This window comes from Cyrtonyx montezumae, unplaced genomic scaffold (genome assembly GCF_038088225.1).
Source record: "Cyrtonyx montezumae isolate F1298 unplaced genomic scaffold, pur_monq_1.0 scaffold_13, whole genome shotgun sequence".
Classification (NCBI taxonomy): Eukaryota; Metazoa; Chordata; class Aves; order Galliformes; family Odontophoridae; genus Cyrtonyx; species Cyrtonyx montezumae.
Window position 1 is genome coordinate 22594785 of NW_027071859.1, and position 260655 is coordinate 22855439.

A 260655-nucleotide genomic window follows, 5' to 3' on the forward strand; every position below is an offset into this window, starting at 1 on the left:
TTCCATTAAATGTGTTCCAGAACCTAATGGCTACATACATTAAGCAATGTGTAGGATCCATATGGGAGAATGACATCATCATTCAAGATAATAGAATACCATTTGTTTGCAAAAAAAAAAAAAATAGATACGATTCAATACGATTTTGCAACTTCCTGTGAGACATAGGTGTTTGAAAACCTGCACTGCTAATTGTTAATGAAAAAAAACCAAAAAAAAAAAAATACTTTGAACATACAAATTTTGTCCTGGAAGTGACTTCAGCAACTGAAGTGTTCAAGCTAGCAGTGACTGAGCCAGCTCCAGGATAGAACTAGATGATGCATGGAAGCAACACCTTCCAGCCCTACTGAAACTGTATTTATTAGCTTGCATGCTGTGTAGCTGCAGTAATTTTGAGAGATAAATAGCATATCCCCACTGCCCTGCCTGTACAGTATCAATATAACAGTTAGGGCTAATCTGAAATATATTTTCTGTGCAGCACTCCATTGTGTTTAGGCATTTGTGATAATGTTAGCATTTGAGCTGGATCCCCACTCTATTTAGGGTGTACACATTAGTTTATGTCACATCTCTACTTCTGAACTCACTGTCTTCCACCACACTGAAGGTCAGCTTTTGTCTGCATCCAGTGGGCATCCATCCCTCATCCCATGTTGGAGTCAGGACTCAGATCTTTGTATCCTATTCTGACTTCCTTGTCATTTTTCTGTCTATATGTAGGTGATATTGCTCCTATTCTGTGTGCAGCACAGAGAATAATAATGTCAGAGGAGTCAGAGCTTGTAAAATTAAACTAAGAAAGGTGGTGTAGCAGATAGGTTCCCATCAGCTCTGTCTACACAAACTGGTGTTGGAGTGGCACCTCCAGCCTCTTCCTGCAATCTGTGTTATCTCACTCCAGGATCCAGTATTTCTGCATCTTTCCCTTTATTTGATTGTACTCTGTATCATCTCCTTCCTGGGGTCAAAGCTTACTAGAATTAGTCACACTTCCTGGAAGAAGTCAGGTAAGTTTCATACACCTGTCATTATTATTTCTAGAGCATGAGTTTGGTAACTGAAGCTGCAAATGAGACTGCTCCAGCAGCTGTTGCCAACAATGCCCCAGGGAGACAAGGCCTTTTGTTTGGCTCATTTGTGCCTCTTTTGTGACTAAGTGCTCTTCTTCTCAACCTGATCTGGACAGTCTGATAGTATTCTGCAGTTTTTTTTCAGTTTTGCCTTCCTTGCTAACATCTGTCTATGATTGTATAAAACAATAATATCATCTAAGATTGGCTGGTACTTGATGAGATTTGAGATACCACTGTGCAGAAACCTCAGGTCCTTTGGTTTTGTGTTGAAGTTTCACTTGAGTTCTTGCTCAGACTTTCTGATCAGATCATACCCATACCTGTTCTGATGGGCTACAGTATCTCTAAGGGAGTTCATTTAACACATCATTCTCTGCACTGTAATGTTATCTGCTTCACTGGATGATGTTTCGACCTGCTTCAGCATAGCCAGCATCATTTCCTATCTGTTAGCCTTTGCTAATGCTTTCCAGGCAGGAACTAATACCAACACTACTTTTCCATTGCTTTGTTAGAGCCAGGGGGAGAGGGGGAGGTGTCATAAAGTATTTCTGTATTCTGTTTTGTACTAAAAATAATTGAATTACTATGATATGAACCATGACCCAGTAGTTTATATGCTAAACTTCATAATTCTGCAGCTTGTAAGATCTGCAGTCAATACCTTATCAGAGCTCTGTCTGGTGTGATATAGATTTCACAGGTTGGCAACTGTGACCATGTAGTTCTCGACCTTACAACTGTAGACGTTTGTTCCAACTTTTTCTATTAACTAGGCTGTGATTTCTCAAGTCTGAAAAGAGTTTCCTCCTGTGAATGATCAAAGACACACACCTTCACACACCTTGCACATTTCTCTGCATGTTTTCATCTAGGTTCTCATGCCAAAACTCAAGATTCCTGGCTCCTTTCAGGCACAGTAGTATCTGTAGGTGTGAAATATGCAGCTATTAAATCTCGTCAGCTCTTGAATCTGCCAACTCTACTGTCTCTTAAAGATTCTCTTAAAGATTCACTCATCCACCCACAGTACACCACTTTGCTGATACAAGAAAGTAACTTTGTGTGAGATGCATGTCTTGGGTTCTGGCCAGTGCTGGAGCTTGAATTACATACTGTCTGGAGTAACTCATCTTTGCTAGGTTGATGAACTGCTCATTAGAGATGAAAATACAATGCAGTGTATTAGTATGACTTGCATGGTGTCTCATAATGCCCTGATGCTTTGACCTGCTTGGAGTTTCTACCACTGACAATAACTTTCCTTATGAAAGATAGAGCAATATAGCCTTAAAAACAAGCATTACATTAACTTTGTTATAGTTAGGAAACATTATTTCAGATTTCTCCCTTACTAATTTGTGACAAGTTTGTCTATCTTCCCAACAAACTGGTGGAAACATTCCATTTCAAAAATCATAGCTATGAATGCTTCTTCTATCAGAGTGTAACTCCACTCTGACCATCACAGTTTGAAAATCCTTTAATTAAAAAAGCAAAATAAAATTCTAGAAGGGTAAGAAATTCGAGAAACACTTTCAGGTTGATTTAAAAATGTTTCTTTTATTCTTATTGTAACAATACAATTTTGCTATCACTTTTGACCTTATGAATTTGTTCTGCATTTTACCAGCATCATAGTTTTGACTGTCATTTTATCTTTCCCTGTCAGTTCACCTTGATATTTGGAGGCGTAGCTCTCTTCATCTCAACAGCTGCTTCTACTGAGGTTAATGTAACTCACAAATTACTGTGCCTCTTATTTTCAAGTTTTTGTCCTTGGTTTTTGACACGGATAGCATAATGCCAAACTGCAGACCATCCACTGTCTCTCCTGCTTCTTGGTTACAGTTTCAAAAGATAAGGCAAAACACCAATTCATTTCTCTCTGTAGTCTCTCTCATTAGAACATTTCTACAGCTGTTGCAGTCTTCTGAGGATCCTTCTTAAGAATGTAAAGGCATTATTTACTTTTTAAAAACTTTTTAATCTGATCTTTAACCTCCATGGACATGTCTGTGTTACAAAGTGAGCTCTTGTTCCTATAATCATGCAGCATTCTGTTCTGCAATACCAATGTTCCCAGAGGTCTCAGTCCCTACATGCCATTTGTTCTGCTTCTTATATCTGTTTTGTTTCCTTGTGAATTACACTGTCCTCTCTGCAGGTCTTTCTAAACTGAGTGGTGCCTAACAGCTAGTAAACAGCACAGAGCATTTCCTAGTGTTACAGTTTAACTGAATAATGATAAAACCAGGACACGTATCCAAAAAAAGAAAAAAGAAAAATAAAAGGTATTTTATTTAAAAAGTTGATTTACTATAGCTTCAGTTTGAATAAAACAAGCAGAAAAGTGTCTGAACAACTTCTCCTTACACTGCCCTCCATTAGGCCTTGCTGTCACCTTCACAGAGGCTGCAGTAAGCCCCAGAGCTGCTTGCCTTTGTACCCATGGGCCAGTGCTACAGTTTTCTTTAGGCTGGATAGTTCAGTGATTCCAGACATCAGTTCTGTGTTTATTTCCTGCTCCCATTAACTGACATGCAAATCTTGTCACAAAGTAATTGCAGTCTAATTAACATTTCTTTCCATCTGTGCTCAGCTATAGATTAGACCATGGGCTTGTTTTCTTAGCCAAGCCTTCAACCTGCCTTGACACTCCCTCTTCCAAGGACAAACTGGTTTCATGACAGCACTAGTGTAGTATAGAATAAATGTTTCTGTTTACATAAAATGTTTAAATTCATTTAGAATTAAAATAACAAAGAAAGCATCTGGGCATGCAAAAGCATTGTCATTTTGAAGGACAAGTGGTGTAGATATTAGGGTACAGCTTAGGGATGTGCTGTGTCAGCAAGTCTACCAAATGGAGTTTCTTTGTAAGAGGATTTTGCCAAGAGTTCTGCAGTGATTTTGCCAGATAAAAGATGGTAGACAAGATCCGTGTAGATATTCTTTAAAGATCAATGTAATACTTCTTATTTTAGTCTACAGGTGTCAAAAATTTATGTTGTAACTCATGCCAGAACATATACTGCAGTGTTACAAAACACAATCATGTTCTATATGGCACAGGTATTTGTTGAGTAACTCTTCAGAGGATTGCAGTATATAAGCTAGAGATTGTTTATGGAATTTGGCTGTTAATCAGGATTGTATATTTGCAATACTTCAGCATGTGTGGAGGAATAAATACATTTAAATAGTGAGAGGAATCTTGAATTTAATTTCATCTTGTTTCGTGGCATAATATCAAATAACTAGAAGCTCTGGAGCTGGGAGAAGACTCTTGTAGGTAATTCTGGCCTCAGGTTCCAGATAACGACCTGGTCTGGATTTCAAACAGATATATTAATTTATGAAATACGCTGCGTGGAGCACATTGATTCAAATTGACAGAGTCAGGACATGCACTCTGGCAGAACAAGCTGTACCATGACAAAATGAAGTGCCACACAATTACTCCAATTTCCCATGAAGAAATTCAAGGTGGGATTTTATGCAGAGCTAAAATCTCATTTTAATATCTATATAAAATTGTGAACCAGATTCTAATGGCAGCTGGAGCTCAAAACACACTAAAATAAATGTTCTTAATTGGTTCCAAGATGCAGAGCATTATACCCAACAAAAAAAAATGGCAATCCAAAATTTAACAATTTCAAACCCAACTGGAAGATCTTCCCGTGTGATAACAAGGAATGTAGCCAAAAAGCAATTATGTGTGTCCGTTTGACAGATGGAGCTTGATTTCCAAATGCACAATTGATAAAATAGCATAAATACCTGAATTATTTATCAAGTAGTAATTTAAAAGTATATGCTCCTCTCAGGAATATGGATTTTCTTAATGATTAGAGGAAAAAATGGAGGGGAAGAAGCATAGATAAAAAAGCCCTTGAATTTAAATATTTTAAAATTAGTAAGATTGCTTTTGCAGAACCTTAAGGAGGTAGGACTGATGGCAACATAGATTTGTCCACAAGTTCATTTATACATGACTTGTCCAGCATTGTCCTTGTTACCAAGCAAATGTGCCACATTTTCACATTCACATTAATTATTTAAAGACTTGATTTAAAGTATATTTCAGTACAGAAATTTTATAAATAGTTATTGCTTAATTCATAGATGTGGGGAAAGTCCAAGTTATATGCATAGACCCTTTCCACTGATTCACTGTGGAAAGGAAGCACACCAATAAGGAAGTCATTGTCATCAGTGTCATAGATTGTTAAACGCAGTAGCATAAGGTAACAAACATGAATTAAATAATTAAAAACCTTCTTCAGGTGCAAATTAAATAATTAAAAACCCTCATAAGTTATTGCAATAAATCAATGCAATTAAAATCACAAGCAATGCAGGCAGGCCAGATGCCAAAGATCTTGCAGTGCCTATTTGGCTGCATTTCAAATCTGTGTCATGAGTCCAAAAACATAGACGAAAGTACAGAGTACTGAACCAGAGGAACGTATCTCATCTTCTCTTCATCAGTCACTTTGCTTTGCTCACTTGCTGTAGCGCATCTCTTTACTGATAACTGTGACCTTTTCCCAGGTGTTAGTTTTCATTGGCCTGTGGCTGGTTCACTGGCCACCTGCAACATCTTCCTCTTATAGACTGTGAAAAAGTTATTCTTTATGTATAATGTTAATTTATATTTAATACTTTTAAACTCTGGTCACATCTGTTCTAAGCCTTTTGTCTTTCTGTAGAGTACAAATGTAGTCTTTGTCTCTTCCCACTTTCACCCTGTGTCTTTCTGACAAGCCTCCTCCATGTATTCATTTGATCTATTCACCCCAAACTGTGAGCACAATGAATGCCACAAAAGAGGTTGTGAATATTGAGTCAATTAGCATACTGATTTGTACTAAGTCATGCAGTCTGATACAGACCTATCTATGTGCTTGTAATTTACTTCAAGTTCCAGTGTGCTCTGAAAGAGGAAGGTAATTTTTGTAAAATTGTATGATCTTCCCAGAAACAGTTTGTGCAAGTAAGTGACACTGTTGATTTTGTAAGTGTGGGTTTCTATTGTTGCTTATAGGTTTTCTAGTCTTTATTTGCAAGTAAATAAACCTGCAAGGTTTGTCTTGATTTTTTATCTACACTCAACACAGAATTGTCTCTTGTCAGTCTCTTTTAAATTGATCTTTTTCTAGACAATATATTCAGCCTCTACCCTGAAGCCAGAAGTCCTTTATCCTTTCTGAGGAGTAAGGGGAAGAAGATAGAACTTTAATTTTCCAGAAATCCAAACAGTGTACGTGGCAGTGCCTCCTGCAGCATATATCTCTCAAGCAGCACTGCCTGGCTGTGGAGAGGTGAAAAGAGGTTCTGTACATTCTGTACTGCTTTACATTCCTTCTCACAAAAGACAGTCCAACGCTGAATGGAGACTCATTTTTCTTTTTCTATTTCCTTCCATAAATTGTATTCCTAGGAATGTTTGAGATTGCAAGTAATACTAAACATGGCATGCAAGAAAAGGCAATGGTGTTTGTCATGTTACCTGCTTTTCTCCATCCCACAAGCCAAAGTCCTGCAGACAAGTGCTTTAGCTCCACCTAGGAGGCAAAAGGACTACTGCTGCTTCTACCTGCAATCGAATTCTGCAGACATTTCTCTCTCTCTCTCTCTCTTTTTTTTTTTTTTAATGCATTTTGAGGGCTCTAACAAATTAATCTTGCTATGTATTTCTGAGTCAGACTGACATTTTCTATCAAAGTTTCTGTGGATGAAATTCTGCAAGGCAGAGAGCCGTGCATCAGGGGTTTGCCCAGCACAGGAGCAGCCAAGTTTACTCCAAAAATAGCTCAGGTAAGATGGATGGAATTAATAGAAAACAAAAATTTATTTGGATTGAATTAATTTACCTCAGAAAAGGGAAAAAATAATTCTAATTACATTACTGAAAAGAGGCATTTTGGTGGAAAAAGTGAGTAATACTTGAGAAGTAAAATTGGCTCTGAATGGTTCCTTCAAGGTTACAAGGAAAGTTATGTAACAAGGAGTCAGCCCCTAAAACACCTTTCACCACTTCACCCAGCAGGCAACCCACTCCTTTCCAGTAAATTGGAGTCTTCTGTGCCAAATGCTGGGATGAAAAAAGGCCTAGAGCAAATTCTGTCCTACAGAGAAACCAGATTTTCCATTTCTATTAAGTTCATTTTATGAACTGCTGGGATCCCAACACAGGCATATGCGCATACAAAGCCCAGCTCACTTCTCTTTGACACTTGTACCAGACTGATGCTGAATTGATATTTTACAATGAAGTAGTAGGGTTTTATCTGTCTATTGTAGCAGCTGTTTGGGAACAGAAACATCTTCTGCCCATCAATATGCTGTTTCCACTCTTTGCAAGACAGTTTATCAGTTTAGTCAGTATCTCCCGTCATTCTATGGCTTTCCTTCTTGCTTCATCACATGCAGTTTCTACCAGCAAATATTGTCTGTTCCTTATGCAGCTAAAAGGCTGTTCATCTTCCATCCTTTTTTCCTACTTAGCAAACTCTTCATTTTGCACCTTTTTTTCTAAGCCTTAAAAAGGACCGTAGCATATCTCCAACCCCCTTTCATATATTGGCAAGCTAATCCAAACTGCAGAATGTTTTTTTTTCTGCAAGCCCAGGAATGTGTCTGCAGCTTTCCAATGTCTTAATAAAATGTACTACGTGACTTCTGGCATTAAACTCAGACAGAGGCAGAAACAAGGCTGTTACCATCTGCTGCCTAGGGCTTTTCTTGTAGCAGTTCAGTTAAGCCTACTTTATTCTTATTTTTCATTTTATTCCTTCTGTATACACAAAATAAAAGATATTTCCCAAATTAAGAAAATTGTTAAGGACCTACCCAATTTTAAGTATTTGTCTCTTTGTTTTTCCTTTTCTTATGTTTATAGTTATACACTAAACATCCAATTGCCCTGAAACCACAGTAGTTTTGGAGCTCTGAAGAAACTTCACTGGTGTCTTTTTTTTCTTTTGGGTTTTTTGTACATCATGCACCATGGGTTTGTTGGCATGCAACTGCAGTACACTTCCACTGCACCTGAATACTCTCAGTATTATAACTGCTACCATTTTCTTCACTAAATGTAATGGAACCTTTTATTACTAACAAAGTTATCAGTGCCACCAGAAGTGAACTCTCAATTTCTGATCTCGGTTTCATGACCATTCCCAGGCTCCATGTCATTACTATACTTTGGTAACAGCTTCTTTTCACCAGTGTAGAAGGAACATGCAAGAAAGTTAAATGTCACACATGACTAAAAGCAACATTAAAATCTAAGCAATGACAACACTAAGCTGGAATAATTGCATTGCTTTCCTTTAAGCTTTTCCAAATTTTACAACGACACAGCTGAGATAACAGTATGAGAATAAATACCACCTAGGGAGCAAAAGTACATTGGATAATGGAGGTTTAATGTCATTTTTATACATAAAATTCAGAAGATAAAATATGATTAAAAAAACGCATTTGGGTAACAATTATTGCAATTATAAAAATTTACATTCTAGGCTCTGTGGTTGCTCTGAAAGTAATGTATGTAGGACAAAAATGACAGTGCCTATGCAACTGCCTAAATACATAGGTTGCTTCAAAAGTAATGCCTCCTATTTATTTCCATCATAACTACAATAGTTACAAAGAGCACAATAGCACTATTTGAGAGAGCAAATTCTCAGCTACAAAACACTGCTTTTCAACAATTACCGTTACTGTCTATACATTTTTGCCAGCAATATGCAAGAACCTGTGTGCTGCATTCGTCAAAACCTACACCTGCAGAGGTGACCCACTGTTGCTGTTGCAATACCCATCTCACTTTGCTCACATCCTGTATTTGGTTTCCATTAATTTTCTGTAAGTACTGATGAATGTCAATGGGTATCTCATGGAGGAATTCAGACCCACACTTTTGTTTCATATACACGTCCATGTCAGACTGCCCCTCTGCTGCCATCTGTCACACAGCAACAAAATATAATGGAATGTTAGTGAGAATGTTCAACCCTTACTGCCATATCATTAGCATCCACCTCTGATATTATGGGCCAGCATAACGAATAGGAGGCATTGCTTTTGGAGCAGCCCTGGCAAAATGCAGATGGATCCTTTAGGGCTCAGCACTACATGAACTCCATTGTACTGTGGAGTTTGAAAGCTAAACGATGCTATAGGGTTTAGTTCAAAACTCTGGTCTAAGCTCTTTGCATGGGACTTACTCAATCTTATGTTAGCACTGGCACAGGCTGCCCACAGAGACTGGAATCTCCTTCTCTGAAGACGTTCAAGACCCACCTGGACACCTACCTCTTCAACCTGGTCTAGGGAGCTGCTTTGACAGGGGGTTGGACTCCATGATCTCTAGAGTTCCCTTCCAACCCGTACAGTTCTGTGATTTATTCAGTACAACTACAGGCTAAACTCTTAATTCCAAAATATATACAAATAACATTTAATTATCATTGTTTTTTAACTGGAACCCTGCATGTTTTCAGAATGAAAGAACCCGACTAAAATCTGTGGTTAAGCTTTCTTTCCAATCACCATCATGCAAACACTCTGTGACCCCATACCTCTCCATACAGTCTTCTCACCGTAACCATTAAAAGTTATATCCATGTTTGTACATTAAGATCTCTTTAGAGCAATTTTAACAAATGTTAGAAGAACTGCTCTGGTATAGTGCTTTTTACAGAATATGCAGCTAGAAAGGAGTTAAGAAGAGTTTAACTCTCTTGTTTTACATAACAAATATTTGATTACTTCATGAAAGATGGTAAGTAGGGCCCTTGCTTTAAGCCCTTCAGCCCACCCATGTCTAGAGAATAAAATAGCTTATTAAAAATGTGACTGTGTAAGTTTGTTGTCTACCATATTTCTCTTGTTACCAATACAATACTTTTTTGTTATTTTCCATTTTATTTGCTATCGAGGTTCACATTTTCAGTGATACTGTGCACTCTTAGGATCAGCATCTTTACAAATACAGGTGCACAAATAATAAGATGTTTTTATATTTGAATAAATATCCCAACTATTGCCATTGAGTTAGATTAAATCTACGTACACCAATACAGCTGTTAAAATTTTCTATGAATGTCAGAGTCATGGAAATATTGGCTAAATGAAATGCTGTAGACAGATTATTCCATGGTTAAATATGCACAGACAAAGTTAAACAGGAAAAGACTGAGAGCTGCTACTTAGTGACTTATTTTTCCTTTGTCAGCTGTGCAGCCTTTCAAGTTTTCATACTTTCTTTTCCAAGGAAACATTCTCTGATTTCCATTTTCTCTAAAAAAAAAAGCATGATGTAACCAGAGTGAGCTTCAAACTGCTAAACAGAAATACTGAGAGTGGACAAATCATAAGATCAAGGGCACAGGACTTGTTACTGGGAAGTCACTTCTCTAATGGTGCCATGATCTTTAAATTCATGCATCTAACTCTCTCTATGCTCCAAATTATCCAATCCAGTAGAAAAGAATTACCAAGCAATAAGAATTTTTCAGCGTGATGCATCAATTTTAAAATCTTATGTCTGTTATATTTACGTAAAATCCTTTTATTATGGAACATTTGCATAAAAGTATATTTTGCCATTTGGGATTTAATGTATTTGTTAGAATTAAATAACTGTACAGGATACATTTCAATTGCTATTTGGCACTGTGTGTGCTAAAGTTTAGCTTTCTCTACCATATGACTAAAAATTTTATTTAAAATACTAAGCAAAATATTTGAGAGACAAATACTATACAAAGAGATTTTTAGGATCTTCCACAGATGTTTAAATAATGGATCTTTCCCAAAACACAGTCTTTTTCATTTAGTTGCATGCAGTCATGATTTCCATGATCTCTTTGTTTTTCCTGCCATAATGGATCCCAGAATATTTTTTCACTGGGAAAGACAGCTGAAACCAATTTCAGGGATCATCAATATTCATGCAAGCACTGAAGAGGACTGATTCCATAAGAACATATTTTGTTAAAGTGCTCATTTCCATTTTCTTATCCTTACTGTGCAATATTCCGTCTCCTCTCTGTAGTAGCTACAGTGGAAAATTAAAAGCAAGAGTTGTGTTTGCTTTTCACCTTCTGCTACTTATTAGGGATCAGCTATCTGAACACTGAAGATAGTCAGGCGCCTGTTAGCAATTTTCAACATGAAGAGAATACAGATAGGGAGAAGGGAAAGTGCAGCCACAGCAGTCCATCAAGCTCTGCATCATGTCGTCTCCCATGGTCACTGGGAAGTGCCCAGGGTACAAAGACAAGTACATCCTTCTTCAGGGTGCTCTCCACAACACTTCAGTACTCTGTAACTCAGGAGTTTCTTATTAAGTGGTGAATTTGTCTTTAATAAGTCCTTAGTGAAATCTCACTGCACCTTTTGTGCAGTTATCCACACGCATTTCAGACCTATATAAAATTTAGCACTCACACTCTTCCATCATGAGCAGATGGGAGCTTTCATATCTTATGCCTCATCATTAAAAACTACATTCTTTTTTTCTTTCTTTAGCTTTAGCTATATTTGTTTCTCCTTATTCTTTTCATGGAAGTCACAGTGGACAATTTTTAATCTCTCATTTAGAGTTGGGTTCCTCCAAAGTAATGCCCCTTCCATTGCCATTCTTTTTGCTCCTAAGGTCTAAACAGGCACACCCTGAAGGAAACAAAATCAGGGAAACAGAGATGAGGAGGTATATCACTGGAACTGAAGGGGTGCACAATTTTTCTAATGCCCGAAGAGTTTAAGGGATAGGAGGTAAGCTGCAGCATGCCTCTGTTGCAGCTGGTAGTTCAGGAAATATGATAAGAAAAGGGAAGCTTCCCATTTTTCAAGAGCAGTTTCCCATTCAACTCTTTCTAGACCGTGGGCTGATAGTATTTCCCAGCTTCTGCTTTCATATAAATATGGTCCTTTTATCTTTGAAAGATGCTTTTTGTATTATTAGTACCCTTAACTCTCATCTCATTTCTCTTTTTACTCTTCTTCATTTACTTCACCTAATAAGTTATCTAGTCAAGAACTAATCTCTAAATTCAATGCTTTCTCCTATCTCAGTTGTATGTTTTCTGTGCTCTGAAAATTGACAGCGTTGACGATACTCTGGTGTATTGGATCCATATTACCTGAAGCAAAATATTCCACCACTTCTAAAAATTAACTTTAAATCCCCTGATCCCAATAGGTTAACAATAGCAAAATATTTCCTGGTGAGAATTCTATTATGAATGTTAACTATTTATCTAATAATTAGTAGGTGCTGACTGCATACTGATCTAAACATATGTAACTTACTTTTCAAGTAGTAACATCAGATATAATGAACAAAAAAGCTTGTGAATGATTTAAAGGGTTTATGAAGAAATTTGTATCTTAAGAATGTTATCATTTTCCACTCTTATATGCAAGAGTTTCCAGATCCTTTCAATGAAAAAATATATTATTTTTTAGGGTGATGTAGCAGAAGAGCAAATAATATGACCTGAGTTTTTTGTGTTCACGGTTCCTTTGGCACATAGCCATTAGCAAAGCAGAGGTGAAGGTGACCGTGCTTCTCTCTCTAAAGCTGAAGTGTGAATGAAAAGTTTCTGTAGTTCATGGGCAGAGTGTAATTTTCCCTCATAAAAGAAAGGTTTTATAATAGACCTAGCTAAATTTGGGTAAGGAAATACAGAGATTGGACAAGTTTTATAATTTTTAATTATAATTTCTATCATATAATTGTATAAAAGGCCAAAAACAATTTGTTTCTCAAATTGATTGCATTATTTCTAAAGTTTCTGGTTACTCAGTCATGAGCTTTTTCTCTTATATTTTATGATTTTGTATTAACACACAAATACGCAGGATGGAATACAGGCAAAAGAGACAGCTGTGTGGCTTGATAAATGTATTCACACTGCATATTTACCTTTTAGTATATCTTATGTCCAGAAAAGTATTTTAAGTTTGGGGCCCCTGACTTCAAACAGGTAAATTCAAAACCATACTAAATGTTATTATAGCACTGTAACATAGCAAAGCCATGTTAATGCTGCTAGAGCTGTGCTGCTGAGATGCTCTGCCTCCTTCTGCATGTGCATTTAGCTCTTTAAAAAGGGCCTGTGCACAGATCAAGCACTAAATGGCTACTGTGAAGCGTTAGGGCTGAGAATAATAGCAGTCCCAGCTTAGGAGATATCTTGTGCTGTATAGATCATACCCAGCATAGTTTGAATGCATCCACCTCCTGATTTTCTGAAAAGGTCTGAACTGTATCCATCAGCCATGATGTATCAGTTGGTCTTCAGATTATGCAATATCACATTATTTACAATGACAGGCAAAACAGCTTCACTAGCAGCCTTAGCTAACAGACTGTTCATAGTGCTAGTAATGCTCTAGCACAGCCACAGCATGTTGGGGCTTGTGAAAAGTTAAGGCCTGGACAACCAGAAAACACATACTAGTTTAGGAGAAAGAAGAGTGGACTGGAATTGGGAATTATATATCATAATAACAGATCACTTTTTAAATTATTGCTAGGAAGGCCTTTTATTTTGTCATACTTTCTTAGAAGTCACTAAAAATGTTAATACATTGATGAAATTCTCACATTTTCACAGCCATAATAGGCGTACTTTTAGTTTCCTGCAAACAGTTTGTCATTTCAAACTCAGCAAAAGCACATGGATGCTGTGGGGGAAGAGGACCTGCTTGTTTTTAACAGGCAGTATGAGCAATTACCTTTCAGCCATGTATGTGGTTGGAGATAAATGAGAGTATCACAAGCTGAGAAGTCTTTTTGTCCAAAGACTAATGTGAATGGCAGTGACAGGAGAAAATTTGAAAGAAGCTTATATTGCCCCAAAATCAAGAGTTTGAAATAGTCTAAAATTAGGCTTATCTGGGTTCACTAGCAGTACGTGTATCCCTAGGTTGGGACTTGATGTGGCATTTCCAGAGAGAATGGCTGGTACTAAGCTCTGGGGCAGGATGTGAGCAGAGGATATGACAGGACACACACTGAGGACTCTGACCCAGGCTAATGTGTTGTGTCATTATACTGTGAAACCTCAGCACAGACAAGTTCAATTATTGCTTTGGGACTACATGGTGTGCTGCTCAGGCTTACTTCGAACACTGGCTACTGGACTGCTCCCAGGAGGCAGATCAATGATTGGCTTTTAAAATGAAACAGTATCTTCGTGAGAGCTTAACATTCCCCCACTTCTTTTGATGAACTGTTCCAATGTTTAATTTTCATCCTCAGAGAGGTGGCCTGGCTTCAACTTCTAGCAGCTGTGCTCTTTAATGCTCTCATCTGTAGGACTGAAAAACTTCTGTATTTCCTACACAGAATAAGTACCTGTTATCCATGGCTAGTGACCTTCATAGCTTCTTTCTGACTAGAATAAATAGAGTAAACAGATAGAGTGTGATTTTCAATCACTACATCATAGGGATCCTTTTTTTTTCTCTTTGAAGATTCTCCCTTGAACCTTTTGCAAGGGTCAGAGTGTGATTATGTACTATTAGTCACTCTGTGCTAGTCAGCTGTGTGCTAATTCTTTGTTGCTAGCCCTGGACTAGCTATTACTTCGCTTAAAAGTGATGCTCTGATTCACCTGTTTACTATATCTAAATGTTAGATATGATAAATTTGTGAAATATGTGAGCAGACATCTTATTTTTTGCCATTTGCAAAAAGTTACTTCCTACTGTATCATTCATTAGATTGTGTGATAATCCAATAAGCTCTGGTTACTTTCTTTAAAACCATCAGGTGTAATTTTTCTGGGTCATATGATGTTGTGACCTGAAACTATCTTTCCGACACTTCATTTTTTCTATTTGTAAAGCATAAATAGATAAAAATTTCAGTATATAAAAATAATTTATTTTGTATTTCAGATGTAGCACTAGGCTACACTCTTTTTTTTTTGTTTTTCTTATTTTTTAAAGATTTCTTTTCCTGTGTTGCCCACTGGGATTTGTTTTCTTTACCAGGCCTTCTCAGAGTCAATATATTCTATACTAGAAAGTTAAGTAACATGGTAGAAGGAAGAGACATGGAAACTTGACTTTCTATACTATGTAATTGTTACAACAGGACCTGGCAGTCTTGACCAAAGCACAAATCCTGAGCATAATTAGGAATTTATTTCAGTCAAGGGCCTGTTCCTAAGGGACAGCTGAATGCAATGGCACTCTTCAGTGGATGTGACCAATAATGTTTTGTTGACCTTCGAATGACAGAAATGTTTAGTTTGCTAGCTTAGAGGTACATTAAAAAATCATTTTTAAATAAAAATAATTAAAATTAAATTAAAAGAATTTCAAAATTAATTTTTGTGAATTAAATTTTATAAGTTAAATGCCATCATTCAAGCTGTCTGCCATACTCATCAAATATCACCAGCTCTAAGCATATGCTCAGGTAAGATCCCAGGCTGTGACAGGAGAAATTTACATAGGATATAATAGAGAATTTCTTCATAGAATGGGTGGTCCTGCATTGGAACAAGTTGTCCAGGGAAGTGGTCCACATTCTTGGAGGTATTGATGAGATTTGGCACTGAGGGACATGGCTTAGCGATGGGACTCAGAAGTCAGGTTGATGGTCAGATAGACTTGATGAACTTGAAGATCTTTTCCTATCTAAATGATTCTATGATTCTGTGAAGTTTCCCTTTTTTTCACTGAAGTCCCATATGCAAATAAAAACACATTCTGTTGCTATATGCTTCCTTTCTGTATATTTATTTCAAGTTTTTCATGGCTATTTTAGCATACTTCTTAGCTGATATATTTAACAAAAGATATAGAAAATATTTTGATGGGTCTGTGTGTGTGTGTGTGAGTGTGTTTGTGAGCAAATGTCATCAAATGGGAAGAGAACAGAAACTGGAAAAAAAAAAAGTAAAATGTTCTTTTTTTGGTATTTCTCCAAATTAGATCGATGAAGGAAGAGAAAATGGTAATTTCTGAACAGATTACTTTGTAGTGAGTGGAAATGCAATTGCAATCAGTTCTTCCACACAAGATCAACATAATTTTAAGTGCTGTAGCAGTCATATGGTTTAATGTTTATAACAGGAGAATAACATTTTCGTTGACCACAGCACTCAACAAATCTAAACTGAAAATCACAACTTTGTGAGTCTTTTGAATTTTTCCATTTTCTGTGAATTCAATGTATAAAGAGCCTCAGGTTACCATCACAATGGACTCTCTGACTCAATACTCAAGATTATAAAAATAAATTTAATATATGATCATCAATTTTTTTTTCATCCTTTCTTGAAAAAAAATACTTCCCTACTTATTAAGGCCAATAAAATTAGTTCAGTCCCTGACTAGTTTTCAGTGGCTCAATATTCTGAAGGCATTTTCCAGAAATGAAAGCGAAGTCCACAGTGATGGTGATAATACAAGTAGTCTCTTTGAATCATGATCTCATGAGCAGAGATCTTTTCCAGTGTGTGCCATCTGGATTTTTCTCCTTCATCATAAGCGTGAGCCAGACTTGCATTACAGTTTCACATCAAGATATTTATCAGGCCAATGTAGAAGGCTAGCAAGTTTGTCAGGGATGATTTCCCATTTGTAAATCCATTCTTAATAGACCTAATTAGCTTCTTGTTTCTTGTATGTTTGAAAGCACTTGCTCCACCACCTTTTCAAGAAGTGAAAGTGAGAATGACCACAGCTCCTGTAGTTCCCCAGATCTTTCTTGTCCTTCTTGATAATAGGACTTCTGCTTTATTGCACACTTCAGGATACTCTCCTGATAGCCATGACCTTTCAAAGTTAATCAAGAGTGGTCTCACAATGACATTGGCCAGCTTTCAAATATTTATGGATGCATCACAGACCCCATAGATTGTATGTGTCTTATTTGTTTAAATATTAACTAACATGATCTTCCTCTTCCAAGGGTAAGTCTTTCTTCATATTTCTGAACTGGTCCTAGGGACCTGATTCTGGAAGGCCAATCTTACCAGTAGAGACATACACATTCAGTAGTCCTACTTACATTCAGCTAGACAGTTTCACATACTTTCAAGCTTGATCTTCTGGAGTGCTAAGAACTGTCAGCTTCAGATGAAGTTTTAGAAATTTTAAAAATTTGAATTTTTAAAATTCAGAAATTTTAAACTAAATTTTAAATACTTATCTGTTGTCTAATTCTGCAGGTAGCATTCATATTCCTGACATTGCTCTATATTAAACATTTCACATGGTTCCAGTATCCTGATGCTTTACGACCCATCCTAAAGTGCTGAAGAGTTATGCTGACAAAGCACGTCAAACATATTTACACACACACACACTTTCTTTCTTTACTTTTCATGGAATAGCTCTTGCATATAAAAAGAAGTGTATTCTGTGTACATGTACATCTAAAATTCATGATAAATTATATAATTTTATAAAGAAATAAGTAATGAAAAGACAGACAGGATTAATATATTTATTCAGAGATAGCTCTAGGCCACATTTTCAAAAGATTATAGGTTGGAGGTATCTGCCATGCTCTATACACCTCCACTCACTTAGGTTGAGTTTGGGATAAAACAACTATAGAGAAAATCTAGAATGTGTTCCTAAATGCAGTGTTCACAGGACTTCCTGAAACATTTTTTTAAGCACCATTAAGTAACCTAACACGCTAAGAAAGACTCTCATCCTGACACCTAGTATATTTATTTTCTGATTGGTTTGCTGTGTCTGTACAACTGGAAACTAGACCTCTTAAAGCAAGTTAGGAGCATAAAAATTAAGAAAATAAATTATGCTCCTATGGATCAATCTGTGTAGTAATCTACTGCAGAAAATTATTCATAAAAGACAAAACAAAAATGAACAAATGTTACAAAATGTAGAAATATTTCTTTTTCTATTCTGTTTTACTGGTAATTTCTTACTATAGCTCCACAGTGTACATTGCATTGAGGGACTATTTACTTTCGATTAAACAAGCATTTTTGAACTTTAGTCCAACATGATCTTAATTTAAGGTTGACATTTCCATTTTCCATAAAACCTTTTCATAATTAGATCTACTGTAGAAATAATTACTTTTTCCTTTTTACTTACATACATGACACCGTATAATTATTTCTAAAAATAAAAATTATGTGGACTAATGTTTTTTGGAAAGGTTAAGGACTTTATTTCAAAAGTAATTTTGAAAACATATAATTTATCAAGTACATTAATATTAATTCTTATTTCACAAATGACTTCCAAAAGGGAGAGCAATTATTTCTCAGAGATTAATAGAATATTTAATGGTCAAAAATTTGTCTTATCAAATTGACTGTGGCTATAGCGAAGGGATATCAGGAGTGTCCATCTCATCCAGGACACTCCCAGGATTGGTCCTCCCCAGCTGTAAGAGCAGTTTTACTTTCTAATTTCCTGATTCAACCAGTAGCAAAGCTGAACACCTACCAGAGACACACGGGGCACTTGGACAGAGACCCAGCCAGTTACATAGACCAGGTGCTGCCTTCAACTGCAAGTGCTGTTGTTAGCATTCTCACTAGTGCAGGCACACACAGTATTCTCTAGGTTAACAAGCACACACAGCATCATAGATGCCTTGAGTATTGGCATGGTATCTTTGTATGTCTAACAACCCCAGCCAGACCCTAGACACTCTTACCCATCCCACAGGTTGCCTACCTGCCAGCTGGTCCAGTTCAATGCTTGCTGCAGATACATGCACTCACACATCCATCCCACAGGCATCCCAAACCTGCAGGTCCCCAAAATACTGGCATGGACACTTTACCTACCTGCTATCCCTGCCCAGAACTAGAGGCAAACACACAAGTTAGAAAGTGAAGTAGTTAAGGAGTGCTTAAAAGCAGTGCTCAGCCAGACATGCATAGTGACTGGCACCATTTTACACATCACTTGCCCTTTAATACCCATTTATCTCTGCCTCTTCCTTCCTTCATCCCTGCTTCCCCTTTCCCTGGATATTCCCTCACCAGTTTGCATATTTCTGTCTCCATCATCAACTGTCTTCATCACCATCAATACTCAGGACTACCAAGTCTAGGTTGCTTGCAGATTATTGATATCCCACCAACTTCTGTGGCTGATGAGGTTTGCTCAGCCTGGACGGGGCTCTGAACAACCTTATGTACCTGTAAGTGTCCCTGCTCATTGCAGAGCAGTTGGACTAGATGGCCTTTAAAGGCCATCAACTCAAATAATTCTAAATACTGCTTTCTTGTCTTAGCCTCTGTAATTTTTGTCTGTCAGGTTTGTGTCCTTGTGTTCTTGTTCGGAGCTTCCTACTTTTCTTATTATCCCATTTTTATACTGAAAAAATCCTTGACCATACACCCCTAGAGGAGCAGATGCTCTCTCCTTCCACACAACCCTTTTGCAATTGACTGGATGGATAATGAGTCTATTCCTAACAAGCTTCAAAGGGAAAGAGTCCAGAACAGTGAGCAGGAGTTTTACTCTACTGCAAGGTATGACATTAATTATAAGAGCATATATTTAATTTACTTCTGCCAAGTATTTCAGGTGCTTATATACATGAAAGGAAGCCCCCTGGCTTGAAGCATTTATGTTTAAATAGAAGGTAATTAAGGTAATTAGAAAAAAAGGCTTACTTCACTGAAGTGGGGTTAATCTTTCCAGGGATGTTCGTTCCTTGTTAAATAAAGAAGGAATGCCAGGAGGCTATTCAGACTTTTCTTAACTTCCCTAGAGCAAATTCTCTTTGTTGCTGTAGATGAGGCCTTGTAAAATGAGCCCTGTGAAGCAAACACTCACTACCAGGTCAGTGCCAATCAACTTTGCCAAAAAATGATCTCATTGTTCTCCTCCATATTCTCCATTTGTATATCATCTCACATTTGCCAGTGCAGAGGTTTGTGGGCCTAGATATGAAGGGACTAATAATACACCACAAAGCAGTTGGGAAAGATGAAAATTGTGGGAAGAGATGAAAGACTGTGCCAGGTAGTCAGAGGAGACTTCACTGTGGCCTTCCAGCACTTGAGGAGAGCTTACAAACAGAACGGAGAACAACTTTTAACATGGTCTTCTAGAAATAGGGAAATGGGGAGTGGTTTTAAACTAGAAAGAGTGTAGATTTAGATTAGGTGTTAGGGAGATATGTTTTATTCAGAGTAATAAGGCACTGGCTCTGGTTGTCCAGAGAAGCCGTGGATTCCCCATCCCTTCAGGTATTCAAAGCCAGGTTGAATGGGACCCTGGGCAGCCTAATCTGTTGGGTAGGTAGCACATGGCAGTAGGTTTGGAACTAGATAATCTTGAAAGTCTCTTCCCACACAAGACATTCTATGATTCTGAGTGTTAAAAGCATACTCTTCCTTCTTCTTTCCTAGATGATCTATCAATTCTTTGTTGGCAAAAGACAGAACTAAACAGTACCAGAAACCAAATCTGTGTGCTTGGAGTGTCTGTGCAGGCTGATCTTGGTATGTATATCATCACTTAGCTATAGGTAGAGCATTTGTCAGAAGGCACATCCATGTCTGTCCATCTCCTTGGCACGGTTGCTGTAGTTTCTCTTCTGAGGGAGGGAGGATTAGACTGTGCTGGTTCACAAACCAATTCCAATCAACAGAGACATAATCTGGACAGGCTTCCCCATTTACTGACATGCTGATTCAGTCTCAGAAGGCACCTTCCTCTCTACTAATCGGGAAAATAGTGTGTCTAATGTAGTTTCCTAACCCACACTCAGACAGCATAAAAGCTGTACCTCATTGCCTAATTAAGAATACAGTTTCTATTTGCCATCTTTTGAAGCAGGTCATGTTATTGTGATTATGTGTTCAGATTCAATATGCTTATGACTCTGTAGTATTTGCTCACTGTCAGAGCTAGGGTCTTGAAATAATTCACACTTCTGATGAAATTTCATGGATTAAACTACAGGTTAAGGTGAACTTCTGGTAGATATACAGAAATCATACTTGGCAACATCTGTTTTCTATTAAGAAATCTTAGTTAAAAAAATCAACACTATCATCCTGTTGTATTTGGCAATGAAAGTTCTGATACCAAGTGAAAAATATTGGTTGTTAATAATAAGTGCTTCTTTTTTTCATACTAGTCACTGATTCTCACAAGTGATAGCCATTTAAACTAAACGCCATTTCTAGAAGCAGCTTTTAAACATATTCACATACAAAATTTAGGTCTACACTGTTGCTTGGAGTACCCAAACCTTAGGGTGCCTGAACTTACTGGGACTCTCTCACTATAGCTATGAAATTTTCAGTGTATGTTGTGTTTTTTTAGGGGCATACTAGAAGTCTTTTCAGTCTTAGAAACATGGTATCATCTGTCCATGAAGATTCATTCAGAAAAGCAGTACTTGAAAACTTGCATCCATCAAGGAAATCCATGCAGCAGGCTCCTTGAGTAAGAAATTTCTCTTCATTTTCTGTTAAACTTTAACACAGAAGGGTTTTTTTAATTATCCAAGGAATGGAGACACATTGTTTTCTTCAGCATGAGAGTTTTTAACTTTGAGCTTTCGCTTAGAAGGATATTGTCCTAGAAAAGGATTTTCCTCCCTAAAAGTTGAGCTGGAACACTAGCAAAGAGTGGAGTGTGTCAGAGAGCAGATGAACAGAGGAACACAATGATTGCCTCAGGTAATCTAAGAAATGATATCTGTGCCCTCTAATCTGATAGCACCATCAACACCACTTGTACTTTAAAGAATGCTCTTAAGAATTAACTTTTAAATTAATATAGTCATCCCATCTGAAAAGAAGAGTCTGGAAGTGTCTTCAGCAGATAAAGAGGGAATCTAACACTGGTGCTTTAGTTCATTTCAGGGATATACTTAAAAAGAGAATCCTTGAATCTTCCTCACTTGTTTTGTTTTGATTCACATCATATACACACAAACTCATTTCATTTTTGGTAGGACAGAACTAGAAGGCATTCTTCAGATACACATTGGGCACTAGTGAGCATTTAGTAACAGGAACCAAGCTGACCTACTCCAAGGGATAGCCTTTTGAAACACTTACAGTGAATGTTAGATCCTCAGCACCAACTGTTTTGTTTGATGAATTGGCTCTTAGTGGACTGCCCTGCTTGTTATTGTAGATAGATAAAAAATGATCTTAGTCATGGATTTCTGCGTTTGTTTTCTGATTTAACTCAGTAGCACTGGAAGATTCACTTGGATACCCTAATAAATAAGTTCAAAATATAATGCCTGTGTACAAAAATTGTATATACTAATATATTTTATTAGTATATACAATATATCATATTTTTATTTTTATATTGTGTAAAGTAATATATTGTATATGTAGTATATTGTACATTGTATAATTGTACATATTAATTATTGAGTTAATATTCTAATAAGTAAGATAAGAAGTCAGTTGACCAGAAATATAAAAATCCCCACATAAAATTCAATCTACTACCTTTGTGGTTTTTATTCTTTTTGTCTTTTTAATTACCATGCTTTGAAGAAAGATTTATAAAAACAACTAAAGGTTTTGATTGAATGACAGAGTAGTCAGTATATTTTTATCAGCAGTGATTCATCATCTAACTACTGGTTTGCTATTTTCTTGTCCATAGTATTCTATCAGAGGTGTTGTTTCCCCCATGTATTTGTTTTGCTATTAAACCAAATGCAGTGATCAAAATGCCCATTTCTTTCATTTTATGAATTATATTTTGTAAATCTAGGATGATTTCAGTAGGTATAATTTCCAAATACTCATAAATGGAAATAGATTTCAATTTATATTAAATGTTTAAAGCAAAAAATCTCAAATTTATTCTGTTTTAAGTTCCTTAGTAATGATCCAACATTAAGTCAAAATGTAGATGTTACCTTTTAAATGAAGGGGTTGTATTCTCTTTTAATTGCATAGATCCATTCTATAAAACTCACACAAACAGAATGACTGCTTTCTTCCCCTGTCTGCTAATTCACTGAATTAAGAAAGCTTCATAAAATATGAGTTGTGCCTTCAGAAATGCTCTTTCAAGGAAGTAAATTATTTCAATACTTGCATGTGTTTTTTCTGTCTACTAATTGTAAATTTCCATCCAGGAAATCTCCTCTCTGTATGTACACGTGCACATGTGTATACAAATATGTAAAAAAAAAAATCTGTTTGTTTGTGTCACAAAAACATATTGCTGACAATAGTAGTTCAGTTTCGAAGCATCTGAAATTTAAATCTATTTTACCAGTTCAGATACATGGTCTAGTTTCATGAAGATTGTAACTTTCTTAATACATATAGATTTCTAAAATTTTGCTGGATACATATTTTTCTAAAATGGTTATTTAAGAAGTCAAATATAAACAACAGCTTACAAAGATTGCTATCTGACATTGAATGCATATCCTCTACTCAAGTACAGGAAAAAAAAAAGCACAAAAAATCCCCCCAAAAACAGAAGACACAGCCTGGAAGTGTACCTGTAAAAATTAGCAGTAGATATGTCTAAGTACTACAATCCTCCTTTAAGCCACTATTAATTATCAGAATTCTTGCTGATATTGCAGAATTTACCTGCAAGTAGCAGGTGGACCTTCAGTGCTTAGAAATTCATTCTGTCATGATTTCTTTGTCTAAAAATACCTCAAGTTTCTACCAATCAACTTTTCTGACTTTTGGAATATTTGGACCTTAAGAAATGTAAACATATTTTAAAATTTTCATGAGATTTTTCATTTTTAATATTGATTTTTTCCTTTTTCATATGTATATTGTGGGAGTAAATCTAGCATGGTATATTAGAAGAGTACTATACTTATTTATCTACTTAATTAAATGCTGAATTTTTTAGTGTAAGAACCTGGTGGTTTTGTTTTCTTATCACAAAAAATTTATGATATCAGTTGTATCTATGGAATTCCAAATTTATTAAACAGAGATCTGAGGTTTTGTGTCTGAATTAACTAATCCACCTTGCAATTTGAACAATCTGAATAATCCAAGGTTTTTAAAGGCAAACTTGTTCTTTGATAACTTAACATTAAAATATGAACATACAGTTCTCTAATTTAGATACAGATTGGGAAAAAAATCATTACATGTTATTGATGGGATTTGTGCATATTAATGAAACTCTACTACAACACATATATAACAAAAAATTAAATTTTTTATAGAAAAAATGTGGATAACCTATTTGTTGATATAAAACATCTATACTATAAATTATTAACCCATGAAGGTAACAGTTAATAGTAGCCTGATGAAAGCAAAAGACCCATAGTATTAGTCCAAACCAATGGACGAAAATGGATGATTTCTATTTAAAAAACATAATTATAGATGCTACTTAGAACATACATATAAACAAATAAATTTCAGAAATTTCTTTTATGAAGTAATGTATGAAATAATACAATTATTAAAGGAAAGAAGACAAATATCATGCATTTAAGCTAGATTTGATATCAGACAAATCTTAAGGGCCTGATGTTATTTATCGGCTAATACTGGTTTAAAGAAACAAGCAGAATCTAAACCACACAGTATTGCTTATTAACTTTTACAAATTCAATATTCAGGTCTTTCAAGAAGTTCCTTCCCAGTGATTTTACTAAAATTTAGGAATCCTCCAGATAGAAACTCAGATCAATCCTGTTGCTCAGTTCTACCTTAAGTCACCTCACACAGTAAGACAAATTCTCTGCCTGTGCAATTTAAAATAAGTATCTCCAATAATAATGTCTCTTCTAGTTTCTTCTTGGCAGTGAGAGACTGCAAGTGTTTCTACTGTCACGGTACTAAATGGTGTTCATTCCACTACTTCTTCCTTATTACTGCTTGCTCAAGGATAAGAACTGAAATAAAAGAAGACACAACACAACAGAAATACTAAGGGGCTACATTCTGCTAGTTTAATAGTAGTCCTTACCCAGACAAAATTCTTACAAAGTCAAAACGTCCTGGAAGACTATTGTGAATACTGGACAAGAAGATCAGTTACTGATGACTTACAGTTACGAGAACAGAAGTGAATCTTTCACAGATTTTAAGCTCCATATGAAACTTTAGTAGGGCTTATATAGTCCTCCTGAGACAACCTATGCAAGAGCACCTAAAAACCTCATCAGGAGTTTTAAAAAACTGCAGTATTCCCTGTAGAGGAGTAATATTTCTTTCCAGCGTATTCTTTGTAAGGATGTAGGCAACATTGTTCAAACTCCCTAGACACATCTAGGCAAAGTAGTTTAGATGCTGGTGTATGCAACACAAGAGAGGCATTATTTATTGCTTGTGAACACGTTTTCATCTAATTTGGAAATATAGCTCTAGTGTTTAATTAATTTAGTAGAAAAACAGCTCTGGCAGAAGGTATTGAGTGAGCCGATTTGTAAAAGTCAGAGATGTTCCACAATAGCCTAGGAATACTGAGGTGTATTAATAGATCAGTGGTGCATGATCAATAGAACTATAACGTGGTTTATAAAACTTCCCTATACCAATGTTGAGATAAGACCAAGGAAGATAGGAGAGATGGTCTGAAGCTTCCCAAATACAGCATGCATGAACACTCTGTAATAGAGAATGTTAGGCATTGGAGCCAGTATTGTTTATCACAAGGAAATGTTTACTTTTTCATTCTTTTATGGACATACATGCTTAATCTTTCACAATACAAATTTTCATCAGTGCATTTTGCAGCACTTTGTCAGACTGTCTGCTTCTCTATCAAGAAAAAAATGATTAGCAAGTCATGGAGTAATATGAAATTTTTCTGTTCTAGACAATGGATTTCTGAACTTAAATTCATGAAATGGAAATGCATGTCTTGTTGTTAGACAGAAGTGAATGAAAATAGCACATTGCACTTACCTTCTTCACCCTTTCCTCATATTTTGTATTAAAACAATGGAAGAGGAGGGAATTTATTATTATTCATCAAGATTAAAATATGTCCCCCACGATGAACTGTGATCCTAAGTTCAGCCTGAGTTGCTATGTATTTAGAATAGCAATATGTAAGAGGGAGGTTTCATTATCAGACGGTATGTCTCATTGTTCAGAATTTAATTGATAAAAGGTTGAATTTGGCAGTCACCAGTGACATTCACCAGGGCTCATTACTGGGGCCAGTTCTGTTAAGTATTTTTATCAGTGAGCTACATGAAAGAGTCAACTGCATCCTCATTAAGTTTGCAGACAGTACCAAATTAGGCAGGACTGTTATCTGCTTGAAGGTAGGAAGACTTTTCAGAGTGATCTGGGTAGGCTGGATCAATGGAGTGAGTCCAATCACACGATATTCAACAAGGTTGAATGCCAAACATTTAGAGAATATAATAAACTTTGGTGGAAAATATGATTTGGTTAAAATCATATCTCACGTAGTTATGACAGATGATCCATAATAGGGAACTTACAATTGGAAAGTTTATTGTTTTTTGTTGTTGTTTTAACAGACATAAATTTGAAGTATTTACCCAGCACAGATGACAGCTAACAATAGTGGTAACGAAGGCTCAATGAGCTGTAAAACATACTGTGGGATGAATAATTTGCTCTGCTAGTGGAAACTGAAAGTGGGGCTTGAAAGCAAGCAGGTAGCCTGGAAGATGCAAGGCTAAGCATTGCACATGATGACATGCAGCTATAACAATCATTTTGCTTTACTTGCTCAAATAACCAGGCTGAGGAATATGCATGTGAAAGTGCTTTCATGAGGTTTGAATATATATTCTTTCAGGTCCTCCAGGCTTTCTAGAGCTGGGATTATTTAAGATAGTTCACAGTTTGAAAAATAATTTCATCTGGGTGTGAGAAATGAACATTTGGGAAAAAACAGATATTGTTCAGAATACAGATACTTTTCAGGTTATGTAAAATATGTAAACAAGAAGAAAGTTTCCCACATATGGGAGACAAATATGCCATTTTTACATATCTATTGGTCATAAATTATAGTAAAGATCTTTTAGATTAATTTCTACCTAGTTATTTTTTTACATATTTTTGTAAAACAAATGTAAAAAAATCTGCATTCTTGATATTATCAATCAATTATTATCTAGAAAAATCTGGGATGATTATCTGGATCAAAAAATGTCTTTGAAAGACTGCCTTTTTATTGTCTGATACAAGACTGTCTATTTCTTCCAATGTTTCTCATTAGATATTTGATTATTTATGCTTTCAAAAGCATTCAAAATATGCAAAATACATTTAATGTGTTGCGTTCTTAGAACAACATATCACATGTGAAGATCTCAGGACTACATGCAGAATATCTTTTCCAGATTCCCCAGCAGGATGATTCAGAGCTTCTAAATTTTTGATCTCTATTTCTGTATGGGGACTGCTCTGTCACGGCCTGAATCACTGGATAAGCACCGGAAGGGAAGACCTGGTCAGCCCTGGGAGCACAGGTGAAGGCAATTCATCTGTGTGACCAGAGTCTGTGTGACCAGGCTCCACCCACCCTTAGACCTTATTTAAGGGCTGATTGCCACTGAGGAAGGCTCTCTTGCTGGAGATCCCTCCTTTAGAGTTCTTTCCCTGTGAGTCTAGATCATTGGAGATGGGTGAACATTCATTTTTCCTTCCTTTTATAACATTGGTCTCATTGCCTTTACAATTTCTAATAAAGGAAATGGAAAGAGATAAATGAGAATCAGAACACTAATTCTCTATCTGAGGGCAGCTTCCTACAGAGTGCTCACATTTTTTATAAGGTAGCAGAAGATCATAAGCAGACAGCGAAGTTTTAAAGAAGCTTGTTTACTGAGATACCTCTAAAGTGAAAAACTTATATTCAGTTTCTGTGTGTCCCAAGGAAATTTAAATCAACATAACTGATCTCCTAGGGAGTTCCTAAGTAGTCTCCTGCCTACAGACTCCTGAAATTGGGTTAATGTGCTGCCCAGAATTTGGTATTAGAGAATGGGTATCAAAAGAAGGAACCTGACTCTGTAGCCCTCTGGTTTGCTAAGAGGTGTGTAGGAATCTGAGGACCAATCCAATTACAACTTTACTACTATTTGTAGTGATTCTTCAGTATGAAATGAAGAAATAATATTGGTGGCAAGGACTGGAACTATGGGTTTCTCCTTTGCTTCCTCTGTCTGAAGGATCTTTCTTTGGCCTGGGGTGTTCTGCAGTCTCTCTTGTACAGCACTGTCAACACAAGTGGTCTCTTAATGTGTTAAACCTTAAGCAGGACAGCTGGCTTAAACTGGCCACATGGGTAGTCCATACCATATATAAAAACTATAACATGGAGCTGGCCAGGGGTGCTGCTGCTGCTCAGGGACTGGCAGGGCACCAGTCAGAGTACTGAGTAATTGCCTTGTGCACCACTTGCTTTGTACATATAAATATATATGCATTGTTATAATTACTGTAATTTCTCTCTTTTCTGTCTTATTAAATAGTTTTTATCTCTTACTTAGAAGTTCCACATCTTTTTTTCTCTGATTTCCCCCCCACCCCCCCCCCCCTCCAATCCTACTGGGACAGGGGAAAACTGAGTGGAAGTGTGTGATGTCCAGCTGCTTGAAAGGTTAAATCACAGCAAATACAAGGAAAACTCTTTGGAAAGTGGAGCACTGAAACTGCTAATCTTTCACTATATGTTGGTTGAAACATTATCCAATAATGTTGGCTCTTATCATTTTTAAAGAATGATTTTTTTCTTTATAAAAGGCACCTGAAATGAGAAGACTTCATCTTCATTTACACTTTGTGTAAATTTCTTCTTCACGCAGCTCAGCTTCATGAAGGGAACTAACTCCAGAGAAGGACATAAATTTCAGAAGTGCATCTTGTTACTGTCTAGTTTATGCTTTACCTTTGCTCAGCTTATGTTCTCCTTTGAAAGTTGCTCTCAGACAATGTTTCACAGTAGATCTCATGCAGTATACTGGAACTGTAGATCTGTGAGCATGTCCTAGGGATACCAGTGCGGGATTGAGGAAGGACAATGCTAGATATGTGCCTTGGGAATCCGCACATACATAAATGTACTGTACATCAACTGATTCTTTATATCATCCTTATATTTTCAAATAAGAAATTAGTGTAAAAGCTATTTAATTGGTGAAGTGACTCAAAAATAAAACAGTATTAATCAGTGTGGTATCTGAATCATAACAAGTTTACATTGTGTGAAAAGTCGCACTCAGTCACTGAATCTAAATTAGTCCTCAAAACCTGAATATCTAGCCTTGCTTCATTACCTCACACATTTATTGCGTTAAAGAGAATTCCATACTCTTTACCAGAATTTCTAATCTGAACCCTATGGAGAACATCAGTTATTGATTATGTGGTTAGGTACTCATGAGAAAAGATCCTATTTCAAACTAGAAAGCAATGACAGCTTCAGTGAAGTCTTGATAGTAAATACTACTATTAAACTGAGTGATCAAAAGCCTATTCATTTGAATGAAAATATCTTAAACATTAAAACTATGTTGATTTTGCTTTGCTTTGTTTGTTTTTATTTTGTTTTTGATTTTTTTTTCCAAGAAATTGTGATTAATGATTTATATCCATGTAATATTAGTTAAAATTGAAGGTGTGCTTTAAGATCAATTTGTCCTTTGTCTATAATCAGTCACAATTCCCACCCCTTACCTCTCTACCTTTTCATAGAAGTTGGAGACATCATTCCTTGTGCCTTTGAAGCTGGTAATTTTCTTTGGTTTAGGTTGGATGTGTAAGGTGATGAGATTAGAAAAAAGATTTTACTGTTTTATTTTTGGAAGACACATTGAAGTCAGCTGAGGTCAGACTACACAGCAACTTAGCCATAAAATGGCATGTAGAATTTTTGTCCAGCAGAATGTAAAACTTTGCAATGCTCATAGCTTACGTTAATAGGAAAAGACAACAAAACTCAGGATTCCATAAATGAAAAACTACTCCATACAGCATATTAGAAACAAATAAAAACCTAAAAGAATTAATGGGAAAATACAAGTTAAGAAAGCTGAATAGCACCTTGCAAAATGTAATGAACCATTGTATATTTACATGACATTTAAAAAAAAAAGTAAAAAATGATGTTTTAATGTATTGGACTGATATTAGAAATAAAATTATTGAAATAGAAATACTGAATTTTAGGAAAAAAGTAGGTAAGATTATTATACTCATTAATCTCTGAACATTGAACGAAGTAGCAAATAATGTCCATAGTCAGGTAGTTAGGAATTTTAGTAAACCTATTGAGTTTGAATTTGTGTTGTGAGAGGTTAGTATAACATCCATTAGTCTAATGACAAATTTTTAGAACCAGTTATGAAGGGAAGACAGTCATCAGTGGATTTTGTTATAGATAAACAAGTTTCTGAGCCAGAAAAATGAACACAGAGAGCCCAAGATTTGCCTAATCAAAAGCCTGATCCGAATTGCATGGCATGAACCTATCTGTAATTGAAATTGGCCTCAGTAATGAATTTAGAAGGAAGAAGGCAAGTAAGACTAGGCTGGCTAATTGAGAAACATGAAGCAATGAGATCAATAAGCATAAAATGCTCACATACCAAAAACTGCTTGGTAGAGAAAGAACACAGTGTGACCACAATGATGATATATCTTAGGAATAATGAGAGAACTGAAGAAAAATATTTTAAAGGGTCACTGCTAAACAATATTTTGAAACTTTAAAATGTGTTGGATTTTATTAGTGACCAGATCAACGGTCAAGAGCCCATTACTTTGTTTTTATTAGAAGTCAAAATAAGCTTATAAGATGATCTGAGCTGCTTTCTTTTCTACCTATTGGACAGTATTTCCTGCTTATCTTTTAGTATTTTAGAATTTTTGTGAGGTTTCTAGAGCTATTAAGCTTCTTTTCTGGACTCTGTTAACTAGGTCATAGATTTACACTAGAACAAGATGGTCTGAATAACTAGCTTTCCCTACCTTTGTACTTCTGATCATGCACAGTGCCTGATATGGATCTTGAATTACCAGGAACATGCCCAGTGACTTTGAGATTGTGAGTTTTGGAGCATGAGAGTTCCAATTTGGTTTTCTGGGGATAAGCTTCAGCTTTCTACTCTGAAGTTACCTAGCAAGAATACAAAATCTCATTCAAGGATGTCGTACGCCGTATGTTGTATTATACATAGAATTTAGTTTTAAAATAACAAGTATCAAATAAATGCTCACTGTGAGCTGTTCAAGATTCATAGCAAAAATCTTAGAACTAGCAAAAATATTCAAATAAGCAAAATAACAAGTAATATCAGTGTCTTCAGAGGCTGAATACATTTGTCTCTGTTCAAAATTTGAATTCACCTAGAACTTTTATGATCCTTTGGATTATTCATTTCATCCTGGTTTGCCAAAGCTTTAGACATCTCAAAGGGGCTTTGAAGCAGTTGCTGTATCAATTTCTTTTTATCTAATGATAGCTGACCTTATTAGGTTTTTCCCAGCATAATTCAAAGCAGGTCTCTAGCAATAATGATAGCTTAAGGATGTGCTAAACTATACTGATTTGTCTTCTATTGTGTTAGCACTGAATAGTCAAGGTTCAGTGGAGATGTAACTGCTCTACCTCCCTAGCCGTGATCTCATGTTATTGAAGAGGAAAAACCTGCTATGAAATAGTCTAGTTTAAGCAAAGTTCATGATTTTTATATGAAACCACCTGCCATTTTTATCTCCTATGAGATAAAATGACAGATATGTTGGTCTTCCATTTGTTTTCTAAAATGGGAAGACTTTTTAAAAATAAAGGCAAGCATACTCAATACTAAAGACTACATCTTTCCCATTTTTTCAGCAAAAAGCATTCTATTTTCCTATAGTTGACTACGTAGACTTTATTTGTTAAGTTTTTCATTCTTGTTTTTGTGCTGCCAACTTCAACAATTCATACTGTTAAGAAGATGCAAGATAAAAAGTGAAAGTATCCATGTATTCTCTAGGTTTTTCCAACCTCTATAAGATACTAAAAGCTTAGTCATCCTTTATTTATTAAAGAAACAAATGTATATATACCCATATCTTATTTATGTTGTTTGTTTTTAACATAATACCCTACTGGCTACTTCTGTATCACTTTTAACTTACAGTGTTTGTGACATACTTTTGAGAAGCATGTTCAAAAACATTGAAGTTAGCAAATAACCGATTATTTTCCATCCTGTACTTTATCTGAACAGCAGATATTTCTTGATATGAATGTTTGTTATGAAAAAGAAGGCAAAGCACAAAGCATTGCCTCTACTGATAAGAGGAGAGGGAATCTTGCTACATTAATGAATAATCAAACATTTAGAGGCTTATAGAGGCTTATTGGAAACATTTTTTTTTCCACAATTGTTCATTTCTCTACCATTGTATTTGTACTTCCCTGCTCTTTATTAAGGAAAAGTTTTCTACCTTCAAGGAACTACAGATACAGGTCTTTTCAAATGCAATATCAGTCACTGATATGTTTAAATTTGTGCAAGTCATCCTAATTACTGACTATTTTCTTCATCAGTCTTTATGGTTAAGACCTCATGGATTAAGAATAGGACAAGTTGAGTGCAGTAGACAAAAAGAATAATGATAAGTTTTCAGACACGAGATACCTACTTCTTGTTCTGAATGTATCTGCACTTATTTTCGTTCAGCTGCCATATTTTTTCCTAACAAAATAATTCATTGTCAATAATATTTTCCCTAGGATTTATTTAGGAAACACTGAGAAAAGCAGGCTGCAGGTTCTTTCCTATTTCTATTAGAAATAGAAGCAAAAGAAGAAGTTGGAATATACAGCATTTTTCTGTCTGTCAAGATAACTTTGAGACTCTTTAGTGAAGGACTGTTACCAGTTAGGAATATGCCATACTCATTATTTTACATTTTAAAGATTAAATAAATTCTAAAAATCACAGTATTTGAATCAGTTTATTAATGCTAAGTAATGCATTTATGTATCATTTTGTCTTATATGCCAACAAAAATTGTCTGTACATGTCAAAATTAAAATATGCTTACAGTTAACAAGACACATAGGTTGCTATAAAATAATGTCTCCTATTTATTTCCATGGAAATAACAACAAATACAAAGTGCAAAATCACATTGTTTGATGGAGCAAATTCCCAGCAATGAAATACAAAATATTTTTTAACAGTCACCATCATTAACTGAATTGCACAGATTCGATGATTGAGGTGCTCTTCGTTTTATGGTGAGACAGTTTTTTGTGGCCATCCAGAATATAGTTTGTCTTTAATGCCACTGTTGTCATCAATTAAAAACGCCACTCATAGCCTCACAGCGCTCACATCCACTGTTTGGTCTCCATAAAAATTCAGCAAGTGAAAATGAATGCAGTGGGTGCAATCCCTTACACCTGTAGGGATTGAATTCCACACCTTTGCTTCATATACAGTTCAGCATCAGATGCCATTATGTCAGTCTGTGCCTCTGCTGCTATCGTCACAGGGCAGCAAAATGAATGGAATATTGGTGGGAATGTTCAACCTCTACAGTCAGACCACCAACATCCACTTCTGATGCTGTGGGTCAACATAATAAAACAGGAGTTATTACTCTCAGAGCAGCCTTTGTACATTTAGAAGTGAAGGATTTGCTCCGACACAATGATTCAAATCTTACAAGATGCAAAAATGAAGTTATATAAATCATCAATCTTTTAAGCATTAGTGTAAATAATTAACAGAAGAAAAGGAAGAAAATATCCCAATGAAATTTGGGGATTAAAGTGATGACAGTATGCACACCATGGAAAACACAAACTTTTTAAGTGAATGCTCAGTTACGTTCTCTTTGATACTGCAGTAAGAAATCATTTTGTTAAAATAACAGAATTCCCTGAACAAATTCACCCATTCCTGCTGGGGTAACAAGTTCTTTCTGCTTATCTTTAAGCAACTAACAATGCACCAATGGTCAAAGCACAGAACCCTGAAGTTTCTGGCTTCTAGACAAACCTGTCTGCTTTTGGTTCCCTGGAAATTTCTTTCCCTTCCTCTCTCCCTCCATACTGACCCTAAGGAGGTGATTAGCCTGACTTAGATGTCTCAGTTCAGCATTTAAATTACTGTGGAAAAAAAGGTCATTGTGACATAGATAACAAAATATGTACTGAGAGGACACCATCTATTAAATAGAATCTAGCATCATTGTTCTATCTTTAGAGGGACATGGGATAAATGAGAGGGCTGCCTCATATTGCATCCTACTTTATTATGTTGGCCCATGACAGTGGTGATGGTGAAGTGAAAGAAAATCCCTGTTCCAAACAGCTGTATACAGCTGTCACCTTATTAAATGAAGAGCTCTTAGATAATGGTGGTGACTGTGTTGAAAAATAGTGTTTTGCAGCTAAAAATTTTCTCCCTCAAATAGTGTTATCACGCTCTTTTTCTCTGTTGTAGGTTCCATGGAAACAAATAGGAGGCATTACTTTTGGAACAATCTATGTAATACTGCCATGCACCAGAGATGATTCTGCAACTGTCCTGTATTCAGTGTGAGGCCAAAGGATTTTTCATCTCACACATCCCAAGATTTTTTATTCTTACAAGGCTGGTACTGTCTAAGCAACAAGCTAGTTTTTGTGTTGAACTGGATTTGCAATTATTTGGGATCTTAGTATTAAAATTTGGGCAGACAGAAACTGGGAGACTTCATGGTAGTAAAGTCTTAGCAGAGCATGCTCCAGAAGTTATTCTTGCTCTTGTCCCACTGACAAGTTCCTAAGTGGCCTTCAAGGACAAAAAGTTTCACCACAATTTGTGTGCCCTGACAAATTGTGAAGCCTGTTTGTAGCTAGTGTGACTACTATGAAGATGGCACCATTATTTTCCTCCTAGTTTAGGAGGAGGGGGAATTGAAACTCAACATAAAATGCTTTAGTCAACGTCACTTATGAGTTCAGCTCTTGTTGAGTTACTGAAATCCAGGTCGTCCAGAGTTTGATCACAATCAGGTCCTTTAAAACTGTTAATTGGCTGATCTACCAGGAGAACAGCTCTCTGTGGAAGAACTTCTAATTATCAGGCAGTGAAAATTTGATTCAATTTAGCTCTCACCAAACTTCCAGCAGCTTTCTTGCATCTTGACTAAGGATAGGAAATAATGAGAGGTACATGGAGGCACATGGAGGCACACTTCCTATCTTGGAAGTTGTTTTTTATTGCTGTGAAAGGAAGGGTCATTGATCAAGCAGCAAGCCCAGTTTGAACAAAATAACATCTACTTCAGACTTCTTCTATCTTAAATAGAATCACAGGATCATAGAAGGCTTGGGTTGAATGGAATCTTAAACATCATCTATTTCCAACACTCCTGCCAACCATAAGATCAGGCTGCCCAGGATCTCATCCAGCCAAACCTTGAATGCCTCCAAAGATGGGGCATCCACAGCTTCTCTGAGCCGCCTGTTCCAGCACCTCCTCACCCTAAAAGACTAAAAGATTGCTTCCTAACATCTAACCTAAATTTATTCTCTATTCATTTAAAGCCATTGCCCCTTGTCCTATCATTATTGGACAGTGTAAAAGTTGACCCCCCTCCTGCTTTTAAGCTCCCTGCAAGTACTCAAAGGCAACAATGAGATCTCTCTGAAGCCTTCTACTTTCCAAGCTAAAAAAGCCCAATTCCCATAACTTACCTTCATAAGCCACTCCTCTTTGCTGTAGCCCACCATACTGCTGGTTTTCCCCGTTACTAGAGTGCAGTGCTGGTTCACATCCAACTTTTCATCCACCAGGATCCCTGTATGAGAACTACTGAATCACAGCCTGAACCACTGACTGGTCACCTGAGGCGAGCACCAAGTCAGCCATGGGGCCACAGGTGGAGGTGATATACCTGTGTGAGTGGAAGGGGTGGAGCCTGGCTCCACCTCTCCCAAACCCCATTTAAGGGCTGACCACCATCAGGGAAGGATCTCTCCTTGGAAATCCCTCCTGTGTGGAGTTCTCTGTGAGCCTTTGTTATCTTAAAGTTGAGCCATCTTCTTTTGCATGTTATTTGTGTACTATCTATATAGACTTACTCAAATATACAATCATCTATACTATTTTTTTTTTAAGTACCATCCTTGGGAATTATTCACCCTACAATCCCCAAGTCCTTCTCCACAAAGCTTCTCTTAATGCCTTCTTTTCTCAGTCTGTGCTCATACCCAGGATTGCCTAGACCTAAGTGCGATGCCTTGCACTTGGCCTTATTAAAACTTGTTAGATTCTCATGTGCCCACTTTTCAAGTTTTCCTGGGCCCCACTGGATGGCATCCCTCCCTTCTATCGTGTCAAGTGCATCACTCAACTTCAACAAATAAAACTTTCATATATAAAACTTTCATATATTGATGTCGAGCTACAGAAATTAAGAAGTGGTTTCCTAAATAATTTAGCTAGGGTGGAGATGAGCTGTAATTTGTGAGAGACTTACCTTTGGTTGCAAATGAGGAGAGATGCAGCCTGTTCAGAAGGGTGTATGCATGTGCAGAAAAAAAGGCAATAAGAATAACAGTCATGCACTTGGGCATAAGAAGAAAGCTGTGTAAATGCACTGAAAGGAAAATGAAGGAAACTAAAAGAAAGGTTCTGTACCTCCTCTGCTCAGGAAAAAGAAAAAAGATTTTGTATGGGATGAATAAAGAATCCCATTTTTATAATGTGTCACTTCACAAAATGAAAACGGGGATAGGAGTTCCCATCTACAGTCCAGTGCGATGAATAATGCAATCAAAAAACTCTCACTAGCTTGTCTAGGAAAACAGTTCTGTACAAATATATGACAATCAGTCAGTGGATAAAAAATTATTTAGCACAAATTAGCAGATGTGCTACTGCTCAATTCTTGCAGAAATGGAGTTCTGCTGCAGGTGAGAGGATTACAAGTGTTGTTTTTTTTATCCTACTTAAATAACATTAGCCTAATGATGAAGTTAGATCCCCTGAGATCAGGCAGTCTTTTCCTCCTGCACTAGCATCTTAACCATCAGCTATCTTGGCTATTATTCTGAGATGCTGCTTGCATATTCAAAGGGAATTTGAAAGCTAATTTTTCTGTATGCCAGTACAAATGGAAGATAAGGTCAGGTTTCAGACAGAGTACTTAAAAATAAATTAAATAAATTTATATTCATGATATGCTCTGTATGTTGTCAAGTTACATCTGTGTTAGTAAAGTAACAATGTCTAAGTTAATCTTCCAGTCCTAAACTGTCTCCAAGACAGGAGGATCCATTATTCACATACTCTACAGAGAATATTCCCTTGTCTGTGCTACCTCCTGAACTATTCCCAGGACTTGTTCAATAGAGGAATTATTTACTATGGCTGACAATCAGGTCAAGGACGATTTTAACAACCATATTGTGGACACTCAAGTTTCAGTGCCAGGACAATGACAATGATTATAAGTTATGTGGGCTTTGCAGTGTGGATGTTAGATGGGATCTTTCTTTGATTTTTATTATAGCTTACCATTTTCAGGCAGTTCCCTAATGCAGAGAACAATTTTTATTCTCAAATGAAATGGTATAGTGCCTTGTCTGAAACGTGCCTGTCATCAGCATGTTGGAAATGTTTCAAATTCTTCCCAAATAAAAAATATTGGTAAGCTTCTCATGAGTTAATGGTACTATCTCATATATTTGTATCTAAGCAGCTATAATCAAAAGAGAGATATTTCCCAGCCCGGAAAACCTGTGGATTGTGAGTTTTTGCTTTTCGTCTGAAATATATCCCTTTGGCTTCCATTCTAGTTTTTTTTGGTTTGTTTGTTTTTTATCCTCTGTTGTCTCTTTAGAATAAACATTTATAAAATAAAAAAAAAGATAGAGGTTTTGCTTTCCTATTTATCCCAGATAGTGTAAGCCTGTCACTTGCACCCATGTAAGCATTCTCATTTTTCAGGGTCACCTTGAGAAAAGTTGAGGTGAGGGCAAATGTCTCTCAATGTGCTAAATGTAGCATGTACGTCCTCCCTGAGCCTGGAGCTATCTGTTGGCAATGTGACTGCTAACAGAACTTCAACTCTGTTGTCTTTTTGGAAGTTAAGATATTGAGAAATTTTAAGAAAGTTTCAAGAAAACAAGTATTTTAATGGGTTCAAATAATAGTTAAATTGTGTTTTTTCTCTTTTTTTTTTTTTCCCTTAAGCTATTCCATGGCAATTTTATCATCTGTGATTTTATAGTGCAGACATACATGACTGAAAACAGTGCCATCTCCAGCTGTGCCAGTGCTCAATAAGGCAAGACCTTTCATGGCTGGCTTATTTAGTTAGCCCACATCTTTATAAAGGTAAACTAGAATCCTTTAACTAACTTACTAATAGTCCTTTGTTTCCTCTAAGCAATTTAAATGTGATAAATATATGGACTGTAAGACAGTTTACATTAGTCCTGGCATACTTCTGGAATGCTTGGATTTTTTTTAAGAAGTACTTTTTGGGTTCAACTGGGAGAAACGGTAATTCTTTGTATTTAACAAGACCAGCTGGCTCACTTCTGCAGTTCTGGCTTCTGGCTTTGAATTGGCCTTGGGGCTGTGATCAAGTGGAATAATTTTAAATGGTCTTGATCTATCTCTTGGTCCAAGAGCATTGCTGGATAACTCCATAATAGAATCCTATAATAGTTGATCCATCTCGTCATGCTCAGGCATCAAAGGAGACATTCATATGATGTTGTGCCATGTGCCTTTCTCCAGTCAAATGCAAATAATTAGTGAATATAATCAATGATCTTGAAATATTTATGCAGAAAGGTGCCAGTGAATTTACCTAATTCTTTGAGTTTCACTGAGAATGGCATTAAGCTTGCAGGGAACATTGACTGACAGGAGCTGTATGCATTAAGACTACACGAATACTTACATTAATGAACAGTTTGGACATGGGTGCTTTCATTAGAAGAGTATAAGAGTTAAATAGTATGGACGCAACTGATAGAGAACTGTGTCAAGAATACTAATTTATTAGTATAGGCATAGACTCACTTTCATTATAAATACCACTCCTGTACTCAGATGAAATCTCCCATGAGGAGCTGTGAGCTGTTGGCAATGGCAGTTGGCTGCATGCCTTGAAGCACAGTGGGTTTCTGTACCAGTGCTTGGGATGTGTAACATTTAAACATCACCCCTGCAAGAGGCCATCCTAGGCATTGCTAAGGGACTCCCCTATGTTCAAGGGAACCAAAGTGTGTCTGTGGGAAGCATTCACAGGTGCAAATTAAGAGCAGGGTTTGTTCAAGCCCTTTTAGCAACCTCCCAGCAGTGTAACTCTCAGCAGGTACCCAATGCAGGGAATGGAAGCTTTGACTAACAGTCACAACTACAGAGCACACAGTCACAGCTCTGCTCCAATCCACTGCTTCTAGGGAAGACTGTAATGTTGACAGAGTATGTTAAAATGCTTGGGCTTGTGGTTGCCTGTATGGGAACTGCTGAGTCACAGCTGAACCACTGAATGAACATCTGAAGGAAAGATCTGGTCAGCCCTGGAAACACAGGTGAAGATGATTCAACTTAGACCTCATTTGAAGGTTGTCTGCTTCTGTGGAAGGATTTTGTGTTGGAGGTCTCTCCTTTGTGGTGTTCCTTCCCTGCAAACATAGGTCTTTGAAGGTGGGTGAGCACTAATTTTTCTTCTTTTGTAGCACTTCCTTCTTTGTGCTGGTCTCATTGCTTTTACATCCTTGATAATACCTCATATCTTAAGAGCCAGCATCACTCTCATGTATGTGTCTGGTGTCAAAAATGCAAGATTAAGGATCAGGAGCCGTTAGCTTGATTTCTAACTCTGTGAACAGTATTCTTTGTGTCATTAGGAAGGTTTGCACATCTCTTTTATTTTCTCTTTGCCCTCCTGCATTTTTCTTTCATGTCTTTTCCCACAGTTACCTCTTCAAGGATGACCATTTTTCACTGTATATTCTTATTTTTTCTAGGCTACTGTGGTTTTCTTATAAATTCAGCCTTTTGGAATAAGAACAAGGCAGTCTTTTCTAACGTTCTTGAGCCTTTATTGATTTATAACTGATATGATTTATTACTTGCACTGTCTAATTTAATTTAGCTAACATCTTAGTCCAACCATAATGCATGTAGCACTTGTCACAGAAAACATCAAAGACACTTCTCTTCCTAGGAAAATCCATCTTAACTAAGTAAATAAAGTGTGTTCCAACAAGAATAAAATATATTAAAGAGCAGCCCATTCCATGGATTGGAGAACTTGCAGCTGAATTCTCTAGAAGAGGTAACCAACAATTCTCTTTACTCATTTCAGGTACATCCGCAAGACAGGGCATGCTACAACCATCATTAACCCAAGATCTGAGCATTGTTGGGTCATCTGGAAGTAGCAGCTGCAACCAGATGAAAAATAAGGGCATGAATGTAGTTGCTGTGCTTCAAAGAGTACGTAGGTTTTATTCATCAAAGTGTTGTGTTAACTGTGTAGGTGACCATTGACCTTGATTGAAAATTCTTCACAAAATCCTGAACACACTTTTAGCAGAAGTTTTTAGTGACTACGCACTTCAGAACAGGTGACAATGACCATTTTAATATCTGCTGACTACAAAAACAAAAATGTTACATGCATTTTCAAGGTCAAGGAGGATCCAGGGCACCTAAAACAGTCCAAGAGCCTTACTCTGATGACTCTAGTTAACATGACTCACAGATAAACTCTTTTCTTGTAAAATAGGTGGTATTCTGAAAAGTGCCCATTGGAAATGTTTCCTGCTTTATTTTAGCCTCCAAATTATACTCAAATATAGCTCAGATTTTGTTTAGTTTTCTATATATATTTAGCTAGCACCAGAAGAGATGGAAGTCAAAGGTACCCACAGCCAAGTGCAAAGTAATGTTGATGTAGCTAGCCTGTGGGATGTTAACTCAGGACCAAAAAAGGCACTCTGATCTTATTTTAATTAAAAATATAGATGAATACATTACATATTGGTTAACATGTGCACAAATACTTCAGGTGACAAGCAAGTAAAAAGTGGACTGTAAATACTTTGCTGATTTGTAGTCAAATTCCCCTCTAAATTGCAGAACTTTTCTGAGTCTGGTTAAAGACTACTTAGTAGGCCACGTGCAGCAGAAGTGGGCAATGGGAAGGGTGCTGTGCATTGCTTTCTGGCAGAGTTCTTATACATGTGATATATTTTTCATATATCTATTCAGACAGTCATTTGTACAAGAGATAAAATGATTTTTGGCAGATAGGGTGACTTTGAATATTAAGTACTTTGTTAATCCTTTTATTTATTGTATCTACTATGGTTATTTATTAAGTCTTGGGCTTACAATAAAATACACAGAATTCAATTTAAAAAAAGTTTGTGAATATTATAAATTAGGATACAAAGTTAAACTTTCTCAAGGATTCAAGTTCATTATTTAATGCTTAAATGAGAATAATTTCAGTATTTTCAAGTTGCTTATGGATAAATACTCAATAAAACATTATTCACAGAGATCACATTCACAGATTTAAGTGTGTTTCTCCTCACTGAGAGGAAAAATATGGTCTGACTAACTTGTCTATTGTCCCTAGTAAAGGGTAGCCATAGTTTTTGGATAATTGATTAAATACTAGTTGCCTAGGAAACACTGATGTGCAAGTTGCAGCATTACGCCTCTTCTCTGGAGCATTACTTGCTATCCAGTGTGCCCTCAACCTGTGGTATTAAGCTCTGTTAATAAGTTTGGGAATAGGAATAGGAAACTTGCTTCTGTGTAAATATCTTGAGTATCTATAGAACAGTTTAGTCAGTTTCTATGTTATTAATGTTGGTCTTATGTTTTCTCTGTAGGAGAGGGGAACAAGGAGAGTTTGTGACTGACTGTTGCTAGAAGTTTGGAGGTTATCTTGCCTACATACTCTGTGCAGCTACAATTTATTTATTTATTTGGTTGTTTATTTATTTATTTATTTATTTTTGCAGCTGAATCTACATATCTAAGCTGTAGTTTCTGTGTCCTGAGGTTTGCAATTATGCAGCTCTTGCCCTGATGCTTCAAAACAATATGAAGGCCTTTTCCAAGGGGATGGTTACAATGCTATATTCAAAAAGTGATGTAATTTTTTTTGTTCTTTTTCAAAATAATTTTACTTTGGGCTGAATTTAACTTAAATGTAGTCGCTTCATCAGTAACCATCTATCTTCCCTGTTACTTTCTATCAGTAGTAGCTGTATAATTTATCCATGGATACTTTGAGTACTCACACTAGATGGGTTTTGCGTAGACAAGAAATTTATCTTGTTTAAAGCTGCAGTTTAACACATTTATTGCATAGATTTTATAGTGCATTAACAAAGAGGATCTCGGATGTCATGACTTTCCTTGGGAAGCTTCGGAAATTTTACATAAATTATAACAAGAAAATTTGAAAACCTGCAGATTGAGGATAAGCTGAAGTTGTTAAAAATTAACAATGAAAACCATGGAAATTCTTGTTAGTTTTGTGAGTGATGAGATCATAGCTATTTTATAAAAGTGTTTGGCCTTAATTCCACAGGCTGTTTTAACTTTGTTGGAAGAAAAGTTTTTGAATCTCTTCCATCTTTCCCACTACTAATTTTTTTTTTGTTATTCCTTCTTTTTGTGCCATGAGTTAGCACAGAAATACACAGCCTGATTTCCTCTCGCTGCTCATTATTTGGCATACATTCACTGATATCCTTTCTAATTTGTTTCCTGTGGTAAACCATCCTCATTTTTCATTTTCTTTTCAAAGACATTCTCATTGCCTTTATCACTCTCACCACCCTTTTACAGAGATCTTCAAAATCTGTGGTGTGCTATTTGAATGATAGATTGACTTAGCACATCCAACAGCATTACTTATGGGACAACACCACTGATAAATTTAATGATACTACATTCTTTTAAAATTCTGTTCTTTCTCATTGTGAATACATGCAAATTAGAGACCTTCAGTGAACATTAACAAGAATCTAACTTATCTGAGGCATGTTTATACCAGCTCTTTATATGGTGTATATTCTCCATCTCTTGATCTAGTTCATTCTAATTTTCTAGCAAAGGGAATAAAAATTTAAGTAATTTATATTTCTTATAACATGATACATATTTTTCTCACAAAGGTTATGAATCAACTCCATTTAGGCACTCGGGCATTTGTAGATGTGAGTAGATAGTCTGAAGCCAGGCTAATTTCTGATTATTTTGATGCTAAATGAATTATTAAGAAAATTTACAGACAGAAAACAAAATAAAACAAAAACCAGAAGGGTGGGACATTCTTTTGAAGACCCAGTGTAGTTCGGACTTAATGAATTTAGTATGAACTTCAGTCAGTGCAGCAGCACCTGGAGTTCTGCAGCTCATACTAATTTAGGTGCTCAGTTTATCATCCATTACTTCCTTTGCATACAGCACATTTGTTGTATGTTTTCACAAGCATTTGTGGGAAGGAAGTTCTGTGAGTTCAGTTTGCAGATAAAGAATTAGAAGGTGGGGTTAGGTGATTACAGTGTTCTCCAAAAGTGGTTACAGGCAGCTTACTATGATACTTATAACCTTTCTAAATCCTCATGAAGTTCTTTACATAGAATTCTGTTTCCAATGAGAACACAAAGATCTCAGCGGTGCTTCCCATGAGGTATCAGCTACACTTAGGGCACCTGAGGTTATGAAATTCAGAAGGAAAAGCCACCAGAGGAACTGTAAGAGTGTCTGAGGAGGTGTAAACATTTAGAGACTCACTTTTCTCTTCCAAATTTCCAGTAAGGTCTTTCTCTGTAACACTTTCCCAAGCTCTGCTTGCGCTTTGCCACAACATCTTTAGTTGTAGAACTGAGCTGATCATGGACAAACTAAAAGTAAACTGAAACAAGGCTACCCTGTTTGCAAGGCGTTCTCTAGCAGTAAATGAAAAATGGGCTTCTAATATAATTACACTCTTCAAAGCAAAACATTAAGTTAAATGTTTCCCTTACTAACACTGAACTGTAGCTGAGCAACTCTTTGGGTAGTTTGTCTAAAATTTTGCTAAAACAAACACAATTCTGACAGGCATATTTTATAATAATGTGGATATAGCTGTTGTATTTGCTATGAGTCTCTTCTTCAATTCTCTAACATTAATGCTTCTTCTTATGGCTAATTTTATGGCTTTTTAAAAGCAACTTGTTAGCAACACCTAAACGTGACAAACCTTTAGAAATAAGGATGCCTGCAATGAGTTCTTCAGAGCCTTGTATGTTTCACTGTATTTAGGCAGGCATCAGGTAGAATTTATAAACACTGTGTTAATCACACAGATTAGTACAACGGCTGCCTGTGAGTGAGAGTATACTTACAAGAGGCGAATACTGCAAACAATGGAGATCTCTTTGATCCTTCAACTATGTTAAATAAGATTCTTACAGGTCCTAAATGTGAGAATACTTGAAAGGACCATTATAGTCAACCAATCTGCAGTGTATTGTTTCACTTCTGAATATTAGAAATTAATCAAGATCATTTTAACAGGTTATAAATCTTTAAGGAACTTTGAAAACCCTAATCTGAGTTTTCTTTAGAAGAGGTAATTATTAAGGACATATTGAGTGAAAGTATTTTATGACCTGTAGCCTGTGAACCTGAAAAAGAAAAAAAAAATAATTATTTGTCTTTAAAAATTACTGGAAGGATTGCACAGACCTTTATATTCCACCAAAGGTATTGTTGGAATAGTCCTAAGGTTTCAAGTTTGCTATGGTCCCCAGGTTCATGTTCATCATTCAATGTGAGTTAAGCACTGCATTACAAGTCAGCTTCAAACACTTGTTTTTCTGTGTCCTCTTCTGTTCTCGTGACCAAAAACATAATAATGTGAGAAGTTATGATAATTTGTCTGCATGTAATACTCTGTTGGCTTTCAGATTGCTTGTAAACACATGAAAATGTAAGGTTCCTATGCTGGGTCATCTTGTGTGGAGCCAGGAGTTGGACTTGATGATCTTTATTGCGTCCCTTCCAGCTCGAGATACTCAATGATTTTATGATTCTACACTGAAGGGTTTCCTGTCCTTTGATGTAAATCAGATCATGTCTGTACTGGCACAAGGCTGAGATGACTCAGGCCCCTGCCAGCTCTACAGAAGGTAAGTTTGTGTAAGACTGGTCACAGGACTGATCCTTTCCCAATTGCCTCTGTAGGTAGCAGAGTCCTTAAATGACATCCTCCTCTCTATAGATAATAAGTTCACCTTACAAAGTACATACATGTCTGTCTTTCTTTTAAATTGTAGATGCGAGAAGATTTTAATAGTAGAGAGAGACATAATTATTCAAGGCTCAAAAGCTGTCAAGTGGCAAAGGGAAGAGAGAAATATTTGTCACTAATCATAAGTTCTTGTATTCAGACATAAGAATTGAAGCTAGATTTGACTCGTAAAATGTAAGGTGGCTTGACTATTATGAAAATATGGGTTTAATTCACTGAAAGTCTTATCTGATGCTCAGGATGAGATAAATTCTGCAGCGTAAATTTGACCTATATTTAGGATATCCATCATTTCCTCTGTCAATCTGGGTTTGTTTGTTTTGTTGTTTGGTTTTTGGTGGTTTTTTTTCCTCTGTTATTGTATTGTTCTCTTCTTTTTGAAGATTGACTTCTTAGCTGACAGTATTTAGGAGAATAAATATCTGAGCCAGCAGCTATCTAATAGGAAATTGGATAATGAATAATAATGATAGTGTTCTCTGATGCACAGCCAAGCAAGGTAAGACTTAGTGAAACATGTAACCAACAATAACAGATGAATACAGAATGCAATATTCAATACCTGGGGAGATGGAGACAACCATTAATGGTTGTAGTTTTGATGATTCTATAGGAAAGGCAACTGCTAATAGGTTTTTTTATTGTTGGCAAACGAAATCCATTGATGAAACTTAAATAGTCATAGGGAAGTGTTTAAACTAATGATCTGAAAGCCAGTGCATTGAAAAATACACAATTTGTGATTTATTTTCTTGGTAGTGAATTTGTCAATGGGATGTGGAGATTATGGCTACAGTATGTGGGATGCTATTCTCATATGGGCTTCAGTTTTCTCACAGCTCCCTGAATCAGTCAAGGGCTAGGAGAAGCTGAAAATCACTCCACATTAGCAGCAAATAAAGGATCATGATGTTGAGGCTGAAAAGCAGTTTATTTGTACAAATACTCATTGAAGAATGAGTATTCTAGTATTTCTCACTTTAGAGAAAAACAAAGAGTCCTAAAAGATTTCCAGCATCAGCTGATACTAACAACTTGTACTAAGCATATTCAAACATTAAATTGTTAGTATGGTGACTGTAATATGTAACTTCTAGCTGAAAACAACATAGGTGCCATGAAAGGTAACCAAGTATGTAGAAACATATTACTAGATCCAGGGACCTGTAGTGGACTTGTACCAGTGTTCATTGATTTAGGATGAGGCATGAATAGAAAAGATAATAAATTTTTTCTGATACAATTGAGTAACAATAGTAAATTGATTGCTGAAAGTGAGATCCATTCAAGTAGTGATTAAGCAAAATAAGGCAACTTAAAACTTGACAGGGGAAAAAAGTATTTCAAGTGGTAATGAGAAGTAGAAAAGGAAATATTCTGTTTTATAGTGTATATGAAAAAAAAAAGTAAATTAAAAAAAAAAAGAAAGAATTATCCAGTAACAGTTTTAAGGGTAGCAAAGGAATAACACTGTAATAAACTGTGGAAATCATTGTTACTAGCTACTGTAGAAGCCAGATGTTTAGGTGGCTTCAGAAAGCAATTAAGCATAAACCATAATACCTATTAACAAGACAGCTAATGTTTTAACTCAGAAAGCTGCTAACTTGCTTATTGCTCAGATTTGTGGAGTTGTATCAGAGGAAAGTATCACTGCTTATTTCTGACCACTTTCAGAGATGTAACACTGATTAGTGCAATCTTTGATCTCATGCAATATGATCTGCTTTTCTGAGAAATTAGGAAACAGGAAATAAGGAAAAGCCTGAGGAAAGCAAAAGGACAATGTGGTACTTTTGGTCTGAAGTTATGTCACCAAGTGGCAGTATGCCATTGAATCTGAATACAGAAAATATCGGTCACAGCTTGTAATGCAAGTCAATGTCATTTACCTTTCATAGTGCTGAAAGTGATATACTACTTAAAAACTTCCTTGTCACCGTTTCACTTCCCACTATTAATCTACACTGCCTACTTGGAATTTTCATTCCAAAGAACATAGATTGTTCCTCTTTGAATGTTGCAAAGGATAGATCCAGAGCTCTGACACTGATATCTTCATATAATGCATAGATGCATTTGGAGGACTTCTATTTCCTTTAAATAAGCAATATTTTAACAAAAATATCTTTGTGCCTCTGCCTTCTTATTTCTCAAAATACTCAGTGTGAACATACCTATCTTGTCTCAGATCACAGTAAAAACCTTGTGCTACTTCCAAGTAGATCAGGAATAGATGATAGGGAAATTATTTTTGAAATACATTTTATATTTGGAGTTGAATTTTATTTGTCTTTAGAATTATTGAGTGAAAAGTTTAATCCAAACAGCATCTGGTGGAAGCTGTAATAAATTTTCCTTGGTTTCTACAGTATTAATTACAATAGTGAGTTTCAGTATTCACACACATAGTAAAGAAGAGCTTTTTCTTTTTTCACTTATTTAATCCTGCTGCCTGAAATTGCAAAAAGGCATATCTTCTCTAACAAAAAAGTGCACATAGTCAACCCTCTACCAGCTTATAAATATAGTTCAGAGACCTCTTCAGAAAATGTGTATTATAATTTGTTCCATCAAGGTTGCATCTGTATCCTGATCATTAAATGTTTGCTTTTGAATATCTTAGACTTAATGGAGGAGTCAATATTATGCATGGAACACATTCAGTTTCCTAGTCCAAATGAATGGTTTTGTGAACTCCTTTTAGTATTTGGCATTAAATAAGAAAAGCACAAGTGAAGCATGGAGAAATCATGTACTTGCACTAATATATATATTTTTATGAATTGTACCAAGTTGAAAGACTGTAATCAGACTTCTTCTCTTGAAATACATTCTGTATTGCATATATTAATAACGATGGTGGTATGAATTAAACAACTGCTGGCCTTTTTTATCTGATCATTGCTAGAATTAGAGCAAGTCACCTTGGCTTTGACTCATTGTAATGGTGTTAGTGAGCTAATAAATCAACAGAGTTTAGCTGGTAGTCTTAATATATATTGGTAACTGTAGTTTAGCATGCTGCTGAATTGTGCAAAGCTGGACCCTGCACTAGTTTCTATACATAAAGAGAAAAACACCTGAAGTTGGCCAAATAAGGCTAATTGCTGAATACTTCTTATATCACTGGTGGTTCCAAAAGTTTAGCAGCAGATTTGAATAATATTTATCATGCTAAAACTAGTTGTGCCCTTCTAGCCCATAGATTATTAATTAACTAATGGTAAGACAAAAGTGGACCTAAAGAAAATGTGGTGCTGTGAGTGTGTTGTGTGATGGAGCATCTTTATGTTCATTTATTAGGTTTTCTGATTAATTCAACTGTTTTCACAAGTAGTACAATATTATTTTTCTTTTATGGTTCTCTGTACCTTTCTGCTTGGTAGTTATCACCCTTATTTTCCCACTGAATGTTACAGTTGCAGAGATTTCCAAATCTGCCCTTTTATATCTGTCTCTCTTGCTCTTGGATTCTCCCTGCTTACCCATTTAACATTTTCTCATCTTCACAGTGTTTAGCTGATGATAATCCAAATTCTTTCAAGAACTACTTAGTGCTGCTGCCAGGGAAGCAGTAGTTCCACCTTGAAATAACATTACAGGAGGAAAGATACCAGAGGGATTTCACAGACAAAACATGGTATGTGGCTGAGCAGGATTGCTCAAGCAAATAAATGGTAAGTCTGTTTTTCTACTGAGCAATCATGTGCCATATTTCAGCAAGAAAAGATGCAGAGAAAAGCTGTTAAATCAGAGTGGTGAAAGAAAAATGAGAAGGAAGGAAGGACATATTCACACAATTCATTGCTACTGCCAATACAACAGTCTATTTCTCTTCAATGGATACATTTATGCTATTTGCTTCCCAAGAATGAAATCACATGTTACATATTCAGCCAGGAAATCCTAAGGCCCAGCTTCTTCTTAACCAAAGTTTGCAAAAACCTCAAAATTCATTCTATATTGATGAAAGGTTCCGAATGAGATATGATACTAGACTAATATGAAACTAATCCTCTGAATAAAACTGATTTTAAAGTGAAGGGGCTAGTCTTTAACAAACAAAAAACCATAGCCAATTTGTGCAATTAATAAAGTCATACATCAGCAATAGGGTGTTTATGTACTTGACAAACCAGTAAGCTTGGATTCTCAAGTACAGCTGGTTTGTTCTCTATGAATGTCAGTTCCTTTCAGCTATTAGATGCAATAAAGCATAGAATTGTGTTTGATTGATATTCACGTTATCTAGTATCATATAATAAATGGCACTGAAAGCCACAAGGCATATCTTTCAGGGTTGATAATTTAATTTCAGTATTTGGGGATTAGTGATGGAAAATTATGGATTAGAAATGATATCAGTGTATGCGAAGCCTTCAGCTAAATGTAGTACTAGACAGTACTCCCATTTGATAAAAATTTTAATAGATATTAACCTGAATGTATCCTTCTTTTAAGTGCTGAATAACCAGTATATTTTGTGTAAACTGTGGTTTTAAGAACTCCTAAATTTTTAAATTTAAAAGACAAAGAAAAGGGTAACAATATAAGAATTGCTTTTGAGCATTTATTGTTCACTTGCATACGAAAGAAACAGATTTAAACTCTTGCACTAGCCTTGTTATAAATAATATAATTAAAAGATAAATCAGCAGTAAATTTAATCAAATTAATCTATTTTACTAACACATTTTCACAAATTAGAAAGCCAGAAGGGACTACTCTAATCATCAAGTCTGACCCCTTGCATACTACAGGTCAGACAACTTTTCTGAATTAATTCCCATTTCAGCAGGCACTTATCTTTTAGAAAAGCATTCAATCTTGATTTTAAAATATACTGCTAAAATGACTCATTTTTGAGAAGTATTTCCTCAGTAGCAGATTTCTGTGGCTGAAGCATATTTTAGCTCAGTTGTGTTTCTCTATATTTCTTTATATCTTCATCTGTTTTTGCAGGTTTACTTATTTGTCATCACACAAAGCTTTCTGGCTACAGAACCATGATGGTGTTTATGCGCAGCTGATTATCTCTAATTTTGGTTCACTTACCAGCTTCTTCAAGGTCATTGAGTGACGAATGCAACAGAACCAAGAACTGACAGCAGAAATACACAAGCTCAGTGATGGCTCTGTGTTTACAGTTTCATTCTGGAATCTGTTTTTCAGCCAATTTTTAACCTTTATAATGTGTGGGATATTGAGTTCTTGCTATACTGTCTACTTGATCAGAATGTACTGTACCAGTAAGAGTAAATGCCTTATAGCAATCTAGCAATAGCACATTTGTGCAGCTTATAAATATGTATAATCCATCATTTATGCCTTTATCAATTAAACTTACTCTAGTTGAAAAAAAAAAGAGTTCTAAGATCTATTTTTCATTAAATTGTGTTTTCTTAATATGTGTCTTTTTTAATTCTGTCCCTTACTACTGATGAGAGATGAAGAAATAAGAGCTCTGTCAAAAACAAACAAACAAAAAAATTACAGCTACTTAGAAGCAAGTACTGAAAATATGGATAAAAATTTAAATATATGGAAAAACTGGAGAGTGTGAAGATTTCCTTCTACTGATCACCAAATGGTCGTACTCTGCATCAGTAGTTGTGAAGATCACTATTGACTATTTAAATGTGTCTCTTTCGGTGTGCTAAGTACACCTGCCTTTCCACATTCTCAAGAGACCTAAAATCACTTCCTAATGTCATATATTTAAATGATATGACCTCAGCTGTTTTTGTTAGTTGAAGATTGTCTAATCTTTATTTATGAGGGTTTCAATATCTACCTTTCTAGTTTGTGTGAGATGTTGATCTTACCTCTGTATCCAGGTATATCTCATTCTTTAATATCTTCATCCTAAAAGGTCCATGTAATTTCCCTGTGGAATAGAATTTGGATTTTTTTCTTTATTTCATAGGAAGAAAGCTAAATCAAAGAGAGCGGGTCTTTAGAAATGTGTGCTCAAAGACCACACCAGTTATAAGAATGCTGGATTAGACTTTGAAGACATTAGGGAATGCTGCGTGCTTATGAAGGATTCAGGGAGCTGAAGTGCTGTCTAAGAGCCAAACACTATAGTGTTTATGAATATCTGTCTCTCTCTAAGTTTATGTGTTGGAAGTGCAGTCAAAGTAGAGACACATTCCACTGGAGGTGCACACGGAGATTGAACTGAGTGAGGTGTGTTATTTCATAATGGAAATGGTATTTGTACCAACTGAGATTTTTCCATTCATCTGTTTCAGACGGTGCCCACTAGAGATAAGCACTACGGTGTTTATGAATATCTAGCTCAGTGTTAAGTTTGTGGATTAGAAGTAGAGTCACACAACTTTCACAAAAAGACATGAACGTCTCGTTTTTAATGGCTTCCTTCATCCTGTGTCACCTCTGCAGCAGCACGTCGATTTCACGATATCTAGAGGTATCTCAATGGATGCGTTTTCACGTCCAAACGCGGAAGAGCTGTAAAGTGAAGCAGTGGGGTCGGTGAGGGATGCAGCAGCCTGGATGCCTGTCCCCGCGCCCGCGGAGGCTGCATACCCTGCCCGCCCCGGGGAAAGGCAACCGGGCGTGCGGGGCCGGCTCGAAGCCCCAGCCTGATCCCGCATTGGTTCCCGAAGTTCCCGCGTCATTTTCTCCCCACACCCCGCTTGGCACTGGCAATCACAAGTCTCAATGGAGGGGCGGGAGAGAGCTGTGGAGCGCTGAGAGGGTTCCTCCAACCCCCCGGATCACCACCAGGGATGTCCGGCACTCAGCCCGAGGATGCTTCGCCTCCGTGCAGGAACTGGACGTCCTCTCCAGAGCTGAACGAAACGCGGGAGCCCTTTTTAACCCCATCCGCCGATTACGACGATGAGGAGTTCCTGCGCTACCTCTGGAAGGAGTACTTGCATCCCAAGGAGTACGAATGGGCGCTAATCGCCGGATACATCGTCGTCTTCATCGTGGCTCTCGTCGGGAACGTGCTGGGTGAGTCTGGCTCCCGAAGTTTGCCCAACCTGCCTTCACTCGCGGGCGGATTTCGCCTCTCCCCGCTGCAAACCGCGGGGAGTCGGGCTACGGGGAAGGGGATGCGGACATCGGGGCGGGTCGGAGCCCGGAGCTCGGCGGGGCCGCCCGGGTAGAGCCGCCGCGGGCTCCGTCGCTGTCCGCGGGGTGAGGTGCTGAAACAACGCGCCCCGGCGGCGGCCCCGCCTCTCAGCCCCCCAGGGGCTGGAAATCACAATCGCGCATTTTTTTCCAACGGATGTCTGTGGGAGACGCGCGTTTTCCAACGGACCCTCACGGGGGAACGGCCTCGGGGTGACGGACTCCAGGCAGCGGCCGCGGGACCTCGCCCCGCTGCGCGGCGGGGCCGGGGCTGCTGTCCGCCCGCAGGTCGGCGGTTGGCGACTCGCGCTCAGCCCCGGCGGTGCGGGCGGGCTCCTCCCCGCGCCCAGGCTGCCGCCGGCCGGAGCCTTGGGCGCGATAAATAGCGTCTTTGTGAATGAACGAGCGCGCAGGGAGAGGAGTACGCCGTGAGAATCCGCTCCTCCGAAGCCACGGCCATTTGCATTTTTCATTCCCGTCACTGGCATTCTCATGAACGGAGCGGCTCACTAGCGCCCAGCCCTGCCATGTGGGCCCTTCATTCATGAATTTCAGCACGTCATGCGCTCTGCCGGCGCTCCAGGTTTCCCGAGGCACGATGCGAATAAAGCTTCAGCCAAAGGCAAAGCTTCGCACGGCTCTTTTTTCTTTTAATGGACTGATGGTGCTATTTTTGTCTGGAGCTGCCGGTAAACATCGAGCGTGCACGTTGGCCAACCCATCGAGCCTTCATCACAAAGGCTCTGTTACAGCGTGCGTGCCGGTCTGCTGCTCGGTGCTCACAGTGCTAGGCAGCTGCCTTCGCGCAGAGCCTGTGCTTTGTGCTGCAAAGAAAAGTGTCCTTCCGTCTGATCCCGAAAGAGGACAGCTTTTAGAACTGTCTGTGTTCAGCTGCCCCCCTCTACCCGTTCTGCAAACAGGCTGTCCTCTCCCTTTTCAACATTCAAGGTCAAATCTTCGGCTATCCGATTTCTCATCCTGTTTATACTTTTTTTTTTTTTTTAATTTACTTTTTTTTTTTTTTTTTTTTCCTGAAGCACGAGAAGAAAAGATTTCCTCTCTTTTCACTTGCAAACAGAGGCAATATCGGTGCTCCTCCCTGACGTGTGTACCTTATCTTTGTGCCTGGGGTGAAAGCTATCATTTAGCTGTCCGCCCACCTTTCCTTTGACAGGACTGCTCCTATCCAAGCCATTTGCCTTTGTGCATGGCATAATCCTCATCCTACCAAACTGCTGCCCCTGTTCGCTGTCAACTTGTTGGTCGGATCTGCAGGTGCAGGTGCTCATTAACTGAACAGTCTCATCCTCATGCAAGAAAGATGATTGCAGGCTCATATGTTTTTGAGAAGGGAAACTGATGTGGTCTTGACAAAGACATTTTTGTGAAACCTTTTTTATTCGATTAGCAGTGAAAATCTGAGAATGGCGCGTGTTTTGAAGTTTCCAAGAAGAAAAAATTCCTGCATCAAACATCCTTATTTAGGGTTAATATGAACCTTTTCAAAGTAAAGCAGGTGTGGTTTAACAGTGTTTTAGCAAAGTTTTAGTGCTGTATAATATGATGCAGTGTATTTCTCTGCTCATATTTGACTAATGCTTTTGGACCAGTGTGAGATGAGAAGTCAGAGCTTGCTTCCATTTGTCCATGTGTCATGCAGTTAGCACTTTGGAATACAGGAAAGACCTTTCCCTTCCCTATGTTGCTTCAAAAATCCTAATATCTGCTTATTGTTTTAAATTGTGCATTCACACAGAATGAGGTCACTCACTGTGTTCCCAGAATAACATTTGTGCAAGTGGAAAGCACAGCACAACCCTTAGATGTTCGTAATAAACTAGATTGAAGCATTCTGACTCTTAGTTAACAGCCAAGGTAGAATGCTTGAACTTTGATTGACGTTTACTGGGCTTTTGGCTGAGCTGCACTGCAGGAGTTGTCCTTCTATTAGCAGCATACAACAAGGTCTGCATTGCTATTTAGCTTCCAGTTTAATTAGAAGAGTTGACATACACTGTCCAAGCTGCTGCACAAAACAACTAAAACGAAAGGCGTTAGCAAGCCTCTGTGTTTGAATGCAGGTTTCATTATAGCATTCAAGTGCTTCATATCAGTGATTCTTCATGTGTGCCCACACTAGCTGCTCACCAGAGATTTCACTGGAAGCCATGGAAAAGGAACACATTTGAAGGTTTTGAGACATTCAGATAAACTGAAATCACGGTGATAACATCAGTATGTTTTGTCCTATTTTCTTTTTCATTTAGACATGATTTATCAATAGAAGTAGAACAGTCACTGAGGGTGAGGACTTTCTGTTTTTCACATCAGTCCAAAGCGTTCCCTTACCACACACAGAAACAAAATTACAACTTTGCAAATCTAGAGAAAGACATAGGACTTTGTAACAGTTGACTTTGCTTGAAATAGACATGCAGGAAATTAAAGAAGGAAAGATATATTTAGGATGCATGGAGGTCTCTGGTTACAGACACAAAAATTACTCATGGAGCAGTTGCAGCAGTTAAAAACTGGAATAAGACTAAAAGGGATGAATAAATAATGTCCAGCTCCACACATTCAACTGTAATTACACAGATAAAGAACGGGAATGGTTCTCATCTAATATATTTATTCAAGTAGGTCAGAACTTTTCTAATGAAGTGTTTTCCCTCAGGGAACACGCACTCATCAAACCCCAATGGTACAGCGGAGATCACTCGATTTGTTCAAAGAAAGGACACAGCGCAAGCAGCCTTCTAGTGTACTGCCAACCGGGTTGTTGGCTCTCTTGGCACTCTCCCTGTAGCTGGCAAGGGCTGAGAGCCTGAGCAATCTGCCAGCACCCAACTTGAAGCTCTTCAGCACTGCTGGCTTCTGTGGGGTGGGGACTAGTGCAGAACATCAGCTAGAGGCCTCAGAAACCTTCTTTATTCACAGAACTAAGTGATATTTGTTTCTCTTTCCACCTTAGAATGAAATCCAGCCTGACTTACAGAGAACTACTCTTCTCTGGATAGATCTATTATTTACCATCTATTTTACAATGACCACTTCCACCATGTTATTGTGACATCTGTACAGAACCCAACTGTGGTCCTTTCCTCAAAGAATTCAGTCTGGTTCATACACTCAACAGCAATCATTTGATGTTTACTTAATATTGTTTGAATTTTAGGACTATTTTCTTTCTGATTGTTGAAGAAAAATTTAATGTGTAGTTTTAACATCAAAGTTCGGGTCAATGATATGAATAGGCAACTGTAGTGTCTCAGAGGTTGCTGTTACCATTTCACAGGTGTCTGGCAAATGCTAAGGTATATGCATACATGCATGTGTTGGATGGTAGAACTGGATGAGCCATGTATTCGTGAAAAAGATGCCATAATCTTCATAGAATTATAGAATGGTTTAGGTTGGAAGGGACATTAATGATCATCTAGTTCCAATCTTTCAGCTGTGGTCAGAGTTGCAATCCCACTAGGTTAGGCTGGTATCCATAGCCTCTCTGGACAATCTGTTCCAGTGCTTCACCACCCTCTGAATAAAGAATTTCCTCTTAACATCTAACCTAGATCTCCTCTCTATTCCTCCTTGTTCTATCACTATCATCTCATGTAAAAAGTTCATCTCTTTCCTGCTTATAAGCTCCCTTCAAGTTCTGAAAGGCCACAGTGAGCTCTACCGTGAGCCTTCTCCAGGATAAAGAAACCCAACTCCCTCAGCCCTTCTTCACAGGAGAGGTGGTCCAACCCACTGACATATTTGTGGTCCTCCTGAGAATCAGCTCCTACATTTCTACATCTTTTTCTGGGGGCCCCAGATCTGGGTGCAGTACATCAGATGGGGCCTCATGAAGGCAGAGTAGAAAGGGATAATAACCTCCCTCTCCCTGCTGGCCACCCTTCTGATGCAGACCAGCATACAGAACAATAGTTCTGCTGGAAACTCATTTGATGACAAAGGAGGAGGACTGGAATCTGAACAATTTGGAAAGTACCCAGTCTCAGTGGTCAGAAACCATCAAAAGGTACTGAAAAAGAAACAGAAAGTGTATTGCTTCTCATATGGACTCCCATATCCTGTTTTGTTCATAGCTGTTCTTCATAGTCATGTGTTTGTTTTCTGTTTGTTTGGTTGTTTTTTTTTTACTTTTGGAACTACAAGCACATCTTAGAAACTAAAAATTTAGGACTCATCTGCCATCCAGAAAGGCTGATGAAATGTCTCGAATTTGATAAAATTTGATCTATCATAAGCCTTGACTTAAGTACTGGCTATTTCAGCAGCTCCCGCAGAAGATCAAGCTATCAACATCTAGTCAGAATTCCCATACTCACATGCATCTGACAGATTGCCTAGGAAGCAAATAGCAACATTTATTGTTGCTTTCTTTTCTTTTGTGTCATTTTTACTTTCAAGATGTCCTCCTGATAAACATGTGGAACTCTTTTAAAAAAAACTCATCTAATTTAATTTTACATTCTTGTAACTGTAGGACTGATAGATCTGAAAACCGGATCTGCTGTTTAGTCTCAAAACAGATGCAGTCTTGATAGGGTGTTAGGATATGTTGCCTAGTGTTGATGAGAGAGGTTTTGAAAGAATCTTCTACATATGGAAGAAGGAAAAAAACCTCATCATGGCTTGTCTGCCACTATTTAGCTCCACAAGACTTCCAAAACAGTTAAAGCCCAGTCTACCAGAAGCTGAACGGGGACTTAACCACCTTTCCCTCAGTTTTTCTAATTCCATTTTATGCTGACAGATGCATTTTGAAACTTATGATTCCAAAGCTGTCCAGCTTTTCAGCTCTGGAGCTCACTATTTTTTATTTTTATTTTTTAACATGCCTCAAAGGTTTAAATTTGAATGGCAGTGAAGTGTGAAATTTTTTAACATAATATCATGTGCACCATGACAGCTACATTAAAGGTCCTTCCATCTCTAACGTAAAGTATGTATGGGGATTTTGTAGGTTTTCATCATTACTATGAATAGACAAATCTGTAGAAGTGCATCTTTAAAATTTAAAACTGATCAATCTGTGTTAATCAGTGTAGTAAACTCTGGAAACTGTGTGAGGATAACTTCTGCTTCATCCAGGATTGACCAAAAGCAACATATTTGGAAGATTGTTTGCAGTGTTCCTGACCTTCCTGTAAAAACTCCCATTCCATTAGGCTGTTAATTGCCTAAGATTATGTAATGTGGCTGAGTTAGAAAATGAATTCTGTGCCAATTAGATGATTGGCTATTACTCCCAATTGTAATTTGTACAGATAAGCTTCCAGCAAGGAGAATTTAGTTCTTATGTTCTTCTCTTGCACTGTAATAATGAGGCAGTATGTAAAGTACAGAAACAGACAGCCTATAGCTCCCGTTCATAACTCCTTTTAAGTGCCAGAGTAGAATAGAACATTTGGTGGCTACTTGGTAGAAAACACCCCCAGAAATGTAGTGTGGAAGGCACACTGTGCTATGTATGTGTGGGTTTTTGTTTTATTTTTCTTTGTTTGCTTGCTTTTGTTTTTAATGTAGATTCAGTGGGAGACAACAGTACGTTACAGCTAGGCCGACAATCAAGAAAAAATTTACAATTATATTTTTGCATTGCTATTCAGCTATATTTTTTCTTGTTCTGGTGTTACCTAGAATCCTACAAGAAAAAGAAAAAAAAAAGCAAAAGAAACAGCATATTTAGATTTATGTGTGATACATGGGCTACACACATAGCACGTGCTCCTTCTGTCATGCTTCAGTGATTTTTGTTGATGGGTGTCTAGTCTGTGCTATGAGGAGAAGCTGTCACCTCACAAACAGGGTATGTAATTCCTTTGGAGGTGCAGACTAGATCATGATCCATCTTTTCTGCTTCCACTTAATATATTCAAGGATAGTTTTTCTGTGCTAGGCATGGTGGGAATATTTTCAATATTTTCATTACAAAAACCATTGTATCAGAAGTATCTGTTGTTTTGTATCGCTCTAATACTTTCTCAATGTAACCCAGACCTTATGTTAGACTATTTTTTTTTTTGATAAGACAATTACTCAAAGAAATGAAGTAATGTTTGACTTAATAGCGGATAAGAGAGTGACAGCATAGGAACTAGATGTCATCTTTCTATTCACAGAAGAAATCTCTTTGTTTTACATCTTATGTTCTCTCTGCTGGTTTTAAAAAACTCTAATTTCATATCCTCTGCAATTTACTTAAAGTGCTTAATCAAGATCATCAATGAAGTTATTGAAAGACTCTTAGAAAGCTTTCCTAAGATAAATAAAATAAGCTTGGACGTAGGCACCTAATTTTTAGACTCTCATGTTAAAGCAAAAGAATTCTCAGTCAAGAATAGAACATAATTAAAATGATTTCAGTGACAGTATTTTCTGTACTGATTTACATTGATTTATTGTTTCAATAGGGGCTCTAGTAGAATCTCATTTTGTGGATTATTTGCTCAGCTTTCATTTCAACATGATCATGTTGATAGAGACTCCACCACTAAGGCTTTAATGAATAGTAGGTACTGTCATATGCAAAAAAACGGGAGAGATTTCATAGAATTGTAGAATATCCTAAGTTTGAAGGGACCCAGATGGATCATCAAGTCAAACTCCTGGATCCACACAGGATCATCCAAAAATCCATGTAAAGGACAAAATCTTGATCACTAGTGTTTATAACCATGTAACTTCTCTGTGGCCATATTTTCTGTCAATATATTGTGATAATGAGTTTCTAAGGAAAAATAGAGCCATTGAAGCTTAGTATAATGGGGAAAAAGTTATAACACTTTGTTTATACTCAGGTGGGATTTATTACAAAAAAAAAAAAAAAAAGAGATAAGACTGTGTGCCTTTAATTATGTAAGGAAAGGTCATGTATTGCTGTTTGAAGAAATTACATTTTTTATTTTGACCAAGAAGTCCAGTTGGAGGATGACCCATTAAACAAAAGGTTGACAAGGCTTTTGAAGTGTTAGGAAAATAATTTAGGTCTTCTATAAAGAATAAATTGACAGCTGAACCAGCTATTCACCAATGAAAGGATAGCAGCATAATGTTTAATATGCTCAAGACAGTGTAAGGTTTCCAGGAGGCAAGCAGCTGCATTTTATATCTGGAGCCTTCATATTGTTTTCATATGAAGTTTTCTTGATGAACTGAAAATAGTAGTAACTTCCTTAAATTTTAACTTTGCTTTTAATTTTTGTGTTTTGGTCCTTCTGGATACTTTACTACGAGGCTTCGAGGAAGGAGGGGGGTTGGGGGGCGAGGGGTGCTTGGAGTGTGGGTGCTGAAAAAACTTACTTAGAGCAGAACTGTCCTCAATGGGGAAAACGTGCGCAAGTTTTCCCAAGCACTTACTGCCTGGCAACTCAAGCTAGTTTGCAGTCTTTCACTGCCACTGTGTGGACGAGGCAAGAATAGCAGTCGTTTTGGTCAATGCTCTTATGAGTCTGGAGGGGAAAATAGATAGATAGATAGATAGATAGATAGATAGATAGATAGATAGATAGATAGATAGATAGATAGATAGATAGATAGATAGATAGATAGATAGATAGATAGATAGGTAGATAGATAGATAGATAGATAGATAGATAGATAGATAGATAGATAGATAGATAGATAGATAGATAAAAGGTCATGAAAGCATCTGCTGTAAGAAATTTCAAAATGAGAAAGAGATTAGAAGAGTAAGATTACTTAATAAACATTGAAAAATAGCTCCTCTTTGTGAAAACTGGTTTGCTTATTTTTGTTTGTGGAAAAGTTATTAACTGGAGCCTTGAATATTTTTATTAAATGAAAACTGAAATACAGAAATTGAGCTCCAGTACAGCAGTACAGTCTGGAAGCACAATACAGGAGAATTTTTCTGTTTATCTCCCAGCGTTTTATTGAACTTGTGAGCCTCTCTTCTTCACTATCCATGTTAACGCATTTTCTCCCACCTTCTTCCTCTCCCACATTCATAGCTGGGAACATCCCAGGTTGTGTAAAAGGTTTGGAGTAATTCAGAGCTAAATTTACCGGATCAGAGATCTGCTGAAGAGCTCAATTTGGGCCACCACAAGATGTTCTAACTAAACAGGCAACTAAACAAGCAACCTATTAAGTCTGGGTTGTCACATTTTTTTTTTCTTAGAAAGAGTGGTGCTGGCTTCATCTTTCATGATTTTGGAGTGCTTCTTGGAAAAATCCACTTCCAGTTGAGAACTGTTCCTACCTTTCTCATCGTTGCTTCTCTTCTCAAGGGTCAGTAAGAGCTCTGCTAATGTTTGCCATTCCCTCTGTGTAGACAGATGTTGCACTTCAGTGAGACATCTTTCTCTAGTATATTCCTGTAGGATTTGCACAGGATCTGCATGCCTTCACTTCTCTGTTGAGCTATTTGAGATGAAAATGCACACTGAATGGAATGAGAGTGGAGAGCGTACAAAATTATTTTGTTAGGATACTTAATTGCATCTAATATATTCAATGTACTCCCATAAAATAATATTTTTGAACATCCCCTAGAGAGCTTTTCTTAGTTATGTGCTAGATCACAGGTGTGGCTGTGAAGTTGATGTCCAGGACAACTGAACAAACTTGTACCAAGCAGTAGACTCCGAAAGACATCCAGACTAGAAGGAATACATCGAAATAACTTGCTGTCACTTATACCATTCTGTCCTGTTCAGAGAACTTGAATCAAATCCTTACAGTTCTGTTAGTTCTGTTTATCCTGTCATTGAAGGAAAACTTTGTCAGTGTGCAAGCAGTATGAACGCAGTACTTCAGCCAGCAGAGGGCAATGAGTGGGGGGAAACGTCTTTTAAAATCTTTTCTTTTTAATGGCTTTTGAAACAGCCTTTCTTAAACATATATATTTTTTTTCTTTCTTTTTGTAGTCAGGGAATAAGTCCCCAGTAGACTTCCTAATTATTATGGTAGTATGTAAGCATGCTAATTAAGTTGTTATTGCACTGTACATCATACAAATAATGGAAAATGGGCTGTGCTGCAAGGAATGCATGAGATCAGACAGTTATACACACAAACAGAAATCTAGGGTAACAAGTTATCTCTCATTTCTATATTTGTAAATTATTTTTTTCACCATTCAGGATTCTCTTGCCTCTGTAAATTAGAATTCAAAGGAATTCAGACCTACTTTCTGTATATTGGTTTTGCCTCCTGTGCACTGCTACTCCCTAAGCAGTAAGGAGTACAGTCTTTTTTATTTCTCTGAGGAGTAGCAAGTACTGAAGTTCATATAAATTCCATCTTTGTTAAGCTAGTGTGATCTGGAAGGCTTAACACAGAGCTGTGAATTAGGATTCTAAGTTTCTTGTTCTGTGTCTGATTTTCTGAGAGAGATAGATGACGTGGGTACTGAGCTTCTCTCTGTCATATCTGAAAAATCATGGCTGTTAGATGAAATCTCCAGTGATTGGAAAAAGGGAAACATTACTCTCATTTTTAAGAAGAGGAGAAAGATGACCTGGGGAACTACAGGCCGATGAGCCTCACCTCTCTGCCTGGGAAGATCATGGAGCAGATCCTCCTGATTACCATGTTAAGGCACATATAAGATAAAGAGATGATCCGAGACAGCCAGCATGGCTTCACCAAAGGCATATCTTGCCTGACCAGTCTGCTGGCCTACTATGATAGAGTGACATCATTGGTGGACAGGGGAAGGGCAAATGATGTCATCTACCTGGACTTCTGCAAAGCCTCCCTCACCACATCCTTCTCTCTAAATAGGAGTGGTATGGATTTGAAAGATGGACTGTTCAGTGGATCAAGAACTGGTTGTCTGCTCGCAGCCAAAGGGTTGTGATCAATGGTTCTATGACTGGGTGGAGGACAGTCATGACTGGTGTCCCGCAGGGGTTGATCTTGGCACCAGTGCTCTTCAACATCTTCGTCAGTGACTTAGACAAGAGAATCGAGTGCAACCTCAGCAAGTTTGCAGACAACACCAAGCTGAGCAGTGCAGTCGATACATTGGAGGGAAGCAAAGGCATCCAGAGGAACTTAGACAGGATGGATAAGTGGACCTGTGTGAACCTAATGAGGTTCATCAAGGCCAAGTGCAAGGTTTTGCACTTGGGCTGGGGCAATCCCAGGTATTTCTACAGATTGGGGGAAAAACTCCTGGAGAGTGGCCCTGTGGAGAAGGACTTGGATGAGAAGCTGAACATGAGTCAGCAGTGTGTGCTTGCAGCCCAGAGGGCCAACTATATCCTGGACTGCATTAAAAAAGGGGTGGCCAGCAGGGGGAGGGAGCTCATTGTCCCCCTCTGCTCAGCTCTTGTGAGGCCCCATCTGGAGTACTGCATCCAGGCCTGGGGTCCACAGCACAAGAAAGATGCAGAGCTCTTGGAATGGGTCCAGAGGAGGGCCGCTAAAATGATCAGAGGGCTGGAGCACCCCTCCTATGATGAAAGGTTGAGGCTTGTTTAGCTTGGAGAAGAGAAGGCTCATTATGGACTTCCAGTACTTGACGGGAACATATAAACAGGAGGGAGAATGACTGTTTACATGTCTTGATGGTGATAGGATAAGGAGGAATGGTTTTAAACTAAGACAGTGGAGATTTAGGTTAAATATCAGGAGGAAGTTTTTCACCTAGAGGGTGGTGACACACTGGAACAGGTTGCCCAGAGAAGTTGTGGATGCCCCATCTCTGGAGGCATTCAAGGGCAGGCTGGATATGGCTCTGGAAGACTGGTCTAGTGGCTGGTCTCCCTGCCCATGTCAGGGGGGTTGAAACTTGCTGATCTTTGAGGTCCTTTTCAGCCCAGGCCATTCCATGATTCTATGATACTGTACGACCTTTGAGAAATTCTGTTCTGTGCTTTACTTCCCTTACTTCAGAAATGAAAATAGTTTTTCTTTAATCTCTCTCAGATTTTGTTTGCTGATACTTTTAGAAAGCTCTGAATACAACATGCAAAATGCAACAAATTGATTTCTGGCATGCTTGTTGCCAGTGAAATGGAACTCATATTAGTTTACTTTGTGGATTTTTTTTTTTTTTTACAAAAATAATGTTTATGTTCAGGTGTCTTCCCAAACATGTCAGCATAAGATTGAGAACAGACCTTGTAAAAAAGCATGAGCTTTATGACTTCTCTGCTTACACATGGCAAGTTCGGGCACTGACAACCTTTGCTGAAAAATACGCATTTGTCTGAATCAGGTAGAATGTAGAACTGTTGAGACCACAGCATGAGAACGAAGTACTCCAACTTATGATGCAACATTTTATGTATTTTTTGCCTGTTGATAAAAGGAGTAAAAAGTACAGAAAGACATCGCTACTTAACTTTCACCTAAGTACAAAACAGGACCCAACTTTCAGAGTGAATTATATTCAAGACAAAGAATAAACTACAAGTAAATTCACAGATTGTCAACTGAAAGTGAGATGATTGCAACTTTATCCTCAACATTGCATTTCCAGATGAAAACAACATTCCAGAAGTGCAGCAATGTGTTATCTCCCCTGTTACATGCTGACTGAATCTGCATTGCCATAATGTACATTGTAATTGTAGAAAGTCTATGATTCTATGATAATTTTAGCAATCCCATGCAGAGAGTGGCAGCAGGAAAGCTCTGGATAGTTATGATTATCTTACAGTGTTAAATAAATAATTACTTGAGTAGGTAACTTAAATCACCCAAGTGAGCAGTAAATGCAATTAATATGTATTCAGTGAGCTTTTGATATATAAGTCTTGCCTTTCAGATATCTAGGACCACAGCTAAATAGATATATATATATATAAATATATATATAAATATAAATATAAATATATATATATATATATATATATATATATATATATGAAATTTTGTATCCAGGAAGAAAACAGTAGAAGAAATGGATACTGTGGGATACTTTTTCCAAGGACAAGAAAGAACTGTGCAGGGGGAATGTGACTGGCTTTTACAAAACTATGATAGTCATACATCAGAGATTAAGCTTTTATAAGGTATAGAATTCGTGTTTATGTTTGCATACATTAAAAGTGTCATGTTTTTATGATTTTTGTTATCAGTGTTCCACATCATAACATCATGTAGTGCAGCGGGAGCTAAATAGTTAATGCTCCAGTTCCATGGACTTTCAACAGTTCCAGGTATACATTTCTCAGAAGAGAAGAAGTACAGATCCCAGAAGAATTAATTATTCCATTTCCACTTTCCATTCAGAAGGAAGGACAAGACTGTCTGGGGGTCATGAGATATCCCTTCTTTTTCTGCTCATCTCTGCCATGCATGTTCCCTAGCCATCTCACCTTCATCAGAAAGGCCTTTTTTTTTTGGACAGTCTCTCATTTTATTTGATTTAAAACTCCAACTCCAATTATGTTGTATTATATTGTGTTTATCTTGCATACCACTATCATATTTAGTAAAGTACTTTTCTCCCTTAACTCAGTGATACTGTGTTGTTATTAGATCCATCTCAGGGTGTGGGTCTGTGAGTCTCCACACCCCATTTAGTCAAGAAACCAGGCTGAAACAAGCCAGAAGCATTGAAAAGAAGATATTAAGAACATCTATATTGACACAACAGAGGCTTTACAAAAAACTTCTAAGAAGTTAGTTGATAAAATCATCTTTCTGAGAAAAATTGAAGGCTATCTCTCTCTTCCCTCTCCCATTGTCCTAAATTACCCCCAAATACCTAAACCTAGACATCATGAAGAAATGCTCCAATCTTAGCTCTTGCTAAAGGGCTAGTAAGTTCTTGAGTGGATATCGTGCCAATTTGGATCACTGCAGTCTGACAACAAAGACATGATCTAATATGAAAAGCATCCAGAGAACAGCAATGAGGATGTTTGCAAAAATTCTAAAACTGATCAGCAGTAAACAAAAATTCAGAGTCCTGAAGCTGTAGAATCTGAAAAGAAAATTGAGTAGAGATATAATAACAGTCATTATGTATCTTATCTCGCATATGTGAAGCGTTGCCACAAGGAAAAGCCTTTTGTCATTGCTGCCCATGTACCTAAGAAAAGTTCAATAAAGAGCAGCAAAAGAGAAGTAGATTAAACTCTGGAAGGTTATTTTCTTTTTATGAAAGGAATCATGGCTCAACATTGCAGCACATTCAAGAGAGGCATTATATGTTCACCTGTAACAGATTTTAAAATGCAAACTTGCCAACAGTGGCTTATTGGTGCTTCTGATGTAGTTGGGTTGGCATTAAAGACTTAAGCAAGACAAGATTTGTGAAGAAATATATTTTATTAGACCAACTGATATTAGCTGGGAGTTGGACACAAGTTTTCAGGCATACCATGATTCTTAGGATCTGAAGAAGCATCTGATAACAAGAACTTGTGTGACTTAAAGGCTGTATTTCTTTTTTTTTCCAGCTGTGTTAGTTTACTAAGAGAATGGTTTAACTCTAGCTGATTCTGTTTTATAGCTCTTGAGGACCCTTCTAACTCTTCTCTGTGGCATTCTGTGATCTGTTTAGTATTTCTAAATTAAGCATAGTGCCATATCCTGACAGCTTAAGGAGACTTTGAGTCTTCATCTAGATTTGTATGATGGATAGAATAATGTTTACATGAGAAGAATCTTTGATATACAGTTAAATACACTGTTTTCTTACAAGAATTGTACTGTGGTATTTCAAGAAAATGCTGAGTATGAGTCTTCAAAGAGCTCAAAATCTATTGATGTTCAAAATCTATTGATTGTTAAGATCTCTCATGGGCTAACTATTAAAATTATTACAAAATCTATTTTTAGGCTAGCTTCTCAGACTTAATCTTGGCATTTTTAATGTATTACCTTATGAATTTATTGCATCCATGTTATTTGTTTCATCTGAGAAAACCTTTCAAAATTGAAAAAGGTAAAATGAGAGAAAAGACACAAAACAAGCTTTAAAGGCACATCTTTTAGATTATCTTCTACATACTGTTTTTGATTACAACAATTGTGGTCAAAAACATATTACATTTTAATTGTATTACTCTTAATACAGCAAAAAAAAATTACATTAATTTACTTACCTCAAATCATAGATACTTTTTTCCCAGGCAAATGCTATAGATTCTCTACGAATGCAATAGACACATTATGTCCAGCAAAACTGTTCTTTAAATTGTTGTTTTCTTGATACAGTATGTAAGTCTCTATGCAGCAATTTGAATCAAGCATCACAATAGCATAAGAAAAAGATAAACCTTTACAACTGTAGATACGTATTGCTATGGAATAGAGCCAATGGGTTAAATAAACATGAAGAAGGAATGAATAGTTAGCAAAAGTAGTACTTACAGTACAATAAGCTACTTTATTATACATCAGATGTTTTCTCTGCATTGTGTCTCTTGGATTATTGAGAATATCTCTACATTAACCTTTTTTTTTTTTTCTTCTCTTAAAGAAAACACACAGCTTCTACACCAAACAACATACTCAAATGTTTATTAAACAAGGGAAAACATTTCCTTAATTCTGACTGAGTGATGTTTTTAGTGTTAAAATATTCCCTAAGACATTTCCAGCTCACTAACTTCTCTTTCCAAATTCAGTTTGTATTGCAGTGTGGAAGAATCATCACATGCGAACAGTCACCAACTATTTCATAGTGAATCTATCTCTGGCTGACATTCTGGTCACAATTACTTGTCTTCCAGCAACTTTAGTAGTGGACATCACAGAAACTTGGTTCTTTGGGCAGCACCTCTGCAAAGCAATTCCCTACTTACAGGTATTATTCTACCATGTTCGTATACTTTGTCCATGTTACAAAAAAAATAAAGAGCTATAGAATCTTATTAATGGTGATAATGCAAAGAAAGGCTGTCACAGCTGCTGAAGTAGATACCTCAGGATACCCACAGAGTATTAAAGCATTTTTCCACTTGTGAATAAATTCGTGCTTAGTGAATGATGTTAGACTTGGGCAATGCACCTTCTGCATCATTTGTCTGATGACTACTCAGAAGAGAGATGAAACAAAACAAAACAAAACAAACAAAAAGCCCAGTAATAGAATTAGATAACGAATTATACTCTGTATGGGGACCAAAAAAGCTACACAAGTATCGAGAACATAGAATCTGAACTTCTGAACAAGTCTGAAGATCAGAGTCTATATTTACATATATGTTTAATAACTTATTTTGTATTCTTTAGAGGTAGTCAAGTGTCCTGAGATACAATCATGTTGACTACATTAAACATACTTTATCAAGCCTTCTGTATTATTGCCACTCATTACCAATGGACTTAAGTAGTCACGAGACCACTTGTACCAATACGATTGACAGATACCTTTTCTAAGTATAGCTGTTCAGGTGAACTCACTGGGCGTACTAGAATGGAAGCCTACGTGGCCTTTTAGTCATTATAAATCAAAAGAATTAAGTATAACTCTGAATGCATGTAGGTGATCATCTCTGTGCCTCAAGCATTATCTGTTTTTTCAGTAAAGACCTTTATGCTCAGGCTGAAAACCCACACTGTCAAGGGCAACAGTTCTCCAGCAAGTATGTCTTCTACTGGATAGTATCAAAAGCACAAAACTTGTTTCAAAGTCTCTATTCTGATGCCAGAAAATCTGAAGAGAAAATGAAATGATCACTGAACAGAAAAACCAAAGTGATAGGTTACTTGCTATACTGAATAGAGGGCTAAAATCACATAGTCTGCTTTAAGTTGATTGGTTTGTTGTTTTTCTTTTCATGAGATTCTAGATTTCCATTGTCCCTTTGAAAATAGAAAAGGCAAAGCAGTGCTACTTATATTCAAATATAGCAGAAAGAAAAAGCACATTAAAAATTATTCTTCAAAGAAATACTGATCTTATAGGTCCTTTCCAACCTTATGAACTTATGAACTTATGAACTTATGAACTTATGATCTAAATACTTGACTGTTTTAGAATTATTTTTTCATATATTTTGCAAGTTCTAAGTTGCATATATTTATTCTTTCAGAATCTGGCTCTGTTACTCCTAGGCTGGTGTAGCACCATAATATGTGTACATTGTATACAAATGTAAGACATAGAAATATAAATATAGGGAAAAATTTATTTCCTGTGAGGGCGGACAAAGACTAGAACAAGCTTCCCAGAGAGCTGTCTGATGCCCCGCACCTGTCAGTGTTCAAGAGGTACTTAGATAATACCATTAATAATATACTTTAGTTTTTGTTTAGTGCTGAAATGATCAGGCAGATGGGCTTGATGACCTTTGTTGATCCTTTCCAACTGAACTATTCTTTTCTATTTGATTCTACAGTAGATTAGGGTATCTGTTGTGATTCCATAAGAGATGACTTTAAAAAGGGTCTTTTTCTGAAAACGATTTCCATTTAATACGTTCAAATAGAAAACTAGGTATGTTGAAAATAGAAATCATTTTCAAAACTGAATGATTACATTTACATTTACATAATATTTCCTTTTCTTCAGACAGTTTCAGTCTCTGTGTCTGTGCTAACACTTAGCTGCATTGCTTTGGATCGGTGGTATGCAATTTGTCACCCTTTGATGTTTAAAAGCACAGCCAAGCGTGCAAGGAACAGCATTATAATTATCTGGATTGTGTCCTGCATCATAATGATTCCTCAGGCTATTGTTATGGAGTGCAGCAGTGTGTTCCCAGGATTAGCCAATAAAACCACCTTGTTCACAGTGTGTGATGAACACTGGGGAGGTGAGTGTGTCATTGATCGTTAAAACTGAACTTTTCCTGTTGTTATGTAATAAAAATATCAGAAAGAATTAAAATGCAGTCAAGTATCATAAACATATGACAATGCTCATAATTATAGAACCTTTCCTAGAACTATTTTTTAAAATACTTTCAAATTTAATTTCATTTTACTCTGCTAAGACTAAAAGTACATTTGAAATGAAGTTTAAATGAATGAGGCTACCTAATGTCTTGGCCGTGTTAATGTTTACCACAGGGTAAATATATTCCTATCCTTAAATGCTTATGCTTATACAATTCTCACTGATTGATGAACATTGCAGGTTTAGAAAATTTAGTTTTAAGAAATAATTACACAGAAACAGATCTTCTATTTACCTGATATATTGATTTTGCTAATTGATAATATTTAATTAGGTCTTTATAGATACCTCCTGTGCAATTTGCATGTTGAAACAGAATTACATAGATGTCGTGGATATGCAGTAGCAAGTTAGTTTACAGTTTGAGATTTGTCAAGGACAAGATAACTTAAATTACATTAATATTATAATCAGTTACAAAATATTCTATCCAGGAAGTGTTACTCTGCCTTTTGAGATTAACTTTGAATTTAACTTGTTCTGTATTTTAATTTGGCTGTAGGAAGTCATAAATATTGCCTAGGAGTATCTACTTCCATTTTGTTTCAGTTGATGTAGTGTGTTGTGTAAGATACTCATGTGAATGGTTAAGATTCAGCTCTGGTGGACCTTGGCATAACTCCAGTGATAATAGAACATAAGCATTACACGCTGTCACTTTGACACTGGATATAATGATCATCAGTAATATCATTATTCACACACGGGAAAATAAAGCCAAGTTTACTAAAACACATGTGATTGTTTAATAGCCTCAAGACATTCTATAAAACAATTGTATTCTCAATCAGAGCCTGTGAACAATTAAGATAAAACACAACTTGATCACCTCTACTTAATTATTATGATAAATTAGGTCAAGCAGCTTGAACTGCTGTGGGTTTTTCCATGTTTTTTTCTGAAAGTTCCTCCCCTGCTAATGGCCTCTGTATGGCCACTGCAGAATTAGTGAGAAGACAATGGCTTTCACATTCCCGGTTCTTTATCTCCTTCATCCCAGTTAGTCCTCTGGGACATGGCAATGAGGCAGAGGTGGCCATTAGCTAGCTGGATGTCATTCCAGACAAAGGTGTGCAGAAGGTATGTAAGTTAAAGGAAGACCCTGTTCAGATAGGAGTATTATACTTGGTGTTTCATTGGAGTGGCACATTTGTACTTCTTCATTCACCTATGAATTTTGAATCCCAATCTGCAATACCTTTTGTGACTATTTTATTTCACAATATTCACTCCGAGTACAACATGTGTCCAATCATTTTGACTGCGGAGTTATTTATCCATGTCTTCCTCACCTAAAGGTTAGATCATAAGCAATGATTCTTTTAATCAACCTTGGAACTGAAAATGATGGAAAGCACTGTAGTTAATTAATTAGGGAGTCAGAATTGTATCTCATCAGGGAACACAATCTCAAAATTTCCAGATCTCTATTGTTCTCAATTTCCAACAGGAAAATTTGTCTTTCAGACTTGAATCCATAGTAACTGTGGAACTCAGTTTTTAAAGACTGTCTCATTCAGTACTGAATGAGAATAGTTGCAGCCCACAGATACATCTGAGCTGAAGTACCCATTATATAAATGAAGCTCCAAGACTACTTCCATGAAGCGCAAAAACTCAAAGTGAAATCTATTTCTCTTCAGATGATGCAGTGAGCCTTTACTCAGATATTAAGAGAGATGAAAAGGGGAATATTAAAGGCAAGCACTTGCCTGTAGAATTGAGTTACTTTTTGTGTGGATTCAGAATTGAAAAGTCAACACTGCAAAATATTTTTTAATTGATATTGAACATAAAAAGAAAATAATTTCACATTAAAAATCCATTAAAGTTTTCTGAAATGGGAAAACTTTTCATTTTACTTAAATATAATAATTCTGTTTTTATCCTGATGCCTTTTCAGTGAATTATTCTTCTTGTGATAAAACACTATTATTGCTAGTTATTATGCTTGTGCATTTCTTATGTCTGTAAAAAATAATCCTCTCATCACTTTGTAATAATAGCTTAACTTAGTAACTTGAGAGGAGGGCCTTTCTGTTTTTTAAGTTACAAGCAGGTTGCTCAAATCATGGAATGTCCTAGTTAATAGTAAATGTTTACTAAACTATATATTATCCATGAGGATAAAATATACTTACATCCCTTTCTGATCATGCAGAATGGAGTGTCATTAGCCACAAATAATTTTGATTCAATTTGAATTGTCTAAAGACTGTTAGTTGGGCCACTGCATAGAAGATGTAATTTTTCTGCTGAGAATCTGGGTTTAAAATCACAAAGGCCTTCAAAAGGAAAAACAAAAAAAAATGTGCTTAACAGGAAATCAATTTGAAAAGATGGGCGAGCATTGAAGCCAGAAGGATGATTAAAGGGCTAATATTTTCGATGAGAACTCTTGCCTTGTTTCTTGGGTTTTATGTTGCCTTTTGTGACCATAGAGTATCTAAGGTGAGAGATCTAACCAGGAGGAGGTTGAAGGAGAAGGAAATTTCTGTTCCTAGGAATTCATATTTGCAACGAGAGAGTAGATGTGTTAGAGACTGCACACACTCAAGAGACTGAACAAATTCTATAGGAGAGTGAAATTGTGTGAAAAGTGCTTGTATTTGAGTGTTAACTGCTTCATTCAGAGCTGAAAAAAAATTATATTGTTTAAAATCAAGATACTTCTGATGAAATATTTTCAGAATATCATGTGCACCTTATATCCCAAGGATAACTGTGAATTGTCAAGACTCAAATTTTAAAAGAAGGTGCTTGGTGACACTTCCCAAAGTATTTCAGAAGTCTATACTAATTCTGGGAACTCAGGGTCATAGAAGCATGAGGTGCTATGGGGGACTAACAGACAGGAGGATGTCTGGAACAGTCCAGGAAAATATCAGAGATGACAAAGCAGGAGACAGCACTGTACCCATACTTAGGTTCAGCTGCTGAAATCTGTACAAGTCTGGTGAGTGTCTGGAAGGCCTGATCCACACTGTGACACTTGGGCTCCTAAATGGAGAACAAATAGTAGCCACTCTGATTAATAATAAAATTTCAAACATGTGGTTGGCCAGATCCCAGTGACTGCAAATGGAGCAATAGCTCAATCTAAAACAAGACTCAGTTTATTTTTAATTGCTTCTGGCATTCCTGAATATAAAATTCATTTCCAATTCTAGGCTGAGGGTTTTTCATTTTGAGTACTGTCTAATAACAGTATTTTATTTGGGAATGCAGTAGGATCCAATTCACTAAAGGAGCCAGCACTGGCCACAGTTCTATAATAGTCTGTAATTGCTATGTGCTGAATTTGATGATAAAGTGCCAAAATAAAATGTATATTAAAATGAGTTCATAATGTGTTCAAGGCAGCTAAACACATTCTCTCAGAGCTGTTCGTGAAAAGGGTGTTAGCCAAAGTGCACTAGCCAACCCTTTTGCATGTGATAAAAAGAATATGGAGATAATCCTTTCCAAATACAATATGGCTGAATGGAGACAAAAGGAAGACTTTGTGTTCCATTTCCCCCTAGATTACTCATAAAATAGTACAAAAACATATTGTCTTAATTCTGGAAAATAGCATAGCAGGAAATTGTATTGTTACACGAAGGTTTGTACGTCCTGAATTGCTACCTGGAGTGTAGAAAAGAACAGACCCTGAATGTTGATCAAGGCTGTAAGTAATTTAAGAGTACGGTGCAGCTATTGAACAGGCACAACTATATTGCATAGTGTTAGAAGCTACGTGAGTTAGATATGACCTGGAACAGCATGTGAGTGATACTAAAAGTGCAAATGAACTATGTGATTATGTCCAAAATAAATGCAAGGAGTAAGAATGTTTAAACTATATTAAGTGGTTTAAAAATGCAGAAGTTAAAGCAAAACGTAAGGAACATTTTCATGCAGCAGGAAGCCAGATTATTGTGAATACTAAAATCGTGCATGGCATTGTGATGGATTGATAGTGCAAGAATGATATAACTGCTTTGAAATGTTATTTTAGTATTTAACTAATTGTAAGTACTCTGACACAGGAACACAGTTTGAAAGCAACTGTGTTGTGTAATTAAATTTTCTCCACTGTGTGCAGGCACTTTCTAACATTTTTACTTCTTGAATTTTATTCTAAAAGTATACTTGTTAAACTGTTATGTTTCTGTGTATTGATAAGTCTAAAACTGCATAGGCATCTTCTTGAGACTAGAGAATCTGGGAAGACTCCATGGATGCTCTAAAAAGTTGGTAGTCTTGTCATTTTTCCCTATTCTTTGGGAAGCTGACAAGAGTATCAGTTTAACTGATATGACTTATGGGAATATTTTATTTGCTAACAATACCAAAACCTTGTGAGTCTGTGTTGTTTACAGTTTATATGCACATATATATTCACGTATAGAATTCTGACAAAATCTGGAAGCTGTAGTTTCAAACTTCTGCCTCCTTACTTAACAGAAGTTTGGGACTACAACACAGGTCTGTGAAGGAAACTTTAGAATAAAGTCTGAAGTTTGTTAGGCAACTCCAGAAACAGACAGAAGAAAACTTTGGTGTAGCATCTATCAGGTGGAGAAATCACCTGTTGGCATAGGATTGGCAAATTCCAATCCCACCTCCATTCCCTGTGACTATCTGTTTTCTTTTTATCTCATTCTCTCTTTTCAGCAAAACAGTAGCCAGTGATGTGAGAATCATTAATTTCTTGTTAAAGTGATGGCTACTCTGGGTAAGAATTATCTTACCCTGTCCCACAATCCATTAAGACAGTTGTGGATGGCAAAAAACAGCTTTCTGCTTTAGAGTAAGAGGATCAGTGGTTTCAATCAGGCAGCTGATGTATTGCCAGGTCCCACAGACTGATTGATGCTCTCATTCAAGGAGTCTGCAACTCACTCTCTTGATAAAGGAACAGTACCCCAAACACACCCTTCCTCCTCCTTGCTGCAGTGATTGTCGAGCAGCTTTAAAAGCTTTTCATTGGCTTGATAAGCTAAACAGAGTCGTGCTTCTTAGAGAAAAGTTCTGCAAAGAGCTTTGCTGTGATGGAGGAGGGACAGTTTTCCTTTGATGTTAAGCAGCTGGCACTTTCCAGGTGGCTAAACTTCAAAGGCAAGTCTTAGGATTTTCCTCCAACCTGGTTCATCAGTTCTTTGTAGATATCTAGACTCATTCATGTTTCACTTTGCTTGGAATGGTAAATTGGAAGCCATAAACTCCAGATGTCCTTTTAAATATGTGCTATCCTTCCACCTGAAAGAGGCCTGGCTGCCTGCAGAGCATTGAGGAGGTGGATGGCACCTCCTTCTGAATAGCAGGAATGTGCTTTCGGCTCTGACCTCCTGTGATCCCAGTAAGTCACATGCCTTCAGTTTCTCCTTAATCTCTCTGCTTGTGGAGCCTGGACGTCAATATTTCCCTGTCATTGGTCTGTGGTGAGGCTGCATTTTCTGAACAACAAAAACAATTTAACAATTTCGAGATCATCAGAAAATATACTAACTCAAGTTACTGCTAATTATAAATCAATCAATAAAATAGTTGTTAAAAAAGACCCAAATGGCCTGTCTCCCACAGGGGTATTCACAAGAGCTGGCAGTTGCAGCTGTTCACATGCAATTTGGTAAGCTGATTTACTACAGGATCTTAGAGCAAGTAAGAAGCTGAACATTTCTCATCTGAATAGCTTGAACACTTATCCATCAATGCTATATCAGTGGCAACATTTCAACTGCTTTCACTGGCAGAGAACATGGGCAAGATTTTGCCCATTGCATGTTATGGTATATAGTACCAACTATGTAGCAATTTCTGTTTCCAAGATATGGAACTTTGCTGACCAGCTAGATACCAACATAGAGTGTGGTCAGCGTTTGAAGGTGAGCCTTAACATGACGTTACAGTCCTCGCTACTATGAGAGTGTAAGAGACTAAGAGTTATGGGCCAAGTCTTGTGTAGTCCTTGAATATTCAACCTCCTAGCAAATATCCTGGCTTGCAGAGGGTCTTGTTTGATAGAACAGTTTTAGTCACTTTAAGAGACAGAAAATAGTTTTGATTCGCTGAAGTTCTCACCTTATGCACCTTATGCATGGTTTTCCTTTTTTTTTCCTTTTTTTTTTTTTAAATTAAAACTACAGTCAACATCATTTCGGTGAGAGATCTCATAATTCCAAAACATAATTTGAGAAATTAATATAATCGCTCATTTTTAACTCTAATCCAAAATGCAAAGCTTTAACTATCATGCAATCTGACTGCTCATACAGTGCAGAGTTTTTCTTATGCAACATACTGTCACTACATAATGGTCACTTCTTTTTCTGATTCTAACACTAAAAGCAGTTTCACAACTTGTTAAAAGTGTCAAGAATGAGACAGTATAAAATGAGTTAACTACTGTTAGATAATACAGTGTTCATTGTTTTAATAAAAACAAAACTTCTGCAGAATTATTATGTAAAGAAATAATGTCACATGAAAACAATGGATATGGAAGCAATAAAAAAATCAGTCCTGATAAAAAGATTACTGGATGCATCTTCCATAATTATGTATTATGTTTGAAATAAACATGGATGTCTGTATGAATGATGGCATGAAGGAATTTTTACAAGTACACATATTTAAATACACTTTTTGTTTTTAAACTATCTTTCCAGCTGACGTTTACCCCAAAATGTATCACACCTGCTTTTTCCTGGTGACGTACATGGCACCACTGTGTCTTATGGTGTTGGCTTATTTGCAAATATTTCGAAAGCTGTGGTGTCGCCAGGTAAGATGCTTACATTAGTTCTCTTTGCTTGTTTTTTTGTGACTGGTGCTAATTCTTCATGTGAACTCTTTTTCTATATATGCTCCATGTTGTCACATAGAGCCTGACTTGCATGGATTTTTACACTGTCATAAGGTCCAGTAACACTCCTAGCTTACAGACACCTTGAATAGGAACTGAGAATTCCAAAACGAAGGCAGTCAGGCTGAATGTAAAACTCTTCTTGTTTGTGTCTGTGAAAGGCCTCTACGGGGGACAGGAAGAGAGGAAAAGTCAATAGTGATTTTAGAGAATAGAAAGATCTCTTACGTTATATCTGATATATTGGAAGATCTTAGGTGTTTGTACATGGTGGTTGTGTAATGCTGAAGCAGCTAAAAGTGAGAATAGTCAGTTCCTCATTTTATTAATAGTTTGTATAGTTGCTTTTTTGTTTTTCATTATGCAAATTTTCAACTTCAGAGCTAGTCTGAACAGAAGTTGAAAAGAAAGTTCATCTATCAGAACTGTGAGAATTGTCTGATGTGAATGAACCATGTTAACCTGACTAGCATCAACGATATATGTGAATGACTGAGAAATAATTGACACAATTTATGACGTGAACATCTAGTATTTCAATTTTCATTTTAAAAATATAGAAAAAGAAACAAAAGTATTAAACCAAATATCAATCAAGCAAGCAAACATAAGTTCATAAGTTCATAAGTTCATAAGGTTGGAAAGGACCTATAAGATCATCTAGTCCAACCATCCTCCTATCACTATCTCTACCCAACTACTAAATTAAGTCCTTAAGCACCTCATCTAAACGCTTCTTGAACAGCGCTAGGGATGGTGCCTCAACCACCTCCCTAGGCAGGCCATTCCAGTGCCTGACCACTCTTTCAGAAAAGAAATGCTTCCTGAGGTCTAATCTAAATCTTCCCTGGCGCAACTTGTGGCCATTCCCTCTCGTCCTGTCATTACTTATCAGGGAGAAGAGGCCTACCCCCTCCTCACCACAACCCCCCTTCAGGAAGTGGTAGAGTGCTATAAGGTCACCTCTGAGCCTCCTCTTCTCCAGACTAAACAATCCCAGCTCCCTCAGCCGCTCCTCATAAGACTTGTGCTCCAGGCCCCTCACCAGTTTTGTTGCCCTTCTCTGAACACGCTCCAGGGCCTCATTGTCCTTCTTGTAGTGAGGGGCCCAAAACTGAACACAGTACTCGAGGTGGGGCCGCACCAGAGCTGAGTACAGGGGGATGATCACCTCCCTGCTCCTGCTGGCTACACTATTTCTAATACAGGCCAGGATGCTGTTGGCCTTCTTGGCCACCTGGGCACACTGCCGGCTCATGTTGAGCCGAGCATCAACCAACACCCCCAGGTCCTTTTCCTCTCTGCATTCTTCAAGCCATTCTGCCCCAAGCCTATAGCATTGCATGGGGTTATTGTGGCCAAAGTGCAGGACCCGGCACTTGGTCTTATTGAACCTCATCCCATTTTGCTCAGCCCAGCTGTTCAGCCTATCCAAATCCCTCTGGAGGGCCTCCCTACCCTCAGGCAGTTTGACACATCCTCCCAGCTTTGTGTCATCTGCAAACTTACTGAGGGTACACTCAATTCCCTCATCTAGGTCATCAATAAAGATATTAAACAAGATGGGCCCCAAAACATCATGCAGACCGAAGTGGTACAAATTGTGTACATTTTTTCAGGAACGTTTCTCCTCCTCCAACATTTTGAATTGGTGTCAGCTTGCTTGCGAATAACTTTTTGGACATGAACAGCACCATAATCTATCATGTATCTATCTGTGGTTCCCTCTGCTGTCTTCTGCTTTATTTAGGATTTGTCTCTAGCTGTAGCCGCCCACCATCCCCTGCCCTATCATCCTATAAAAGGCAATAAATTTATTCTATTGAAGAGGTGATGCAAGATACTCCCTCTCCTGTCCTCTCTAATAGCCTTTACAGTGGCTATCAGGACATGGACATGAACTCCTTCTCTTTCATTGTTATGTCTTACACTGTCTGAATTTGAGGCAGTCCTGGACAGTGCATACTATCTACCACATCAAGAGCATATTGGTTCAGATGGAATCACTGTGGAAATCTCAAGTGGACTTCAGATTTCTAAAGATATGTATGTTTAAAAATTAAGATCAAACTGTATAGTGATAAAAAATATCTCTTGAATAACTAAAGCATGAAAAAAAAAAAACCTGTCCTTAAGGCATTCTGATATTGAAATAGGAATTATTCTCATTTTTAACTCTGGTTAAACTAGAGTAAAAATCTAGCTTTTTATCTTAGAATTTTTCAATTTCTAACAGTTATAAGCTTAAATAAGCAGTTTAAATAATAAGATAGTTTCAAGATAAAAATCTTCAGTGGGAAAAAGGCTCTGCTAGGTTACTTTTTAAATTAAGCTTGGTCTAACATAGCCCTACGATGCTGTTTAATGCTGAATAATTATCTGTGACTTTTTCTGCCCTGTGGTGGCCAATGACCTTACCACCATATTCCTTAACCTTCTCTTCTGAACTTTCTTTACAGTCCTCCTATTATCTTAAACAATCCATTAGTTTAGTTAATGTAAGCAGTTGTTCTTAACTTAAATGTAGTTTGAAAATGCTTGTTAAAGTTCAAAGCAGATGAGCTGCTAGAAACAAACCATTTTGGTGTTTGGAATTGTTTTTTTTTTTTCATCTATGCTAGTTGTTCTGTTTCTTCTTCACAGTATTTCTTCTCCCTATACACCTTGTACACTACCAAGGTTAGGATGTGGGGTTTTTTTGGTGGCAAAAAGGTAAATACTGCTATACACTTAGGGTTGTCAGTGATGTGAAACTGCAGACACCTTGCATCCTAGCTTAGATGATAGCAGTATGTACAAGAGACTGCAGTAAGTAAAATTAAAACTACTTCAAAGCTATTAACAACTTCAACTTGGCTACAGACATCAGGCATTTTACTAAGTGCAACAAGTGTGCCATGTAGAGTCACATAAAGCAGACTAATGCAGTGGTGTATTATTTGATAATACCTTTAATTAAGAAATGATGTTGTTTACGAGAATTTCAGTTAAATATGGTGATCTTGTTGCAAGGTTCAATGAGCCTTCCAGGTGCATGTGACAGAAAAACCACCACAAACAGTAAATTCCTTCAGTACCTTACAGTTTTTCTAAAGGTTCTATGTTTTGGTTTGGTTTGTTGGTGGGTTTTTTTGTTTTTTTCAGTGGAGCATTTTGTGCATGCTAACGTTCAGATGACTAAAGAGAAATTTACAAAGTATCTTTACCATCTTTTGTGCAAGAGCTCTTAAAATTACTGACCGTGTCTTTCAGGCAGATCTTGACATATAAGCATTGCAATCTTTGATTTAGTAAATCATCTGGGCAAAGGGAAGAACAATCATGCCACAAATATCAGGATTCTGAGTAATTTATTTCATTTATTAGAAAGGAAGAAGTGACTTAGTAACAGTGTTCTCTTGTGGATTTTAAGTGGATTAAAAGTGACATCTAAACAAATAAATAGGACTGAATGGACTTACAGTAAAAGTTTTGATACATAATTTATGTTATCAAGTCCCTTATACTTGTTTTTATTGATGTCCAAACTCATTGACACTAAAGTCTTTTATATTAACTACTAAGAACCCTGTCCATTGTTATTTTGGCTTATGAAAAATACCTTCACACTCTTTGCAAGCTGTTCTTACATTCAGGGAGATTAAGTTAACTTGTAAATACCTTGATAATAATTTGAGGAAAAAGAAGAAAGGTGCATCTGAGAATAACAACACAACTTTTCATACTTGTATACTACACAACTAACTGTATAACTTCCACTTCAAAGTTAGAAGAAAAGGAAAACATAACACCCCCTACAAACCAGAATCAGAATCTTAGAATATCATCTCTGTAGTGCATGGGAAGTACATGCTGCAGTACTACACCCCACAACTAAATAGCTTAAAACTCTTTAAATAGAACAAGAGATATCCAAGTATGAAAGTGGCATTTCTGATTTAACTAAATTGAGAGTTATGATCAGCTTAACTCTTCCTATGTTTTGACACTCTTTTGTGATCCCCCACTTCACTGCATATCCATTCAGTTTTGAAGAGCCTTGCAACAGTCTCTTTAACTGCTTCATTGTCATCTAGATTACATATTTTAATTTTTTATGGCTAATGTAGGTTTTATATCCTCTTTTCCATCACTGAAAAACTGTGTCACAGCCTGAAGTAAAAAGATATCAATAGAATAAAATACCATCATATGAGAAAACAGGTAATATAGATCTTCATAGCAAAATAACTGTAGTAGTAGGGTTGTTAAGTCTGTTAAGATAATCTGAAGATATCAAGGGAAGTAAAGTGATAACTAAGGATAATTTTAGTGCATAAGTTGGTATATTTGGACAAACCACAGTACTTCACATGTGTCTGAAGTCTGATTTGTTTCTTCCAGTTGTGTAAATTAATATGATAAAATAGAATACTTCTCCATACAAGCTTGTCTTGACATGTCAATATGTCTATTTTTATTGTTAAAGCTACTTACATTGTTTGTTTTTAAAGTGACAATGATAAGGATGCTCCTTTTTCTGTTCTTTTTAGATCCCTGGAACTTCTTCTGTTGTTCAGAAAAAATGGAAGTCTCTGCAGTCCTCAGCACAGCAACGAGGGCTGGGACAGTCAGCAAAGTCAAAGATCAGTGCTGTGGCAGCTGAAATAAAGCAGATTCGTGCAAGAAGGAAAACAGCACGCATGCTAATGGTTGTCCTCCTGGTTTTTGCACTTTGCTATCTGCCAATTAGCATCCTCAATATCTTGAAAAGGTAATGCTTATCCCAAAATGTAAACACTTGATAAAGTTCAATACTATGTTATGAGAATCTTAATATTCTGACAGATAATTTTGAAGGAGAATACCTACTTATTTCATGACAAAGAGAATAAATAAGCATATATTAGCAAGAAAAATATGTACCTAACTCATCTACAGTACTGAAAATCTTGGACAGATTGTACAAGCCTTATTAGTAATCTCTTCCTCATGAAAGTTATCTATCTTATCTCCTTATTAAAACTTGTTGATTATATGGGATTACAGCTTGTTTGCTGCAAATGCACCCTGGAAATGCATGTTGCTAAAACAGCAGCTGAAATTTGGCAGGAGAGAATAGTGTAATGGCTTAGCCCCAAGGACTTTTACCCAAGCTTCATGAAGTACTTTTCTGAAACCCAATTTTAAATCTATTTTTAGGATAGTCCTTCAGTTTTTCCATTATGCTGTTGTTTTTTTGTTTTTGTTTTTACTTCTTTACCCTTTTCTCTCCTGCTCATATGAGATGTAGTTGTTTACACTCTGTTTTTGTGTAGAGCTTGACAAGTTTTGATATAGTTATATCTCTTGAGACTTCTGACATACTGATAAATAACGACATTTAGTGGAAGATTTGATCTTGAAGCCATTAGCTGTCTTCAAGAGTCAAAGAATCCTTAAAAAAGAAACACTGTTTTGTTGGTGCTTGAGAAATATTTTTAAAGTTGGATGTGAAGGCTAGAATACATCCCACTTAATTATGGCATTTTTTGAGGTCTGATTTAAGTACTCTTCATTCTCAGATCAGTAGGCAATACAGAGACAAAGAAGTATTTCCAGAAGACAGCTCAGGCCACATCTAATCTAAACCATAGAGAAACTACAAAGGCTGCTTCCACCACACTAGCAGAGTAGACTTGCAGGTAGATTTGAAAAAAATTAGGTGTAAGAAATCAGGGCAGATTTATCTGGAGGACAGAGGCTGCTATTGTGTTATCCTCTGATCAGTTCTTGGCCAGTTCAGTGCCATTCTAATTACACTCTCCCATTGGAGAATAGTCCCAGAGCTGGAAACCCCAGTGATACAAATGGGTCAAAAGCAACATTTCCCATCTCATCTAGCACCGACTAACTTTACTACATAGCAGAAAAGTCATGCATCTGCACTTTTCCAAAGTGCTTATGCTCCCTATGTTGTGCTAAACCACCAAGAACTGATGCTGAGGCATGGGAGAGGACTTTGTTCTCTCAAGAAAACAGAAATACGAAACCAGATTTTCTGTGATACTGCAAATAAGTCATCAAAGAGAAAATTAGGCTAGAAGTTGGCAATTACTCCTTTTTATATGCTTTCTAATTTTACCATCTTTCGGGTTTGCTTTTCTTTTTCTTTAGGGTTTTTGGGATGTTTAATCATGCTGATGACAGAGAAACTGTATATGCCTGGTTCACATTCTCACACTGGCTTGTATATGCAAACAGTGCAGCCAATCCTATTATTTATAACTTCCTCAGTGGTAAGTTACAGTTATTTAGAATTCCATTTTAACGTATAGTTTAAATGTAATGAGCCATAGCAAATAAGAATAATGACTGTATAACGTCAGCTGAGCTGCTCCAGTGAGAGCTAGATCCTCTTCTTGGAACAAGCTGCCTGATGAATCCCATTATCTTCAGACTATCTACCTATAACTAACCAAAACAGTGCCAGGGCCTGAGTCCAAGTGCTTGAATTCAACTGTCAGTGCCATTAATTTGTTGGAGAAGTCACAGGCATGACTTCAGTCTGCAACAATTACTAGTCCCCTAAATCACTGGATAATGTCTGAGAGTTAGAACAGGCCAAGGGCTGTCCCCAATTGGTATTTTGTATGCAGCTATCAGGTTTTGGAGGTTACAAGTGTTTAGTAATACTTACACAGCCAGACTGTGCCAACTAGTTTCAATGTCAAAGAACCAGTCAGGATGCTGTTTACTTATTAGTATAGGTATGTCTTAGCTTGCTATTTGTCTTATTTGGCTATGAGCTGATGAATTATGACCAAAACTGGTGGTATTACAGCTAAATGAAGGGAAGAAAAAGTTTGTTAATCCTCACTACATGATTTTCTTTTGTGTATGTGCTTGTTTTGTTTTGTCTTTGTGGTGTCTAGTGTGAGGATGATCTGGATAATTTATTCTGAGCTCTGAAAGCAGACTAATGGCTTGTTGAACAACATTCTAAAATATTTACTGAAATTGAAATGCAGAATAACCATGCTCTTTCATTTCACATGTAAAGTAATGATGCAGACATTTAAACCTACTATTGCTCAATTAGTTGTGCTTTTGTTGTTGTTTTTTTTTTTTAAATGTGTTATTAATCAATAAACTATCCACACTTTAGTTTCAAAGTTGTTCTACTTTATCCATCACGCCTAGCGAAGTATTATTTAGACCTCACACCACACCTCACATATTTTCTTATGAAGGTAGTATATTGTCTTTCTGCAAGCCATTAAAAATGCCATTTGCTGCTTCAGTAGTGCTAGAGAAACATGCTAATGTTTTGGATTAGTTTTGCATTAGATAGCTCCTTTTCTTTTCTAAGCTATAAAGTTGATTGAAGAATGGTTTCATGGTTTACAGTAGAATTTTTCTTCATGATTTTTTTCTTCTGGTTGACAGGGAAATTTAGAGAAGAATTTAAAGCAGCGTTTTCTTGTTGCATCTTTGGGATTCACAGTCACCATGATGAACGGCTTAGCAGAGGTCGTGCCAGTACAGAGAGTCGGAAATCTTTGACCACTCAAATTAGCAATTTTGATAATGTTTCAAAACATTCAGAACATGTTGTACTGACCACCATAAACACACTTACAGCAAATGGTAATGTACCTATTACCCACTGATAGCATGCTTGTTCCCATGTCTTTTGTTGCTGTGCTAGTGAAATGTAATTGTGCTAGAAAATTTTTGAGCACAGTGAGAAAAAGTGAACACGATTAAGAACTGGCAGTAAGAAAGATAAGATACAAGATATATTCTACAGAGTATGCTACAACTTTGGTAATATATTTATGAACTAAAATTTCATTTAATTTCTTTCAAAATCTGAACTGCAATTGGAGAAGGCATAGAGTAAAAATACCTCATTTAAATATTTTCTTTGGATCTCTGCATCCTTTAATTTTCTAATACAGAACATACAGCTGAAGATGTGAAAATAGTTTTCTATGGTGTTGCAATGTGTTTATAAACAGATATATTTTACTCAGAGCTAATTAACTGAAGTTGTAGAACATTTTAAAACAGATAACTGTGTTAACCAAAAAAGGATGTGTTTATTGAAATACCCAGATGGCTTTTTCTATTTCAAATAATCTACTCACCAGGAGTTCTGATGTGAGTTGCACTTATCAAATAAGAAATTGGCATGAACTTCGATTCTGACATATTTTGTTCTTTTTTCTGTTGGATAGGTATTTATATGTATTCAGAACCAGTGAAGAAGTCTCGATTTTTCTCAAATACAGATTGATGAGCATAGTTAAAAATGAAAGGCAGAACTTCACGTAATCACAGAACCACAGAATCACAGAATGGTAGGAAGGGACCTCTAGAGATCATCGAGTCCAACCCCCTGCCAAAGCAGCTCCCTATTCCAGGTTGCACAGATAGATGTCCAGGCCGGTTTTGAACATCTCCATAGAAGGAGACTCCACCACCTCTCTGTGCAGCCTGTGCCAGTGCTCTGTCACTGCACTGTGAAGAAATTCCCACACACATTTGTGTGGAACTTCGAGAACTTATTCAAACTCTTCCAGTGTCATGTAGACACTAAAATGGCTGTGTAATTCCTTAGTGTTGTGAATAAGTGGAAAATGATATATAATTATTATTTGATATTTCTTATTACATTATACATTGTATTCCAATAGTACTTTACTAGAGATGGAATTTATTCCTGCTCTCCTAGATACATGAACATTGGTTGTCTAGAAGTTGTCTTAGGCTAGGACTATATAGTTATATATTGATAACAGAGAACTTGGTATGTCCAAGAACAGGTCATCAGTTCTTTATACAAATAACTAAAAAGAATGAAATTTATTACATCTGAAGGCATCTGTCTTCCACTACTGTAAAAGATTCACCAGATGACTCAGATAGTTCAATTTCAGACCATTAGTGATAATAACCCAGAAACAGGTTTCTGTTGGATGCTTTTCTTGAGCAACAGCTGAAGGCTGATTAGATGTTCCACAATGTCTAAAGCAGTTTATACTAAAATGCTGGAAATCAAATCCAGAAATGAACACCTTCTGTATGATGATATTAAGAGAGGACTTTCTTCCTTTAGGATTGTAGAATGGGATTGTAATTCAGTACCTAAATGTAGATACAAATAAGTTCTTTAGATGTTTAAGCGTGCAAAAGAGATCTAGGCTCATTTAGGTTATGTAAACACAGGTATCAGAATCTTCTTATAGTTTTTTTTCTGATTTTTAGGCATATTATTACTGGTCCAGAAGCCTGTTACACTTTGCCATCTCTACATGCAAACCTCATATGTCTAGATGAACACTAGTGATGTACTAGCTGCACTGACACTCTATAAACACAGTCAATAGTGCCTAAAAAGTTTTTCAGCACACTCCAAAGTGGCTGATGGTTGGTCATTAGCTACTCTACCGTCTACTCTCCGCATTGTGACCAGGTTAGCCAGATTTACCCTTCTCCTTTAGTGTTTCCATTTCTTTATGTATGGCACAAACAAGATCACAGCAGTGAAACCAAGATGTCAATGGGACTGTAGCTGATGTTTTAGTCTATTATTTGTCATCATTCCTCCAAGAACCTCTAGTGCTCTGCTGTTTACAGTGTCACATGGATAAGGAACATCAGGGCAATTTACCAAATAATCCATGTCAAATAAATTGAACACATTTAATTTCTTTTTAAAGTTTAATACATCAAAAAAACTCCAAGGCTTCAGGCAAGAAGTCTTCTTAAAATTTACAGTGCAATTTGGAACTTCTTCTGTCAGATCATTTTGTTAGTAAATCAACACCTCTACACTATTGGAGAAAATGCCATTTGAAGGGTGAGCCAGTTAGCTACCTGTTGCAAGTAGTAAATTCATCTTAAAATTCTTATCTTACAGGTATCACATCTGCATTCAGCCCTTTGAAGTCAGTGGAACTGCATCTCCATATACCAGGGATGAATGTGTCTTCAAATTTAGATGAAGCAGTGAGAATTTCTGCAGGATGCACTGGCAACACAGAGAATGCAGAATGGGATAAATTTGTTCCTGGTGTAACTAAACTTACCTCAATGGAATTACAGCAAGGATGACTTTGGCTCAATACAGCTGAGAATGGCACTTGTTTTTAGCTGTGTTACAGACTAGAATAACTGGACAAAAGGATTCCTGCAAAACGACTTCTATTTCTTCTCAGTCTTATGGAAACCTACTTACCTCAGTATGAGCTAAACAACATGTCTTTACAAGTCTTTTTAAAGAGTGGATTGTATCATACTTTGTAAATACTGTAGATATTTATTTTTATATATTTTAGATGCTGTGGAATGTTCTAAAATGTGCCATATAAAGAACTCTACATATTTGAAAGAAGTCTCAAACATTTATTTATATCCTGTTTCTATTAATGAATGACTTATTTACAAGGAATACTAACTTATGCTCTCGTGGTATTCTGGAATTACTTTGCACTTCTTCTGCTACTTCACTTGTATTAATTTCTGTATTAAGAACGTTTCACTTCAGATTGATTTTGGGAGATTCCAGACTACTTTTCTAAGCACAGATATGTGAATTCAAAGTGCTGAAAGTCATACGTATCTAAAAAAAAAAATACACTAAACAGCTGGTCTCTTTTTCTTCAGATGAGTGCCTAATGGTAACTACTTAAACCTTGCATGATGTTCAAAGGTGCTATTCCTACTCAGGCCACTAGGAATAACAAGAATCAGCACTTCTGAAGATCTGGACATTTTAACTTTGGTAGCTCATTTTAGTCATAATGTCTGCAAGTGTTGCTCTGGAAGATCTCCCGAAGACCTTAAGATAGAAAGCAGTGGCTATTTTGCTTGTTTTCACAGTTTCTCTTTCAACTGCCATTTAATACTAATGGTACTAACACTTAACAGTTTTATGTGCCAAGAAAATGTCAATTTTTGAACAATTAAAATAAAGTATTTCTCTCTGTAATTTAGAGGAGATATTTCATTGTTCTGGCAGGTGAAGTTCTCACTGATCTATTTTTCATTTATAGGAGAAACTCTTTGCCCTGGGGCTTCCTACCACATATTGTAGTATTTTTCCTTAATGAGTGAAGACGATACATCAATGGAGATTTAGTTTACTAGGGGTAAAGGTCACTGACAGTTTTTGACTCCTGCAACATGTTGACATGCTAGAAATTGAATATCTAGCCTTAATTTATTTCTTTGTAAGAAAAAAAATTATTTTCTTCTTCACTTGTTTTCTTATTTTAACTTAGATCCTCAAAATATTATGACAATACTTAGAACTTATTTTATTCATAATTTAAACTTAACAATATAATTTTATGTGAATAATATGAGATACCATTTATTTACTGTCTTATTTTTTTTCCCAGACAGAATGAAAGTCGTATCTTTCAGACACAAGTGATGTAATAAGCACATATTTAAGATTTGAAATTGGAAAGATTGGTGCTAAATCTTGCCAAAACATAAAATATGGCTACACAGATAAATATTTTATTATCTTGATGAAAACAGAAGTTCATCCAAAATTTGAGGTTTCTGAAGAAAATGTATTTTTGGGACAATATTTTTATTTATTTATATGTTCATTTTGTTTTACACAGTCTGAGAAATACTTAGATATCTTCTTCTGGAAGTTTTCTTTGAAGATAAAACCTACACTGGCAATGGAACATACTGAAGAGGAGAACTGTTGATATTAATAGAAAGAAATGAGAGAAGACAGCATAAGATTCTGAGAGTGATATGGAATTTAATGCCTTTTGTTTGTGGCAAAAATTGAAGTCTCTTAAGCTTCCGGACTTCTCCTGACATGTGGATTAATACTTGTAATTAAAGTGTAAGAGAGCTGGAAGAAAAGTTGGCTGACTGTCATATCTACTTTACAAAACTGGAACATTTGAAGGAAAGAGAAACATGAGAGCTGTTTGGTGCTTAAAGAATACTTTTTCCAAGCTCAGGACTGGTGAATCCATAAGGGTAAGAAACTGGGGAAAGGTGGCAATAAGGCTGCGTGGATGAGCAAGGAACTCATAGATAAACAAAAGAAAAGAAGAAAGTCCATGAAATGTGGAAAAACAGCCTGTCAACCTGGAAAGAATACAGTAATGTTGTCAGGGCCTGTAGTGATGCAACAAGAAAAGCTAAGGCCCTCTTGAAAATAAACCTTGCAATGGAGGTAAGGCATAAGAAGAAAGATTTTTTTAAGTATGTCAACAGTTAAATGAAGACTAGGGAAAATGTGAATCCCCAAATAAATGAGGTGGGTGTCTTGGTAACAGGGGACTCTGAGAAGGCCGAGATCCTGAATGCCTTCTTTTTTTTCAGTCTTTAATGTTAAGACTAGCCCTCAGGAATCCCAGGCTCTGGAGGTAAGAGAGAGAGTCTGGTTAAATGAAGACTTTCCGTTGGTCAAGGAGGATCTGGTCAGAGAGTGTCTAGCCAGAATCAACACAAACAAATCCATGGACTCCTATGGGATGTACTCACATGTGCTGAGAGAACAGGCAGAGGTGATTGCTGAACTGTTTTCTATTATCTTTGAAAGGTCTTGGCAAACAGGAGATGTGCCTGTAGGACAGCTGATGTTATTCCACTCTTCAAAAAGGGGAAAAACAGGAGCTGAGAAACTACAGGCTAGTCAGCCTCACCTCCATCCCTGGAAAGGTGATGGAACAACTTACTCTTGATGCTGTCTCCAATTGCAAAAGAAGAAGGTTATTAGGAGTAATCAACATGGATTCACCAGGGAGAAATCATGCTTGACCATCCTGATAGACTTCTATGATGTCACCATTGGCTGAGTAGATGGGCAGAGAGCGGTGGATGTTATGTACCTTGACTTCAGCATGGCATTTGAAACTGTCTTCTACAACATCCCTGTTACAAAACTTAGAAAATGTGGGATATATGAGTGGACAGCGAGGTGGATTGAGAAATGGCTGAGTGGCAGAGTTTGGAGTGAGTGCCTAGTGTGTAGTTCTGTAACTGGTGGTGTTTTCCAGGTGTCAGTGCTAGGTCTGGTCTAGTTAAATGTCGTAATTAGCAACCTGGACGAAGGAAAAGAATCCACCCTCAGCCAGTTTGCTGTTGTTACAAAGCTTGGAGGATTGGAAGACACACCTGAAGGCTCTGCTGCCATTCAACAAGATCAGGACAGACTAGAGAGTTGTGTGGGAAGGAATCTAATGGGGTTTAACAAGAGCAAGTGAGGAGTCTTGCACCTGGGGAACAATAACCACATGCACCAATACATGTTAGGGGATAACCTGCTGGAAATGAGCTTTGTGAAGAAGGGCCTGGGGGTCCTGGTGGACAATAGGTTGGCCATGAGCTAGCAGTGTGTCCTTGTGGCCAAGAAAGCCAATGGTATTCTAGGATGAATTAAAAAGAGTGTGGCAAGCAAGTCGAGGGAGGTGATCTTCCTGCTCTTCTCTGCCCTGGTGAAGCGAGATTTAGACTACTGTGTCCAGTTCTGGGCTCCCCGGTTCAAAAAGACAGAAATCTCCTAGGAGAAGTCCAGCAGAGGGCTACAGAGATGATTAAGGGCCTGAAGCATTTCCCATATGAGAAAAGGATGAGTAACCTGGGTCTTTCCAGCCTGGGAAAGAGAAGACTGAGATGAGATCTGATTAATGTTTATAAATATCTGAAGGGAAGTGGGAGGCAAATGGATGAGCCCAGGCTTCTCTCAGTAGTATGTAGCATTAGGACAAAGGGTAATGGCTTAAAAACTTGAATGTAGGAAGTTCTGACTAACATGAGGAAGAACTTCTTTATGATATTCTCCTTCTGTGTAGATATTGAAGGCTCATCTGGATGCTTACTTGTGTGACTAGTAGGGAACCTGCTTCAGCAGGGGTTTGAACTCAATGATATCTTGAGGTTCCTTCCAACCCCTGCAGTTCTGTGATTTTGTGATACAGTGAAATCATCAGGTGATATAACTTGTAAGTGTGAATGCAAAGATTTTACCTGGGATCATGGGAATTTTGGACATGTTTACAGGAGAAAAGGCCATGGAACGGTCCTCTAATTCAAGAAGTTCTTCAAGCAGCAAATAGCTGTCTTTTGAGTATTCCTAAAAGGACTGCCTTACACTGGCTGTAGTCTTACACTTGTCTGTAGTACTTTGTATACAAGGTGGGCATGGCATTCAAACTCTCACAGCATTACCAATGTTGTGGTCTGTACTATCTACTCATACTTCTTTTGGATCTGGGTTTTTAGGTGCATTACTTCAGTCATATGTTTTGTTGCTGAATTTTCAAGTTGCTTGAGAGTTGCTCAGTAATTGGAGAAAATTAACCGTCTATGTATACATGTTTCACTTAGCTTATTCCTTGCACAGTTGTATCTAAACTGGAAAAGCAAAGCTATGCTTTAGCTTTATTTATCTACAGAGAAGCAAACTCATCTGACTTATTGCTGATTGTAATACTCATGGTTGGTTTATTTTTTATTAAGTAGTTGAGTCAGTTTCTTTCCTACATTTGTACTGCAAGGGGTTGTGTTTGGTTTTTTTAACATACATCTTAGTGAAACTCCTAGTCTGAATATTCTTATTGTTAGTTCCCCTGGTCTGCTTCCAGAGCTCCACAGCTACTCCTTCCCCTTAACAGACCATGATTCAGTCCCACACCTGAGATGAAAATTATTACATTCACTTCTGAAGTGCACTGAAAAGTGCTTACAGGTGGTGGTCAAATGCGAGAACAGTTAAACAAGACTGAACGTTTGAAAAGGAAGGCATTTTAGAAGAGATGATAGGAAACAGCTAAATCCATGCTCTGTTGGTTCCTCCTGAGACCAAGTGCTAACTGAATACAGGAGGAATGACAAATTGCATGATAAACGCCTAAGAACCACCTCTCACCTAGAGGCAGTCCAGCTCAACTGTAACTGCAAGAAGACAAATGAGAAGGGTATAGCAAATGCAGCAAGGGAAACTCTGGGCGTGGGGAGAGGCGTCGGCTGCTCCCGCCCGGAGGAGGTGGGAAGACACGAAGTCTGCCCAGGCGGGCTGGCAGCTTTGCCGCGGCCCCAGCCCCGCTCCACCCCGCCCTGCAGCGTTACTCGTGGGCCGGACCGGGCGGGCGCTGTCCCCGAGCCTGGTGCTGAAGGGGCGGTGCCGCAAAGCACCTGCCGCTGCTCGGCGTGGAGCTACACCGCCGGCGGCCGGCCATGGCCGCGCTGCTCTGCCTCGGTAAGTGCGCGGGTTGCGAGGGGATGCGGTGCCGCCAGGAGGCCTCTTCCTCCGGCGAGGCGCTAGGGTGAGCAGACACCTGCAGAGGGCTCGCACCGCTGTTTGATGTCCAGGCCCTGCGGCTTGGACTTCTTCAGCCTGGCACGCTAACGAGTCTGAGCCGGAGGTAAGGCAGAGAAGCACTGATAAGAAGTTGAGCTGGTGAGGAGATCTGCACACGGGATGTTTTTTGTAAATAAGCAGGTACTTGTCTGCTAGTGGGAGAGTGTACAGTGCTGGCAGTGTGGGTAATTACTGACATTTCCCCTTGAATGGATAAAAATAGGAAAATCAACAAGACAGTAGAAAAGGAATTGGTAGAAATGAGTGAGAGACAGGTTTTCCTTTTATTTCTTCTGTCCTCTCTTCCCACGCTGTACATTTTGCATACATGCTGTTCCTACTATCTCTGAACTTCTACTCCACTATTAATAACGTTCTATAGGTAATTCTGCCTAGGTTTTTATTAGGATAAAGTTGTCCTTTATCACGTTTCTAGCCCCTGAAGAAAACTTTTCTCCTTTGTAGCTTGCAATCTTTCTACTCTTGTTGGATAAGAAGTCACAGCTCAAGAAATCTGAGTTTCCTGTTGTTCATTATTATCTAGCAGATAATCATTCTTTAGTTGTCTAAGAAATATTGTAATTCCCCTGTGCTTTAGTTATTAATCTGGAAAATGAAGTTATAATAATGTCTGTTTTCTCCCTTTCCCTTTATATATCAAGTGTTGTTTTTTTTTAAGTACAAAAAGAGGCAACTGTAGAAAATGTCTTCGTGTCAAACTACACATTCTGAAAGTTTTAGCTCAAAGTATCTTATAGATGCCCTCAACTTTCCTAAGAGAAAACCAGTTTTGAATACTCCAAGCCTAAGAGTAAATAAATACAGGGAATGATTAGCATAATGGCTATAAGTCTATATAGTTGTGTTTAAACAGGAGTGTACTGGATTCTAAAATCAAAGGTCAGTCTGCTTTGTGTAGGCTTGGCACTGTATGCCCTCTGTGTGCTGCTGAGGAAATAAAAGATCATAATGTATCATCAGATCTGGAGAATCCCTTTTCTTAGGACTGAATTAGCCTTGGTCACAAATAAGGCCACAGATTGTCTTGCAAAAGCATTTCTTCCATTTTGCAACTATAGTTTCCAGTTGGATTTAAAATATATGAACTTTGAAATAATCTTAAAAAGGGAGCTGCTAACGAGCTGTTTAATTAATCCCTAGACTATTCATTTTTAGCTACAGATATTGAAAAGCTTTCTTAACAGGAGTATTCTGAACAAAGTCTTTGGTACTGTGGATCCTAGTCAAAGGTGTTAACCTGCCATTGCATCAGTATCTAATGTATATTTAAATGCTCATTCAGCAAAGCATTCTTTCTTAAAAAGTTCCTGGGTATGAAATTTTACACTGCCTCATATGTACAAGTCATTTTCATCTGTACGGCACTGTACCATATAGCTATATTTTCTGTCATCTGAATAAACAGTAACTTCACATTTAGAAAGAATTCGTTACAAACAATCCCAGGAATTGCATTTTGTGATAATGAGACAAAAATTATTCCTTTGAGTGGGCCAGTTAGACATTTTTCAGTACAGTCTGCAGAAGTTGTTTCTATTAGACTTCTAGGCTGACTAAGATAAGCAGTCTCTGTGAGTTCTCCAGGCTTAAAATGATTGATCTCACAACCAACTCAGCATAGATCTGGATTATGGACGACTGGGAAAGGATAAGCACTAGCTTCACCCTTTTACAATGGATGAATGTGGCCTCTTCTTTGTGTCTGCAGCACACTAAATGCTATTGTACCTATTAGATATAAAGTATTCAATGTTACTGCATCCTTATCAGTATGTCTCCTGGAAGTGTTCCCTACAATAGGATCATTAAATCAAGCTAAACATCATTTACAGAAAGGGTGGCATCACCCCTAAATAGCATGAGCTCTTTGAGATTAAGAACTATATATTGCTTTCATGATTATGCATTTGCAAAATAAAGTGATTGAATAGTATTGTATTATGAAATAAAATCTATTATCTATCAATTGAACTTTCAGATCACTTTTCTATCTTCTTTTCATAGAAATTTCTGTGTAGTTCACAGCTTCATGAAATTGCAATCAAATAAAGTGATGTGTCCTCTGAATGTTATACTTAACCTTTCCTTCTGTACTTTATTGTGGATTTCAGAACTCCAGTATTTTCTATATATCTGTAGACAGATGTCATATGTAGCTATGGCTAATGCCATAATACTGGGGTAAAAGCAATATGAAATATGCCACGCTGAAACTGAAAATTTTGAAGTTTAAGTTTTCAGCTATAAAACTGAGGAAAATTTTTGTTTTAATAAAAAGTAAATTATTAAATCACTTTATAGATAAAATACAGTAAATTGTATTGTTATAATCTAAGTGCTAGTGAGAAAAGACAATGCCTGTGTTAATCATTATATTCTGTTTTTACAGTGCTGCTCATGTACTTCACGTGTACATCTATTGGACAGAATACTGATTGCCCACACTTCAGTAAGCAATGTATAAATGTGGCAAATGGGTGTGAGAGCGTCTGGACTGTTGTTGAAGATGTCTGCAATACTTCAGGTAATTCTTTATGGTGTATACTTTGCTATTTTGAATTGCCGAGTTGTTGCACTGTCAAAGTGTGCCACAATATTGCTGCGGTAAATGATTGAAACCAGTGAGATTCCAAAGAGCAAATGGTAGCAGCAGACAGTTGATATCTGAAATCCTTGACTCTGGCCAATACTATCTATCATTACTAACAGTGATGATGTCCCCTAAATAAGGTGGTAAATGTAATTTGCAGAACATAAGCAGTGTCAGAGTCAAAGCCAACTCAGCAAATCTAAATTCAGGAGAAACTGTTCTGCTGTAGAATTATGATAAACATTTTCCAACATTTATCTGAAATAAGATTTCAGCCTTTCTTTCTGTAATTCAGTCAGTTTCATATCATAACCAAAACAATGTAGTACCTACTTAGAGTAATTTTTAATATTGTATTACAATAAGAAACAAATAAAGCATTCCTCAGAGAAATTTGTTATATAGGAAGGCATATTGGTGTGGGTTTTTTTCAGTGAATAGTACCTATATGCCTGAGTGATTCACTTCCAGGGAGTGATGGTACACTAAATTGCAGGTTGTGAAATTCACTGATACTCTTTGAATTGTTAAACAGATCAAAGAAAGCCAAAAATCAGCCTCTCTCTGTATTGCACTTCCAGTGTTTGGTACATCGTTTCCATCACTTCCAAGTGAAATATGATTATGTTCTAAGTGGGAAAAGACTGGGCATACATCTGACCTAAGATCCATCTTAATCTCAGTTGTAGAAAATGTTTCTTTTTCCAGAAACCTATTATCTTCTTGAACAAACCATATAAAAGTCCTTGGGCATCAGTCACCACCTCTCCCTTTTTTGAAATCTAAATTTTTATCTAATGTTTTAAAGAGCTCACTATTAAATATTAAGTATTTACATACTAGATAACATGGACATGGAAGGGAGAGAAAGAGTGTCAGTACAGCATGGCAATGTCATTAAGATGAGCTAGTAATGTCTCTTTTGTTTACCAGTAAACATCAAAAGCCTTAATCCACCAAGTGGTACATCTGTACACATAAATAAAATGGGCCAGATACTATTTTCTGGCCCTGAATTCAACTGTCTTAGGACGGCATGGACCCATACAGCTAAATTTTGTGCACTCTCTAAAAACTCTCTCTAAAAACACTGCCTCTCCGGAGTGATTTAGATGATAGAATCACAGAATCACCAAGGTTGAAAAAGACCTTCCAAATAATCCAGTCCAATCATCCACTTAACACCAATATTTTCCCTATAAACCACTTCCCTTAGTTTTGTGAACACCTTCAGGGGTGGTAACGCAACCATCTTCCTGGGCAGCCCATTCTAGTGCCTGACCATTCTATCTAAGTAGTATTTTTTTCCCAGCATCCAACCTGAATCTCCCTTGGCACAGCTTGAAGCCGTTTCCTCTCATCTTATCACTATTCATAATGGAGGAGAGGCTGACCCTCACCTTGCCACAACCTCCTTTTAGGTAGTTGTGAAGAGTTATAAGGTCTCCCTTGAACCTCCTCTTTTCCAGACTTAACAATCCCAGTTCTCTCAGCTGCTTTCCATAAGACTTGTACTCAAGACCTCACAGCTTGGTTGCCCTTATGCTATGTTGTTCATGCTATTCTCACCATGTAGCTGGCTCATTCCACACCAGGTACCACACTAAAATGCATCAGTCTATCAATCTATACACAGTTACTTGCCTGTCACTAGCCTGTGCATTGGTTTTATTCATAGATTCAGCCAAAAGGATTTAGATCTGTAACTGCTGCTTCTAGCAACTTAATTCTCTAGAGTAGGTTCTCAATCACAGGGAATAGCCAAAGTATTTAAATCTCCATGGAAATACTCCTTCTCCTTATATTGACACAGCTTGAACAAAATCAGCCACATCCTGATGCCATGACCTGTTCAGAGCTTCAAATGCAGCAGAGTTCATGAAGTGAATGTCCCTCTGTTTGTCACAACTTCAGAGTGCAGAATTGTGCTTGGTCTGTGTGGGATAGCAGGCAGCAGAGGATAATGTCTGACTTCACACCTGCAGTGTGAGATACTTGAGTGCTCTCACTGTCTGATTTGTTGCAGAGATTTGCACCTCGGTATCCTATCACAGAGTATTTAAAATCATTAGAGCACCAAAATCACCTGAGAGCTCCTTCTTATCGTGTCCAGTTTCAGATACACATCTGCTTTGCACAGAATAGCCAAATAATTTTAAGAACAGACAAAGTAAATGAAAAATACATGATATCCTAATGGCTACAACAGTCCCCAGAGTAACTGGGTTTCAGCTCATGCTCTGTTGAGTTTTTAAATATTTTATGTGCAGTTTCAAAAATTGGTATTTGAAGAAAAGTACTAGAATACACTGTACTTTCAGGATCAAGACAGTGAGCTAAAGATGAACTGTCTAGACCCAAACATCTTCCTCAAATTAGAAGATGAATTTGCATCTTTCACATCACTCACAAAGGCACTAGCACCAAGACTTCTTGAATGTGTACTGTAGCCTTCTTCACACCAAAATGAACCAACATGATCATTTCTCTGGAATTCCCTTTAGATTTGTTGCATGTTCCCATGTCATGCTATTTCCTTCTGTGCTATTCTCCTGTGTACTTATTCGCTGATATTAATGGCATATAACTGAAACAGAGAAACCTTCTGAAAATAAATTCTTCCTGCAATTGCTTTTTTGGTTTTGCATTTGTATATTTTCTTAGGATAATAGCTCTTGGCAAGGACTCTTCAGTACTGCAGAACACTCAAATTATTTCTAGGACAAATTATTCTAAATGTGGTTATTATGTGCCATGACCTCAGAGGTTGTGAACCCAAAGTCAGATACTGATGGTACCTCAAAGAGAGCCCGGTAGAACAGCAGCAGAAAACTCACCAACAGCATTATTTCTGAGAACATTATACTACCTGTCAAGTGTACTTCATGTGTGCAAGAGAAAAATCCTCATTGGGTGATCTGTGTGAATGGAAAAGGTGCCTTCAGTGCTGAGAGTACAAGCATGCTAGTTGGAGACAATAGGTAACAGGGTAAATATTCCTTTTGCTAGGTTCCTTATGAAAACCTAACTACAAATGATCATTATGCTCCTGTTCTGTGTTACGAGTTCAGCAGTTCAGTCACCCAGGAGGTAACCTCCGAGTTAAATGTGCGCACTATCATGACCTCCATCTTTTGCTCTTCAGAGCAGGACTGGAGACACTCAGCCTGAGTGACTCCTTTCTCAGTCACACTGTCCATCACTGCTTCTCTACTACAGCAGCTTATTCAGAATCTCAATTTGCAATCTTTTGAGACCACCCCTTCTTCTATTTTCCTTTCTGTGTCAAGATACTGTGAAAAAAAAAGAGGTATCAAAATTTCTATGAGACAGCTTCCAGGTCAGGATGGAAAAGATTAAAATATTCTTTGATTTTGGAAATTTGGAATCCAAAATTTTTGCTCTGAAGATATAAAAAAAAATTCATCATTGCAGAATGAATGTTTTAATGGTTTGGGTTTTTTTTGCTGTATTTTTTTCTTCTTCTATTTCACTGAAGAAAAAAATTAATTCTGCAATTACTTTTTTAAATGAATTTCCTTTTCTTAGAAAAACAGAATCACTGAAGCTGGAAGGGTTGTCTGGAGATCTGGGCCAAGACCCTTGATCAAGAAAGATTGGTTATAAAAAGTTTTCCAGGAGTGTGTCCAGCTGGATTTATGGATTTATTTCCATCTGGAAATATGAAGCTCCACAACCTTCCTGAGCATCTTCTTCTTCTGTTTGACCACCTCCACAGTGTAAAAAGTTTCTGTCTGATCTTTAAATGGAATTTCTTTCACTTTATTTTGTGCCTCTTGTTCTGAGTACTACTGAGGAGATTGGTCCTGTCTGATTCATCTTCCTCTCATCAGTATTTATATGCATGAATATGTGTGTAATCAGTACACCCCTGAGCTTTGTCTCCTCCCAGCTAAACAATCCCAGCTCTCTCAGACTTCATAGGGCTCCAGTCCTTTCATCATATTTGTGGCACTTTGCAGGACACACTTGAGTATGCCCACGACCCTCCTATATTCAGGAGTCCAGTACTGGGGATACAGTTCTCCAGATGTGGTTCAGCAGTGATAGAGGGGAAAAGCCCCATACTTTCCTCTGCAGTCTCCTGGTGCAATTACCACTGAGATGATTGGAGCGTTGACTGTATAAGAAGAGATATTATCATGCTAGGATTGTAAGCTTCTATTCTGTCACACCTTTATCTTTGCTCACATGTACATAAATTATATGCATATAAATAAATCAGATAATGAAGAATTGCTGCCAAGCATTAGGTCAGAGAACAATTTTTGTAAATGCCTTGGTAGCATGTGTATAAGCTAACATTTATTACCTAGTACTAATGAATGATAAAGCAAAATAATTGAAAACCAGCAATAAAATATTTTCTGCTGTTCGTCACAGCTGAATCAACAGAGTGTACAAACAGACCAGTGCTGATAATAGGTTACTTCTACACAGCTTTCAAGGGGCCAGGCAAGGGATAAATATGATGTACTTCCTGATTCTGTTGCTACTCTTTGTAAGTTCATAGCCCCACAACCTACATCCCACCTCCTGCTGCTGCTGTAATTCAGCATTGTGTTTGTAGGACACAGTGATGGAAGTGTGCTGGTGCCATAACAGTGGATGAGTTAAGTGAGGCTGGGAAACCTGCACTAAATATACTGGGATTTGAATTTCTTTTCTTCTTATCTCTTCCCTACTCCATCCTGGAAGCGTCCTTAATCCTATGAGGAGAATAGTCATTCATTTTGTAAATTAACCACTTTTTACACAAGGTGATCTTTGCTGTTCTTTACAACTGAAATTTGTCTTCCTGAAGTTGTATCCTGAAATTCTCTTATTATCCCTTTCTCATTTCAGAGTAGAATATCCTCCCACCTACCTCAACAGAACTCCATAGTCCCTGTCTTTACTGTTGGAGAGTGTTCTTTGTCCACAACCTTCAGTAGCTCCTATTAGGTTTCCTGAGCTCCTTTGCTACTAGGAAGATAAGGAAATATGAAAGCTAAAGGCCAGGGTCATTTTCTATATCATAGAACCATAGAACCCTAGAATCAGTTGTAGAATCATAGAATCATAATCACAGACTCGTTTGGTTTGAAGGAGACTTAAAGCCCATCCATTTCCAGCTACCTGCCACTCACTAAATACGGCTGCCCAGCGCCCATCCAACCTGTTCACCCCTGTGATGGGGTTTACACTGCTGCTAAAAGTGCAGAAGGCAAGTTGAGATGGGGTGGAGATGCTAAGGCAAGGCAAGGCACCATGACTTTACTGAGACGAGAGATGAAATGGAAGTAGAGCCTTTGGAGCTGTAATCTGTGATAGAATGCAACATCTTCCTGAAGCATTGTACATCTTCATAGATCCTCAAACCCTCCTCAGACAGTGATGGTAAATGAAAAAAGTGCAGTGCAAGCACCATTTGAAAAAGGATTTATGGATAGTAGGATGGGGATGTACACTATGGTGAAGTTAATTTTCATTCCTTCAGGCACTCCTTCCTCTTGAAGGTCATCTCAGCTGCTTTCCACTGCCATTCATGTCAGCAATCTGTAAATGACATTAAAGTTGTAATCACATTACACTTGTCAGCAGCCATGGTGACAGAAGGCTGTGAGTACCATGGTTTTCCTGGCATGCTGCTTGCTGGTGCTGCTCCACTCACCTGGAAAGCAGCAAGGCAGGCAGCCAGGCACCACTGCTGAAAGGGCACAGACAGGAGCCGTAAGCATTTTGTAAGTTTAAGCTGATCTTCATGCTGCCCCATGACCAGTCTGAATCTTGGGAGCCACCTACATGTATGCCATGCCCTACATATGGTGAGATAACTAATATTCACAAAGCAAAGAGAGGGGAATGTGCTGGTCTGGGGAGCTGCGTGCCTGCTTTCACAAGGCAGAATATGGCTTTCACATTATAAAACTTTTAAAAAATATTAATAGTTTCCTATATAACTTTCTTAACCAACTTGAAATTTTTTCAAGCAATAATGAATACATTTGTAAAACTATTTAGTCCATAAAGCAGAGGGCTAACTGACTTATTTTGTCTCATGCTGATGAGTGACCTCAGACCCCAGCTATGCTCCTCCTCTATTCCCCTTCCCTGCAGACATTTGTCACTAAGCTCCAGCACAGTGATGTGTGCTGCCTTACCTCACTGTGAACACGGTCCCTTAAATGAACTCCTCTATGAGCCAAAAGTGCACTAATTCTGTTCAGTTCCTGTCAAAAGTAATCATTTTAACATTTTAGGTACTTCGGAAAACCAAACATAAACAGATGCTCTGGCAGCAGGACAAGCTGAATAAAAGAAGGCAATATTGTACCCACAACTTTATTACATCACTCTGAATATTATTTAAAATTTGTAAATTATGTCAGGTTTTCAAGGAAAACTAGGTTCGAGCTGTCTTCTTGAGGCAAAACATTATTTTTGTGCTTCAATTGAATTGTTTTGTGTAACCATATCCCTTAAAGCGTTTATAAGCATTAACAGCATTATAATTTTAACCGTGAGTTCCAGGTAATAGATGCAAGGCAGAAGATGCTATTGGCTGTAATAGAATCATCCAGGCCCTGGCTGACAAATATCCAGAATTTAAAAACTGTGTCTGCACTACACACGGTCCCTGTAGCATCACAGCAGTATCTGGGAATAGATGCAGCATTGACAAAGGCAAGTACTTAAATGGGAAATTTTAATTGTGAAGATGAAAAATTAAAACATAATTCTGTAACACTCATTTTAACTAGACTCATGTTTCTTTGTGCATTTCTCAGGCTTTATAATTTATTTCCCCAACATTTGTTTTGTTTTGTCTTTTCTATGATATTAACATGCTAGCATGCATATGAAAGCAATGCTTTAAAATAAATAAGACTAGTAGGAGGCAGGTGAGGAATTAAAATGGTTATGCAAACCCTTCCTCCATGCAATGTAAAGCAAGAGTGAAAACACTGTGTGTGCTGAGGGCTCCTCATTGCCTTGGATCTGTGTTACACACATCCAGCCCTTGTGAACAAGAGTGAGAGTGAGTGGCTCACCCCACTGTGTTCTTGTGTCACTGTACTGGAGCCTCTTCATTGCATCTACAGTGTGGGGAACACTGTGACTGCCTTCACAATTAGCTGTAAAATAAAGCTGTACTTAGTACATAGAAAGTTTCCTCTTAAGAATTCCATTGTAATCAAGCGACCCAGCTCCTAATTTATTTTATGTTGTTCTGAGAACTAAAAAATCTGTTTCTATAACTGAGAAATACTTGATGCATGTCAGGCTGGCAGCTCATTACCCAGTGTCATGATTAATAAATCTGACGTGAGAGCAGTAAAATCAGCCAGAGAACAAGAGTAAGCCCTGAGGTTGATTCCCTGCTCTGATTTATTTGATCCATCACTCCCTGATAACATCAATGAGTGTATATCACACACTAGTAGAACATATGTCTTTACTCCAGAGGAAATAACATCCTGACCTGAAACATGAAGATTTGGTAGCTAAAAGATGCTGTTCATGTGATTGGACCAGTTGATTTTGCTTTTAGCAAAAAAATTGTGTGTGGGGGGCAGGGGGGAAGGAGGAGAAGGGGGGGGGGGGACATTTCTCACTCCTCTCCTCTCCTCTCCTCTCCTCTCCTCTCCTCTCCTCTCCTCTCCTCTCCTCTCCTCTCCTCTCCTCTCCTCTCCTCTCCTCTCCTCTCCTCTCCTCTCCTCTCCTCTCCTCTCCTCTCCTCTCCTCTCCTCTCCTCTCCTCTCCTCTCCTCTCCTCTCCTCTCCTCTCCTCTCCTCTCCTCTCCTCTCCTCTCCTCTCCTCTCCTCTCCTCTCCTCTCCTCTCCTCTCCTCTCCTCTCCTCTCCTCTCCTCTCCTCTCCTCTCCTCTCCTCTCCTCTCCTCTCCTCTCCTCTCCTCTCCTCTCCTCTCCTTTCCCTTTCCCTTTCCCTTTCCCTTTCCCTTTCCCTTTCCCTTTCCCTTTCCCTTTCCCTTTCCCTTTCCCTTTCCCTTTCCCTTTCCCTTTCCCTTTCCCTTTCCCTTTCCCTTTCCCTTTCCCTTTCCCTTTCCCTTTCCCTTTCCCTTTCCCTTTCCCCTCCCAATAGAGTGGATGAACCATCCTCTGAAATCACAGAATCACAGTTACAAAGGTTGGAAAAGACCTCCCAGATCATCCAGTCCAACTATCCATTACTGATATTTCCCACTAAACCATGTCCCTCAGTACATCTAAACATTTCTTGAACACATACAATGGGAAATGGGAAATCCTAGTCTCTCTTCACAAACTATACAGTGAATTAAAATTATAATCCATCATATATCCAATCTGTAGGTGGCTAAAATTATGTGATATTAATCTCTTTATGCACTAATTGTCGCTTAAGTGGCTCCTGGCAACTGAATTGTTGAAGTAGATTACACATTATACAGCTACCAGGAATCAAAAAGACATAATACTGTGGAAGGATCTGAAATTATTATGTATATATACATGCAGCTGAATTTAGTAATGTCACAAATGGGACCATTTCATCCATTTTTCTGAAATTCATTCTGAGTTGAAGTTGCAATTTCTATTCAATATCTGTCTTTTTTTACCTATTTGCACAGCGTATTTGGAAAATTCCTCAAGATCAAATGCTGAGCTGAGTTTTAGGCAGCACAGAAAGCCCCAAAACCAAAGACATCAAGATGCATCACTGCGAAACGGTTCTGTCAAGAGGATCTGTACTGCTCTTCAGTGTATAGGAGCTTCCAGCGAGCGTGCCGGGCAGAGGCAGCAAAATGTAGGATGGGCAGACAGGAATGTTTGTTGGCATGGAATCAACTGAGGAAAACAGTGCTAGGAGAATGCAAGTGCTCGGAGCCACTTCAAATGAGATGCCTTAGAACATGGAAGGGAATATTCAGCAATCCCTGTTTGCAATACTCTCAAGGGAACCAAGATTCGGTAGCTAGTGAAAATGATGATGAAGAAGATGATGATGATGGTGATGATCATGATAAAAATCAGGACACTGACACAGGTTGGTGCTATTCCAGGGCTCGGAACTCTTAAACCATTGAAGTTTACCATTGAAAACAGGATAGTTTTAAGAGGCTTATTTAGATACAAATGAAAATATGAAAGCAAAACAACAGCCTGATTGAAAACAGTATTTTCCTTCAATGAGTTAATTCGGTAACTCCTGACCCTAATCAGTCTCTTCTAGCACTATACTATAGCTAAAAAAAAAAAAACAAAAAAAAAAACACATGAAAATAAGTTTTCTAATAAGAAGACTTCTCTGCCTGAATTGACTTTGCATTATGACAAGCCTTCTGAGTTTTAAAAACTGTGTGTATACATTTGAATATATTAAGGCCACTGGCTTTATTGATTCACAATTTAATTTATTTATTCTCAGCACTGATTTTATTCTGTACTGAGCATCTCAAAACTCTCCTTCAGTTCATAGGATGTATAACTATGTACAGAATGCTATCAGTGGCCATTGAGAAACTGTGCTCTCACCCCGAAGTCTATGAATACCTAACAGGGCTTTTGGAGTTTGTTAAAAAGCTAACAGTTCGTGACTGATCACTAAACTGATATATTTTATTCTTGTTTACTTTTACTACCTACACTATTTCAGCAAAACAGACAATCCTTTTAAGCTGAAAACTAAGCTTTATCACCACTACTTATATCTACTTATATCCTTATCTTTTTGTTTTAGACAGTATTAGTATGGAAACAAAATTACAGTGGAGTTTATCAGCCCTCTCCAAGCAAGGTATGAATTTATTTCTGAATCCTAGTAACCCATTTTAGCTTCGTTTTCACATAGTGTGCATTGTATCTCCAGGTTATAACAGTTTTCATTCAAATTACTGAAGAGCAAGGAGTCAGTAGAATCATGAATATTTTAGTTAAATGTCTGGATAGATAAGAATCTAAAATGATAGGTAACAGTCCTGATTCAGTTATATTTATAGAGGCAAAACTTACCCCAATAACCCTTGTAGGGTTGAAATAGCTACATAGTTTTGGAAGGCTTATAGCACAACCTACAAATTCCTGAACTAGATTTAAAAATATCATAATGGAGATGTCAGCAGTTTTAAGTATCCATTAGTCAGTAGCTCCTGCAAGCTATTGAATGCTCTGAAGAAATTTCCATCTTCTGTTTCTCACTTTCTTCTTCCACACTTATCTGGTAGGGTAGGAACCTCCAAGGGGGGTTGCATGTGAGAGCCAAGCAGTGGAAGGATGGAATATGAGGTCTACATAATGGGCTTAAAAGAGGCAATGTTGGAAGAGCTGGCTCAGAGCTTTGGGAAGTGTAACTTGTTAATAGGAATAATGCAGGCAGACAGGGTCGCTACCCCTCATCACTTGAGAAAGGTTTTCATATGACTACATTTTAAAAATCATTATTCTTTTCAGCATATACAGCAAACAGGTCCTGTTTGGATGTGAACATGGAGTGTGTTGAAGATGAAGTATGTAACAAACAGTTGTCCCTGTACCTTAAGGTCTGCTCAGTAAATAAGAAGTGCAACATGGAAGAATGCCAAGCGGCCATGAGGTTCTTCTATCACAATATGCCTTCTGAAGTTGCCCAGATGATGATATTTTGTGATTGCATCCAGCCTGATGAGTCCTGCCACAGAGCCAAAGAGCTTCTTCATGGCAAGCCCTGTGCAGTTACTGCAGCTCCACTACCATCCTGTCTAAGTGTAATTCATATGTGTGAGGAAAATGAATTGTGCAGGTAAGCAGAAAGATTACTTTTCCTAATCCTGCCTAGTTGTGTGCCTGTGAATAATGATTTGATCAAATGATGTTTGTATTTCTCATCTATAGCAAAATGATTTTTGTCACTGTATCTGTATACCATAAAGTATACCCATAAAGTCATACTTTATGGATACAAAGAGCAGAAAATTACCATCTTTAATCTTCGATCTTTAGATCTTAGTTATCAGTTTTAGAACACAGTTTTCACACACCACCTTCCCACCAGGTGCTTTTCACCGGTTTGACTTACTCTTGCATGATAACTATAGGCATCTATAGAACCTCTTCACAAAAAGTGAAACAGAAGGAGCCTTTAAATCATCTTGATTAAGAACTGCATTGAATATTTAAAATATTTAGAGGAATCAGATGTGGCAGAGAACATTTTGCTAGGCTATATATAGCACATTATTAGGTTTGATTAGGATAATTTACCCAATTACCCAGTCAAAAAGTTAGGTTATCTATCCCTTGGCACAGACAACAATTCTTTGAAGTCTAGTCTGAAAAGTGTCTACAAAGCAGCAGGTCCCACTTGGACATCTATCATAGATGTCTGCATTTAATCTGTTAATTCAATAAGTAATCCCTCAAGCAAACCACAAACATTCATTTTCAGACAGGTCTTGGGTCCTCAGTGGCCTTTTATTCTGCCTGTTTCATGACTCTTAACACCATTTTGGCTGGACAAACTATGCTGTGAGGTATTTTCATTACCACTTTCTTCAGACAACACCTGCCAGTCTGCTCCTTTACCCTCTAGCAGTTTACACAAATTACGGAGCAGACTGGGAGAAGTTTGTTTGATTAAAGTAATTACTTCTTCCTCCTTATCACCCTTTGGATACAACCACTGTGCAACTAACTTGGCCCTTCATAAAACTTTCATATTATTCTTTTATTCTCAGATACATTGATATATGAAAAAAAGCTGCCCTGAAACATGCATGGGCCACCAAAGTAATGAAGAGGAACATAGTTTTCAGATTTGATTTTTAGAAAATACACAACAGGATTACCCCATACTCACACTTCTATTTAATTGACCACATTTGTGGATGGTCAATTGGCTCACATTAGTTTTCAGTATACTCACTGATTCCCTTGTGAATTAGACCTCAATTTCACCTCAGAGCTGTGCTTAAATTTACTCTCAGTAAACAAAGCAGGACACCAAGACACTTTCAGTTCAGTGCAGGCTTCACCAAGACACTTTCAGTTCAGTGCAGGCTTCTCAGATTGACGTCAGTGGGAACTGCCCTTTTTTATGTCAGGAAGAATTGGGCTACAAATGTAAGTCTGTGCATGTGCTTGTATATACATGCAATACCATAATTGAGACTTGCTGAATTACCCATTATTTTGGGAGCATTAATGTTTCCTGGCACTGACAATAAGTGGACATAATTAGCAAAATTAGTCTGTGAATTACAGCTAGCCATATCTATAAATCTGAAGGTGAACAAAAATAATTCCATTAGCACAGAGGTGGCATCTGCTTGGAAGCCTTTGCTGGGGTAATGAAAATATTTACAATAATGTCCTAGCTGGACTTATAGCAGTCCAAATTTTTCTATGTGACTTGCTTGGAACTATACAATGTCAATAATAAATTAATAGCCTAATGTTACAATTAATTAAATAATATTTTAAGATATTACAGCATACTATATAACAACAGTTTACCTCTCTTGTCTATTAAGATTTAATGTAAGTGATAAACTGGTTTCTAGTCAATATCTGCAGATTTAACTAATTTTTAATGTCTTTTCTATTATCACACCAAAAGAACTAAATATTTATTTTATTCTACCCTAAGAGCAAATAAACTAAAGTAATTTAGGTTTATAGAGCTGAGAAACAAGTTAATTCCTCACATAACTTCTCTTCATTGTCAATTAATTATTGAGGGCAAATATTTGCAATGAAATTCCTTCTGCAGATCCTTGGACATTTTCTATATTGTTAGCATTCTATCTGGAATTCTTGGCAGGTTGGTTAGTTGGCTTTTAGCACTGTAGGCAGATTATTTCATTTCATTTAAATTCAATATCCATTCCTCTTATGCTGCCCAGCAAGCTTATTCCCTAGAAAGATGCCTCTTTTTTTATGGTGGTGATTTGTGTAATTTCTCCACACACATTTCTTCCCTGACGGTCTGGGACTGTTGGCATTTACAATGATTTTTGCTGGACCCTTGGAAAGTCTACACAGGTGCTGATGTGGAGTACAGCTAATTTTTTTTTTTTCAAAAAACTTTTTGATTAATCGCTGAATAACAGAATTGGTGTTAGAAGGGACCTCCAGAGATTATCGAGTCCAACCCCCTGCCAAAGCAGCTCCCTAGCCCAGGTTGCACAGGTAGGCATCCAGGTGGGTCTTGAATGTCTCCAGAGAAGGAGACTCCACCACCTCTCTGTGCAGCTGTGCCACTGCTCCGTCACTGCACTGGGAAGAAGTTCCCACACACATTTCTGCAGAAATTCCTATGCCTCAGTTTGTGGCCATTTCCCCTCATCCTATCACCACACACTGCTGAGAATAGTCCAGCCTTGTCCCTTTGCCTCCTGCTCCTTAGATATTTGTATTCGTGAATCAGATCCCCTCTGAGTCTTTTCTCAAGGCTGAACAGACCCAGGTCTCTCAGCCCTTCCTCATAAGGGAGGTGTTCCATACCCTTTCTTATCTTTGTGGCCCTCTGCTGGACTCTTTCAAGGAGATCCCTGTCTTAATACTGTTATTTCAAGTTACAGTTTTGCAGTTCCACTGTAACCAACAAGTTGCAAATCAGAGCAGAATCTATGCCAGCTACTGCGTAATGTTTTGATGTTTATGGCACTTTGAGAATACGCTCTCTTTTTATGATCATCCTTAACTAACTTTCTGTGAAATCACTGTTTCAAAACCATCATTGTACACTTCTTTGTTTCTATCAGGAAAAAATACAAAAGTTTTTGGGCCAAGTGTTGGAGACATGTGACAAAAAAATGCTACGAAGACGAAGCTTGTCTTGAAACTTTAATAAAAGATGACCTGCCCTGTTCTGCAAACGCTGATTGCAAAGCAGCCTACATCAACAATTGGGGCACAATGCTGCGTGTGGAGTGCACCTGTCAGAATTCACCTCTGGCAGAACAGTCACTGTGCAAGCTCTTCCATCACATGCTTCACAGCACATCCTGCTTCAGTCAGCTACGTGAGTAACACATGATTCTTTAAAGAATAATCAATTTAAAATTTTAAATTAAAATCCTAACTTGCAGCAAATCTTTACCGTATCTCTGCTGTAATACCATGGATTTCACCAAGATTTATATCTGTAGGTTCATAATCCAAATTGAAACACAAATTGCATGTGCAAGTTGTTTTCTCTGGTTGCGGGAAATATTATATACTAGTAATATATTGGCTACAAATCTCACTACATTAATTTTCTGTCTAGAATAACAATAAAAGAACAATTTATGGGGGTGTACAATACTATGCAGATTAGAAAAGTTGCAGAGCCTGTCATTGACTAGAACAATCAATATGGTATCTATTGGAACATGCAACATAATGTTTTTATGTTTTTCTTTATTTCCTTTTCTTCTTGAAGTCTCTATGCTAGCCTAGTTGAAACACTAAGTAGGCTAACACATATTTAGGAAACGATTTAGTAAATGTTAACCTTACAAATGATTGGTATCTTAGGTACAGTTTAAACTGTTAACTATAGTTAACTGTGTTGTGAAGCTTTATAAAAAGAATTAACGATCTGCTACCTTCATGTGGTTTTTTAACAGTAATGAGAAAGAATACAAAACTAAACTGAGAGTTCTCTAGCTTTAACTTCTGAGCACAGATCTTGTTTGTATTAGAAGCTGGGACACAGAAGGCAATGCAGTAACTTCTGCTTTTTTTCAGGAGAGGAATTTAATTGTTTTTTTTTCTATAGAGTGGTACAGGATGAAGCAGGCCTGTGTAGACAGTGTGAGCTAAATGTAAAATTCCCTGCTAAGACTTTCTTTAGGACTGAATCATTAAGCAATGAATGGCAATCAGGCAAGAGAATAACAGTTTTTGTACGGGTCAGGAGAGTGCTTCTGAAGCAAATCCCCTGTTCGTCCTCATGTACTGTGCTGTGGGTCACGTCCCCGAGTGGTTCAGGAGAAGATGAACTGGAGTCCTGCAGCATGAAAGTGAAACTGAATGTTCTCCTACTACATCAGCTCCCAGCCATGCCACCCTCTCCACAAATCCACATAATGTGGCACTCATACCTATTACCCCAGCTTGCTAATACTTCTATATGTAATTATATATTCACAAGCTAGCCTGGGAGAAATAATCATCTACAGAGATTTCAATGAAAAGAAATGATTATGTCATAGTTCCGTCTGATGGACTTCTAAAAACATATTAACTGCATACATGCACTTCACTGAATGAGTTAGTCACTTTTTTAGTTTAGGCAACCCCCCAGAATTGCTACTGATACAGTATAATTTTTTCCTGACTCTCAAAATGCATCTAGAAACTAAAGCAATTGCAGAAGCACTGCCCTTAAGCTTAGACCATCAATACTGAAATCAGTCTGAGAAAAGTTTAAAACCAAAATACCAGCTGCTCTGACAAAGTAATACCATAACACCGTTAGATTTGAGACTGTGCTGCCAATGAGTTTCCTGATGAACATTATTTGTTTCTCTGCTCTATGGCTGCATCTAATGGTCCAAACTAACCCTGTTAGTTGCTCTTTACATAGCAAGAAAAAAGATGACTGCCATCTTAGGATAATCAAACAATTGCTTATCAGGTTTTACCATTCACTGAAGCAGTCTCAGGATAAAAGTATTTTTGTGTGTTGGGAACTTTCTTAACCTAACTGGGATTAAAGAACAGAAGCCTGCTTGTTCCTGTGGTGCAATGAAGTTCCTGCTGGTCAATCAAAACCATACTGGGGATCCAAAGCCTTTGGCTAAGCAAAGGATTGGCACCTACTGGACAGAATGTTTGCACAGTGCTGTGAACCCTGCTTTTGTTGTGGGTGGTTTTCATTTTGTTGCTTGTTTGTTTGTTCTTCCAAGAATTTGTTACTGAGTATCAGTAAACAAATTTTTTATATAGCTGCCTTTCTAAAATCTGAAGCTCTTATCAAAACACCAAATAATAATCCTTGTTTACATTATTATTTAAAAATAATAATTTCAAACTGATATGCGCTTCCAATCTTCAGGTCATATTTCAGTTAAGAAAACTTTTCATTGGCTGAATACAGAAATACCAGGAAAAAAGCTTTCCAGAACACAGCTGCATTCATCTTCAATTAATGGTAAGTTTGAGCAAATCACTTCACGATTTTAAGAGAAGCACTACTGAAATTTTCCTTGTGTTATAGAGAAGACAAAGGATTAGCTCCCTTGGGTGGGTTCAGGAAAGTGAGTTCTACCTGTTCCATCCTCATTCAACATTATATGGAAAAATCTTTCTACTTTCTTTCCTTATCTATGAGATAAATATAAGATAGATAACCAGTTAATAAAGGTAATGAGACTGCACCAATTACTGCCATAAGTGGTTTTGAAATGGATAGCTCACAATCACTGTATTATAGCTGGGGACAATTAAGCCATTATGCCCACCACAGCCTGACTCTCCATACAGACATTACAAAGCAGTAGAATCATAGAATATCTTAAGTTGAAAAGGATCCATAAGGATCATCAAGTCCAACTCTTACGGAATCAGTAGTAGTCATAATGTGTAATATAAATGGTTAGCTTTGGTGTCATGCCTTCTTCTCTCCTAGCCCTCTCTACTTTTTGTGCCATACTAGTTACAGTGAAATTAGAAAGACATGGTAGGTGATCTGAGAATGGAGTTGTGTTACACTCCATCAGCTATTATCTTCTTGTGCAACAGCAGGGCCTGCAATTGTGGATCATGATATCTCATGGGTTGAAAAGCAGCACCTGCTTTATTTTCTATGCATTCACAGTAAGCGACATAAAGGATATTGGCTTAATAAACACATGTTCTCATAGCTGAGGGAATATTAATTTTATATTTTATTTCGAAGGACTCAATTACAGAGTAAGAATACTAAAAAGCCTAATGCACAAATATTGACTGAGAAAGACTTGCTCTACCTTGCATAGGGCAGATTGCAATACTCTAGGTATTACTACAAATTAGTTCCTCAGTTACAAGAAATGTCCACACTGAACACCTTTAGCAGTGAAAAAATAATTCAAGCTCTGCATACAGTACAAAATATTCCATCAAGTCCACCCCTCAGCTTTTGCTGAAGTGGCCAGCCTGGATTCCTGAGATCATGAATAACTGAGCATTCCACCGTAATTTTAGCACACAAACTTTGTTCTACCCTGCAAGTGTTGGCTTCTTTTTTTCCAACTACAGAGGGAGCCTGAATCTCTGGCTGGCTGGAACTAGACTTTAGTGGTTAAATAATGAAAGTTGTAATGTAAGAAATCCTGCTGTAAGTGATAAAAAGTAAAATGTGAGCTATTTTACCCCAGTGACCAGATCTAACTGCAGACCCTTTCAGTGGGTAGAATGCAATATGCATTTCCCTCAAAGATTTAGATAAATGTTTGAAAAAAGCAGGCTGCGCCCAGTCAATTCTGCTCCCACTGAAATATGAATACTTTCCAAAAACCCATCCTTGAACTCTAACAGAATTTTGGATGGCCTTAGAAAAATAAGAAGAATGCTGACCAACCTAAAAGAGAAAATAAAATATTCCCCCTATTGGAGCTGTCATGTGCACTAGCTGGAAATTCTCTAAACTATATACGTCTCATAGGAAGCCAGGTCAAGGAGAAGAATCTGATTTCAGGATATCTACCTGATGATAAAAACCATATTGCAAATTATTTCATAAATTCCACTGCCAAAACTCGATCCTAGTATCCTGGATGTATATGCTAGTAAATGTGTATTACTTTGGCTGCAAAGGGAGTTATCATCTTTGCAAAGTATTTATCTTTATTGAAATCAAAGCCCAAGAAGAATCCCACAGTGCATATGCAAAATGGTTAAGTTGTCAAATATGGCCTTTTGAGTGTCCGAAGATATTTAAGGATATTTGCTGAACTCAGAATGCTGGAGATAACACTTGCCTATGTGTTGTCCCTGCCTCATAATCTCAGAAGAGTTCTTAACTTATCTTGCATAAAATACAAAGATCTTTCACAAATTCAAGTTAACGTCTGTCTGCAGATGAGCAATCTAAGAAAGAAACTCGGTGTTTCTTCAACTGTCTCTTAATTCTTTGTCTCAAAAAACAGTTCAAAAAAACTTTTCTGTTTTTACACAGTAGTACTGCACATCCTCAGATAATTGAATAAAGTTTAATAAAAGGAGTGCTTCCTAATAAGTAATAAATAAAAGCATGTATTCCAACATATGTACGAATGAATATGACCCTCTTCATTGGGAAGACTATTCTGTCAGATTTTGTGTAAGCAAAGATGCTTTGGTGTGAATGCAGTAGTCAGATACCTTGGGTCCAAAGGAGTTCATATGCACAACTCCACAATCAAGAGCTAGCCACTTGCTGTGGACACGATGACCCTTAGTGATGGTACAGATGTACATTTCTAGCCTGCAATAAAACTCAACTTATTCCATCTCTCACTGAGAGAAGGAGAATAGTATGTACAAAATGTTGCTGCAGTGAAGCTGCTACATAATGCAGTGGTAATAGCGAAGTTTTACAGCCTGACACGGCGTATCTCAAAGACTTTAGCCTACTAAATAAAGTTCTGATGCTTGAAAACAAGATTAGTTATCTAAAGTACTTTGGCAACCACTGGCCCAGGTGGCAGAAAAGTGAAGACAGAGGTCTCCCTTGCTATTGTGGAAGGGCTCTGTTTAGCTCGGTGAGATCAGCCACACAAGAAACTGGCTTGTGCCAGGAACACTGAACCACAAGCTATTTCAAAAAGAAAGCGTAAAAGATAAAGTCCTCTGCCTCTTGCCCTTTGGTTTGCCATGTAAAAACAGGACTGTTTAAAAGTCCTGAAAGTATTTTCACTCACTCACATACCCAGGAGGATACATGAGAACCTGTGGGTTGATGTGTCCCAGTTAACACAGTGTGATGTAGGCAGAGACATGATCATCTTCAAAGTTGATGAGACTTTTCCTGGAGGTGTGAGGCCAGAATTTTATGTCATTGTACAAAAAACAAGTGACAAACTAAACAAAAGCTCTCCAAACTTCAAAAAATGCTGTTATTGCCTGTGTAGTCATCCACTTTCAGCCTGCTTTTGACTTCATCCTATGCAAATCATCTCCATGATTTTACAGATTCAAATAATTTAAAAGATTGCTTCCTACACTTTAATTTGAAAAATGAATCATGCATGATGATAAGCATTCACTTTCATCAGTGTAGCGCTTTGGAGCTGAAGCATTTTTTGAATGAAAGAAAAAGCTAGGAATACACAACTCTTCTCTGAAATTGGGCATGACCCAAGACTCTTGGAATTAATCTTATTTTCCTCCTAAATTGTAGAGTTATCAGATAATTTCTGCTGAGTAGTTTTGCTGTGCCGAGAATCTAGATAAACATGTAATTGGCAGGGTTTATCTATAATTATGCTGGCTGCTGTGGGAACTGAGATTAGTTCCTCTCCAGCAAGTTTAATTTGTAAGGAATGAAACGTTGTCAATCTCATTGTTTTATAAATGTAAAAAAAGCCTGTGACAGCCTGCAGTTAGCCAAGAAAGCTTGGTGCACAAGCCAGAGTTAATTTGTCTAACGAATCTTCACAGTCCTCTCACTACATATACAGGTAGATTTACACAGGAGACTAATCCTGCTAATTGTTTCAGCTGCTGAGCCCACAGCTGTCCTTTACCAGACTTTGTCACTGCAAATGTCTGTATGTCTATATAGGCAGGGCCAGCTAGCACTTCAGCTGTTGTGTTCCTGAGGTTTGCAGCTCATTCAAGGAAGACATTTGTCCAAAAGCAACATCAGCTTTCCTGTAGACTTGTCCCTAAGCTGCTCTACCAAGTTCTCACGAGCATGAGACAGCTTCATAGGGTGGTACAGTTCAGTGCCTTGCACCATAGCAATGGGAACATCTTCTCTCCACTTGTGTCTTTTCACTCCCTCCAGGACTGAGACAAAAACATCTCAGTTGCTTTCCACTGCACTGTTTCTGTAAAGACATCATGTGTGCCTTTCAGTCTAAGCAAGGCACACAGATATTTGCATCCCTTTCTCCATCCAGTCAGAGAACTCAGACAGGATCCATTCTTTTGTACCCCAAGTCAGATGAAGAGAAGCACTAAAACAGACAGCTGCTTCTTAGGACCCAGTCATGATGTGACCTATGTACGCTGCATTTTTTATTTGCCATCCTGCTAAGAGTAGGAAAGTGTTTGAACTTTTAATCATGTTTTTAATCATTGTGATATCTGCTATCCAGTGAAATGTGAACAGCATGAGAGCTATGGTTGTTTACGGACCTGTAACTACAAATGGGCTTACTTTCAGTCAGTGCTTTTATTGTTTGTTTAGGGCAGTGGTTTTTAATACTTAAGTCACTGCTAAGATCATATTCAAATGAGAAAAGTGGGATCATAAAGACTGCCATGTCACACAGGAATTTACACATGTATTCTGAGTTTTCACGGATGGGATTTGGGAGGAACAAAGCCAAAATTTCATATCTATATTTCTTAACTCCCCCAGCAGTATTTCGAATTTTGAGAACTGGACAGATTAATAGTGAAAATTAATATAAAACATTCCTTGTATTTTTATACAAGCAGGATGCCTATCAAGAAACAGACACCCTACAACCCTTTTGAGGGAAGATAAATAGGCACATTCAAGTATTTCGAAAACAAAGAATATATAAAAAGAAAATATAAAATGAAGAATTATCTTTTCAGCCACAAAACTGTGCCCTCTCCCAGCTTTACAAATTCCCACGCTTCTCACAAGGCAGGGGAAAATATATGGCTTTTAGCATGAGCTCATCATCAACATCTTGCAACAGGCAAGTAGAAGGATCTCATTTTTATTCCTGTGGCTCTAGATTTGGGTTCTTTTGTTGTGGAAACCTCTGCACATCTTGACGGCACGTTCTGGGCTTATGTTTCCTACTGAATCAAACATTTTTCCTTCAGAATATTTGATCAAAGGTGATACATTCTCTCCACCAGGAAAAAAAAAAAACAAGTTTTCCCTCATTTGGAAAACAAAAGTTGAAACAATTCCCAGTTTTTCAACAGTTGGAATTTTTAGCACATAAGCTGCATAAGTGACTTCTTGGTGAGAAGCCTAAGAGAAAGAGGAAACTCCATGGGCATGGAGCCCAGAAACACAAAGTTAGATCCCATTTTACATTAATTTGATTTTAGACTGAGTATTGCTTCACACTGCAATTATGGTAATATGTGAAAAAGTAAAAGAGGCCAAGCAGATATTTAAGAGCCAGATCTCCTCCAATACACCGAATAAAACTGACATCTTAAAATCAACAGGGAAAATACTCCAAAACACAAATCAGAGTAACAAGCTGTTGCAGTTTCCCTGGGGTAGAGTAAAAAGCAGTGTTACACATGTGAAGTGCTATCGGAGCTGGTATTTACTAGCAGTCTGAAAATAATTTTGCACCAGCTGGTGAAGGAGAAGTAATTCCCACCATTGGCATACCACCTCCATTTAATTACCGGCGTCAGAACTCATTGCTAATTTAGAGTGCAAATGTATGTATTCCAACTCAGATCCCAAACCTGATTCTTGTCACTGAAGAATGTTTCTTGTCTGCTTTCTGGTTTTGGCTTGTAGGTGAAACAGTCTACATTATTGCCTATTCCTCCTGCATAGTTCTCATCCTAGGAATAGTCCTGTTGACTCTCCTAAAGATCAGGTAATTTGATAGGAGCATTAATCTTCGGTTCTAGGAAATTGGAAAAGCAGAAAATAAAATGTTTAGATTTAGTTGAGTGTTGGCAGTGTGGTTGTCTTCAAAAACAGTCCAGCATGTCCCAGTGACAGAAAGAACTGACATTGCGGGTGTCAGAGGGAAGATGTGAAATACGATGCATATCTACAATGTCCTCCATTCATACAGAGATCTCAGGCTTTAGGAGGTTTCATTTCCTGGCCCATGGCAGGGGAAGGTGAAATCTGAATTCAAAAATTCTGCAAGGCTACCTTCCTAGCCCTGGAGCAGGCAGAGGAAGTGCAAAAAGGAAATGAGAATATTCAGCGTTATAATGTATTTAGAAACAGAACCGTGAATGCTGCTATTGTAGTTAATATTCTTGCCAAATACCATTTTTTCGCTGATAGGATTCTGTAAACATTCCCACACACAGTATGAAAAGCTGCCCATATGCCAGTGCTTGGTAAGAAAACAGAAATGTGCATTCACTTAATCAAATGAACATGGCCTTTTCTTAAATGATACATTTTCTTGGACCAAATTAAATGGCCAGATTTCAAGAATTACACTGTCAGATGATAGGTAACAGAACATGATGTAGCAGGAGCTATATATAGTGGGAGGGATATTGAGTCGAATTTCATTATTAAATTCAGAGGCAGATCAAAGAGGAATCGTGCAGAAAAATGCGAAAGGCAATTCAAGGATATATGGGCATAGAGGCCTTCTCTTTAGGTTTGCAGTTACAGGAATATCAGCATATAAATAAAACTGAGATTTAAAGAATACAGGGGATGGAAGAAAGAACAGCACATTAATAATGGTGAAGGGAATTACTTTATACCACAGAGTTCATCATGAAAAGAGGGGAATTTTGCCACTGATTTCAATTAAGGCAAAGTTCAAACCAAAAACTGTATAGTTTATAGCTGAATACATGCGCATTCTTTGTTTTCAGAGCCTGCAGAACAAAACATGAGTCAAGAAGTCCCTCGCCAGATCATTCTTCTGAAACATTTATGGTCCATTATAAAAGTCACAGATGAACTACTTTGTTGCTTATGCTTTTTAAGGCTATTCATGAAAGCCAGCCTGTTGTACATATGCGGTAATAAAATATATATTAGAAAACTTACCGTAAATTATGGAATTTTGTAGTTGCATATACAGAAGATTTTTCTACTTATTAACACATTAAAACCTTCACATGCTTATAAATATATATATATATTTGCACAGATTCTCAGATCTGTCCTGAGCTATACATTTGCTTTACTCTCAAACTCACGTGACTGATATTAACGATGGCTTTGCAATGTGCCTGGTGGGGCAAACTGCAAGAACCACCCTACAGATGTGAATTCATCTGGCAGAAAGGAAAAAAATCCACTCAGAAACATTTCAGAGAGCAATTAGAAAGCATATATGTGGTAGTTTAGTACCGTAGGTTCCCTGCATGTACCTAATGGGGTATCTGTGAGGCAGCACACATGGGAACACACTGTGGCCTGCAGTCTGACTGTGGAACACTCAGTCGAGTTGAGGGAGATCAGGATTACAGCCCTTGTCTTTGGGAAGAGGAATTAAACTGGCTGCTTGGGCAGATGTTTTGACCAGAATGCTTTTGAAACTGGTTATTCTTTCCCTTCTGAGATGCTTCAAAAAGACAAGAGAGAACTTCACCGGTCTGAAAACAATTTTAGAAAACATTCTGTGATCTGAATTCCCAGTGGCAAAAAAACACTTGCTGGGGGATTAAGTGAAATGCCTATTTCTTGAGAAATACATCCTCTCTCTTCATCTCTGTTTCCTATTCATTGTCTCTAGGCCATACTCGAAGTGCCTAATTCTCCCTGTGCACTGTACTGGGAGACATGGTCCCTAACACACCATTGTGGATCCCACTTTGTGGCAATGAGTTCTGGATTTCTCCTTGTAGCTGCGTTATTTCACTAGATTTAAGCTTCTGTTTATTAGCAATTGGTTGTCTTTGCTGTGCTTTTGTAACAATCAGGTTCTGGTCAGCACAATCTAACAGACTGGCATTTCTTGTATTGCTGTCACCATAAGCAGCATATGTCTTATCTTTTTCATGATAACATCCAACAAATTTTCCAATTAGCTCATACTAAGATGTTAGGAACTCTTCATATGTGTGCATAAGCACATAAACTCTCAAAAAGTATGTAAAATGCATTTGAGACTGGGGTAAGTATGTGAGTTATTCTGAAAGACTGCAAGATATTGAGTAGATACTGTACAATTTGTGGTATTTTACAGGCTCTTTCTTTAGGGCTAACTTTAATGCTTAATGGAAAAGTACATTTCCTCCACTACAACATGTAAAATGTACCTGTATCACAATTCTTTTTGATTTACATTTCATAGTGGCACTGTAATCTGTTGATTGTATCTAAGCATTAACTATTAAAGGAATCTCTGCTGTGATGATCTGTATTGAGGTGTCATGATTAGACTCTAACTGCGCCTTGAGCAAAGAAGTGCTGTGCAACACACAGCACCAACTATACAAATACAGTTATAATTCAGTCTGCTTTTTCTGAAGAGCAGTATCCCCAGTTTTGCCACTTTTGTCCCAGACATGGTTAGGAAACACCCAACAAAATCATATGCCCTGTAAAACAACTTCATGGCAAAATCACAAACAATGACAATCATGGGCTGCAAGGGTCCTCTGCAGATCACCTAAGCCAAGCCACTGCTAAAGCAGATTCCCTACAATAGGTTGCACAGCAATGCATCTGGGTGAGTCTTAAAGGACTAGTATCTTTTCTAACAGCCTCATCGTTAAAAACCGTTTAGCTGAAGTGAGACATCTGCACTAAATGCCAGCTGAGGAAAATTAAGTCCACATTTATGTTTCTTTGATGACTTGGGATTCCCAGCTTATTTTGGGTAAGGATGTGATTTGTCTCCCTTCATTTGGAGCTGGGGTGAAATAGCATAAATTTCAGTCTTAATCTAATTTGAAGCAGGGAATAACGGATTCCATTTTTTGTTTTCAATATTGTTTACACAGTCTATCTAAAGATTGTTTCAAATTAAAGAGTCTATGAGACATACACAGGACTTGGTTCCCTGCACAGTGCCGAAGATAAAGCTTAAAACTCAAGTCCATATTTCTTTTGTCTTGCCATAGTGAGTCTTGAATTCTTCAAAAGGAAGATTTTCTTCAGCCAAGCCACTTGCTTGTGAGGTGAATTTGTTTTTTAGAGGGATAGCCCTCTCAAGCTGATGTAGTAATCAAAAGCTACTAACATGAATGATGAATGCATACAGGACCATCACCATCCCCAGTGTGGTGCCTTAAAGAGTGAACATCATTCTGTTCTTTTAAAAAATTACTGTGGGTGCCTTTTACCATTGGATTCAAGCTGCTGAAGACAAATGTCTGCAGCTCAGGTTGAGTTCAGCGCCATGCATTAGGACTTTGCAGGGGAACATCTAAAGCTGGATGAAGCCTCACTGAATTTTTCAACTTCCATTACTGCCTGTAGCTTTTAATGTTTAGTTAATGGAGGGAAAAAATGTTTTCCTAGTTACTTAGAAGAGATTTGTCAGCTATAAAAGCACATGGAGACAAATGATAAAGAGGTAATTCCTAGAAAATGTACTTCAAATAGATTATGAGGTAACAAAGTCAACATAGGTGGACATGTCAGAGGGACAGCTTATATTTGCTAATGCCATATGTGTGAGTTGCTTAATCAGAGCTGCTGAATCTGGTGTAATAGACAAGCGTATCAGTTTCAACAAACACTGAGATAGGTTTTCTTTCAACTTTAACATCACACACAGCAAAATCACAAATGGATATAACAAGGAGGGTACACGCTGATTCCTTTACAAACATACACCTTTTTTACATCAGCTTCAAGGGACTAGGTTGACTTAGGCTTTATTCCTTCTGCCTGCAGTAACTTCATAGCACTGAAGACCAACAAAGTGATAGAGAAGAATCTTAAGAGAAAAATGTTCAAAAATGCATCTTAACAGAAAAAGATTTATCAGCAAGAATTGAGAGGAAGTATGTCTTTTGTTCTGTTCTCCAGACTGAACATTTATTCACTTTTGCAGACATTTCAAATCTAGAGAAACTAACAGTTATCCAGATAATATCATACAAACAGGACAATATTTTATTTTAAAAGAAAGAACTTACAGCAGTCTGAGAAATCATATAAAAATCAGTGTCATGGAATCCCAATTTTCAGATATTTATCATTGTATCTAAACAATATTTCAATCATTTAAAAGCAACTCTGTGAAAAAAATAGGCATATCTTATACATTCACATTAAGCTTGGATGAACTTTTATTTCAACAGTGCCGATTTCAAACATGAGAATTTTACCTCACAGATTTGCAGTCTACATTCTGCGACTCCTTATTATAATAATAAAAGTTTTATGAACTCAAATGATGCTATTAAGAAAGGAAAATTAACCAGAGCTTCTCTGGACTTATTCACAAGACCAGAATATTCACTTCTTTGTCCCATAAACTCTGGTTACACATGAAAATAAAACATTAAAGTGCTGGTCCAGTGCCAAGTTGCCCAAATACATAAAAGCTGCAACTACAAAGCAAACTGCTGCTGGAAGACATTAGCACTGCCCAAGTAAGGGATCCATGACATTGCTGTCCAGTGAAGAACAATTACGCCCATTACTAGTGGAAACGATCAACTTCTCCAAAAACATGTACAAGCCATGCCTTTATAATAGAGTATCTTGACCTACAAAGAGTCAGCATTTGACTTTCTAGCTATTGCCAACAACACAGAAAGAAAAAAAGCTGTTGTAGAAGTATTAAAGTTCAGCAATGCAACATAAGTCACCTGTAAAAGTCTCCGAGCTTTCACAGGCTCAGAGCGGGCCACAGACCTAATTCTGTCCTGGACATTTCAGTTACGTACTCCATTGCCCTAGAACAAGTGAAATGATCTCCCTTCTTGTTCCAGATTTCTGCAGTGTTTTCAGTACAGTGGACTGCAGCAGAAGACAATTTTCAAAGACCAGAAATAAATGTCTCAGAGCATCTAATTTGTCTCTGGTGAGACTCGCAGAGAGCAGTTGATGTGTACTCCTTCTCTCCTCTGCAGTATCTCAGAGTTTACCTTCTCCCCTTTTCAGTATTTATATATGAACATCACCAAAACAGATGCAGAGGGAACATGTTCCCACATTCTAACAGTGTGATCATGATACTCAGAACTCTGCTGCTCTTTCCTTATAGCTTTCAAGAAATACATAATTTTTTTAATGACATAATAATAGGGCCACAAATAGGGAAAAGGGTCACACAGCAGGGAAACAAGACACCTACATCCAAGCGTTCCATGAGTAGAGTTACTTCAGGGTGAAATGAACTCAACGAGGGACACTGATAGGGACTAGAAGAGCAGCCACTACTGGGTGGTCAATCCCTCCAAATGGAAGCATAAGATTAGAATGCCACAAGCACTGGAAAGCAGTAGCACCAACACACTGCATGTTGCTTGAGTTGTATTTTTAAGGGATGCAGTCCCAACTGCTTTACTATATGCTGAACTCAGTGTTATCTACGTGAGTTATGCACGCTCATGGCACAGCAACCAGATTAGCCCTATATCTTAAGGTCGACATGTATCTATTTTCTGAAGCCGAAGAGTAGGCATTATAATGCTCTCCACAGTCAAAGCAATGCCAGTCCAGGAAAGCAGAGCAGCAAAACACTAAGTGTCCAACAGACTTTAGCAGCACAAACATGAGATGTCTAATGATTCTCAGTCACACATTATAAGGAGGATTTCGTGGGGATTGCTCACCTGGACCCAGGCTTAAATTCATCCCAGGCGGCACTTTTGGCACATAAACATTCATTATTTTTTAATCTGGCTCTATGTTTCTTTCCCCTTTAAAACAATCCTGACAAACAATCTATATATCTGTGACCTCCACCCTGGATTACTATAACTCACTATGTGGTTGAAGATGAACGTGCGGGTAAAGTACAGGCTCCAGATGTGAATGCTCATCTTTTCCAATGCTCACAGCATAAAAGAGCAGAAGACCTGCATTTAAGACTCTTCATAAGCTCCCAAGTAGTTTTTAAAGCAAAACCCATGAAAAATTGAGGCATTCTAGGTTTTTCATCCCTGCAATGTAATAGGTAACCTGTTTCAGTGCACAGGGAGAATTCAGAGCCTTAGAACTCCACACTCAGAAGCCCAGATGCTGAACAGTCTACGATGTACTACACACTAAGACATGTCTCCAAATCTCAGGAGTTTAAAGGTCTCTTAGAGCCAAAGTCAGAAATCCTTCAGGGTATTCATGATATAGATGTCTAGAACTTGCTCTTCTAATTTCTATTTTCTATACAGATAATTTATTTAACCCAGAAGTTGTGACAGTAGTGTAACCAACCGCTTCTATCTAAAAAATTTATAGTTGGTTAGTTACTTTAGTAAGTGGACAATTCACTTCCCAAACTGGCCTACAGTTACTGATCTCACCATTATCTTGAAAGAAAAACAAAAATAAAAACAAAAACACTACCTTTCTGCTTTTTTTCACCTCATCTTTCTGGTCTCAGGAATCTTGAATTACTCCCTAGACAGTGACACAACTTCAGATAGTTTAGAAAGTACATTCTTTTTCAGTTCAGTATGTATCCCAGTGGTTAGATTCACAGGTTAGGGCATCCCCAAACAAAGTGCATTTGAATCTCCTCAGGCAGAATAGCAAGCTCATCTCTCATCAGTGATTTAGTCTGAAGTTCAAGCCAAGTTTTAAAAGTGGTTTGCAGAACAACTACTTTTTTTTTTTTAAGAGTGACTTCACTTACACTCTGAGAAGCTCACAGGATCTTGGATGGAAGAACACTTACAAGACTCTGCATTAGAACTGGACAGTTTAGCCTAAAACAAACTAATTCTGTGTATACACAGAAACAAACTGAAAGAGGAAATTTTATTGTTAAAAGACTGTTAAATATTAATTATCACATCATATTCAGAGGCAAATGGCAATTAAATTAGGGTACCTCTAGGATGTCCATGATAGCACTTCATTTAGGCTTACCCACTAACTCTTGCCTAAGTACTATCGCAGATTCCTCACTTCTTTACTGGATTTAATCACTGCAGAATTTTCAAATCCATGGATGATTCAATAAGCAGTTTTGTTAAAATTTGTGTTTTGACAGATGAGCCATAATGGTTGCTAGATCACAAAGACCCCACTGAAACACAGGCAAATGAGGACGGAGCATTTGTTGTGATTCAACTATACATCCAGAGCAGATCAAGCATATCAGGGAATCCATGTCTTTAAGGGTACTTGCAAGTCTTTCTACTACATGCCACAAGAAAGGATGCATTTTAGTATTTTGGATTGATTGATAAGCAAGACATATTCTGCCTCACCTATAATTTCTTTATTGTTTGATTCTTAACATAAGAATTGTGAAACAACACAGCTTATATATTGGTTTTGACTATCATTACAGCATAAACTGGATAAAAGGATTATATTAAATTGCTATCTTTGAGTTACATGGAATGCCAAGTTTAATTTTGTTAAGCTGTGCCAATTCCAAAATACAGTAGAGGCTAAAATATATCAAAAATGGTTCACTTGAGAATTTCAAAGGCAGAGCTAAGATTCAGCCTTTACCTGGCAGATTTGAGCTCCACACAGAAACAATTCAGCCTTTTACTTCTTTACATGCTATCTATTAGTTTCCTTCATCTTACCTTTTTCCAAGCTTCCATACTTTGGGGGAAAACAGAGATTAGTCCAGGGTTTTGGACTATCACATTATCAGATCATTTTTTCAGAAAAAAATATATCTATTAAAGTTAAGTGCACAGAGAATTCTGGAAACAATCTACACAAAATCAATAACAGTATTATGTTTCAGACTGAAAAATGACAATATTTTCATGGAACATTTGAACAGTTTATAGATATGATAAGGCTTTTATTTGCATTTGTCAATTATGGATCTAAAAATGACAAAGCAGTTCACTAGCATCTTGCTGAACTAAGACATCTAAAAGTAAAGTACCACTATCACAAGAGCACAGAGAAATATTACAGATGCTTCTCTTTGTGTAAGCAAATCCATCTGAGTAGTACTATCCACAAAAATTAATGGAAAACGTCAACTCATGGACTACAAAAGAAAAAGTCAAATTGTTCGGTGAGACCTTGGACAAAATTTTTGCCACTTCTATATCACTACTACCCTGAATGATGGTTGAAAACTTGGCCAATTTTTAATTGCTTTTTATAATTAGCTTTTAATACAGTTGAGAAAAAAAAAAAGCAACTACAACAAATTTAACATATGTAACAAATAAGGAAATTTGCATTAGATTTGGAGGATCTGGAAGGTTGCCATTAATCATAAAGTCTTGGAACACGACAAAGTCATCCGTATACTTAACAGATGTTAAACAAAACAAAAAAACAAAAGTGCTATTGCTAAAAATTTCTTATGGTACATTCTGATTTGGCTCTGTGTTCGTAAAAGAACTGAGTTGATAAATAAAAAAATCTACATTTAAATAAATAAAATACATAAGAGAATGGCCACACACAATGTGGGATCTCATAAACTACTGCAAATATTTGTGCTGCTCTAAAAGTCATCTATCAAAACTCAACTTAAAGCATCGTAAAATGGCCTGCTGTTTATATATTTTCCTCACCCGTATATGTACCAAGCATAGTGTTCTCTATGACAGTCATTTATTTCATACTTATAAATAAGACGATTTTTAACAAGACACTACAGTATGGAAACTCCTTCCATAATAAAATGTTATATCTGGGTTCTATTTTATTTCTTTGTTGAAATGGTTTTCTTATATTTGGTTTCTTGATATATATATCCTTAGTCAAGGTAGATGACAAATGCAACTAGTCTGCCAAGAAAATCCATTTACTTCATAGTTCCAGCATTGAAGGAAGCTTGTGCAACCTTTGAGTTAGTTTTCTTGTTCAAAGCTGTACAGATGAAGTTTCCAGCTTCCATCACAGTATAAAGATTTACTCCCTGTAAAATAGAGGTAAAATTGTTAATAATAATAAATGCACACACCTTGAAAATGCTTAAATGTCATGTCATTTTGCTTCTGGGTCTAATTTTTGGAAAGGGTCTGACTCATATCATAAGTCACTAATGGAACTTAGGAAACTTGTGGTGACTTGCACAACAATCACAGCTTCCAGTTGGTGGGAAGTTTTACCACTTTCAGGGTGATTTCTTATTCTAATGGTAGTGAACCAAATACTACAGTAATAAATTTTGAACTCTAAAGAATCTGGAGTAAAGAACTGGAATAATAACTATAAGTTGGAAGGAAAATACATGGTCTAAATATCTGCTGCACTTACTTATCATCAAGTGCTAAAAAATTTGATGATCCTAAGTATTCCATCTGCATTTCAGGAAAACGGAAGAAATTTACTGGCAAGTAATATCAGTGAGAAACAGGATTCTGCATTCTCCTGAACAAATAAAATCTCCTTCTTGAAGAAGTTCCCCTCAAAAACTTAAAAAACTTGCAGCTGCTTGATCTGTCCTAGCTATAAAATGTTCCTTGAGCAATCATGTACATTTGAAGTTTTAGAGTTACATCGTATAACTGATACAAGCTCTCGCTCCAAAGATTGGGAATTATAAACCAGTAAAACCAATAGAAGGGATGCAAAACAGGACTCTGAACGATCAATACAGTGAGCAGCTACACAGAGCTGGGAGCAGTGTGTCAGTCAGCACTAAAGAGTGCAAGCCTTATGAAACCAGAAAGGCACTTTCGTAACACTGCACTGATAGCAATACCTCACTTAGTTACTTGGAATTTTTAAAAGATCTGGCACTTATTTCCACGTTCTGCAGTAAACTTAATCTTTCACATTCTTGGAGGTGGCTAAAAATGTTTGTGAGTATAGAAAATACTTCATAAAAATATAAAAAATATTTGGAAACAAAGTACTAGTTTTCAATGAGCTATAATAATTAGCACCATCTAGTGCTTATTGTTCATTTTTAAAGACTTATAACAAGGGTAATTTCAGCTCATTCTGTTTATACTTCACTGGCCATTACTCAGCTTTAGTTTGTAGGGTACTGTTGTACATAATATAATCTAAAAATTCTTAGAGCATCTGTGCTTTTTACAAGGAAGAAACAAGGTACATTCCAGCATAGACATACTTGGTGGTTTGGTTATGTAAGATGCCAAAATTCGAAATCAAAACTATACAAAATTCACATTTTCAGCACTGTAACACTGTATAATGTGATACATGTTGATATTGATATGGAGTAGATTTACATTTCACATTCATTAAATGGAATACAAGCATCTCTGCCTTTTAAATCACCTTTCTTATGTGGTATAAACCCAAGTGTGTTGCAATGAAGGCACAAATCCCAGCATCTAAAAGCATGGCACACAGATGTGTGTGAGGAAAGAGCACTGACAGATGTTTGTAAGGTTGCTGAGTGCAAATGATGTCATCAGATAGATGCTCAAGATGAACTCAGGTGTATTTGGTAATCAATTCATATATTCAGAATTATTCCTTGCTACCATGAAGCAGAAACAAGTTTCTCCAATAGTATCTATAAACATGAATGAGTTACATTAGAAAAGCATCTGCCAGAAAGCACAGTTCTTTAACTATCACTGAATTCAATTAATTGGTTCTCAACGCTCATAAATACCAAGTCTATTATCTGTATGAACTTTGGTTTCATTGTCAGGATGTGAGGCTAACAGTATTTAGTCACTTCTCAGATAGGCTTATTGTTTGCCAAGCAAACTTCAAAGACATTATAAACACAAGTACAATTTCTAAAATTATATAGGAACCATATAGAGATTGTCTTTATAAAATACACAAGGTCCCTATGAAGTTTAGAATCATAGAAGCATAGAATATCCCAAGTTGGAAGGGACTCACAAGGAACACTGAGTCCAACTCCTGGCTCCACAAAAAGACCACACGAAAATCAGGCCATATGTCTGAGAGCATTGTTCAAACACTCCCTGAACTCTGTCAAGCTTGGTGCCATGACCACTGCGCTGTGGAGGTTGATCCGGAGCCTGATCACTGCACAGTGAAGAACGCTTTCCTGATATCCAACCTGACCCTTCCCTGACAACGTTCCACACTGTTCCCTTGGGTTCTATCATTGGTCACCAGAGAGAGTAGATCAGCACCCACCCCTCTGCTCCCCTTCACAAGGAAGTTTCATGAGCTTGAATGATCTATGACATTATTTTCTATTGATTTACTGCGCTGCAACCAATCATTTTGTTTGTAGATAGGCTACGCTGTAAATTTACATTTATCTTGCTAGAGATTCATCTCATGCACCATTTCTTGGTTAGGTGCTGTGAAGAACAGTATACAGCAAATATTAATCATTATTCTGATGTATCTAGTCAATCTGAACACAGTAACATGCACTTAAATACCATCCATCCTTTGTCTGACACTTTACATGACTTCAGTCAACAAAATGAGTGCTTTAGTGCATCACTGAAAGGAACAAGAGAAGAAGCTCTTTGCAAATGGACAGCATTAGTAATTATAATTTCATTTTTATGCCATTAAATGAAAATGGAAATATTAATAGATTTTTTTCAATCATTATTTTACAAAACTAGACAAAACAAACCGACACTGCGAAGACCAAAACTCATACATTAAGATAAGAATTTTGAGACTGACTATATCCACGGATTTGTCTCTCGTCCAGTAAACCACTCTCTTTTTAATGGGCCAGAAAAGAGTCAAGAAGAGAAGCCTCATGTTTTGCTACTTCATAATCTAAAATTTTAAAAAAAAAAAGAAAGAGCACTAAATGTTTCAAGGTGAGATATTTATTTTCATGGGATTTGGCACTAGCCTTTAGGATAAGCAAAATTACAAATCATTCATAGACTAGTAAATCTTATCAACCAGACTGGAACAAGGTACATTTCTTTTAATTAGGATATTTTTATTCAATTGATTCCTTTTGCTGGGAGTCAGTCAGAAAAGTCAATGGGTATTTTTCCCAGAGAAAGAATATACTGAAAGACTAAGTTTAAAAAGTGCACAGCAATGTAAACTAAAATGCATGGTTTCTTCTTCTCATTCTAAAGAACTGTTATTTTAAAAGAATATGTACCTTCTTCATGAAAAAGTCATCCCAAATAACCTATGAAAAATTCAAAACTCAGTCCGCTTGTACAATGGGTACTTGAGATTAAATCTTTTCTGAACAGAAGTCCCTAAAAAGCATGTGAAAGCAAATGATCATTACGGTGAACTCTGTAAAGTACAGAATCTGATTTCATAGTCCTCAGGGGATTTTCAATTCAGAAAGAAGCTCCACGATACTATTATGTCAAACAGTTCTGTTAGAAAGCACGCCACACTGAACTCCAATAGACAAACAATTCCTTGTAACTTAGATCTTTGTATGGCAGATGTCAGACTTCAGATTCTTCTTGTAGTAGTTTAAATGCAAGCTACAGACATTACAGTTTTGTCAGCTTCTACTATGTTCTCTTTTGAACTTGACCCTCAAAGTTTATGTCTAAGTTGAAGGAGAAATCACTGCATAGCTTAAGTCAGTAAAAAATCATTATGTCATATTTATAGAACAAGTATAACCAACAGGAAAATTTAAGAGCACATTCTACGAAGAAGGTTTCTGGTTCCCAGGAATGCAGAGTAATTAACATGCCAAACAAACTAAGAATACTAAATGTGTACTTGGTGACGATTACTAAAGTGCAGCTCAGTGCAAATAAACTGCCTTGACTTTACCTTCAAGGAAAGGGTGGAAATAAATACAACCATGAAGCCTGCAGAAGTCAGCCAAAATTGTTGAAGCCAGTAACAGATTTTGTACCATTCTGAAGTATATTACTTGGATATCTGACAAATAACAACGTCCTATGCTTGTGCTCCAAACACCAACATTCTTTAGCTACTCTGAAGGCAGAGGAAGTAAGTCCAAAGCTCTCTGAAAAATGCTGAAGTCCACTCTGTCTTTCCTCTGAAGAGGCAATTGGCTTTTGGAGGCTATGTCAACAGCAGCAATTTTTTTTAGGTTACTAAGGCAATGGAATGACTCTAAGCATTGCTCCTGTGCTCCTCATATCTCCAGATAGGGAAACAGGGGTTATTCAAATCCCTGTCAAATACAGTTCTGCTCTAGACTCCTCACGAACATCATTCATATTGTGACAAGCAATATTAAAACACTGACTTGGCAAAAAATACCATCTGCTCCCAATATTTTACTGCACAGCACAACTGTCCAGTATGCATCTCATGTCTTCTACAAAAATACTTCTGTTTGCCTTAAAGTCTTAAGTACAAAGTAAAGGTAACTTACCGTATTGATCCCGAGGCCATTAAGCATATATATAACATCCTCTGTGGCCACATTTCCAGTAGCACCTTTTGCATAGGGACAGCCACCCAAACCAGCAACAGATGAATCCACTACAGTAACTCCCATCTGGAAAACAGCAACACAAAAAATGCGTCACCATCAACAAGTGATATTTATAATTATTCACAAATAGCAGACTTTACACATTAGTTACATATATAAATACACATCTTCACAAGTGGGGCCATTCCACAGAGGAAGTTTCTTATAACAGCCTTAGTCCTGACATCTTTATAAGGTAAAACTCTCCAAACACAGGATGTGGAACAGAGAACTAATGTTTGATTTTGGCAGATAAACTGATTGCTGTTTTAGAGCCATAGTTCTGTGGTATCTTCTCCTTATATATCTGCATTATTTTTAAGGAGCCTGTATCTATTCTGTTAAGGCTTACCAATAACAAAACATAATCAATCAATTTATGTGCAATTTTAAGCATTATGTACAAATCTTTGCAAGTTGGAAGTTTTATTATTAGCATCTGATTTATGTTCCTTTCAATGATTTTGGTACACAAATACTCTAAAATGTGTTTTGCCTTTTCACGAGGAATGTCAGTAATAGCATTTTCTTTCCTCTAACTTTCTTCTGGTTTCTCTTCAGTAGAGATAATGAAACCACCATGTTAACAATTCTGTGAACACTTTTTAAGTTTTTGTTTTAGATGAAGACTACACGGTATTTTCAGCAAGTTGAATGCTTCAGTGTAAGGAAGAATTACACTTGGGGACACCTGTTACAGATTTTGAGTTCAAAACAACTAGGGGAAAAGAAAAAAAAAAAAAAGCATAAACAGCAGTATTCTGTAGACTATAAACCTTTGTTTACAATCTTCACAAGTCAAGAAGATAACACAGTCTCGAGCTCTTTAAATTTCATACCCTAGCACAGCATTCCAAAATCTGGTAAGTTGTTTGGAATTACTCATTAGTTCGGGTATCATGGAATTCCTCATAGGTATAGGTTCTGATAAAATTTAAACAGACATACACCAAAAGTTTATACAGACTGAATCGGGGTGCACCCACAACTCAAACTGAGGACAGGAATTCCTGAGCACAGACAAGTATTCACCCTAACCTTGATGCTGCGTCCTGAGACATTCAGAGGTTAAATCATTCCTGTTGCTTACATGTGCAAGTCATTAAGACCAGCTTAGCAGTCTGACTGCAGTACAAGCTGACTTCTGTTGCTCACATTCATACAAGGTCTTAACCATCCCCATAGGCTAAACTGGGAGCCTGAGTTTCTCCTTCACATACTACCAGCTGGCAAGGCAGGCTAAAGATGATGTTCTGTATGTTTCAGTTGCCAAGTCCCCTTTCCAAACATACCCATCAGCTTCACCCTTTATATGGGAGGTTTCAGTTCTGAAATAAACTTCCCTAAGGTTTTGTTGTACTTGCTTCTAAGTCTTAACAGTGCTCTCCATAGTTCAGTCATTGGCCTTACTGGCTCTTTGGAGTTCTAGCAGTTCAGGGGGTAAAAATAAAAAAGGAATCCAATGATGTGTTGTTCTATGTCCCGTTCTAAAAGGGGAAATGTTATGTTGAGCTAGGTAGTTGCTAAAAGCCTGTAATAAAGACCTCAAATGAGACAAAGTGCATAACCATGACAGGTAAGGCAGTCCTGTTTCATACTGCTCACAAAATGAGACTTTCTGAGAAGGAATATTGTACTTAAAAGTACAGTAATCTGTGCATTATGGAGTGCACCACCAAAGTACCCGTTTCACATTTCAGTCACTTGTCACACACTTTGTGTAACCCACCAGTCAAAAAAATGTGTTATACAACACATCCGTGTCCAGTACACAGAGAGTATGTATTGATGATATCTTTCAACTGGAAATTCTGATTTTTTCACACTAGCTGCTATAATTCATACATTTACTCTAGAAATCATTGCTTCAAGATCCAAAGTGGAAGTAGTTGGGCTCACAAGCATCCCTGCAGAAACACCTAAGACCTAATCTTCTAATTCCAGTGACTTATGAAACATTTGTCACTGAGAAAAAACAGGAAAAATATCAACTAAATTGGTTTTGGTGATGAAGTAGCATCTGAATACAGTTATGCTTGTACAGATAGATGTGATGCCACTGTAATGTTGCATTTACAGTGCAAGGTCCATATAGTTGGAGTATATGTTTCTTACTATTCTTCATTGGAAGGGTTTGTGAACACAGGGAGGGGTACAGGATATCATAGCAACATAAAGGTAACACCAAATACACATCTTTGTCTAAGCGATTCCAGGATTCTCAGGCAGCCTCACTGGGTTAACTCAAACTACTTTAATTGTAAACTTGAGCGAGCTCCATTTTGCCTAATGTAGGCATGAACTTTCTGCTAGCTAAGCAGTGGTAGCAATAATCTCAAGATGACAGATCACAGAATCACAGAATTGTAGGGGTTGGAAGGGACCTCTAGAGATCACTGAGACCAACCTCCTGCCAAAGCAGCTCCCAAGACCAGGTTGCACAGGTAGGCATCCAGGCGGATCTTGAACATCTCCAGAGGAGATGATTAGTGGGAGACAGTATCATTTAAATGACCAACAATTTTGGCTAAACAGCACAAGGAGGAAGTGCAGTCACAGTTTTACGTATTTAACAGCCCCAACATGGAAGCTTTCATGCTAGTTTGGGACACTGAGAAGTAGCATATAAACACATCTCTGTCTGTAACTGTATCTGCATTAGGATGGATTTGCCATTTAAACATTCAGCAAGTTGTAGACAAGGTCTTGACACAGTGTATATGATACAGCAGCTCTGACTAACATTCAAATATGATGACTTCAAGTCATTTCTCTTCATATGCAGTGAGTGGGTCTCTCCCTTTAGAATTCTTTAAAGTTCTCCTTACAACACTTCTGATTACCTACTGCACCATACTGCTATTTCAGCATCAGGCTCAGCAGCATCCATCTGCTTTTGCATGTAGTACTTCTTTCAGTGATAGGCATCTACAACGTGTTTCCTGATCCGTGTGTCGAATCACTGAAGTTCATCTCCAGTATGGCCCCATTCAAAAAGTACTTAAATAACACATACTCCAAGATCCATTTTAACAGCGCTAAAAACAGATGTTGGAAAACATCCTTCAGCAGCACTACTAACTAATTTGGAGGTTAATATTACAGTACAGCCTGTCCAAGCTCAGAGTTTGAAATAGCACTTAATAAATAACTTCTCTGCAAGTCTGAGCAGCTCTGAAGCTGCTTTGCTTTTTTCAACCCTTAAAAGCAAAAAGGGCTCTAAAAGGAAAGCTAAAAATTGATATGAAGTGTAAAATAAGGCTTCATCCTTCATCACATGTACAATATTTGTCAGTTTAAAAGGAGATAATGAGTTTCAAGCTTTTCAGCAATCTGAGCTTACAAAACATTCCCTGTCAATATGAGATCTTCAAAAAGCCCACAGCCTCATTGTCACTTCCTGACAGGTACTAAACTGTGCTGAGATTCATGAGATGTTGCTCTGCAGCTATTTCGTTGAATACATCCAAGAGAAGCACTCGCTGAGCTGAGCTGTTTACATACATATGTGGGTGAACAATGACTTCACTTCCAGGACCACTTAAATGTTCCAATCTTTCTATTCATTTGTAGAGTTTTGATAATCACAAAATACCTGACAGTGGTTCCTGAAGACCTTCTAAACTACTAGCTTTGGCTAGTATCAGCTTACTCTCCAGAGAAAGCCGAAGGCTCTTTGCTTCTGTCCCATGTTAACTTCCTAATTCCCCAAAGAGAGAGCAGGGAATTCAATTCATCACCTTTGTCGAATTGCCAATTTTAACAGGAAACTAATATTGCCAGTGAATAATAAATGCTTCATGTTTCTCAGTTTGCTTTACTGACTCCCCATAAATTCTTGTTGTGACAGTCAGCCCTCTTCATTATCCATCTTTAAACCTGGCTTCACTGATGGAAATGTGTATCTGTCCCTTTCTTAAAAATGGCAAGATCAGTATCAGTAACTTGAAGGGTGCAAAAGCTGTAATTCAGAAGCAATAAGCCAGGTCTGTCATAAATTACAATATTTTTTTAAATGTGAGGTTTTGAAACCATAATATATGCTGGATTTTTCTGGCTTTTAACATCAATTGCATTTATCAAGTACCTACAAAATTTAGCTATTCTGTAAACTTCTTATAAGGTGTCTATGTCCACAGAGACTTTTCCGTGAGTTATATGCTCATGTTGACTAAAATAAAGGTTTTAAAATCAAGTAAGACAACATACTTAAATAAATAATATTTTAGTATATGAACAACTGGAAGCACATATTTCTACATATAAAGCAATAAAATGCAATGACACCTCTCTCTGTGGAAAGCTAACTTCATCTCCCTTCTGCTTCTCTTCTAGTCCTCTCGCTAAAAATTAATGCACCACAAAAGAAAAAGCTTTTTCAAAACTCCATCACTACTGACCACAGGGTGTCACTGTTACATTAAAATCTACTCTCACATTTCATTTATTTAGAAAATTAGTATGCTAAGCTAAACAAAAAAAAAGAAAAAGAAATCCTTTTCTTCTGAAACATACTGAGATGCAAGCAATTTGTGGGCAGACGTGCTGCATAAAATAGGTTAAAACAGCATTCCTTTAACGTATTGCACACATCTTTTCATATTGCTACTGACACATTTATTATAAGCAAAGCTGGCAATGACATTTAGAGTTAAAGTTCTCTAACACTTTCCATCATAAGGCCCTACTTTCAGTTGTTTATTACTTTGTCAGCCTTTAACTGCTGGATCTTATATTTTCCATGCCTTGTCTCTGCCTCAGGCTGTATTGTTTTGGAAAGTTTTAGTGAAAAATGGAGTTGGCTGCTTCCGAGAACAAGTTTTGGGGAAGAAAAATGCTTTGTTATGCTAATATTCAATAATTCTAACACAAGCTTCTTGGAGACATTCTTGTAGCTTTACAATCTCAAATCTGGAACAGGAGTAACACGAACTTAAGTGCTCAACAAAATCCGGGCTGAGGAAAGCTTCACCTCCCTGTCAGGAACGTGGTCAGCCTGATATCTAAAATGCCCGAGAGTCAAGGCACCAACAGCTCACCATGTTCACTCTCAACAAAGAACTGGGGAGCAACTCCTCTCTGAAACTACAAAAAGCCACATCTCTGCCCTACACTGCATCACCTCTATGGGAAACCTCCCACCAACCAGCTTCAGCATCCTGTGCTGTGGACCCAGTTCTTCAGTGAGGTCTCCTGGATGTTTTGAAGAAATCAGTGTCACTACATGTAAGAGAAAATGACCTTTGTCAGGAACTGTGAGGTTTTGAAATGCTTAGAAAGGCCTACTCAAAATCTTAAGCCATACAAAAAAAGTAAGACTGGGAAACAAAAATTCAGAAATCACTACAATTATTGATTTTACTAGTCTTGCTTTTGCAGGCAGATTTTGGTCTCTGGAGTATATGCACTCTGCTTCATTTAAAGGACATTATGATTTGCTTATTCAGGGCTGTACATTAGAACTGGTCCCCTACTAAGGATCACTGACCCTGCAGGGGGCGGAAGGGGACACATTTACAGACCCACAAAGATGTGATGATCACAAGGACCCTGAAAGGCTTTCCATTCTCCCTTCTTTCCATTCCTCCCTTCCTCCTCCCTTCCCAAGCAACCCAGGGCATCGCTAGATTTTCCAGCTGAAAGATCTGAAGCAGAAATTTCTGCACTCAGGTAAAACTGTGGTGGTTTCACAGTTTGTCTGTTTGTCACATCATGTGAATTAATCTCATTGAAAAAATTAGGATATCAAGGTTATAGATTCAAGTTTGAATACAGTCAGAAGACAAACAGATAAAAGAGATAAAATAATAATTTGGGGATCAGGAGCAAGAGAGAATTAGAGAAGAAAATCTATGGGCAACAATGGAGTGGGTAGGAAGGGAAGTGCTATATATATGCAGATAAAACAACACCTATACCACACCTATACCATACCACAAGGCTCTTCTCATGTGCTACATCACATTGTAAATTAATAAAAATAAAGGTCTTTGAATCAACAGGGAAAAAAAAAGATTACTTAACCTGATGGTAAAATTACTGAGGATTATTCTGAGAAAAAGAATGTGCTAAACTGAAGAAAGCTTGTTTTGAACAGATGACACTGAAGCTCTGATGAATAAAAAATATGCACTAATTTTGCCAGGGATAAGCTGAGCTGAGATGTGCCCACTGAGATAAAATGGCTGAATTATCAAAATCCCTGTATTATGGAGCATTGAATGAGAATGCAATGAAGAATGGAACCACAGAAATCAATGTCTGAGATACAGGCTGCAGGGAATGCACTTGACTGTGAGTTACAATATTAAAAATGGACAGTGCTACTATGGGGGACAGAAGGAAGGCACTGTTCTCGTATTTCAACTGGATGTGGCAAAAATGGAATATCTCATTTCAGGGAAAATGGCAAATCTGACCTGAGCATCACAGTGCCTCTAAAGGCTGCTTATTCCTACATTCAGGGATCATAAAATCTAGTTCATTGACCTTATCTATCCTTTTTGTTACTTGTACTTCAGAAAGAAATTATAGATGCTTCAATTTTCTTGTTCAGTTCTGACGAGCATCAACCAGCTCCCAACCCTTTTAGCTCCCAGAAGATTAGCTTCTGCTGATCTATTCTGTGGCTTGAGCTGGGTGGCCAAAGATTGTTCCTGGAAGTCTAATTTCCCTCACTTTGTATACACAACACTTCCAGCAGTGTGGCAGAGGACACTAGCTTGTACTTATGTGAGAAAAAAAAAAAACAGGTGGGTTGCTGAAAACATATATATAAATATAATAAAACACATTTGAAGCAATTATGGTCTTTACAAAAAAGCTGGAAATGTAGAACAGAGCTATTTCATTCCACAACAGTATGTCAACAACAGGGTTTCTGGTACGGAATGGTAACAGCACTTAAAATCCCATCTGACTTTAATTCAACCAGAGCCCTCACACAGCAGCACCTGACTCCCCTAGAGCCAGGAACATCACCCACCCACAGAAACCACTTTGTTTTGACTTTCATTCCCTGTATTATCCCAGAAATCCCACCCACCTGCCACCCTACCAGCTAAAAGGGGGACCTCTCCCACATCCCTGGGGCTGTTATCTCCAGATGTGTTTTGGAGACCTATCAGCTCCCTAAGGGCTGATCACCCACACAGCATGTGTGGTCTTCATGGTCTGAAACTGCTGCTCCCTCATTGGCATGGAAGCTGAGGAAGCTCAGCAGACAAAACCCACGGCAACATTTAAATGGAAGATCCTGCTGAAGCTCAACTTTTCAGCTATTTCAGAAACACCAGGATGGTGGTGGGTCTGCCCATGTTTCCCTAGAAGCCTAGAACCTATCTAATTTAATCTTCCCTCCACATACTCTTCATTCAGTTTTAGTTACATTTTCCATTTCCTTAGGCAACAGCAACATTTCAAAGTGCTATCAGTGAAGCCGGCTTCTTAGAAGAACCCATTTCATACACATAGAACTCTTGCAAACACCCAGTCTTCCAAAGTAGATTGGACTAGTTCTTATTTTACTAAAATTATTCTTACATGGGAGCATGCTTGAGCAAGGGCATGAACTTCAGGACTATATCATTACTATTACGACTGTTAAAATAATTCTACCCTGCAGTTGGAATTCATGGATTTGATGCCTCTTGCAGATCTCAGTAACAATCACTGAAATATCATCATTTCCTAATAAGCAGGCAGAAAGAAAAGGACCTGTTTTAATCAGGGAACAAAAGTCTTTCATCTTTCTAACTGTTCTTAGTGTTGTTTTGTTTTTTTTTTTGGGGGGGGGGGGGGGGGAGGGGGGAGAGGAAGGCAACAGTTATACTTTATGAGGCTACTTATTTTGTAAAAGAAAATTACCTAAAGGAAGTCACAGACATTTCCAACACAGAATGTGTGTTACAATTATATAATCTGCTACTTTGGACAAGGAAATCACTTTAATTTTCATCAAATTTATAAATGTATTATTTTTATGCACTGTTTTAGTTGCTCAGATCAATTCAAAATGTATGAAATTAATGCGCAGAACTTTGAATTCTGTTTTTGTTCTCCCATGGTATTGTTTGCCTTATTATTATTATTATTTTTAATATACATAACATGCATTTAAAAATTACAACAGATAGTATAAGCTCATTTCAGTTACTTTTTTGATGTGATAGTTAATTGCTCTTTCTTCTCATTTCTGGTAATGTATTTCATGACAAAAATAAAGAATTCTACCTGAAGTTAAATAAATGTATATTTCCATCATTCAACATTACTCCATATTAAAGTTCAGGTAAAAAAGGATTTGTAGAGTTAATGCTACTAAATAAAAAGCTGCACTTTTCATTCAGGCAAACTACTACTTTGAATCACTCTTATTTCTATTTTCATAATCCCCTGAGTGAAAAAAAAACACTTTATTTTATTTTAGTATGTAGGATGTAAGGCAGTTTGGAGATTCTACTCCCAAATATTCACTGACTAAATATATTCACCATGAAGAAGAGCGAATTGCCAAAGCTGTATGGTAAACTACCCTTATGAAAAAAGCTCCTGGCATTTATTACATCATCTGGATTACACAGGTGCATATCCATCTTCTCCCATATTTGGAAAATAAGAAATACATTCTCCATTTGAATGCTTTTAACTTATTTACAGCTAGACCTGGAGACTTAATATTTATCATCACAAAGTATAAAGCCAAATGTCTTTTTTCTTCAGGAGCACCAAAGATTAACAGATTAGAATGTTTTCCACATGTCCATTTTACTGTCAAGAGAATATTAAAGAAGTTTTCCAGCTTCCGCAGCTCAGCCAGATGTCAATGGATCCCACAGTGAAGCAAAATTGGCAGAGTAGCCTTCTCATGACCCCAGCATTGTTTTATCAAGGATCACTTTAAAAGTATAAAGGGCCATTTCTTGCTGAGTTCTGTAATGTTTTTCAGCCCTTTTCCCCTGCAATTACACAAAAGTGCTGACTTTGTTGAACTACTGATATGCAGTAGTATTTCTTATGACTTCTCTCACACTGTGCTTTAATTGCTGTTTGTGTTGGCACAAGAAAAGTACCACGTCTTGTTTCCACTGTACATTTCCGGACTTTGGTTTCAGTAACATCAGTGTAGGATATTGTACTGGGCATATGTTTTGTTGTGTAAACATTAACTGGTAATTTACCCTGTCAATCTCCACAGTATGGCCTCTAATTATCAGAGGTTGAGGGGCTTCAGATGGACACTTTGTAAAATATTTACAATAGCTATACTGCTGCTTTTTTTCCTCGCCAGTATCCATGTTATGAAAACCACTGCAAGGAAAAAAATAGACCACCAACAAAAAAGAAAACAAAAACCAAACAAGTAAACTATAAAATCCAGCAACAAAAACAAATGTATTCATTTTTGCCATCATTCCTAAGAAGGGAGACTAGGATCCCAATTAGGTAAGCAAAAGCTATAGCAAAATTTCAATATGCAGGTTATGGTATAATAAAGTAATAAATATTCCTGTCTTTTTTAAAATATTTATTCCCTTCTGTACCTTTTTGGAAAAAAAAAAAAAAAGAAGTATTTCCATCAGTAAATTTGAGTTTTCTGTTCATTCCCACTAAATAACCCCTGAACTTGCTAATAGCTATGCACATGCTTACTTTTATTCAAGACTCAGACAAATGTATTTAACAAATGGACCACTAAGGTCTTGTTGGAAAATACGGCTTCTACTGTAAAGATTCAGAACCTAGGAGCAATGTCTTTTTAGGAACTCCAGAATATATGTTTTACTCATTCATCTATGTGATTTCAAGGAAGTAGAACTTTCCATTTTGTTATAAAATGTAATGTTCTGAGTAGGAATCCAGGATGGGATTAAACAGTTAATAACTACTGTAAAGCGACCAGAGAAAATGTAATCAAACAGGGCAACTTTTTGGACATTATATGAAAGAATTAATCTTTATTTAAAATAAAGTTTTCAGCATGATTTTCATCACAATGCTGTAAACTTTAAAAGAGAGTGTGACAGATTCTCAGCTTCTACTATTCCATTATAAGTGAATCAGTTTTGTAATATTCATCACATTGCATTATAATGCCTTATCACATTACAATATCTCCAAGAGAATCTTGCTTTCCAATACTAAATGCTAGCATGAAGGTGGGCAGCCACAAACTAATCTATTTTACACTGTTTCTCCTTAAGCTACATAAAGTTCTTTTTCAAAAAGTAATAGCAAATTGCTCATCCAAAACAACTTCTAACAGTAAAGCCAGAATTCTTTGTTAAAAAAAACCACTCAACTTAGCATCTTCTCTTTTGCTATAAATGCACATTATATTGCCTTGTTACGACTACTTTTACTCTGTGCATGTAAAGTATTCTTAAGAGGAAAAGATCCATCAAATTAAAAATTACTGAATATTGATACAACTCTTAGTGTGAGCAACACCTAACTCTAAAGAACACAGACCAGAGAAAAATCTTTCCTTCTATAATTACTTTCTGCATTTGAAAGGAGTTTATGTTAAGCAAATCACATCATTTGCCTCTGACAATTTGTCACTGTATAGTAATTGCACTAAGCAACAAAGGAGAAAAAATTAAATAAACAGGAAAATATGCAAGCTGGTAAAAATTATGGAATGTATCATCCATTTGTCTTTACAATGATCAAAAAGGCTTTGTTTTCGAAAGCCTGGCTGTTTCAATTTGTACTGTAATATTTCAGAAGAAAAAAACAGATAAATGACAAATGAGTTGCTTCAGAAGAGTGGTTCAACATTGCTTCTGGACAGCACAGAAGGGAAAGATGATTGTCATACTTTAAGTACTGCATCAGCTTTGGTTTCTGTCTTGACCGAAGAGTCATCTTTGGCTCACTGCAGTTATGCAAGATGACCATTTGTTCTCATACAGCTACAAAGCTCTATTGAACACACTCTCTTACAGAGAATTCAGAACTTCACGATGTCTGATACCAGCATCCCTACGCCTTCTGCAGTTTAATTTACTTTAACAGCTTATTTAAAGACGCCTGATGTGTCTCAACAATAGGAAGTATATCTGCCTCCTTCATTGCCTGCTGGATCGTAACAACATTGGTTCTGAGAAGCCATAAATATACAAAAATGGCCAGAGGTTTAGTTCCACCCCCTCAGCACAGCTGTCTGTAGAGCTGCCCAAAAAGGAATTAAGCATCATGCTGTAAACACTGCACTTCCCTACTGGAGACATTGAGGTTTGGGACTCAGTTGCAGTTATTTCCCAGAGCTACTCCTGCCATGGAGTAACTATTGTGACCCTACCATACTCACAAACTACGTAAGATAATGAAAATACCATTGTCAAGTGTGAAGCACTGTAGCAATTCTGTTCTTATTTTACACTTACTGTTAAGCCTAAAAAAAACCTCCACCTACTCCAGGAGAAAAAGGGAGAGAGAATCATTTTGACTGGGTGGAAAAATATGGATGCTTAAAAACCATTTATCTTCTTCTAGCTGATTTATACAGAGAGAGTCACGACCTGATTAAAGTGCAAGATGTAGGGAGAATTTCTAAAAACATGTGAAACAGCTCTTTTATTTTTTTTTTAATGTCACAAAAAAAATGTCCTTAAAACATTTAAAATAAATGTATCCTTATGAAACTTCTGATTTTCTTTTCAGAATTGTTTTAAAATAATGTTGAAATACTGTGTGGTATTACTGTCATTGTACCACATCACTTGTCAGTGTACAGCATGTGAGCTCAGAACAATTACTACAATCCATCCAGAAGGAGACTATCTGAAAACATGAAGGCCAGTGCACAACCACTGGCATACTAAGATGTTCTAGATCAGAACAAAGCTAAAGTACATATTCTAGAATCATAAGCACATCTTAATCATAGGAGGAAGAAGGTGGTCCATTAACATAAACTGTTAAGATTATGTCTCAGATAACTTTTTTAAAACAGACATTAATTTGGTGGTATATTTCAATTAGAAGTTTAATTTAAATTGTCATTTTAGAAATATCAGCAGTAAAGATTGGCTAGTATCCTCCCTACTCAGACCTTATGGTACACTACTTACAGCTTTGCCAATTTTTACTAATCGAGCTGAAATCCTGTGGGATGGATGTCTATCCTGAACTACACTGCTTTGGAAAAACTCAGCCAAAATGGTTCAGATTTTCAAAACAATGATGATGGCATCCTGAAGAGCTCTTGTTCGATGCCTTGAATCAAGGACTCGCACCTTTGCCACACACACAGACACAGTGTATAGGTGTGTGATGAAGACTCTTGGCACTGGAGTAGCGAAAACCCCCAGTGACTCCAGCAGCACAGAGCACAGACAGGGCTGACCAGAACTTGGAAACCTCAGTAGTGGGGACAGCCAGCAGCATTTACCTCTATGAACAATGGCAAAAAAACTCTCTTTTCTGCTGTTAATGTAATGTAACTTGTGCTCTCTGGTTGCTACATACATGACCAGTAAAGTACACTGTATCAGGGAAGACTCCCAAGTACTGGAAATCAACTGAATACTGCGCATAATTTTTGCCGTAAGCCTTGGCACAGCTTAGGCCTTGACCATGTAGGATTCCAACAAACCATTTCTAGCACATTTTGGGAAATAGCACCATTTAGAGATCACCCTTAGTTGGCAGTTTTGAGATGACTGCATTGCTTTGGAGGGCAAGAATTTGATTTTATGGACGCCACTTTTCAAATCAATTGACCTCAGTTCCAGAAAAGCCTACGGACAGGTAATTTATGAGCACAGATGTAACCAGTTGACATTTCACTTGACCCAGGCAGCAAAAGAAAGGTGAGTGATTCAAAAGAAGTTATGACAAAAGTGAATGCAGTATGGGAAACAGTATGAAATAAATAAACGAACAAGGGAAAAAAATGATATAACTAAAATTGGAGGATAAGGAAGTAATGAGACTGGGAACACCTAAAGTAGCGATATAGCAATTCTACAAGTGCTAGATCTTAAGACACATAGGCTGATACCTAAAATTAATGTGGTATCTGCTGAAACAGTAATTGATAAAGAAATGCACAATGTGGGAGGCATGTTGAGTGAAGAGAATGGAACTTGCCAGACAGGACAGAGCAGATCTAGGATGTGTCAGCTGGGTCAAATACTTTTGTGTGGAAATAACATTTTATGTGTTGTCGAGGGTGTGTAATAGACATCATAAAACCAAAAAGTATAGGTAATAGCTGTGAAAAATGAGAGAGTGTCTAAAATGAGGCAAATACGTAAACAAACATATTCAGCTGCTGGAACAGACTGCCCAGAAATGTGGTGGATGCCCCATCCCTGGAGGTGTTTAAGGCCAGGGTGGATGGGGCCTGGGCCATCTGATCTAGTACTTGATCTAGTGGTGACCACTGAGCCTGTGGCAGGGGGGTTGGAACTCGATGATTTCCTTCCAACTCGAATCATTTCACGATTCCACAAAAAGTTTGGGTTTTCCAGTCCAGAGAATCTAAATTTTCAGACAGTGAATCAAAATCTGTTTTAAAATAATTCAGTTCTGGATTGCTGTGGGCAGTCATCCTGACAAACTTACAGGCAGCCATGTAGTCTCATGTAAAACAAAAAAAGAGGGGTGAGAAAAAAAACAGTACTACCTTTTTACACATGCAACCCAGTTGAGGCACAATAGAAAAAAATGCATGGGGAATTTGACACAGTGTGCCCTCACTACATTTTTCATGCGTGCTACAGATCAGCGACTTTAGTTTTCTAGTGCTATATTTTCACAACTCCTAAAAGTACTAAATATTTATTTTAAATTGGGCTTAGCATTTTGAAAACTATTTTATACTAATTTGTTCTATAAACACCTGAAAACCTTTTCTGAAAAGCCTTCTTACATTTCCAGCATTTGGAAGTAATTTGTTTCTATTCCAAAAAAATGAATGTCTGTCTCTAACAGAAAGAGCTGGATTACTGCCCAGTCCACTTCAGAACTAGATGATGCTGACTCTTAGCCATTTAAATAGTCAAGTTAAACAAGACACAGTTGGGATGATAGAAGGAGGACTGTAAAAAGACTATTGCTCTGGCCATGTGGACTTACAGCTAGAAAACAATGGCTAGGAAAACAGTGAAAGAAAGAAGAAAATTAATGTTAAGTGCCAGGGAAAATATTATGATTAGATGATGTAGGAACATGGTATCTGCTCATATCATTTTCCCCTCTTGTCAGTGAGTTGCCAGCAGTATATTTACCCAGCCAAGCTCTGCGGGAGACAAAGAATGTTAAAAAAAGGAATTACAAAGGAGAACAAAGGAGAGCAGAGGTAGACAATAACATCCTGTACAGAGCACTGTCCCCAGAAGAGCTTGTAATCTATGGGTTAAGTACCTATATCATGTTCTTTGCTACCTTGTGAGAGTCTTATTTGCAAGCACAATTTTCCAAACCTGTTATCAACTGGCAAAAAATGAGATAAGACAGAATTGTCTACTCATACTCTACAGACTTTAATTACTTTCCATTATACAAAGTTCCAGATATGACAAGTAAATAATAATGCAGTGGAACAGCATCGGACGAAGACCTAAGAATCATCTATAGTAAACTATCCAAATCTGTTTATTTTTACATGCTTTCACATGTGCTTTCACAGCAGGAGAAAGATGTCCCGTAAGGTGCTAGATGTGCTAGATTCAGTGCTAGATTTCAGGTATTGGTCAGTCAAAACTGAATGGTCCTAATGGTTCTCGATTTAATGAATAAGAAAATTATCAATGAAGCTGAAACTGGAAAATGTTACTCTCACTGAAGAATGAAATGTACAACTGAATGTCATTTAACACCATGGAAAACTAAGAAATGAAAGCATTTGAGTGGAAATTAAGAAAACTACACTAAAATGACATTCTAAAAAAAAAAGTCTAAGTAGGCAAGCACAGCAAAAAAGAGGAAAGAAGATAAAACTTTTGGGCCAAACTCATTCCTTCTATATAAATCTGCAGCTTCAGAGCTATTATTAAAGAAATTAATCTTTGCTTTTAAGATAAAAAATTGCTAAAACCATTTTTCTCATACTACAGTGATTTCTCCATTCATATTCCACTTAGATCTAGAGTGATAAATTCATATGAACTTGCAGATACATACAGAAATTTACATGAATTTGCATAATAAATTCAGTTTAAACACTGTTTAAAAATGTTTTAAAAGTCAGTTGCGGCTTGATTTTAAGCCAAAGGGAAGTGATGCATACTGTTCCAAGTCAGTACTAGTGAGAGAATTTGGAAATGAGAATAATCTATTTTTGATGAAGGATCTCTTTGTCTGATTAGTATCCTGAAACAGAGAGAGTTGAGGTTTGCTGGTTCAGTAACTAGGGTTGAAAGCTTCTGAAATTCAATCATCATATTTAAAGAAGCTAGAATAATGAGGATTTCTATTATTTGATAATAATTTACAATATACTAAGAAACCTTATATGCTACCTATTGGAAAATATATATTTCTTCATCTTAGGAACTTTGGCTGCTATTTTGGTAAATAATAACATATTATTCACTTTACTATCCTAAAAAAACATGACTAAAACTAAGAAGTTTTAAAAGTAAAAATCATGAAACAAGGTCCTCTGTTAAACTTTTTTTCCCTAGAAATGATGTAGCAGTTGTAATATTAGCAGTGAGGAATTTATTTGTTAACAATCAAGCTATCGAGCTTTTCTGAAGGACAGAGAGAAAGGTCAGAAACATTCAGCCCTTCAGAAAATGCATACTATGCACATCCTGCTAAAGGCAGCAGAAAGCAATAAAAGCAGGACTGCTCCTTTTGTACTGAGGAATGAGCAGGAGTGGTACAGTCTGTTCATTCTCTTGCTATTTTATTTCATTGAAATTACAGGCAACAATATAAAATCAATATGTTTATGCAGAAGAAAGCCCCCAAAAAAGAACAGAGAAAATACTGGAAAATCTCTCTCAGATTTTCTGTATGCTTGTGTTTTCATTTTCTTCCCATATGTAGGTCTGATACATTCATTTCTGCAGTATGTTTTTTCACTTGCAAAAGTAACTAGCTGACTGCTCATGGAAGTTATATTAATTGATATAATACAAGTACTTTCTACTTTCCTCAAATGCGTGCTCTCTTTTTATGTTTTCTTACAGAAACATTGCAATCTGGTATCTCTTCACAGTTCATTTGCCATTTCCTCTGATTTATCTATTTTTAAATACAGTTTTACTCCTTTTTTGTTAGGTTTCATTCTTGAGCAATTTTACTCACTCTTTTCTTTCTTAACGTCATATATTTCTTCAGATTAAACTTTGTAACCACTAGCTATACCTATGTTTCATGCTATTTCTGATAAGAAAGATGAACAAAGTGAAATAAAAACACAAACTGACATTTTCTTAATATTTTTGTGTATTGTTAATGGTATTCTTAGTTTACTGGAAAATAGTTCAAAAGTATCATTTGCACATTAAACTCAGAAGCTACCTGTCCAAAAGCCCAAGAGTAGAAAGCCATAGGATGATTTTTTTTAATGGAGAGACTCACTGTAATAAAAAATATTTTACTATCAAATAACTGTTTTTATTCCTATTCTTTTTCTTTTGATCCTAAACTTCATTTTGCACGTTTTAGAATATTAGACAGATTTATACCTAAAATCTGTGCTAGCGAACCTATCACAACAGAAGTCTAAAATTTCTAAATCTAAGTCTAAAGATTTTAATTCTTTATCTTAGACCAATTGCCACTATGGTACTAAGAATTATCTATTTAATCAGGAAAACCTGCGACCCATAGGCCAGTACTTCCACATCTCTGATGACGGGTGCTTTCCAGCTTGAAGAAATTCTGTTTTATAACTCCATTTGTTTCCTGCAATTTAGCCAACTTTCCACTTATTAGATCTCCACGCCTTAATATTAACTTCCAGTACAGTACACTGTAAATTGTTTTCTGACAAATCAAAGCATATGATGGCCACTGTATATCCTTTGTCTTCTTTGGCAGCTTTTGCCTCAAAGAATTCCAGCAAAATACTGAAGCATGACCAGCCCTTCCTGAATCTCATTCTCAAGCTGTGCTTTTTCTAATGTTTCCCTATTTGAACCTTGAAATTTACTTTCTGGAGCTTTCTGTTAAGTCTTCTGTAGTATCCTAGCATATCTTGGTTCATTTGTAACCAGCAGAATAAAGTAAACTTGAGGTTTGCTGAATCTTCTCCGATTCTATGTATTTCTCAAGAAAGAAATGCAAACAATATTAATACTGTTCAAAATCTCAAAATAGGCAAGTGTTTCATAAGGTAAGCCTTTCCCACTCCCACACTGTACTGGATAAATTCTTCAGAGTACCAGTCTGTGCAGAAGTAAGGAAATGGAGTGTTGCAAAACTCAGATTATTTGAATGGGCATGTATGTATTTTGATTATTTGCCCACTTGCACACTTTAGCTTTCCAAATCTCAAAATTACATTATATTTGAAATATATCTCTAAGCCACAAAGAATTACTTTGAAATCTGGATTTCTAAAAAATAATTTTATTTTTCAGATGATCAATCCTCCTTTCAGCATTTCACACACACACACACACACACACACACACACACAAAGAAAAAGAAGATAGAAAACTGATGTGCACAGTGACATGTCAACTCAGGAAAAGACAAACCAAGATTTTATGTTTCCTCCCTCCTGTACCTCATTCACTCCATATAATACCTCCCTATTGGATTAAAAAATTGTCTTCAGTATAATGTTGAAATATTAACTAAACTATTAAAAATGAGTTTAGACGTAAATCATTTCACTGCTAGACAGTGGGCATCCCAGACTAGAGCAAAACAAAACCCTAGTGGTATTTAATGTATTGCTCAAGCAAGAACTTTGGCAGTCCTTTACATGCAGGTTTATCTCAATTACTATTTATTTATAGACAAATAAGGCTAGACTGCCTTCCACAGCTAGTAAATTCATATTCACTGTTCCATGACAAATTCTTTGTTCAAGCCTAGCGCAATGACTACACGCAAGGCCCAATACATTTTCAGTGCTGGTTTACCTGTCTTCTCTATCTTTCAACAGAAGTGACAGTTTATTCTCCTATGCTATATATCTGAATGATTGTGCATTGTAAGAAATTTAAAATATAGCACTACTTAAATAAATATATATATTTTTCTTTCTTTCTATATACCATCTTGAATGTCCAATATTGGTTTACTAATAAGCATATGTGAGAGATGTAGGTACACAGCATATTTATAGTTCTACCACAGCTGTGGCCTCGTGGTCATTAGGAAGAAGTACAATTACTAATGACAAACATGAGGCCTTAGAATCTATGGTTGAAATAAACTGAGAGACCAGAGAGATTTTATGCTTTTATTCAAGGCTTGTGCACAAACAAGTTTGTTCTCTGTTTTAGTGAAGGAATTTAGATACTGGTTAAACCTACACTGAAGGAAGATAAAAAGCAATTCCAAATTCCGATAATCTAAAACGATGACTGTTTATATTAGCACATAAATAAATGTACATGGCTCAATGAATGACACTGAGTTAATCCTGCTTTCTTTGCTCTCTTTTACAGACTTTGTTTTGCTTGACGGCTGTTTCACCCTTATAAAAGCAGGGAATTAAGAATTTTTCTGTTTTATTGTTAAAGTTTTACTCACACTGCATCCTCACCACTCTCTGCTAATACAGCATTTTGCAACAGAGCTCATCTAGTTTTAAATTCTCCATTAATTTTGGAACTGCCCAAGCAGCCATCCAAATGATTTGAACCTACCTATGTTTTTTCATTATAATGAAGAAAAAAGGGGAAATTCACCATAAATCCAAGAGAAACAGTTCCTTTTAATTTCTGTCTTTTTGGAAACGAAATACGAAGAAGAAATCAGGACATAAAGTTCATGGAAAGTAATCTACTGGGAAATGTGCTTGTAAGTTTTTACAAAAAGAAGTTTTGTAAAATTGCACTTCAAACATTGATCCTGTTGCTTTTTGTAAAATCAAGAATATTGTGACTGCATGCATGCTTTTATGTATTAATCATGAAATCATTCATATTCTATGAAAAAGTAAAAATATAACAATTACCAAAAGGAACCCTAGATCAACTAAACATCTATATGTGACAAATATACAAATACATTTGCCTTCTTCCCATTCAGCTTTCCTCTGCTGCTATCAATACCTTCATGCTAGTATACCATTATTTCTTTCTACTACTTCTCTATTGTATTCAGCTATTCTAATTTGTACAGTTTCCAGCTGCACACAGTAGTCACTTACTGGGATACATTAGCATGGGTGCTGCGTTCTCTACTATCCATCTAGTAAAATTATTTAGTAAATAAATTGGGAAAAAATGCAGGAATTGACTGCATGATACAAACGCTAAGCCAATTTTCTGGTAAAGAAATATTCTTACAGCTGCTGTACTTAGTTGGAAATTCACCATTATGTATACATTTTTAGGTCAGTTAGTTCCAGAAATGCTGGACTAAAAACTTAGCAGGAGAAGTGTGGCTAAAGTTGGTCTGGCACTTGAAAGAGATTAGTTCAAATCTTGATATTCCTCTGCCATATACATCAATGCCTCAAGTTGGGTATTTTGCACCCTCTTAAAAATAGTTCTCAGCACAGTACTGTTAGGGCTTTGTGTACACTCAGACACAAGGAAATGTTTTCTGAGTCGATGGTAATATCTTGCCTCTTTTATAGACAAGGCCACCAGCCAAGCTCCAAAATCACATGAGACATGCTAACTCACACAACTGCTATATCCCCCAGCTCAGCAATAACTGCCACTCAAATCTATCCTTAAAGCAGAAGATCCCAGTTGCTGGTCTCCCCTCTAAATACTTGACAAACTCAGCAGCCAAGGACAGGCTGCTCCTCAAAGGATGGCAAACCAGGAGCCAAGAGTCACAGGTAGGCAGGCAGCAGAATCAGTCTCATCAAAAAAGAGCCAGAAGTCGAGTCATCAATTCAAGGCCAAGTACTCAGGATCACAGTCCATGATCACACAGTAAGGTCTCAATGGTGAGCCAGGCCCAAAGCTAAGCCAGTGGGTGAGGATGAGGTTGAGAATCAAGATAAAAGAATGGTTGCAAGCACAGCTGCAACACTGCTGCAGGGGAGCTCAGGAAGGGGCAAGCACATGGTTTCACGTTTAATGTCACCCTCAGGTGAAGGAGGTGGAGCCCCAATAGAAGCATGTTAGGAGCAATTCCTTAATGGTGAGCTGGCTCTAACAAGCAGCTAATGGGACTATCAGTGAGTTCTTGCTACAGTCAAGATATCAGCCAGGAAAAGCAAATCTAGTGTTTGGAAAAAAAAAAAAAAAAAAAAAAAAACGAGTCAGGTACTTATTTCTAGGAGATGGTTTGGGGTGGAAAATTCATCTCACCTAAGGCTTCAAATGTAAGTCATAAGAATCATGGAAAAAGAGAATTTAAAACATAATCCTTTTTTCAGTTGCTTAACTGAGGATCTCCCATTTCAGGCTGCTGTCTGTTGTGAACTCTGTTCCTGTAACATGACGATCTCTATGAATTAATACATCATGACCTTCAGCATCCATGTTCATATTCCTCTCCTGGAATCCTCTCCTCACTTAAAACTGAGCCACATCAACACTTACTCCTTTTGTGTGAACGTAGCCCGTATTCCATATGTAAACTTGAGCACAAAAATATGTAAGTTGGTTAATATCTTCAGCACGTAAAAAGGGGTCTAGAGTCTACTTCAGATATGAAGGGAAGAGTTCAGCAGCCAACCACTCCACTTTGTTGGTTTTGCTGACATTTTTTAAAGAAATTAATCTTTAAAATGCAAGGACCTTAAAGATATTAACGAGATACTATGTATTTTTTTTCCATCTCTATAAGGGAATATACTACAACTTTTACAATGAGAAATGCCCTATTCAGAAATCTGGAATTTTCAATCTGAGCCTTAAAAGCTCAATTACAGACTTGCTGGACTATGTTTCTGATACTAAAGTGTGCATTTTATTTTAAAGTTCCTATTTTCTTGAAAAAGAAAGCATTAATGAGAAATAATAAATTTGACTAATTGTCAAATATTCATTTTGTATTCTAGTAAGGTAGAAATGCTACATACAGTGATAAAAATCTTTGCTCCTTCTAAGTCATTAGAATTTCACACTCACTTTCCAAAAATTAGGACTCGATCCCTGTAGGGATCAGTTCATAGCAATGAATTAAGATAGTAATGTGAATTTGATAAAATCCTGTGAAATTACTAGGCAGTTGTTTAATTCACTGAGTTATCACTGCAGGGCAAAACTCCCACTTACCTGTTAGCAAATTCTTTTCTCATGTTAAGGCATGTGCTGAGAAAACATTTAAAGCTATTTCTGGCTACTACACAAACTATTAAAAAACATAGTTTTGTACCGTTTCCATGAAAAAAAAAAAAAACTTCTTTCTTACCCATTCCATAAATGCTACAGGAGTCAATCGTCAAGGTAACTCAAATCTCCTGAGATAAATGGTCTACCTTTTTGGGGCCTCTCCAGCACAGAAGTTTCCTGACCAATCTTTTTTACTCTTCCTTGGAGGTCTGTAACAATTTTCTATAGATGTTTTACAACTTCTTTTAGCCCCATTTTATATTTGTCACATTAGCTAACCCACATATGCAATTTTACTCAACATACCACAACCTCTAATTGATCATCACATCATTTCTTGTCCTCTGAACTTGCCTCCCCAGTTAATTTTGTATTCTGGTATTTTAATATTAAGCCAGGTAATCAAGAACCAGTCATGTCTGTTTAATGTTTTGTTCTGAAACATCACTTCATGTTTTTCCCATTTTACATAGAGTCTTTTCATAAAAGTAAGTGAATCTCCTTTCTTTTCTTTAATGCAATGCTTTCTACCTATATTACTCACTTCAGCAACTTAAAAAATTACTTATCCCTTAAAAGTTGGCTAATCTCTCTTCCATCTTTCACTACCTATCCTTTTGCTAAAACAACACACGTAAAACTGAATACTAGAATTACAAGACTACTTCCCTGCTAATTTCTTATACAGATACGGTCTGTCAGTTCTAGATGACTTTGGATCAGCCCCAAACAAAAGAAAATATTCTGGGTAGTATAATCCAGCATGGAACAATGTGATCTGTATAAAAAATCACTTACTGAATCACCGGCACCTCTTTCCACTCCTAGGAGATCTCCCATTGAAGTAATGCCTGAATTAGTGTAGAGTGATTTGTGGCTTTCCAGCTGTCAGTCATTAATTCTCAGGAAACACAATATACAATGCAATAGTACTCAGTCAGAGGCTGTAGTCTCCACTGTTTTAGGAATAGTGTAATTTACCTGCTGAATATTCTTGAAAATTGTTTTCAACCAATAATTGCAGCCCCATTATTTCTCTGGCCCCTCAATCACGTTTCACTCATACTGAAATATCGTGTCGGTCACACAAACCCATGAAGCAGGCAGGGTAAGGAATTCTATCTATGGAGAATCTGGCCTATTAAACAAATTACTGAGTTGAAGACAACAATTTTGATTCAGTACTTTAAGCTGCCCATTCACATTCCTTTGGCAGACAGGAAAACACAGACAAACCTGGCAACAGGGAACACAAAGTGACTGGGAATTCTAACCCACCTTTGGCAATTACAATCCAACTGACCAGTAATAGTTGCCCTGTTTTAGAAATAATACTGAATAGCTATAATTCACTGCTAGCTGCCTCATCTCTTTGAACAAAGCCATTACTTAGAGCCAGCACTAGGCCACAGAGGCAGGATGTGTTGTGACATTCCAGGCCCATTTGAGTATCCAAGAGCCTGGGGACTTACCTTTAGTCCAAGCCAAGGAGCTGCTTGCATAAATCCAGCCAGGGAGACTGTGTAATGCCTGCTTCATCAAGAAATTCTGGCAAAATCTATGACAAGCTCACTTCAGCCAAAAACACAGCACCTTTAGGCATGCACTGTAGCAGAACTTGAGCACATAAGGAAGTTTGCTGTTGGAAGCTTAGGCACCCCTGGCTGCCCAGGAATCAGAGAAGGCTGCCTAGGGATGTTTTTTTTTTAGGTCTACTGCTTTCTTGAATTTACATGTTGAACAGCCTAAACTCCACATTAGCTACCCAAGATGTTTTTTTCTCTTTAACTCTTCCAGATTTAAGATGTAAACAGAAAGACGTAAACACGAAATGAGTATCTCAACAAATACTGGAGTTAACAAAGTGTAACCATAGCTCAGTGTTTAGTAGGCACCATGACAGCAATTACTTTAAGGAAGGATTTGAAAAACTATCCTTCAAGCATTTTTATGGCAAACTCCTCCCATACTCAGGGGTTTTCATGCTTTTAGCTATTACATTTGCAACTGAAGCTAACTGTGAAATTGGCAATTTATTTATCCCATGGCACAAACACACACATTTGCAATAGTAAAAGAGAGTAAGGGTCAATAATGAATGCTGTAAGTGAAAGTTAGAAACCCTTTTTATCAGATTTTGTCATTCAGCATTTGATTAAAAATACCTGCGAGGATTCTCATGCTGACTGAAACATTTCTGTGTTCTCTCTTGTTGTGTTTATCACTGCCACTGTTAATAAGATGCTGTTATTTTCTAAACAAAATAATGAGCAGTGCCAAAACAAGAAGACAGGACAAATAAAAACTGACCTTAAAACTAACATCATGAATTGGAAGGAAGAAGAAATTGTCATTAAGTGTAAAACAGAATGATACTACCTCCTCAGAAATGTATGTACCTGTGAAAGTATTTTTCATTAAGATGATATCCTTACTAAAACTCCATTAGAATTTGTAGCATATTTTGTGTATTGTGCTATATTATTTAAAAAAACTTAAACACAAAGGATAGAATATCTTTTAAGGAAATTAAGTATTCCTGATAATTTAGCTTTGAATTTGAAATAAGATTAAACAAGGTGCAAAGTTGTTTGAAGATGAAATTCATAAACATAAAAGCATATGAAGGCATAATAATAGTGGAAAAATTATCCACACTATTCTGTGTACATGACTGTCAATAACTGAGGTTTATTAATCTGAAATCAAGATGCAATTATGCATTACTCTATTTTATATTTAGATGCATCTGTAAAACAGAGATTTTAGTTTAATGAACAATGAATGTATAGATGTTCCTAAGAAAAGTGGAATCTGAGACACGAGGAAAAAAAAATTCTCTCTCTATGGAATGTACTCATCATCTCTGTTTCTTACTGTTTTTGTGTGGAATTGAAGATAATAAGTAAGTAGATAAGAAATCAGATCCGATTACTTTCTATTTCATGCAAGGCTGCGGAATATGTTTTGACTATTTTTTGCAAAAACAATAGCAATAATTTTCTTTTTATACAGCCCAGGATATGGTTGGCCTTCTGGGCTGTGAGGGCATAAAGCTTGACATGAGCCAGCAATGTGCTTGGCCAACAGGTCAAGTGAAGTGATCCTACCCCTCTGCTTTGCCCTGGTGAGGCCTCACCTGGATTACTGCATCCAGATGTGGAGTCCTCAGTACAGGAGAGCATCCAGAGGAGGGCCACAGCAATGATCCAAGGAATAATACACTTCTCCTATGAGGACAGGCTGAGAGAGCTGGGGTTGTTCAGACTGGAGAAAGGATGGCTCCAGGAAGACCTGATAGTAGCCCTTTGTTATCTAAAGGGGAGCTATAAGAAAGGAAACAGACTCTTCAGCAGAATCTGTGGTGACAGGATGCGAGTAAATGGTTTCAAACTGAAAGAGGGGCAGATTTAGGCACGATATAAGGAAAAAGTATTGCACAGTGACGGTGGTGAGACACTGGCATATGCTGCACAGAGATGTGGTAGAAGCCCCATCCCTGGAGACATGAAAGGCCAAGCTGGATGAGGTTACCAAAAACCTGATATAGCTGAGGTTGCTGAGGAGTTTGACGACATGACTTTTAAAGGTCCCTTCCAACTCTAAGGATTCTATGATTCTATAATACCTGAAAAGTGAGTAACAGTTGCTGAAATTTTGAGTGGCTCTTTCTTCATGAGATTTTTTTTTTTAAATTGTGCACTTGAATTAAGCTACTATTTCTATCATGTCTTTAAAATAAGAACCAATGTCTTACCTGTATGGCTGTGAGGATATTGGCTAGTGCTTGCCCATATGTATCATGGCAGTGAACTGCAAGGGCACTTAGAGGAATTTCCTTCATGACAGCTTCCAACATTCTTTTCATACTTCCAGGAGTCCCCACACCAATTGTGTCCCCCAGAGAGATTTCATAACAGCCCATACTGTACAGACGTTTAGACACCTGATCAAAAACATAAACAAGAAAAGGTCAAGATGAAAGAGTGAAAATAAGGTCTAGAATGTATATTAAAGAGTACATTTCCCTTATCTTTTCAGATTTTGTCCCACTGAATGGGCCTACATATCAGAAAACCTCTATTCGTTCTTCAAGACTATAACAAAAGTTGAATATTCCATAGATCCTTTCCTCTTTATATTTATCGATCTGCTTCTGTACAGGGGAAAAACCAACTGCACAATCCATCAACAACTTCCTTTCTGACTCTCCCACAGAATCCAAATAAGCAAGATTTTACATTATGAATTAAGTTTCTGTCAAGCCTTTACCCAGCATTTTCCTCTCTCTGGGCATTTCCCAGCTATCTGCTTTTCTTCATGTATTTTCCAATTTAGCAGTTGTGCAGGGTAAAGACCAGCTTTTTTGTTTGCTTATTACATAGAGTCAAGTGCATGGCTTAGTTAAGACAATAAATAATTAAAGAAGAACTTGATTTGACTTTGTCTTGGTACTGAAAACGTCAATGAAAACTGAAGTTTTAAGATGTTTGCCTTTCATGAAGCCGTTCATTAAAATACAAATAAAAGCAAAACTGTAACTCAATTAACATTCTACTTTTTAAGTCCTATTTTTCTTCTCTTAATAAATAAAACCCATACTTCTTACAGATCTTACAGAAATAGAGCCCTAAATGTTTCAAGAATTATGTCTTTGCTGAGTTCATTTTGTGAGTATGAAATCTGTTTGCATGGGGAGAGACATACACAAGGAAGCAATAATTATGTTTTTGCTGAATATATTGCTTTAGAAACTGAACACAGGAACTTCTTATTTAAACCCTGTGAAACTTATTTGGAAAAGGCTTCCACTGATGTTCACATTCTGAGTATGTTTATCTCCTTTAGAATTCCCTGTGTGCATCAGTGATCCCAACCAGCCACTCCACTGGAGAGGAATCCTAATGTGGACATTAATTGTTTAGAAATGCAAAAACATGACTCTTCTCCAAGACAACTTTGGTTGCACTGTGCTTAGCTGTTAAAGCAATTCTAAGACTTGATCAGTGGGATTGCTGTAAATATGTCTGAGGAAGCTGACGAAGTGCTACACTAGCAGTCCCAGAAGTACTGGATCAATATCGCCGTTCACTTAATTCAAAGAACAGCTGAAAAGGAAGTTCAAGTAGTCTGAGCAGTCTTGCTTAAAGCCTGTATGTGCTATGAGTACTGCAAATGTATTAAAACTCCTTCTGCTTTATAAAGAGTCCATTGATCATATCAATATATATTCCATATATACTTAAGAAAGGGAGGGATGTTCGCCAGATTGCAAAACTGAATTCTAACTTGCAGCACATTTTTATATCATCAGCAGCACATTGCAGGTGCTTAAACTGGACTGCTATTGTAATACAAAATGGATCACCTGCAGTTAGAGGTGGATTACTTCTAACTAGTCCCCAAACTTCAGAGCTTTTTTCGTTTTATTTGTGTCATGGTTTTATGATTTTTGGTATTGATATTCCACATCATAACATCATGTAGTGCATTAAGAATTAAAGAGTTAATGCTCCAGCAACGTGGATCATCGGTAGTTATGGGTATATCTGTTGCAGAAGTGAAGAACTACGTTCCCCAGAGGACTGTGTGATGCTTTGGATTTTTATGTTTTTCCATGTAAAAGACAGATAAAAACTGTCTGCGGTCACAGGACACTCTTTCCTTTGGGATTGACCCAGCAGTGGGTGCTCACTGCCATCCGCCTTCAGCGTTAGCGTAAGGCCTTCAGTTTATCGGACACTCTCTCTTGCTCATTTTATTTGATTTATTAGCTTCAATTCCAATTATATTGTATTATATTGTGTTATTTTGCTTTCCAATATCTTATTTAGTAAATTAGCTTTCCTCCTCAGATCATTGCTGCTGTTTTGTTTTTAGGCCCATCTTCTTCTTCCCTTTCCCCCTCCCCCTTTCCTGGGGTGTGGGTCCATGGGTCCACCACAACCATCATCATGGAACCAGGCCAAACCAACCCGTAAACCACTGAGAATTTGTTTTCACATTTTTTTCCATGCTTGATTCATTTAATAGGTGAGTATTTTAGTAATGGTAAGGAGACCATATCAACTGCTAGAAATCCTATTAAATTCCTTTCTATCCAGTGCTGAATTCTTCAGTCTTCCAGCTTTCTGAAAATATAGTTCTGGCAGAAAATGGGAAACTTTGCTAACAAACTGAGCATCACTACTGACTTGTTATGATCTAGCCTTAAATTGACCCTTAAAAAGAGATACACATTTAATTTCAAGAACAAGCACGCTTAAAAATGAATGGGAGTTTTTCACTCTGGATTTCTAACCTACGGCACTAAGAGGCAGCTCATTAGTTATAACGTTTTATAAATTTTCAGTGTGGATTTTTGAGAGTAGAGTAGAGGAGAAGAGAAGGGAAGACAGCGTTTAGCCAGTGAAATCCCAATGCGTTCTAGGTTTTTAATTGAACAGAGTTGTGTTCTGCACTACTGAAGTTTTACTTTGCATCAGACTTGGGCTGCTCCCCTTGGGAGCACTGCCCTGACACCAAGCACTGATCATAATGGAAGTTGGTGACTCAACACCGCAACCCCAGAGGCATGTGAATAATTCTACTGTTGCAAAGAAAACCTAAAACTCCTAAATTGAATACAAAAGGTCATAGTCTAGTTACTAACACTTTTAAGTGAGTAACAACATAAAAAGACTCTGCAGTCCTTGTGAGGCAAGAGAAACTTTGCAACAATATAAAATGATGTTAAAACAAGATTAGGTACACTTTATGTAACCTGATCAGTGAACGGAAATTACTCCATAGTTAATATTTATGTGAATAAATATATATAAGGTAAACAGTTAAACAGATAATCCATTCTAAGAAGAATTAGTGTGATAAAAAAAGACGTATGCAGTTTTACTTTAATAAATACAAAAATGTTGGGTTTTTTTTGTTTTGTTTTGTTTTTTAGTTTTTTTACTTTCAAATAAAGAACTATATGCATGTACCAGATGTATTCTATATGCATCTGAAGCTCGGACTCACTAGATAATTGTAAAATAGTTATGACCTAGTAAGCCTGAAATGCATGTAGATTGATGATCCACCTCTCTCCTGATTGCTTTTGCTTCAGTTAAAGATCCTGATTAAAAAAAAAAAATCTGTTCACTCACTGACAGTATCAAACTAGCCCAAACCCTTCACTCATAGCTGTTGATTACATTGCACAATCAGATGCTCCCATCCCAAGAAACATAATGACCCAAGAGGCAAATCTCTGAAAAGCTGAGCAACAGTGCCAGTAACTGACCATTTTGATTCAGCAAAGGATGAGTGCAGATGTTCACATAAAATCCATTAACAGATAATCAGATATTTCTATAAAAACATGAGTGCTTGCTGAATCAAGGCCTGAATTAATTACTTTAATAAGGGAGCTTTCATTCCTAAACCCACACGCAACTGTGTACACGTACACAACAAGACCAATACTAAGATTTAGATATGAGATAGCTGTGTATGTAAATATATGCATGTTTGGAACATTAAATAGCACTCCCACTGTCAATCTGTAAAGGGGCTTTTCTGCACAAGGAGAGTAGCTAGCTTAAGAAAACAAGCAACACATGGAAAGAAACCTGTTGGGGAACATGATATTGCAGCAAGCAATTTACCAACAGCACAGCTGAATCTGTCATCACTGCTTTAAGGAAAGCTGTGTCACTTCTAACTTTCACTTCATATTAAAACCAATTAATTTAGAAATACTGAGTACCTTCCAATTTAGCTATTTTTTCAAAGAGTTTGAGTATTATGTGGCTGCTCTGGGAGCAGTATTATCACAAGTTTCATCTGGAATGTTCACCAGAAGATGCATGACAATGCAACCTGAAAGCCACACAAGGAGAACACAATAAATCAGACAAATGTTGACTAGCTGCTAGTGCTACCAAAATAAGTGTTTTTCAGATTTTGCTAGATCATAAAAAATAGGTGATAAAGTGTAACACAGAATTCAAGTCTTTCTCCAGGAGGAAAGCTGTTGTGTTCTGCCTTGTGCTGCATGAATTCCCACCCAACATTAATCTCTGCTGTCCATCTCACCCTCAGTACCCTCTTCATCTTCCTGCAAAATGTAAAACTTGTGTTCCACTCCACTTTTTTCAGTCTGTCAGTTCTGCTAGGAAAGAAAAGGCTGGACTAAGATCATCTGCACTGTCCTTCCTCCACAGTGGAAAAAAAATGGTGGAGAGAGGTGTACTTTATCATAGGAGTTAAGTTGTAGGAAATCATGTTGGGGGTGAGTTTGGGTTCTTATGTGAGTCACATGAGACTTGTATAGCACATGCCAAAACTTGTTTTACCTGTGACTCTGCTGGCTGACAGCAGAGTATACTCATGCCAGTGTTGAGTGGATCACCTCATACTGTATGGATCATACTGACACACATGCTTGAATCTATTTCTATAAGTGTTCCCTTACTTTCTTGTTGAAGGAAATAGTATATCATACAGTTTCTCATGACTGATAACAATCAAAACACACAATTTTCCTTAGATTTGACCATAGATAGTAGACAAAAATAGTGACACTGTGCACCCGCTTTTAGTGTTAGCAGTGTTTTGTGTTTGTTTCTCCTGTTACTCATTAAAGATCTTTTATAGGATTAAATAGATAACATGACTTATAGATATTTTCAAATGTATATTAATTTCATTAAAAAGAAAAGCCATAATTTCACTCTTACTTCTGCTACTTTAGCTGGTATGATGTCTCCTTCATATGGGCATCCCAACGCACAGGACACATACCTATAGTAAAAAGAACAACACACAAAAATATTTCTGTTTTATATGTGCATTTCTGTACCCATCTACGCTACATTAAAAAAAAGCTTAAATGTAATTCTGATCAATTAAGCTAGTCAATGTAGGATAACGATCTCAGTGAAAAGTTATAATTACATCAGATGAAAATAGCAGGTTTCAAAAATTTTAAATCACAGAAAAAGTTTTATAGTTTTATTTATGCTCAGTATATGTTACAAGTTGTAAAGCACTGACAGTGCAGCCAAGTTAACTCTGCAGCAGGAAACTTCAATTTTTCTCAGGATTTCCTTTAATAAGCTACAAGAGCCTGCTCAAGTTTTGCCTTGCCTGGCCCACACGAGCTATTTGGAGGAAGCAGTTTCTTTTTTATGCCTGCTACCTGGATCACAGAGAGCAGTAGAAGAATAAAGGCAACTTAAAACCACCACATCACTTCATCAGTAGTTGGAACCACAGTGAACAGGGTAGCTTTGGCCCCCTGTGCTGGCACTTCTGTTCCAGTGTCCCAGAACTACAGCTTCATTGCTTGGGAAAAGAAGAAACCAAGAAACCAGACTGTTTCTCTCAGAAGCTGTCTAATCCACAAAGTACAAAAACTGAAAGCTGCAGCTGAATTTTCATTGTTCAGTCTTAATGCCGTGATAATGCAGAATTTGGTATAAATTTCCTTTTTTAATAACAAATAAAAGCCATGAAATTCCAATTAAATGTCTAATTGTTTATCTTTAATTGATTAGGAATGGGATTAAACCAACCAGAAAGCCATTCAAAATCAAAATAAGCGTGGCTGTAGAGAGATTTACAACAGCTTCAAAGGCAGGCAAAACCCCAGTCCCAGTGGGAGGTTACTCAACAGCTTAATAGGAGAACAAGAGCCTTCACTGATCCCCTGTTGTTCCCCTTCCCTCAGCACTGAGGAATATAACACAAAATTATACACTGTATAATGAAACTAGATTGAAAAGATGCCAGTTTGTATGTAGTCAAGGTCCATAGGGTAAAATATGTATTTTTTCATTGCAGACAGAGAAACTGATCGATAGAATGTGAAAACAGGATGAGTAACAGGCAAAAACAAACTGTGAAAATATGTCAGCGTTTTAATGCATAGAACATATTCCATCCTTTATTTCAAGGTAATTTTTTGGCAAATTAGAACTAGCAGTGAGAATGAGGCAGATTCTGACCCTAAAAGAACCTTGATTAGCCCTGACAAAGAAATGGAAAAGAAAGTTTGTTTCCACAAAAGTGGTTGGGTCCTTTACATACTGCTTGTAATTTTAACCCAGATGCCCAGTAGGTATGATTTCAATTATCTTTATGTTATTATGAAAACCAGGTTTTTCAAACTCAGCCATACACTTTATTAAATAACCTTCAATTTAGTTGGCACCGTTTAAATTTTAACATTCCAAATTTTCTTATCTACATAAAACAGTAGCTACTTTTAACAGCTAAGCACTGCCCTGCTTTTCAGTAACATGTAACTCAGAAAGAATTGGAGAAAATTTCCTTAATTTTCTTGTCTGAATACGAAGAGTTTTCAAGAGCCAAAGGATTTGCTCAGTACCTTTACAGACATTTACACAGCACCACTGTGCCTACAGCCAGCAAACACACAGACTTTGCAATGAAATGATTTTGCAACATCAGCCACAGCACTCATTACAAAGTGAGGCAAAACCAGTACCGAAGTAAATACAAAGCATATAGTATTTATTTCATGTTATCTTTAATTCTATATATCTTACCTGTTCCTAGTAGTTATATACCTTAGATCAGTCAGACCTGCATTTAGTAGTGATAATGTGGCATGAATGACATCTGGAATGACATATGGCAAACAGAAGTAAAAAGAGGCCAGAAGGTACCTACAGAGCAAGGAACTACTACTCCCTGTAGCTCCCATCAGCTATCAGAAATGCACTTGAGCTCACATAATGTAGCTGGGCCTGCTGGGGTATGAAATTATGTGGTGACCTAAGGAATCTGCCTACTACAAAATACAAATCTGTTTGAGATTATGAACTCTCTGCATGCTCCAACCATTATAACTAGAATGACATTTTAAACAGGGAAAATATGGCAAATATAATCTAACTAGGCACCTGATATTCAATATTACACTGGAGAAAATAAGGACTACTGAAAAATTAGCTAGGTAAAGGAATTCCTACCAGAGAGAGAAAAGTTCTGAGGATAATGAAATAATTAGTTTTTAGTAGAGCTTGTCTAGAATAAACTCTAAGGATTTGGCAGAATTTTGTCTAATATACTCATTTAATGAACTGACATAAAAAGTGTGGTGATACCATGAAATTTCTGTCCTTACCAAAAAAGAAGTGGGATTCTATGAAGAAATGACAGAATCAACAGAACTGGGACTCAATAGGCAGTAATGACGAAGTGAAATGCCTGAGACTGTAAACAGTGAAATGCATTCCAAACATATCAGGATAGGTACTTCTAGAAGAGAATATAAAATATGAATTCCATTTGACAAGCTCTTGTTATGTTCTTATTGGAAATCAGATATGATTTGAGTCATTCATAGAGAAAGTTGGAACAGATGCCTGCAAGGGCTGGTACAGCTAGCAGCAGTACAGACAATCTATCATGTAACAGGAGAAAACATGCACGCCTACGTGAAAGAGGGAAGATAGTCATTTATCTGCTCTGAGCCCTCGCCAAAACATCCACACTTAAAGGAGCTCTGGGTGGGATGCTTTGTAATTGCATTTGTGTGATTCCAAATTAATAAGCTCGAGAAAGAGGAGATAGGTTTTGATGTAAAGTTGCCTGTTATGTACAGATATATTTAGCAGCTACATTTTCTTTGCAGTATTTTAAATGATCCATAAGGCATAAAAAAAGAATCCAGCCAAGACATGGCTCTAAGACCAACAACCACACCCTTTCAAAATGGTGGACAACTTTGACAAACATGCTAAAGAACTGCTTATAAAGAAGAAAATTGACAAGATAGAGCCACAGGAAGCAACAAAGGACACACATTTAAAGAAGAGCTTGGTCCACTGCAGGAAACAATACTGACAAGGCAAGAAAAACGGCGATGGACTACTGTTTCTGAGATCTTGTCATCAGGGAGTTTGGTGAGAGCTGTTGCAGTTGCAAGCAAGGAACAGAAGCCACAGTGTAGGAGTTATAGGAGCGAATCACAGAAGAGGGTCTCCAGACAGTAATTATAAACAGCGTCTTCAATGAATTTAGAAATGAAGCAGAGATGGGTGATGAGATATGATATGAAGAACCAAGTAGGGTCAAAGGTGCAATTTTTAAGAGGCAAATGCTTGCTTATATATAGCAATGGAAAAGAGCCAGAGGACAACAAGAGGTTAAGAAAGAGAACAGGGAAGGATGAAATAAGAGGGAGAACTAAACATGGGGTCACTGGGGCAAGTGGAAGGGGTACAGATGGAAAGTAGACAAGAAACTCCTGCTGCTTGACAGTGGAGGAGAAGGAGAAAAGATTATGGGAGGGGAATGACAGAAGGGTACAGTGCATCCATTTTTCCACAGGAAAAAAAGCAAGATCTTGCTGAAGAAAAGTAGCAGAGGGGAAAAGAGGGAAGAGGCTGAGCAGTAAGTTACAGAGACAAGTGGGATTTAATTTAGGGATTCGCTTAAATTGGAAAATACATCTGTTTTCTAAAAAAGATGGCAAGACTGAAAGAAAAGAGGAATTTGTAATGAAAAAGACTGTCTTGGTCTCAGGATATTCACCAGAGACACTCCTCAGCATATGAGCAGAAGCAAATATCTGGGAGTTCACAAAGCAGACTTTGCAATGGAAGTGTTTAATTCTAAATATGTACTTAAATCTTTGCTGAATCAAGGCCAGGCATTTTAGAAGCTTAACTATGTCTTTAGCATGCTAACACTGAAAGAGCTCAAGCAATTGGAGCAGAAAAAAATAACCTGTAATATGTGAAGTGACCTATAAAGCTGCTTTAGGAAAGCACAGGTAGAGGCTGTTTTTCTCACTCAGGTTCTTTGAAATCAGAATTACTTCCTTTAGTAAAAAAAAGAAAAAAAAAAAAAAAAAGTAGTAAAAAGATCTCTGCTTGCTTTCCCAGGCAGAGCTTGCCCCGTCTCTTGCTTGTTTTTCAGACTCCATTGCAGGTGAGTATCATTTGAGCTTCTCCTAAATTGCTTTCTATGCATATAACAACAATTTAAAACACAAAACCCAACAAATTGACTGTGTAATATTTTGGACAAAAATGCTGAACAGCCTCTGGGGATGGGGAGGGATAAGGAAGAGAGTTTTCAATTTATTCCAGTAAGCCAAAAGCAAATCGTTCCACAAATGGAATAGACAGTACAAAGACCCCAAGATCAAGGTGACTCGGAGTGGTGATAATCACCACACCGGCCCAATGACTGTGAAGTGAAGGATATGAAACCACAAACAGGGTAAATGAACAAACTTTTCATAACCAAAGTGTTAAAACGAAAATGAATCCAAGCAGAAACTCAACTCCATGTTGTAATCAGCCCTTTGTCAGCTTGTTTCAGCAAGAGTTCAAGAGCCAGATCCACAGCTGCTACCACAGCTGGAAGCACAGAGCCTCCTGAGAAGCCAGTTGCAGACTCAGATGCTGCTGTTTCCTGTTTATTATTATAGTGTAAGTTCGCATATAATTTACCATGTTCACTGCAGATGTATTTATTTTTATTGGATGTTCGTGCTAAAATGTATATGCCTATCATTTGGTGAATTCATAATATTAAGGTTGATATATTCTGCCTCTTTGCAAGGAAGCCATTTGTTAGAAACGTGCAATCTATACTGCAAGGAGAGGGGAATCCAAAGAAGAGAGAAGGGAAAGGAAATTCTTCCAGATAAAAAATCTCCAAGACAGCCTCAGAATGTGTAAACTAGGCCAGGATCTTTTAATGTACTTAATTAAAAAAAAAAAAAAAGCCCAGAAAATGCCACTAAATTCTGTGAGCAACATCTCAACCTCTCTAAAAACAGAATATTGTTACTACAATTAAGGGCCATTTCAGGTTTAATAGCTATCTCTAATTATCCATGCAACGTTCAGTAACATAGCCATACAGTGTTTGGTACTGTCTTATAATGTCATACAAACATTTCAAATTCAACTAAAACTAGGAACGAGGAGTGATTTCTTTAATCTGAGAAGTACCACTTTTTAATTAATTAAATAAATGAATAAATAAAAAGTAGATACAACTCTGACTCAACAGTAATATTTCATATCTTACTGGCACAAAACAAATGAGTACAAATTGGTAGAATGTGGTTCTTAAGGAAAATCCCTCTTCTAATACAGTGTAATCATCTACCATGATAGAATTATTGTAACAATTTCTTCATCATTTTCTTAACTTACACCCAGTAGAGAGAAATGCACAGAGTCCCAAATCCTAGCAGTCTCTGGATTCTCAAACTTCTCCAGGGGACTGTGACCAGATGGCTTAATACTGTACAACCCTGCAGACTAGTTTACCACTTACACATTAAAATGTGCTGCTTCCAAGTCTATTAAATGCTTGTCTACATTTTGTTGTTCCCACAGTCTCAAACATAGAGTCACTTATAGCAAAATGAATGTGTTAAGTTGGTTTTACTAACTTTCTAAAGCACTGATAATAATACAAATCACCCTTTTATTAATATAATTGTGACTGTGCTGAAGAACTATGTAATCTAAGATAACAATGAGGGATTAACACAATTCAGAAAAAAAGCATATGTAGTCTAGCACTAAGTATTCCAAAAAGACAAAAAAAATGACTTCTAGGTTTCTGTCTGTATTGGTAAAGTATACACAGTTTTAAACCACATCAAATTGTGCAAAACTGCATTACTGGAGTTTCATCTTATAGGACTTCAAACTGGGTATATGAAATACAGTTTTAAGGACAGACAAATTTCTTGAATCAAGGTTTCTAAGATAAACTGTAAAAAAGGGGAAAATGGCATTACTGAATTATTAAGATCAAATTGTCTTGAAAATCAAAAGTTTCAGATACTCAAAATGTTTCCTTATAAAAATAAACATTTCCAGAATTGTTATAAAGTATATCAAAGAAAACTAATGTGTTCCTCGACTTTTTTTTTTTTTTCCAGAATAAATCCAAATATCTCTAGCAGAATTAAGAAGACTAAAGTTGATTCTTTCTCTTAGGTTTTGCATTATTTTGCCCCTTATGCCTTTTTTTTTTTCCAAAGATGTACAATAGTAACTATTTACTATGATCAACAAGGAAGTATACATGTTTAAATATTAATGTTAAGATTTTATTACAACATAATAAAAATGTACTGTTTTAACAATTTCAATAATTTTGCATTGCAACTGTTTGTAGAATATCTATTGGCCATGGAAAAAAAAAATGTCCCTAAATTTCAAGTGTATCAACTGGTACTGAATTCCATACTAACATAGATCTTTGCCAAATATTGATACAACTCAATAATCTTTTCCATATTGTGAACTTCAGCACACTGCTGCTCATTCTTAAAAATTATAAGACTATAAACAAAGGAATTATATACATCAGTTTAGAATTAATGTGTGATTACACGTGCTTTAATTTATGAAGCAGCAGCTTTGTAAGGAAATGCTTCCAGAGTTAGAAGTTATTTTACAGCAAACATTTCCATCTGTTAGTTTCTAACACTGAAAATCTAAACATTTGTGTACACATTCAGATTTGCACATGCACGTGCAAATAGTCCAAACAGCCTCAAAAGGGCGATTCACAGGAATTTTTTTCAGGACAGTGATGTACACACAGCTTTGAATTACAGGTCGTGAAGAGATGCTTTTTGATAGATTAAAAAAAAAACTGCAACCTTTCAGCTTTATACCCACCATTGATTTTCTTTAGGACAAACACAATCTTATATAGAATCAAATTTCTCAGTGGAATAGTATTATATTCCTTCACTGTCACAGATCAAAAAGTAGGAACTGAAGTACCATTTGAGGAGAGTGGTGGAGAGCGTGGACAAGAAACTCCTTAATTTCTTATTGGCCCTCTATTGCAGTAATTGCAATTTCTCTTTTAAAATTCTGTACTACATTAACTTTGAAGAATGTGGCTTAACCAGAATTTACTTAACTTTTTCACCATACATACACTTACATTAAAATTACATTTAAAGTGAAACAACTTAAGTGACTACTTGGAATTAGGATGTGCCACAATTTTTCACTAATCCTGGATTATTTGAGTTCATTTTTAATCATTGAAAAAGATGTGATGCTTGTAATAGTATCTGAATTATGCATTAAAAGATACAACCCCAAAGTCAGCCACATTCTGTGCCATGTCGCATGCAAAATATGCACAGAAATCAATAGCTGACCACACAGATTATAGCACTGATTTGGCACAGTATCTTCACAGAATGTGTCCCAGATGTAAAGTTTTAATGCATGTACAAAATAAATAAATAAATAAATGAAATAAGACGCCTTTATGATGCTAATAAATAGTCTAACTTCTGTGACCATATGCAAGATTTCAATACTTCATAAACATGTGAACTAATTTAGTAAACATTTAGAAAACTGTGTACTACACTACAGAGTTTAAATGTGACAGCTGACAACATAAATTTTCTGGATGATGATCCAGTCAATGTTAGTGCAGCTGTAGCAACAGTAAGACATGCAAAAGCTTAACATTTAGTTTCAACTATTTGAGTGCATTTTTCATAAGATTCGAGGATTGCCAGTGATTTACACTGAGTACATAAATTCTAAATTGCCAGTAAAAATGGGAAATAAAATTTGAACCCCTTAAAATGATTCTGAAAGTATTTTTCCACTGCATAAATAAGGACTTAGGGCAAGACACTAAATTATCAATTTCCTGAAAATAAATAACACTTTAAACAACAATAGAGCTTTAGAAAGGAAACAATCACTGTACTGAAATTAATATAAATAAAATTCAAGCATATTTTTATTACCTAAGTAATTCAAACAAAATATTATGTCTACAAAATTTATGTTAGAAACCAAGTTCTGGAAGTTTGCGCATGTAAAGGTTGCAGAGTTTTGCAGAGCTGTTCTCTAAGAGATTGATTAAAAACAAGAAGTTAATTCTCAGTGCACAGAATGCAACAATTTGCTCTTACATTCTACAGCTTCATTTTGTGCTACTCTGCATCACAGGACTATCAATACATTCATTCTATCGATTGTAATTTTTATAAATTACAAAGTTCTAATTGTTCTAACAATCAAAGAGTCCTGCAAAGGTTATTAAAATGTTTTAGGGAAAATGCATCTATTCCATTTGTCACTTAAATAGCAGCTAAATATGGGATTAGTATATCAAGGTCATAAATCACAAGCTCTGATACCTAACTCTTGATTGTTTTCTCCGGGAAAAAGTCACCTTGATTGCAATTAATGTTTCTACTAAAGATATTTTCAAGTTTCACTTCCTGATCGTCTTTTCCACGTGCTGTTTTGTATCATTAAATGCAATGTAAAGCTCCACAAGTCCAAAGGTGCTGCAATATATACATAATCCGATTATATTTTCTCTGAGTTAAATTATCATGCTTTGGATTACTGTTTTCTTTTTTTTTTTTTTTTCCTCATTCCTTTCTGCTGTGTGGCCATATACAATAGATCAGGTAGTTAACAATAAATGTATGGGAATGTTGTAAAATCCTATCATGGGAACAGCTATTTCCATCACATGTCAGCGTATCAGGGCCAGAATAATTGCTGCTGGCATATTACAAACGCCTTAGACGCGCATTCTGTGCAAAAAACCCAGCAGGGTTCCACCTTCTTAAGCACGTGCAAACTAGTGCAGAGAATATAACTTACCATTTTAAGCTTCAACATCAGTCTAGAATCCACCACAGGGGGCTTCTTCATCCCCTGCAGTTTGCATCTTCAGCAAAATCCATTTGTTGTTACCCGTAGCTATCCAAAAAATATACACAATCCACAAGCTTTGTGGATTCCCTTGATTGTTGGCTGGCTCTATTGGGCCATTTGTTTGAAGTTTGTTAGGAAAACTCATGAAAATGAAAGAGAAAACACTGCTTGACATGTGCTAATCTCTGAGCATAGTCCTCCTAGAAAACTTAAGTTGCTAGTTATGTTCTCAGCTCAGAGTTTAGTTTCAGAAAAACACAACAAACAGCAGTAGTAGAGATTGTTAAATAACTGACTGATAAATGACAGACTTCTTATAAGAGACATTGCTTGGGAAGGCAAAGCTTGATTCAAAAGATCAGCTGCTAGTTGGAGTATTAAAATTCCGGTACAATTTTACTGTTTCATAATAAGGTTTTCACTTCTCTATCCAAGTGATTGTCCATCCAGAACAAGCCAGGTAAAAAGGACATAAGCATGTATGAGATGTATTATAAAATCTTTTCTCAAGTTGAACACTGTTGTGCAAAAAGTGAACAGTGGCATTATCTCTTCACTATTTCTGAAAGAAAGACAGAACTCAATATTTATTCCCAAGAACTCTGAGTATCTAACTCAACTTCTTTTCAGCTCCAGGTATTTCCTGAGCCTGATACAGTTTGCATGACTATGTATCCTCACTGAATCTCAGTGTTCAGTTTCATCTTGAAACATGCATGTAAACATTTTTTGTGTTCACAAACAACCTTAGATATCAAGCTCTATGTAACGCAACAGAAAAAAGAAATGAAAAAGATTTTCAAAGCAACAGTGCCATTCAGGAATTCTGCAATTTCAAAGGAAAATATTCGAGAAAAAGATAAATACCAGGAGATTACAGAGTTTTATGTACTAGATACTCCATATACTTCAGATCTTGGAGTTTTCACAGCAACTTTCATCAAAACTATTTTTTTTTCTTTAGGAATAAATTTGTTTCATTATTTCTATACTTTGATTCCACAGTGTATGAATTATCATTCGTTATCAGTACTACTATAAAATAAAAGCATTCAGGATATTTCTGAAGTTCAAGATACAACACAAAATAAGTTGGGATTTTTCTGTAATCTGTAATGACAAATAATTGCATAATAAAATAGATACATATATACACACTTTTTTTTTTTTTTCAATTTCCAGACAAATCTAGTTGCCACTAGTTGTTAGAAGATATAGGACAAATTACTAAATATGTTCACTTTGGAAGATAGTATCACAATAAAGGCTATTACTACATTAATTTCTTGCTCAAAAATTTGGTAATACACTTCTGTACCAGTAAGAAAATAAATTTTGTAACAGAATTCCAATAATTCTATATTTAAGAATCTTTATATTTACCCACGCACTGGAATATTCATATTTCTTGCTGACTTAGCAACTTCTTCAAATTTTTCTATGCTTTCTTCGATGGAACAATTAATATTCATTTTGCTAAAAGATTCAGATGCTGCGCCAAATACTGAGACCTCTGTAGCCCCTGCTGCAATCTGAAAAATACATTTCAACAGAAGTATAACACTACATTAGAAGATGAGATTAAGAATTTAATTCCATAAGACCTTCTGGAACTTCAAAGAACATAGTAAGTCTTGTCTATTTCTAAAGTATACTTTCTAAGCATAAGTTTAATTACTTATTTTTTAATATACTGCATACAAATCAATCAAATCAGACTTTGAGTTCATTGCCCTATGGCAAATTTCCTTCTTCTTCTTAGCAATAAAAATACATATATTTATATAGTGATAAAATATTAAGTATTCAAACATAGGAAAATACATAAACATACTATAACAATAACAGTTGATACTTAGACTTCATCTTTCACAGAAGTAAAGATCATATAACATCTCTGAAATATTCATCCTCTGGACAAAGTTAGTTACTTGTGAATGCCAGGAAGTCACTCACAACTTAGGTAAAGACCTGTCACCTGCAAGTACATTGAGCAGCAACAGTAAACAACAAGGATTTCCTTGGTGCAGTTCACTGCATGATCAAGAGCTCCTCTGGCATTGCTGACATAGCTGATGTTTAGATGCAGGAGGGTTATTTGGAGTTTGCTAAAAGCCTCAGAGCAAATACCAGCCTAGAAAACACCTAGTGTCAGTGTGCTTCTTCACTGAAGAGGTAATTAGCCTGAGCTTGTACTCAGTAAATCAATTAACAGGAGGCAAAACAGAATGGTGAGAAAACATCTAAGCAGAGGACAATAGCTAACTAATTAATTCTCACTTTCCAGTAAAAACACTAGTAGTTTTCTCTAGCTCACTTTTCCTTATATTTTCTGTTCTTGTGGGATAATGTCTAAACTTCAGCAACTATTACAGAAACAAAAACCCTTTCAAATAAAAGAATAAAAAATATCAAGAAAGTACATCAGAATTACCTCCAAATATTTTTTGTATTGTTCTCCCTTCACTATATCAGTAAGTAGGGTACACAGAGATCTAACTTAATTTATACAAGTTACCTTTGCAGACAAGGTTGGCTGACTACTGTTAGCTGCCTCAACCAAGTATAGGATTGAACTTTAACAGCAATTGCATATTCAGTATAGAAACAGAATGACAGACTACACCATAAATGTCCATTCATAAAGCAGTATGGCTTCCAAATGTCTTGTTCTCTATTGAGGCAAAGCATGGAAGCACGAAACATTTTCAGAGCACAATAAAAATACAATGTAAACACAACAATCAATATACATTGCTTTACAAAGATTGAACTATACCATTTTGACTCTTAACATGATTAATATTTACTTTGTATGAACTGGGACAGTTAAGAACTTCTGAAACAATATAAAAAAATTAGTATTCTAATACATTCCTATAAATTTTTTTCATTTAATTCACTCACTACTTTCTAAAAAGAAAAAATTCTGCAGAAACTTTTCTAGTGCCAACAAGTCAAAGAAAGAAAAGGAGTTCTCATTTTTATTCAAGTATCATTTATATGAATATACAAGGACTGATGGATATTTCAACTGCAGGAAGAAAATATGGAAGGAAAAAATGAAAACATGGAGGAGGTAACTGTGAATGTATTCTACAAATGCACTTACAGCTGAATGAAAACCTTTAAGATTAGGAGTGAGAACAGGATACTGGACTCCAGGATGCCGCTCAATGCCTCTCATTACTTCTTTGTGATCTGCCATCTAAAATACAGAAATAATTTGCGTTGATTGGCAGCTAATTTTTGATATTATATATCTAAGAAAAAAAAAAACTGTCTGGTTTGGGTATACAGTTCACAGACAAGGATAACAGTATAGGGATTAAACTGAGCTTGTACAAGCATCTTTTCTTGTATTTCTTAACTTTTGAGTACTTGAGTTGCAAGCATTCCACTTCTACATGAATAAAACATTCAAAATAAAATTTCTACAGTGTTTTTTTTTAATGTGTATTTGTGAAAAGATAAACTGCATCATACACTTACAGACTTTTTATGATGCTAATCATCAATTGTTACTCCAACTTTAAACCTACCTTGATAGACTCCACAGGTAAAATCAACAGAATAATTGAAATGTAAAAACCATCCAAATCTTGAAGATGTAGCCCTTTGACAAAAGAGACTTCACAATATTCAAAACAAATGAACCTACTCAATACTGTAATAACCAGCATGTTTGAAAAGACTAAGAACAAGTCTTTTCTTAAAAAAATACAACAAAATCCAAATTTCTGCATAGTACAATAGTTTAATATGCTTGAGATTTTTTTTTCAAAAGAATTTTTGTTATAATAAAATCAAAGAATACCTTATTGATGTGTTTGCTTTCCTTCCCCCTCCCTCACAAGATAGAATCATAGGATCATAAAATCATAGGGGTTGGAAGGGACCTCAAGAGATCGAGTCCAACCCCCCCCTGCCAAAGCAGGTTCCCTACACCAGGTAAGACCGCCTTTGTAAGATACACTTATGCTTCCCTCACTCAAGATTAAATAGAGCTCCATGTAATAATCAAGAGGAAAATCAAAGACTTATTTGTGTATTAAACTGTAGATTATTTAGACAAATTATTTCTTGAAAAAAAGAAAAAAAGTGGGAGAAAAATATTTTGTTTTAAAGATGCCCATGTTTGAAAACAATAAAGATAATAAGACATGTAATTCATATTTTGTATCTTACAGATTTTGAGTTTTAGAAAAAATCAATCTACATAGCATGCTTTAAAATGTTACATCAGTTCTCACAGTTTGGGAATACAAGAAAGTATATTCAGAGCAGAAGCTGTGGAACAAGATAAACAGCATCAGAAAGGAAGGCTGAAAACCAAGGACGCTCCAGAAGGAACAGAAAACAAATTCAAGTAAGCTGTGTGATAGCAGAACCCAACTGGAGGAAGAGTGCATGGCTTGGGATGATTCACGACCCTGATTGGATAAGCGCCTGTATGCATGGTTAAGGACTGTTCAGGGAGTATTTTGTTGACATGTAAAGGCAGGTGGGAAAGTTACAAGAGAAAACTTAGTGCATATAAGGGATGTTAGAACCTGTAATAGACGATATGGATCGTCCACATCTGAATCCGTGCCTCAGACACTGCATCACATAAGTAAATTTCCAAACAAACAATACTTGTTCAGATATTTAATTGGATTTCCGATTATTTTCACACTTGTGCAAAATCAACAGTTCTGTACTGTATGAAAACATTCATCAACTATGAAGCTTTCATTACTTGTTATTTGGAATGGTAATATTTTGCAGTATGAGAATTCTAAGTATATTCTAGATTTAAGTGCCAATACTACCAACAAACTAGAATCCCATGTCACCAGTTTCCTGTTATGAAAATGGCTGAATTAAATGCGTCAGAAAAATGCATGCCTGCTTTCCTCAGTGTAAGCCAAACATGCACCTATTAAGAACTGGATACCTGGTACGTATGCAAAAAGTCTTATAGACAGTTGCATCATATTTCTCAAAAGGAATCAAGCAATAGCATAAAGCAAATTTCTGTAATCGCTTCTATATAAACTATATCAGTCTTGATAACTAACATATTTGATAACTTGCAAAAAACATTCTCTACTGTCTTACTCAAGAACAAATTTTTCATTCCTCAATTTAATAAAATTTCTTAGGGCAAAGGAGAATGTTTGAAACCAAATGATTAAAAAATTGCAAATGTTGGCATCAATTCCACACTTTGAAGTTGTAGCCCAACTTAGAATATATTAGAAACCCAAATGACACCACTTCAAACTGTATAAAGCTGCCAGGTCCAAATAATATCTTATGTAGTACATTCGTCCCGTTACTATTTTTCCTGTATGCAAAATCCCATTTTAACACATACTGCATGTTAGAATATTTTAAATTGTACTACAATATTTATTTTCCAAATTTATTTAAAAATAAGCTTTCTAGTGACAGGTATTTATAATCTGGGACCATTTAGGTAATTAGGTATGGGATCCTGCTTATATGGCATCTTGTTACTGTGGAACTTCTCTCTGCCAACAAAGAAGTGGATGGAAAACCATAAAAGAGTTTGAAAACACTAAAGAAAGAAGTAAGTCAATGAGTAATCTAAACATCACCAAGAATTTTATTCCCATGACCCATGAAAATAAAAAAGAGCAAAGAAAAGTCTAAGTCAAGACTGCACTTCCTATCAAAGCAACACAATCCTATCTTTTAAATAAAGAAACATTTTAAAAGCAACTTAAGTCATTAAAATGAAGTACTCAGACATGAATTTAAGATAAAAAGGGATTGTTCATTTTTTCCTCAAACTGTCAAATCACTGCTAAATTTGGTATTCTTAATGGACGATAAGAAAATGAAATAATTAAACATTAAATGAAGAAGCCCACTTTTTTTTTTTTTAGCTTCTCACTCATATCTTTAATAAACTTTACGTTATTCTCTGTTGCTGTAACACCAAAGTTTGATGACACTTAGCATAGGCACTTTAAGTAACACAAACTCAAAGTACAGCCACCAAAGAAATTCTGCATTACCACTGCTATCTTTCTCTTATCCTGTCTTTGGGTTCTTCTCCGGTGATCCCAGAAACACAGAAATAAATAAGGGTGTGCTGTACAACCAGTTTGATCTGCTATCTCAAGAGCAAGAAAAAGTATGACCGTATGTTTTTCTCAGAAGAAACTCTGGAATGCAGTTCATTTGCAGAACACATTCTTAGTTTAAATAGGGCAAATTTCGTACACATTTTAACAGAAGATGTGAAAATTTATATGTTAAACATTGACATATTTTCTCACATCAATTATGTTCATGTTTTACTTTGCAAATAACTTGTGTGGTCCTTACTAAACAGACAAACACTCAAATGCTTCCGTGCATTCTGGAGAACTTCAGAGCCAGGGAAGTCAACTGTATTGGTTTGGTGCTAGCGAACATTTCTGAGGTATCCCCAGCTTGCAAATGTTCTGTCATTAGGTTTTCTTCCTCTGATTCTAGAGACTTTTTTATATTTGGGAGTGATGACAATGTCTAAGATTTCAGCTTTGGAAAAAAAAGCAGAAAGGTGGAAGAAGAAAGCTAGAAGCAAGAAAAAGCTGAATGAAGGATCAGCAGAGGCTCATCCAAACAGCTCTGTTTCCATCTCCCTTCTCAGAAAAAAACAAAAAACCAAAAAACTAAGGTTCTACTGCTTCCTCCCTGCTTGAGAAACAGCACAGTTGTGGAGCAGCCAAGCCCACGCTTGGCCATGTACCTGTTGACTGGATCCTGACTATGTCTCACAGTTATGACTTCCTATCTTGAACTGCCAAATCACTGTGGACTTGCTTCAGTATGTGCACTCCTGCCAGCCTAGGTTACATTCACCCACTTTGCTCTGCTCTTGGGCACTGCTGGAGTGCCCCTTTGTCAACAAGACACTGCTTGTTGGTACTGCTTTGACATCAAAGCCTCTGCTCCCCCAGGTATTGTGTTTGGATCAGAGTTCTCTTTCCCTTCGGGAGCAATCAGTTCTTGCCATTCCCTCACCCTGTTAAGTTAGGGATTAATCAGCTTTCTGCAGAGCTTTTGTTCAATTGTTGAGGCTGACTGTGTCTGCATTCACTATAGATGACTCCCACCCCAGGGCATGCAACGTGTGGCTCCAGCTAACATTAGGTTCTAATTGGAAGCTATAAAGCCTTCATGTTCCAACAAGTCCTTCAATGGGCACAGGTGAATCCAATAAAAATATTTTCAGCTTGTTATTTTTCATTGGAATATGTTGTGGGACAAAGACATAATGACAGATAAAGGTGTGTATAGTCCCTATACATATAATATATGCATGTATTTAGACTACATTTTAATAATTACCCAACTTCAGTGAATCTAGATAAAACCATAAAACTTGAAAATTGTGTAAATTGCATCTGACAACGGTATCTGATTTTACAAAAAACAATGTATTACTCCTATTCCTCTTTCTTGGAAAACTGCACTGCATAGAGTGACATGTAAATTTCAAGTAGAAATTGTGATAATTTTACACACCTGAGGCACCCATTTGGATGAAACGAAACTGGTCACTTCTATTGCAGGAAGGCCTGTTTTAGAAAGCCGGTTGATTAACTCTATTTTGGTATCAGTTGGGACAATCACCTGTGAACATGGAGACATATTATCATAAAGTATTCCACGCAGTGAGACATTTTTTTAGGTGACATGCTCCTAGTATGTAATCAATACATTTGTTATAAAATAATGAACTATACTTGTACCATGCTGTTTATTGTGAGCAGAAGCTACCATTAAGGGAAAGCACTGGATGGTATACAAGATTCCACTCCATTTTATTCCACCACAAAAAAAAGGTGAGGAAACACTTCCATATAACTGATTACAGATCCGTCCTCACATCAGCCTGGTGAAGAAGAAACAAAGGAAACTGCAACACAGAATAGTCCAACCAAAGAAATACTGGGGCGAGAAAAAAAAAACTTCACATCTGAAGAACAGTAATGATCCTATTCTGTAGTATTATTAATTCTAACACCTTTCATATAAGTAATAATATATAAAAGATTAATCTCCTGTTTATGGAAAGGGATTATTGTTTTAGTTTTGACAAATGTACCATATCTTAAATAGTCTCTTTCAATAAACTTCTACACCTCCCTACACCCCTTTAGGGGAATAATATCAGAGAAGTATTTTTTTTTTACTTTCCACAATTTCACTTCATAATTTCATCAGGAATTATGACAGAATCTATCGTACTATTCCTACTGTATATATACTCTACATATTACAAAGATAGTGAGTCTTTTGTGTTTACTAATTATGTCATAACAAAATTTGATTAGCTGATAAAAACTGCAAAGAAAAAAAGGTGGTTGAATAAAATAAAGGCCACTAAACGAAGTAGAGCAAGAGGTGATGCAATTTAACATTTGGCTAAACAGTAACATGCTTTAATTCTAACACATAAGATAGATATTAATATACGCTACTAACTATATGTATTGTATAAAATAAAAATGATTAGCATGACGTGTATTTTACACAATGAAAAGACATGTCCAGAGACACACACACAAAAAAAAAAGAAATTACCTTCTCATTTTGTAATCCATCCCTTGGTCCAACTTCTACAATCTTTATGTACTCAGGCAGTCCAGATGCTTGAGATTCCTGACACACAAAACAACAAAGATCCCTAAGATAAAAGACACAGCTTGTACTTGTCCTATTACTCCAAGATATACAGTCGTATTGTCAGCAGTAAGTTTTTAAAAAATCTGTGAGAAATGTTCCATACCTTGAATTGGGGAATAAAAAGTAGAAGTTATCTGCGTGTATGTTCCACAGCTTCTCTGAGGCCACAAATATTTATTGTAAGAATGTACATAAAACCAGTAATGAACATTCTATCTTACGAAGTGAGAACTATTCTCATTTCAGAAAGCTTCCCAACAAACAAATGATCCCATCCTCCAAGCTTCTACCTGAATGTTCTCAATTTAACCAAACAGTTACTTCTGTGTAAAGGTTTGCAAGACTAGGCTATAAATCTGAAAAGAACAGAGCAAAGAAGTCAAGAAACGTTGAAGAGATTATTAGTGAAAGATGAAAGTAATTCCTCTGCTGGAAGATGAGGGCTGTAAAGAAGGATTTAAAGGGGAACAAGGAAGGCCCCTGGTAGGCAAGAAGAACTTTCCAGGTGTAAGAGCAGATCCAAAAAGGCAGGAGGCTCAAAGGAGGGAAAGAAGACAGCAGTAAGGTTATAGGGCTAAGGAGAGCATGGGGAGTTGAAGGGGGAGGAACAAGAAACAAGAGCAGAAAAGCAGGTGAGGGGAAATGAAACTTCCCTTTTTATTATTTAGCTGCTCTGTTATTGAATCAAGTTGACAGGTGCAGGAGTTAATGTAACCTGCGCCTTGAAGTCCTGAAACACTTCAGAGTAGTTTGCTTAGATTGACCCCAAAATGCTGTGTGTCTTTGAAAACAAATCAAATGACCAACATTGGGCAGGCAGCCAGCTCCTGGATGAGCAGACAGGATGAAGAATAAAGGCAGCCCCACCAGGAGCTCAGGAGATGCCCTGTTTTCTATATTGCACTCAATCCAGAATCCTATTCCGTGTCTTCAATTCGCGTTAAAGCCCTTGATGGGATTAGTGCTAGCTACTTGCGGGACTGCAGCTCCCTTACAACCATGACCTCCCCTGGCAGCTAAACTCCACTGCATCCATGAAGCTGTCAGCTCCAGGGGACCAATCCTGCACACAGGAGTCAGAGCTTGCACAGAGATCAGGCATGGCCTGCAGAAGTCGTTTCTACCACACATGAATAAGACCACTGATCTCACATTCAAAATGTGCTTTCCATCCCTTCCTTATTAGTAGCATTTGTGTAGTTCAAACCGAAGCGCTGCTAATTTCTCCTTGCAGCAATGGAAAATGAGCCATCTGCACCATACTTCTACAGCACCTTTGGTTTTCCACTGCATTCTCAGTGCCTGTGGATTAAAGGAAGCTCTCCACAGTAACAGGCGACATACTGGCCAAAATACAATAAACATATTTCAGTGCATTTACTGTATATTTATCTGAGCACAGTAAAAAGAATGGGAAACAGCTGCAGAGTATCTATTTGATCACGTGGAACATCTGGTAAGTTAAAACTTTGTCAGGCTGTGCTAAGCCCACACTCGCTGACAGTATAAACCTACTTAAATGGGAAGGTAAAACCTTCACATCTGCTGCATATTGTTCCTCCTTTTTTTTTTTCCCCTCAAGTTATTTTCACAAATATGGCACAGCTTCAAGCATAAATCTGGGTTATTTCATGATTATAGATCTTTCTTGTTACAAGACAAATGCTACAGTGTTGCTGTGAATAGAAGCTATGACTGGGAGAAAAAAAAAGTGAAGGGAGAAAGAAAAAAAAAAAAGAGCTAAAATAGATAATGCAAAACTTAATTTAGAGCATGAAAAATATCCATAAAGCATCGGTGGCAAAAATGTTCAATTCCTAGGCCAAATCCTGTAAATCCTCCTCAGTTCCTACTGTGGTAAAATTTCTGTTCAAGTAGAAGAGCTGTACCTGTCCTTATAGAACAGCTCACACAGCTGTACTGTGTGTTGTAGCCACTTACACGGCCAGACAAGTGGAGTTCTGCAGCCCCTGGACTTCACAGAGGACAGCATGAATGATGCTGCAGAAAGCCAATGCAGTACTGATTTATATTTTCCACTTGTGATATTACATGCATACAATATCTGATTTGTAGCTTTCCTGCTCATTAGTCAGTCACAATTTAAACTCTCTGTTCTAGACCACAATCCTGACCACAAACTACAGGATGATTTTCACTAAGGCAAATAACAAAATGGAAATTCAAGACAGAGCTACAAATACTTATACTCTTCAAGCTGGTGAACTAATGGCTTAGAGTAAACATCTTGGCTCTTAGACCAGGAAAGACTTGCTTTTCATTAAATTTCATCTGATTTCACCTATTACATTCTATTGCTCCAGCCTGTAAGGTCACCCAGTTCCTCCTGTGTGCTATCCAATGTGGTACTGACAGGGTCTTCTGTCTTTCTGTCATCAGTAGACATTACCACCCTGACATTTCATAATTAAAACACTTGGACTACCACGAACACCTCATTCTAGCAAAACTACATTTAATTCAATACATTTGAGTTGGCGCTACTGAAGAAACAAAATGACCAGAGGAGCTCCACCAGCAATATCTCTTCAGCCTAATACATCTGCTTTCCACATTATCTCTTTATTTCCTCCTCAGCAAGCTTCTTACAGTTCCACTTCTCATCATCCTTCTCCTCAGCTTAACACACAAATTCTCTTGTGCTGCACTGCTGAAGCTCAGATAACAAGTAAAAGGGACACAAACAACAATTCAGTACCCTGTGTGCTATTTACGCATTTTATAGTACATAGTCACTGGATAAAGCTCAGAAATAAAACAGGGACTACATGACTACATGTTCCACCTTCTAAGGTGACTAACATTTTTTACAGACTGTTCCAAGTTGAATCAGAGGGGAAAGGAACACCCCTTCACCTCACTTGTCCTATATTCACAGGACTCAGTAAACAGGCAGTTAGGACTTTCTTCCAAGAAGCTGGAGATACATACTTGGAATCAGAAAAGGAGACTCCCTGCTTTCTTGTCCAGACTTCTGATCACAGTGTTGCACTTGCAGAATATTTGGATGCCACTTAAAACACAGCTGAAAAAGTGAACACAGTCACCAGTCTTTCTGTGCCAGGCTCAATGCCATTTCCATTCACTAGGCAAATATCAAATCCACAGAACAGACCGAAGTCTTTAAGAGTTTATGTGGAATTTAAACTCTTCTGTTTACTATCTGGATGGCATTAGATTTTAACCAGGACTTTTTGAACTGAGGGATGGAGTCCCCTTAACACTAAAACAGGGAGATTTTAAATGCACACCATCCCCTTGGGTAAAAGGGAAAGACTTTCAGAACAAGAAGAAGGAAAGAATTAAGAAAATTCTGATATCTTTAAGTATGACATTAAATGGCCTATTTCTGTAATAAACAGAAAAATGAGAGTTTTTATATTTGAAGAGAATCCAAAAAAGATGAACCCCACAGAAATACTCAAGTATTTATGTTGGACACTAAACATCCCAGGAAAATCAGTTTTGTTTCAGAAAAATAATGCCTGATTGTACTATATGAACTACTTTCATGTAATGAAGTATAAAAAGTAGTTATGGCAGATACTTAGAGGTGACTGTTTATTGAATTATATACTGGCTATGTTAAAAAGTAATGACTACCAAAGCACAATGTTTGAAATATCAAAAAGGAAATAGATGACATAAAAGACTAAGAGCCTGGAAAATTTGTTTTTTCCATGTATCAAGCCTTGCCAAGGGAGAACAAAAAGCATATAAAACCACAAAAAACTGCCTCCCCCGAAACAGAATCCAGCCAAGGAGTCTTTAAAAAAAAAATTAGAAGGAAAGCTTACTGTTCAGCTTGAAACAGTGGATGCCAAATTTCTGTAAGGAAATATTTTTCCCTGAGTTATAAATAGCTGAAAATTCAAGTTTATTATAGAAAATCCCAGTAATCCTTAATTAGAGTAGTATAATTTAACATAACCATAAATGTAATTAAATTAAAGAAACACGCTTTTTTAAGCTCTGTCACTGCTTCAAAACTTCTAATAAAGGCACTGAGGTTCATTCAGACTTCTGACTTTTCTGAAACATGCAGCTCATCTACATGGGGATTTAACAGCACTGGCAAATATTACCCAGAGATGAACAAAACTGAAGGAACCTGAAAATAAGGGAGAATAAGCTGAAGGTTTGGTCTTTTCAATCTATATAACTAAGATGAAGCTCTGCTTTCCACTTCCACAAGGTGGTGTTCTGCCACAGAGGACAAATGAGCAAAAGCAGGTCCATCTCACAGAAAATTTGCTCCAGAGAATGGTTTTCAAAACAAATCAGCTGGGACGTGGCATTAATAACCTTGTATGCACACGTGCAGAAACATGGATAAATGCCCAAAAACTGAGAAAAGGCTCTGAGATAAAAAAATACAATTGCTGGAAGAAGAACAAAGAAAACAGTGGTCAATTTTCTGAACACACAAGACATCTCTAAACTTTACAAGACATAGAGGAAATAAACAGGAAAAAACTAAAATCTTACTACAAATCAAATAATGATTGAAGTGATATTGCAGAGACTTGTTTATATAGTTCACATTACGGGAAGACACATATATAATCAAATAATGATTGAAGTGATATTGCAGAGACTTGTTTATATAGTTCACATTACGGGAAGACACATATATAAAATATTCATTCCCAAGTTAACTAGGGGAAAAGGTGGGGAGATTCAACATGAGATAAGTACATATACAGATATTCAGAAAACAGTGGGACACACCTGCTGAATATCCCTCCAAAAAGACAAACTGAGCATCCATCCTAGGATGTCCACCACATGCTACTGACACAACTGCTGGATGACCACTAGCCAGGAGTACATATCAGTAGCAAAGTAATTCATCAGCCCTTGAGAAATTTTCCAAGTAAACATTCATTTGATATTATTGCACACTCACAACTTGAACAGAAATACCACAGTAAAATGCTTTGCATATGCTTTAGATAGCAGGACTAAAATTCAAAATTCCATTTCCATACTGGAGAAACAAATACAGAATCAGAGTGGCTGAGGTGGGAGGAAACTCAGGATGTCATGTGGTCCAACATCCCCTGCTGAAACACAATGCATTTAATAAAGAAATACGTAACACTTAAGATTATCATTATTGTATGTAATCCTGACTGATTAATTAAATACTGAGTGATTAATTAAAGAATTGTATGTTTATCTTCTACATGTTCTATTTTGTTCATTTCTCCAGTTTGGTAATTTTAACAAAAAAAAAAAGATACTTGGAACATTCAGAAGATGGATGGTACCTGACCGAACAGTTTTATAGAAAATACTGGGATATTAAACTGGAAAGCAAATTGAATATGAGTCTGTAACATCAAATTAACAAGAAAAGAAAAAAAAGAAAAGAAACAATAATCCTAATCTTACGATACAAACAGATGTCAGAGATAAAAAGGCAGCATGGCACTTGAGTAGAAATGCCTTAATTTTGGACTATTTGCTTCAAAAAAAAAAAAGAATTCAACCAACCCAAGAGTTAGCAAAATAGAAAATCACAGTAATTTGTTAACAAACTTCATAAAGCAGAGTTGTATGCAGAGTTAACAACCACATGCAAAGAATCCACTACCTCCCTGGGCAACATGCGCCAGTGTCTGACCACTCTCGCAGTACAAAACATTTTTTCTGATACTTAAAATGGAATTTATCCTTCAGTTTGTGCCCACTGCCTCTTGACGTTACTGAGAAGAGCCTGACTTCACCCCATGGAGTATTCACTAATACATGCATCCATAAGATGCCTCTTTTCTTTGGGCTAAACAATCTCAAGACTTTCAGCCTCTCTTTCATCTGAGGGATGCTCCTATCCATTATCATCTTTGTGGCCTTTTGCAGGACCAAGTCCAGTACATCCATGTGACTTGCACTGGGAAGTAAACATATAGCAATTACTTCTGTCTACCTCTTCACATTTGATTTGAATGTAATAGTCAAAGAAAAGTAGAATCACTAAGGTTGGAGATGACCTTAAAGACCTTCTATTCCAACAATCCACCTACCTCCAATATTGCCCACAAAAGGAATTAAAATTAAGTAATTAAATGTAAAGAATATTATCTAACAATCAGTAAGAAAAATCTGTAACCTTTGTCTAGGTAATTATTCATAAAAAAAGTTCCATCAAGTGACTAGAATTTTCATGAGCTAACAGTTTCAAAATTAACAAATGACATTAACAGATTTTTTTTAAATGTTGTACTGTTAAGAAAAATACATAAAACTAGAAAGTTAGGTCACATTAACCACACTACTCACAAAAATACACACACAAATTTTAAAAAGTAAAATATGATCCATTCATTACTATCCCTTTTGGAAATCCCTTAGGATAGGGCAGAATAGAACAGAAAGCTACACCAGTCAAGGTTTAAAAGCAGTATTTATCTCAAGGTTAAGAAACCTCAGCTCATTCCTATTGTAATGTACATCTACCTTGAGTAATTCTTGATGACTTAAGAGTTCTGGCCTCCAAGCCTGGGTCAGGAAGGGCACTGGTCACATCTCACCCATTTACTACCCATTCCAAACTTGTCAAGATGTCTACATACCGCAGAGCATCAGAAATGGCAATTGAGCTGAACTTGTGAATTGTCCCAGACGTGCCAATGTCTGATGTCTGAACTGCAGCTGAAGGAACTCTATTTATGGACAGAGATAAAATATGATTCAGTTCACCCTAAAGTTGAATTCTAGAGGCTAACACAATTAGCCTGACCAGCAGTCACAAGGCTGTATGGCTGACCCTGATTACCATCACCAGATCTAATCCTGACCCCGCCTCACTGACTTGTGCTCCCATCTCTAACTTGGACCTGTCTCATCCCCAGAAACTTGACCAACTATCTGTATGTTTGGTTAAACCTGGTTACTTGCCCCAGCCCCAAGGCCACCTGTATCTTTCCTCCCTCAGCCAGCTGCAGGCAAACATTTCTTTACCCTGAGTGACCATAATTGCAAGGAGCAGAATGTAGCCTGCTTCTCCTCTCTTTATCCCTTTCCATCAGTTGCACCTAAACAGAACAGTTAGTAGTTCTTAATGGCCCCAACTGGAAGTAGAGGCCAGCAACATCATAGAATCATGTGCCGATCCACATCAGCAGTTGTAAACTATTGCTGAAAATTAGTGTTTTGACATTAACTCTCTCTAAGCCTACTGCATCGCTTCCTTACCCAGTGGAGGCTGGGTCATATCATATGATATGGAAATATATCAGCTGGAAAAGACCTTCAAGATCACCAAGTCCAACCACAAAAGATCAGATTCTATGAGAGTCACCCCAAATGAGAAGCCCATGCTCTCATTACAAGCAGAGGCCTCTGACATGAAAAATACACCAAACTTAGAACTAACAGGAAGAGAGCCTGATACACAAATACAAATCCACTCAAAAGGCAAAAAAAAAAAAGTATACGCAGTCACATTAGGCCACATTCTGCTAGGAGAATCACCAGAGTACTTAATAAGCATGCATGCCTTTTTCCCAGCACAGTATCTCCTACATCTTTAGCAAAATGCAACAAGGTATTTCGAATAATTACAGATTAAATAAAGCAACTCCTTTCTGTGTGGAAGGACATTTATTTCAGGTCAAACATAGAAAAGTATATTTTCCAAACAATCACACAGAGTTCATAAATCAATATAATCTCTGCTTGCAGGAGTCGAACACGGGGAATAAGAAATTCCTCACCTCTCAGACTATTTTCCCTTACAGCAAGCTAGAAGAGGTCAACTCCCGCATCTTTTGTGTGAAACACCTGCTGGATATTGTTTTCTGTGATGCAGAGTTTACCCTCAGCTTGCAGCGGATGTCCATAGCTCATCAGAGATGCAAATAAAACCTGCAGCTGCCTTCATCAGATAATTTGTCTGTATAACCAGTTCTAGTGAACTCCACTTGAACTACGAATACACGCAAACAGAAACACTGACTCCTTCCTTCTTGTTTAATTGAAAGAGTAGTCATGCATTTGAATACTGTTTAGGAGCATCTATTTCCACATTTCTTTTAAAAGCCAAAGATCTAATATTTTATTAATACACTTTTAATATAGAAAAGAAGAAAAGATCTTCCCTGTCATACTCTTCAAGCTACATCAAAGATTAAACTGACATTCTTCGTAAGACTATTTCCCGTTTTCCTCTTTCATGAGAAAGCACCAAATTCAAAAGTAATACAAACAGGCTTAAAGTCTCCTCATTGTTTTTTTGATCGTATCACGCAATTGGAATGCATTCTGAAACTACTCCTGTTACTTAAACAAATTGCACAGGCAGCCATACTGATCTCACAGTACCCTGTACTTATTAATGACATCTCAGTTTCCTCATAAACTGAATTTTCTTCCCAATCTCTTCATTATTTGATAGAATAGTAGCAGTATTATTTCTTCCATTTCTTCCACGTTTGAAGAACTACACTGAACTACAGCATCATGTGATTTTTTTTTTCCCCAACAGCAGTATATAAAACAATGAATTTCTAGACTATATTCTTTGGCATCAGTTCTGCTGCAGTCCCTGCTTTGTAACTCTTCATATATTCCTTCCAACCTCCAAATGGTGCAAAGCGCAGGTACAGTAAAATGACAGAACACAATTTAAGTGGTGGTTGTGTCTCAGGTGTACATGGTAATAGGTAGGCTGGAGAGAAAATTAAGAAAAGCAATTAAGAGAGTAAATCTAATACTACTACCTATTCAAAGAATCACAGAATGGTTCAGGTTGAAAAGGATCTCTAAGATCGTCTAGTTCCAACCCCCCGGTATAGGCAGAGGTGCCTCCCTTTAGAAAAGGCTGGTCAAAGCCCCATCCAGCTCCTGGGAGGGGGCATCCCCAACCTTGCTAGGGAACCTGTTCTAGTGTCTCACCACCTTCACAGTAAATGATTTCTTCCAAATATTTAGTCTAAATCTGCCCTCTTCCAGTTTAAAGCCATTTCTCCTTGTCCTGTCTCTATGTGCCTTTTTAAGAAGTTCCTCCCCAGCTTTCCTGTAGGCCACCTTCAGGTGCTGCCATGTCTCTGTAAGGTCCCCCTGGAGCCTTCTCTTCTCCAGGCTGAAAAGCCCCAGCTCTCTGTCTGTCCTCGAAGGGGAGGTGCTCCAGCCCTCTGCTCACCTGTGTGGCCCTGTATCTATTCAAAATATAAACATCTATGGAGAAACACACTTAAATATCCTTATTACCTAAAATACAATTACCAGTATTATTTCAAATATTACAAATCAATATTCAGAGAAAATACGGGCATATAATGATTCTAAATTTATTACCAATTCAAATGTTTTGTTCTTTAGAACATTGACTTTCATCACATACTTTGACTTCCCAAGAAATTCAAACAAGTCAGGGAAAGTGTACTGGAAAAAATGTATAAAAATGATTATGATGTGAAAACAGCTACAGACTCCTGGAAGCCTCTCCCTTTGGTAAGAAAAGGTAAGAAATGTGACACTTTAACTGCCTAAAGTTATTCATTTTAAACTGTGGTAGTCCTTGCTACGTTGTACAACCACTGACAGCAAGTCAGCAGAGAGGCTCGCTCTGGTTCAAGTGATTACAGCTTGAAATTTTATGAGTGCAAGTTCCAAGGGATCAGAAAATTCCACAGGCAGATGCAGACTATCCAAACTGCTGCTCTGACAGCCTTCAGGACATGAAATGTCAGGAACTGCAGCCTCAATGTCCAGCAATAGTAGCAGCTACTTCTAACAGCAACTGCAAATCACACCCTATTCCCTGCCATGATGTTGGATGCTCTGAAATGAGCTGTACTATCTTAAGAAAGATACTCAGAAAAATAAAACTAAGCCCATAGACCATTCCAAGTCTGCAAAAACAAAGATGTTCTTTCTCATTCGTGCACTGACAAGTAACATGACAGAACAAAAAAGTTAAACTTAGTCTGTCAAGTAAGACTCCTAGATGAGTCTGAACTCTGAATCATCATGGACAAATAGAATTGCCATTTTCTAAAAGAAAAAATGTTGCTGTATTCCACAAATGGAGAGCATGTGTTATCACAGACATTTGCATACAAGTGTCGATCACAGCAACCTAAAAGCAGACAGATGTTCTGTAGTCATACATGACTTCATAAAACTTGCAAAATAATGATGAATGCATTACTAGAATCAGGCAGTAGCAGACGCACAGATGACCACAGTCAGACTTGTGTTACAATGGAATCGTTAATAATAAACATTACTATAGTGCTATTGTTAGTAAGGTCCCAACACTGCTGGTCACTTTAGCAAAAACTAAAAATGTATTTTCAGGACACGGTGTATACATTACCATTTTCTGTTTTTCTAAATGCTTCCCTTGGCTAACAAGCAGCATTTCTCCATTAACCAAGTTGATTCGCAGCCAACTCACTTTCATCCATTTCCCTATCTTGGTCGAAGTCTGGAAAAGCAATTATACTCTGCCATCTGGGTTGGATGAAAAGGATACAGAGAACTGTGATCAACAGCATACTGATGACACTGGAGCCAAAACCTCCCACACTTTCCTTTACTATTATTTATGGTAATAACATTATGGTGTGTATGGTGTTTTACAGGCAAGACTGAAGACAGAATTCCAGAATGCAGAGTGGTGTTTTTTCACACACATTGAAAAAGCAGAGGCACGATCATCCTTACAAGACCAACATGTGAAAGTAATTTGCCCTTCATAATACTTTGGGATATCAATGGCAAAAAAAAAAAAAGAATACACTGACAAGGCACTCCATCCACCCTATCAGATGTCCTCTTTGAATACCTCACTGTCAATAAAAGTGAGTTATGCACAGATCCTTGAGAATTCAAGTAAAAAACTGGAAGCAAATAAACCACCCTCAATTATTAGTGTCATCAGAATCACCTTCTGTGTCCAAAGCCAATACCTAATCAAGGAAATTTTCAGCTCAAGTACAGCTGGCCCACTGCTGCTTTTTCCATAGCTCTCCCCAAAACACACTGATAAAAATGACAGTAGTTTAATGATTATTTATTTAGCCACAGTTGGCAACATGAACTCCAGGAGAATCTGAAATCTATGAAGCTCCTTAGAAAAGTAACATCTGTGAATTGTTACCATAATAATTTCCCAATAGCAGGAAGGAAATTATGGTATCTTGAACACTATAACATTTCAGTGTTATAAAAATGCTCCACTCTTCACAATGGAATCAGTAAAATGTAATCGTGTTTAAAGAATACCAATTTCTGACCATTTAAGTGATAACAAACCACTGAAAATTTTCCTTAATTAAAATTCAGAGAAAGACAAGTGTGCTGCCTCACTTTTAATAATAATTTTAATTAAAAAAATTAATAAACATTACTTTTTATCAGTTTTTATGAGCTTACTTCAAAGCAAACAGATTGATATGCCACTGTAAAGATAAGTTAAGTATATTTGAGGTTTCTGTCCAGTTACATTTCCAATGTATAGTATGTAGTACAAACAGATAGCAATGTATAAGACTTTAACATATTCTAACCATGCAAACATGAAAATAGTGAAGTGGAAAAAACAGAAGAATACAAGTGGTACTGGAGAAACTATGACTAAGAGAAAAATAGAATGTAATCACATCACTTCAGACTACTTGGAAGAATAAAGGTTGTCATGGCAAAATTAATCATGAGATTTCCTGATGTTTTATTGCTTTCATTTCTTGACATTGCAAATTTAGTAAGACTTTTTCCAGCCTTAATATACTAGAAATTAAGATGTACAGTATATGACAAAAAAGTATGTGCTGCTGTAGAATTTATAAGAAGAGCAGTGGGTCAGTGTTAACTAAGTGTGAAATATGTAAATAATATCTGAAAGTAACATTACTAGCTGTCCTTTCTTTTTCCTACCAAAGGATTGTTCTAAACTCTGATGATAAGATACTAATCATTATGGTCTAAATGGCAATCCAGCAACACCACTAAGCCCAAAATGTCCTCACATGACCTCAGCAGTATAACTGAATTGGAATTAAAGATATGTGAACAAGGATGTACCAACACTCTACATTGTAGTCTACAGTTTGCTCAGTGAAGTAAATTTACACCTTCTCATATACTGTCTTAAGGTTCCTTAAAGACAAAATGTAGGACACTGGGACCTTTTCTGGGACATGGAGTGCAAGATATGATACAGTATCTTAGATGACGTTTCTCAGCACTGTCAGCAACGGCCAAAAGCACATGACCCAACTCAACTGAGTAATATGGGCACAGTTCAGAAGGTTAATTGCGAGCACCTTTGAAGCTGCATCCCACCTGACTGCTAGCTACCACTACACAGGTCTCTCATAAATCCTGTTTGGTACTGACCGACTCTCTGAGATGTCTGTCACATTGGACCATCCCAAACAGTATCAGTCAACCATGCTTATGCAACTGCATCAAGTACTAATGATAAAAAGATGACAGGGAGATGAGATAAGGCAGTCCTCAATCACCAGTAGATTTCTCTTCATGCAGCCAACAGCCAGCTGGCTTACTAGCTAAACTAAACCATCTCCACACCATTCAGGCAAAGCGAGAAACAGCAGGTCCAAGCAGCTTCCCTATCCTTTCTCTTCTCTTTCCCAATATATTCTTCATACAAGCTGTTTTCCCTTTTATAAAACCAACACATAGTTCAACTCAAATTATGTTTCCAAGCTTTTAAAAATTCATCTGTGATCAGCTATGGATTCAGTTAAATCTTTTTCCTAATCCCAGTGTTCCACATGATATACCTTCATCACTTAGCTTGCTCCGCTATTTCTCACATACTAACACCTATATTTAATCTCATCTTAACTACTTGCATTAAAAGTAAACCCTAAAGCCACATATAGTTCCTTTCCAGATGCTGCTGTTCAATTATTTCCCTGTGGGTTTCACCTAGCATTCCACCAATGTCCTCTGGCGCTTCAGTCCACATCTCACGCATTCAAAGACTTTTTTTTTTTTTTTTCAAGAAACTCATAAACTAACACCTTTATTCTCATACAGAACAGCTAACATCTGTGGACCAGAAAAAAAAAAAAAAAAAAACAACAGCCAAACAAAGACAAAATATTTATCCAGTACAGCTTTTTACCAACATACTGTAAGCAATTTTCACATGTAATAAATCCATCTTTTCCTTAAAAGCTGCTGAGAAGCACTCTTAAGTATATTTAATCCAAATAATACATTCAAATGGAATACCAATTTCAGTAAGTTTCATTCATTGATATCAAAACAAAAAAAGAAATCTCTCTTTAACCAAGGAATTCTAAAAACAGTATCTGGTACAGCAACGTTATGACAGGAAGTATAAGGTACTCCCTGTCACCTGCAGCTTCTGTTTCACACTCAGATTATGTCCCAAACAATGATCAAAATCTTCATTGTCAATCATTAAATCTAACCCAGTGAAAGTCTGGAAAGTCGATTACTTCCAACTCAATACCTTATGATAAAAAGAAACCTTGAAACAAACCCTGCAAGGTTTTTCTGAAATGTGTATCATGCATTTATCAAGTTTTCTGACTCCTCTGGGGAAAGAGATTGATTAAAATGACAGAAAGTCAGGAAAATAAAGTCCATATCTGATTCATAATCTTCTGAATAAACTCCTTATTCATTAAATCCTATGTCCTTACCAACACATTACAAAACTGAAAAGAAACCTTTTATCTCCACTCCACTACTCAATTCTAAAGTTTGCACACAATTTTGACATTTCTGTCCCATGAGGTCTGTGCATGTGTAAACCACTAATACAGCAGCAATAAAATATTTCCCTTTTGCTGAAAAGCTAAAATGCTGAATTAGCTTTACTGGTATTTAGCACAGTTGGAAAGTCTGATTTTGATCACAGAGTTAACAGGCCTCATATTACGTGCTCTTATCTCAGAAATGCCAAATCAGCCAATAAAGCAAGTTTTCTGAGAGCTTCAATATCCCGCTGAGTTCTTTCACGTGATAGAAAATGGATGGGTTAGACAGCCAAAGGGAACCTTTCCATAGAAATATACTTCTGACAGTTTGTCTTTCACTTCCTTAAAATTAACATCTTTCTGTTCCAGTAATTTCTGCGGATCAGCTAATTGTCGAGCCTTACTTCTAACAAGCAACTGGGTGCATGGTCCTTGATGGCACGATAAGTGCCTCAAGGTCCACGTGTGCACCGTGATGTGCACTGGCACATGTTGCAGCACACACTCCCCAGCAAGTTTGCAATATTAAGCACCATCTTTAACACACACTGCCTTCTTCATACTTCATGTATCTTTTTAAATATACATTTGGGGGAAAAGAAGAATGTTAAAGAAAATAGGCCATCTTTGTTAAATGAATGAAGGGGCTGAGCAATACAAGAGAATTCAATGCAGCCTGAAGTATTAAATAACTACTTTGCTGAAGTCCCCCACAGTTTCTTTTAACATAACTCCTTCCACATTTGACACATCAAAGGATTTCAATAACCTTTAACTCCTAAAATTTTAGGGAATCATCGCCTTGGTTAAATACCTCGAATATTTATTCTGTTAGAGAACAGAGGGTGACAAGAACTCATTTCAGCTTTATCTCTGGACTGTACCTACACTGCACCAGTTTCTTACCACACGATATTCACATGAAACTGAAATTCAAACACACATTTTCATGCACAAGTGAATCTTTTGCCCCAGATACTGCAAGAACAAGAACTACCTTCTTCCTCCAAAGCAACAACATTAAAAAAATAATAATAAAAGATTAAAACTGAGAGTACATTGTAACTTCATTCTAAGTACCCAACATTCTACATTTAAGTCTAAGGAAGAATTAACAAAATGTTGATCCAAGCCACCACAGAAACTATTGTAATTACTGTTTATTAGTCTTCTCACCAAACAGGATTCAAAATTTGATTCATTAAAATATTTTGTTTTATGAAAACATCTATGTTCGAGAAACTGCTAGTTTGATAATGTAGGCTGTGAGATTTCCTAACTCACAGCCACTCCAAAGCTAGAAGATTCATAAATTGTAAACTGAACCACTATTAAGATTAATGAGCTCAAGATAAAAGCTCCATTTATTTCAGTAGGAATTAAATGTGAATGTAGCTCATCTTAGACAAGTCACTTATCTTCACCCCCAGCAAAAGCAACTAGAAAATGAATTAAGAAGAATGATCTCAAGATGTATGAATTTTCAGAATGATGATTTGACACATGGGGTGTCTGAAATTAATCTCCCTTCTCAAGCTGGCAAGAGAGGAAATGAACATCCCTGCCCATATGCAGACTTTGAAGGAGGTGGAGGTGGGACAGGTCAAAAACAGGATCTCACCAAAAAACAGATGTTGGGTCTGAGTAGAAATTTCCTGTGTATTTTTTTTAATTCCCAAATTTGCAGAGCAAGATCTGTAAAACCCTTTACAACATCTCCAGCTGCATTACAAAGTTCTAAACCCACATAACAATCCCAATATAGCATAAATCTGTATCAGCTAAAAAAGTTGCTGTTATCTTTCCATTATTCACAATCCAATAGCATTTAAAAAAAAAAGTCAGTGACTTCACATGAGTCGAATCTACACTTTATTATCAGACATTTACCTTCTAACATTCTGTTTAGCACCTTTAGAAAATTGACTACTTGGCCTTTTCAGACTTTCTACTCTTCAATGCTTTATCCAGCAGTGTTCTCGAGCCATTGTATCACAGCATGAAGAATATTTAGCTGAAAAAACAGAGATGAGTCTACTGAACTTATCTTCTAATGGGGAAATTCCTCTTGCCTTAAAAGAAAATTCTGGAAAGAGTTTGACACTGAACTCTCTCTACTCCTGCTAGCGGTGTGGAAATGTATTTTGTGTTTTATTTACTACCTTCAGTGTTAGCACGTGTCAAATCTCATTTACCACCTCCGAAATCGTCAAGAAATGATACAGCATGCTGATATAAACTTAACAATTTAAATGATTCACTATTTTTAGTAATCCTTCTCACTTTATTCTACTGATTATATTCATTGGTTATAACATTGTATGCTTTCCATCTTATCAAGTAAATGAACAATGCTTAGATATGTGTGGAAATCTGTAACAAACCAGAAAAATCTCATTCTCGGGATGCATTCAGTACTGACAAGGCCTCTGCATGTAGAGGAAAATGCAGGGCTAGAAATTAAGAATTTCAAAGTCTCTTAACAACGAGTTATTTAAACTACATGAAAGACAATATTAAGTCTGAATACCTTGGAATTTCTGAATAAAAATGAAGAATGAGGTAAAGATGATGGCTAAAGCACAGAGAGAGAGAGAGAAAAAAAAAAAAAAAAGAGGATGCCAGATCTCCAGATCTTTTCCCCTTGAAATTAATAAGCTTTTTCTGTACTGAGTTCATTAAGCATCTTTAAGTAATGTCATCTTTCTAAAACCTAGGAAACCAGAATTCCACAATATAAACTTTACGACCCCTAGCTTCTTTTTTCTCTCATAAAAATAGACTTCGTATGCAACTTTCAGCATAACAAAATAATCTGAATGTAAATTATGATGTACTTATTGTACACTGCAATTGTCATAATATGCTTGCAATACCAGAAAAATGTTGTAACTCATAAAATAAACACATTGAATAAATAAAAAAAAATAACCTAGTAATTTAAGAAGACTCTGCAATGTACATTTGTTAGTGAATATATAATTACAAAGAGATAAAAGGAACACGAAATGTAGTATGTCTCAAATCAATCACTCTGAGGAATAGCTAAAAAATTCAAATAAAACAGACATACCTTCTCTTCCCAGGCAGCATAATATCAGACACCACAATTTTTATGGTGTAATTTCAATCAAGAATAACTGTTGAACACAACAAGCAGTAAAGATAAAAGACAGGTAAGTTTATCTGCCAGTTTTCATCACATCGCTCTTGAATTACTTTAAAAATAAATTTGAGAGGTTTCTAGCGTATCATTAAAGAATGACAGTACACTGCAAAATCTAAACTACTAAATTAAAACTGAAAAAGACAATTACAGAATTATAGATCGCAGGGGTTGGAAGGGACCTCTGGAGACCATCAAACCCAACCCTCTAGCCAAGGCAGGTTCCCTACAGTAGGTTACACAGCAAAGCATCCAGGCAGGTCTTGAACATCTCCAGAGAAGGAGAGCCCACAAGCTGTCTGGCCAGCCCATTCCAGTACTCTGTTGCTCTCCCAGAAAAGGAAGTACGTTCTCATGTTCAGATGGAACTTACTGGGTTTCAGTTTGTGCCCACTGTCCATTGTACCATCACTGGGCACAACCAAAAAGAGCCTGACCCCATCTACTTGGCTCTCACCCACAAGATATTTATAAACACTGACAAGATCCTCACTTGGTCTTCTCCATGTTGAACAGACCCAGGGCTCTCAGCCTTCCTCATAAAGGAGATACAGCAGACCCCTAACTGTCTTCATAGTCCTCTGCTGGAGTTTCTCAAGAAGAGCCCCTCTTTCTTCTATGTATCTCCAGCTTCAAGAGTGTCAGTTAGTGAGTAGATGAGGGAATCTTAAGGCCATGCATTTTAGGTCTGGGTCATTAAAAATAATTAGACATATAACATATAAATCATTGTGACCTAGGCTCTGAAACAGATGTTAGCTGTCTAAATTAGAGGACCTGAGCTTTGGTTTGTTATTATACAAATTTATAAATGTTTTGAATTCATCTGTAGTTACATAACTAACATTAGTGTGCTTTGCAGTGATAACATATCAATCAGCTAATAACTCAGAATACTGCATCCAAGACAGGACCCTAAATCTGTGCCAGAATTTACACAAGATTACACTGTACACATCAGCATTGTTTAGATTTATGTCTCCTAGAGTCACAGCCTCATCCAGCAGAGCAAAGAGCTATTTTTTAATCATTTTAATTCTGCATGTAATAGATATAAGCAGCTCTTAACAGAGCATATAACTACTATAATATGCCACATCTTTCAGTACCCCTAGCCAGTGGCTCATTAAAATACAAATGTCCAAGAGAAAGATGCTTATTACCTAGTCAAGCTGAGCCACTACCTTCTTGCAGTAGAGTAGGATGCACTGATTTAAAGCAGAAGATGAATATTCACCCTGAAACAGACACACTAACTCTCTAAGCTCCTTTTTTTTTTTCCCCAAAATACTCTAAAATAATAAGGAAACTGAACTTGGAACTACCTACATTTTAAGAATCACTTTGTTTATTCATACAGTCCTTATTAAATAAGCTTTAAATTCTCTTAGGAATCCGTTAACTTATGCTACTAAGGACTGTGCATCATCTAACTTGATTTCTAAACCTAGTTGATATAGGTTATTCACCCCTGCCATCTTGACTGAAAAGCTACTACAGAACATCAGCACTCAACCCTTAGCTCTTAAACTTCTACTCCGTATTCAATACATAGGTAGAGTACGTATGTTTGCATGTGTGTGGCAACACACTCCTATTTTAAGGTCTTCCCTCTTCTCTCTCTGCCTGCCCATCCCCCAGCCTTACCAACAGCTATCTAACAAACTAAAAAACATCTCACTTTTTACAGATATCAACTGAGCTACTATGGTTTCACTATTATACAAAGAAAAACATTACTTCTTGAACATGACTGTTACAGAATTCACTCAAGCATAAGGAAAACTTTTACATGTTGTCTGAGCTGAAAAGTTGAACATTCATGTAAGGTGAAGAAAACTACTGAAATCATCCGACAAAACCACAGGGAGGCAGTGCAGAAGAAAATGTTTAAATATTCCTATTGATCAATATGTTGGTGGCCTCCATGACAAGCCCATGCATGCTACAGGAGGGTATGACAGTTACACAGGTGACAGAATCAGCACCAAGAGCACTGATAATAGTTCAGAACTGCAGGCAGCACCATGGGCAGCTCTATGAGAGGTCCAGAACTTGAGCTTGAGAAATGTGAACTCAGGCAAGCAAAGATGATACTTGTTGACATTTTTGTCACCCCCACAATCTCACTTTTCACACTGAATTATAATGGAGGGGTGGAAGTGGGAGATGCACGAGTGGAACTCTGTTTAACAATGCTTCATCCCTGACCCTGGATCGACTCAGATATCCACCTGTATGGTTTAAAACCTGTCATGTTCATAGAATCATTAAAATTGCAAGAGACCTGTAAGATCATTTAGTCTGTCAACCCATCCTCACCATGCCCACTAATCATGTCCCTCAGTGCCACATCTACGCATTTCTTGAATAGCTATAGGGAGCATCACTCCACCACTTTCCTGGACAGCCTATTCCAGTGCCTAACTACTCTGAGAATTTATTTTTTTTTATAATATCCAATTTGAACCTCTATTGGTTCAGCTTGAGGCTGTTTCCTCTCATCCTATCACTGTTACCTGAGAGAAGAGGCTGACCCACACCTTGCTACAATCTCCTTTCAGGGAGTTGTAAAGAATGAAAGATTTCCCGTGAGCCTCCTCTTCTCCAGACTGAACAACCCCAGTTCCCTAAACTGCTCCCCACGAGGTCTGTGCTCCAGATCCCTCACAGCTTCATTGCCCTTCTCCAGAAACGCTCCAGGGTCTCGATGTCTTTCTTGTAATGAGGAGCCCACAGCTGAACTGCACTTGAGGTGCAGCCTCACCAGCACTGAGCACAGACGCATGATCACCTCTCTGCTCCTGCTGGGTGCACTATTTCTGATACAAGCCAACACTGGCCTTCTTGGCCACCTGGGCACACTGCTGCCTCATGTTCAGCTGGCCACTAACCAGCACCCCCAGATCTTTTTCCTCTGTGCACCTTTCTAGCCACTTTTCCCCCAGCCTCTAGTACGGCCTTGGGGTTGCAGCAACTACCACACAGAACCCGCCGCTTGAACTTGTTGGGGCTCACATAACTGGTTTCATCTCATCGATCCAGCCTATCCAGATCCCTCCATAGGACCTTCGTACCCTCAGGTAAACGAACAATACTGCAAGGCTGACCAAGAGAGGGGCAGCACGGCGTGCACACTCTCGGAGGTGACTGCCGCAGGGCACCGAGCGCCGAGCGAGGCGGGGACCCCCTCCGGGAGGCACATGTCGGCAGCCGCGCCCCGCCCTCCCCCTGGCGGCGGCGGAGCGCCGCAGTTCCGGCCCCAGACCACCCCCCTCCACCCCCCGCGGCGCGGGGCGGTACCTGCGCGGAGTGCGGGGGCGCGCTCGGTTCCCCGATCCACAGCTGCTCCTTGAGGAGGTGCTGATGGCTGAGGCAGTGCTTCAGCGCCGACGGCACCGTGCCCATGGCTGGGCGGCCGGCCGCAAGGTCAATGCAGCTTCCCGGCCGCCCCGGCCCCGCTCTCTCCGCAGCCACTGGCTGCAGCCCGGCCCCGGCAGCGCCTGCGATTGGCGGAAGGCGGGAGCCCGCCGTGCCCGCACCCCCGCCGCCTACAGTTTGCTGCGGCAGCTGCCGCTGCCCCGCTCCTCATCTGCCCGTCCGCGCCGGCCCGGGCGCCGCCTGCCCGCGTTGGGCGGCGGTTTGTAGGGCTCCGCAGCCGCCTGACATTGCGGAAGGCAGTGCGGAGAACTCGGAGAGGACACGGGGCTAAGGAAGGATTGACAGCGAGTGGGACTCTGGGGCTGTGCCGGCGATTCCCAGTTGGCAGTTGGGGTGGCAGCGCATCCTTGACAAAAGTCTCCCTGTGCTTGTCAGCGTGTCTGCTTTACCGTTGGGCAGTGCAAACTTAGGGCGAACGGCGCGTTGCTCACGTTGAGCAGCTCTCTCAAAAGCAGCAAGTTATGTTTTGTCATCTCCCTTCAGCACTCAGTGTCAGCCACTTTTCCAGGCTTCTCTCAAGTGAAATACCTTATACTTTCTGGATAATTCCTTTCCTGGGGTATGAGCAGGTTCACAATTTGACTCGCCTTTCCTTCGTTTTCTACAGAAGATTAGCAAGTTTACAGCCAAGTCCCAGCTTCAGCCCTCTGCTGATAGGCGTGAGGCTCTTGAGGCAGTCCCTTGTATTTCAGGCTTGCTCTTCTGTTTATCCAAACCCTGTAAAACAGTGCTGGAACATGTTTGAAGGGCTGGGAAGTGTTTGTTTGCTGAGAATCGTGACAGCTTTTCAGAAATAAGATATTTAAAAATCGATTTTACGATATGTTATGAAAAGTTAGTCTTGGGCATCTCTGCAGTTTCAAACCTGCCCACAGAGAAGCTCAGAGGTGATTCTCTGCTGGCTGAAAGCTGAGGCAGATCATGTCCTCGCTCTCTTTTATCAGGCAAACATTTGTCTTCAAAATTCCTACATCTTAACAGCTCAGGATTTCACGAATTACCCACTGCCTGTAGATAAAATGCACAAAGGCTGATGATAAAACAAGCCTTGTTCTTTTGTGTCCCTGCGACAGGCTGTGGATTTCTGATGTGATGTATGTGACGTGGTGAAGAGACAAACACTGCGTTGGTGTAAATATTTTTTCGTCACTGTTGTTATAACTAGAAAAACATCGTGCCAGTTTTGAATGCTGTGTTTCTGGAGCTCACAGCTTCGAGGTCCTTTTCCACGCTAAGTCTTCTGTTAACATTTTGTGACACCAGACTGCTTTAAGACTCAGAGTGCCACCAGGTGAAAAGGAGCATTTTTAACTGAAACCTCAGTAGTGTTGAGAAGGAAAACCTAATGATGATACTTTGAAATATAATACCAAGTAAACAGGTTTTCATAGGTATTGGGTTTTTTATTCTTTTTCTTTTGCACCTCTCATTCTCCCTGAAAACAGATGCTTTTTTTCTTTTTCCTTCTTGTCAGTTTAGCACTGAATTTTTCAACTAGTGCTTCTAATTACATGTAAGCAGCTACCTTATAATCAAGAGACGTATTTGTGTGAGCACAGTATTCATCTGAAACTCATTTGTTCTTAGGATAATGATGATATATCTATTGAAACAAGAGTCATGTGAAACAATGCAAAGCAGAAGCAGCTCTGAGTGCACCTTAGGCAGACCTAATCATGCTGATGCTGTTATTTGGATGCAGGGGCTAAAAAACTTAAGTCCACCTTTCTGTATGAGTTAACTTGAGGGTTGTAGTGGTACCTTGTGCTGCTTAACCTTCTCTAGCCTCAGTGGTAGTACCAGCATAGTTACTGATGGAAGGTTTTGCAAAATCATGTGAAGAGGAATGGAGACTTCTGGCAGATCTTTCTGTAGCAGCACACAGGCCTCTTGTGGTCTGGACCTTTATATGCCCTGTGCTGTTCTTTATTTTGATTCTGCATTTTTTTTTTGTTTTTGCTCAAAAATGGCATTTTGGAGGAATGTCAGTTTACAGGAACACATGGAAGGACTCAGATGTGTTTAGCGGTACATCAGAATAGTGAACAGAAATTGCACATGACTGGCTTTTGGCTCTCCATCTGTCTCGTAAAACTATTTATCATTTTGATACTCCTCTGGATCTATCATTGTCATTGGCTCGCTGTATTCTGGTCAGAGGTTTTAAAACGTTTATTAAAGGGAATGCTTTTCACTAAAAGAAATAAGCTCATAGAAATCCTGCCATTAAATGTAGCAGATGGTAAGAACCAGCACATTTGGGTAAAATGCAGAGAAACTTCAGCTATTACCATGAGAGATATTTCTGTACTGCTTATTGTTTCCATGCAATTACACAGGTAGTTGGCAGTCAGATCATTAGAAGTGGAAACACCGAACTGTTGGATTTCCCGCAGTGCGACACAAACCCTTGGCCAAGAGAGGCACAGAAAAAATAAGTCGATCATTTACAAGCATCTAAAATAAAATAAGAAAGTTGTTTAAAGAGTGATTTGATGACAGTGAGAAGGACAGAATCAGAAGCAAGGGAGCTATTCATACCGCTGATAATCATTAAGTGCCAAACTGGCAAGCAGCCAAGGTGCCTACTAGGCAGGGATCAAAGACACATATGGTGAGTTTCAAACAACAAATAAGCCATAGAATTCTGGCAAGCATTGTAGGAATAATATGCTCCAGCCTTGACAGAGAAGATGAGGGCTAAAGAAAAAACAACTGCGCTACCAATCATGGATGATACCTTAGGGAAAGCAAAGCTTTCATCATTTCAGTTTTATTGGAGAAAAATGCAGATAACTTCTCACATATGGTAGGTCTGGTTGATCTAAATTGATGGGAAGTGTAACACAATGTTAAAAAAGATTCTTTACAGTTGTGGCAGTAAATCAGTGTTCCATTAGCAACGGCATCATTCGGAGACAGCATTCTTCAGAGAGGTAGTAATAGATTTACTCTGCCAAAGTAAGACTGCACCCCAGGTGATAGACACCTGGCATTTGAAACAGACATAATCAGGAAGAAAGTCCAAGTTGCATTTTGCCAGATGTTGGATCCTGTTCTTGTCTAGTCTTTCTCTAATTAAATCAGATAGCAGTGTTTTTGCCAACTAGATCACAGTCTAAAACACACAAAGAAAAAAAAATCAAAAAATGTAATTTTATTCTAGTGCTACTAAGCAGTATTAAGTAAAAGATAAATTCTGTGAGCTTAGGGCTAGTTTGTTAATCATGAAAGTTATTCACTGATGCACAGAATCTGAAAAGAAAGGGATATAGCATCAGCTGTGCTGTATTTGTAAAGGACGCTGGCTTTTACAGTGGTGAGAATGGTACTCTGAACCTCACAAGTCCTTTCCAAAGTGTCAGCACTACTCAGCTAAATGTAGCCATTGTGAGGCTTATCACAGACAACAGAATTGCAGCAGAAAGGGTTTATTTATGGATTACATTTTCCAGTTTCCATAAATGGTGAACAGATATGTCCCTTGTCTGACTCCATCTTTTAGCCTGTTAAGTTCTTCATCTTAGGGACCTGATCTACTACTCAGCTTTATCAGAAGCTAAGAGCTGATTCCTGAGTGGATTTTAGAAGTACTACTATGCTACTTAAGAAAACATTTCAGAGCAAGTATTTTGCCTACCATTACACAGACTATATTTCTATCCCTATTTTGCACGTAAATGCAGCTGGTATCTCCCTCTCCACCCAGTCTTTTCTGCCAGTAATTACAGATGTTATGTCTTACATGGAGTGTAAAGTGGAGTAAAGGCAGTAACCTCTGATTTCCTTTCTTCCTTTATGTTATTGAGAGTCAGGAGAACAGTATTGATTGTCAGTGGGGCAAGTTGTCTTGCCCTTCCAATAAGCCCCCCCTTTACATCACTTGGTACAAAGAAATCCTAAATCATTCTTAAGAAGTGTTTAGTGAATAAGGAGGTGACTTTTATGCTAGATTACTTTCTTCTCAAGTGCTGAAATTAAGGCAAAACACCACAAAATCATCACCTGGCATCTGACCTTGTACTGCTTTCTGAGAATACAGTTCCCAAGGAGGGAAAGAAAAAAAAAATTTTTGGACCTTTTCTGTGTTCTCTTAGGGAACAATTCTTCTAACTTATTTTAAACATCTATTTTAAGACCAAGTGAACCACATTCTGCTGTATACATACATATCTACTGTCAAGAGCCAAAAGTAACTACTCACATGTAAACAGCTGCGTTAGCTACATTTGCTTAAATAAGACCCAATCCAGCTAACATGATTAAGTCCGTTATACTGTCATTCCATTCAACTCAGTACCTGATTTCCACTTGTTTTGTCTGACAGGGAGTCTCAAACTACTATTGATTGCTCACCTGCTGCTGACTTCAGAGAAAGGATCACCCAGGAAGCTGAAAGCAGACCAAAGTTACAGCGGGATGATGTGTACAAAATAATCTATGTCAAGTTTTGTTATCTTGGTAGAAAGTGGACAGAGTTATTTATTTGTGCATAGTAAATTTGATTGAAGTGACAATACCTGGAAATGACACGTACAAGTTTATTGTTTTACTGTTTGTCATCTTGCTGTTAGGAAAAGGTGAAAATGAAATATAATCTGAAAAATAGGTATGTATAATTACATTGTATCTTGTATGAGATATGGTGCCACACTTGATCTGCTAGAGGTTATGTGGTTATAGCTTCGAGGCAGGTAGATAAAAGAGACAAATAGCCAGTGTGTCCATGCTGCAGACTGTCAGAACTGAATACAGTTTCAAGCATTAAGGGGAGGAAAGAAGAGATGCGAGTAGGAATGGAGCATTTCTGGGAAGGCCAGGTAATCCAAGGAACTGGGTACCCAAGCAATGAAATCACGAGAGAAATAGAGATTGATCAGTTGCTAATTTGTTTGGTTTTGGTTTGATTACAAATGCTAGGATCCGATATACTGATATCTAATATGCAAGTACTTTATTTCAAAATTTTCTAGGAAGTCAAAATGAATGAGATACAACTCCAACAATTATCTAATAAGGCACAAATATATACAGACAATAAATTAACTTCATGTTAATTCTGAATTTACTAGGGTTCCAAAACTTTTGTAACCTCTATAAAATGTCCAAGCCGTTTTTGAAGGTTTCTGTTGCCTTCTTAAGTTATTGATATGTACTCTGTCCTGTTAACTCCTCTTTAAATTGCTTTCTCTCCAACTAAAATAGCAGTGGTGGAAAAGACAGATAATGCATCTTGTGTAGAAATCTTCTGTTCCTTAGCATAGCATATTTCAATTTACTTTATATCGTTTTGACTAAACAGTATATAATGAAAATGCATATTCAGATGAATGTAATTGTTAAACTATTAACAGCAAAGAAACTTTTGGACAAAATACTACTAAATAATGAAAAATAAATTGAAAGAGTGTGTAATGTGGAAGAAAAACAAGTATCACATGCACCATAAGAGAAAGTAATCCGAGATCCTCAAGTAAATCTGTGCATCATTTATTTATTCCATTTCTGTTTGTATTTAACTGCAGAGTTAGACTGCAGTTTTTAGTTGTGTTCTGTGATCTAAAATCCTCTTTGGTAGCATGCATAAGTTAGGACAAAAGGTTGTATTTTTTGGCTTCAATAGCAAAGTCTGAATCAAGCAAATGAATGCTGTAACTCTAGAGGAGAGGATCACATAGGAACTACTGGAATGGTATTTACAGTCAGAAATTCCCTTTTCAGTGTAATAGTAGTAACAACGAGTTAAAATAAAACACTTGTAAGAACTATAGTTATTTTCTATCTATTTTTTTCACTTCATCTTAATGTAAAACGTTCACCTAAAAATTCATGTCTACTTCATATTACTGTTGCAATAATAAGCACTTTCTTGTGTCCAAAGCATCTGAGACCAAAACAGAACTAAGCTTCATCTGGATTAAAAAAAAATAAAAAACAACTAAGCTTCAAGTGAAAATACTGATGCCTTGTTGTAAAAGAGAACTACATTATTTTTCATAAGAATGTCATTCATAATATCAGCTATTCCACTCTACCCTTAATTAATTTCTCTCCCCCAGTTGAAGGACAGGTTGCCTCCAAAGCAGAATCTATTTGTATACCAGTGGCAAGAAGGGATCTGTCTCACATAGAAAGCTAGGAGTTTTAAGATCAGCTGATACATTTCTGTGGCAACACAAGAATTATTTTCCTTAGAAAATCAGCAGTTTTCTAGTCTTTCTAATTGCAAAGAATAGCTTTAAAATGTGTCACTATGTTCCTAGTGTACTGATTTGGGCTGGAGTGGCATTAATTTTCTTCAGTGTATCTCATGTGGTGCTATGTTTTTGGTCTGTGAGCAAGACGGTATTGGTAACATAGCCACCCATGTTTTATCTATTGCTGAACAGCATATGGTGTCATGCACAGTAATAAAAGCTGGGTGAAGGAAGGGGGAAGGTGGGGACTTCTGGACTGATGGCATTTACCTTCCCATGTATAATTCCCATTATACATAATGAGCCCCCTGTCTTACAGGTGACTGAACATGCTGGTGGGAAGTAGCAAATGAATTCCTTGTCTTGCTTTGCTTGTATGTGTTGCTTTTGCTTCACCTATTACATTGACTTTAATGCGACCCCTAATTTTTCTCCCTTTTCCCATTACCATTCTCTCCCCATCCTACAGAAGGGGAGCAAGTGACTGGCTGCGTGGTGCTCAGCTGCCTGCTGGGGTTAACAGATACAGATCTGCATGAGACTGCAGAGAATTAAAATAGGTATGAACAGTATTAGTCAAACCTCCTACTTTAGGCTTTTAAATAAGGCACTGCAGCATTTATGAGCCTTTAGAGAGATGAAGATTGCCTATTAGCTGCATATTTCTACAGAGCCAGTGCAGAGAGGTAGGTGTCCACATCACTCGCAGGGAGTTGTTTGGAGCAGCATAGATTTAGGCTTGCTTCTGCTGTGCAATGAAGGAAGCTTAGGTGTCTCTTGGAGGCAGTGCCATATGCTCATATGGTGAACAAGTAGCCACTAAGATTTGGCCAGTAGGAAAACCTCAAGCACAGAAGAATAGCCATGGTGTTTCTGGCTCAGGATTTGAGAAGCCTTGGGAGTATTGAACCCACACTTGCCATTTCCTAGGAGAGAATCCTAAATGCCAAACCAAATGTTGACACTGGATCATTGCACAGCCAGGAATTTGAGGAATAAGGAATTAAAAACAATGCACAGAGTATTTCTGTAGTGATACATTTCTGTTAGAATTCTGACTTTTCTTTGACCTTTAAGTATTGCTGGTTCTAACACATAGAGATTCTTAAAGATCTATAGTTTCCTTTGAGGAGAACAGGTAAATAGACTTCTAGACTTTTGGACTTGAAGCTATTATTTATCAGTTTAGTAAAAAGCTTTTTTGTCTCCTGCCCATACAGGACTTACATTGAATTTTTTGAGGTGTTTCATACCATGTTTAGGAGCGGTTTGACCCAATGCCTTCGTTATTATAAACCAGATTTGTAACTCAGAGCTCAAGGAGAGAGCTACCAAAAATGTTCATACAGCAATGTTAATGGAGATGTTTGAGTTCTTATGCTCCTCTTTCAATGGTCCATTTGAGAGACAAGAATGAAGGTAGGCGTGAAGCTCCAGAAGACCTAACAGACAGCAGAGGCAGCTCCGTAACCAGAGGCAGGAGCTCTGCTCTAGTGCATCACAGCCAGGAGGGGAAGGTTTAATTTATTTTGCAATTGGTCCCAGAGAGACCAGTAAGTGCCAGAGCCACTCTTCCAGCCTCATTAGCTTCCATTTCCTGCTCATGGCCATACTGTTGTCACCACTTTGTTCTCCAGATGATGAACTTGTGTTCCCATTGTAAACACAGTGGTGTTTACTCATGGTAAACTGGTGCCTGAAGTAGCGATCACTGACTTGAAGTTGACAAAGCTTTTCCATTACAGAAGTATGTCAAGCTATTTCTAAAGGACAGATATATCTCCATGACTTGTAGAAAAACTTTGGAGTTTAGCAGCAGTACAGCCTGGAGTCAGGAACATGCGCTCTGTTGTCGAGGTGAATATTGATCTAATTTCCAAACTGTTGAGAAATGTAATTTTTTGGCTATGTTCTTCTTTATGTTTGTTAGGGGCTAACAGCTAAGCAGTTTAATATACTAGTTGAGCAGATTGTGCTCTCGCTTGTTGTTCCAGCATGGGAAACAATGCTGAACCTACATCTGGAGCCCACACAACACAATTCCTGCCATTGTTCCACAACAAACAAATTTAGTAAGACACTAAAGATTTCTGGAATGAACTTGGAACTTCATTCTTTAGAGTTTCAGACAATCTCTAAGCATTAGGGTTTAGGATGAGATCTCCTTAATAGAGAAATAATCCAACATCTGCCTACTGTAAGGGTTTTTTTTCACCTTTGTCTAAAACATCTGGTGCTGGCTGCCATCACAGACAGGATGCTATGCTTCATAGATTAAATGTCTGATACTTATGTTTTTTACAGCAAAGATAGAAAGGTCACAGAATACTAATTCACAGAATGCTAGCTCTAGAGGCGTTCTGGTGAACCTATGGACTATTTTCTTTTTACTGAAACGATGATTTTCAGCAAGAGATTATTCTGCTAACGCATAAGATATTAATTATGAGCATATGAAAACAAAACAGTGCTTGCATACTTCTCTTGAGCTTGTCTGTATCCAGGCATAATAAATAAATAAATAGATGTATAAAATAAATAAATAAATTACATGGTTCCTATCCCATTTTATCAAATGAGTGAGCAGAAATATGGGAAATAAACTATTTTAGACACAAACTGTTAGGAATGAACTCAAGAGTATAGAATCTCATGCTGTTTTTTGTTTATCTGTGTTATGACTAAATTTTATGCATGAGTATGTTAGTCAAGGAGGGGCAGATGCATTGCTGAAGACCTCGTAAGAAATCCAAGAAATAATCTGGTTGGGTTTTTTTGTTTGTTTGTTTTGGTTTTTTTTGTGGTTAAATTGCTGGGCAAATCATTGCTGTGGCATTTAAACAGTGATATGCTAGGAAGATAATAAGATGAGCCCTTCTTAAATGGAAGGAGATAAAAGTCAAGCTCTAAGAGCAGAGAAAATAGGTGGAGTTCCCAAAGTGCAAGGCAGAGTTTTAACCAGAAAGGAACAAGTTTTAACACTGATGAAGGTTCTAACAAGAAGAGAGTTATAAGGAAAAGGCAGAAAGATTTGAACTGTTGTTTCTAATGGAAGATATGAAGCAATTCTTATTGATCTCGAGTCTGCCCAGACAGATTTGGGATCTTTGTTTAGATTCATAAATGGTCTGCTAAGCATGATAATTATTGTATTTTATTGTATTACTGTATTATTGTATTCACAATGTAGGTTATCTGAAATGCCCTGACTTAAATTATTGTGTAGCTGTTTCCATATACAGACAGAGATACAAGAATTAATTAAAGCCCTAAATGAACATTAAATTTTTACTGCCAACTGTCCTTATCAGTCTTTATAAATAACACTAACGATCTGTGCTTTTCAAGAGACAGCGCGATATTGAACGGTGTCAACAATTAGTGAGGTTAACATCATCAAAGTAAGTGGCCTATTATTTTACACCTTGTGTCAGCAATTCCAAGAAATGGAAACTTAGAAAAGGTGTCTGAGAAGTATCTTTATGAAAAGCATTAATGGATCTTGCTTTAAAACATTGCGTAGCTAGTCTAAGAGAAAAAGGGGAGGGGGGATAATTGGAAACATACTTTCTGAGGAATGGTATCTGAAAACAGTGATTCAGCTTTTAAAAACAAACTACAAATTATAGTCCCATCCCATTGAGAAAGCAAATGATTCCTTTGATTCTTAACACATGTCATCATGACAAACCAGAAAAAGTATGACTTTTTAACCAAGGTCAAAATTGAGTATGTCACTTTTTTCCCTTATAGCATAAAAAACAAGAAAGAATTTCATGGCAAGTGAAACATTTCAAACTGACAGAAATATTTTAATTTCAATACATATTTAGGCAATTCTTAACTAGAAGGAATTATTTGCCTAAGACATCATGAAATCTAAGAGCTGAGAAAATTCTGAGAAGGACTAGTAACTACATGCATGAAAAGATAGCTAAAATCAAAAGGCTATAAAATATACAAAGTGCTTACCGAGTTGACTCTTGGAAGAACTAGAGAGTTTTCCTTAGAAACAGATTTTTGGTCACTACCTGATTTTTTATAATAGGCAATGGACTGCAGATCCTGAGATAGGTTATTTATTATCTAGGCCTTAGACATGATGTGGTTGTATATTAAACTGTACATAAAGACATATCTTAATACATACCTCTGATGTAAACAAAACACATCATGTGTACCAGTATGCAGCTCTGTGTGTTTGATAAGAATATTAATCAGGCTGTAATTTTAAAGGAAGATTTGATTGCTTCCTTTTATATTGCTGTAGCTGAATCCTTCCTTTTTCTACCACCGTAAAAGATGAGGCTGGATATAATAGCTGGACAGTAAGCATGACAACTTGAACAACACTCTGCTGTGATTTCACAGTGGGTGATGTCACTTAGCAACAGACATGCAAGGGCACGAGCAATGATGTCAGAAAACAATAAAGTTGATGGATATGAGGCTATGATGAAATCAGCTTTCTCCTAAGGGGCTGTCCAGCAGTAACTACATAAAAGAATGTGTAGGCAACAAGGAAACACTGACTTCATACAAGATTTGACCCAGGACTTTGATAGCAGTTCATCTTTTATTGAGTGCTGTGGGATAAATAAGCAGAACATCCTATTGCTAGTGCAGTTAGTCTAGCTCTGCTGAAGGGAGAGACCTGACTAACAGCTGATCACTGGTCTAGCTCTCCTTAGCCATTGCTGGTACAGTGGTCTATACAGTGATATACCATCAAAGTCTGTTGTCATGACTTCTGCTGCCAAAACACAGTTTCAGCATAGAAGGAGATTTCTTGGCCTCAAAAGCAGAATTGGGATTTTCCTCATGGGAGAAAAAGCACTTTATTTTCCTCATACAATGAGAAATCCTAAAGTCCCATGTAATTACATAGTATTTGGGCTTTCTGCAGGTGCTGCATGTAGGATTGGAGGAAGACAAGTGGCCAGATGTTCATTTCTGCTTGTAACCTGGCCTACCCCAATATGTCTCCACTGATATATCTGTAGCAGATTCAAACCTCACCTTTCTATGAATGCTCCTACACTATCATCCTTACTTCCTCACTCATCTTAAAGCCAATCACAGCATTAAGCAAAAAAACTTTCCACATGAACCTTCTGCCATGCTCAAATTCATCTTAGAATGCTATCAGTGAACACTTCCTGATCTAACCTGTACTACTGCATATTACTGCAGTCTGATTGCATAGAATCAGTAACAAAACCATTGCCCTTACTTTTCAAACAACAAAACAAAACAAACAAAAAAATTCCCCTCACTTTGGACTGGAATTTATTTTGGAGATGCAATATTTTAGTTTTTTTTGTTTGTTTGTTTACATGGATGTATTCCCAAATACTAATGCTATTAGCACTACTGTGGCTGTGATCTAGGGATATGCATGAGTCTGTAGGTAGAGGCTGTATCTTTAGGGAGATTAATCACTATATTTGTGAAGAAAAAAAAAAGGAGATGATCCTTTTGGCATTAATCCTGCTTAAGTACTTAAACTTTTTTGTTTGTTTTTGGTGTGTTTTTTTTTCAACAGGGACAAAGGAAAGTAACTAGTTTGAAGATTTGATGTTTTTATGAATCAGGGTTATGAACATTGTTCTACATCAGTAACATTTCTTCAGAAAAGGGTTTTTATAGCGGAATGAAAAGTTTAATGTTAGAAAAAGAAATCTGTTTTGTCTAGTCTTACCATATTATCTGGTAAGAGAAACACAAAACTTGGTTCCTCTGGAATACGATTCTGTAGATTTCCATGTGTTCCTGTTAATTTAATGCCTTGTGTGTACTTTTACAGCTGGATTCATGAGCTGAAGCTGTTAAATTTAATTTCTAGCAAGTTAAATAGCTTATGGTCTAGTTTTATTATTCATATTTCTGAACCTTAAGCAATAAGACATTGCCTGTAGGGATGTGTTAAACCAACACATGACTAATCCTCCTCATGAGAGCATGAGTAAAGGAGGGGCCATGTATCCACAGCTGATCCCCAATGACTTTATCTCATTATTCTTGCAGACAAAATAGTATCATTTTTAAATTAGTGTAATAATAGAGAATAAAGCTTGGTGACTAACCTGATGAATCGTTTAAAAAATTTAATAAAGCAAAACAAGACCGAAAGATAAAGTGGGCTGGAATGAGTCTTCTTGGTATCATTCTTTGCATCTGACAGGTTCACCTGCTGTGAAAGGAGATAAAGAACATTTCCCACTGAGATGTAAACTTTTTAGACCCTGATCTGCAAGTCAACGAATGTGGAAATAGGTCTGAGGTGAGCCGTGCTCGCCAACAGGAATCCATTTTGAATTATTGTGGAATTTTGCAGACACATACTGTTTTGGATACCTATATTAATCTTAATGATAAAGTATGTTTTCTCAAGTCTTTCTTTAAAGCAAGCATTCTCTCTCACATTTTAACTCCACTGATGTAAATTACCTTCTATGCATATTTTCCTTGTGAAACTACAGTTGTGTTACTTATGTATGATTTGTGCTCCAAATTACCACTGCCTTCAATTTGATACACTTCTTTAAGGCAAAAACCTCATTAGGTACCAGAACTCCCTTCCATCGAGTGAGTCCTTGAGAGATTTGCCACACAAGTTGGAGGAATTTCAGTACATTTGGCAACTCTCGTTCAGGAGAGGCTCCAATCAGTGATAACAGTGGTGTGGCAGATCAGAAGAAACAGAGTGTAACAGGGTGGCTGTTTAGCACATGGCTGCAGTATATTTACTTCTACCAAGGTGCAGCAGGTTCTGCAGCATTGTAAACTGGCCTCTTACTGTGAGGCAAAAGCAACAGATCTGAAAACAGCAAACTACCATAGCATGTGAACAGTATAAAACTGATACCAAGGCTGAAAAGTGAATGTTTAACGTTACCTTAATAAAACGCAACTGTATGACTGTGCTGCTCCAGGGTCTGTTTTGTGAGGTGCTGAGCACTCCTAACTTTAGACACCTAATATTTTTAAACGTGGAGCTGTACAGGGCTAAAAGAAAAACATTTCATTATGTCATGAGTTCTGATTATTCAAAATAACACCACTTGAGTGAACACCCCAATATCCTCTTTGCCAGCTTTATATGAAAGCTATCAAAGCACGGAGTTTAACACCCTCAACACCAGCAATGTCTGACAGTTATGACGATTTCCTTCTATAGAACAATATTTTTTTAAACAAAAAATGCATTAGCTACATTGTTTAACATAAATTTAGAGGCCTAAATAAAGGTAGCAGGTCCTACATATTATGGATACGTATTTGTCTAGCTGGATTTTAAGCTCTGCCTCAATCTCTGTCACAACAACTTTTAGTTCTGTTTTCTAATAAGCAAAACAGAAATGAAAGAGAGGGTGTCTGCATATATCACCCCATCTTACTTGCTCAGATATATATTATGCATCATGCTGAAAGGTAAAACAACTTTCTGTATTTCATCTCATATCCACAGGACAGTGAGGAATATCAAAATGGATAAGCTCATTAAGACTTGATCGTCTTATTCTGGGAGTCACACTCAATGTTTTCATTTACGCAGCAATTAATAATATTGTTCTTTTGCAGTGATATTTTCTGGGCCTGAAGCCTTCCATATTGCCACAGTGAGAACTGCTGGATCTTGGCATTGTCAAAAGAAACAAAACAAAATCATCCAAATATAAAAAGACAAACCATATGATCATTAATAATAATTAAATCTGCATTTTTCTAATATTTCCCTCTGTTATTTGTATTTTGGAAGGGTGTTTGTTTATTATTTTCTCAACAAAGTAAAACTAAAATACTGAATCTACTCAAAACTTCAAAAGCCTGAATTGTAATTACAGCATACACAGCAGCAGGCAGTTCAGAAAACTGGCCTTTTTAAACATTTCAGAGTGGTTGGAAATATCATCTGCCAAAAGCACATGGAACACCTCTTAAATAGACACAGAACAGTATGCTACAAAGGACGCTGAATTCAAGTGCCTTTTAAAACAGTTATCCAGCTTTAAATACAAGCTGAAGTGAAAGCCAAAAGACATTCATGAGAGTGAAACACCACAGCTTGGACTTCCTCTCACTGTGTGCTGAAGAAAAAGCTGGACTGTAAAAAGTCATGAGCTGAGCTTCCATTGACCTTTGCTCTGCCTTCTTAACTCTGAAGAGTGCAGTGCTTCAGGACTGTAGATAACTGTGATCATGCTTCAAGAAGAGATATTCCAGATTCAAGATACCTGCTAACATGCTCACAAGTAGCAGGGGGAAAAAATCCTCAAAGGTAACATTTCTGCTGGATAATTAACCACAACAAAGTGGTTTAGGAATAATTCTTTCTGACAACAGCAATTTAAACTTTTTTTATTTTTTCTTTTTTTTTTCCTCCAAACAGTAGTTTTAGTTGCTTTATTCAGTGGGTATTCTGCTACAGGAGCCTCAAAGGTGGAAAATCATCCTTGTTTTGGCAGACCAGAACACAATCTTGACAGCAGTCTTATAATTTTCCAGAACTCATTTGGGAAGGAAGGGGAATAGTGTGCTGTTTCTGACCCCTTCTACCTTACTTTCCTCCTTTGTAAGAAATTTGGGTACAGCTTACTCAAGGTCTGCACGCTATAATTCCTGTTGGCTCATCACAGCAAAAGTAAACCTGTTATAATGATCTCGAGAGAGCTACCTAAGCACTGTTTTGAAGTATCTCCTGTAATAACTGAAGAACTGGAAAACAAACAAACAAAAAAAAACAGATACCAGCTTACCAGAGAGGTTTGTGCAAGATGAAGCCTCACCTATACCTTTATGTCACGCACATGTGAAAGACTGCAACTTAGACATATCCAAATACACCCAACTCACGTGGTTTCTGCAGATAAAAAGGCAATACACTAGTGATTTTTTTATATATAAAAATCATAATCTGTTGTCTTTTTGAACACCCATCTTTGGCTAGGCCTGACAGTCCATTTCCAGCTGCTGAGATCTGCATTGTGCCCACATCAGTAAGTTCCTACGAAGTACAAGCGAGAAAGATGTGCTAGCAGGATGTCACTTTTTTGCTGAGGGAAAGCAGTAAGTAAAGGTAGCAGGGAAAATTTCTTGCCTCCTTCAGATAATAAATACAAGAGTAAGGGAAGCAAATGCTTCTCAGAAGGAAAGTCACAGAAGGTTTTGCTCTTTCCCTGTGGAGCCAAATGAAGGTAAGAGAGCTGTTTTGAGAGCAGAGAATATGTGACTAATAGAGAATACGTGGCTTCCAAAGATACAGGAAACAAGAAACCCACTGGAGTGAACGTGAACCACGATTGCTACATTTATTTTTCGAGTAAAGCAAGAACAAATCTTGTGAGGCACACTTCACAAACACACCAGAGTCTATGCTAAAAATAAAAATGAGGTGCATTCTGGAAAAGAGGTAGCAAGAGATGTTTTCTCTGTGGGACAGGCAGCTAAGTAGTGCTCGGTCCTGCGAATTCTCATCCCATCTGAGTAGTTTTGTTGAAATTAATATCCCAGTGGCCTCATTTAAGATGTGGTGGAGCCATAGACATGAGTCAGTTTTCAGTTACCACCTGAGTGTATTTGTAAGGTGAGACTGGGGACAATTCTTTATTTTTTAAACATGAAGTTCCTGTGCTTTTAAGATTTTTTCTTGTGGACAGGCTTATTCTCAAAAAGAGTCCATTCCTGATGTACTCATTTCAATTAGAATATCAGGGAAAGTGTATTTGATTCCCTACAATGATGGCAGAAGAAGTTGTCAACACATATCAATAACTGAGTATATATTTTCTAATTTTCCAAACATTTGAATTTATGTGAAAATATTCTGAGATTTTTCTATGTTAGAATTTCTGATTAAAAAAATTATGTTTCTCTTAACAAAACTAGAACGCTGTTTTTGTTTGAAATGTTACTATGAAGGTGGAATTTAAGGTTCATGTAATCCAGAGGGTTCCCTATGTATTTCCTTGGAAAATAGTGAGGAGAAAATGAGGATATTCCCTTCTCACCCTCCCTCAATGCTACATCTTCCTTAAATTATGTCACAATAGCTGTGAAAGGCTTTCTTTAGGGCTAGAGAGGGTTTATTCTCTGAAGCGACTGTACTTGAAGGTATACTCAGTACTCAAGTGGAGTGATAACAGTATCAGCTTTTAACATTCTTCAGCATCCTCTTTCCTTGAACTGAGGCCCTCCCAGTACTTATTTTAGCAAAATTCCTCTCTTCCTGTAAGCTATATCTAACTGTTTGATTTCTGTGAAGGAAAAATACATACTTTGCAGGAAGCACAGTTCATATTTTAAGATATTTCATCACTTAAGGCCACAGCTGGTTAGTACCGAACAAGCAACCAAGAGACTAAGGACGACAACAAAGCACTGTTCTCTACATCACAGAATCAGACACATTTGCACTCAATTAACACTTTGCTTAAAAATAGACAAAGATAAGCAAAGAGAGTGGTGCCCTACAACCCCATCAGTATGTATACAATAGCAATGCATAGCAGTCGTTTTCATTGTCCCTTACCACTCCATTTGCTATGGCAACAAAACCATCCACTATCAATTCCTTATCATGGAGATATTATCATGAAGCTGTCTCTGTGATATGGTCAAAGGGATGATAATCTTATATTTGTTTTAAAGGTTAAAATCTTATTCTCTTCTACTTAAATCCTGTACTTAGGGCTAATGAAACATAATCCCTTGACATGTACGAGTGGCAAAGTTGACTAGGTCATTTTCAGTGTTGTTGAAGTTTATAAAAATCTAATTTGACTTTAGTAGAAGTTAGCTCTGCTGAATATGTTCACGAACACAAAGTGGCAGGAAGTAGTGGAGTGCAGAAATGCACTGGACTATCACGTATTTAGGGAAAAACAATTTGTTTTCATAGAAACATAGAATCACAAGGTTGACAAGGATGTACTAGATCATCTTGTCCAATCTTCCACCCATTACCATTATTACCACAGGCTACTAAACCATTTCTCATGGCTCCTCATCCAGACTCCTCTTGAACACTGCCAGAGGTGGTGTCTCCACCACCTCCCTGGACAGGCCATCCCAGTGCCTAACATCTCTCTGAGAGAAAAAGTTTTTCCTTATGTCCAATCTAAACCTGCTCTGGTACAACTTGTGGCCATTTCCTCAGGTCCTGTTTGTTGGCTGGGAGAAGAGGCCAATCCCCTCCTCATCACAGCCTCCTTTCAGGAAAGAAGTTGTAGGGTGCAATGACATCTCCCCTGAGCCTCCTCTTCTCCAGACTAAACAATCCCAGCTCCCTCAGCTGCTCCTCATAAGACTTGTGCTCCAGACCCCTCACCAGTTTTGTTGCCCTTCTCTGAACACGCTCCAGGGCCTCAATGTCCTTCTTGTAGTGAGGGGCCCAAAACTGAACACAATACTCGAGGTACAGCCTCAGCAGTGCTGAGTACAGGGGGATGATCACCTCCCTGCTCCTGCTGGCCACACTATTTCTAATGCAGGCCAGGATGCTGTTGGGCCTCTTGGCCACCTGGGCACACTGTCAATTCATGTTCAGCTGAGCATCAACCAACACCCCCAGGTCCCTTGCATCTTCACAGTCATCCAGCCACTCATCCCTAAACTTATAGCATTGCATGGGGTTATTGTGGCCAAAGTGCAGGACCCAGCATTTGGCCTTGTTGAACTTCATCCCATTTACCTCATCCCAGTGATCCAGCTTTTCTAGATCCCACTGAAGGGCCTCCCTATGCTCAGGCAGATTGACACCACTTCCCAACTTCTTGTCATCTGCAGACTTACTGAAAGTACACTCAATCTCCACATCAAGGTCATCAATAAAGACATTACACAAGCTGGGCCCCAGTACCGATCCCTGGGGGACACCACTTGTAACAGGTCACCAGCTAGACTTAACTCCATTAACCATTACCCATTTGGCATGACCTTACAGCCAGTTCCTTACTCAGAGAAGGATATACCTGTCCAGGCCACTTCATTTCATTTCATTGAGACTCCCATTTACAAAAAGGATTGTACAGAGGATCCAAGGAAATACAAGCCTGTCAGTCTGAACGGAAGATTATAGAACAGATCATCTTGAGTGAAATCCCATGGCATGTGCAGGACAGCCAGGGGATGAGGCTAGCCAGCGTGGGTTCAAGAAAAGCAGGTCCTGCTTGACCAACCTGATTTTCTTGTATGATTGAGTGACTCACTTGGTGGATGAGGGAAAGGTTGTTGTCATAGACTTCAGCTTTGCCTTTGACACAATCTCCCACAGTATTCTCCTGAGGCAGCCTTTAGTTTGGACAAATACTTTCTCTGCTGACAAAAGAACTGGCTGGAGGGGCTAGGCCTGGGGAGTGGTTGTGACTGGAGTTAAATCCAGCTGGTGACCAATCATGAGTGGTGTTCCTCAGGGGTCAGTATTAGGGCCTGTCCTGTTAAATACTTTTATTGATGACCTGGACAAGGTGATTGAATGCACCCTCAGTAACTTTGCAAATGGCACCACATTGGTTGTTGATCTGCCTGAGGTTAGGAGGGCCTGGATAGAAGGATCTGTACAGACTGAACGGATGAGATGAAGCCAGTGTGATGCAGTTCAACAAGACAAATTGTTGTGTCCTGAACTTTAGTCACAACAGCACCAGGCAATGATACAGGCTTGGGGTAGAGTGGCTGAGGCCACTCTGGATGGCTGAGGAAATAGACCTAGGGGTGTTGGTCAGTGCTTGCCTAAACATGAGCCAGCAGTGTGCCCAGGAGGCCAAGAAGGCCAGTGGCATCCTGACTTGTATCAGAAAAAGTGTTGACAGCAGAAGCAAGGAGGTCTACTCATCACTGGTGAGGCCACACCTTGAGAACTGTGTTCAGTTTGGGGTTCCTCACTACAATAAAGACAATGAGGCCCTGGAGCATGTTCAGAGAAGGGTGATGAAGCTGTGAGAGGTCTGGAGCACAAGTCCTAGGAGAAGCAGCTCAGGGAACAGGGGTTGTTTGGTCTGAAGAAGAAGAGCCTCAGGGGAGACATTATAGCTCTCTATAAATCCCTGAAAGGGGATGGCAAGTTGGGGGTCAGCCTCTTTCCCCACATAACCTGTGACACGATAAGAGGGAATGGCCTTGAGTTGCACCAGGAGAGGTTCGTGTTGGATATTAGGAAAAAATTATTCTCCAAAAGAGTGGGCATGTGCTGGAACAGGCTGCCCAGGGAGGTGGTGGAGTCATGTTTCCTAGAGCTGTTCAAGAAATGAACATGATGCAGTACTAAGGGACATGGTTTAGTGGGGATATATTGATTTGTGGTAGGTGGACAGTTGGACTAAATGGTCTTGGAGGTCTTTTCCAACCTTGATGATTCTATGATTTTCATGTCTGAAAGTCTACTGATACATAGCTTTCAAATCCTATTCTATCAACATTACACAGGCATTCATGCATCAGGAGAATTTACATCTATATATATAAGCTAGTCCAACAGATGGTTTGCAGCACCTGAATAGTGCAAAGCAGAGTGAATTTGACTAAGAAGAAAACTCCTGTTTGAGCAGATCACAATTCAGTACAACACTCAGCCTCACCTCAAGCATTTCCATCTGTAAAGCCATATCTGGAGAATGCATACAGCATATATAGAGCACTCAACAAAATAGTAAACTCTTTGTCATTTTCCATTGAAGCTTTCTAGTGAAGGAAAACACAGAGCTATAAATCAGCAGGGATGGTTCCCACATGGAGCAATGTGTTGGGTTTGTTTATTATTATTATTATTATTATTATTATTATTATTATTATTTACTTGGCACTTGGGACCTATTTATTACTTCATATACTTGGATGTAATGGCAGTTAACACACAGTCATGATGAGGAAGTGATGTAGGATTCTAAAAGATACAAATTGCAGTGCATATTAAACTTTTTTTGCTGCCAGTCTCAAGTTCTTGAGCTTTCTTAAGTGTGCCTGGCCCCTCCAAAAGAAGCATAGTGGGCATCAGCTGCATGAGCTCTTAGTTAAACACCCTGCAGTCCAGCTCACTGGGGGGATATCAGTATGTTGTCTTCTCTCTACGTTTCCCTGACACTATGGTGTTGTTTAAATAATTGCAGTTTATGCTGCAGTCCGAGCTTACAATAGCTAGCTTTCACTGTTACCTTTACATGGCTGGTATACAACATTTGTATCAGTTGCAATATGCTGTCTAAATCTTGTAGTTTTACTAATTGCAATGTCAGTACAAGAAAACACCACAAGTCTGGTGTGTCTGCAAACAGTTAAGCATATTCAGAATCTGCTCTTTTTTCTCTGCAGAGCCTACTACTAGAACAACCTTCAAAAACAAAACAACAAAAAAAAAAGTAGTATTCAAGCACTCCAGTTGTGAATATTCAGCACCCAAGTGCAAGTCCCTGGGAGATTTCACAGCCATGTGTTGGATTTCCTATTCAAGAGTGGGGCAGAATCGGGGACCCATGAATTGGAGTCAGAAAGCAAAAAGCAATAAAAGCGGCTAGTAGGAAATGCTGTAAGCAGTGAATTGTCTTTATCTTCACTCCCATTTAAGGTTTTGTTTTACAGATTGAAGAGATATCTCTGCCTGATGGTGTTTCACAATCTGGAAAGTAGGGTCAATTTTCTTGCAAGAAAACCAAGGCAGACACACATTTTCTGTTCAGCCAGTGGCAGTGGCCCAGGTCCTGGCTGAGCAGAGCTGAGCCTCTGTATGTCACTGCAAGAGAACCCTAGCTGTCACTGAGTCTTCCCTGGGATAGCACCAATACACTCACTTGTTTTCTGAATCACAGTTGCTGATTAGAAAACTTTAGTTGGCCACGAGGCACTGGCAGCTCCTACACTCTGAAACCTCTGAAGTCTGGTGGTTTAGAAGCAGCCCATTTCAGCCAAAGGGTGAGCCATAAGCCATACTCCTCTTAAGTGCAAGGGGCATTTTATCTTGTGAAATTCAAAAACTGTCTCTAAGCATGAAGACTTGAGTTGTCTTTGGGTATGCTGAGTAATAAAAACACATGATCAACTTTGAAATCATAATCTTAAATGCACTGCTAGCAGAAGGCATAAACTTTTGAAAGTTAAACTTAACTTCTTAAGCTAAACTTAAGAAAATCTTTTCTCTAGATTTAGGCTTCTAAAGTGGCATTTTGGTATATAAATTCTGCTTTAATCTCAGCTATCCTAGATCTCAAATTGCTAATTTGGCACAAAAAAATCATTGTCCAATTATAGTAAGACTTAAAATATTCAACATTTAACAATTCTTTAACATGAAGTTAAAACTGAACTATTGCGTATGTTGCATATTAATAATTTATTTTTCTGTCTTGTATCTTAATCATTGTACTGCATAACAAAAAAGATATATCAAACATAAAAACAAGCATATTTTTCAGCAGTCTACTGTAAGTTAAATGTTTAGTTTTTGCTTCTAGAGCTTAAGTAAATGAACGTATCTTTTATCAGAGCATAATGGGATGCTTTTTTCTGTCTGCTAAATGCATTAACACCAAGAATAAAACTACAAGGAAATGTTAGTGGAGCTTGCTGGGATGAAGTCAATGCATTGCTGCAACAATAAATACAGATGACAAATACAAAAGAATCTGGGAAACAACTATGGCTATTTTTAGCTAATGGCATCCTTCTGTTCCTTGAGTGATGATGCTGTATCCTTCAAGTTGGAACTTACTTACACTGGGACTTATGTAGCATGTGTAAGCTCAGGAGAGGTCAATATATGGAAATATGCATCTGTAAGAAGCTGGCCTCTCTTGTTGCCTTAGTCTTCCGCTGGGTATATATATATACATATATATATATATATATGCTGAGCCATTGCCTCCAGTTATTGGATTATGACAGCATTTTTCTTTTGTCTTTTAATATTACCTAGAAGAAAATATGATGATTTTTTTCTTCTGATTCTATTTTTCTTGCTTCTGACTCTAAAATATTTATTATTTCTTAGAAGGAGTCTAGAAATTAGGACTGCTTTGTCCTTACAAATCATAAAATATAGCAGTTGCTCTTCTGTTTATGAATACATTTAGACTGCTGAAGAGATCCTCAGTGTTCAGACAATCAGTGAACACATTTAGTACATTATTTTAATTTTCTGCTAAAAATGCACTAAAAATGTTCTGAGCACAAGTAAAAAGACAAGGGTACTGCGCACAGAATGAGCCACATTGTACTCAGATTCAAATGATAAGCATTATCCTCCAGAAAGAGAAAAAGTCTGTTAGCGCTCTTAGGAAAGAATGGATTAATTTTTATCTTAAGCCAGTTTATATAAAAGCATTTCCTCCTCTTTGATGTGGTATATACTAAGTGAAAACATCATACTCTACCCATCAAAATCATGCAAGTGGTCATTCTTTCTTTTGCACTGATGTTACAAAAGGAGATAGCCTGCATGGCTGGAAGGTATCCATGATATTAAACAGTTCATGGGGCCGTAAAGTGCTGAGAGCAATCATGCAGAGCAACAGGCCACAGGAATGCAAATCATCCACAAAGCCAAAAGTGGAGCTAGCAGGTGGCCTCTCCTGTTCATCTGATGTCAACACACTGTTGAGATCAAGCCCTTTTAACATCTGGGTAGGCCCACTATTGCTTTTAATTAAATGTAATACAGCCATGCAGTGTTCTTGCATACAAGCAAACCACACAGTAAAAAACATATCTTCTGCACAGTGAGGGTCATTGTAGTTATACAAATAAATAGTACTGTTTAACTTAGATTGTAAGGTAGTTTAAATTTCATATACTTTCCATTTACTATTCAGTTCCTGACAGTTAGAGCCTCTCTGACATTTCAGCCACTGACCATATTTCCATGGAAAATGTTCCTGCTCCTTCAGAGGATTTAGAAGGGGAAAAAAGCCTTATAATTAACTTTTTCTACCTTTGAAACATTTCCACTGTAAAAGGTCTTGAACAGAAACATTTGTTCTCAGAACTAGTTTACAGAGAGAATTTAACTGTGTTAACATATAAGGCATGGAAACTGTCATAATATCTAATTAAATTATTACTGACGTTCCAATCAGTAGCAAAAAAACATCTGTAACTGTAATCCTACTACAGAGAAAGCATAATTAGATCTATTCGGTAATGGGTAACAAGCTATTTCAGAAGTATGCTGCAAAGCTTTAGAGAGCTGGAATGCTTCAAATATCTTTTTCAAGTATAATAAACCTTTATTTTAAGTGGGAACATGAACATATGCTTTATTCCAAAGACCCTTTATTAGTATTAATTTCAATGCATTTATGATTACATTAGTTTTTCTGTTTGAAATACTGGGAAAATTAACTGCCATCATCCAGAGCCTAGGCAAGAGAAGCACATAAACGTACTTTCAGTCTATTGCTACAGAGAGCAAAAGGTAATGACATGCTTCATTTTAATTTCACAGGAAGAGTAAAATAAGGCACATAGTGAAGTTTTCTCAAACAGAAACATTTTCCAGAATTGGAAGCCGGAAATACGTGACAATGCTAAGATGCATTGTGAAAGTATTCAGAGAGTAGATGGCTTGAGAGGAAAGCAATGGGATGTGAAGCATTTAAAGTAAGGTCGCAAGGTCACATGTCAGTAATGGACTGGGAGTTTTAATGTCAATGATGGCTGTGCAGTAGCTCTGTTTGAAGAGAGATAGATGTCCAGGGCCTAATGGGCATACGTGATTATCCCATAAGCTGCTTTACAGTTGCCTTTTTTACTTCTTCCAGTTAGAAAAGACTGCATCCACCTGGCATCTATGATACCCTTTCAAGTCCTCATGGAGGCATACTAGTAGGCCTATATTAGGAAAACAGCCTTGCCTGAATTTGTCTACTTTGTAATTATACATATAATCTCGATATTTGCTTTCCCTCTTCCAAATTTCAAATTATGACTAGAACTGTAAGACCCAAAAAAAACCAGCAAAACTTCAGATTTCCTCCTCAGCCACTCATAAATAAATATGTCAGAGGTTGAATTATAGGCAGTAAAATCTTCATTCTTCCCTGAGCTTGCTATACATCTACAAATTCTGTTTTATTAATTCAGATTCTCAATAGAGTACATCTCAAATAAGTATTATCTATTTTACGTTCATTATTCTGACATAAAAACTTGTATCACTACTACCAGTCAGCATATACAAGAGAACTATATCTCAACAGCTCTTGGAGAGAGAATGTCAGGTTTCAGCTGCACAGTTTCTGCTGATTTGCAGGGAATTGTGTGCCTAAAAGCCCTATTAAATGCTTCCAAAATTTATGACTATGTAACTTTTCCCAGTGTTAAGCTAGTCAGGTTGTAGGTAAAAATATGTGGCACAAATATGTGGCAGTCATTGTGCAGATAAGAAGTTTATTGGCCTGTAGAAGAAGGGAAGTTTACCAAGTGTTACTCCTACTGAGGTCATTGGCAAAACTTCCAGTGACTCCAATAACTAGGTCTGGAGGGAAGAGATTTTCTTTCTCTTCCATGTATGTAAATTTTCCCATTTACGTGGTTTGTGTTGGAGGTGGTTGCATGCGTTCAAGAGAAGAGAGGAGAGAAACTGAATCCTTACTGCTGGCAAGCATTGTAATAGTTCTGAAAAGCTTTAGGACTGTAGTCATCCCATCAAGTAGAGATTTGTATATTCAGCTTGTGGCTGTTGAAGAAGATATGTATCGTCATCATGCAAATTAATCTGTTCTGATTACCTGACAGCCACTATTAGGCAATCAGAGCTAACAAATGTACACACTGCGTAGCTAAGAAGCAAGTATAAGTGGTTGGGCAAATCAGACATCTAGCAGTGAAGCATTTTGATATTGTGTAAGTGGAAAAAGACACTATTCCATTTAATTTCACTAACTGTATACAATCTGTGCAGTTGCCTATGCTGAAAACATCTTCATATATTTTTAAATGTTTCTTTTGGGACATAATGGAATTTATGCAAATACTTAGTGAGACTTCTTATCAGACATATCTTTGTGGCACACATTTTTTAACAAGTCTCATGGGTAAAAAAGTCAGAAATATCATTTAAATTGATAAAATGGAAATACGTGCCTCCATAGGTACAGCTTACGATAATATTGAAATCTCAGACAGTAGAAGTTCCAGACTTATTTTAGTTCTTAAACTAATTTGGAGGATGAAAACCCATTACGAATTTTTCTATTATGTCTTGAAATTAGGCACAGTGTTTTTGAAAATAAATCACAGGAATAATTTTCAAAGATTTTAAGAATTCTTTTTAAAACCCAACTAAAATACGTCTCCTACCAGTCTTTGTCTTAAAACGTCCTCCAGTCACAATAAAATAATTGGTATTTTGCAAGCCATGTCCTGAGAGCAGATATTTCACTTCCATTTTATAATAAGGTTCAGCTCTGTTCTTGGAAAGCTCGACCAAGCTTTGATACTCCAGTCAGATGTGCAGCATTTCAGACTTGTTTTATTTAAGACTACACCTTTCTTTTATTCATTTCATTGTGGAAGTAATCATGTTTTCAAGGTGTTATCTCTGTTAAGTACTTCATGACCTATTGTACATCTGTCAAATTTATTTTTTAAAATGTGGTACTCTTTAGGGGAATTCTGAGGCACTCATACGGATTTTGGACGGATTAAGTGCTGTAATGAAAATGCTGCCCAAGTGTATTTTATACTACAGTAAGTACTTATTTCAGAATTCAATTATACATACAGGAATATATTCTGTGTCTGATTATCTGGGAATGCCAAAGGTACACAGTGTTCTGGCAGAATGACTTCAGTTTTGCTAACTAGGTTAATGCTTTTGAACAAAAGATTGGGTGAAAATGTTACATGCGGTCTGTACTTCTTCCTGCAGTCTACCAAACAAGGGTATTTACTTCACAGAAGTGACAACAAAAAAGGCTGCTAATTTTGCTCCCTTCACATGTGCTTTTCTTAGCTTTTTTACTACAGCTACATCATTGCAAATGTAGCTGTTGGACCTTTTTTAAATTATGGCTGAAGGAAAACAGGGAAAAGAGCTAGGCCAAGATCCTCCCTTAGCAGAAACAATGAACAAGAAAAAAAAAAATTGTTAGGATGAGTTACCGTAATATTTCATTGTGAATATCTTTTGGGAAATAGCAAACTTAAATTCTTACTCTGTGTTTGATTCACACCGATTAAGGAAAAATAAATAATATTTTTGTTTTATTTCTTGCTATTTGCATGATTCACTCATGCTGAAATCAGTAACAGCCTCTTTCACTTTTAGTTCCAGTAAGTTCTTTTGACGATGCCTTGATGTGCTTTCAATAGCTGGTTTCAATTTTACTGGTTCAGTGGGCTACTTGAAGATATCTCATTCAAACAAATTTAATTTTACCAGCAGTTTGAACTGGTTTGTTATTTTGCTTAGATGTTGTCTATATGAATCATTCATTGTTTTACATCCTTTTTTACTGTCTCTCATTTACTTTCTTTTTTACTATCTTTTTTACTATCTTGTTTACGATCTCTCATAGTTAATTATTCTTAAAATATGATTTTGTGAAATGTTTTTTTATTTAAAACCTTTATTTGTAGTACCAAATATCTTGTTACATTCATAAAGGATATAAAATATAAATAATCATTGGATCTGGTAATTACTGTTAAATATTACTACTTTTTATTTAGAATTTTGCACCTTTTGATCCTTCAGTAGCTTTAGTATACATTATTTAATGACCCTTCTTTTTGTCTTTATTAAAAGCAAGCTGATACATTCCTTTTCCTAAATCTCCTATCTTTCTGACCTCTTGATACAGTAAAACTTTTTAAACTTTAACAAATTTTACAAGGTGTTATATGACAGTTCCCACATAGAATGCCTTATCTTAACAGAGAATAGAAAACTCTGTACTTAGCAGATATCCAAAATGAGCTTACAGACAAGCATAGATCTTCAACAGATTCCTCTAGACTATGATTTTCAATAAGAACAGGGTGCAGATTTTAGAGAGATGAATCAGTGTTGTTTGAAATAGCAGGTATGTTTACAGGAACATGGGGCTTTCTGCTGATCAGAAACACAGCAATCTTCAACCTAAGTGCACACTCTAACTTTCCTGAATTATTTGTCTCAGACAATATAGATGTCTGAATGGATGAGGATGTCAGCAAGGGCATAGGTGAACTTCTTAGTCCTTAATGAGCTAACAGACAAATTTTTAGTGAACCAAAATGTTGAACTTACGGAGCATATCCAAACCTATGCATTATTTTCACATTTTCCATTTTCAGGTCTCATTTTATACTAGAAATAACCACCATACGAGGCGATTAATAAATCTGAGATGGCATAGGTTTAAACGTTCTATTCGATCTTTTACGGTGAGGTTCCTCCAGCACCAGTGGCAAGCCAGTGGCTATGTCAGACAGGTAGTTAAAGAAACCAGATATCAAGTATGAAAGAAATTAGTTTGAAAAGCGGCATAGATATGGCTAAGTGCAGACGGAGATGAGTTGTTCCTCTGCGGGTTGTACAGTTCACATATCAGCATAGGTTAATGTGCACAATGCGTACCTTACTTCCTTGTTCAGACACATTCTGGGAGGAGCATATTGGTATCACATAACTGCATTTGACTCACTGTGCCAGTATCACGGAACAAAATTCATAACATTGAGTCAGGAATCTGCATTCCCTGTGCAATAAATTGAGAAAGCTAGGTGCCTTAGGAGGGTGTGGGTAACATCACCATACATAAGGGATGCAGCCAGAGGAAAGGGTTCAGATTTCTGACCCTTCCACATATTTCAGCTGCTCTGTCAGATGGACTCAGATGCTGAAACTACTATCAGTATCTAAAATATCACATATATTCTTTTCTGGCCTTTTCTTCAGGTGAGAAGTGACAGACTTCTCACCTGAAGAAATGTACTACCTCCATTCACACAGTATTGTACTGCCTCTGGTGTGTGGCCCAGAAAAACAAGATCCCAATTTAATCTCAGATGATCTGAATCTTTATCTTTCTTTTCCATTTCTTGACTATCCTGGTGGAGGTGCCCAGTTGGGCTGCCAGGAACACAAACTGTGGAATCAGAAGGACCTCTGTCTGCTAGAGCCCTCTGTACATGAGATCATGTTTACATTTTTGGAACCACATGCGTTGCACTTGGTAGACAGAATGTGGAGACATAATCTCAATAGCAAAAACTGAAATGAATGGCTTATTATTAGATTATGCTGATGGATTTGGCTAGAGAAATGTTACTTAAATCAATGTTCTGATGCTAATTAGTTCTTCCATCTGACTATGCAATGAGCTTGACAACAACAGACACCATCGATTTCGCTTCATGAAGAGCCGTGTAGCACAAATTAGAGAAATCTCGGGTTATACTCCAGTTAATTCTGTTGACATGACTAAAAATAAAAATGTGAGATCATGTCAGACAAAGTTCCAGTCATTTTCAGATTATTAATAAATTTTGGTTTGTGACAGTCAATGGAAAACAGTTTTGTTTAATTAAAGTTCTGTAAAGATTTAAACAAAAATGAATTGCTATATAAATTTGTGATACATTAAGGTAAAAATATCAGTACCATTCAGAAACGAATCTGACAATATAGTATTGTTTTTTGACTAACAAAATTAGCATTTGGATTCATGATCTTAACATTTCTCTCATCCAGGCTCTTACGAAGTCCTCAAAATATGCAGAATGATACATTGTGTTCTATTTAATCACTGAGCATGTGAATAAATGCAAGTTTTCAGATGGGAAAAAGTACTCTGAACTATATCTTTATGGTCTACACTTCCTTACTCATGTCTAAGGAAACGCAGATGAGCCCAGCATTAAATATTCCTTTCATGAAAGACTATTATAATCAAGCTGATATTCTTCTCATTTATATGAGCATTTTCTTTTCTCTTTTTTTTTTCCTGTTTTGGAATCTTCTTAACTAACATAACCCATCTGTGACAGCTGCTGTTGATAAAAGCTGTCTAAAAGCTGTTCTGCTTGAAAACAATGCGGACTGTATTTTTTTCTTTTATAACAGTAAAAATTATTAGAAACAATTATTAGAAACAATAGGCTGCTATTACTTTGTGTTATGCAATTTTTTTCATTCATGCAGCTGTATTTCTCTGCAATTATGACTGAAGCACTTAATTCATTTATTAAAATTCAGGATACTTACATAAAGAAAATGTCAAATTAAGTAGAAAAATGCATTTGTGCTTAGTTTTGTTACTCATGAATGACAATTGCAGAAAAAAGAAAGGATCAAGCTGAGGGTTTTTTTAGCAGTTGACTAGGAGATAATATTAGATATATGTAACGGAGAGGTAGTAAAAACTACCAGTCCAATAAAATTTTGTAAGAAAATCACAGATATATATGATTATATATTAGAATATAGAGAATAATGTAGGTTGTGATCAAGACTTGTAACAAAATCTGGTTGCATTTTACACTAATACAAATTATATGAAGTTTTATATACTTATGTATTATAGAATTATGTTTTCATACACTAACAGGATGAAAGCCTTTTATTCTGGAATTTTCTAAATCCTGAGTATCTGAACATGACTGGATTATAATTATTTTATGTGTGAAGGTCTAGGGGTTTTCATTTAAAGCAAATTGGGAAAAAAAAAAGAGAGAGAACATAAACTGCCCTTTGATGTCCTAATACACCAGATAAAAATTCTCCCACTTGAACAAATGAAGTAACTCGATAACACACTTAGAGTGGTCTTCTTATTTGTTCATTATCATTAGGAGGGGTAGGTCACATTTTTAGTGTATGCTGATAGCAGCATGATAGCAGGGGAGGAGTGCTGAGCTCTGGCTGTGAAGGGCAGCCTTCAGAAAATAAAAAATTTTTCTGCCTGGTGACAGAACCCACTGTTCCTTCTAAGTTACCTGGATTTTGCCTCTCCACCAATCTGACTGAATACAGGGTTTCTGAACATCTGAATTTTGTTATAAATACCCTAATTTTTTTAACAGGAAGAGTTCGACTACTCTGACCATACTCTGTTCAGGTCAGAGCAGGAGCTCTGATTGGGCTGTGGAATAATGAGTAGTATCAGAAATGTCTTCAGCTAACTTCCCTGCACTAACTAACCAGTGCTTTTCCCTTCAGTGCCACAGCACAGCTGGAGGGGTGGCACACACCAGGAATCATTGCTAATCAGCGGTACAGTTCATAAACAGAACCAGTCCATTGATGTAGAGTAGCAGAGAACAGTTAAATCAGTTAAACAGTTCAAACAGTTGGCTTTTAGAGTAGGTGGACACGTGACTTTTCACAGCATTGCAGTCAGGAGCCTGATCAGTCAAGACATGGTGAGCAGCCTAACAACTAGTTCATGCTCTTTCAGATGGCTGCAGCAACAGCAAAGGAAGTTGTAATTTCAGGACACGTTATAATTTCTGAGCTGGTGGCTTAATTCAGCCAGATTTGGACACATTTTCACTAAAAGCATAGCCCCTAAGCTAAAGACCACTATATGCCAGCTGTGCTGGCAGTCATCCCTGCTACTGTGAAGGCATGAGCAATTTTCAAAGAAAAATTCACCAAAGAGCTATAATACTTGTAATGTGGGAAAATAAGTGCACTTCTTGTAAAGCTGCACATTTTTGTCCCTAACTTTCAGGGGACCACCAAAATGGTTTTCCTGAAAGTTTCAAATAAATAAGCACATGCCCCATGCCATCACTTAGGTCTGAGGTGGACTACTGACTTGGATCATTTCAGATCAGATGGTTACACTTCAACATTGAAAACGAGATTTTATAGTCAGAAGTGTCAGGCAACTGTAAATAAGTAAAGTCTGTAATAAATGAGCTCTGTCTGTAGTAAAAGGTTGCACGTACATATATGCACACAGACATGTACTTCCTCAAAAACCTCATCTGTGCTCACTTGTCTACTTCTGGACAGACAGAAGAGCTGGCCAGACAGACAGGAGGAGCACAGAGAAAGCATGAGCTGTCTGTATTCAGCCAGAAATGAGGCTCCCGTCACTGCAGATGCTGCTTATGGGTCACAGTCGTGCAACACGTGTGAATGATAAACTCGAGAGTTATGAGTCATTAGAGCAACTTATAGGTCTGTGTATGCAGACTTGACCGGAGGGCAGCAGCATAGGCTGGAAGCCAGGTCTGCTGCTGATGATATGGCAGATGGCACTCTTCCTTTCCTGTCAGCACTAAATGAACTCCACTTTAGTGTTCTCTGAATGAATGAATGGCTGTCAAACAGGAAAAGATCCACCCTAAGATACAAGTCAAGAGGCAAACAGTGTTTCACTGAACCCCTTGACATCAGTCCCATTAGGCTAGCTGCCATGAAGAGTGGAGAGAAATGTGGACTGTGCTTGTTCGAAGTGTGGGTGGCCTATTTAATGCCTCTAGTACTGTGGTTACTAACAGACCTTCTCAAAACAGAGGGAAGCTAACAGAATTGTGTTTTGAGGGAGTTTAGGGGAGATTCCATCAATTGGCAACTTCACAGATTGCTTTAATAAACAAGAGGCCCTAAGAAACAAGCAAAATATTATTAAAATTAAAAAACATTATTAAAAGAAAGGCTTTATGATAGTGTTTAGACCATTGTCCAGATTTATTTGCTGACACTTTCCTTCCAGCTCTTCCAGACTTTCCCACAAGCATTGCCACAGCTCTTCATCTGCTCTTGAGGTTCTTCTCCATTAGGAACTGCAGATCTCTTTAATCATGCCACTTACTTTTTCTTTTAATAAAAAAGTAAGATAAAATGGGCAAGCTCCTTTGTTGAAATGAAAGAGGAGTGAAAGAAACAAACACTGACATGGAAAAAGACCTAGAATACTGTTTTATCTATTTTTCTGGTTTCCGCTTACATTGCTTAATGTTTTTCTCTTATACCGTTGTGTTTACCTAACCCCCCATGCTGACTTTCAGTACTATCACTGATAGCTATGTAATGGAGGGCTACTACAATAATAAATTAAAAAAAGAGAGAAATAATAAATTCTGGCTTAGAAAACAGTAGTTCCCTGCTTTGAGTAGTGGGGAACTAAAGGGTGGATAAATATGTGTGTTTCAGCTACCTGAGAACTCAGTAGGTTCTATATGCAGGCATGAATAATCGATTTACTAATGGTTATATTTCACTTGATGACAGTTGCTCTCCAAATGTTAATGAGCTAAGCAATAAATATGATGGTGATACTACTTTAAACTCGTTCTTACAAGTCATAAAATAGTGCAGGGGACTGTTCTAGTTTTCGATGAATGGATAAAAAAGGAAATGTTTGTCATGATATAGAAAATTATGTCTGCTCCGATTGATGCTACATTTTTATATCAGTGGGCAGAGATGAAAAGAATTATTTGCCCATATTGTCCACTAGTTATAAAGCAAGATGTTTATTATTTCTTTCATTCTTTATTGTCTTTATTTTTTTATTTAATTTCTTCTCTATTCATATAAGAAACTATAAAGAAGCATTGCACATTCATAGGTTCATAGGTTCATAAGTACATTAGGTTGGAAAGGACCTACATCTAGTCCAACCATCCTCTTAACACCATCCCTCTATCCCTACCCACTAAACTACTAAATCAAATCCCTTAGCACCTCATCCAAACGCTTCTTGAACAGCGCTAGGGATGGTGCCTTAACCACCTCCCTAGGCAGGCCATTCCAGTGCCTGACCACTCTTTCAGAGTTCATAAGTTCATAAGTTCATAAGGTTGGAAAGGACCTACAAGATCATCTAGTCCAACCATCCTCCTATCACTATCCCTACCCAACTACCAAATCAAATCCTTTAGCACCTCATCTAAACGTTTCTTGAACAGCGCTAGGGATGGTGCCTCAACCACCTCCCTAGGCAGGCCATTCCAGTGCCTGACCACTCTTTCAGAAAAAAAATGTTTCCTCAGGTCTAATCTAAATCTTCCCCGGCGCAACTTCTGGCCATTCCCCCTCGTCCTGTCATTATTTATCAGGGAGAAGAGGCCCACCCCCTCCTCACCACAACCCCCCTTCAGGAAGTGGTAGAGTGCAATAAAGTCTCCTCTGAGCTTCCTCTTCTCCAGACTAAACAATCCCAGCTCCCTCAGCCGCTCCTCATAAGACTTGTGCTCCAGACCCCTCCCCAGTTTTGTTGCCCTTCTCTGAACACGCTCCAGGGCCTCAATGTCCTTCTTGTAGTGAGGGGCCCCAAACTGAACACAGTACTCGAGGTGCGGCCGTACCAGAGCTGAGTACAGGGGGATGATCACCTCCCTGCTCCTGCTGGCTACACTATTTCTAATACAGGCCAGGATGCTGTTGGCCTTCTTGGCCACCTGGGCACACTGCTGGCTCATGTTGAGCCGAGCATCAACCAACACCCCCAGGTCCTTTTCCTCTCTACATTCTTCAAGCCATTCTGCCCCAAGCCTATAGCATTGCATGGGGTTATTATGGCCAAAGTGCAGGACCCGGCACTTGGTCTTATTGAACCTCATCCCATTGAGCTCAGCCCAGCTATTCAGCCTATTCAGATCCCTCTGTAGGGCCTCCCTACCCTCAGGCAGATTGACACATCCTCCCAACTTGGTGTCATCTGCAAACTTACTGAGGGTACACTCAATCCCCTTGTCTAGGTCATCAATAAAGAAATTAAACAAGATGGGCCCCAATACTGACCGTTGGGGGACACCACTCGTAACAGGATGCCAGCTGGACTTAACTCCATTAACCACTACCCTCTGGGCACGGCCCTCCAGCCAGTTCTCCACCCAGAGAAGAGTGAACCTGTCCACACCACAGGCTGCCAGTTTCCCCAGGAGAATACTGTGGGAGACCGTGTCAAAGGCCTTGCTGAAGTCTAGGTAGACTACATCAACAGCCTTTCCCTCATCTACCTGTCTGGTCACCCAGTCATAGGAGGAGATGAGGTTGGACAAGCACGACCTGCCCTTGGTGAACCCGTGCTGGCTGGGTCTGATCCCCTGGTTGCCATGCATGTGCCGTGTGATCTTCCTCAAGATCATCTGCTCCATAACTTTCCCTGATACCGAGGTCAGGCTGACAGGCCTGTAGTTCCCCGGGTCTTCCTTATGACCTTTCTTGTAGATGGGAGTCAAATCAGCAAGTCTCCAATCTTGTGGGACCTCTCCAGATAACCAGGAATGCTGATAGATGGCAGAAAGTGGCTCGGCAATCACCTCTGCCAGCTCCCTCAGCACCCTTGGATGGATCCCATCTGGCCCCATGGACTTGTGGCAGTTCAGATAGAGGAGCAGGTCTCTGACCATCTCTGCTTGGATCACAGGGGCTGTATTATGCACTCTGTCCTGGACTTCCAGGTCAGGGCAAGTACCCTGTAGACAACTGCTCTGTCTATTAAAGACAGATGTGAAGAAGGCATTGAGAAACCTCAGCTTTTTCCTTATCCTCTGTGGTTACATCCCCTGCCTCATCAAGTAAAGGAGAGAAATTCTCCTTAGTTCTTCTCTTGCTGTTAATATATTTGTAAAAGGGTTTCCTGTTCTCCTTTACAGCAGTAGCCAGTCTAAGTTCGAGCTGGGCTTTTGCATTTCTAACTTTCTGCCTGTAAATCTTGACAAGTTCTCTGTAGTCTCCCCAAGTAGCCTGTCCCATCTTCCAGAGGACATAGACTCTGCTCTCAGAGTCTCAACAAAAGTTCCCAGTTCATCCACACTGGTCTTTTTCCCCTCCAGCTCGACTTACGGGACTCTGGGACAGCCTGTTCCTGTGCCTCTAAGATTTCCATCTTGAGGAGCATCCAGGCTTCCTGGACCTCCTGAATTGGTCTCCTGAAACAATTTAAAACAGCAGCAGACAATGCTTAGAACATTATTCTCATGAGGGTAACAGCCTTTTTCAGGTCTTTACTTATCAAAAAACAATGAAGATATCGAATTCACAGAAAGCACATCTGAACATCAGATTTAGCTTTGTAAGTCAAATGTACTAACACTGTAATGCAATTAAAGTACAAGTAGAGTGTCATGACATCATTTTATAGAGGCAAGAAGTTTTTCCCTGAAAAGTTCAGTTTCAGTCATAATATAACTACACAAATTCTGTTGAATTCATACTATAGTTTCATTTGTATTTCTTAAGGTTCGATTTTACACAAAAAATTCCAGAGTGAACATTCTTACTGTTCTTTTCATCACATACCTCATGGGTTAAAGTACTAATCAAGACAGTAGCTAATTAATTGTCTGGTTTGAAGAATTTTAACCCTCATCTTTAAGGAGAGAGTTAAAAGTTACAGAGCATTTAAATAAAATTGCTTCCACTACACCAGGGACCAAAACACAAACATCCATTACTTGGGTGCGTAACATTTCTAATCGGAATCACTGCCCATCTCTGTCTCAGTTAATACTGAGAACAATAGTGTTTCCTGATATTTATATTACATCAGAAGTACAAATCAGCCCTGTCCTTTTCACTACTGGGTCTGGCTCCATAGCCTTCTCCCAAGAACAGAATTCATACTGTCCTTCAAACCTAAAGCTGGATAATTTGGGTTTGGTAGTTCAATTTCATTGTGCTCATACCTTATCTTATGATTTGGAAACCACTGGTCCAAGGGCTTAGTATTCATATGATGACCACATTTGAATTTCATTGATTCATAATTCATATGGTGAAAGATAGGATAGGATTGGATAGTCAAACCTAGCTTTTTTGAAGGTATATCTCTCCTGTTACTGATAGGTACATGGAAGCATGTTCTTCACTGATTAATTATTGAAAGTTTTTCCTATTAGTTATTTGTATCTTCTACGCTATCATTTCAGCCTATAATTTCTTGACCTTTCCTCACTGACCAAGAAATCAGACCCTTTTCTTCCTTGCTCATTTCAAATCCTTCCGCCAGCTATACTTTAAGTCTAACACACTTCATTCATTCTTTCTGGTTAAACCATGTCCTCAAGGTCTCAGATTATTTCCTCTGCTTCCCTTTTTTCTTCAAACTGTTTTTTTCCTGAAGTGCAGGGCTCAAATCTAGATGCAGTAAGACTTGACCAGAATGAAAGGATTATTTTTCATATCCCTAAATCTGTCAGTCTCAAGTTAGACAAGTTCTTTCTTGACACTTCAGAAATTTCTGAATACTTCTTGTCCTGAAGTGACTTAAATTCCAGCTTATTGAAGGCCTTAGAGCTTTCTGTTCACTCCTCCCCCAGCTCCCTGCAAAACCATGAGGGGATTAATGACTAATTGGGCCCAGATGCTTTGAGCTTTTTTTCCATATCTGATTATTCATTCTGTCACAAGAACCATAGAATTAAAATAAAATTCAAGAGTCATTAAGAAACCAGCCTGCAGTATGGGATGGTCACTAAAAAGTGGGCAGCCCTTAGGTCAGTGACTAACCCAGCCAACTTATTACAGATCTCCGCCACCCAAACCAAAGCATCGAATTTTTTTATTAATTCAACTTAATGTATCCAGGAAATAATCACCCAAAAATTTAGCGTGTGGGTAAGGGACTGTAAAAAAATTGTTTTTTATGTATGAACACAGAACCAAAACACACTGTATAATTCTTATTTCCTCATTCACTAATCCACTTAGCATTAATTAATTACTTTGCTAAAATATTAGGGATTTAATCACAAGACCATGAGGAGAGAGTGAGAAATAGAGAGTGCTGTAATCTATTGGAAAATGATGAAAACTCTCCAAGAAAAAGGCAGAGGGCTCAAGTAGAATATCTCCTAAGGAAATATATGAACTATTGCACTGTTCTTGTAGTGGGTGACTCCATGTTAAAGGGCACTGAAGCTGCCTGTTGGCAGCCTGAGAGGAAGTCTCGAGAGGTCTGCTGCCTCTCAGGAGCCAGGATCCAGGACATTGCTAAGAGAGGGCCACAGCTTGTCAAGGACGCAGACTACTGTCCACTATTGCTCTTTCATGTGGGCATGAGTGACAGTGGAAGCTGGAACATGGGAAGAGTCAAAGAAGCCTATAAATCCCTAGGAGCACAAGAGAAGAATACTGGTGCCCAAGTTACCTTCTCTTTAATTTGGCCGCTAGAGGAAGGAAGCAAGCCAGAAATAGATGTATAATACCTATCAATTCCTGTCTGTGTGGCTGGAGCCAGCACAAGGCTTTTGATTTTTATGACAGAAGAACTTTCTATGAGAATAATAACCTGCTAGGGAGGGGTGAGATCCATTTGTTCAAGAGGCAGAGCAGTCTTTGGCAGCAGGCTGGCCAACCTAGTGAAGTGAGCTCTAAATGGAAGGATTTCAGGGGTGAGGTAAAAAATGGAAAAGCTCATACCATTGCCACCAACTGGGGATTAAGCCAGGCCTACCAGAAGAGTGACAAAAATATTACCTAGCTGCTTCCCATGACGTGAGCCAGAAGGCCAGTCACCTCAAGGATGTGTATAGTTATGAGGGATCCTCTTTCATCCCTCAAGGGAAACCTGCATCGTCTGCTCCCTTTTCTTTTCTAAAGTATCAGTGCATGCAGCTTGGGGAATAAAAAGGAAGAACTAGAGATTTATGTGTAGTTGCAGGGCCACGGTCTCACTGCAGTCATGTAGATATGGTGGGACAGCTCATGTGACTGGAATGGTGTCTTGGATGGCTATGTCATTTTTAGGAAAGACAGACAAACAGGGCATGGCAGTGGAGCAGCTCCTTACGTGAGAGAACAACTAGAATGTATCAAGCTCTGCCTGGAGATGTATGATGAAAAAGTGGAGAGCTTATGGGTGAGAATTTAGGGACATGCTAATATGGGTGACACCATTGTGTGATTTTACTACAGGCCACCTAATCAGGAGGAACTTGATGAGGCCTTCTACAGACAGATGAAGTTAGCATACCATAACAAGCGCTGGTTCTCATAGGTGACTTCAACTATCCTGGTATTTGCTGGAAGAGCAACACCGCCAGGCATGCATGATCCAGGAGTTTTCCTGCAATGTGTAAACAATAACTTTCTGCTGCAGGTGTTAGGGGAGCCAAAAATGAGAGGTATTCTTCTGGACCTTGTTCTTACAAACAAGGAAGGACTGGTTGGGAATGTGAAGACTGGGGGCAGCCTTGGATGAAAAAAACATAAGATCAGGATTTTACATGGAAGAAGCAAGTCAAAAAATAGGACTGCAACCCTAGATTTCAAACTGCATTTTAGAAAAAATAGGAAGAAGTAATGATAATTGTTACTGGAAGGGAAAAAAAAAACCAAACATCAGTAGTTAGTGGGTGTAAGTAGAGCATGTATGTAAGTCTCTCTTCAAAGCAAAACACTGAAAAAATCTTCATGGCAGCATAATAAAATTTCAGACAACGTAAATCTACTATAAATAGTGAGTTTTATTTAAACTCACATGCAGATGAATTTTTGTGAGCATAGAGGACAGGAGATTAAAGATGTTCTGCCAAAAACAGGATAAAAAGATAGAGTTCAAATGTGTATTTAGGGCTGGAAAAGATGAGGGATGGTAGTGATTACTTTAGAACTCCACCAAGCACCTTTGTCCAATTAGTCAAATGCTTTCTTTTTCAGAATAGTTTGCAGGAGGAGTCCAGAGCTGCTGGCTGGCCTATGAAGCAGACATGAGTACTTTTGCTGAAGATTGTTAATCTCCATTGTCTTAATTTTGGTACTCTGTAAAGTGAAAGACCCTTGCTACCACTTATTCCAAAAAGCAGAATGCAGATAAAAGAACTGCATATGAACAAAGTCATTTTGCCTCCTAAGAATTTTGAAAGTAGTTTGTTTCATTTCACAATTGTATTTCTCCGAATTAAACACTGAGCTTGATATTCCTCATTAAGACAGAAGTTTGGGCCATCTCCCAGTGGGTCCATTTCCCCAACTGCTTCAACAGTCTCATCCTGGATGTCTTTCTTACATTCCTTATAACTTTGTAAATGAGACATATTCTGTCTCACACAATATTGTCTCTACACAATAGTTATTTTAGCTAAGTGTTTTTTATAAAGCTGAGGGTCTTCAAATCATGAAGGCAAAAGTTAGAGGGCATTAGAAAGCTCCATCTGAAGGTCACTGCTAACATTAGTAGGTTATGATACGAAAGCCTTAAATCAATACTAGGACTGGAAAATGCTGATAACAATACTTGAAAATTTTCCCTTTTCTTCTCAACATTTATGAAGCAAAGTATCAGATTAACATGTGGGTAGGCCATTCCTTGACTTTCCCACTGTCAGAAGACCATGGTTATTTGCATATCCAAGAACGCTCAGATGATTACAGAGTCTTGTTGCTTTTTTGATTACATCAACTTGAGAATACAAAGACCACTGCAGGGGATGTCTGTTTAGCACTAGAGTAATTAACACAGTGATAACTGGACTGCTAGAGCACTTAGTATCAACATAATGAGTTAACCCAGATTTTACTTTAACAAACAAAAGGGTTAGGTCAATACAAAATGTTTAAGTTAGACCTCTTATTTAACCTCTTTTCACTTAAGTAATTTTTTAAGTATTTTCAAATGCAGGAATTAGCTTTAGCCGTAAAAAATGAGAGAACAAAGAAAGAACTATATTCTGAATTCATTGACAGTTGCTGGTTGTTTCAGTTCTCATGAAACTCCTGTTTTGGATGAGTTTACAATGTCAAAAAGTTTCTACAGATGTAAGAAAGCACAGTAATCAAGTCATCCCCTCAATTGTCTTTTTGAAAACCTAAAGAAATTGAGTTTTTAGGCATTTTCTCTATTTCTCAAGACATGTTGTAACATCTCCAATATCTCCACATCCTATGCAAAATGCTAACACTACAGATCTCTGTGGTGTCTCAGTATCTTTCTCATGGATGTGTTTGGAAGAAAAAAGTAGCTCAGGAGGAGTAAGGAAATATTTGACATACAAATATACAATACAAAGGGAGAAAAGATACTATGCTCACTGTGGAACTCCTCTTTCTTACGAGATAAAGATAAGCATAGGCAGCTTATAAATTATGAAAACCTGGACACACACACACAGAAAAAAAATAAAAGAGGTAGGTTTTCATGTAGAAAGTTAAGCATTTTAACAGAACTGTTTTCAGAAAGATGGTACCTTCCTGAAAGTCACAGTGATGAACTGACACCGAGGAACAAAGAAACTGTTTCTCCAGGATCCTGATGGTGCACATCCCAGGTCTCAAAGATGAAGGAAGGGAAAGAAATTGAAATGTGAAGCTGCTCATTCTATTTGAACAGACATATCTATTCCAATTTCTGTTCTCCTGTTGATCTGATTCAACAGAAAGCATGTGCTGCCTGGAGGGCTCAGTGTGCTCTCTGTGGGATTGCTTAATGGAAAAGAAGATAGCCAGGATATCACCATGAGATGAAACTATTGACAGGGGAAGGGGGAAGGGTTTAGTCTTCAGGCACGCACTCTTTTCACAAGCCTGCCATCAATCTCATCTCCTGTGGCTCCTTCAGAGAGCAGCTGTATCGCAGACATGAAAGAAAAACTGCAGGCCACCACAGGAAACACTCCAGCATAACGTCTTAACTGTTCTGTCCCCCTAAACTCAATACATCAGTCTTGCAAACAGTCTCTTCTGCTTGTCCCACTCAGCCAAGATCCCCACCACAGTTGGCAACCTTCTATTGGTAATTTTTTTCTTTTTTCTTTTCCCTCTTTTCTTTCTTTCTGGTGGTGCACGGAGGAATATTGTTTCTGACCATCTCTCCTTATTTCTACATCCCTTACTGCTTGCCTTCTGCAGCATTCTATTCTGCTACAAATTCTCACAACGCCCCATAAAGCACACGGGACAAATGAGTCTATCTAAGACACTGTGATGCTCTGGCAAGTAAAAGAAAAAAAAAAACAGCAGAGAAAAAGAAATAAAAATGCAAATAAAAACAAAGGCACAAACACACACAAACAAATACAAATATAAATGCAAAGACAGTTGCTATATATTCACTCTTTTGGAATTGTATTAGGAACTGCAAGTATTTTAAGAATGGTGTACCTGTTCTTAGACCATGATTCCACTCTTGTGTCGAGTGCTGTTGACAAAGCCAGTTAAATCACACAAATTCATGGCCCTTGGTTCATTCTGGCAGACCATCTACTTCAGAAATTTGAACAGAGAACTTCCATTTCAGAAGGGGAAAAACGTCTCAGGCAGAAGTAAAAGGACCATCAAAAAGAGCAGTGGTCACTGGAGTGAAAACCTAACCCCCTTAAAGTCCATTAACTACAGTGAGGCCAGGGTTTCACCCCAGCTTTTTTTTTTTTCTTTCTTTCTTTTTTTTTTCTTTTCCTTTTTTTCCTTTTTTAAGTGTGTGATTTGCCAGGGGAAAAGTTCAATTGAAGGCACACAGTTAGACTATACATACAACAAAGAGCCGGGGGCGGGGAGGGGGAACAGGTAAAAAGACAGCACAAAGGATTACTTTAAAGTTAGACCTCAGCTCCTTTAGCTTTAAACAATGAAGGAAAGCACATAGGTTTCAACAGGATAAAAGCAGACTTTATTTTGTAAAAAGATCTCAAGATGAAACAAAGAACTGCAATTGTACCTCCTATCTGCAGATCTGAGGTGCTGAAGGAAGAGAAAGTGGGTGGATGGTTAACAAGAATAGCTTGAAACCATGCTTTGTTAACAGAGTAAAATTAGCTTGCTGAGAACCTTTATTTTCCACATAACTTTTAACATGAGCATTATTTTACCTAGTTCCACAGTAGAGAGCCCATTTACAAATTTGCAGCAAGTAATCACTGAATTTGAGCTAATTTTTCCCTGTTTCCTGTTTCATCCACTTAATTAATGGCAGTGAATTTAAGTTGGATTGCTCACAACCATGGCTGGAGGTCTAATGCTGCTCTGTGAAATATGCTCTAACCCAAACACCATGAGATATGTTTGTAGGTAAAAGCATGGGCTGTTTTTTCAGAAGACCACGCAGGTAGCTCTATCTGAAATGATGACTCAACCAACTCCAAATAAAATGAATGAGTACTCAATTCACGTTTGTTGGTTTTTGATGCTGCCAAAAACCACGTGTGGTGTGGAGCAGAGGAGCACCCAGTTGTGCCCACAACTGGAGCTACAGCAGATGCTGCAGGGAAGGGGATACTCCCCTGCCGTCTCAACTTGGCATAGCCACGTTTGCCATATAAAGGTGTCAAAATCTGTAATATGTGCATCAGTTTTTAGTTACATTTTAGTAGACATATACCGTATTTGGCACCATAAGACCTGCTTCCAAGTGTGGTTATATTATTAAATGTCAGTTTGTTCTGCGATTTCTACAAAACATCTGTTGTGGGGCACGCACAAATTTACTTTTGCTTCATATGTTTGTGTTTGCTTGGTGTTTAACACCAGGATACAGGTGTGTTCTGCCAGAGCTGCCAACCTAGAACACCCTCAGAGCTCACTAGTCTGCTTTAGAAACTCAGCAACTCTTTGCCTGCTCTTTTCTAGCCTTTTCCACAATGCTGCAAATGCAAGATACAGACTGTCCTCATCACTTGTTTCTAAATCTGATCAGTATTTGGCTGGAACTGCCCTCTACAACTCCACAATGAAATTCAGAAATAGAGATTTTCCACTCTTTGTGTTTTTTTTAGGGCTTTTCTACCTTGCAGAACGATTTTCATTATGACTTATGTCATGGCAGGTGTTCTTCTCCCTCACCTTCTTAATGCAGGAAGCATATGGGGCATTACCAACAATATAACCCCTCGGAATGTTCCTACCAGCAAAGATGACAGGAAAGCCAACTGGCCAATCTGGAGTTCCCTTTCATAAGGGAAATTCCATGGGAGTTACAGGGCTTGTATAATAATAGCCTTATTCTAGAATATTTTCCTATACTACTTTATGTTCAGGCTATGGGCTTGTGGAAAAGGTTTTATGTCATATAAGGAACTAATGTTTCTAAATAACAATAGAAGAGTATGCATATTCAGATTTAATTTCAAATAGTCATGTTTTGGAGACTATAGATTCAGGCTCCTGATGTTATCAGACCATATTTTTCACAGGTTTTATTCTTTTTTTGAGCGTTCATTCAAATTTATTTAGCAGATCCATCCTTGGAGGAGGAAATCCCTACATTATTAAATTCAAGGACTCAAAGAATGGAAGGTAGAAAAATATGTATAACTTGGAAAAAATCTGTTGATTAATACTGAAGGGCTCTCTAACCAATTTAAAATTAAGATTAATCTCAATCCGTATAATATATGGAAAATCATTTAAAAATTGTAACCTGAGAAGCTATTTCACTCTTGAAAAGTTCTGCTACACAAGTATGAATGTATATCTGCACTCTGAATTATAGGTGTATTTAAGACTTATCCTTCAAATAAATTCTTTTAGTCTTTTTACATGAGCACTAGTACTTTTTTAACATTTTGTAAGTAGCGTCTTTTTTTGTGATACAAGAGTTGTGACATATGAAATACAACACAAAAATCAATCAAATAAACTTTTAGCCACAGAACAAATATGTGAGAGGTTTTTATTCATCTATTATCCTTTTCTTGCAGTATTTCCAAATGATTTTTTTTCATCTAATTTCCCTTTTGTCAACATTTTTTTCCCTTTTTCCTGCTGCCCAGTTCAGAATGTGTTCAGAGTGTGCTCCCACCTGGAATGCGGCAGCTCATTTCCCCTAGCAGGGAGAAATGCAGAATTTCCACCACTCAGCAAAAGTGCTGTTCTGAAGTCAGTGTCTCATTTGGCCAGGTAATGCAGCTACATTGCACAGCTCCACAGATGAAGCTAGGCCCAAATGCATCTATTTTACAAGATTCCTTTAAACTCGTATGGTAAACTCTCCCTAGCTATTCTTTTTCTCATGAGGGTAGAGGGGTTTGCCAAGCACTTGGCAACCATGTGAAAACCAGGATGAGAAAACTTGTTCCCTATTCTCAGGTGAAAGTATGGGGGGGGGGAAAAAAAAGATTGAATTGAAAATAAATATTGTTGTCTGGTCAAAGACGATACCTCCTAACACAGCGAGGCGAGGAGCTGGGGCAGATGCACTGCATTGGAGGAGGAGGCTGGATGGTTCACTGCCAATGCCATGCTATGGTGTGATGGGGAAGGCCTCACCACCAGGCAGCCACCTGCAACAGCACCTGAGTTACAACTAATAGATTTGTGCAGGGGCTTGCCTACATAAGGCTGCCTAAAATTATTGCTAGTGTTAGATTCTGTGTTTTCAATTATGCGTAAGTTTTCTCCCACCATAAGTTCTCATGACTTTCAAGAAAGACTTAAGCATTGGGCTCAAAATAGCTTTTCTTTTTTTAAAGTATTTGAAAATGTAACTTAAACCTCTGCAGCCCTATCTGGTCATTTGGAGACACAATCTTATCAAAATGAGATGTTGAAGTGTGGATATGGATATGAATACTGGAAAATGGGTAAAACAAAAGAAAATGAAATTGTATGCTCCTGTGTAAGAAGCATTTAACCTCAGAGCTCCAAAACCACCAAGAATCTGGTAACACTAACAAAGTCCAAAGCTCACAGTCCTGCTCCAGCCCTCATCATCCCTACTGGTAGTTAATATGAACGTACATAAGGATTACCCAAACTCAGCTCTCTTCTCCAAGCTCAGGGTTCTCCAAAGCACCAGGACTATCTGGGGATTCCCACCCACCTTCAGGGTGTCTCTGAGCAGCCGCATCATTGCCCAGCACTGGGCTGATCACACCGTGCTGCCAAATCATCCCATGCTCCTGCAGAAAGGGGGGGTGTGGTCCCCAAGGGATGTGCTCTGCCCAAGGACGCAGCCAAGTCTCTACAGCAGGGTTTTCTTCTTTTGCTTTCACCCTTCTGAAGAGATTCCAATGACAAGGGCATGAGCTCAGCAGAGGACCTGCAGTTTTGCATTTGAGTATAGTGGATACTTACAAAGACTAAAAGGTATCTTGAAGTTCAGTACTGAACTTTTCCTTTCTTTTTTTCCTTCAGATTTCTTCATTGTAATAGTTCTGTGTCAGTAAGGAGTCTTCTCACACAGGTGAATATCTCCATATGATTTATTGTCCTTGCACTGCATTTTAAATTATTATCCCTATGACATTCCTGTACCTAATTAACACAAGGTGAAACAGGATACAAGTTTGTCAAATGAATTCCACCATTTCTAACATTCAGCAGCCTTATTCTGGGAACACAGAGCAGAAGAAATCAGATTAACTGAGATCAAAGGTACTCTGACATGAGGAATAAAACAGTGTTCACTGAAACTGGAAAGTACCATGATTTCTGAGCTAAACACCATTGCAGAGAAACTGTTAGGACTCAAAAATTGTTGGGTGCACACAAGAAAATGCCATCTCACTTCTGACAAAACTGTGGAACTTTTGGTATAGCTCAAAACATACTCCAAATTATAAGCAGTAGTCAAACTGTCACACTCTCAGTCATCTAACAGGGTCCCATCACTACTCATCAGCCACCTCTGATTACTGGTGAAACAAATATATAGGTATTATGTCAGAAGGCTTGTTTCCTGAAGTTTTCTCTCTTATCATCCTCATCTCTAAATTTAGCCTTTACACATGTAAAGAATTAATTCCAGAGGGCAGAAATGATCTGATAGATGCTCAGCTTTCCCCAGATCTTGTCTTTGTGAACTCTTGCAGCAGTGAGCTCCACCCACTAAACACAATCGGTATGAAAGAACATTTTCATACGTCACTTACAGGCTGCTGCCAGGAAATTCCTCTGTTTTTCTTTCTTTCTATCAGCGAGCCGATCTTGCTACTGAACAAGGTGATCCACCCAAATCGAGCAGCTGTGGCTTCCTGTGATTCACATAGTGAGGAATGTGCTATTGCGGGGTATTTATGGCCAGGCAGGAGCAGCCCCGTGGCTTCGGAAGGCTGACCTACACCACACACTGTGGCTGCCCTTACAAAATCTGCAATAACTTGTAGAATGAGTTTCCAGTACGAAAGTGGATGAGTTAAGTGCAACTGAGGTATTTTTAAGGATTCTTCCATATTTTCAAAGCAATTATCTGTATTCCTTTAATGAACTTTGCCTGAAGGCTAATGACTGTAAGCATTCCTACATAACTGGAGTCTTCATTAACAGAGCTTCAGCAACTGTCTTTGCAAAGAAGAAAAATGCTAAAGAGCTGCATGGCTTGGAGGAATTATAAGCTTTTTTATTCCTTTTTTCTTCTTTTCAATGAATGAACTGAATGCAATGATGCAGTGGCTGCTAATTTCTTTCCTGTTTAATAGCACAATAGCTATTAATACGCTCTCCATAGCAATATTACAAAACAGATGTTTCTAAGACAGTAGAAGGTTACAAGGTTTGCAAGTAAATGGTAGTAAAAATGTTTTTAAAAAATCCATTGGATTCTAATATTGCCACAGACTTTTTTTCCTTTTTTTTTTTTTTAACAATTGAAAAATTCTCAGAGTAGTTTCTTCACATTCTACAGATTTGCTGAGAGTTACTATGCAATCTAGCTTTCTCAGAAGCATGGACCATTTCAACTGCTTTTCCCAGCACTGGCCAACTATTGTTATTAGTCTTTACTAAGTGACTAGCAATACTGCAGAGTTTTATGAGCTTCTACAGAAAATATATAACATAGGCAAAATTACAGAGGATAGATTCATCCTTGAAAACATGACATGTGACAAATGTCCATCTTGTATTTGTGAGGTGAACTGTACATTATATAACTCCATATACAAAAGCACATTGAACAAAGTGGGTATTGTGTGACTGTTTGAAAGCTAAAGATATCTTTTTTCCAAAAAAAACTTAAGAAAGTTTTATCTTTTTGTCATTACAGAACGCTTTTTAATTTTTTCCCTAGGAATAAATCACTATGGGATCAAAACTGATGTGAAACAATTTTACTTAAGCCTTATCCAGGGGAACTATTAAAAATAGCATTAACTAACTGATAAAAGTAAAACAGAGGGAACAAAAGAAAAAGTATTAGAACATTCTGAAAATTAAAAAAACAAAATAAAAAGAGAAAAAAAAAAAGAGTTAAGCTCCTTATAAACTTTCCTCACAAAGTATTGCAGTTACAGACAATACAAAACATACTAGAGGGTTTTTCTTTTCAAAAAAAATCTGTGATAGCTATGCAGGCAAACAATTTTCTGGGTCACTAATCAGCAGGAGTACAGATGACCCTTTCCCAAAGTTTATTACTTTATAGTCATTTTGGTGTGGTATTGCAATTGTCAGCCGAGCCAGAAAGCACATATGGCCACTTCTCTCCTGGCAATAGCTGCTCCACCTGACTTGACCTCGCTTTGTTTGGTAGAAACTCTGTGTGCCCAGAAACAACTGCTGTTTATTTCACAAGGCTCCTTTCTTAACAATTTGACACTAGGGATTGCTGGCACCTGTCTTTCAACATGGAAATGACCAAGGTAAATGAAGAAGCTATGGTTTCTGTATGTGAAGCTCCTATCAGGTCAGCTTTTAATTATCTCAGTCTTGTAATGCCTGGTAATCTCATCATCTTTAGTCTTACTGTACCAGGTGCTTAATGCACCTGAAAAAAACAGGTACCGAAAAAAACTGGTACTGAGCCTCCTCTCCAAACTACCTTCCTGCAGCTTTCTTCACCATGTGGACCAGTGGAGCCACACCATCCCACTGGTGTAACAATACAGAACTGCCGCATCATCCATTTGGAATTGATGAACCTTGTGGGCCTCTTCCAACTCTGGATATTCCATGACTCAATGACAAATTCTTGAAGTACACATTTTAGCATCCTAAGACTGTGTTAAACTAAGAGCAACCCCTAACTCGATTAGCTTGTTTTTGCATTGGTTTTCCTTCAATTAATTCAAAGTTCATTTGCTATTTTAAGGGAATTCAGTAAGATTCTGTTCTGTGGGAGGGCAGTACAGTGGGAAACAGTGAGGTTTGGCTTCCAGCCGGAATTAGCTGGAGAATTTCTGTTTTTTGGCTGCACTTGCTGTAATAGCAGATTAGTCTGTGCTGAGAGATTTACTGAGGCCTGCACAAAATTAGAAAACCAAATCTGCTTATGGTGGAAACTTCTCTACCATGTAAAAGCCCACTGAGATATTCTCTGTTCAGTCTGCCACTGACTGCTTTCCCTGGACATCTGATGGCTAGATCATAGCAAAGCCATCTGAGGAGAATACAGCTTTGGGGCCCCTAGATGTGTTTTGCTGCACATACAAAAATGGAAAGAAAGTCAGACAAAGATGTGGAGAAGTCTGTAAGTTCATTCTCCACATTATTTTTCCAGAGCCTGACACTTATCCAGGAGATGAATATCCAAACTTCAATAAAAACAGCAAAAACGTTCCCGTGAATATTTGCGAATGAGCAACAATTAAGAAATAGTTTCACCACCTTTTTTGGCTTAACCTCCTCTAAATAGGTAATGATTTGTCACAGGAATCGGCAACACACATTGTGTTTAATTGAACTGAAGCTCATTTCTCTTGATGTCGCATCAGTAAGAGCTTATTTTAGCTCATGCAAGTTTCCCCAGTTTAAACCAGTACAAATCTGAGATTGATCTGACTTAACAAGGAGAACTAAGGTACTATTGATACTGGAATTCATAGGTTTTGAACAGAAGAGCTTTTATGCATATGTCAGTATTACTGAAAAATGTTACATGTCTTACTACGCAGTGCATAAATCTTAGTTCAGTCTTGGTTTGCTCTAAGAGATACTTATGCTTCCTCCCACATCATTTCTTTAGATACTTCCCCCCCCACCCCCCTTTGCTCAAACAATTTGCATGTTTGTATTTCATACTGAGTAACTTTTAAGAGAGAAAAACTATTTTCATGTTTAAATCGATTTTAGGAACCAAAAACATGAGAAAGCTATTTCATGGATTTCTGGCCTGCTATCAGGAAACTGCGGAGAAGTAAACATTACATCTCATCTACTGACCATGAGGTCACAGTAGACTCAGTTATGAAAAGTCATTCATAAACTACTACCTCTGCGCCAGCATTTTTTACACCTTTAAAATCCTAAACCCTAAGGATTCACTCTTATGGGAAGAAATCCATGAAGTTAATCTAGGACTGGATGCTGTTGTTAAAAGCGACAGTTTCATTAATTAATAAGAAACTAAAAAAAAAAAAAGCCACACAGTGACAGGAGGAAGTTATTGCGTTGTAGCAAAAAAATCCTCAGATCAGGCAGCCCCTTTTCAAAGTGTGATTGTGGAATGTAGCAGCTGCTCAAGATTCTGCTAGCTTGTGGGAGATTCATGACCAGTAGATTAATTTGCTTTTCACCAATTATAATTTATCTTACATCAGGACTGTTTACATTTTCTCTGTCATCTACATGCATTAGCACCAGGTTAATGTGCAAACCATGTACTAAATTATGTCCTGTATAAATTTTTCCTGGTAAATACCGCAGTCCTTGTCCTTACTTCCTGAGACTAACCTTTGATCTTCACGTCAACAACGAAAATAATTACCAGTTCTGCCCAGCCCAGGACAAGTCATTTTGTTCCTAGACAGCTGCACAGCTGGAGGCAGATGTGTGCTTCTCTTTGGATAGACCCTGCAGGGTCTTGCACTAGGCTTTATATCATACTTGTCATTCGTTTATCAGTGTCCAAATGTTGTACACTGGAAATGTGTGTAAAACATTCTCAGAATTTCAAACAATAACAAAACAGAATGGGGGAGCTGGGAGAGAAGGCTGCAAGAAAAAATAGAAGTCTCCCAGCTGTGCAAACTTAAGTAGCTGTATTAGCAAAAAATGAACTCCAAAAGTTACCTTACTACCATCTTCAGCAAAAGGTGATTTAGTGAATGCATTATGGATATTGAAATCCAGTGCCAGACTACTGAAAAATATTTAAAGTCTTCCTTTAGCAAAACACAGCCTGTCTTCAGTATTCTAGTTAGAGAAATAATGCAGTTTTTTGGTTTTTTTTTTTTCAGAAATTTGATATTTTCTGTCAGTGCTATGGAACATAAAGTACTTCTACCATCTTTCTTTATTTTGCTCAGCTAAAGAATTTTTCTCTAAAGCACATATCTCCATGTTTGATTGTTTTCCCTTAATTTTGCCTTTGCATCTTTCAAGCCAGAAATTTTTTCTTACTCATATGAAAGATAGTGTTATTTCTGCTACATTAGAAAAAAAAAAATATTGAAGAATGATACAATGAAATAAAGTTAAAAAATGATACAACTAAGGGAAAAGTAGTATTTCTAATATTTTTAAGGTAAAAGACAGAATTTAAAAGAGATCAAAAACAGAGAGATTAAAAATATATTTAACATTACCTCATGAAATTCAATATCACAAGCTTATCTCAATTATATGTCTACTGATAAACAAGTTATTAGAGTTAAGCTTAATGAAAACCTTTTGTACCCTAAGAGGAATATAAAAACCTTCAAAGCCAATTTAATGTGCCAACTCTTATTAAAGACCATTTTAAAGAACCCTCTGAGAGTGTAAGTCATAAATTTGATCCAATATGGCAAATGCAACTCAAAAGGGAAAACGAAGGTGTTAAACAGTCTGAATAATTAATTTGAAATATTTTTTTAATTCAGGAATCAGTAGGTGTCAACTAAAAAGTGTCAAAAATCACTAAATAGAAAATAATTGTCTGATTAGGTTCATTTTTTCCATTTTTTTCTTCTTTACAGCTATTTACTTTGTCGTCAATCTTCCCTGAACTCCGCAGGAAGCAGGGACGTTCCTGAGCAACTGATGCCCACTCCAACCCTTTTCACCCGAGTGTGGTAACAGGTCAAACCAAGCTGGAGAACACACTGAAGGGAGACAAAATAAAATAGCCTTCTGTCAAGTGGTGTGCTCACTTGGTTGTTGTTTGAGAATTTTAGATAGATTCATCCTCTCTGGCTGAAGCAAAGATCTCATCCTTGTTGAATGCTCTTTTTGGTCCTGCAACTGTGTTTATCTCCTACCTTCAGTAGAAGCTACATCAGTGCTAACAAACAGCAGGAGATAGAGCTCACCCTGTGCCTCAAAGGATGTATGGCTCAGCATTGTGCACATCTATAGAGATAAGTTCCTCTTCAGTCCCCATAAGCAAGATGGCTTCCTCAATACTGCCCCTTGGAGCAGTCCCTCAGCCTGTGCTAACTCTGAGTTACTGCTAAGTATGAGAGTGCTAACTAGAATGAGCTAGAGTGAACACTGGCAATTATTAAACAAGTAGTTCAAAGATGTACAACAGGGTGGCCGTGGGAAGGGAACTGACCCACACCTTGACCTTGCTAAATTTAGCATAGTTACAGTAGTTACAGTTAGTTGCCATCTTGAATCATGAGGTTTTTTTTCAGATGCACAGAGGAATCATGTAGGCAGGTTTTGTGAGCATCTGTGTATGTGCTGTGCATGGTCTTGCTTTTCTTTTAGATATACACAGTTATTAAGGACTGGAATAAAAAAAAGACTTTGTTCACATAAAAAACAAGATTTTAACTAGCAGCTATAGAACAGAAGTAAAGCTTAACAATGCAAGACAAGAAGAAAAATCTACTGTACTCTTCAGCTATTTGCTGAGATAGACTTGTATAAGCAACTCCATTCTTTTCTGCAGTGAGATCACCCAAAATAACAAGCTGGGTCTGAGAAAAAATTAGATCAGCTACTATGTGAAGATCTCCTATTACATTTGCCAGATAAACGCAGTAAGCTTTCTTGGTCTACATCTCTTTAACATTTCTGTGAATGGGAGGCTTCACAGTGACCACAGGGTTCAGAGTCCAGATTACATATCCTGAAGCAACTGGGGAGTATCACATTCTATATAAAACATTTTTCAGCTAATACAGCAAGCAGTGATACTTTCAAAAGCTTCTAAGTGACTTAAAAGCATACGTCCCCTTTTCAGCCAGGACCCTGGTCTGTATCAGGTACAATCATCAAAAAGCACAGCACCACGACCTCAATTCTTTACATACCTCTCCGTTCCCAAGGTGCTCTGCAGGAGTTAAGTTGCTGTCTCTGGGATCCAGAAGCTGAATGGAGAACACACTAAGCTAATGAGCACATGGTGCTAAGGCAATTTGGGAAGATTTGCCAAAGCCCATAGTGCATGAAGGCCCCATGTAACTGGAATTCATGCCATGAATTCCTTTGCAAGCTATTATTTTTGCAGTCTTAAGTGTAAAACCCAATATCAGTGGTAAAAGGTAATCAAGACAGCATTCCATTTTATCTAAAAAGCTGAGTTTAAGAGACCAAAATGCAGTAATTTAGGGTTCAGAGCAGCCTGAGGGGATGAGAGCCCACATCCCCCATGAGTTTCTCAACAATTAAATTTCCGTCCTGCATTAAGATTTAAATATGCTACTGGAAGAAAAACAACTCTGTTAGGCAATATTAATATTTATTCCAAAACATCCATCAGAATTGAAAGCCACCCTGCTTTCAAGATACCCAGTTAATGGGTAAACAACCAAGATTGATGGGGTGTATGCCACATACCTGGGAAGGTGAAGAAGATGAGGGGGACCTGCAGTGTAGGACCTCCATGGGCAGAAAATGACAGTGGGCTCCCAAGGAATAAGGAGGGCTGGGCACGTAGCTAAGCCCAACAAAGATCTGGAAGCACTGGCTTCAGCTCATGAGTCACCTGCTGCCACAGAGACAGGCATAGATGCTCAGCAGCACACGTGATGCATTCAGGTGAGCTGGCCTCCAAGTAGGAGGTGACCTCAGATTAAAAAAGTGCAAGTCTTCTGAAGTTAAAGCAACTAGAAACTGAACCTCCACAACCTCTGTCTTACTGAAAGGTGGGGAAGCTATCTACACTCTTATATTTTTATTCTATGGCTTAACCCAGACTGCTCTGAGGCTGTTTCCACAGCAGCCTGAGCCAGGCAATATCCTGCCCACCCTGCCTACCACACTGACCAGCATTGGATGAGCATTGTGCTGAACATGCTCCATGTGCTGAGAAAACCACTGTCTTTCCCCCCCCCCCCCCCCCCCCCACGACTTCTTTGTTGGATTTGCCTGCTGAAGTGTCTCAGCTGGAGGTGGCCAAACAACCTCAGAAGGGAGAAGTCAAGACTCTGGCAAAGGGTGAGGCCTGGCCATGTGCTTACCACAAGGTCTTTAGCTGCTGATCAGGTATTGCCAGTCCTAGAACCCTCAACTTTATTTATTATTTTTTTAAATCACTTTTAGGATGCTGTACTAGAAGATATCTGGCTTTTGTCAAGTTGAAGGTTCAACGATGCTTAAGTTGGCTTTTTTTTTTTTTTTTGAAGTTGTGTTTGGTTGAAGATGTTTAATCTAGTAGTAAAATAACATTTGAAATCCTTGATCAGTTCAGGATTTTTAATTCCTGGTTCCAGAACTACTTTTGAAAGTGTCACAAAAATCCCTAATTTGTGCAAGTGCCTGAGGATTTCAGCCATGGTGATCGCAAACTATTCAAGGATAATTACAAACGCTATAATAACTTCTGTGTTCTACAAGTCTGCGCTGGGCTCTTCAAACAAACATTGCATATGATAATTAACATGCTTTATCACCACACCTGACAAAGGGAAAACAAAGTGGGACATGCCAGAATCTGCATTTAAATTACACTTGATTAATTAAAATAGTGCTTAACAAGTTATAAAGGAAGATGTCGATGACTTAAAGATATTCCGTATTTTTTCCCTCATTAGTCAGACTCCTGCCTCCAATGGCAGTAAGTACTACGTAAGCATAAGGTATTAAGTGCTGTATGAAGAACAACTCAGCTTGAGCTTTCTTGGAAGAAGGATTATCATTATGATTATCACTGTTTCTCTCAGAACAGTTGCTTCTACTGATTATGTCTTCTATTACTGGTTATGTGGCTGAAAATTATTTTACTGTGAATTAACAATTTTGCTTTATATCTATTATAATGCTTACTATATTACCTTAATTTTATACAAGCTTGTTTTCTGCTTCTTAAGAAAGCATTTCTAAACTCTCATAAGGGACTTTCATCCAAATCTTGTGGATATTTCTCTCACCTCAAGATCTTGGGAAAAGGACCATCCAGCAGTCCTAGGAGTGTGTCATTCTCATACTTTTACTTACTGTTAAAGAGTTTGATGAAGAAGCTTGACAGCTTAGAAAGTACAGTGGTTATAGCACAAATGCAGCTGAAAAGATGGTAGAAGCTCATCTCTTTATGCATTTCCATGCGTTATAATTTATCAATCAGATCTTTTTGATTTTCTGAGTCCTAAGAACTGACAAATCCCCGTAAGTACCAGGTAAAAATAAACGTAAGAGTAGGGATTTTTACCTACTGAAAATTTATGTTAGTGGCAGTAAAACAGAAAGTCATAGGAGTCCAACAGGAAAAGGTTTATACTGGGATTCTAATCAGATTTCCATCAACTGGCAAAATTGCTTTTTATCAAACAATAGTAGGGTCAGAAATTATAGAAACTCAAGCTTTTCAACTGTCTGTAGAACCCATAGGACTAAAATCTGGGCTTTTTATACCTTTCCTTTGTCACTGAGTTGTATGATGGCTGTTGGATATATGCCAGATTCAGGTTTCCTTTCAGTGTGCACAGTACTGTCACAGAGTGCCATGTCACAGGAAAGCTTCATTTTTCACTGCCGCAGATGAGTGTCAACTCTCTAGGTGATATCAATCGAATATAATAAAGCTACCTCAAAACACACCAGCTGCACATATAGACTGCAGTTTTGAGCCTTACGCACAACAGCTCGAAGTAAAGTCACATGTGACAGTAGCAAAGTATGGCCTGTTGTTTTCATGCAAAAAGAGTTGCTGCCTTTTGACAATGTGAACTGGGACTGATACTTGTAGACAAAATAGCTGTACTCAGCACTCCCACAGTAAGAGCAAAACTTCCTTAAAAGAAGGTGCGAGAGGCCTAAGCCACGCTCTACTTTCTGAGCAGACCTTGACGGAGAAGCCCTCTTCTCTGGACACATTTTGATGCATGCACCATCTGGAAGATTATACATATCAGCCATCCATAGGGTCATAGTCCAGAGGGAAATAGTTTTTTGTAGCTGACATTTACCTGTCATCTGTGGAACTCAGGAAGTCAAATGCAAACTACAGAGCTTGGGACTTTTTCAAGCTGTGTTCTGGCCTTTCCAGTGGTATTCCAAGCCCATAAACCAATTCATTGCACTCACCAGCACATTGCTTGTTTAAAATACATTGAGTGAAAAGAATGGCTAAATATTTGTTCAAAGGCCAATCTGTATCCCAAGAGGAGACATTTTCTTTGTTAATACATGCAAGCACAACATACAAGCCATAAACATCACACTGAAAGACTTACGTATATGCAAATAAAATGTGTGCTAACATACATAACTACAACCAATAGCATTTGAAGAGGAAAACTGCAAGTGGCAGAAGAAGTGGTAACGCTAGGAAGGGTAAAACTAGAATCTGTCACATGTTATGCCTTAAAGTAATACAAATACAGAAATAGTTTGTCACAAAGATTCTATAGTTATCATATGAAATGCTGATCTAAAAGAGCAGATGGTGCTGCAGAAAAATGGAAATCTGCATCACCATTGCATATAATAAGAGATGACATTGCACTGCCTCAACTTTATACTCTTTAACATTGCATTATCCCCAAAAGCATTATCCTTGATCTTTCCTTCTTAGAAAGCTTAACTTGAAGAGCAATTTGAAGGAAATGGGAGGCAACTTAAAAGATTGGGTCATGGAGAACAGTGATTAAAAGTGTTCAGAGGAATTAACATGAGAAGTAGGAATGAAGAAAAGATCGCTTGCAAGTTTTGTCACCTTAACCAGATGAAAGGATGTGGTAAGGGACAAGAGGCCGATTAGGCAAACTGTTCAAACAGACCTTAATATGGAAGCTAGTGATTTCTGATCAATAGATCAGCAAGGAGTTGACCTGATGTCTGCTAGTGCAAAGGAGGGAGAATACAGATGTAGACCTTGATAGTGATAGGGGTTGACACACTTGGAAGCATATGGCATCAAGGAAATACGCATGGCGTATTACCAAATTAAGTTACATTAAATATATGTTAAAGTGCAGAATTATAAACAGGGTTAGAAGATGAAAACTTAAGATGAAATGTAAGAATAAAGCATTCCTCAGGGCATCTGTATTCTTCCTTAAGGGCTTTTGGTCCCTTGGGACGTTCAGAGTCTACAACTCGTGTAGAAGATGAAACAAATACCTATAGCCAGAAATCAAAGCAAGAACTAAACCCATCTGGGGATATCACCTCACCAGTATTTTAAACTAATGCACATTTTTCTCGCTCCAAGCTAGTTCGAGATAGCACTCCACTTTCTCGTAACCTTTGAGATGAGGTTTCATCTACCTTTTATTTTTAATCTGAAATTAAATGCAGACAAGAGAGCAGAAATATCCTGATCCAGCAAGTTCACCCCAAATTTAGATATATTTCCAAAGTAAAAAATAGTAGGTGATGCAGAGTGTGCTAAAACTGAAGCATAAAGCCTGAAACCTTTGTTTTCTAGAGACAATAATTACTCTAAAGGAGCTATAGAGTAAAAATACCACTATAACCACCTGAGCTTCCCTCTAGCTTACTCACTCGTAGATCAGTGTCATCACTGACAAAGATCAACACAACTACAATGTATTTTTAGGCACGGGTTACAGTTCTCTACTGCCTTGCGCTTTGCTTTTGCGCATACACCTTCATTAAGATTTCGGCAGTGCACTGAATCCTCCCTTTATGACACTAATTAGAGAAACCTCATCACAGTTCCAGTTAGACATCAGCTCAAAACTCATACTTCTTTCGCAATATGTAGAAAATTCAGAGAGCAAAGACATAAGTGTTTCAGAGACTGGAGAAAGCCACTTGAAAGGAGTTGATACAAGAAATAAAAGGGAATGAAAGAAAATGAATAGTCACCTGTCTCCAAAGATCTAGGCTTGCAGGAAAGGAACTCCAAAAAGGAGGGATCTCAAACAAGAAATCCTTCCATTGTTGGCAGTCAGCCCTTACATGAGGTCTAAGAGGTGAATCGCCTTCACCTGTGCTCCCAGGGCTGACTGGATCTTTCCTTCAGGTGCTCAATCAGTGGTTCAGGATGTGACTCAGCAGTTCCCATACAGAGCGTATAGCAGACAAGAATTAGAAAACAAGGCAACCACGTTTATTGTCTGAAATAGCACTGTTTACGTTTGATATACAAATTTCAATATCAGGAATGTCTATGTCTTACTGAAGCTAATTCATTTCATTTTTCTGTTATAAATGTATCACCAACACATGCAAATTGTGAGAATTTTTGTTTCCCAGAATTTCAGAGTGAACCAATGACAAAAGCAAGGAAACAATCCAGAGATTCTGAGCCCTTCTCTTTCTCTAGTTTAAATGAAGCACAAGGCTCTAGGTTTATGCCCTCTAAGCTGTATCTTAAGTTTTAGTAATAACTTATATGAAATGAACTAGATAGAAGACTTTAAACATCAATCCCTAGCCTTTCCAAAATAAATTGACGGAAAAGTTTTGATCAATCACTATTGGCTTTTGTCTTTACCATCTGGACAAAAATGGGGAGAAAGGATCTCCATATGCTAGAGTGTAACCAAGAATTAAAATAAGTGTGATATAAAAAACCACCCAATCAAAATAATTCCTTTAGGAAATTTGCTCCAGCCATTTTTATTGATTCAAAGATTTACATTCTTGTCCTTAACAAAGCAAAGGTTAAATAAGGCCGCCTTTAACTACATTAAAACTTTACTAACTTGACTGTATTTATAAAGTAATATTCTATTGAAAATGGAAAATATATACCTTACAATCCTGATGTTGGAAGTAGTTGAGAGAACAAGTGCTGTCAGTGGCTCTTATTCTTGAAGATCTTAGCCAGCACCAAAAATATCAGCAGAACATTTTCTATTTTAATTTAATTCTCTTGGCATTTTCATTGGCAGTGTGCATATATTTGTCATGGTTTTATGATTTTTGATATTGGTATTCCACATCATAACATCATGTGTAGTACATGAAGAGTTAAAGAGTTAATGCTCTAGCTGCATGGATCATTGATAGTTATGGATATGTCTGACTCAGAAGAGAAGAACTACATTCTCCAGAGGGTAGGTTGCCAAAGGATAGGACTTCTCAGCTCTGTGCAGATGAATGCACAGCTCAGTGTCTAATGCAGTTAACCTCCCTTCAACTACATCTTCAAAGCGATGCATGAAGCAGGAGAGCTGTCACCTTTTTGCAAAGAGTAGTACCCACAGAGATGCAATGAAGCAAAGAGAAAAATTCCCAAAAGTACTTCTGACAAGATGTTAGTCAGAAGATGGTGCTGTTAGAACTTCTAAGACAACTGTGGCTCTATGTGAAACTGAAGCATACAAGACAGGCTCAAGAGAATAGAAACCCAAAGCAAAAAAATTACAACTTGATTTCATAGCAAATTGATGCTCAGCATCTCTCTGAATGTACCTTACAGAAATGTACTCAATGAATTCAAGACACTGGTTTTGCACTTTGGCTTTCTCACATTGTTCACACCACACAAGAGGCACACAGAAAAGCATACCCTTGAAATTGTCAATCACAAACTTCTGCAGAATGGTTTAGAATGTGTCAGAGGTCCACAAATGATCAATAAGTTTTTCATGTACTTCTACACCATGTAGTATACTTCCACTTGTTTAGTGTCAATATATAGGTTCTGACTGGTACTCTGGTGGCACTACAAACAATACGGAGATATGCAGTAACACAGCACTGGCTCTGAAAAAGAGATAGCTCAAGTATCTACATAAAACTGCTGGACTGTGTCATATAAAAATAGCCTTAGAAACCCTTCCTTTTCTCATTCTAAGGGAAAAATTGGAAATTCCCCAACTTTTCATTAACAGAATATCACATTTTCCACAGTGTGAAAAGACTGAAGCATGACTGTGAAAGAGGAAAGGCTGATATTGGTGGGAAAATGAGCAAACAAGAATGTAATTACCAAAACAGCTGTTTGCATGTAAATTATTGTTGTAATTAGAAAGGAAATGGGTGATTATAAATACATGAAATTAGAGCAGTCCACAGAAAAGTTAACTGTGGTTATTGATATGAATAGGAGGAATTCTGCTGGGTTGTTTTTGTTTGTTTTTTTTTTTGAAATGGTGGATACTAAATCTTAGAGAAAATGACAGAACCATTAAGAGGAAAACACCACAGGTGTGATTTACTCTCTGATAGAGTTCTGTTTCTTGGTAGAAAGCAACAGTGTCATTTTCAATCTCTAGAATGCAAAGAATGTACATTTCTGTAATGAAAATCTACCGTGGGACAGGTGTTTCATGATCCAATGGACAGGTTACCACTCTTAGCTGCACTTCTGGAAGTACTGATCCTCCTGGAGGAAACTACTGTTTTTGGTATCTTTCTAGTGAAACAGTGCTTAAAAAATGAAGGAAAGGTCCCATCTGTGAACTAAAACAGCTTGATTAGCTTGATTGTGCTTGAAGAGCTCAAGCAGATCTCTCTCCTTCAAGATGGATAGGCTTCACCTGCTGTAGCTGATGGAGCCAGGGCATAGCAGAAGCCTTCTGCACTGCCATTGCTGCACAGAGAAGAGGGAACCAGTGCTGATCTCAATTATATCCCCCTTTTAGAAGACACAGCTACAAGAAAGTCTTTGAGAGAATGTACACACCTGCTAATGGCTACAAACAAAAGCAAGGCTGTTCCTTCTGCTTTGTAGCTAAGGTCTGTAAGGAGAGTGATAACATAGCTGTGTATTACATTTAGTTACCTAATTAAAAACATGTAAATGCATGCATGTCGATTCGTGCCTTGATGATTATTACTTGGCTCATTTCTTAAAGGTTTTTTAACAGCAAAGGTCAGTTAAGGAAAAAGATTCAGAAGAGTGAGAGGAAAATATTCTAGGAAACATTTAGCAATCTACTTAGTTATTCTAAAGTAAATCTTGAGGAACACTATTTCTTCTACTGCAGTTTGTATTTACATCATGGGAAAAGCCAAGAGAATGGTAAAAGACTTAGAGACAGTTGGTGGAAATGGGGTGTAACATGATTGAGGAGAGGGGTCAAATTCTTTCCTGCCAAAAATGAGCAAACCTCTGTGAAAATGTCAGCAAAGCTTCACTCAGAAACACTAGTAGAGCTTTTTGCCAGGCTGGGAATTTCACAGTGAATATTTTTCCATCATTGTCACAGAGGCTTTTCTTTAAGCACTTTGCAGACGAAACGCAGTCATTTTCAGTACTCTCCACTATGCACCATTCTATGGGACACCTCTCCTGTTTGCCTGATGTGGACATAAAGATGCTGAGCTCCTGTATTGCCTCTATATTTGGACTAAGTCAGAGGGGGGAACTCTGCAGCTTCCAGGCTCCTCTTCTCAGAGCTGGGAACCTTCAGTCTCCAGCTCTCCTCGTCAAGAGTCCATAGGCAACCCACAGCCCAGCTCTCTCAGGCTGCTGGCTCCTACCAACTGTGAGCCAGCCCTGGGCCCCCTGCCCCAGCAACCCAGGTCTGGGCTCCTCCAATCTCTAATGTTTTTGTGATCCTTTTTTTAAACTTTCAATGGAAGTTTGGGAATTTCAGTTTAGTTCTGAAGTGAGTCATTTGTCCCCCCAGAATTTTAAGTCATGACCTTAAGCCTATTTTTTTTTTTTTTGACAGATAAAAGAGTAAGAGTATAGTGGCTTGATTATGAGGAGAAGAAAATTGAGGATTAAGAAGTTAATTTGTATTCTGACACAAACAAAGATAAACAGAGAGAATAAGGCATATGTTTATAACAATTTAAAGGCCACTATAATGTTGGTAGATTGACATTAGTGTATCTGAGAGTAAATAACTGGTTCTTGGGTATAGTCCAAAGGTAAGAAATACAGATCCTGCTAATTAGCAACTCTTTAATTTTATCTGCATTAATAGATTGCAAAACATGAAAATTAATGAAAATCAGTTTGTTTCCTTAATTTAATTTTTTTTAGTTGTATCCATTCTGTTTTTGAAGAGGAAACCAATTATATATTTTTTTCCTTCTAAATACACAATATCTTTTCAAAGGAAGATTTAGTAGTACTCTGTGCACTTACCTACACGTCTTTATGCACAAGAATTTATAGCATGATATCAAACCAAGAAAAAATCTCAAACACGTGTGAAGAAAATGAAAGGAAATGTCAGCAAAATGGTTTCTCAACATTTCACATCCCAATTAAACAAGTAATCAACTTGGCAGGTCTTGTCTTTGTTCTACCCCTGCAGCACAGTCTAGGGAAGAGCATTCCCTGTGGGAGTTTTTAGTCTTGAATAATAAAACAGATAACATGCAGAGAAGTCTGAAAGGAACTGTTTCAGGGGTTAAAGAAGAAACACTCATTTTGAAAAGGAATCCCAGTGGTGGGTATATAATTGGCTCAAATAAAAGAGAACACACTTTCTTGTGGCAAGTTAATAAAAGACAGCTCAGCGACCAAGTAAGTAAGCAAGCATGAAAAGTGTTGTTTTTCAATTAGATCAATTTAGGGAGTTTGATGTATGTGCCATATTTATCCACCAAGTCTTGTCCAACTTTTGGTCTCTGTGCAGCTGTGTAGCTCCAAGTTTCAGCCTGGATTTCTCCTTTGTGGAAGGACTTCTGAGGGACAAACAAAATGCCCCCTTCAAAGTTTTTCTCACAGTTTAGTTGAAGATCTTTCTCATTTCTACAAATGTTTCTGCTCATGAGTCAGTTGGAGACCCAGAAGAGATGGGAACAAGTTATATAGAGAAGATCCCATTCCCACATCTTTACTTCAATTTCTGTCTTTCAGAGAACTGTTCCATTAAAAATATGTTGTTCTCATATCTCCAGCCAACATCTGCCCTGAGATCCCCTGCTATGAAGTTCTTAACACAGTCTTAACTCATAGCTGAACATCACACTGAGCAGGAGAATGGTGCAAAGAGGAAGAGGGATGGACACATTGAGTCTTAGCGGTGCAGATTTACAACTCCACTGAAAAGGTATTCCAAGATCTGCTTTAAGGAGATCTTGGTTGTTTCCACAGCAGTAGCTTCAAATGTAACTGATCTTGCACCTCTACACGCCTTGATGTTATCTGGGCACATGGCCAGATTCTCACAAAAATCAATCATGAAACCAGTAAAGTACTTGAGAAATGTAAATTATACGTCCACCTAAAGCCCTAAGATTTCCTACAATCAATAAAGGATCTGAGCGGCAGGGACAGGACTGTGAAGTGTATCTGTCACTCCACAAGCAGTGTTTAGAGCACTGGGACACTGAAATCTGGTTGTCTCCACTACACTGCTTCTCCTCTGGTCTTATCTCAGGCAAATGTCTCCACCTTTCTGTACCTGCAAGGTAGGAATAATAGTAACACGTCTTTAATAAAGCATTAACATCTGCTAAAGGAATGGAAATATCTTCATTCATATTAATAATAATAATTGATGGTGCCCATCTGGCAGCAAAAAAAAGTGCAGGAACAGAGCACGGAGCATTTAGCTGAAAATATAGCAGTCAGGAGAAGTGCCTGTGTCATGTGTTATAAATATGGAAAACAGAATACAAAAGGACCATTTAATTCATATGAGATTCCCAGTTCCTCATGTGCCGTGTTTGATGCTGATTTATTTGAATTAAGATGGCAAGAAAACCTCCTCTCACTGCTTTTTGTTCAATTTTAGTTTAGTTTTCTTTTGTTTTTAATCAAGCTCTTGCTCAAGCCGTGTGAGCAAGTACCCAGTAACACACTGTAAATCACAGTTTGCAACTTCTCTGACTGCAGATGAGATAGTAACAGATAATGCTGTATAATTCACATGTGGCCCGTTTGTCATTCAAACACCACATGTCAGATTCTCTCAATGTGCAGATGAATGTGTGAGCAGAGAAGTTGGTAGAGACTGCAAAGTACATGATTTTCGAGTCTTGGTTATTAAAAGTCCCTGCTTAATGCTGAAACAATTCAGAATTTTATGAGTACAAGCCTAAGGTCTTTTCAACCACCTTTAGAGTCATGTTTGAGTCAGCCAGTTTATAGGGAAGACAGCAGAAGCTTCAGAAGACA

The 260655-nt window shown here is 37.5% G+C and overlaps 3 protein-coding genes across 3 annotated transcripts; 2 read left to right on the forward strand and 1 right to left on the reverse strand.

Moving 5' to 3' along the window:
- The first annotated feature begins 52092 nt into the window (after positions 1-52092).
- On the forward strand, positions 52093-86220 carry HCRTR2 (hypocretin receptor 2). The gene is made up of 8 exons (XM_065731144.1): positions 52093-52321; positions 67015-67193; positions 68904-69147; positions 75944-76059; positions 80673-80893; positions 82276-82397; positions 83548-83748; positions 86027-86220. The coding sequence occupies exons 1-8, from the start codon at positions 52093-52095 to the stop codon at positions 86218-86220; spliced, it is 1506 nt and encodes a 501-aa protein (XP_065587216.1).
- Positions 86221-91323: 5103 nt separating this feature from the next.
- On the forward strand, positions 91324-116805 carry GFRAL (GDNF family receptor alpha like). The gene is given in 11 exon segments (XM_065731146.1): positions 91324-91345; positions 93858-93992; positions 100587-100745; positions 102671-102748; positions 102751-103086; positions 103780-103836; positions 104490-104817; positions 107780-108039; positions 110062-110157; positions 115660-115741; positions 116718-116805. Coding segments are annotated over 11 exon segments (1641 nt in total).
- Positions 116806-122645: 5840 nt separating this feature from the next.
- Positions 122646-197405, reverse strand: HMGCLL1 (3-hydroxy-3-methylglutaryl-CoA lyase like 1). The gene is made up of 9 exons (XM_065730832.1): positions 197268-197405; positions 176964-177041; positions 175902-176009; positions 171487-171582; positions 169758-169906; positions 159387-159450; positions 154424-154612; positions 129179-129304; positions 122646-124828 (listed from the first exon to the last, which is right to left on the reverse strand). Exons 1-9 carry the CDS (start codon positions 197370-197372, stop codon positions 124715-124717), a joined length of 1029 nt encoding a protein of 342 aa, XP_065586904.1. The 5' UTR covers positions 197373-197405; the 3' UTR covers positions 122646-124714.
- Between the last annotated feature and the right edge of the window lie 63250 nt (positions 197406-260655).

Excerpts from the sequence above, each read along its gene's own strand:
- HMGCLL1 (XM_065730832.1), bottom strand. The coding sequence starts at position 197,372 with ATGGGCACGGTGCCGTCGGCGCTGAAGCACTGCCTCAGCCATCAGCAC. Across the intron at positions 176,010-176,963 it reads ATGGATTACAAAATGAGAAG|GTGATTGTCCCAACTGATAC; the intron begins GTAATTTCTTTT and ends CCATGTTCACAG. Across the intron at positions 171,583-175,901 it reads CATCCAAATGGGTGCCTCAG|ATGGCAGATCACAAAGAAGT; the intron begins GTGTGTAAAATT and ends TCTGTATTTTAG.
- HCRTR2 (XM_065731144.1), top strand. The coding sequence starts at position 52,093 with ATGTCCGGCACTCAGCCCGAGGATGCTTCGCCTCCGTGCAGGAACTGG. Across the intron at positions 69,148-75,943 it reads GTGTGATGAACACTGGGGAG|CTGACGTTTACCCCAAAATG; the intron begins GTGAGTGTGTCA and ends CTATCTTTCCAG. Across the intron at positions 80,894-82,275 it reads ATCCTCAATATCTTGAAAAG|GGTTTTTGGGATGTTTAATC; the intron begins GTAATGCTTATC and ends CTTTTTCTTTAG.